A 226,394-nucleotide genomic window follows, 5' to 3' on the forward strand; every position below is an offset into this window, starting at 1 on the left:
GGGCGCGCAGAACGGCCAATTTTCGTTGGGTTACTATTACGAGTGTAATGGTAATCGTTACCATAATCATAAGTGTAATCGTAATCGTAATCACATCTCCGGTATCTGTGATTACAATCGTAATCGTAATAATATCCCCGGGCCTGTGATTATAATTGTAATCGTAATCACACCTTAAAATTTTCATGATTATAAACGTAATGGTAATTATGATTACGATTTTGCCCAACACTGCCCGGCATGCTCTCTTAGCGATCAGGGTATAGAACGGTGCATGTACTGAGATCACTAGAGTGATCTCTAACGCCTACGGCGCCCCCTGGTTCTTGTTGCATTATGCTCGGGACTTTCTTTGGACTCCACCCAGGGCAGACGGCACTGGTGCCCGAGGTGCCCGAACTCCTTGCATCTCATACAAGCATGCTTCCTCCTCTGAAAATTATCAAAAAATTGTTTTATTAACAACTTTCCAGGGTGTAATCAACTCTTAAAACTCAGGTTCCGTGTATAAATATTTGATAAACTTTTTGAATAAGCGATAATTTGCTTAAACATTTTTGAAATAACAATAAATATTTAATGAATATGGAGAGGGTAAGGAGAATTTTACAACTTTACCGCACTTAACTGATTAAAAGAGCCAATCAAATATACATAGATGTTACCATTTAAGTTTTAAAAGTTGATAGAGCTCTGAAAGAAAATCAGAAAGATACATATTTGAATACGACCTCATATTGTAAAATAACATAAACAAAAGTTTTCAATTGAAAAACTACAAAATTCGAAATAGTTTAATAGAAATAGATTGCCCTATCCATAATGAATCTTCCAGTATAGTCAATTAAATGTCCATGCATTCTAGGGTCGTATTCCTATAGTGTCTCATCAAACGACAAATTTTTATTTTTGGTACTTACCTCTTCTCTAACCAACCTTTCCATATAAAGTCGCTGAAAAAACAAAATAAAGAAAAAGTTGTTATAATTGTATATTTTAAATTTACATATGGTCTAATTTTCAGTCTTTTTAAACCGCAAAAACTTCAATTAAAAAACAAAATAAAGAAAAAGTATCCACCCCTTCTAAGGAAATTAGTTTATAAGCATTTATGGAATGTAAAAAAAGGGGGGGGGGAAATTTGGCCATAGTCAATTTTCAGTATTTTAGACTTACCAAATCCGGTCTTGGTCCACGTGGGACCTCCTCGACCTCCTCGTCTACTCTTTGTTCTGTTATTAACATCGGTTCATTTGAGGGTGGTTCCACATTTTGTTCCTCTCCCTAAACGCAAACAAAGCTAATTAATACAATATTTAAATATATGTTAAAAAAAACCCTAGATATTAATATTTCTCTACTCCAGTTTTGGCATTTTTAGTTATTTTTTATCACAACTGTTATAAACTACCACAACTTATGGGGCGTACAATCGTAAAAAATTGTATTTCACGTAGGGAAGGCGTTGATAAGGCTACTAGACTGTAACCTGTAAATTTAGGATATTTTTAGTTCAATGAAACGAAGTGTGGTACTAGGAAAGCAAGTGGCAAGAAAAAGTATCCACCCCTTCTAAGGAAATTAGTTTATAAGCATTTATGGAATGTAAAAAAAGGGGGGGGGAAATTTGGCCATAGTCAATTTTCAGTATTTTAGACTTACCAAATCCGGTCTTGGTCCACGTGGGACCTCCTCGACCTCCTCGTCTACTCTGTGTTCTGTTATTAACATCGGTTCATTTGGGGGTGGTTCCACATTTTTTTCCTCTCCCTAAACGCAAACAAACCTAATTAATACAATATTTAAATATATGTTAAAAAAAACCCTAGATATTAATATTTCTCTACTCCAGTTTTGGCATTTTTAGTTATTTTTTATCACAACTGTTATAAACTACCACAACTTATGGGGCGTACAATCGTAAAAAATTGTATTTCACGTAGGGAAGGCGTTGATAAGGCTACTAGACTGTAACCTGTAAATTTAGGATATTTTTAGTTCAATGAAACGAAGTGTGGTACTAGGAAAGCAAGTGGCAAGAAAAAGTATCCACCCCTTTTAAGGAAATTAGTTTATAAGCATTTATGGAATGTAAAAAAAGGGGGGGGGAAATTTGGCCATAGTCAATTTCTAGTATTTTAGACTTACCAAATCCGGTCTTGGTCCACGTGGGACCTCCTCGACCTCCTCGTCTACTCTGTGTTCTGTTATTAATATCGGTTCATTTGAGGGCGGTTCCACATTTTGTTCCTCTCCCTAAACGCAAACAAACCTAATTAATACAATATTTAAATATATGTTAAAAAAAACCCTAGATATTAATATTTCTCTACTCCAGTTTTGGCATTTTTAGTTATTTTTTATCACAACTGTTATAAACTACCACAACTTATGGGGCGTACAATCGTAAAAAATTGTATTTAACGTAGGGAAGGCGTTGATAAGGCTACTAGACTGTAACCTGTAAATTTAGGATATTTTTAGTTCAATGAAACGAAGTGTGGTACTAGGAAAGCAAGTGGCAAGAAAAAGTATCCACCCCTTTTAAGGAAATTAGTTTATAAGCATTTATGGAATGTAAAAAAAGGGGGGGGGGAAATTTGGCCATAGTCAATTTCTAGTATTTTAGACTTACCAAATCCGGTCTTGGTCCACGTGGGACCTCCTCGACCTCCTCGTCTACTCTGTGTTCTGTTATTAATATCGGTTCATTTGAGGGCGGTTCCACATTTTGTTCCTCTCCCTAAACGCAAACAAAGCTAATTAATACAATATTTAAATATATGTTAAAAAAAACCCTAGATATTAATATTTCTCTACTCCAGTTTTGGCATTTTTAGTTATTTTTTATCACAACTGTTATAAACTACCACAACTTATGGGGCGTACAATCGTAAAAAATTGTATTTCACGTAGGGAAGGCGTTGATAAGGCTACTAGACTGTAACCTGTAAATTTAGGATATTTTTAGTTCAATGAAACGAAGTGTGGTACTAGGAAAGCAAGTGGCAAGAAAAAGTATCCACCCCTTTTAAGGAAATTAGTTTATAAGCATTTATGGAATGTAAAAAAAGGGGGGGGGGAAATTTGGCCATAGTCAATTTTCAGTATTTTAGACTTACCAAATCCGGTCTTGGTCCACGTGGGACCTCCTCGACCTCCTCGTCTACTCTTTGTTCTGTTATTAACATCGGTTCATTTGAGGGTGGTTCCACATTTTGTTCCTCTCCCTAAACGCAAACAAACCTAATTAATACAATATTTAAATATATGTTAAAAAAAACCCTAGATATTAATATTTCTCTACTCCAGTTTTGGCATTTTTAGTTATTTTTTATCACAACTGTTATAAACTACCACAACTTATGGGGCGTACAATCGTAAAAAATTGTATTTCACGTAGGGAAGGCGTTGATAAGGCTACTAGACTGTAACCTGTAAATTTAGGATATTTTTAGTTCAATGAAACGAAGTGTGGTACTAGGAAAGCAAGTGGCAAGAAAAAGTATCCACCCCTTTTAAGGAAATTAGTTTATAAGCATTTATGGAATGTAAAAAAAGGGGGGGGGGAAATTTGGCCATAGTCAATTTCTAGTATTTTAGACTTACCAAATCCGGTCTTGGTCCACGTGGGACCTCCTCGACCTCCTCGTCTACTCTGTGTTCTGTTATTAATATCGGTTCATTTGAGGGTGGTTCCACATTTTGTTCCTCTCCCTAAACGCAAACAAACCTAATTAATACAATATTTAAATATATGTTAAAAAAAACCCTAGATATTAATATTTCTCTACTCCAGTTTTGGCATTTTTAGTTATTTTTTATCACAACTGTTATAAACTACCACAACTTATGGGGCGTACAATCGTAAAAAATTGTATTTCACGTAGGGAAGGCGTTGATAAGGCTACTAGACTGTAACCTGTAAATTTAGGATATTTTTAGTTCAATGAAACGAAGTGTGGTACTAGGAAAGCAAGTGGCAAGAAAAAGTATCCACCCCTTTTAAGGAAATTAGTTTATAAGCATTTATGGATTGAAAAAAAGGGGGGGGGAAATTTGGCCATAGTCAATTTCTAGTATTTTAGACTTACCAAATCCGGTCTTGGTCCACGTGGGACCTCCTCGACCTCCTCGTCTACTCTGTGTTCTGTTATTAATATCGGTTCATTTAGGGGCGGTTCCACATTTTGTTCCTCTCCCTAAACGCAAACAAACCTAATTAATACAATATTTAAATATATGTTAAAAAAAACCCTAGATATTAATATTTCTCTACTCCAGTTTTGGCATTTTTAGTTATTTTTTATCACAACTGTTATAAACTACCACAACTTATGGGGCGTACAATCGTAAAAAATTGTATTTCACGTAGGGAAGGCGTTGATAAGGCTACTAGACTGTAACCTGTAAATTTACGGATATTTTTAGTTCAATGAAACGAAGTGTGGTACTAGGAAAGCAAGTGGCAAGAAAAAGTATCCACCCCTTTTAAGGAAATTAGTTTATAAGCATTTATGGAATCGTAAGAAAAGGGGGGGGGGGAAATTTGGCCATAGTCAATTTCTAGTATTTTAGACTTACCAAATCCGGTCTTGGTCCACGTGGGACCTCCTCGACCTCCTCGTCTACTCTGTGTTCTGTTATTAATATCGGTTCATTTGAGGGCGGTTCCACATTTTGTTCCTCTCCCTAAACGCAAACAAAGCTAATTAATACAATATTTAAATATATGTTAAAAAAAACCCAAGGTTTTAATATTTCTCTACTCCAGTTCTGGCATTTTTAGTTATTTTTTATCTCAACTGTTATAGACTACCACAACTTATGGGTCGTACAATCGTAAAAAATTTTATTTCACGTATGGAAGCGATAGATAAAGCTACTAGACTATAACCTGCAAATTTAGGATATTTTTAGTTCAATGTAATGCCAGCACTGTGCCATTACTGCCCCCATTATCTTTATAATGTATGACTGATTTCTGTACACAACTAATTTTCATGTCGACTAATAATAATACTTAGGACGAAGAAGGTTGATCATTTTCTGTTGAGTCTTTAACTAGGGATTGTGTTGGTTCATTTTTAGGTTAAACATTTGATGTTCGCTTAATTGCATCATAATGCAGCAAAGTATGATGGCGAGCTGAACAAGTGCGACAGTTGCTTGACGAACAACCCTTTGCATTGTGGTTAGGTGACAAACAATTAAAACAGACGCGCGATCCCTTTGCTACTTCATATCTTTCAGAAACCTTCATATTCCGGAACTTGTAACATCGATGAAACAAGTGATCACCGCGACATAATGGACATTGTGAGGGAAAACTTTGAGTTAATAAACACAGTTTATTCTTTGAGCCGGTAGATTTGTGCTCGTCGGATTTACTGTTAAACACAACAAGTCCTCGCTGACCACTTTCAAACGCGCCAAGTAACCTAATACGAGAGTTGAGAAAAATTTCAAACTGGGAAAATGGAACTACATCAGTTGTGCCCAACGACAGTTCCCATTGTTGTAGAGTCAACTTGTCCAATTTGCTTAACGCTAGCTCAATCAATATTGCATCCCATTTATCTACTGCCTGACCAAGGTTGCTTAATGCTTGTCGATGCTTTAATAGAGATGTTATAAAACAGTTTAGCGACACAGAAGAGGAAGTCCTGATCTTGGCGAGTTCAAGTATTGAACGGATATGGGATTGCACTGCTCTACGCTTATCATAGGTCGTATCTCTTCTTCAGCAATTCCATAGCAGAGAAATATGTGCATTCACCCGATGGCAATGAAGCAAACAAATTTAACGGTTCGCCGCTCAAGCATGATTGCAAATAATGGAACCTTTGAATGTTGGAGATTGACTTTTCAGTGTCTATGAGAGTGCTGAACTGATTCTCAAAAGTTTTCCATTGTTGTATGTCTCCTTTGAACGGAGGCAAAAGCATAACTGGTAATCGAACATGATGTGCTACTGTAAACACAGCTGGAATATTGGGAGACACTAACTGAGTAGGCTGAAGATTTGAAATGAGCTTATCATGTTCTGCCAATACTGCAAAATCTTTGTGATCAAACTCCTCTCGTTGTTTTTCATGATCATTAACATTAGCAGTATTTACACATTCAATTTGAAGTTGCACTGCTTCAAAGACACTTCGCGTTTTATATAGCTCTTCTCTTCTTAATTTTAAATCTTGCACCGTGGACGGCTCCCATTTGTACTTTAATAAAGCGTTGCTGGCTCGCGTAACTGCTGATTTTGGTTGGGCACGATCCGCAATCAAATCTGCTTCTAATTTGGCCGTTGAATTTGCCATGATGGTGGGACGTTTACTAGCTTACAGACTAAATACAATTTACCTACAACTTACAACCTGCGCCACCAGTATCGTACCAGTAATACGGCACTTGGCCTATATACAATATAACTAACTAAATACACGAATAAACAAATATAGGTATACCTTTCAGGATACGCACAGTATTAGCTTAGTTCTACCCACGCGACCACTCTGAGGCCTGTAAGTTATAGGGACTACAATTTTTGGGGTGAACATGTGACCTCAGCAGTGTAGCGACTAAATACTGTGCATACCTGTTTTTCTCCGCGAGGAACAATTACAAACACTAGTGGCCGGCACAACCAGCCTCGAACAATGAATCAACAACATTTGAAACCGACACGAAAACACAACTTATCTAAAAATCAATAAACCGATTTAATATAATTTTACTGTATCCTGCCAGAACGACACCAACTTTACGTTCCCCGCACTCACTAACGCGTTGTTCGAGTTCAGTGTCTGCTGATGAAAATGTATTTTTAACGTATTGGCGCGCGGGTAACTTTTAAGGGTAAAAATGTATTCTGTAGTAGTAAAATATAATTATTTTATAAGTTTTTAGACTTCTTGCAATATAAATTACCATAAGAGTTGAAAAAAAGTAGTAAAAAAAATGCAAAAAGCGTTGAGAGAAGTACCGGATTTGAACCCGGTACCTCTCCGCTTCCGGCACCGATCACGCCCGACCGCACCACATATAGATTTTGCTGGAGGTCGAAAAATAGATCGATTTAAGATATATGGAAAAAATGTGTAAATTTCAAAGTAAATTCCCCTTGTTAGAAAATGGCTGCTGTTTTTCGTTTACACAATAGCAATTTCAATCAGCCAATCAGAAGGTTCCATTTGAGCGCACGCACGTGATAGACGGGTGTGCGCCATTTTGTACGACATTTAATGTTAGGTATAATAAAATACGTTTAGATTTTTTTATTATTTCTGCACGGCATTTCAGCTAATAAAATAAGATGTAATAAACTCCAAATGTTAAACTTAATATTTGTACTGTTATTTTATTATACAAAATAGTAGATACATTTTTTGTAATTAGATCCGAAAAATAAATCTATAATAAATTATGTATTCTTATGTATAATTATCTCTCTTATCTCTTGTAGATTAAAAGTTTTCAACCCGACCTAAAACGCTCGTAAATATATAAATATATCTATATATATATATACATATATTCGTACCTAAATACAGGTGCGTAGGTCGTTCAGTAATATTTCCACTTGAGCATTGAACTAACCCCCCCCCCCCTTTCTAATATCACTGTTTATAAGTTATGGTCAATACTCGAGCCATTTTGTTGGATATTTCTAATACACGATTGCGTTAAATGAAAGCGACATCCGTTTATCTTCAACCGAGGCCAAATATCAATATTTCTGTGATGTTATTGATTCGGGCGCTGTTTGCATTTCATACCGACGATAAGAAGCTGGGCGCAGCTTGTAACATGTAACCTTTTTTAAACCAAATTATAAACGGGGCGCAGTTTGCCTACAGCAAGGTAATTTGGGCGCAGTGGCCCAAAAACTCAACGGATAATCGTTTTCTTGCACCCGGACAGATTCCGGCTCGGACCCGACCTTAACACGTAAAGATTGTCGAGCGGAGTCGTGTGTGCGACCGTTTCCTTAAATATGACAGTGAAATATTTGTTTAATTCATACGTACGGTCAATCGTGAGCTGCGCCACCAACCCACCGCGTATTGCACCAGGCCGTAAGTTCCAACTCCTGCAACGAACCCTCCGGCCACTAGCGCTGAATTTAACACCATCTTTTCCATATTTTCGCAAAATCAGTTGTATTCTTCAAGTCAATCAAACGGATAAGTTCTCGAGACTTTCTGAAAAACATCAACGTAATACTGTTATAAATAATAGATAACAACAATACCTAATAATAAACAATGATTTCTAAAAGCCAATTAACATTTTTATTCTATTCGGATAGCTTATAAATCATCTGGTAAAATTCCGAGCTTTTTAAATGTTCAAAAATGTTTTGTTTTTTTCAATAGATTTCGTCTATTCAAATATTATGGTTTATATTTTTAACGAAAGCGCCTAATTGAGTCAATGAGTCTCAATAGAAGGTTCCATGTTAGACTACTGGACCGAAAAAGGCCGATGGAGAAATTTAAAAAATGGCCTCCTGCGAGATAGTGTCGTCGAACCAATAATCTTTAATGTGTCTGTACAAATGACCAGCCCGTTATGGAAACTACTCGCCGTTTCCTGTATGCCGACGATTTAGCGATAACTGCGCTGGGCAAAACTTTCAGTGAAGTGGAACAGACACTCACACATGCGCTGGAGAAATTGGACAGATTCTATACACAGAACTCACTAAAACCCAAGCCAGCAAAAACGCAATTAAGTGTATTGCACCACAACCAAAATAGGTTATTTTTTGTTCGCGGCTTTTGGAGTAAAACAACATTTTGTTTTACTCGTTTATTTTTGTATCGAAATGTCTGCGAAAATTCAAATAATAATTCCATGGTATTATTTAACGTCAAAAAACGTTGGTTTAAATCATACGAATTTGAAAAAGAAAGTAAAATCAATGTTTTTGAAAATAAATGAAGAAAGTTCGGAGTAATATGTCATAAGTACACATATATAGTTTTTACTAGCGGTCGTAAAATAGGTCTATTTAAGATACATCAAAAGATATGTAAATTTCAAAGTTGATTATCTCTGAAATCAGGACGCATTGGCACAAACGCTCGAATAAGGGTCTTTTTATTTCTCATAAATAACATTTACTCGCAATTTGAAGAAAATCCGTCACGCCTTTACTGTGACCTCCCCTTGTTAGACAATAATATGATGAGTACTTTAGCTAGATTTAATTTTAACAAATGTTTGACGCTTGTGTTCCATACGACATACCTTGTAGTATTTATATTCAATATTTTATAAAAGCTATTGCAATTAGAGGGAGACCGGTTTATCATGTCATATTATCTGGTTATTATAATTATTGTAACGTTTTTATTATTATTATAACGTTTTTATGAACTCACAATCTTGTTTGTCGTTCCGGGTGGAATCCTGCAACTCAAATTTCGAGCACTTCCCGATTAGCTATCCGGCTGAAACTTTCAGGGTAGCTCATAATTCGATGACAATACATTATTAATCCACAAGAGGTTGAAAATTCCACCCCTAAGAGGGTTGGATGATGAAAAAGGGGATTTCTTGTCCGTTTTATATTAAATTTAAATGGGATATGCAATGGATACTATAGAAAGCGGTAAATGTTAATTTATAGTGATTTTATCCGAGAGTACTTGTACAGTGGAGTATAGGCATAACGGAATCAAAGCAACGAGGGGACGGAGAGGTCACAGGTCTACAGGAATTATTAAAAATAAAAAACTGATAAAATTGAATAATATCACTTTCAAATAAACGCTTTGATGCCTATTTGTAAATACAGCACCTCAATTTAGTACTTTCTAACTTTGCTGGTTTATACTGTGCTTGGTTTGGACTGTACTGACTTGAAAATACTAACTACCGATTTGCATCGAAGCGTTTTTTCTAAAGTGATTTTATCACTTTCAGATTTAAAAACTCCTGTAAACCTGTGACCTCCCCGTCCCCACTATGCCCCGACACCACTGTACTGGTTTTTGTTAACTATTAAATGCTCAAACGCATACCCATTCTATTGAAAATATACTAATTAATTTTGTAACAAATGCTCAACAAATAATTCATATTTTTTTAGCAAAAGCCCCGTATAGTAAATAAATACGTTTTAAGTTGTTTAATATTATTAGTAAAGAATTATTTCCGCTAGTTGTTAATTCACAATAATGCTCGTCACACTATGGTCTACTTATTTGGGGAGGCCTTTCTGCTAATGCTCTAAAACCTTTGTTAATCCAACAAAGACAAATTGTTCGAATATGTTTACAGAAACCTACTCTTGAAGGTTCAACAAGTCAAAAGTTTAAATTATTTAATGTATTACCCGTGGATTTACTATTTAAAAAAATGTCCATTTTATGGGTAGGTAAATATATAGATAATTGGAGAAATATAAATAATGAAAAAACAAAAAGGGAACATTTAGCATATGACGTTAAAGTGATGTATTTTAAAAAAGCTTTTGGTCAAAAATTCGTGGACTACCTGGGTCCTACTTATTTTAATTCTATGCCTGTTATTATTAAAAAGAATATAATCGATAAACATGAAAATGTTAAAATAACTATTAATAACTGGTTATTAATGAACTTAGAATAAGTTATTTATATGTTTACAAGTAGTTATCATGTACACCTTAGTATTTTATTTTTATTTTTATTTCATTATTATTCAATTATTATTTGTAAGTAAACTGTCGCTCTCTACCTGCAACACAAGCTTGCTTTTAGAACGTAGATAATCTCATTGTTAATTATGTAATACTTATTTTATGTAACAACAGTGGATTTACAATAAAAAAAAATATATTTGCGCATGTTTTGATAGTACGATAAATCTGGAAACATACACCATTATGGGCAGTATTTTTATGTGCATCATTACTACTAATATGTTATATTGCCTATTGAGAGTTATCGTATAAAGTTTATTGTATGTTTTGTAATTTTTCTTTTTGCACTGGACACCTATTGTTTGGACACTAAACCTCATTTTAATACTCACTTACTGTGATTCGCATCTAAGCGTTTATTTGAAAGTGATTCACTACACTTTCAGTTATGACAATTCGTGTAGACCTGTGACCTCCCCGTCCACACTATACCCCTACCCTACTGTTTTGGCTATTTTTTAATGTGTCTCGCAAGACATAATCATCAACGCCTATAAATTTTATTCCCCATACGTTCGGCCCAACAAAATGGCCAATATTTATCCCCCCCCGCCCTCACATATTAAGATACAAATATGCCAGGTTATTATTATTATAATACGAGTTATAATTCGTATTGTACTTGCATTTCCATACGTAGTTAAAAGAAGGAAAAATACCAATTGTAAAAACAATACCTATTTGGCTGCGCATAGAATTAAAGGTTTTTTTTTTTTTTAAAGTTAAAAAAGAAAAGTATGTCATGCACGTGTTTAAACAAATACGATGTCAATTTAAGAGTTGCTTCGAATGTTGTTGAGAGAAATGTATGTATATTATTGTTTTTTTTTTCTAATATTTGCTATAACCTATTTGGCGTTGGATTGTCCCATCATAACAGTTTTAAGAAATATATGTATTTTGCGTCAGTGTTCAGGCAAGCGATACGATGTCGAAACTGGTGTGTATATTGCAGTGGTCGATAGTAATAAATATTATTATCTATAGCTGTGGTCGGAGAACCCTTTGTTGTCCGAACAATGAAGAAACACATCCCGAATGGTACTTTTCCACGTTAACCTCGTACAATTATGTTTCTTCCAAGAGCATAAATATACCAGGTATGTTTCATTATTTTGAATTATTATTGCTTTTTTATTTTACCAACGATAACATTTAAAACTTTATACAGTTGATAAATACTAAGTATTATACGTCATAACCAATATGGGTTATTACCATAGATTAAATACATGTAGATAGGCCACGCCGTGTAAATTTTTGGCAACCCCATATTCATCACGAATGGACGCAGCGAAACGATACGTTGGACGCAGGCGATTATGTTGATAGATGGCGTTAGTGTCGCGCGTTTCTATTGGTTAAACTTTACGCGGCAATTTAAATTTTTTATGTTTTACTCCATTTATAACACTATGAACATTATTTAATTATATTCATATAATAATGTTATGTATGAAAATTCCATACATAATCATCATCGTGAAATACTAGAATTCTGATTTGGTCTACTTTTTTTAAACCTTTGATTAGTTTTGGTTAAGGATTTTTACTAATAACCTACCTAAAAATCTGGCAACACTAGTAAGCATACACGATAATATCGAAATTTAAGTTTTGCAAGGGTATATCGGCTTGAATTTTTTTCGATCAATTTCGCTATAAATTTAAATTTTAACATATTTGATCGGATTAAAGCGTGGGATCATCTCATACCTTCCAAAACCCAGTTCTGTCCATAGATTAAGTATATTATAATTTATGTATAGACAAAAACACTCGATTTTTGTAATTTTTTAAAACAACTTTAATACCCAAGATTAGTACCAAATACATTAAATACATTAAATTATAAATTGTCATAATTATAGATTAAAATTATTAATAGCATATCATGGAAATTACTCCCCTAAGTTATGTGATCTCGTGAACTTTAAATAAATCGCAGGACCTAGTGTGTTTATTAGGTACACATATTTTTGTGCATTGACAAAACTATAAGAAGTTTAGTCTACATGTGAAAAACCAATAATAATAATAGGGAATACATACCTTGTAGTTAGGGACATACTTAAAAGTGGGCAAAGACAGGATGTAATAAAGATATGAGGGTATAAATTATTACAAGTTATCGTTACCATTGATTTTTCATACCTATACATTTTATGTTGTTTATTTATGTTTTGATGTAAAATAGCTGAATACCTACCCAAAGATTCAATTCTTTTTTATAATCAGAATTCACAATTTCATTTCAGCTCTAGCCTCTATGCGTTGAACTCGTACATTAATTTTTGGTTTTCATTTTTTTTTTTTTTAATTATTTTAACAATTAATTATTATAATAATGAGCACATTAAGAGGAAATAAGTGTGTATTTTTTAATTGCAGGAAAAACAAAAGAGAATTACACCGTTTCCCGAAGGATGACCGTTCAAGGCAATTAAGTAGTTTTTGATTATTTTCATTTTAGAAAAACTTCTTTCCGCACCAGGTGACGTTATTGGAATTGAGAGTGTTATTCGGTATGCTATTAAAATATTTGGATAAGAACCGCAAATTTTTTTTAGTACTGAACAGTGGCGTACTTACGGGGGGGGGGGAGTTCGGGTTCAAACCTTCCAGAGCCAAAAAAAAATTGTAAATAAGTAATATATTATAGGTATTTATCGTATAATTGTTACAGTGCTACTCTCTGAAGTAATTTAGAACTTGAAGTAAATAAATATAATAAATAACAATTTAATAATTATATTTTAATTATTAAGTGTTTAGTGTTTTGTACAGTTTTTACTTTTAGCTTCGATGCAAAGCGGATAAGGTACTGGTTTTACTCTGATGTGTGTTTTTTTTTATCTGTATGCGCTGTAACTTTTTTAATACTGGACCAATTCCTTCGAGTAGCAACTCTATAAATCACAAATTTAATCTTGTTGGTCCTTAGGGGGGGGAGGGGGGTAAAAGTTTACTTGTTCACAGTAAAAATTTGAAAAACAAAAAAAAAAACCGTACGAGTTTTTAAGTTAAAACTTTTACTGGCTATAATTTCGAGAATAAGAGTCGGACCGAGTTGAAATTTATTAGGAATATTTATTTCGTTTGCCCGCACACGTAAGTTGGGTCAAACTTTAAATTAAATCCATTTCCCACCCCCCCCACCCTCCACTTTCGAGCAATAATAGTGCATAATATATATATATATATATAAATGACGACCTCTCATTATCCAATCACATTGTTGATCGATTAGAAAGATAAATTGTTTATTGAAAAAAAGGGGAAAACTTAATTCAGCTGCCAAAAATCACACCAATTTTAGTTTAATTAAAACAAACAATTTAAGAGCTTATCCTTTTCCCTAGAAAATCTAGTAAAACACCCAAAAACATGTACTCCCACAGTAACAGTTCCTGAAAACCTATGACCGTAGCTACATTTTAGTGTAATAATATTATACTGGCTTCTGTTAGTTTTTTCTTTTTTTAACGGTATAATAATATTCGTTTTGCAACAAATTATTACTAATTTTTTTTCTCTATTCATTTTCAATACACAGCTGCAACGATGGTGTTGTAGTTTAAATTAAATTTGCACACGTGTGAGTATGGCGCTATCTCAAGGCCAGGTAAAACCTAAATTTATATACGAATAATTACAATTATTTCTAGGGCCAAACTTACCCTGAAATTTTTGGTACAGTGTGATGTGGCTGTAGCTGTTGAAACAGCCGTTTTACTAAACAATTTATACCACAAGTTAGTGGGTAAAAAATAAAAATCACATCAGATAAATTATACTATTTTAGTATACGATTTAATATTGACTAAATTTTGATTTTAAATTTATAACTACACCGTTGAAATTCAATCTAAGTTCTGATAAAACGAAATGATAATGCAGCTACAATATTTGGGTTGCCCAAATTATGTATGTATTTTATAACCAGGTATAAGTATTGCTAGTCATGACAAAAAAATTTACAAAGAATATTCTGGTTCTTTTTTTTTTTTTATATTGATTGGTCCAAAATAAACCAAATAGTTTTTACTCGTAGAAAAAATGATTTAACCAATGAAAGTCAATACCTAGAAGCTTATGCAAATTAAATATACAAAGTAAAGTTTGTTGCCTATACAAAACGCCTTAAAAACAAACCTTGTGCAATCCCCAGTGCCGTTTCACAACGTTCATAGGTTATATTTGTGGCCAGCGAATGTTTGAAAATAATTACAAATGGCGATTTTTTACTAAGATTGTTGTTGCAATTTTGATATTAATTCACATAATATACTTATTCCTACAATTGTAATGGTAATTTTATCGATAGAACGGCATGGAAATGTATATATATATTATGCTTAAAAGCATATCATAGAACTTATGTAGACTTGCGTTAGAGTAATGTAAATGTGTTATCGGATTAAAGAAAACAGCTGTGTATATAAATCAACATTAAAATTCAGGTATACAATATGTTCTATTTCTGTCGTTATAAAAGCCCCCATCCAAATGTCGCAAGAAAATTAATTTCAATAAGTTTTAAACGCTGATTGAATATTTCCCTTGTAAAGTCTATCGTTTTGATCATTTGTTTTAAGTAAAGTAACATATTAGATACATCCAAGACCGTGAGTGCATTTTTTTTATGCAATTTGTTAAGTTTTACTAATTTATTATTTTAGCATCTCATTACAGTAACTATTTTTGCAGATAAAAATGAAACTTTTATGTATTTTAATATCATTTGCCTCGGTCAACGTTTTAGTAGCTTTAGGTGATTATTTCATTTTCGCAGTAGAAATCTATAAATAAATATTCAATATTAATTAATTTTTTTTGCAGATGCCTATGTAAAGCAGGTCATCTTGACAAGTCAGTAAACATTTTTTTTTTCACGCAAAACAATTTTCTCGGTCCTACTGTAATGATGTGTATATTTTTCTACAGACATACAGATGATTGATACAAAAGGTACTATATATATATAAATATATATTATTTAAATACTAAAATATAACTTGTTTGACATTATGTATTTATTGTGTGCAAATTACCAAAAAGTATAATTTAATTACAATTGACTTATAGTTCACCAAGTTAAATTCCACGTTAAATAAAATGGTAACCACATAAAGCATGGTTTCATTTAATTCTGAAGGCTTTTATATTAATTGAGATTATATTTAAACCTTATTTTTTTATGCCCAACCACAAGTAATGCTTAAGTACTTTCTAGCTAAACCCATTATTTGTTGTTTCTAGAAAAATTGCCAACAGTAATTCAAAACATGATTCTCCTTGGAGAATTTACAATGGGTAACAATCATAACTATATATATATAGTAAATAAAATAACAATGACGATAAAGCGTGCTTGTAGATGAAAATATTTAAAAAATTAAATGTAAAAATTGTAACAAATTTTCAATATGCTAATTTTTCAGTGATGTAATTGTGAAATTTTACTCTAAAATCTGAATGGAATCTTACTGGCGGAAATGTTGCTTCTTTAGAGCTCTTTTCATAAAACACTATATGTGTCTTCCACTTGACTTTGGTCTTATTATTTGTTTTAGAATAAATCTAATGTCATTAAAATATAATACATTTATTTTATTTTCAGTGGAATTGGCTCTAATGTTGGCAGTACCGGGTAATCATTTTCTTAACATAATATTATTGTGAATTATTTCCACACAATTGTTTTACATTCATCGGGTACAAATTGTTGTTATTTTAATTTCAGAAGCCAACGACAAAGACATAGCAGATTACATTGAGCAACGTAAATATTTAGTAGTCAACTATTGTACATGCATTATATTGAAAACAATCAATCTCTTACTACATATTGATGTCTATTTTAATAAATAATGTACATTCAAATTGATTTTGTTTAAAAATTCTAGAGAAGATAGACTACCAACTAATTGCGCAAGAGATAATATGGTTTACAACATGTAAATATAACACTGAAAACTTTTTTTATACAATTATCAAATTCGATAAATACCCCATCATTGCAGTTCAAGATGACCGTTATATATGATAAATAAAAAATACATTTTTTTTTTAACTCTATAACTATTTTATATTTTGGTTACAGCAATCCGTGCTGTGAAGGTAAACGAAGGTACCTAATCACAATTGTTTATGAATCAGTCAGAGGTGTGACTTGGTAAATTGCTAATCTACAAGTTCAACAGAAGAGGGGCAAATTATGAATTCAGTCTAAACCTGTACTAGTACATTGATATAATATATATATATGTATATTATAATCTGAATAACTGTATTGATTGTAAAATAGTTTTAAAAAAAAAACCATCAAGTGATTTCATATGTACAATAATATATTTCTATACAGATTTGGAACTTATTATTTTTTTATTTTTTAAGGTAATATAAGAAAAGCTGATCTAAATAATTTGGGAATTAGAAGAAGATCCATAACTTTGGAAGGTGTAAACAAATTAATCCGTGCTGTCTTGAGTAAATACTATTTTTATTATACAAAATCAACCACAAAGTATAATGGTAGAACTTCATATGCAACTTTATGTTTTTGATTTCAACTATTTTCCTTACACCCTATTTTACACTTGTATGTGTATCTTGCAAATGAAAAAAATATAGTATCGAATGAGTTTAAATTAAAAAAAAATTATATTTTTAGGCGGAGAAAATGAATATTTCAAAAATTTTGCCGAAGTGTGTCGTTTAATGGGAATATTCAGAAGTATTAAATACCCACAAACATATATCAAACATGCGGAAGTCCATCAAATTGGAGTTTGTTTACTAACAGATATAAAAGACAATGGTATCAAATACTCTATATTTGAAGACGACGTTTGGGAATTCAACGATAACGATACTGCAAAAGAGTTACTTTCCACTCAAGTACAATCATTTTTATTTGGGACAACCATTTTTTGAGTATTACTGTTATTCTTATATTTATTTGCATACACCTTCTATAATAACAATGTTGTCAACAAATTTAATGAATTTAAAAATAAAGAATTTTTATCAAAATTAAGAAAGCATGCAGTTTTTTTTTTAATGTGCAATACATTTATTTATCAATGTAATATAAAAAAGCACCTTATACATCTAAAGGTGTGGTAAATAAGTAGAAAAATAACGTGCACGTTTATTGTGTTTTAATAATTAAAAAAAAAAATAGTCATTAGAAATACATAACTACAACTGAAAGTGATTTTATTACAAACGATTCGCCCTGACGCGAATCTATAGGTGTCACTTGAGTAATTTTTAAATTCTGTTTTTAAATTATTATTTTTAAAAAACGTGTAAATTGTTTAATTTGTTAACATTTTCACTATCCTATAAAGCGTGTTTAACTTTTTTTTTCGATGAACTAAAATAACCTTCTTTTTTAGATAAGAGGTTTTTACATAGACAAACAAAAAAGTTCATAATCAAAAATATACCCTAATTTTAGCTTCGATTTGCATTTGCCTGTGATTCTATTATCGTTTCGATCGTGTTGGAATAATAATCTCCACCGTCGCAGTCAGTTGGCGAAAAAATCTAAACCGTCTGACAGAGAGTAATAATAACATTAGCTACGACCAGTAAAACTCTATGCCAGCTAATAACTATTATACTCTGTTTTTATCAAAACAATACCTACATTTCTAATACAACTCATAAAACATTACAGTGTAGTCGGGTATTTTTCCATTACAATATGTCAACAATATTTTGCAAATGCATTCATTGGACATTGTAGCATAATATATTATGCTGCATAATTACTAACAATCATCAAACATAATGCGTTTTGATACATAATACGTACCGTCGAAATGTATACATATGTTTTATTATAAATTGTTACTTTCCGGTGAAAATCTTTACAACCAGAAAACTTTGGCGTCGTCTTCGTGTAAAATATTGTAAATTAAGTTCAACATAATATAATATGGTGGTAGTATAAGCTTATTTATGCAACGCCTTTCAGATTGATGCCCGACATTTGCATATAGCACTTATCTTCCCTCCGTCTGATCTCTTTTGATTTAATTGACTATACGATAACCCGGTTTCCGCTTAAGCTTAGTTGTTGGTATTGAAAATTAAAAAAATGACATACTGAACCATCCGACTAGCTAGTATAAACATCGATTGCTGTTTAATTATACAAATTTCAAATTTTCAGAGCTTAAAGGCTGATTAAAGTCAGTGTAGGTACCAAAGTTAGTCCAAATATGTACGATTATTATATAACGCATACAATAACACGACCAAGGTTTGAAATTTCAATGAAGTATTTCACAAAAATAAATATTATTTGTTTTTCCTGTAGGTCAAAAGTTCTATGCGTCTAGTCAAAGTTGAAAACTTTCCTCTTTCTGAAAGAATTTCACATATAAAAATATATCTTGTAAATATTTAATCTGCGATTGACTTTTCTTAGAAAAATTCCTATTTAAGATAGCATATCTGATATTAGATAAACCAATCGCATATGAATATTATTGATTTTTTACGAGTAAATAGTTTGGCATGGGCTGTTGGTTGTTGAATCAAAATACAAATGTTGAACTACCCGCAACCACAGAGTTATACTCGGTTTACTTAGACGAATGGAAGTTTGCGCACTAAATACTATTAGAAAGAGTACAAAAAATAATAATATTAACTTGCATCATCGATGACAACAAAGTGCACGTGTATGATTGAATGAAAAGTGCAATTTTTCATTTGACAATTAACAGGATAATGACTTATAACGGTTTAGAGCCCAAAGACACGCGGAAAAATCTTTGTTTTATTTTTTATAAAATGTTTAAGCGTCGAAAGACGAGTTTTTGGTCATTCTTTTTTTTATATGATTACTTTTTTATGTTATTCGTAACACGAGTGTACCGTCTCAGTCCGGTGAAAAGTGCTGAGGTCATGTTCGACATTATCGAGGAGTGCGGTAAAATTAACCAAAAGAAAAAAATAATAAAGTAGATTTATTATGTCGTTTACTTAATATGTTATGTTTGCACAGCTATTCAGTGCACGGTACGGTGATAATTGTATTATGGTACTGTACTCCGGGGGGAGGATGAATATTATTTTTATTTTTCTGTTGTCATACAAAACAAAATAATCTACTGTTTGCCCCGGAGACACTTTGCGTTCAGATTCTGCTTGTATTTCTTACAATCGAATTATATATTAATGATGTTGCGATGCGGTTCATATGCCCAATATTATGGAGACAATATTACATTTATTGTAAAATTATTACAATCCGATAAATGATCAATATAATATGATACAATCGTGTTCGTACTTGACTCAATTATCGTACTTGACAATACAATGTATTGTCTTCCAGAAAATATGAGTACGGCTTTCTCGATCGAAAAGTCTCGGAAATAAAAAAATGCACACCAAAAACAACGAACAACAATTTGTATTCCTTTTGGTTTTTTACTAAGAAAGTCTTCAATTACAAATATTACTAGCCAGAACAATAATTATACCGTAACTTTTTACTACGTTAGTTCATCATCATTAAGTTTACACGTGCGATTCGAATCGATAGATCCGTGTTGATTAATTTTTGAAGCAAAACAACACATGCGAATGGTTCTTCGTACCGAGGGAGGCAGAAAGTAATACATTGGTCGCCGAATTGAGGAAGTCTTCCCTGTCGGCTCGCAGGCGATTCCAGAGGGGCCAGGAGAAGATCCAACGCCGATGCTTGCCTTCAGCTCGAGCCCGATATGAAGCCAGCTCACCGTGGCAGGAACGAGGCCGCGTTCCGGTAAAGTCCTTGGCCCTGATTTCATTATGAATGAAGTGCTCAAGGCGGTAGTAGAAAACCCTGAGAAATTAAAAAAACTAATTACGGTGGTCCGGATGTGGTGTCCTTCTGCTGTTCAGGAAGTGGGGTCTTGCCGAGGCCGTGGAAACAAACGACCGGTGGGATTTCTCGACATCGACGACGCGACAGTTGTTGGACTTGCAGAGACCACTGAAACCTTGGAGATCATCTCTCCATCCAGCCCTTGAGAAGATTGCCAAGTGGTACTGCTGCGCAAAGAAGTGAGCTACAACAAATGTAATCGAAGCGTATTGTATCACCGATTCTTCGATAGGGTTTCAAGCTAATTTAATTACCATATGCGATAACGAACGTGTCCGTGGCTGTTAACAGTAATACCTAATAATCTTGTACGTCGAGTGTTACTGAGAAAAACTGAAAATCTTTCAAAATCGATTAAACATAACTATTAAATGGCATATTTCATATAAGCATTTCAGAGACTCATAAGTGCCTGGATAGACTTCTGTAACGGACCTACTGAACGGTGAAGAGCTAGCCACGGATAGAGACAGATGGAAGGAAGTGGTGGTTGCGGCGAACGACCTGAATGGTCTATATTAAGCGCGCAAAAAAAAAACCCGCCGCATCTAAAACTAAATACGAATATTTTTATATGGAATATTTTGCATAATATATACAGAGTGAGTGTATGAAACATTCAGGATGTTTTAAGAGTACAAAAAAAAGGTTATTCAATTTTTTTTTATTAATTAAAATTTTTTTTAAATTGAACTCGTATCTCATAAAAAAAAATTGTTTATTTAACGAAAAAAATAATTTCAGATTTGTAATGAGGAGAATATTTTTGTTGAATTGATGTGTTACGTGATTTTTTATTATCTGGCCACACATACGTCATCGAGTGACCACCGAGTGGCCGGCATGTGACCAAAACTAACATATGGCATGTAACACATCATTTTGGGCTAGAATTTCATTCTCAACCCAGCGTTGTACTTAGAATTATTTTATAGTAGATGATCTAGAAAAAACTTAAGCCCTTATGGTTATATGTAATAAAATAATAATAAAAACACTTAACCATAAAAATGATATACATACTCTCCGGAGAACGCATAGAACCTGTGGGCCCGAAATAAAACGATAAGGACGGAGATCGGGGGGCCAAACAGTGCATGAGATTACAATATGAGCTAAAAAAACTAGCTGGAGGTTTATTATTATTTTATTGCATATAACCATAAGTTTTTTCTAGACCATTTACTGTAAAATAATTCTAAGTACACCACTGAGTTGAGAATGAAATTCTAGCCCAAAATGATGTGCTACATGCCGTATGTTAGTTTTGGTCACATGACCACCTGTGGACGTGTGTGTGGCCAGATAAGAAAAAATCATGTAACATATGAATTCAACAAAAATTGTCTCCTGATTACAAATCTGAAATTATTTTTTTCGTTAAATAAACAATTTTTTTAATGAGATTACGAGTTCAATTAAAAAAAAAAAAATTGAATAACTTTTTTTTGTACTCTTAAAGCATCCCGAATGCCTCGTACACAGAGTGTAATGTAAAGTAGAACCTTACATTTAGTAGGTTACTACTACCTAAGCTTCGAGTATAGTGTATAAATCTTTTTGAGCCTTCATAAGCTCTGTTCTTTTGATTTTCACAATTCCTTCGAACACTTTCATGGTGTGCGGTTGCTCCTCCAGTATAGGCCCAAATATTTGCATGGCCTCGTCTTGTACCTCATTATTAGGGTATGCATATATCGTGGACAGAGCGTCCGTGAATTTAATACTTACTTCAATGTCTTTTGTATGAAGCTGTTGGGCTAGCGAAAAAGCCGTAGCCAACAATTGTCTTTGCTCGGCTAAAAAGCTCGTCCGGATCGATTGTTTCTTCGCGTCTCGACGTTTTTCTCTTAGGTGTTTCTTGAAATCTGGGTGATTCCTTCTGGTATGGTCGAAGTATATACAGTAGCCCACCGCGCACATCACGGGCACCGCTACCAACAGGCATGAACTTAGAACTTTGTTGAACATTGTGCGTGTAAAATAAAGTTTTTACTAAAGAAAACAAAAAAAGTAAGATTTCTACGTTTCTTAAGAAATACCGAAAGTGCTATGAAGTGTTAGTTGTATACAGCGTTGACTAGCGACCGTCCCGGTTTGTGAAATATTATAGAGCCAGAGATTTTATCATTTTCAATTACCTAATATAATTACTCCTATAGAGTTTACCCCGGAACAATTTATGGACATGTCCTTATAATATGACACTGCGTCAAACCCCAAAATGTTATTATCCCCCTCCGTCTGCCCGGTAAAGTTTTAAAAGTTTTAATTTTATTTTTTGTTTGTACATACAATCCAAAAATCCTACCTAACCGATCGATGACGACATTGTAAAAGCCGAAAAGGAACTAAAATTTAATTTTTGCATTAGTGTGGATACGGTTAGGGTTGATCGTCCGTCTATATTATTATTTATTGGCGTTTTTACCCAAATTTCTCAATTAAAACTATTTTCAAATACCTATTGACTGTTGATTGGCACTTACGTGAATCAAGCTAGACATTTACAAGGGTAATTTCCCCCTTGTTTTGTGGGGGTTTTCTAAATAAAAACAAACACATGTGTTCGAACTTTACCAATCCGTTGTAGAAATAATTTACAAGATCAATAGTTAATTGGTTTGTGTAACAAAAAAAAAATATATATATATAATATATACTGTAACAAAAAAAATATACATAAAATTAATTAGGAAGGGTAATCCTGTTACCAACAGGTCCCCATAAAAATTTGAAAAATGTATTGATCCGTTAAAATTGAATCCAATCCAAATGGAAAATCATAATTATAATTAGCAAAATGTCAATGAACATAATATAATATGGTCGCTCTTGTAGAAACACTTCAAGTAAATCATCTGTTCGATGAGAGGGAGTGGCTGAAAGGGTGGGAAAGAGTGCAGAGAGGGAGGCGGCGACAGATACAGAAGGGGAAAAGTAGGTGGGTTTTGTATGCTTAGCTAAGGGTGAACACGATAGGTAATATTTAGTGTGGATTCAAGCGGCATTTTCCCTAATTTCTAAACCCAGTTTTAGTTTTTAACATTTTTTTTATTTTTGCTTGGATATTATTTTAGTCACGTTTGCTAAACAATACGGCCGCCATTTACATTTCTATCACGAAAAGGCTCAATTGCACAGCTTAAGCCAAACCTAAACACACACGATTTTATTAGTACATCACACTGTACGTCCGTCCTAGTCAAAAATCTTGTACGCACGGGTCTTTAACATAAGATGTATGTACAATGTACATCTTTGTATCTGGTGCTCGTCGGCAGGCAAGCAACAAAGAAATAATACAAGCGTTAAATATTATCCACCGATTGCCAAAAATATAATAATTTATGCGCGTTGGCCTGTCGAGTGAGGTTTTTCTAACTCTCATATCTCTGCTTCCTCTTATGATGAGCGTTTGAAATTTGAAACATAGATTTGGCTTAGGGGACTTAGAACGCTGTACAAAATTAACCCTTTAATATTATGCCATTTCAAAAAGGTAAAACTTTAAAGTTTGCATTTTTTTTACTGGCTCACTGATCATTAAAACGATAAGGCACTTTTCTATAGATATGTGATATTTGGGAAAAAAGTAGTTCTTTTGGTGTAAGTAAAGGAAAAAATCTTAAAATTGCAATGTTATCAAAATCAGTGCCGTTTGAGAGAGGGTAGTTATAGTACATCATATTTTATCGATCATCGAGTACAGAATAATTTAATAATCCTAATAATATCATTGAACTCAGTCTATATTCTATACTAGTGTTAATTTTCGTCAGTAAAATATAAATAATCTACCACCACTGTTGTGGCACGACCTGAGTATAAAAAAAAAATAGCAAGTGCCCAACAAAAAGCTAACCGTGAAAAAAAGGCCAAGTTCAATGCCTAAAAGTGAGCCTATCAAAGTAGTAATATCTACATTGTGGCAAATTCTGTCGTATGCCTCATTCAGAAACCTGTTCAGTCAGACCATCCGGCAGTCACTGGCCGTGGAATGGTCCTACTCCTTATCACTTGCTTAATACAAAAGGAACATCAATTAAATCTAACAACCACAGGTTTAAGCCTGAACCAAATTCCAAAAATAGTGTCCTATTTGCCCAATTGTCTCTTCGACGGCTCTCGCACCAGAGCAGTAGCCAATGAGCTACTAGCAATCGGCAATAAGTGATAATATTGCCAGTTAATTACTTACTATTACTTACCGATTGCTGGTTGCTCATTGCCTATACTGCTCTTTTGTGATAGCCGCCTTATTGTAGAGACACAGCATATACCCCATGTATGGTCATTTATTTTAAATTCATCATAGGACAATAACTATGAAAATAGTATAACTGAGATATTATTTAAAATTTAACAAATAAAAATAAAGACAAACACTTTTGTTTTTGCTTAGAAAACTTCAAAGGAACATTATTAGCTACCAAAAATTTGGTAATAACTAATACCGATATAATAATAAAAAAAAATAATGAATACATATTCAAAATGAAAAAAATATGTTTCCCATCATTCATTTTAAAATAAGTTTAGATTTTAAAACAAAATATGTTGCTAATTTAAAAATTGTTTAATGTAATGAATTCCTACCGAATATACAATATAGAATGAAATATATTATATTTAATATGTTTTTATTTTTTATTTTAGGGCCATAAGTTCGCCAAGGTAAAATAATCAAAACATTTTAATCGAAATATATTTTAAGTGATGAGATCCAAATGGATATTATAAGTCACCTTTTTAAACATGTTATAAAAATTAAATTGTTTAACCTTACCTTTACAATAAGGTTTTGCTACAACATAATTTATTTAACCAAAAGTACCACTGAGATAAACAATTTGTATTATCTGTTGATGCTTATTTGTAAATACAGAACCTCAATTTAAAACTTTCTAACTTTGCTGGTTTATACTGTGCTTGGTTTGGACTGCACTGGCTTGAAAATACTAACTACCGATTTGCATCGAAGCGTTTTTTCGAAAGTGATTTTATCACTTTCAGATTTCAAAATTCCTGTAAACCTGTGACCTCTCCGTCCCCACTATGCTCTGACCTTACTGTACTGGTTTTTTACCCATACACTTACACCATCATCAGGTATAAAATGTATACTTGTTTTATTAGGTAAGACAAGTATTTTTGTCAATCAATATATAAAAACGAAATAATTAATTTAAAGTCCTCGGAGTACCCAAAAAAAATTGAAAAATACACTATGGCCGTAGTCAGTTTTCAAGTTGCTATGTGTGAGTGAATTAAAAGTCAACAGATAATTAAAAATTGTCCATTTTATATTGCTAATTATATATTTGGAAACCATGGCGGTAAATACTTATGGGCAGACCTTAATCGTGTTCACATTAATACTAAAAATTAATTTTCAAGCATATAATTGTCATTAGGTACAATGTTTTTATTGGTATTTGTATTTGTACTTACCCAATTACTAGTAATTACTTTATGCTACTAGTAAATACACTTAATTTATAACGTCAACGGATGATTTTAATATCAACGAAATTGCTCGGTAGGTATTATAAAATTTAATTAAAACGCAGTGCATTATTGACGTGCCAGCTCTATGACTGATTGATCTATGCCAACTATATCCTAAACCACCCAAATGTCGGTTAGTTGGTCTTGGTTATGACCAAGGACCACGTGAAGTGTGTGTAAGCTATAAGCAAAACAAAAATATCTCACCTACAATCTCATTAACGAAGTGAGATGTTTGATTTATGTCTGTAGTCAATTTTTTTATAAGTGCTTTTATTAAATAAAAAATATCACAGCACAATTATCATTATGATTAATTATTATATGTTTAAACAGAGAATAACTTCTCATAATCTGTTCCCGTGCCGTGAGTTCTTTTTTGTCAACACTATTCAAACCGACCATCGTAACGCGTATGAAACAAAATAAGTAAATACATTTAAGTAAATTAGTAAATCTTCCAAATATACAAAGTCGGTCCAACTAAGACTATGTGCAATTTAAGGGTATAAAACATTTCTCGTTGCACTGGCTTAATAAAAACTTGTTCCAACAAAAATCTGGTTATTTCAGGCACATTAAGGGGTACAATGAACTTTTAGTTAAAATAACTAAATAACAACATTTTCCCGCAAACATATAGTTGGGGCTTGGGCCAATTATTTATTTAGTTCTTCCAACTAGAAATTTATCGTGTGCCTATATTATCCCAAAGTTTAGGTAGGATCCAAGTCTTTAAAATGATTTACAACTAATTGTTTTGGAAACCATTATGTGTCGAATAACATTTAAATTTATATAATGTACATTATTTAACAAATGTTATTCAAACTATGTAGAAACAGATTTATTAAAGTATGACGCAAAGGGCAATGTTATTTGTTCATGTTTCTAAAAAACACCATTGCCGGAAAACAAATTTCGATAACAAAAAACAATTTGGGTTAGCGTTGTATGAAATTAATGTCCAATATTTCAAATATTTCTGATATTTTTCGAACCAAATAAATCAAAATGTTAAATATACTCGTATTATTAAACAAAGCTTCAAGTCAGAAAATCTTTGATGAATACGTTTCTTATATATTTGGCACAATATGTACCTTGTGTTACCTATACACATAAGTAATTAAGTAACTCTTCCAAAAATACCATGTTGGTCCAACTAAAACTAAGGTTAATATAAGGGCACATTATATTTTTAGTTAGACTGTCTTAATAAAAATTTGGTTTAACTAGTTATTATAGAGCTAAGATAAATATCTAGTGGAAATTATTAAATACAATTTATTTGCAGTAAACTTTTAGTTGGGCCAATTATTTATTTAGTTATTCCAACTAGAAATGTATTGTGTTAGACCAATAATGTATTTTTTATTTTCGTAGCATTTAGTTAAACATTTATAATAAATCAATTTGAATCCTATTATGTCGAAAAAAATTTAATTGGATATAATATACATTATATCCATGTAACTATAAATATACATTTAAGTAATTAAGTATTTTTTCTAAAACTACAAAGTTGTTCCATCAAATTATTTGTTAATTATAAGATCACAATACATTTCTAGTTCAAATAACTAAATAAATATTATTCCTGTTAATTTTTCGAAAGAAAAAAGTCAAAAATGTTAAACATATTATGCAGAGCTTTAAATCGGAAAATCATTGATGAATAAATTTCTTATAAAGAAACCCGTTCAAATAACAAAATATATTGGGCACAAGATGTAACTTGTGTTACCTATAAATTTAAATAATTAGGTAACTTTTCTTATTACAGGGTTAAGGGGTAAAATGAATTTTAAGTTAAAATAACTAAATAAATGTTGTTCCTGTTAACATTTAGTTGGGCCAGTCATTTATTTAATTCTCCTAACTCGAAATGAATTGTGTTCCTATACTTTCCCATAGTTTAAGAAGGCCCAACTATTTTTTTTTTTTTGGTGTAGGAGAGTATTGAAAAAAAAAACAGTAAAATTTATGAAATTTATTTTATGTTAAACTTAAATCAGTCATTCATTAAGGATAAGACATTTTTTTTTTTTTTAATAATTCTATTTTTAGATTCCTATTTTAAAACTTTTACAATTAATTTATTAATATATGGTTACATACCATTTCTAGTTGGACTTTATCGATAAAAACTTGGTCCGACTAATATTTGGTTATTATAGGAATTAGGAGTACAGTATATGTGTTATTGAAATAACTAAATAAAAGTTGTTCCTCTAAACATTGAGTTTGGCCAATTATGTATTTAGTTCTTTCAACAAGAAATTAATAGTGTACCTATGTTAACTATATTTTAAGTTGGTCTAAATATGTATTTTTTCTGTGTAGGAGGCTGGTATAAAAATCAATAGTAAAAATTAATGAAATAAATGAAATGTAGAAAAATAACGTGCACGTTTATTGTGTTTTAATAATTAAAAAAAAATAGTCATTAGAAATACATAACTACATCTGAAAGTGATTTTATTACAAACAATTCGCCCTGACGCGAATCTATAGGTGTCACTTGAGTAGTTTTTAAATTCTGTTTTTTCTGACATTTTTTTTTTTTTTTAGGTAAATTAAATTATCCCAAACCTGAAATTTCGACTGTTGGCGAAGAAATTCGTTGAAAATATTATTCCAAATAATGCTCAGGTTTGAACTATAGCCAAACTAAGCCCCTCGTACCCAGTATGCTGTATACATATTTGTGATCATTACTATAATCTTGAAATCGAACGGTTACAGAATTATTTTATTACTTGAATTCGACACGAAACGCGCCTGGTTGAAAAATGTTTAGGCAATTTATCTACACGAAAGAGTGTTTTTCTACATTTTATAACATTATAAAATATAGTTATAGTTAACTATATTTTTAGTTAAAAAATAAAAAAGGTCAGGCGACCAAAATGATTGAAATAATGAATTTAATTATGGAACGACTCGAGTGTTTTGTTTTTTTTTTTGTCTTTAAACAAAAATCGTCATAAGAAGTAATTTAAAGGTGGCGACGACCCAATTTAATGAATAATTTAGAAAATAAAGAGAAATCTATTGTATTGCAAACCGAGGAAAAAATGTTGCAAAATGTGGAAAGTAGTACATGAATTGATGTATTTTTATAGATTTAGTACATAATGAAATAACACGGGACGTGATATAATATAGAAAAATAATTAAACATCAATTTGAAATATATATTATGGTTTATTTGTAAAACGAATATTACAAATTCAACGGGACGAAACAAACGCAATAATAATTATTGTACAACTTCTATAAATCTTTACATTTCTCAGCCAATTCGCTTTCCAAGTCTGCTATGAAGAACTCAACGACGGTATTTATATTTTTCGTCACGTTCTCCGGTTTTCCGTCGAAAAAACTGCCAAGAATGCCCGCCGTGTACACTTTTGGTTTGTCCAAAGTTTCAGATTTCAACGAATCGTATAAGTATTTGCGAGCATCTTCTTTTCGTTTGTACAAGCTTATTGCGTTTAGACCGGCCGCCTCGTAAAATGCGAATTGGTCTCCCCAGGCTCCTAAAATTGGTTTATTATTTAAAATTTAAATTGATTCCCCGAAGCTTATGTACAAATTGCTAAACAGAAAACCAATTCACATGGTCGAAATTTATTAAAACCAGTTTTTTCTTAAATATCGCCTATACAAAACTCCTTCAAAAAAGGACCGCGTGCAATCTATGACGATGCAGATGCTCTATGGGTACAACAAATGGTATTCATTTTTTATTTTTTTTATTTTAAAAGTATTTAAAAGTAGAACTCATATATCTCGTTGAAAAAGGGGCCTTACGAAAATTATTAAAGATTTTCGTCATGCGACACACTTCATTTTGGGTTAGATTAATTTTGAATTGTTTTAAATTTAATATTTTAGATGCCTAGAAAATGTAAAAAAAAATCAATTCTCGACAGTAGACTAGAGACAAAATTACATTTTTACCAGAAAAATGCTACTAATTTCTAAAATGTTCAATATAAAATAGTTCCGTTGAGAATAAAATCCCAGCTACAACAATTACCTGATAACAAATTGGATATTTTAACGTAAAGTCTCTTTTCTCTTTCCATAGTGAAAATATATATATATATATATAATATAAACCGAAATATTGTTTAAAATACTCACTTGTTTTTATTGAACCTTTATTTAAGTGATAGGAAGAAATATTGCTTCCAAGTTTTGTTACACATTTGGGCATTTTGGCGGGACGATCACAGGTGTGCTTGCCGAGAAACTAAAAGGCACACATAATAATTGTACTGTTAAAATCATAATATAATTCTGGACGAATAGTTTTATACGTTTGAACAACACCACAAAGTTAGTGTACGTTTTGTCTTATATAGAATATATAAGATGGCCGTAAAGAGATTAATTTATTGAGATTTTTACTAATTTAAATTACATATTTCAGATTAGTCCAGGTTTTTGATGATGATCCGTCTTCGGTTGCTGGCGGGGGCGCAGCATTAAATGAAATCTGAAAAATAAACATCTTATTTTAATATGAGAATTTATATAAGATAATATATTTATTTGTTTACAATGTATTTGGAGTGGTTTTAAGGGTTCAACTCCCTCTAAGTGATATTTTTTTCACATCTAAATTGTTTTTTTTTTTACAATTAATGAACTTCTCTAAGAAAACATCTGTAATCCTATTTTCTGAACTAAACACTAGCTACGCATATTATTTATAAATTGTGATTTGAACTTCATCAAGCCCCATATAGGTCTATCAGTATTACTATTTAAGAACGCTGAAATAATACTTCTATAATCCTACTATCCTAATTACTATATACTGTGCTGGTTTCTAAAATAACTAAAAAAATATTATTTTCATCGCCCAAATTTAGAGTTCATTTTTAAAAGGTTGTGCAGATTTTTGATTGCTTTTTTATGTAAAAACATTGGGTTTTTATATTGAAAAAAATTGCAAATTTAGTTTATTTAATTACATGAAACAGTAATTGGAAACTTTAAGTAAAATAGCCAATGAGAACTTTTATAGAATTGAAATTGGAAATAGTTTTATACATTTCAACAATATTACAAAATTAATAGTTGTTTTGTATTTTATAGAGTGTAAATTGTCCATAATATAAATTATGAATTTTTCTATGCAAAAATGTACGAAAAACAATATATATTTTGTGGTAGGTATAAAAGAAAGGACCAAAATAATTATGATCAATGAAATAGTTTTGTCCAAAATCTATATTTACTTACAATAAGACCGGAAAAATATACTGCAAATAAAATGTTTGACTTCATCGTAGATACCTAAAACAATAAAAACGGTATATTTTTGATAAATATAATTATGTCATCGACCAAATATATTGGTTAGCATACTGGTAATAAATTATTAATTTTAAAAAGCAAATGATGCATTATCACCTAATGGAAAAATAAATATTACAGAACAATACTGTTTTAAACACTGTCAAATATAAATCACATATTGTAAACCTCATTGTAATAATTGGTTTTTTTTTCAATTTTTTTTTTACTTTATTTGACTTCACTAAATCATTGTAGTCAAGTCAATGGCCGGAGTTGTCGAGGAATTATATGATTTCAATAAAAAATATTTATATTTACTCAGCAAAGAGCATTCCATATTGGATTTTATTTGTTTCTAACTTCACCTAAATCCGTTTAAAACCATGTCTAGAGAATTTAAACGGGATCTTTTTCATATTATATAATTTTCTTACTAAGAATAACTTTAAATGTTTTACTTACTTCTTTTCATAAAATTTAACTTAAAATATTTGTAATTAATATAAAAAAAAATTAAAAAAATTTCATTGTAAAAGTAATAGTATCATACTGGTTATCGACAAGTCATAATGTTTGGTAAATTATGACTTGTCCATAACCAGTATAATATAATTACTTTTACATAAAAAAAAGGTGTGATTGATTCGCTTTAAATTTAAAAACTGAACAATCCTAATCGTATCGACCAGTCAACATTTCTATTCAATTATTTTTTAATTCAAAACTTTCAAAAATAATAGGTGTACGATAAAAAAAATTTCAAAAGTTGATAGCGCTTTAAATAATACCAAAAAACCAAAAAATTGGATACTTTCACAATTTCAAATGGTAACGTTTCATACAAATATAAAATCAAAAATAATTTCCCGAGAAATTTAACTTAATTGCTTTTAAAATTATTTAAGCTACCACCTTTCCTCGCTCAAAAAGTTTTTAAGGGAAATGCCAAATTATAAGTATGTTTTGAAAAAATAAATACATATATATATATAAATATGTTAACTTGAGTTTTAATGGTTTTATATTGGAAATACCAAAAAAAAAAAAAAAAATGACCATTAAAACTTCAAGCAAAACGTACCACTGTCTCGCAAAGAATAATTTTAAATTTTACTTACCTTTGTGTGTTCGTTAAACTTAACTCATAGAAGCTCAAAAAACACTTAGATTTTAAGCGTTTGGGTTGTCTTTTTATAGTTAGATTTGCGCCTCTTCGTACGTCATATTTTCTTAGATCACGTGCAATGCTCTATTTGTTTTTATTGTGTTTACAACAAATAAATATGCTTCTTCGTGTTGATTCAATTGTTATACCATCCACCAATTTGTCTGGACGGTTTAATGCGGTTCTCACGACATTGTGACACGTCTAAAGAAAAATAATTACATTTTTCATAATAAGTCTAATCTTTAATGGACAACGCAATCAAGCAATTAAGGTAACTTGTTGAATATGTAAAAACATAAAAGTGTAATATGATACCCACATTTGTGTGTAATTTTTAACATTGCAACAGTCAAACAAGTTTTCCACGTAAAACACAATAATGAAACTATACAAAAAATTATGTAAAAATACTTTATATAATGTAAGAAAATGACCTATGTGGTAAACATAAGATTTCACCATTGATTATAGATAGTAATTTAACTAGAAATTCAAATGGAAGAAATAAAAATAATAACGATTAGACATGCATTGGTCCATTGCTGCATGGTCTTAAGGGATGAAGTAACATATAACAATATGTTGTACTGTTGAAGCTATTCAATTATAATTTTAATGATCTATGTATGTAGGTAGTGTTACTATTAATATGTATTTGAATAATTTTTTATTAGTTTCATAGATAAATTTTAACAGTTAGATTAAGTGTTTTTATTTCTACTGCCCAAATTAGCTCTGAAATTTGTTTTCAATTTCTTGGGTAATTCAACAGATTAGCAACAGTCGTTTTGGAAAACTTGTTTTGTATGTTTATGTAGAATAATAATAAAGTTGCGCAAAAATACTTTATACTATATAAGAAAATGTAACTTTTAAAGATAATATTCTATCAGACATTATTTGTGTTATGTGTCATTTTGTTTACATAAAAATATAACATTATTACATCAAAAATGTATATTATGACACTGTTTGGACTTTTCTTGTTTGCATAATTAAAATTGATTGCATGATATTGTTACAAGTATAATAGCAAATACAAATTTGTATTAAGACCACTAAAATTATAATACCTATGTCTTTTGTTTTAGTTGACACATTTTCCATTATTGTGTTCATAATTTCCCATCTCATAATATATTAGTTTAATTCATCATTCATTTTTTTTAATTTGTTGCAACTAAGAAAATAGTTTTAATATACATTTTCCATAAAATCAAAATTAATATACTGTTAATGAAAATTATAAATGTTTACACAGGGACAATTTAATAAAATAATAATTTGAGTGTCCTAACGTACAAAATAGTTATTCGCTATAATTATTGTAACGCAGTTCGAACATTTGAACACACAAAACAAAATGATAAAACAAATAAAGTTAAAAAAAGAAACACTTGTTTCGATAATCAATAAACCAGTATTTTTAGCGCATTAAATATAGAAGCGCATTAAATAGCGTTCTATGTATAACCATATTCCTTATGTACTTAGATTTTTAAATAGCAGACCCCGTTTATTTTGGGATGAGCATGCAATTGTTGAAAATAAGTTTATTAAGATACATTTTACAAATTCAATTTGTATAGTTTTACTTTATTTTTATACGGAAAACATGTTAAATTTCGGTCATGTCTTGTTTTATTAATTGTGTTTCCAAAGTGTTTGGACTTTTCTTGTTTGGATATTTAAATTTGCTTGCACGACAGTACCATAGTAAATTTGTTAGCAATGTTAGCGTTGGCAACACTGGTCCAGCAGTGATTGCAGTGACAAAATTGCATTGTTCTTTTAAAACAAGTTTATTTCATTTTAATATTTTATAAAAACCAATAACGCTAATAATCAAAAAAAAATGTTTTTTTACATACACAATAATATGTCTTCTATATTTTCAAGTAGGTGCAACATAGACTTGTTAACAAAATTGCGTTCAAATCTTAATCTTCTTTTTTTGTTGTGATGAGTAGTACTAATTTATATTAAAAAAGTAGTATAACGGCCCTTTTTTTTAGGTGGATGATTTAAATTTTGAATTCAGCGACCCCCAAAATCATATAATATGACATTTTTCAATGTTTTTTGCACGCAGGTGTGCATGTGCATTTTTGTATAATACAAATTATACAATAACATATTATATAGATGTACGACATGTGTGAGGACAGTGGGGATGAAATGAAAATTATCTCGCATAAGTTAATACATTTTAACCATTTGTCAAATATTTCACTTCAATTTATACGTTTTAAAGGCCACTGTACTCAAATTGAAATTCTGTAAAAAAAAATTAGAAACGGAGGAAATAAATTTTAAATATTCATAACTTTACTATATTTACATTTTGTTATTAGAATTCATATTCATTTTGTTAGTTTGAAAACAATATTAGTGATTAAACTTTATTTATTAATTATTAAAAAAAAAAAATTATAACTGTAAAACACACTATTACTTTGGTAGTGTTAAAAATGTATACTGTGTACAAACCAAAATGTCATGAAATTAAAAAATAATTCTAAGTATATGCTTGAGATCTAGTTTGAATGAGTAAAAACGTGTGACTTTTTAAATACACTCATATATTTGTATTCATTTATAAAAAAAAAATAGTGTACTTTTGTAGCTACATATTTTTTACACATATTAATAGTTGTAAACACTTATATATATATATATATATATAAATAGTGCACAAAAGAAATTAAAAAATGAGTTATAATCTTGATTTAAATATATCAATATCAAATTTTGTTTCATTCCAATTATCATACTTACTTCTTTTTTAAATTCAAGAAAATAATATAGATTCTAAAATAAAAACAAGTTATTTTAGTGTTTATCATGACACTAAAATTCCACACGGATATGATAATGTTTTAATTATATTAATTTTTTTATTATAATATTAACTATTAAAATATTATACATAATTTTCACAACGGCGTTTTGTATAGGCAATTCTGGTACATTCATGTATTCGGGTATCTTGTTAAAATAAATAATTATTTTTAAAACTATATTATATTAGACAAATTAAAACGGAGTTCAAACGCGTTCTTTCTGTGTTTATCGCTTGACTGAAATTCCACACGGATATGATAATATTTTATTTATAATAAAATGTTGATCATATTAACTAATTATAATATTTAAAATATCTTTCTAATACGGCGTTCTGCACAGGAAATTCTGGTACGTATATTTGTAATTTATTTGTATGTTTTTTATCATATTATATTATTATATTATTTTAATGTAAACTTGGCTTTTTCATTAACCAAACTAATTTTGTAAAGTTATCATAACACAAATGCCGTATTTGAAATGTAATATAATATGTTATAATATAAATATTGGTATAAACACTAGTCTTGAACTTCAGTCCAATTTTCCGACCTGAATTTCAACAACTGTGTCAACTTGACTTTCAGCAACTTAAATATATAGCAATAGGTACATTAATTGTTAACATTCGCGACAAAGATGCCTCAATTAAGATCGTCGCGCCGTGACGTACACTGACTTCTAAACACCCTGGCATTGCTGTTTGCCTATACGCAACGCCGTAAATTCGATAATGCCACTTGCAGACGGAAACGCACAAAATCTATCAACGACATCATTACAAAGTCATTGCAAGCTGATAATAAAATTAAAATAATAATAATAAAATTAAAAATCAGTTAAGCTATCAGAATATATCATACTGTCAATCATCTCAATCAATATTTGTTGTAGTTGTTGTATTAAGTAATATAAATTTTGGCTTCGCTAACGTTTAGAGTTGATGAAAAAAAAATAATAAAACATGAAAATATAGTAGAATATAATATTAAATAAACATATTACAAACTAATCGTGTTAAACAGAGAAATCATATTTTGCTGAAAACCATTCATCTAAAATCTTGGGAATTGCATATCTCGATAATAGACCTCTTAAGGTTTCATTTAACTGTAAATTTCTCACCAATTCCATTATTGCCATGTATACATCAGTTATATTGAAATCGTCTGGGAATAATTTTGTTTTTTAGTGGGCTAACCTGATTATCGTGATGGCTGATGGTTAAGATTTCTGAGCAAAATAACAGGCGCATTATCTGGTGCACCTCGATTGTCTGTAAATTTAGTTATGTTTTACAATAATTAAAATATAATAAATAGTCGGTACTAAAATAATAATAGTATAATAATAAAGTACCAAATAGCAACCGAAAGTTATAGAATTACATGTATATACATTACATTTTTTTTTAAAAATTGTTGTATACCTATTAATATAAAAACTGATATTTTAATATGGTTACCTATTATTTAATGAACAAAATGTAATTGTCAATGGTCACTGTTATGAAATTGCATATCCACGGTGATGAACCATTTACAGTCTTCAAATACTGGGTAAAAAAAAAATCAGTCTGAATAAAACATTTCTGGTAAATGATTGAATAAACTTGGACGCTTAGATCATGTTTACTGTGGACCATTAAATAAAAATAAAAAATTATCGAAAAATAGGTAAAATCTACTTAAGTTTACTAAAGTACATCCTAACTGGGATTGTTTAAACATACTTGTTTCTATTTATGTGTGCATAAACAAGGAAAATGTACTTATATATATATATATATAGATACTTATTAAGGGCTCACACCACTATAGACGTTAAGGCCGACAAATGTGTACAATTTCCAGCAATATAGTTTTAAGTACTTTCCATCGTTACAACCTATATGGTATATGTTCATACCTATTAATTAACTACTTTCAATATTTATGATATTACATTATACAACCACCGTAATTAAATTTAACGACTGACCACAGTGGTCATCGTGGTTAAAACTATATGAAATGTATTATTTTTACTAATTGTCCTACATTGTCCCGTGTTCGATTATTAGCTTGTACTATTGTAAAAACGTTGATGAAAACTCCACTGTAAAACGCACATTTTCCTTTAGGAAAACATCATCTTATGTTTCGATTTATGTGTAAATAAATATACATTAATACTTAAGTCATCACACGATGATGACTAATTATAAAATAGAAGAAGGATGCCCTCGAAGCGATTATACAACCACCCGTGTACTTTCTAATATCTTATATTCGATAATTAAGATATTAAGTCGTTTAAGAATCAAAATTAGGACAATATACACTTTCTATCTGTGTTAATAATTAAACTCGGTTCCATGACAACCAAATATCCGCCGGGCTTTTGTTTTTATTTAATAATAACAATAATATACTGTTACAGTTAATCGTATCAAACATACATTATTATTGCACTTGAACCGAGCTCGGATGTGTTAAATAATGTGCAATTATATTTGTGTAAAAAACTTAATATTGGTCCTGGCTGTATTTTTTTCTCTTTTTTTGGGCCGCTCAAATTTTAAACGTTGGTTATTTTTTTATTACTTCAAAAAACATATCACACACACACACAGAGTAGTGTCGAAGTGTAGTAGGTAATAGAAACTCAACGATTGGCGATGATAGTCTATTATGATACGATTTAACAATAGAACCGAAATGACAAAATTTTTCAAATACCATTCTACTTTTTCGAAATATCCAAGTTATATACAATATACAGGGTGATTCATTAAGGATAAGACACTCGTTTTCTGGTACACATTGTACTATATTTTTCAATATTTTGAAAATTTTTATCACCAATCCTGGAAGGCCAATAAGGGGGATTTTTGAAATGGCAACATATGTTTTTAATTACATACATTTGTAGACAAAAAATAAAAAAATATTTTACCGTTTGAATTTTCATTTATTTGTTCATTTGTTATGACTTTATAAAAATTTGATTATTTTACTGTATTTGTTAATATTTTCAATCGTTACTACAAAGACGAGTAGTTTTATTACACGCATAAAAATAATTTGATAAAGTGGGTATGTAAAACCAACCTGTGTACCTGTGTTGGAATAGGTACTCTGTAGATAAGAACCGTGTTTGTCTATGATTATTTCAAAGTCTTTTATACCAGTGACTTTTTTTTTGTTAGAGTGTTATCGCCAAATGGACAATGCGAACATAAATATGAACCATGTCTTTTGGAAAACCGAAGAAGCATGATAATTATTAAGAGAAAATCTAGTATCTCAACAAAGTCATAGCTAATGAACAAATAAACGAAAATTCAAACGGTAAAATATTTTTTTATTTTTTGTCTACAAATGTATGTAATTAAAAACATACGTTGCCATTTAAAAAAAAAAAAAAAAACTAAAATCCCCCTTATCGGCCCCTTCAAGGATTGGTGATGAAAATATAGGAAAATATTGGAAAATATGTGTACAACGTGTACCAAAAAATATTGTTCAAAATATTAATATATAAAATTAGTGTCCTTATCCTTAATGAATCACCCTGTAAGTAATAACACAAAATAAAAACACACCACATAAGACATGCGCAATCGAGCCGACTGACTTTTGGCTTTGGTTTCAGAATTATTGGCGCACCACCGTCCATCGCGGATTTGGGAACCATTGGCCGTACACACACACACACAGCAGCAGAAGAAGAAGAAGAAGAAGAAGAAACCGCAATCTCACGAGACCGAGAAGATTTGAAATAAATGGCGAGGAGCGTGTCTGGTCATCGGTCAGTAGTAAGGTACTGTTTGCCGGCCACAGCCGGTTCATGTGCAATCCGTTTACCGCGGGCACAACTACTCGCCAACGCCGCCACGCATGACGACCACGACCGTTCGATTTGTATTGTAATAACAATTGATACATGTTGTTGTAGTTTTCGTTTGGTTTCTGCCTTTTTTTATTTCCAAAATGAAGCTCTTGCCGGCGTTGTTAATCCGTTTTTTATGGGCGTCCCGGTTGACCACCACCACCGCCATAGGTTTTCAGAATTATAGAGAAATACACACCGACGACGCGGTGATCTTGGAAGGTAAGAACAATAATAAATATTAAATTCTATTGTAATAATTCCACTATCAGTAACACACGTTTGTCGAGTATAGTATACAATAATTGTGTGTAAATTAAACGTCGTCAACCACAATTTCTTTCATCTTTCCGCCATAGCGTCCAATTAATGTTTTTGACTATATTTTTTTGTTTAAAATCGTTTTACTTGTAGTCAATTCACGATTGATAATCAGTTAAAACCGACATAGTATGTGTACACTGCTTACGAATTACTGTCATTTGTTGATTTCCAAAAAAAATTGAATAATAATATTTAGTTTGATATTATTATGTACATGCGACAATAAGTATTTTGGGATTATCGACAGAAAAATATGTAAACGTTTTAGTTGAATATATGAAGTTTATCTAGTATTTTTTAAGTTATACAAAAACCAAAATAGGCTAATAATGATTTTACACGATTCCAATATACTTCCATTATAGTCCATTATTTCAAAATATCAGCAATGAACAATCTATGTAAAAAAAGTGTTTTGCACTCCATAATTTGTCATTGGTTAAAGTAGATGTATCTGTATAATATATATATATTTTTTTTATAACCAGTATTGTAAACTATTTAATAACTATGTATAACAATAATAATTTATACATAAATTTGTAAAAAAAATACAAATACAAATAACACTCCCCGAAACAGGTTTAGCTTTATTTTTATTCTGACACTCTACGGTTATTATGTAATAATTCAAAAAAAAAAAAATCAATACAAATTAATTCTCTCAACAACAAAGACATTGCAAGTTAAAACTGTATTAGAACTTACTATTTTTTATCAAGTATTCACACTGCTAAATACCAAACGATACCAATGTTTTTTGAGAATTGGATTTCCGAGCATATTTAAACATCTATATAAAAGAAACATAAATTTCCTATACTAAACTATACCAAAAATTGTAAATCTTTTCATATCTACAACATATTTAGTTGTTAGTTGAGACAAAGCGTAGGTATAGACTATAGTTTTTTTTTTAGCAATACCTTTATATTACTGTATTTTCCTATGTTAATTTGAGCAATATTCAAGAGACAATATATACCTAAGTACAAAAATGTATTGAGTAGATACATAGATAAACTTAGTGTTTGTAATAATTAATTTGAATATATTATAATTATCACATTAATAATCGAAAAATTCTCTTTGTTCAGAATAAAAAAAAAAGTATTAAAGCCTTTAATTATTGTTTGGTACTCTACCTTTAATTATTATTCAACAAACGTGTCTGGATTTATTTGATTAATCTTTAAATTGGCGACAACCGTAGTAGACATAATAATATTTTTAATGTGCTGTTGAACGTGCAAATATAAAATATATAATATATATTTTTTATCATCAACTACGCCGGAATTCGACCACAAATTGAATAGGTTTTTTTATTTATTTTTTACGCATAAATATACCAACGATATTGACCACACGAGCGCAGAATAATTATTACTAACACTAAAGGACTGGAACGAGAGACGATTAAGAAAACCAGCAAGAAATATAAATTACTGTACGAAATGACTTATCTGATACCGCGTACATTGTCATATTTTGTTCGATGCCAAGGCCGGCTCATGGCGCACAGGTTCAATGACAGCTACCACGCGTCCGTTTGTTTACATAATGTAAATCCATAATATTATACGACTTCGTCTGCAATACTACTTACTCGTTAGAGTTCTTCGGATTTCCAAAAAAAAAACCTGCACAGACATCTTAAAAGAGTGTAATTAATTGTTTTTTTTTTAATGTGATTTTGTTCGGGGAATTTAATCGCCGTTTTTTACCTAGAACGAAAAACACTCATTAGTAATACCAGACCCGGACACTGATAACAGTTAACACGGTAAAGATCCTTATCACACAAAAACGCGTCGGCCATTTTCTAAATATGCTCCATAATAAATTATATCTATGCATTATTATTTTTAGTTGTATGAACATGGCCGCCACTTGTTTGTTTACATTGTTTGGCTACCCTTCTGCTTTCATCTATTCTGTGGTACTTACATTCGTTGAACTTTGTACAGGGCGTGTTGTGTTTAGAATTACTTTGTACATAATTTTTATTTTTATTAATTAGGTAAATTGTATATTAAAAAATAGTTGTGTTCATAATATTTTATTCGTGTGTAAAAAAAAAAAGTTAATCGATGGAAGTACAACTCGTTTGTACGATTGAAATCATTTACTAATTTTTAATAACTTTTTTCTACTACCGTTTTATAACTCAAATCACAACGACACTGTATAAAAAGATGTGTGTTAGACGAAAAAATACTTTGTGCACGATTTCCAGTAACGTTGTATTAGTCTGTGATTCGAATGTGTAATTACAAAATATACAAACCATTGAAATCGTTAATAATAATATAATACACCGTTTGTTATGATTATAATTATTTCACTATAATGAATTCAACGTCCAAGGTTTTTTTAGTTTGCTAGATGTATTAAAACTTGTATAGATAGTTTTACGCAGTAAATAGTTTATCTAGTTTAATATACCGTATAAGAAAAAAACCGTTTAAAACCTCGTGGGATAATATATTTTAATTTTTGCCAATCTGTAGATCTGATTTTATTATTATTATTACTTTTTATTTCATATGTTAATTTAAAATTTGCGAGTCCGCCAACAAGCATGCTAGAGCGGACGCGTTATTAAGGTTTATTGAACTTTCAGTTGACATTTTATTGTGTTTTCAAGTATATATGACCCAGAACAGGAATGCTAAATCGAAAAACGACACTAGCTAATATTTTTTTATTCGGCAAATCGTTTATTAGTCAGACACAATGATAATAATATCGGTTCGATTAAAAAAAAAAAAAAAAAAGGAATCATTATATATTTTGTAGAATATTTATGAACATTCCTTCGTGCGGTCTAAGAACTATGACTTTATTACTCGTTGGTACCTCCTAATGCTAAGAGCATTAATAATTCCATCGTCGTCTGGTATTAAATCATCGAGAGCATACCGATTAAATATATATTATTCAATATCACTAGATATACACGGGATGTCAATAAAACCCGTTTCTGGGCTCTTTTAATCCCCTTTGATTGTGGTTGTAGCAATAAGACTGATCACTGGCGATGATGAATTTAAAATTTACAAAAAATGACCGTCACGTTTTAAAAAATATTCGAGACATTGTGTCATATAGAGTAATAATATAAAGAGATGAACTAACATATACTAGCTTGTATGCAAGAGCGAAGTAAAAAGTACGACTAAAACCAGTATGACCACATAAAGGAAAAAAAAGTCTTTATTGTTGAACAAATAAAACAACTAGGCATTGTTATTAAATAATACAAATAAATAGCTAAAACTCAAATATAACTTATATACAAATTAACAATAATAAATTTAATATATTTTATCGAATTTAAAAACAATATTTTTTCAAAATACTGTTATCTAATCACCACAATATATTGAGCGATAATTATTTTTTTCTATCTTGGCAGACTGACTTTAGTCCTACTTTTTGCAACACATTAAAACTACTATAGCCACCCCCTGCATTGTGTACTTTTTTTTTAACTAACCGATTTTTCGACGATTATGTAATCAAAATCTAATATCTTAAATTCCTAATTTTATTCCATATTGTAACATTGTAAGGATTGTATTTGAATTTTCATTGAGAAGCAAAATGAAAATGAACAAGTAGGTAGAAACTTATTTCTATATAGTGCAAAGAACACATTTTGCAAAAAAATACCATTAGAACAACGCATTTTACACTTAGCACATATAAAAGTATTTTAATTTGTTTTGTCCCATTACTAAATACTAAGCACAACACAATCTAAAAATATTATGCAAATTTCACAGTTAATGCTAGTTTTTATAATACTCATGAATTATTGATGTCATGGTTTGTACCTACTTAATACCTACTTAATTTTTGGATAAAATATATATATATATATATATATATCATTCTAATTAAAAAATTTTAAAAACCTACCTATAATTTCCATCACTTTACATATTATATTAATTATGTTACATTGCTAATGTTTTAAAAATCGATTGGCGATTGCTGGAGGGGGCTAAATCCATTGGCATAAATTATTACAAATACTCATTTTTAATAAGTTATTTATTTTTAGCCAAACAATTCGCCTAAATCGTTGGAATATTCTAAAAATAACGACGTATACCGTTTAAAACGGCTTTGGAATACGAATATTATGCAGTTTAAATCATTTTTGGCAATAAAACGGGTTTCCAATGTTGTATATACAAACTTTTAATTTAAATAAAATACTCGTAAATTGTATTTCAGTTAATATACCGACACATATATGAATTAACTATAGCACTTCTTACTTAATAAAAATAAATAATAATTATTTATAAGACTTGACAAAAATCGTTGAGATAAAGCGAAGAAAATATATAGAAGACAGTAATTATTGCCAAACAAATCGGAATATGTTATGGTTTATTTTGTTACTTTTTATAAAATGAGATTTACATTAATGTGTATCATAATGACAGTAAAAATATGATTGGGGAGAAATATAATATTATAGTTGGTAAAAAAATTGACAATTTTCGAGACGTTCAGAATATTTGCAAGTCTTATATACATTTCGTTCGCTATTATTTTAATTATTAATGCAAATTTAGCGATACTTACCTATTTATATTTGTTGACACTTCAACGTTAAATGAATTGTATTATTCCGAATTTCGTGCAGTTGTCTTAGATTTTCCGGTTCGAAGGATTTATGTATGTGTCATCGTAGCGACATTTCCGGTACTTTGATCTCTCGAATAGTTGTGGAATAATCGCGCTTTTAAAATAATTATATTTCTTAGCTGGAAACACTATGACTAATGGCTTGTATGTTTGTGACTTGACTATGGTTTTATGATTAAAAAAAAAAAAAAGAGTTACCTGTACAAATTGAAATAGCTACGACGCACTTACAAATTGATGCCAAAAACGAAATGCCATTGAAACACCAGTTGAACACGTGGGTAAGTCGTGAGCCATATATATAACTGTACCTACAACATGTTATTATAATTTATAATCCAATAAACAGTGTACAGGTATTCTTAAGACAGTCACAGGTACGCTGTCACACACCGTCCAAGTGAAGAGAGAAAAGAAAATATCATTACATTTTAATCCTCATAATACACTCCATCATTAAAAAAAATATTCGCATCCCTTATTTGAAAATTGAACATAAATGCAGTTTAGTTGTTTAAAGCGTTTTTATATAAGTTACTTGAAAACCGCCGTTTGTTTTTAAAATTGTTTATCTATTGTTTTACCACCTGGATATTGTTTCACATATGAGCACAGAAACCCTCAATCGCTCATGCCGACTTATATTGCTTTGATTTAACTTCCTTAAATCCTCTCCTTCCGACCAACCAAGCAGGCAAGTAATTTAAATTTAAAATATAAAAGCAGAAAAAAATTAAAAACAAAAACATTCGCCTTGGATTACAATAGTTAACCGTCTAGATCCCGCTATAGTCGCATTGAGTAGATTAAAAATGATCATTAAATCTCTTTTACTCTTGTTGTACAATTTTTCTGATCTTATTTTTTTTAAAAAAGCTACTTATCACAGATATTTTTTTCTAATTCTGTTAAGTTCACAACAAATGTTCTCCATTTTTGCCATCCCAACTAGCTACCTTTATACAAAAAGGTAGGTATAGGGTTTTTGTCGTTTTAGAAGGTATTTCAATTCTAAAGTCTAAAAACAAATATTCTCTGTCGAGGCAAACATACTTACATACCTACTCACTGTAATTCATAGTCAAATATTATACAAGTGATCTACTGGACGCCCACGTATATAACTGTCATTTTGGTAGGTAAAACGCACGATTTCGAACAATGCTGATCACAATAATGTAATGAAAGACTTTGTGGCACGTAAATTAACTTCAGAGTTAGATAGGAAAAAAAAATTATATATTATATATTTTCAACCACACCCAGATGAATGTATAATAAAAAATAACCAATCAAACGGACAAACAAGCAACGTACAAGTACGAAAAATACATTAAAACCAAAAGTAAAAAAAAAAATAATAATATTTGGCAACTACCTAATACTTTTCTTATGTGAACCTTCACGCAGAAACTACACGTGTGAAAGATTACTACTTAACTATATTTTAATGAATCGAATAATACATACAATGTATTGTTAGTGTGTAGTTTGAGTAACGGCTTTGGCTTTGGAGGGTTTGAACTCGATGGCTAGTGACAATAATGATTAACACTTAAGAAATTTAAATAATTACCATCAATCATTTACAATGTCCACATTTTACATAAATAAATATGCGATAACCAATCTAAATAACTCTGCTATAAATTATGCAGAGAATATAACTAAAAACGAATTACAAGTAAAAACAGAATAATTGTTTACACTAGGTACCTTACCTTATTGAAATGAACCTCATCCACCTGATTTCAGCCAAGCTTGTGATTTAAATTTAAAAAAAAAACAAAAAACAAAAATGACCAAGTGTAATATTGAATGTATATATTCTAAATATATTTGTTTTTTAATTGCACGAAGAACTAATTTGTACAGTTAATTTTTTTTTTTTTATTAAAATAAATATAAATTACATTTTATACAGAATGTTTAAGTTTAGATTATATATATTGTATAATTATTCAAGGTTATTCAAGGCTATATTTTACTTAAAATATTTTATTACATTGACGATAGTTTCATTTTAAAAACTATTCACTATGTTTCATGTAAATTTTTTTTGGTGTTTAATAATGCTTACTTGTGTTATTATAATTAAGTTGGAAATAGTGAAAATTGACTGAAAAAAAAAATAAAAGACTGGGAGTTTATTTATTTTTCTTTTATCTTCTAATTTTAATTAAAGTATATAATATTCAATAATCCCACTTCTAGACAACTATATAAACCATGAAATGTATAACTATGTATTTATTATAATGGCATTTTCTTTTCATATAATCTAGTCCAATTAATTTTTTATGAAACACAAAGTTCTCTCGCTATCTTCTTAAAAATCTCCTCGTCTTTTCCTGTTCTGATGAAAAAAGGAATTAATGACTTGTAACCTGAAAATGTATGGCAATTTGTTGAGATTTTTGGAAAATTATTAAGCCGTGGTTACAGAGTTAACACACTTCTTTAGTATATTAGCATAAATTAATAAAACCTAATCTGTGCTATTGGGTCTATGTATCAATGTAAATTTTTTTTTTCAATTATTAAGCTTCTCTGTATCTTTATACTTTGTAGTTGGAGCCTAGAGATTTCTTAGCAGAGTGTTATTATGGGTATTTTTTTCTAGTTTGGGAATTGTTCTTTGGGGAGGGGGAGGGGCATTTGTCCATATTAATTAATTTACTAAAAATGTTTGTGATTACTGCTAATCATACATGGATCACATTTTAAGATATCGTCACTGACTATATGAAAATATAGTTTTTATAATAATATACTTGTCTTTTTGGGTGTGAATTGGAAATACTAATTAGGGGTCTCTTGAATAAAATTTGATATGCAAGTAGATGTATTGTTTAATATAGTTTAGTATATTTTTTTGCGTAGTTAAATAACCCCAAAAAAAAAAATTAAAATATTCATACATTATGTTAATAATATCCACACATTTGTATGGTACATTAGTACAATTTACATCCGATCCGGTCATCAAACAAACACCATACCTACTTGGTACATCGTGGTCACAGGTCGTGTACATAATATTAGAGTATATTGACCCAAGACGGTCGTTTTAACTTTTAATCGCCGATAATATAATATTTGCAAACGACCAGTTTGTCGGACGGTTTAATGTAAAAAAAAACACCGAATTGGGCACACCAAGGACGTATAAATACTTATTATTGTATACCTGTACACGTTTATCATAATGAATAATATACGTTCCGAGCGAGATTAAATGTATGTAAAATATTGTTAATAACGATATTGATATAGTTTGCATAACCTGTAGGAAGCGACGAACCTACTGCGCAGATTTTTTTTTCTCATTTCAGATATAATTTGTATTTTTATTAACAAGGAGCCAAAAAAAAAAAACCGTAAGGAGTCGCCCATTTCAAATGACATACGCGTCGGTCGGTTCTTTGTTTGATGACCATATTTTATATTACTATTATGCCTACTAACGGTAATATTTTTTTTTTTTTACTCATTTCGTTTATAACTGTTACACGTTGTTTACCAACGCTAAATCAGTAAGTACAGAGACGGTAAATCATTCGACGGTCTTGTATAAATTAGATCCTATTAAGAAGCAACGGTTGGGTCACTTAATTATTCGAAAAAAACCTATCGTCCTATGTGTGTACACTGCACACTTATAGCGTTAAAATATCTTGTCATATTCTGACTATTTGACTATTTTTTGAACTTTTTTTTTTTTAATGCAAATTTGCCATATTATTCTTCAGCGTCGCCGGCAGAAAACGTCCCGGACGAAGTGGTGCCGGACGACCAAAACACACAGCAGACCAGCACCAGTGTTGACCAGCACAGAACAAAACGGCAGACCCAATGGGCAATAGTTCCTGGACCTTGTTTGACGGGCAGAGGTGCCCTAGGGAAGTGCGTTAACTTCCGTTCGTGTTACCCGTACATCAAGTTACCGAACCTGCATTACTGGGAATCCTGGGTGATGGGAATGTACGACGCTTGCACTTACATAAGCCTCGACCATCAACAGGTGAATAGTACAATACCGTATGCACGCATCGCTCGCTTACACGCCGTTTTGGAATATTTCTATATTGTTTTTTTTTTTTTTTTTCAAAATCCTCAGTCATACGGCGTATGCTGCACTCAACCTGGCATCTTAAGTCCGGGACTTCCCAACAGCGACGGAACGTTCCCGTCTTTCTCGATGCCGCCTTCCAATTGGCCACCGCCGCTCCCGACTCATCCCACCCATCCCGCTCATCCCACTCACACACCGCCAAGTCCTCAGTTCCCGGGATGGCCGCCGCAGCAACATCCGCAGCATATAAACACGGACGAAGTAGCCAATGCCAACGTTTCGTCGACGACTCCTTCGAACAAACCGAACGTGACCCCCCCAAGCACGGAGAATGCAGGCAACGGACAATACGAATGTGGTATAAAAAACGTTATTGGTTACCAACAAGATCAGGAGAGAATTGTCGGCGGGCAAAACGCAGAGCCCGGAGAATGGCCTTGGATAGTAAGTTCATTTCTTAAAAAAATCATATACCAAGGAGAGAGATAAAAGGTGAACTTTTTGAATTTTTTCATCCATCTGTAGACTGTAAAAGTCGGGTTCGGATACAATGGTAGACAAAAAAAACACCATTCAATTAACATAACACCAGACTGAAGTGCAATGCACTGTGTAAATCGCATACACAATATTGACTCTGTTTTATTTTTTTACCTTGGGCCTCCAAAACATGTTTACATCTTTCGGGTTTAAAGATTCGGTACAAATGTAACTATGTGGTATAATTTTAAGAATTGGCCGGCGGGCTGATATCAATTACTTCTCGAGTGAAGATGTAAACGATTTAAAGTATTTAATATTAAAACGTTTAAAATGAATCAACTTTTTTCGTATGGTACATAAAAGTATAGATATTAGTACAGTAAAGGTATGGATAAAAAAAATAATTACATACACACAACAAACCTGTTTAATAGAAACACATCTGTTAAGGTTGCTATTTTCAATTCCGGGAGACATTTTTGCGGCGGATCCTTAATTGACGATTCTCATATCCTAACCGCTGCTCATTGCGTTGCCCAGTGAGTTTTTGGTCTTCATGTGCACACATATACTTAATTATAGCTTAAAATTTAATAATTACAGCATGAGTTCGTGGGACGTGGCCAGACTGTCGGCTAATCTCGGTGATTATAACATCAAAAGCAAATCTGATGTAAAACACTTGGAGAGACGAATCAAAAGGGTAGTCCGGCACAAAGGATTCAACCAAATGACTTTGGTGCGTACCAAGATAATATGATACTTACTATTTTTTTTTTTTATGACTTGTACTTATTGATTGTTCGTTTACTTTTAGTACAACGATATTGCAATCCTCACGCTCGACAAACCGGTGACGTTCTCCAGAGAAGTGCATCCAATATGTTTACCTCAGCAGAGCAAAGCCTTGTACTCCGGACAACAGGCCACGGTCATCGGCTGGGGTAGTCTGAGAGAGAGTAAGCGGCGAAGGATGAATAAATTAGATAGATAATATGTCTTTGATTTTATCATATATTTTTAGGCGGTCCACAACCGGCAGTTTTGCAAAAAGTCAGCGTACCAGTTTGGACTAATCAAGAGTGTAAAAGCAGATACGGTTCGGCAGCTCCCGGTGGAATAGTAGAGCATTTCTTGTGTGCCGGGAAAGCAGCCAAAGACTCTTGTAGCGTAAGTGAACTCGGTAATTTCCCAAAGAATTTCAGATAAGAAAATCTGTATAAAATGCCCATCTCGTTTGATCCCGAACAGGGAGACAGCGGCGGTCCTCTGATGCTCAACGAAAACAAATGGACCCAGGTCGGCATTGTCAGTTGGGGAATAGGCTGCGGCAAAGGACAATTCCCCGGAGTGTACACTCGAGTAACGTCGTTTATGCCTTGGATAATGAAAAATTTGAAAACTTAACGCGGTTTTTATTAAGCCATACGATCACGCGGTGGTAACACTTATTACCTTTGTAAATAGCTAGGTGTAATAATTATTATTATTAATATAATCTTTACTTTATACTTTTATTTCCCAGTCGTTTTTTTTTTTTTTTTTATATTCTTATAGTTATTTATAATATTAATATATATATATAGAATATATTATGTATTGTGTGATCCGATTACAGCGTGGTGTTTATTTGCCGTCGTGCAATTGTACGAATCCGTTTTCAGAGTCCAAGACTACCATATCGCCTGAAATACATAATATAAGGTGGTTTTGAGATGCGAAATCTTAATAGCTCTCGGTTCATCGGTGACGCCTACCCGTTTTAATGTAACGTGTAATGTCGGACACTCCTATGAGACAAGGCAACCCGTATTCCCTGGCCACGACAGCTCCTGTATAAAATATTGAATTCAACCAATATTAGTATAATATACTCGACAAATTGTCATTGCACACACACACACACACACACACACACTGACCGTGAGATATGACACCTCCGATTTCGGTCGCCAGACCGGAAATGATTGGGAAATAAACGGACCAAGCCACGTCGATGGACTTGACAAACAGTACGTCTCCCGACCTCAAGTTGCCGGCTTGCCCGATGTGTTCCAGGACACAAGCCCGGTTCACCACCCGTCCGGGATAGATGGGAAAACCCGCGAAACGTTTCGAACGCAACGCGGGCGACGACTGCGAACAGCGGCAATAACAATAATATTTTATTCGCCGTTGTGTCGGGACAGTGAAAAATAATGTAAAAACACAACATGTGAAACCTTCGAGCTCGAGTCTAGTTGTTTACACACTGGTGTCCCGATGTTGACGTCTTCGAACTGCAGCGAAGACAATGTGGGCCATATTTGTTTTCTTTTCATCGCTCTAAAACGCCGTACGCATACAACACGTGGTTGCAAAAATATAATAATAATAAACTTGAATTTTACATATTGTTATCCTATCGAAACGATCTATTTGCCTACGCAACTTGCCTGTGAACGACGGCAAAGCAACGGCGGTGTTTACAAACCGTCTGCAGTTCGTGTTGGGACATGAAAAACAATAATTTAGGATCCGTCATTTTTCCCTCGTCCACCAGCATTCGACCGAGTTTCAAATAGCACAAACGCAACTTGTGTGTCGTCGAAACCAACAAATCTTTAGACTGTTCTCTGCACAAGATACTCGTTTGGTATCTGGTCAACAAGTAGCTCGAGCAATACCTAGGGACGAAACGCCAACCGACCACAGGTTTACTAATAATTCAGAAAACAACAGCGGAATTTTTTACTTTCTAAAAAAACCTCCGGGCACGTTATCTTTGTGGGGCTGTGGATTTTGGGTTTCCTCGATTCTCGGTTGGTGGTTTTCGATTAATAGCAACGTCCGAAGACAACAATACAAACGGTCAGGATCGGTCGACCATGTTTCGGAACCTAAATCCAACTGAAGCAAATTCAATTTTTTTTTTTTGGAAATTATTTTTACTATCGTCGTTTAGATACAAATACAACCTCTTGAACACCGCGGTGGCCGTATTTTCTTATGAATTCTTCCACGAGCCGATAGCCTTCTTCGCAGTTATCCTTTAACCAAGAATGACACTGCTGTACGGGCAAGTTACAAAATATTTGCTTGTCTATTTTCCCGGACAACACGCTAGCTACACCCTGGCCAACATAAGATTGTCGATTTTAAAACCGAGTTTTGCCTTGTTTCTGATCAGTTTAATTTAATACCGTACCTGTAAATCTTTAAGTATCAACGCCGAAATCACTTGAGAGTTATCTACTAACGACGCCAATTTCGTCAGACATTGTTCGGTTGAATCTGTTTGCATTGCATACAATATTATAACTGAAATCTAATTTTATGCATACCTACTAATTGGATGTTATAAAATATCTTACCTTTGGTTATTCCAAAACCGAATACTAAAATCAACGTATAAAAAACGATGTTATTTGAACTCGAAGCTGTGTGACAAAGCGTAACCTTGATGATGTAACGTTTCGTTAAAATAAATGTATAATAATTATTCCAGTAAATCTAAATACAACAACTATTACCTCTTCCAAGAGTGTTAAAACCATGCTTATACTATCTAACATTTCTGATGATGTATTGGCGTTTTTGATCAACTCTTCTACGTCCATATTGAAAACCTTTTCTTGTACATCATCCAATCGCGATTTAACGTTATATAATGTCTATATACATAAATCATTCGGGGTAAATATTGGTACTAGAAGTAGTGTATTGTTGGACAAGGATCATCCTCCCTTATCAAAATAGATAGGAGGATTGTTATCAGTGATACAGATTTTTTGGCATAAAAAAATGGTTGATTGTGAGTATCAATGTGGTATGGATGATTGTTATCAGTGATAGTAAGAAAAACGGGATATATGTCGAATGGCACGGTTTTTATTCGTTGTGAAAATTATATAATTATCATACCACATGGATACTCACAATCAACCATTTTTTTTATGCCGAAAAATCCTTATCACTGATAACAATCCTCTTATCTATTTTTGATAAGGGAGGATCATCTTCGAGGATCACTGATAAGGGAGAATGATCCTTACTCAACAATACACTACTACTAGATGCCTGTAATTAATCAAAATTACCTGCAATGTTAAAATAGACTTTTTCAACATTTTTACAATACTAGTGGTATTTTTCAATAGAATTTTATTCCAAACATCGTCTGTTAAGAACAGTTTACCGGCTACGGCGTATTGTATTACATCCGAGTACATACTGCCGGGTTCTAAATCTTGAAATATCTAAAATATTAAAGTGTTATTAATATGTAGTGCCCAAACTATGGATTATAAATTTGAGAAATAGACGTCCAACGCTGGACGATTATAAATACCTACTTGACAAACATTGAGACAACAATTGAAACTCGTGTACAACAGCTGTTTACTGCGGTAAAAATCTGTTGGATCGCCTTCCGTCAACTTTAAGAGTGGAAACAGCGAAAAAAAATCCAAGGTCAACGACAACGGGTGGACCGCGTTAGGAAACCCATCTCTGTAACCGTAATATTACAGAGATCAGTGTGATGAACGGAGCTGGGAACTCGAGAAGTTCCAGTTCTGTTCGTTATGGGCCAAGCAAAATGTGTGCAAGTCAAAAGACAACAATTACCTGCTGTTGTAGAACATTGTAACGTCATCGCTGGCAAACGGAGAATCAAACTCGCGTACAATTTCACTGGTCTGCCAAGCGAATATAGACGTGATCGGTCTGCATTGAACGAGATAAATGCGGTCCTTCGAATACGATTAGGAACGATTATTATTAACAATACACGTTTACCCCGGTGCCACGGCCCAGATCACATACCCGTATCACAGCCCATTCGACGTCTACCGGCGAGTTGAGTATCTCTTCTAACCGGACGCAAAACTTGGACAACTCGACCATTACATTTTCAAAGGACCTCAATTTCGCCGCACTCGTGCGGCTTGCACTAGAGTTTTCCACGTCCGGATCTGAGACCCGAGCAATACTTTGCCGGGATATGACCACAGTGTCCGGTGTGACTGTTCCCGAAGCAACGTCCTGACATATATAATACCATCAACACGGTTAATCCGGGGCGTTTCGAAAAAAAGAACGGTGGGGTTTCGAACGGCTGTAGGTTGTCAAGTACCCTAAGCCCTCTACGGTAGGGCTTGACTGCCGTCAGACGTGTCTCTACGGCCTACAGCACGCCCTGTGTATTAAACATTGCGATATTACATCACCGAGGCCCGTGCACGATGTGATGACTATTCGCTCGGGATCGCCCGTCATTGGATCTCGGGTGAACAACACCCCTGCAGATTCGGCGTCGACCAGCCGTTGCACTATTACCGCCATGTCGCACATCAAGGGCTGTCCGTTGTTTCTGTTTTAAAAACGACACGTTTAGTACTTACACCACCGTGTACCACCTAGTGTGTACTCCAATTCCTACTTTCTGTAGATCAGAGCGTGAGCAGAAAAATTAGAAGCCCAACACTCGAGCACGTCGGATATTATCGAGCCCAAAGCAACGGAACCTAACTTTGTGGTATATTGGCCAGCCGAAGATGCCACGTCGCCGTCTTCGAACGTGCCGGACGACCGCACTGCATAGGGTTGATTTTCAGTTATACTCAAAGAAATTTCGTCCGACAATTCACGGTTAACCTCGGACGACAGCCATTGGTCTCTTAACCTGGTAATTTTTTTTTACAAATATCGCAGTTAACACGCCATCATCGTTTACCTTTTGGGAGGGCGTTGCGCCGGTGATTTTCAGTGGTAAAAACATGTTCAAGCAGACTGTAAAATAACTCGCTTGATTTTGGTTTTAGAGTAAAAGCACCCGTTGTTAAAATTAAAAGAAAACAATAATCCGGAGGTGCGTTTTTAAAAAAAAATTAATTTTTTGAAAAGTTACAGCAGTCATTTAAAAATGTTTAAATAGTCGTTATTTCCAAACTATGTATTGAGCGTTATACTTGGAATAACGAAAAAAACGCACCGTCTTGCCCTCCGAAATATTGTTGTCTTTTAATTTTATAACGGGTGCTTTTACTCTAAATCCAAAATGAAGCGAGTTATTTTCAGTCTGCTTAAACAAGTTGAGATGAAAAAACATTTTTAAATCGCTTTCGAGGATGCTGTGATAGTCCAAAAAATAAATTAACTACCAAAATAGAGCCGCGGGTATTGAACGAATAATTACACATCACAGTTTAACCTTAAAATTAAGATTTTGTAATTTGTATTTCCTATACTTTACTCCTTAAAAATGGGCGGTGCCACGCCCTCTTAACCCGCCTTTTTAACAATAGCGTACCCGTCGCAGCAGTCTAATAGTTTCTTAACGTCGTCACAGTGCTTTGTCAGCTCGATAGCGTACCGTATAGAGTCTAGCAATACTTTGTTCTCATCCAAATGTGCTCTCATGGCGGCCGTTGTAATGCATATACCATCGGGTACGCTGATCTTTGACCAAAAAAAAAAAAAAAATAAACCCAAAGTCAGTCTCTGTGTGCAAGTATTGTTTTCATGTGTCTACAAAATCGCTACATTATCAGCTGTCCGACGTGCGGCCACAACGGTTTGCTTTAATATTGCTAAAGATTTTGCTTTATTTCCAACTACATCCGAATGCATACATGTCGCCGAATTCAAGTTGACCGTTAAACCGACGGACAATACTTGCGGATCCGCCGTTATTGGATCTATTTCTCGTTGTGATCTATTTCTAAAAAAAAAAAAATGCCAAGTAGAATGTTAAACGGATTGCAAAAAAAAAAAAAATATAATTTGCTGGTTTCACGCCAATAATATTTATACGATATCCAACAGAAATATTATATACTACATTACAGACAACCGTCTGCCTGTGTAACCGTATGCATAATACATATTAAACAGCACGTTTAATGTAAATGGATATATATATATATATATATGCAAATAAATGTATTCCAGAGTATTTTATGAACTGTGTGGGTGTGTCGATTCGGTAGACTACAAATATACACACAATATGAACTTGATAATAATTTCTCTGAGACGATATTTTTAGCGTTTTTTGACCTTTTCTCATTCGGTAAAATGCACATGACTTGTCGTTATGCACACTTGCCCCAATAAAATAGCAAAGAAATAGTACTGTAGATGTTATATACCCAAAGTACAAAAGTATTCCTCCGAGTCCATTTTCGAATCCGGTTATTACCGATACGTTTTCCAACGACACCGCCGTCGAACCTGCTAGGCGCATATCAATACTTAAATCGTCTATAACGAGTATGGATATTAAATTAAATTGAAAAAAAATTCATTAGTTAATAATTGATACACTGTACGCCAGATGAATATTGATCAATTTTGTTTTTGTTTTTGTATTTACCACCGTGCTGCATAATAAGTGAAGACTCGCCAAACTGTCCGTCTGTAATTTCCATGTCGCATGCTTCCTTTAAGTACTCGTGACTAGTGGCTGATTTTAAATGACCGCGACAGCAGTTTAATCTAAAAAAAATTTTTTTTAAAAAAATTATTACCGTCTAATCGCACCAATGGAACCCCCCTAAAGCGAGCAATAAGACCTTTTCGATTTTTGTAACGAGAACGTTTTGCTGTTGTTGTTCAAGCGACCGGCCAGCACAGAATCTCCAACAGACATGTCCCAACGTCTCAGCTTTAAAGCATCCAAATCAATAGTTTTACTTTCTCCGTCGACTACCAAAGTCCCAGAGAGAACACCGAACTGGTCAAATCCTAACAAAGTGTTCACCCTAAACCAAAAATAATTATTATATTGTAATGCGCTCGAAAAGTATTTTACTGTAACTAAATTTTTTTTTAACAGTCAAACATTTTTGAAGAGGATAGATAGAGGTGGGGGGGGGGTGCCATAGTGGTCAGGAATCCGAAAACAATATCTCCCATTGAAAATATACACAATCTTATACCTATAACTTAATTATAATAATCTAAATTTGTCTTACAACAATACATCATTTTATAATTAATATAAGGACAAGGAATTAAAAATAATTATACGGTTTTGGGGTAGCTGATTTGAAATAGTTTTTTTGAATAATCTCCCTACTTAGAGGGGTTAGGGGTATATTTTTTATTAATTTATAAAATTATCAAGTTGCCCGTCGAAATGTAAGTTTTTGGGGTTAATTTATTTTTAAAGTCAACTTCCATGTTTTTTTAGAAACATTTGTATCACGTGCGTTTTATATCTACATTTTAGTAAGTCATAATAAACCGGTGGAGTAAATATAACTCCAATACAATAATTAGGCAATATTTCAGGTATAACATACAGTATATAGGTATCCTTAAGTTACAAAGTACACTTTCTGGAAGTAGGCTATAATAATGACGTGGCGTTAAGTACAACAGTGGTCTAAAAAACTAATTAAAACATACATTTGAAATTTGGTAAACTAATAATATCAACTAATTTAAATTTATTTCATTAAAGTATTACAAATAATTTAGTTTAATTTAAAATGAATTATTCAAATAGTAAAAAAAAAACTAATTAATAATTTAAACAATGCAAATTTAATCAAGGTGAAATAAATGTAATTATTGCAGAAGGTAAACTACCGCACCATAACCATTTTCCCAGGATGGCAACTCTTGTCTCCAAGAGTTGTCCAAACCGGTCGTTGACTTGAAAAAAACAATTTTAGACAGTTAATTTTAACTTTAAATTCATATTTTTATACTTGTCGGTTAGGCAAATAATATATTTTTTTCTTTTCAAACAAGAGGGTGGCCAAGGGACCAAAGAGGGTTGCCCAGACACCTAACCACCCCTATAGTAGTCACGGCATTGTTCCAATGAAGACACTACATAATATCATTGATCAACTATCAAAAATTCTACAAAATTAAAAGCAATTCGGTGTTTCTTCAAAAATGTCAGTTATTGTTCGAAACCAGTGTGTTTACTTACGCGTCTTGACACTGTACATCGATTTCCTCTTTGGAAAATTCATTCAATTTGTTGCAATAAACGGGAAACCCGAGAGGCTTCCATCTGTAATCATATAGGTCAATAATTGGTATTGTCTAAAACTATGTGTTTCAAAGGTCCTTTTTGGTTAAAAGGATAATACGGTTTTGAATTCGAAGCCTAATGACTACATTTTATTTCTCTCATAATATACATACATGTAATTAGAGAATATATTTGTATACATTAGTTTATATTTTTGAAAAAAATTCTTACATTAAGTTTATCTTGAAATGACAACTATGTTGTACTTCATTCCTAAACAACACAATAGGTACTTGATCAGTTTTTTCGAACGGGGAATAATTATTAAGATAATAAAATATATATAACGTGGATACTTAATGCTGAGACGACCGTTGAATACGATTCTCCACTTTTGCATAGGAACCAAACATTGTAACCGAAGACTAGGCATTTTCCAGCTGCTAAAATCGTGACATTGGTTTTTTTCTAAAAAAAAAAAAAAATGTCTACACTTATCAAAAATTGGGTGTAATTTTATTTCAAAATCGTTCCCTGTCATTTTTTCAATAATATTTCATGCGATTTAGTATGGTATTACAAACTATAATTATATAATTTTACCTAACTTTAAATGTTCAATATTAGACATGCGGACATTAAAAGCAAATCCAAGACAATACAAGACTCTTTTTCACTCTCAATCTAAGCCAAACCCCCCCCTCCCATCCTTCGATGCTGAAACACTTACTTGTGCACTAGTAAATAACTATATAGTGTAACGTTTTACATAATTATAAATAAAAAGATATGTACTCACAATATTTGATTACCTATACATTAATATAAATTATGAATATATACTAATTACTCTATGTATTTTTCTTCTTATAACAAAACTAAAGTAAATAAAAATTATAAAATCAAAGTAGTTTTTTTTTTTTTTGAAGTCCTAATGTAAAATGATGTAACCCCTATTGGGAATGCCTTGATACTGTCAAATAAGTGGTTTTTCGTTATAAGAAAAAAAACGTAACCATTTGTTTTATATTTAATACAATTTTGTCATGTACAATTTTTTTGTTTTTTTTTAGCCAAGGGTTGAGGTCTGAGCAAGTATTAAAATAACCAGAACAATTATTTGAATATTGTGCTTATATTATGATTATTATTGACTATTTTCGACCCTAAACACCACAGTAGTTTGGTGTACCTAATTGCAAATAGTGTTCGCTTTACCTTCATAGCTGAACTCTTGACCGGTGTAATCTTGATAGTAGATCATCGATCTGGACGTTTGTAATTGTCGATCTTGATTCATGCACAATATCAATGTATTTCCCACGCTGTCCGAGCCAAAAAACACAAGAACACCTTGGAAGCTCTAAACCGTGTAATGGTTTTATAAAGACAAAACAAATGCAACAACTTAATTTAAAAAAAACCTTACATTCGGGTTTTCTCCGTCTAATATAATATCCGATTCCGTCGGCGACGAAAAGCATATTCTTTGCTTGATACAATCCATTTTTTCCTGTGGACTTTTTCAATTTAAAAAAAAAACTAGTTCACGTGATACTTACTAATAATGGTAATTTAAATTATAATGTGATTGAAGTAACAATACCAAAATGTCTATGTTCGCATTTATATTACCACATGTGTAATTATCAGATAACTTGAAAGCCAATAGACACTTGCAGTGTACATAAGTGGTTGGCCAAGTGTTGAGCAATGTGTTATCTATGACTATTGTCTTTTTAAACAAATACTTTTTTCAATGTTACAGCAAATTAATGTAATTCCTTAAATACTAATTCTAAACTAAATATCAAATTTTTTCTTGAAAATAACATAAGCATGAGAAAACACTTTCAATGCAAATTAAAATTAATATGGTAGCAAACAAATTAAAAAAAAAAACCCATTGTATTTTACGCATAAAGTTCTACGTTACTAATTCCCACGCCGAATAACACATTGTGGGCCATTGTTTATAGACAGAGGCAAACTCAATATTATCTTATTGTTTTAACTTTCAAAACAATAAAAGTAGGTACTTAACACTAGACACAATATAAAAACAAGACAATTTTGTCAAATTCTGTTTTATTTGTCAAACTGGACTGGTTTGTTTGATGAAATCGAAGGAAACTCAGCTATTTTATTCAGAAAGACAGTTGTGTATATTTTATGTTGGTTAATAATCAAATCAGTTAACTAGTTATTAATTATTTGTCGATTTTTGGTTATTGAAAGTTGAAACAGTCCATTTATCGATCAAATACTTATACTTTTAGATATAATACATTTATTGACCTTCACTATTATCATATTTTACTATTTTCCACGGATTTTTATGACTTAATTATATGATCCTGTTTTTTATGAATTTTAAGAACTCATAACTATACTTATAATAATATACATGCAATTTTCATTTATTATGCATAAATAAACTTAAAACTTCAATATAACTTGACCTACTGATTTAATCTAACGCGCAAGGTAAGCGATTTCAATATTTTTTAAGGTCAAAGGTATTATCGTTTTTTTTCACAAACGATTTATGAAATTAATTTTATTCTACAATGATTACATTATTTTTTTTAAGCATGAATATCAACTTGATTTAAGATAATGAATGTACAAGGAAAATTATTTTTACAGCAATGTTTTTCATCATTATCGTTAGGATTAACGTTATTACACATATATACGACGTGAGATAAACAGAAAATGAATTTTTCTTCAATAGTTGTTTCGAATCATCTTGTACGCATAGCTTAGCCAACTCGATTCAAAATATTTTTAACAATAACAATACAATGTAGCTCATATCACCTTTTTATGTGGAATAAGAATATGACGACCACTAGTAGCTTATTAACGCCCTTGAGAACACCATGAGGTAGAAGGTTGACCAACAAGTCTTTTCAAGAAAGACGAGAAGCTAGGTTGGATGGTTTCGTCGTGCAATGTCCCTTCACGTTTTTTCAATAAAAACGACAAGATAAGGGATGGATGATCTTCGAAAATAACCAATAGTCAAGATACAGAGTACCTAGCCAACTAGCCAAACAGACACGTTACACAAGTTTCATAGAAAAATTAAAAGACCGGTAAATTTGCCATTTCCAATAAAATATCCATAAGTCGACCGGTGAAACAAGGTATGAGACACATTGTAAACATTTAGATTAACCGAGATTTACTATCAAACCTGTTTGCCTTTATAAATAGTTTACCCATTAAATAATAATTCATATTAAAATTAGGTGGAACAGGAGAATACATTTGATATCCTAACGTTGAATTACATAAGTATTTTTATTTTTTTTTTACACAAATCAGCAAATTTAATAATCTGCTAAACATTACAAGATCGTTAGTCTTATGCTGAAGAGATTATTAATAAAACAATATGAACTTGACTAAGAGAGGAGAATAATAAAAAGGTAAGTGTAAAAAAAAAAAAATGTTTGTACTGCCTCATTTTGCACAAATGAGGCAATAGACCTTTTGAGAAAAACGCAAATTGGGTATAATAAAGGTGCAATCGATTTGATGATTTTTTTTGTAAAGAACAATTATTTTTATTGTCAGTAATACTGCGAGTTGACATGCATAAAAATACCTCTGCAATACGAATACACGTATTTTAAAGGAAGCTCCCGTAATCACAACTTAAATCTATACTGATAAATCGAGTAATCATGACAAATGGAATCGCTATACAAATTATTCGCGTGCATAGATCTGATGATGTTTTTTTCTTCTTTTAACGTCGAGGTGGTGCTCCACGTCCCCGTCCGCCGGCCCCTCGAGGTCCTCCTCGTCCCCCACGACCTCTGGGTCCTCCACGTCCACGGCCTCTTCCAGGTCCTACAAGTAGAGGTTAATTTTTTACTTTTCAATAGTAATATTATTTTCAATTATTTTTTAAGAATATTAAAAATAAAGCATTTAAACAGGCAGGTATTAGGTAGACGGTATCTCATAGTTATGACAAACCTCCATGGCCACCTCGTGAACCGCGGCTCATGCGTGATTTAGGTGCATCATCGACCAGAAGCGTTTCGAGAGTAAGCGAGTCTGGTAAAATGTAGTATCGAATATTGTTTCCTCGAATACTTAGTGTTTCATAATGTATAGGCTGTTGGTTTCTTACAGTCATTTTCACAGCTTTTAGATGAGTATTCATAGCTACGTCAACACCTAAAATATCCATTAAAATGTATGTAACAACTAGCTGAATTAATACAAATTGAATAAAAAAAAAATTGTGTACCGTACCTGTTATTGTCCCGTGCACAGTAGTTCCATTTTTCAATTCTAACGTCACCGTTTCGTGACTGAGTTTCATTAAAAACCTAAAACACATCGTAATGGTACTATTAGTGTTATTCGACAATTTTTGTTTATCACCTGTAGTGATGCCAAAGTCAATTTTGGTATTATCAAATAAACTTATCAATAAGTTTAAAACAGTTGTACGTTTGTATTGGATAATATTATTGTAATAATCCTAATACAAGAATTAACCATCGAGAGCTCGCGTGTTTAAAAGTCAAGGCGACATTTGTACCGCTCACAATATATGTGGGATTTGGTTTGTATTTTTCTAATGTTTCACGCATTTAGACGCGATACGTTATTTCAAAAAAGACTGTGTAAATTCCGCTCACGCGAGTGCTAGAAGGTTAATGACTCTCTGTTCAATAAAATATCGTTGGCTTACAAGTGAAATACATCAAGTCGATAATCAAGATATGTCTTGACGGGTTTCTCTAGTCTAAAGATTACAACATTTTAGACCACCGGAAAAACCAAAAAACTAGAAACTACAAAATCTTGACTTAATGTATTTCACTTGTAAGTCAACTATATTTATCTTTGCTAATACAATTTTTCATAAACAATTTTGTGTAATTATTTATCGGAACATCATAAATATCTAATAAGTTTTGCTTAAAAGAAAACGTTATGCCAGGTAGTAGACAAAATATTACGGTTTATTAATAGTTTATGTAATTAAACTGCAAAATGTCTTTCATTCCGGCAAAACAATAGTAGAGACCAATCTTACTTTGAAGAAAGATTTGAAATATATTTATAATTAATAAAAGTTTTATTACTTACTTGACTAACTTCATGGTTTGTTATTATGGGATGTGAATATATATATATATTTTATTTTTTTAATTAACACATCGTAACACACAGTTGAGCTAATAAATAATAAAACTAAATAAATAGTGTCGAAAATTAACGTTAACAAACGATATTAGCCGTGTTTATATCATTTTGAAAATGACGGGAAGCCGGAAAACCAAATATTATGCTTCTGATGTTGTAGACGGAATTGGAAAACCCAAAAACAATGAGTTCCCAAAATGTACTAGGCTATCAATTCAACCTTTCCTCTTTTCAAAATTGAAAAAAAAACACCACAAAATTAATACACAGTCAATAGGTATCTGAAAAATAATTGCAATTATGTTGTTGATTTGCTTATTGGGCAACGACGGTAATAAAATATTAGAAAAGACAGACAATCGATAATTAGGTTCGTATCCACCCTGAAATACAATATTAAAAACACATTTTTGCCTTCATAATGCTTTCAACCGAATTTGACATTATTCCTATCATCTACGGATTCACAAAAAAGCATTTTTTTTTTTTTTAATATTCAGTTACAACAGAACATCTAAGAACCTGCTCGAACCCAGTGTGCTGGATTTACTTGCAATAATTTTGCCATAAGCACCCCGTTCCAAGATACGTGTATTGTTACATGTTGTACAATAATATAATACAATCATTTGTGTTATAGCTTTAAGAATTTTTACCAATTGCTATAAAATATCTGATCGTTAACTTATTATCATATTACAGTTTAAAATGTGAGAAATACAAATAATTTATCAATATTACTTTTAAAAATAAATACTATTTACAGTGTCTACATATTTTTTTTTTTTTCAATGAAATCCTAAACATTTTTTCATAGGTAGCAAGTTTAAATGAATATCCTTTTTTATTAAAGACCTCCAGCTCGGTTTATGCCTTTGACCAAATACACTTATATACTAGATTGAAACAACGAGGGGAAAAACCTAATAGGAGTTAAGCCAAATATATGTAAAAGTATTTCGATTAGACAATAAGAATTATTAGTCTGAATAAACACTTTATACAGTATTAAAAGAGAAGAAATTATTACAAAAATGTCGGTATTTCCCATTAACAACACCATAATGGATACATTATTTAAGTCAGGGAACGTGAATCTGCATTGTATATGCACACAGGATAAAAAAATAATGATACATGTCTAATATTGAATAGGAATTTTAAATAGATATTTTATTTTTATACTTATTATTTAACATACAAATTATACCCAACTTTTCATAGCATACAATTAATGGTACCTTTCAGGTGAAAACTCAAATCCTGCCTTTTTTAAAAAGAGATACATAAATATGACAAATATTTTATTGATCAGTTTTTGTTATACATACACGAAACAAGTACTTTTCTTTAATGTACGTTTTTGTTTTAATTCATACAGTCAACTAGATAAAAAAAAATTATTACAGAAATGTAGGACTTAATTTTAGCATGCCTACTAATTTGTGGTTGTATTTTGTTAAATTTAAATCAAATTTCGCATCAATAGTTCCTTCTTCTAGACTTTTTCACTCTGCAAAATAAAATATTAATTTTAATACGTGTCGGAAAAAATCAAATTGTCAAACAATACTTTTTCGGTCCTTTGACGAAACACCAATCGACACTTATTTGTTGTCCCAATATGTCTGTACTGTTAAGTCCATCACGAGCTCGTGAAGCCTCTTTGTACGATTCATATTCTACCAAAGCATAACCCTACAAAGAGAGAAAAATTAATATTATGAAAAATAAACATATTTGTAAAAAACTTGCTTTCAAAAAACCAGTTCTACGGTCTAAATTCAAATGCAAGTTCTTGATTTTTCCGTATTCGGCGAATTTATCATGTAAATCGTCTTCTTGTGCTTCTTCGTGTAGAGAAGAAATAAATAATATCCATCCTTCCACAGCTTAAAACGACATCGACAATATTAAAGAATAAATTAACGGTACGATAGTTGACTAGCCTATAATTTCAAATCTTACATCTTTGAGGGCCAGGTCCATCATCTTCTGCTTGATCGTGAACAGTTTCAAATTCCATAGTTTCGTTTGAAATATCATCTCTTTTTGTTTTATCGTCGAAACCACGTCCTTTCTTTCTCCTGGCTTTCTCTTTTAGCTTAGAAATAGTCTCTGTAAAACGATAAATAAATCTGATGATAAAATGTTGAACCTAGGTATATAATCTGTTGATTGTCTTCTTTCTTCTAGAATAAAATTCGAATCGCAACAAATCACACAGGTGATTTACACTAAAGTATTATAATAATTTATAATTTTAAAAGCCTTCACTCAAATTCTCAAGCAATAATGTAAACAGAAAATGTGTAAATTTCGTTTGTTTTATTAAAAAGTTGAAATATTATTGTTAGGTATTATTTATAAACGATCATAAAGAACTATTACAAGTATCTAAATGACCGATTGGCAAATATATTAGGTAACCAAAAAGTATTCAGTTATATAAATTACCATCATCTTCTTCAACAAAGTCTTCAGCGTTCAAATCTAAGACGTCGGCCATTTTTACAGTTGGAGTTCACAAGCAAATTCAGTACAAATTGGTAAATTAATTTTTAAGACGTTAAATTAACCTTTTTTTTAAAAATTTGTAATAAAAATAAAGTTAAAAGTTAATACAATTGTTTAATAACTTGAAGAAATCGTGGTTAAAAAGATCCAAAGCGTTTGTTTCACGGTTTACTGATAATAGCTGTGTTGCAAACAAATGTGTACAGTATACAGTTGAAGCAACATAATGAGCATAATTTTCCCTATAATCCACAACAATGGCGACACTGATTATAGCACAATCAACAACGACTGATAAGTGATAAGCGTACCGTCTGACGGCCGCAGCAGCTGTAGATCGCAGTTGGATTAGATTAATGATTTAGAATATTTTAGATCCGCATAGATCATTTAAAGTATTATCTTTGTGAACATTGCAATTGAACGGAATAAAAAAAGATGTCGGCCGAGGAGCAGTAGTAGAAATTGTAGTTTAATAATTTTTTTAAACGCTCAAAATAAATACACACATAAATGATTATCATCGTGTTTTATTGGATAAATTTTAATAATTCATCTAATCTGTGATATTACTATAGCGGATGTAAGTACTGCTGTGAGACGATTCGAATTCAAGCAACACTATGAAGTATGTTAAGGTGACTCCAAAAATCTGAAACGGATAATCATAGCTGTACAATTTACCATTTTAATTGCATGTTGTAATGCATACCGTAGTAATGAGTGACAAGTTCAGAGTAATCAATCCGGCACAAGCGTGTACGTTTACTTTTCGAGTTACCACTTGTCGCATAAATTCTTGAACCTAGAAAAATGAAAACCATTCACGGTGGTCCACTCGATTAATAATAAACTCCATTTGAAAATTAAGTTTTAGGTCTTTGGGTATTTGTTGCTTACTTACCGCTTCGATTTCGTGCAATCTATTCAAGTGCGTTCCCTCGGTGAACCTATGATGTTTGAAAGTGTCTAATAACAAGGCGTTTAAGTTGTCGTACATGGCACTCGACTGTAGACATGAAAAGAAAAAAAATGTATAAATTAACACCCCATAAAGGTCCCGTCGATCTTATTATGAGTACTAACTGAAGTGCTTGAATCGGTTGGGCTTATTCTATAACTAAAAAAAACTACTACCATTTTAAACGGTAACATGTTGTTTGCCTACTTATATAATGTGATGTTTATATTTCACATAGCTCATCGAAGGACTAAAGGAAATCATAAAATCCTTCTTAGCCATGCATCGGAGTTGAAAAATATATTTAGTTTTATACTTTCTCGCTCTAATTAAATAAGGAAAAACTGAAATGTCAACGATCCGCATGCAAATGTTGTTGCCTATACGAATCATACGAAGGGGCTCGTTTAATTTTGCTGTTAAATGTTTATTGATTATGAAAAAAAAACAGACGATAAGGGTATAGTCGTAAGCATTCAGTCGTTTACAGTTTTACAGAGGCGATCAGTCATTAGTGTTTCGTTACTATTAGTGTATTTTTATACCGTTCGGTCGGACTGTCGCAAGTGCAATATTCGTTAACAAATCTACATCAAAGTACTTGAGCGGCCAGTCCGTCGCAAGTGAACGTCAGACACGCGAATTGGCCAAACCAAGCGACGAGCTGGGTGACCACCGCCAGGCCGAACGACCAGCTACCCATGTGCGCTCGGTAGGTTTTCGTGACGTCCCCGTCGTCCGTGAGCTGGTGCAGCACCGCGATGGAAATGTAAATGATGCGCACGACGGCCAAAATGACCGCGATCAGCATGTCGAAACTGTAAGCGCCGCACACGCCGGTCTCGTCGGCCGTCACCAACTCCGTGGTCCGCCAGTGGCGACGCGCCAAACGGGTCACGATGCTGCGGTCGCGTTCCACGTCGACCGCGACACCCTGACCGCGGCGGCGGGCGGCCAGGTGCGCGACAATGCGGCGGTTGATGGACCGCATGTTGTTTTCGGCCACCAACAGCTGGGCGACGGCCATTCCGTGCGACACGACGGGCGCACAACTGGCCGTGGCGGTCGCGACGTTCATCAGCAGACGCCACGTGCCGGTCGCGCGCGACACCTGCGACCGCAGCGACACGGCGAACTGGACGGAAGGGATCAACAGCATCGGCACGTAAGCGCGCCACGACGTTACGACGGCACCATCGTCGTCCTGGTCGCGGTCGCACGCCAGACGGTCCGCGGCGACGGCCGCCGAGTTCAGGCCCTCCACCGTGGAACGCAGACGCCACCATACGGCCAACGTCAACGTGGCCGCTTCCGAAATGCGGTCGAGCCACGCGACCGAGTAGTAAGCGCAAGCGTACACGCACCACACGCCGCCGCATACCAGGTCGTAACACGAAGCGTCCGGCAGGCCGACGGCCTGCGCGGTCATGGCCCACGTTTCGGCGTACACGCGGTACGCCACGGCCGCCATGCACGTCGCGTTCCACGCTCGCATCCACAACCACGTGGGTTTGTTGGCCGCGTGCGACGTCAACCGGCGGTGATCGGCCGATTTCACCGTGTCGGCCACCAACGCGCCCGTCACCTTGCTCACCCAGTACAGTGTCGCGAACCACACGGCCACCGAGGTGCTTTTTCGCGTCTCGGCCGCAGCCGCACCCGCAGCCACCATTGTTGTAAGACGCTTGTTTTTCCGTCAAGCACCCGCGGTTAGGTCGCAAACAATCGCAATCGTCCAACTGGACGGTGTATTAAAACAAGGTTGAACTATAAAATGCTGAAAATAATCATTTAAAAGACAAACAAAACATTAGCAAAATGACAACAAATATTATGATGTTTGGACGTGCCGTAAACGCCCCCAAAATTGGGCGTTCCCGTCAATCGTCCAAGTCGGATTGGACACTTTGTTTGGGGTGTCAAGTTGTGTACTTAGCATCTTTAGCAATTTGTCCAATGAAATTAAGTGCACGTTGTCAGTATTTTCAAGTTTATCTAAATTAGCTGGAAACTCTTAAGGTGGAAATAATTTTAATTTAATCTGTGGACAGTACACATCTGTTGTGTACCGTTCAAACCAGTGTACGGTTATTATTAAACCAAGCCCAGTAAGAAAGTATTGCACTCAAGTGAGTAGTAGTAAAAAAATTGAGTTTAAAAATTAATTTTCAGCGTAAAGGTAGATACGATTAGGGTTGACCGTATGTCTATGAAAATCTATTGCCATCTAGTTATCCATAATATAATATATATATATATATATATATATATGGTAATTTTACAATATAATGAAAATGTCTATCCCTTGTTGAGGAAAGGGTTTATGATATTTTTTGGGTTTGTTAATTTTTATCAGTAGTACAGTTTTTAAAAAATATCCCATTCAAATTTGGAACTAATTCGTTGTAGAGGTTGGTTTTATTGATTTTGAAGTGGAAGTATTGAATTTTTTACATATTTGATCTAATAATGTACCTTGAAGCAAAAAAACTATATTTTGTATACATTTACATTATATCTACATGCTATTTACATAATTTTAATACAATATTTAAGTAAAAAAAAAAATTAATAATAAAATAAAAGTAATAATAATAATTGTAGTTTATTATTATTGTATTATCAATTATTAGAATTATTTTTAAATATTATTATGTTTGAAATAAAAGTAAAATAATGTTGTGATTGACTTTTTATATAATAAAATTATTATATTAGAAATGTGCGAATGTGACTTTATTATTAATTATTCGACTAATTTTTAAAAATATAATTCAAACGGTTTGCAATTATACTTTCAAACTTTATTTCGTATATAAATCTAATATATTATTATCCTACGTTTAGCAAATACATAAAACCAGTGTTACCAACCCCGCGGAGTCCGTTAAAAAAATAATCAATACTCAGTGTGGCCAACATTTTGTAGATTAGATTATACTTTTAGTTATACATGAAGTACACAGTTTTTGCAATCCTATTTGTTTTAGTTTAAACTAGTGAAGTTCAAAACTTTGGTGGTGTTTAAATGCAATAATGTACTATGTTCTACAATATGTATATTTAAAACTTGGCCTTTGTCGAGTAAATGTCAAAAAGTTCATTATATAAAATTCAGTTTAACGCTGTTAATGTCAACTCTTGGTATAGCAATGAAAATATTTATGTAAGTATTTTTTTTATCACAGTACTAATATACAAAATATTGGTAAAGTTTTTGGATGTTGGAAAAACATAAACTCGAATGCATTTTAAAATTTATTTTATTTTTTATTTTAATTAAATACACACATAGAATATTATATATATTCGAGACTCGGGTGGAAAAAGTCAGATAATATATTATAAATAATTTTAATGACAAAATATAACAACAAGACGACATTAAATAAAAATCGTATATCAAAAAAATATATATATTTATTTATTTATAAAAAAAAACGATAACTCGAATTCGGTATATTATTTTATTTGTTGTTTTGACCAGAAACACACCGAAAACGATTGACAAAAAAAAAAACATACATACATTACAATATTATTATTGTTGTGTTGTGTTTAAGTATAAAACTACTTAAGAAACCATCGTCGTTATGTTAATAATAATTATATTATGTACAAAATTGATATAAAAAAAAAAAAATTACACACAATATCCGGCGATGGACGATTTTTTTTAGTAGCAAGTACCTTACTATATACACGAAAAGCGCATGGTGAAAATAAAATGGCGTCACACGGATTCCGCCGCCATTTTGAGTGCTGTCGTGGATAAAACGGTGTAACATACCGTTTATTCCATGATAAAAATCTGATAACACCGTGTTATCTTTAATCAGCGTTTAAAAAAAAAAATTGATAACAACAATATGAAGTCGGAAACCGTCGTCGAAAATCGCTAAATAATCGTTAGACGCGGTAAGTAAAAATAAGAAAACTGATTCAAAACGGCGGGTCACTTTTATTATAATATGAAAAATATGCATTATGCGCCTCCCGTGTACAATACAGTTCAGTGGGTCTTTAGACACACCGCTTCTCTGCTGCTGCCTTAATGCCTGTCCTTGGTGCTGTCCGACTCGTCCACCAGACTCTCCAGGTCCACGTAGCTGCCCTCGAATTCGGGATTTTCCAGGAGAGCGCCGAGTTCCTGTTTGAGCTCGGCGAACGTGGGTCTCTTCGACGGGTCGGCAGCCCAACACTTGGCGATCACCCTGAACAATTCTGACCGGCAGTGCGCCGGCTTGTCCAGTCTGTAACCGTCGCGCACTCGCCTCATCACTTCCCTGGCGCCCATCGTGCAGTACGGGGTCGAACCTGAGTGGAAAAACGCAACAAAAAAAATCCACTTAAAAATTGACTACCACACCAAGCAGCAGCAGCAGCAACAACAATCAACACCGAGGTGCGACCGAGTCTATCCCGTCTAGATGGAAAATTAGGCTACACGTGTAGATTTGGATGAAATAGGTAAATAGTTAGGTTAGGTCACACATTGGGTTCAGTGATAACAGTTATAAACATACCATGACAAGGTTCCCACAAAGATGATGGCCGTGACTCGATGGTAATTTAAAGTGGCTCTGAGATTTTGTTGATTATTTATATATCTGTGGCCGATAGTGATAAGAGACAGCTGATTACGGACGCTGATAAGCTGATTACAGCCGATAAAGGATTAATGATAAGACATAGCCGATAACGGTTCAGTGACAAATTAAGGGAAGAGTAGGCAATTGTAGATAGAGGAAAAATGATCCTTCTCGTAAGTACTGCAAGACAAATTCGAGATACGCAGTGTTCTTGTTGCAAGGGAAATAATAAGTCGGTGCTTTTATTCGACTAATTTTCATACCATATATAGTTTTTATCCTTACCCAGAGTGACGATTTCCCACATGAGCACTCCGAAGCTCCACACGTCAGTCTTGTATGTGAATATGCTGTAATGCAACGATTCCGGCGCCATCCACCGTATGGGTAAAGCGCCCTGTTAACAAAAAGAAAACACACAAATTATTATAAAAAAAGCAAACCGGCACACAGTGTGCAACAATAACAGTGGACACTCACCTTCGTGTGCCTCTGCTCGTAGATCTGATTGGTATCGCGGACGTTACGGGACATACCGAAATCGGCAATCTTGCACAGCTTGTTGTGATCCACCAGGATGTTCCTGGCCGCCAAATCCCTGTGCACGATCTGTGAAGGGGAAACACGATTAGTACTTGGGGGACGGCGGATACACCCCGGGTCGGTGTGACTTACTTTCTTGGATCCCAAGAAGTCCATTCCCCTGGCCACGCAGTAAGCGAACATTGTCAGGTCCCTGGACGTGAGCGACGCGGTGGAATCGCTAAAATTGAAATAGTGCGAACGCGTCCTCCGGTCTCTGAGGAAAGCCAACAGTTTGCCGTACATGACGTACTCCATGATCAGCAAATACGGTTCTGAAACAAACGCGGGACAATTGAAACGTGCATTCCTACGGGACCACATAATATCCTGTAAACGCCGTCCGTACCTTTCTCCGTGCAGCATCCGAGCAGCGTGACCACGTTGGGATGAGATCCCAGGTGTTGCATGATGCTCAGCTCGCCGATCAGGTCTTCGCGTTCCCTGGTGGCCGCGTTCTCTTTGACCATTTTCACGGCCACCAGCCGCGTGAGACCTTCGTGACCGCTGATGTCGTCGGCTTCGGCTTTCCACACCTGACCGAAGTTGCCTTGGCCCAGGATCGTCTGCAGCCTGAGCTTTTCCCGAGGGAATTCCCACCGGCTGTTGCTGCTGGGCATCGTCGGCGCGACACCGCACGTTTTCTCGGCGTCCCAGACGATGTGCTGCGGGACCCTGGGAAGTTTGGTGGTGATCGGCGACGAGGTCATGGTGTTGAAGTCCAGAGGGCTGCGGTTGTACTCGGACGAGTACTCCGAGCTGTCGAACACCTTTTTCTTCTTCCTGCGGATGGCCAATTTGAACGCGAACCCTATGACCAACACCAACGGGACGATGGCCAAAAACGTCAGCAGATACGTGGACGTGGCCAGCCCCTCGGGATAGATCACTCCGACGTCGTGCTCGGCCGCGGTGCCCCTGGTGAGATTCTTCGACGGTCTCTTCTGTCTGGCTTCGACCGCCGCCGCCGGATTCCTAGTGCTCGGGTCGTCGGCAGGACTCGACTCGGACGTGCCGTTGATCAAATATATGTAATCTTGCAGGTCGGTAGGAGGCGGCGAAGAAGGGTTGTCGGTCGACAGTCCGCCGGTAGTGGCTGGCAACTCTTCGGTTTGTTGTTCGGCCTCCGAGTACTGCTGCTGCAGGGGAGCGTACGACGACGACGACGATGAGTTGGTCGAAGATTCCACTTGACCGGCACCGGTAGCCCGGGGCAAGGCCGTGGTGGTCGCGTTCAACCGCCTCTGGTTGACTTTGGTTATCTCCAGGTATTCGGGCAACGATATGTTCCTGTAGCGATTCCTCAGGTACTTTGGCGGTTCGGCACTGGTGGACGCGGTCGACAAGTCGTCGCCGGTGTCGTTCTTCCGGTCGGTTCCCTTCACCGAGACCGAAGTGACCACCGTCGACAGTATCCGGGTGGTCCTGGCGTCCGGCTCTGGCAAACATCTTGCGTCCCTCTGCGACCGTGACTTGTTGTTCCTCCTGGTGTACCTGTGGTACACGCATTCGGCCGTCTGGTTTTCGGGTCGCCTCGGGGAAGTGCTGTTGTGATTGCGGGATTGAGTCTGCTGCTGCGAACCCCTGGTCCTGGTGGACGCCGCCGACGGGGCTTCGCTCCTGGACGAGGACCGGTCCTCTTCGGTGGTGGTGGTGGTGGAGACTATCACGGGCGATTTCACCGAGGTCCTGGTCTCCAGGTCCACGGCGTTTACTCCGGCCGTCGACGGAGTGTTCCTGATTTTTTTACCGAAATCGAAATACGGGTCCTCCTGCAACACTACCGCCGTCCTGGCCGTAGTACTGGAAGCCGGCACCAGCCGTCTCCTGGTCTTGATCCGGTCCGGCCGTTTGGTGGTGACGTTTTGGATTTCCGAAGCTTGACCCTCGGGTTCGTCCCACATGCGCTTGTATTTGGTCTTTTTCTTAGCCGCCGCCGGCCTACTACCGGCGGGCTCGGCACTGTCCGCCGACACATCCGGAGGCGTGGGCCCGGGCTGATGGTTCCACGGTAACCCGGTGGTCCGCCTGTGAGTCAACCGGGCCGCGGTTCTCTGTCGGCGGTGCTCTGTCGCGGGTCGCACCTCGCCGGAAGGCAATACGACCATCCAATCGTCATCTGCAATCACACACAAATAATGATAACGATTAGTTAAGTCCGTCCAAGACTGCGGAGCAAAATACAACACTACAGAGTTGACTAAAAAAAGAAATACAACACCAGTAAGGCGTTTTGGCCTTATTACAACCTGTTATCACTACCACCACCGCAGGTTATCACTGATAAGCCTCATTTTCACTGATAACACTCCCTTATCAGTGATATCATTGATTTATCACTGATAAGCTTCTCTTATCACCACCGCCGCCGCAGGTTATCACTGATAAGAGAGTGTTATCAGTGATAATGGGGCTTATCAGTGATAGCTTGCGGTGGTGGTGAAAACAGGTGGTAAAAACTGCCAAAACGCCCTACTATAACACCATACAAGTAGAATCTAAACAATATCACGGCCATAGACGGCGTCGTCGAGTTCTTGGGAGTTGTTAACGACAAATATCCGTCACTAATTTAGCCCGAACAGGTCTTAGATCACTGATCCTCGATCGCTGACACGGGCGGCCATTGTTTCGGTGGCGTGAACGAGCCCGAGTTTATAGTAATAGTAATAGTAGTTATTACACTTGAATGTCAACACCTAACCAACACTTATAATAACTAGAAACGCTTAACCCAGATCCGGGTATTTCTATTGAAAATTGATAAAATCAATACAAACCACTATCAGAATTGTGGGAAAGTACAAACTTATCTTAAAAAACAATATACATAACTATATACCTAATCGCAATAAAGATTGGCTTTAGTTTATAGAAGAAAACGTCATTGGCGTTTATGGATTGTTTAATACGTTTTAATTGTCTAATATCGTGTAACTAAAGTATAGTGCAGTTCTTTCCAATTCGTACTCGATACAACTCCCAAAGCACTGTTAAATAGTTTCCAAGAGTTTATGTTAATAGAATTGCTTAGAAACATTAATCAGGATATCCAGTTAGGTTGGGCAACCTAGATGCAATTGTATATATTCATATAAAACACTGATGATGGGAGTTTTTTTACTTTGCCCAGCTGCTGATTAAGGTTGAAACGCGAAATCAATCGGATAATTATTGCAGTATATTATTATCGTTTAAAATGATTACAGAGCCGGTTTGGAAGGTCGACGGTCGTGTGATCCGGTTAATTGACGTTTGAATGTAATATCAAAAAAATAATATGATTATACAGCCGAAATGATTAACCCGATTTAATTAAAAACGTGCATCCATCGGTGTCGGGTCGTCGAAAACTGTATTAGTCGGTCAACCCACCTTGTACCGGCGGTGACGACTAAGCCCAGGAGGCGACAGTGACCGGTTTTCGCGCTGAACACTTTCTCCGGTTTTGTTGTGCCCACAATACCTCCTATACGTCTCATACAGCCGGTATATCCGATATGTTGTCCACGAGGAAAGTATGAGAACAACCACCTGACGCCCACCGGTAGTGTTTTTACCACGAAAATCCTACCAGGTCAAAATTTGAATACACGCATGCACCGACCGATGAATAATGCACCAAACCGGATTTTTCCAGCGTTGGTCTTTGGGATAGGACCGGACACCTAAGCCCCGTTTTACTTTCAAATTGATATCAAACGTCAACAGGTGGGACGCAAAGTCCGGTGATTCAGTAAATAGGCATTTGCGCGATGACCAATTTGCCGTGAAACCGACGCGAAACTCGATAATTAGAGTAGGTTTAGATTCGGATGAATTAATGGTAAATTAGGTTAGATTTTGTGGTATTTATGTGTGTGTAAAATAATATACATAATATCTGTGATTCTGTGCTATCGACTTGACTCAGCATTGTTATAAGCATTAAGCAGTGATAACAGCTACATATAAACATGTGATAAGGTTCTAATTCCCACAAAGATGCCGTCTAGTTTACTGTTCATATCTGTGGCTGATCGTGATAATAAACAGCTGATAAGCTCATATAGCCGATAAAGGATTAGTGATAAGAGATAGCTGATAACGGTTCCTGATAAGGGAAGTGTAGGCTTTTTATAAGTACCACCATAAGACATATTAGTGATTCCAATGTTCTTTTTGGCATGGGAAAAATTAAGTCGGTTTTTTTTATTCGAATAATTTTCATACATATTGTTTGAATAAGTGTTTTTTTTTAAGTAATTATTCTTTAAAAGATTATTAGATTTGGATTTGGATTTGGATGAAATAGGTAAGGTTAAATTTAGATATTATATGGTAGGCGCTATGTTTGTATTATAATAATATAAAGCTATATTATGCGAACATATAGCTTTTAAACTTAATCGTCGTCGGTCATCTATGGATTTTTTTCAATTATTGTAAATTGTAATTATCGTTGTAATAATTATTGTAAATTGTCCGTGTTACATGAAACGTTACAATGTTTATACAATAAAATATAATAATTGGCAATATTCCAAGTCGACTTCCTTACTGACTCTTATTGATGGGGTTTTTTTTTAATCAATTTAAAGACTACCGGCATCGTGCACCGGATAATCGTTTCGACCGGCCGCGTAATACCGCAACAAGAAGGCGGTGGAGATCAGATATATAATATAATAGGTATACTCGCTGCTAATAAGAATAATAGTAATAATAATAGACTTGTATACAGGTATACACTTGCATTCTGTTGTGCGGATGTGAATTATTGACGAGGTCGTGTATACTATTATACTTAGGCGCATTAACGATTTCACACGGTAGTTTTTGTGTATGCAACCACCAGGCTACTCTACTTAATGACAGCATTTCCAATTCTATATTGGTGTTTTTTTTTTTTTTTAATTTTAAATGGCTGTTTAAAACTCCTATTGCCGGATATCTGCCCAATCGCGATCAGATAATATTATACCACTACCTAGGTACAGGTGGTAACAAGTGGTAATAACCACAGCCAGTCTGCCCTTTAATGTATCTATCATCTACTGTCTATCCAAATAAACAAAAATTACCAATAACAAAAAAAACAACCGTTATAACACAAACGGTTCTTGTGCCTACCTTTTTTTTTTTACAAGAAGAGAGCAAAAATAATATTTTAATATTCCTTTTCGCAGCCAGGATTTATTAGCTGTTATTTTAAATTACAGTTGTTGTTTAAATAATTTAGACTCAGGAAAAAAAAACAAATACAAATAAATTGAGTTTAGTCGGGAAATATTTCTCAAGCAAACCCAATATGAACGACAGTTTTATATTATTACAGTGTTAGCTTACAAAAACGATATACTTACAAGCAAAATTTCGAAATCTAACAACGGCCTGTTTCAAAGTATTCAAAGGACACAATATAAATATAATATGATCAAAATATGTTTATTAAAAAATGATTATAATATAATACAATATTAAACTGGCGACAAAAAAAAAAACGTTTAATCTAACAGTTTTGAAATTGACTTTTTCTTTTTAGTCTTAGCAAAAAAAAACACGCTTAATTAATTGCATTTAAAAATAATACATCTTTTCTGAAGAAATTGCAATACATTTTATTGTCAAATTATCCGCCGATAAGCTTTTCTAAAACTAATTTAGTGGATTTTTTTTTTTTAATTAAAATTAAACTGATATCGTTTGATGCTAAAATTGTTTGTAATTTCAAAACTTTTTTTTTAAAAAAATTATATTATATTAAACTTTGTGCCTATGTTTTAATAATTCAAGTACGCAATAATGATATGTATTGTAATCAACAACGAACAAGGTTTACATTACGCGCGTTTTCGGTTATAATTCTGTTGTTTTTTTTTTTTATTTAATTTTTTTTACATGTATATATTGTAGGAAATGCGGTTACCATAATACCGGTGACTATATTGTATTATACATGAACAATACACACACAGATAGGTGTAACAGCTACTATAAAAAAAAAAGTGGGAACAATTTTTTTAAAAAATGTCACCGACCACAAGCAATAACGACTAACCTAACCCATTACTATACTTACAATGTACACATAATATATGTAAGTACAATATTGTAAATTGTTATCGAGAACCGCATAATACACTATTCTATACGGCCTCTATTGTGTGTTATATTATTTGTATAAATAATTATGATGGATCATAACATACTATAGGTAACTGTACATATTATTATTATTTTTATTATTATATACCTACAGGTAAGTCTTGTGTACACATGCACATTGCACACATTGGTTTTTTATAAGATTTCAATTTTTCGCATAATTTTCGGATCACGTTAATCCGTTCTTTTGTAGTATATATGTATTATTATTATTATATATTATAAAATCAACGGTAACACCTATATATTTCAATGGACAGGAACCACAAGTATTATATATATATCAGAGTACATGATATTATTATGATTGTATTACTACATTATAATACTATACAGTTAAGTACTCGCCTTGGTGTGAGTATATGATTTCAGCGCCATCATTATCTAAATTTAATAATATTATTATTACTATTATAAGTACATGTACATACCCGGCAACTATTTGTATAGACACCACCGTGTGTTAAGCATGAATAAATTCAATGGTGGCAACACATCACAATAATAATATTATGGCCATAGAAATAACATAAAAGTATATGGCCCAATATGACTACTAAAAAAAATTGGGTATAATATAAAAAGTGGGTACTTTTTTTTTAAATTTCAGCAAAGTAAACACATACATTAGGAGGTATATCAGCAAATACGTGTATTAGGTTTATTAGCATAATTAGCAGTAAATCATTTGATTATTTGATTTAATATTTATTGAACCTACCCAAATATATCCTTTAACAAAGTGACGCGTTTTAGTCTTTTTGGAGTTATTTTCATCCGACATTAATAAGGATTATATTATACAGGATATTATTAGACAAATATTATACACTATTAAAGTGTTTTGGTTTAATCCAAGGTAACATAATATAGTATATACACGGTTGTACATAATTGTGTATTGTTCAAGTAATATATCACCCCCCCCCCCCCGCCCACAGCATTTTTTGTATTAAAAAAAACCTATTGGGAAGTTGTTTAAAATATGAATTTTGTAATCGAAGAAATATTACACTTTTAACGCGGAAGTTTTTTGGACGAAATTTCACAAAAATAAACTTACCCTTTTTTTGGTATTATGTTAACCTTTATTGTTAAATTTTAACAAAAAAAAAATGTGTAAACACGTTTTTATGAACTGTAAACTTAGAAGAAATCTGTAACCCCGTTGACTCAACTAGAAGAGAGGGGAAGGGGGGGAAGTTCAGACCTTTTAAAAACTTATACCAAAAAAAAAAAAATGATTAACCGTACTCGGGCGTTCAAGTCACCGTAACGGTGCAATAGACAAACAACCGCCAACATTCTTAATGGCGGATCCGACGTGGTCGTTAAGACGGGTAAAAAGAAAAAAAATACAAATTTTGATTTCTCAAACCTAACCGTACTTAGGGGGTGACCTGTCATTAACCCGTTCGACAGCTGCCGACCACGACGATTGTGCAATATCGAATAATATGTACCTATTATTATTCCAGTTGGTCGTTTTTTTTTTTTTTGTCAATTTGTCTGGTAAATTTGCGTGTCAGCAACAGGTGTGTGTGTGATTACTTACACTTAAGTACTCATAATATTATGTAGAGCACAAAATCCGCGGCGACCTTGTTTCACGAATAATTTAATTCAATCAACGCGGCTAACATGAATAATAGGTAATAGCAATATAATAGGTAGGTATGTATTATCGTTTCTCAATCTTAAATCGTTCAGGCCCCCCAATTTTCTATACTTGTGCATGTGCGAGCATTAAGTGCACGGGTAGTGGTACTTAAGTCATATTATACACACACAAATACCGTTGTTGTTTTGTCATCGATACGATTAAATTATTGAACGTTGAATAACAAAAAAAAAAAATAATATAATACACATGCCAGCGAGGTAAGTGTACTGCGTATATATAAGTGTGTGTTCGTATAAGTGTACACTAAGGAGTATGATTGTGTAAAAAAAACTCAGAAACTACTAAAAAGTTATCATTCGAGGACACCAAAATAGCGCCATTCGCGGTTCTTGCAACTTAAAAATAATAAAGGTTTCTTTTCAAAACGATACGGTTAGGTTTCATACTCATTTTTTAATTGACCGGCTCCAGTTTAGTCAGTGAAAATCAACCAGAGAGACTAACACGCAGAGCTGCTGCGAGGGATATCAGATTTTGCAAACATCTTAATTAATAGGTCGGTATATTTATGTGATAATTTAGCTGAGAATTTATTAGGGAAAAAAAAGAAGCGAGATCTGATAAAAAATTGATAAAATAAAATATCAATTCGAGTTTCGGTGTAAAAGTAAGCAGCCAGGATGTAACAGTGTTTCTGGTTTTGATCCAGGTCTGTTAAGTTTGGAAGCGTTATGTCAGTTGTTGAATGCTTATAACATCCCACTCGGTATGCTGCATGTTGTGTTCAATTTGAATTTTGAAACGCTGTCAGGTTAGGTTAGGTTTGCAGTTATAACACAATGGAACTCGACAATTTGTCACGGTAAGTAGAGCTGTTGTTATACAACATATGTTGGAAGTATTGATATGCTATTGCCTATTTGTACCATTATAGTTCAGGGCCGCCTCGACCCGAAAATAATATCAGACCGGACCTGACCGTCTCGCCCTTAAGGCACGTTTTTAAGCGCTTAAGTATACACGCCGGAGGCGTATAAATGACATTGCCAATTGTGCAGGTCAATTCTGGGTCGTTAAAATAAATTCTGTTGCATCAACCGTGTGTTCAATTTTATCTGTTGTTAAAAATGTACTTTATCGCGAGTTAAATTACAGGGGGTCATTTACCGCTGTGAAAAAATGTATGTATAGTTAAATTTTGTTATCAGTGTTTCGCGTTAAAGTGGTGATAATGGAAATGTGCGTTATCAGTTTATCGTTGATTGGACCCTGTATGATAACAGTAGATATTAACTCCTACTGTTGATACCGTTTATTCGATAACCAGAACACTGGTAATAACCTGTACAAAAACTTAACCTAACCGTTATTACGGTGGTAAATAATAGATAACCAATAGATAACGACAAGTTTGGTGCAACCAAACTTCCTTTATCAAACTTCCACAATTTACATTTTAATTCTGATATTTTTTTTTCACATTTTTAAGCTTGTATTTAAAGTAAAATTTAAGGTTTCAATAAAAAAACCTACTGGAGAACCTATAGTTAAAGCTGTTTTTCTCTTTTAAACGATATTAACCTTTTTGTTTTTTTTTCTACGATCATTTTGCTTTGATCTATACGCGTTTTTCCCTAAACAAGTTTTTACGGTTGTTCTTGAAGGTTACCCACGTGAAATATTATCAACAGAAAGTTAGTTTTCACTTAAAACGCACCAAGGAAAGCGCTGTTTTGTAAATGTCAAATTTCGTTTTCTTATTGACCATATACGTGGGCTCGAATTACATAATATTGTATTCTGTCCGGTAGTCGTTTTTTAGTGTATGATTTATAATGTAGAAATTCAAAACCGCTTGCCAAGTCCAAGAGCGCACCACCGACGAACAACACAGGTCAGGAGGTGTCAGAGCAATAAAATAATACTAAAAAAAAAAAATCCAGTACAGTGGAAAACGTGGAGGTCAGGTTAGGTTGTCACAGGGACACAGGTGGTCTATATGAACACTGAATCTGTGGATAGCAAGTTAAAGCCAGCACAGTCCATACCACAAGCACAGTAAGAAAGATTATACACAACTTAGTAATACTATTAGCAAGTAGTAGTAGTAATACAAGTAGTAAGTGAGTAAAGTAGTAACCCTAACATATATACTTTAAATAAACACTATAATGAAAATATAGCTCCTGGAAATTGACTACGGTCAAAGTGTAATTTTCCTATTTTTTGGGGGGTTTTCCTTAATACAAAAAAAAAAGCTTCAGTACAGATTTTTCAGTACATGTTATAGTTGCGTTCTAGATCTACTTTCGGTCTAATTTTCAGATCTAAATCCCTAAAACTTTGCTTGAAAATTATGCAAATTTTTTCGAGGATTTTTTTCTCAATTTTTTTTAATTTTTGTCTCGATAAAGTACTTCACAGGTACGATTTCTGATCTATAGAGTTGCTACACGAAGTCAGAAAAATAAAAACACATCATGCAATAATACCTTCTGGTCAGTTAGAGCATAAATCTTCCGTCTTCGGGTGTTGCTCAAAGGTAATAATCGCTACACCTAGAAACAGACACACGGTAGGTGCCCAGCTCAAGATCCGTGTAAGGGGCACACCTTTTGTTGTCGGTCGTGCCCAAGACATAATAACGATGGGATATAAATCTAATATATTTTTTTTATTTAGTTTGCTATATTATTATGATGTGCACAGGCCTACGTCGGATTACCTGTTACGACACGGTGTGGTAGGCCGGTTGTTTGGCTAATCGATTTTGTGTTGCTAGCGATGCAATGCAATTCAGGTGAACGACCATCTCGAGAAAGGTCCCATCGGCGGTTTATACACAGCTCGGAGAAATTTAATTATTTTTGTTTTATATTTTCAAAAAAAAAAAAAAAAATGAAATCGCGAATCATACCTAATGGTAGCCGTCCAAGTTCGAATGAGAACCGAGAATAAGCTCCTTGGAAAATGTCCATTAGAAAAAAAGTACTAAAATCAAACCATGCGTTTGAAAGAGTCAAATTACACCATAGGGGAAGATCATTAAAAAAATGTATAGCACAGAAGGGTTGCCAACAGATTTTTCATTTTTTTTAAATCCTAACATATGAGTTGTATTTCTATTATGCTTGTATTTTCTTGTAAATATTTCCTTGTAACTATTTACCTATTGGCCTGAAATTTTAGACAAAAATTTGCACCCTTAACAGATATTTCTTGAAACAGCCTGCGTTTTTAAACCCCTGACCAGTTAGGTTAGGTTGAAGGGAAGCAAAGTGTTCAACAATTCCCCCTCTAGCCATTTGCCATACCAAGATAAAAATAAAAAAGGTTAGGTTAGGTTAGGTTTAGGTTAGGTTAGGTTAGGTTAGGTAAGGTTAGGTTAGGTTAGGTTGGGTTAGTCTTAACTGCAGAATAGTAAACTTGATGATATTATATGTATCTGTATCCCTCTCGCATTTGTTTTTGTCCCACCACCATGGAAGCCGTACCTTTTGCTATGATGGCTATCACTTCAAGTGTCTTGACCGACCATTATTAAGAAGTTCTTTTGTACAGACACTTTATTGAACAACTCTATCTACCTCTGATCGCTAACGCACAATGCAAAATCATACAATATATATATATATCTGCTACATAATGATATTTAAATTTTGTTCTGGGTACAATATCCTTTTAACGCCAGCGTCGTCGGCCAATCGTTTTTTTCTCAACTAATTAACGCCTTTATTAGCATAAAACCGGTATAAGTAGCCAAGTACTCCAACGGCTACATAACATCATTTTGTACACAATGCCAATTCGTTCTATTGTTTCCGAGGCGGCTAAACCGGAATCGCAGTGTTGCAATTGTAAATTCCATAATGTAATAAGCGACAAAAACAAAATTACAGACGCCTACAGAAAAAAACAATTAAACAAATATAATCCTATTGACAATACCTATATTTTATTATATTTTTTATATAAATTAAGCGCGCATTATCCAAAGTAATAAACCAACCAAGCCTGTCCGCGGAGTCGACGATAATATTATGTCTGTATAACCTAACCGGAAACACAGATAAAAAAAAAACACAATTGTCTAAGATTAAGAGTGTAGAAAAACTCCATTAACGCTGTGTACCTATCTATCTATCTATCTGTGTATAGGTAATCGACCGGGTCTTGTGCAACAACAAAATGACTCTCATGAAACCGCTGTTGGTTTAGGTTTGTCGACGCGTTTTCACAAATTACATGAACGCATTGACAATAATTTAATTGTTTTAAGACGACGGTAGTGTTCCCTTGGTTTTTTTTTTTTTTGAGTTTTTGTTTGCTTTGCTTTTGTCGAGGGAATATCCAGGGAAAAAACAACGTTTGTTTGTTTCCCATCCGCATTTATAATAAATAATAATATATAATATTGTACCTATTGATAGTATATAATAATAATATGCAGGTGAGACCACGTCGGTATTGTTACCGGTAACCAGGTCCACAGGAGTGCCAACCTCGTTTCTCGATAATTATTATCATCTATAGAACAAAATTTGAATGCTTACACATACACACGCGAATAACGGGACGATCGCGTTTATCACATAATTGAGAATAATAAAATTAAAAAAAAAAAATTAAACACAACGTTGTTTTATTGTAGAAAACATACGCATCGCCATTATAAGGAAACGCCAATTATAAATAAAACCAGATAGTGCACTGTAAACAAACCGAAAAATGTAAACAAACTTAATAATCTCAAGACAGTGTGACCCGAATATGAAACAAATAATCCTCCTGGTCTGTTCAGTGTGGTCAAAGAAAATATGTTATGGAGCATCTGTTATCACCATCAACCTTCGTTAATCGACTACTCGTTATCAGAAATTCTTATCAGTGTAAATAATGTGTACAATCTTTTAGGCACTATAATTTGGCTCTACTATATTACACTAGCCAATCGAAAATCGTTATTTGAAAACCTATCATTTAATATAGAGTGCACTATCCGGTTTTATTTAATTTGTGAGCAAAAGGCGAACACTACAGCAAGAAGTCGACAGCTATCCACACAGGTTCGCATTAAAACATATTTTCTTTTGACTATGAAAATTCTAACACAGATAGCCGACTGGGCCGAAAACAAAGGAAATTTGTAAAAAGATCATCACAGATTAGATAATTTATTTTATCTGATCTGTGATATTATTATTATAGACATTTTATGCTTGAGTCTGCGGCCACACTGATTTCATTTGAGCTATATGTATGTGTTTTCTAATTGTCTGAGAGTGTAACTTCTTCCAAGACACGAAGATCGGATAAAAAACAGATCGGCCTTATTGTACACTCCCCTTTTTTTTTTTTTACTTTTGCTTTTATAAGTAGGTATTGCCTACTACACACACACTTGGTCGCAGCCAGCAGTAAAGTAAACGTCGTGGATTTCATCATTAAATCGTTATTGCGCTTGTGTGTCGAGAGTTCATCTACGATTACAGGAATTGAATTTCGCGGGGTCAATCGTGTAGAACATGGTCTTAGGGTCACACACAACAGCTCTGCTGAGTGCTATGATGGCAGTGATAAGGAAAAGGAAAAAAAACAGAAATAGGGAGAGTGCCCTCAGCGATTGGCAGCAAACCATCGAATATAAAAAAAAACCGCACCACTATAATTAGCATCAATTTATATAGGTTTTTTTTTTGTTGGTATTTTACACCCGTTGCCTAATATGGTGGTAAAAGTCGTCACATGCACACCACGACGATTCCATTAATAATTATTATGACATCCGCACTACTAATAAGAAAGAAAAAGAGGACGTCGTCAAAACGGTTTACACTAACGTGTGAACGCTTCTTCCGTTCTAAACCGGTTCGGCTGTCATTATATAATATGTATGTACATAACCGTAAGAATATTGTATCGCTTTCGTTTGGGTAAACCGATCATTTTAATGTTATAATTATCGCGTTTGTAAAACGACAGGAACAATAGCTGGCGAAAAAGAGAGGTGCAAGGAGGTTGCAAGAAATCGCAGTGACAATGTGTATTATTGGTAAATCCTGATAACGGACACCTGTTGAAGCTACTCGAAAATTGAATCCTGAACTGAACTCGACCCAATAAACGGTGTGACAACAGCAATATATTATGCTCGAGTACGTATGTAATGTGATGGGAACCCGTGTATATAATATATTATACAGTGGCATCAATATGATTTAGAAAGCGAATGTGTGTGTGTGTGTGCTCCCTTCGTTTTTGTGCAACAGCCGGAGCTTGCATATTATACAGGATGTTTATACCACAATACACAACTGTGATGTAACGCAAAACCGTGACGGTGGGTCGCGGTGTGCGCTATAGCTGTTGTTTCTGCTGCTGTTAAGTATACCTATATATACATAAGGCAGCGAATAATCCGCGCGTGAAGATGTTCACCTCTATCTGTCGGCGACCAAAGACAGTGACGGCGAGACCACCGAAGGCAGCAGCAACAGCAGCAGCAGCTGTATATAAGCCACCGTAGGCGTTCTATATTATACTCTGGTAAACAACAATATTCGATTTTTTTGGTCGTTACGTCACACACCGCGACCGGTTTTCGGTGCAATGATATCATTATAATACGATGTAGGTATACCTGTGTATACACGGTCGTCGACAGCACACTGAAGGCTTCCCCTCCCCCCCAAAAAATGTAAACAACAACAACCAAGACGGTGCCGGTACCGCGGGACTGTACAAACGGTATTAAGACCGAAGGGTCCAGAGGACAGGACAGCTGTTGATGTCTCAAAGTCTGCAAAAGCGTTTTCGAGAATGATCTCATTGAGATTTTATGTAAAGGCAAATTTGAGGGGGGGGGGGCGGGCGAGTGATGAAACGTTAAAGTTGTGATATTATCTGCAGTTTGATTTGAAAAACGTATGCCGGGTTGCACCAAATATTTACACAGCAATAAACTCGTTTAACTTTGGTTAAAATAAATTCTGTTTATCGCTGTGTAAAAATTGTATGTACGGTTAAATTTTGTTATCAATGTTTTGCGTTAAAGTGGTGATAACGAAAATGTGCGTTATCAGTTTATCATTGATTGGACCCTGTATGATAACAGTAGATATTAACTCCTACTGTTGATACCGTTTATTCGATAACCAGTATACTGGTAATAACCTGGATATAAAACAACGTTTTAGCAACACTAGTACACTTAACACATGTTAATTTAACAAAAGATAAATTTTGCAATGCAGAATCAGAGGAGAGGGGTGCGCATCGTAGACAGAGTACACACAGTTTATATGATTTTAATAGTTTCTAAAGGCACACGCGGCGTGCTGTCTTATTGTCTCTATACCGCTTTAGTGTCACTCCATTTGAGAGCACATCAATTATACACGGTTGGCAAGTCCGGTTTGGCATTATACATATTATTGTACTTGTTATTTTAACGGATATTGCGAATCAGCCATATTTCCCTTTTTTCCCCCTCATATGGCCGGCTCACAGTGTCTTGACTTTGGTAGCTGTTATTACAATCTAGTTTGCCGTCTATTGTTGTCAGGCAAACAGCACAGGTATGTCGACCGAATCACTGTGGTGGAGGTCATGTTATTATAGCAGCAGCAGCAGCAGCACAGAACTATAAGAATCTCATCAACTCCTACAAAGGCGAAAGACAATAAAGATATTTGGCCGGCCATACAAAACACAATATTATACCAAAGTTATGTTATATTACGACAAGACACCGGGTTACGCGATCAGACTGCAGGACACATTATAAGATAGGTGTACATTGATCGTATACCCGTATATGTAGGTATACCATATTATGAGTGGTACGTATATAGTCATGTGTTGTCATGTCTAATATTATTATAATCAAATGCCAACGGCCACCGTTCGAGTGAGAGGAAAATATTGCAAGATTATAGTTGTATGTAATTAATGGAACAGAAATAAATAGAAATTAAAGAGAAACATTTTGTTGGATGTGACAAAAGGACAACCGACTCAAGTGCCATTACTAGAAGAACCCATTGAGAAGTATACATATAAAATGTAAAAAAAAAAGGGCTAACTGCAGCCGTGGTAAGGTGGGCATGGCAAAATGGTAGGCAGATACTTTGACGCGTTAAAAAAAAACCCCATAAAACTAGATAATATAAAAATATTGTACTTGTTCGAGCAGAGAAATAATATTACATCACCGCTCGTTCGTTAGTGTTTAAGAACCGCAACGGTTGAGAAGATTTAACAGTGTTATGTATTAAACTGCATGTATATTTTAAAAGTCTAACCCAGTATAATCCTGGTACATGAAATATGATTGAAAATTACATAATTATTTTTCGAGAAAGGTCTCGCAGAATTCGAGTAGTACTAAATAATATGTTTTTAATAATATATGCAAGACCTTCGGTTGTCGTTTGAGTATTATAAATTGCATATCGCACATAAGATGATTATATCGGTTTACATTTTTTTTTTTTAAATAATAATTGACCTAATTCTAACAACACAATATTCTGCTAACAAGTAGACCGTAGACTTATCGGACCGGATAAACCGCAAAAGACGATGATCCTGGACACCACAAACCGTGTTGGGCATTATTATTATTATTATTATTATGTACTTTTATATATCATACACATAGTACCATCGTCTCTTGGTTCGATGACTGTAAATAATTATAATACACACACAGAGCCGTTGTTTTGTTTGTTTGGGCACATTTGCATACAATAATAATATAATACTTGATCTTTTACACAACTGCCTGCGATAATAAGAAACATTATATACCATATAATAATATTATACATTTGGAGACCGCGAATTTATTAAGATATTAAAAAAAAAAACATGGGATACATTTAAAACCAAAACGATCTCGTCAAAAACAGACTCTCTACGATCATTGATCTATGATGTCTACATCGTCGACGGGTAAACGTTCTTCATAACTCAATGATTGATACCTATTATATGAGTAGTCGGATTTACCCCAAGGATATTTTATGGCGAAAACGCATGCTAATGAGAACACATGCCATAGTCTCCATATTACTTAACGTTTTCAAAAACAACCTATCAAACCTCGACAGTTCATCAAAATAATCATTTTTATATTGTACAATATTAGGCTGGATTATTTTGCTTTGATTGTATATGATAATATTATTTTTTATTATAGGCATATTATCTATCCTTCCAAATATGGCGCAAGAACACAAAGCAGTTAAAAGTGAATACTTGCTTCTAAAGATAATACTTGTCGAACAATGTAAATTCAACATTATCATGCACTGTAAGTGCACACGAAGGTATTTAAGGTTTATAAGGACTGTTTTGGGAAAATAAACGATAATAGTCTCCAACTGTTAGACATGATGATCATGATGATGTCTTTAACTATTATACCTTTTTCCCCCACCTTCTTTCACCAGGATACAGTTGAGCAGTTGGTCGGAATTAAAAAAGTCGTTTTACAGTTTATGAAACTAAATTAAAAAATGTAAAAAAAAAACCATCTGGTCGTTTAGTTTTTATGCAATAGGAGAGGTACAGACCAGTCGTACATGTGAATAATTATTGACAAATCTTTGTAAAACGACATCTTTTTTTGCAATGTATAAATCTTACAAAGCATCACTTGCAGCCGATGTTTAAATATTTTTTTTATTTCCGACACTTTTGCAGACTGCCAGGTTTTGTTTTTTTTTTACCATTAACGCATTCGGATAAAAAATGGTTTTAAACGTAAAAAAATGAATATCATATTATTATTATTATATTTTGTCGCTTTCAATATTTTTCCACAGCCGTCAAACGAGGCCGAAGAAATCGGATTTTTGCCGCTCCACTTGCGGTGCAACCGGTGTATAAAAAAAATGATAATTAAACGTGCACATTTTTTTTTATTATTATTATATTGCACCGGTCAAGATATAGCGCTTAAAAAAATTAAATTATCATCGACAGGTAGGACTGATATAGGTTGCAGATAATTGTTGTTTCGGTATGGCCGACCGTGTGTAGAGCGTTGCAATGGAATTAATTCACAATATAACATGTTAATGGCCTACTAAGAAGATCAACGCCTCAGTACAGTTTAACACTGTAATATTTGTCAGAAGCTATTGTAAACCACAGTGTAGCTCTGTTTTACATATTTTTGCTTGGTACACTTTCTAGGTTGGATTTGGAGAATTGTTTAAAATATATATCTTTTACAATATTAAGCGATTCATTCAAAGAAGTATGAAAAATCACCTGTTCACAACAAGCTCTTAAAGTTATCCACATACTTACCAGATTTTTTCAAAATCAAGTGAAAACAGTATTGTTCAGAGATAGAGCCATCATGTACGATGGCGAAAGAACAGTCATTGTGTACATATACAAAAGTACTGAACTCAGAAAAAAACCCATTTAGGATGTGGACAAGGTGTACAGTGTAGACGGTGTGACATTACAGATCTCTGCGAGCACTTAAACAACTTAAACGACATCCTTGCAGGTCCAAGGAATCCGCGAGGTAAACCCAAAGTGTTTAGGCCAGTCACGTTGGCGTGTAGTGCGATTAATTTAAATTATTTAACAACAGCTATACAACACACACATGGTGGACGATTTTCGGTGGACCGTCGTCGAAGATGAGCCGGACGAGATAACACATTACCGGTTTGAAAACGAACGCGTTTCAAGGCCAAAACAACGCTGCCATATCGTGTTTTGGATGCTTAGGAACTTGGCCAAAAAATAGTGACTGAACACCACTCGTCGATAATGTAACGCATAATATTATTATTATTATTATGTTTTTTTTTTGTTTCCTTTACTAGAAACGACTCGTTTGGAATTTAAATTAGTAAAAAAAAAAAAAACGCGACCGGCACTTATGTGGCCAATACGATTCGATAGGTCTTTGTCTTGCGTTGTGTGTGTATACTTAGAGGGCGGATACAAGTGGTGTGGAATTATGTGCCGGAGTGCGCCAAGTCGTGTGTCTTGGGCCAACAATGGAACATCCATAATATTATTATTATTATTGTTATTGCCGTCTTGAACCCCGGAGGAGGTCAACAAAACGCACCAGCCAAAGTCTGGAGAGGTAAATGCATTTTTTTGGCCCGAACAATAGGATGGGGGCAGGCAAACTGCGGTTTCGTCGGTTATGTTGTGGGCCCGTTTTATTATGATAATAATATTACTACAAAATTACAGTCCGACGATGATATTACAATAAGGGAAGGGCAGATTTTCAGAGGACAACGAACTCGGTAAAAAAGCATCATCCCCCTTCCCTCTACCCCCCTCAATAATTAGATAACACTGTCTTGGACGGGAAAGAGTGCAAAAGATGAAGAATATTCAAAGATGACGGAATAAAATACACATAGTTTGTCCCACTAAAATTATGGTTGATATTAATTAACATAGTTGCTATGGCTAAAAATTTAGTTGGCCCAACTATTTGTTTAGTTATTCCAACTAGAAAATATGTATCGTGTCCTTTTATATTAGCCATAATTTTAGTTGGACCGACTAAGTATTTTTTTTGACATTTTTTATGTCTTTACTTTGGCACACAACCGGAAAAAGTGGACAGTTTAAAAACCTAACGAAAATTTCTGATGATTTATTTGATAAGAGAGATAGGAGATAAGAGATAAGAGGGATGAGAGATAAGAGAGAAAAGATCATAGCCTACTTTGTTAACTATTGTTTCGGTCCAAATTATTATTGTTACTAATAATTTTCTTTTTCTATATTTTATTGACTTTGTTTCAATGGAAACAACAAATTCGTCCGCTTGACCGTGACCGGCAATCGATCGGAACGTGTAATTTCTCATTTGTTCACAAGTTCAATCGAACGGGTAGCAAAAAAAAAAAATAAAAACCGATTCACCCGATTTCCCCATTGTTTAATTAATTTTTGACCATTAATAATAAAAAACGAATACACCGAAAGAGCCGAGTGAAACGGCCAATGGCCGCTATATGATAACGGTGGAATCTGTGGCACCATTGAGGAGAACGAAGACCGAACGGTTGCGTTTATATTCATACTTTGTTTTATTCCACTATAAGTTTCCATAATAATGATGGAAAAAATAATAATTGTATTTTCACACAATGCCCGCCAAACAACGTACAGCCTGGATTGCTTGATAGTGTTGTCGTCCCCCAAGTGTATAGTAGTGAAACTGTATTTAAGTGAAACATAATGTGTATTATTACTTATTTAAGTACATTGTATAGTGTGTCCAGTCCCGACGCAATGCCGGACGTTGACATCCGAACGGAACGAGAATACCTAATGTTATGTGATACATTATTATCATTGTTATTGTACTTGCAACGACTCGTCCGTCTTAGAGGAGTGCACGAATATTCAATTTACATTCACAACGTACACACTGTTGTGAATCGATTCCTAATCGTTCTGTAACAATATTGGTCGGTTTAGCTTGTAGACCAAGGCCTCAGTAAATATCACTGCCTTGTATCGTTAGAGACTCTAGTGTGTTATTATGCGGTTTTTCTAGCACCTAAAAAATATTTATTATGATATACTTCAACATGATCAGTGGGTACGTTTGACTGGGGAAAAAATATACACATCGTTGCTTATTTGAAAATAATTCGTTGGGTTGGCAACATTTTATGAAAAATCAACAATTTGCTCTGAAATGTTGTCATTAAGTACGCCTCACAAAATACATTAAACTGGTCGCAAAAAAAAACAAAAACATTATGAAGTAAGCGAAAAGGCGAGCTGCAGTGTGACCACAATGACGAAATTATGGTAAATATTTTTAATTTGCATCACTGCTGCAACCAAATAACTTGTCGGTATTAATGTTATCACGTGACATTCGAATTTTTTTATTGATCTGTATTTAGTCGATAAGGATGTCCTCTGCAATATTTTACAACTTAACAAATAAAAAAAGTATTTATTCAAAGTGGTCACATTGTCGCTCGCCTTTGTTGCTGAATACAGGGCATTATATCACAAATTATGTAAAACCATATATTGCATTCTGAAAAAAATCGAAAAATGTAAACAAACTTTCTTAATCTCAGTTCAGTGTGACCAAAAAAATGAAAAAAGTAATTACTTTGTTTTACAGTGTGGTCTAAGAAGTGTTATCGAAAATCTGTAATGTTATCATCGACCATCATTTATCAACTACTTGTTATCAGTAATTCTTATCAGTTTATGTTATTATTATCACAGATTAAATAAAACCAGGGAATGCACTTCATAGTAAAACAATAGATTTCCAAACAATGAATTTTGATTGGTTTGAGGATTTTTGGATCGTTAATCAACCATGGCTAATAGATAATATACCATCTATTAACCTTGTTGGTCGACTGCTTGTTATCAGTAATTCTTATCAGTTTACGTTATTATTGTAAACTGTGTGTACAATCTTTTCGGCACTATAATTTGGCCCTAAAGCGTTAAGTTTAAACCAATTATTTGAAAATCTATTGTTTTATTGTGAAGTGCTGCACTATCTGGTTTTATTTAATCTGCGAGTAGAGGTATAATGGTGTTACAGCTGTGTGTATTTTTGTAATCTGCGGTCTGTTCGTTCAATTAAAGCGTGTGCATGTGGTTACCGGCTGTCACGAGGTATGTATCATGTTATGAGTTATGTGACCCCACGAAACACCCCACGGTTCTCAAAAGCATCCGAGACCTGCCGGAAACTTCACATTCGATTTGCCCGAGGAGACCGGGTCAACAACAATAATTGATTAGCGGATTGTGCGGTGATCTCACACCAGCTATTACGACGCTATCTAATATTAACGCTACATAATAATATTTAATTTTACATTCTAGCACCAGGGGCCGTCGTCGACCATCCCTGCGGTCAAACAGACATGACTTTCTATTTCAAGAGCGTGTGGAGCAAAATATAATTTCTCCGGGGGTCAGTCGCCTTTACACACACACCGTGTGTTGTTGTTGTTGTGATTATACAACAAGCCTAGATGATAGTTTACTAAAGAATCCATAATATAAACATATATTTTTAAGTAGACTTGGCGACAAGTTCAAACACACAGTACAACCGTTGACCTCGAGCTGACAAAATAGAAGTACCCATTATTATAGTAAAACAATAGATTTTCAAACTATGAATTTTGATTGTTTTGTGGATTTTTGGATCGTTAATCAACCGTGGTTAATAGATAATACTATCTATTAACCTTGTTGATCAACTACTTGTTATCAGTAATTCTTATCAGTTTACGTTATTATTGTAAAACGGTGTGTACAATCTTTTCGGCGCTATAATTTGGCCCTAAAGCATAGAGTTTAAGCCAATTATTTGAAAATCTATTGTCTTACTCTGAAGTGCTGCATTATCTGGTTTTATTTAATCCGTGAGTAGAGTTTTAAGTAGACTTGGCGACTAGTTTAAACACACAGTTCAACCGTTGACCTCGAGCTGACAAAATAGAAGTAGAAAATAGACATTATTGGGCTATGCAAATTCGTTTTGGGAAATCTTGGAATAGTAAAATATATTGTTTTGTTAAATAAAGCGATGCATATATTTTCGTCTGGCCGTCGTCGCACGTCAGACGGCCAGACGACGGAAATTTTTTTAAGAACATAATGTTTCTAATGTAGTTAAAGATTTCACGGATCGATTGATAAGTATGCAAAATTTTTGGGCGATATTCGCCAACAGGTTCCCGGTGGTACAGGTGTTACCTGTAATAATAAATAAAAATAATAATAATAATACATAGTTATGTGTACGCACGCACATTTGAATTTGTTCCAGATATGTGTCTTGTGCGAATATTATATTGCTGTTTCAATTTTTTTTTTTTCCACCGATTTTTTTCGGTAATTTACTTTTTATTTCAACGCGCGCTTCGAGTGTGTATACATAAAAAAAATATAATATAATATTATGTCTTGCTTCGGCCGGGTATTTCGTACCTACACACTATGTGGTTATTTTAGAGGAGAGGACATATTTAAAAAAAAAAACACTGAGCATAATATGGCGTTATGCAAGCGGTCCGAAGACGTGTTTTGTATGCAAATGGCTTGAGACCAGTGTGTATAAAATAATATATATATATATATATTATTGTAATTCAACTCGATTATTACACGGCATTCACTGGCGACATGGGCTGTCCCAATAATGAAACTTAAACGGATATACATGATGTGCGTTTTGTTTGAACGCCATGATGATATTAAAAGCGACTGGTTCGAAATTTTAATGAATTTACAGTCACAAGTTTAACTAGACTCGGCCGTCTTAGACTGTCTATACTGAGGAACTGTCCACACCACAGAAAACCACGAGGAGGGTGTACTCATAATATTAACCAAGAGCAAAGAGCTAAACAAAAAAAAAACACACACACTTTGCATCTGATCTTTTTTTACCCGACCAATATGCATAATAATTAATATTTTGAAGAGAGTAAAAAAAAACCACAAAACATGTACAATGAAAATAGTGTACAACAATTAATATTATGTATAGGAATGACATCATTGAATAGTTTACAGCACAAAAGATCAGAAAATGATTCTAAATACTTGAATAATTATAGTTTTCATATTCAGTTCCAAGTTGAAATAGTTTAAATTTCAACAGTGTACTTTTGTTAAATATGTATACAGAGAGAGAGAGAGAATGTTCTCGAATTTTTTTGGCATGGTCATAAAAGCTATTTTGAGTTTTTGTCTTTTTACCTCGTTTTTTATAGTATCTTTCTCCCATCAAAAAAAAAATTGTTAAAAATCAGTTTCCTATGTGAATTAATCTCAGCTTTCTGAAAAAAATATTGATTTACTTTTTCGAGCAACAGAAAAAGCCATTAAAGTCGAGTTTATAATCTTAAAAGTTGGTTTTTTCGTTTTGCCAAAAATTTGAACATTTTTCTAATATTTTTTTTAAGATAGCTGATGTATAGCTTTACATAAAACGTGAAAATTCTTAACTGGGTTATCCTACAGAAATGGTAAAATTTCATAGAAACCCATTCTTAAACTCCAATTCTATCCCTTTACAACAGCTTGCGTACGAGTCTACGGGAGACATTTTATCTCTTATCTCTTATCACTTATCTCTTATCAGATAAATCATCAGACATTTCGTTAGTTTATCTAACTGTCGATTTTTCCGGTCGTGTGCCAAAGTAAAGACAAAACATTTTGACAATCGAATAAACGAAAAATGATCATCTTATTTTTACACATAATTATTCCCACAATTTCGATTTTCCCAGTTTTCAAACAACAACCATTTGGTGCTCGACGGTGAACGCTCCCAACGATTTCGACGGATTTTTTTTATTTTCAAATTGTCAATTGCACATTAGTTATTACTCATTGGGCAATACCAAAAATTGCTATTGCAGTCGTTTTAATGCATATCATTGCGCGCTACGACATAGCTATCCATTATCGTTATTATATTAATGTCTAGAAATGGACAACTGGTGGTTTTTTGCACACATTGCACCGGTATTATTTTAGATCAACCCGGAATTGCATACAACAGCCATAATAAATAGCTATAGGTACTTGTGTATGTAAAAACGTTTGGATACGGTCAACGCGGCCATTTCGAAGGCGGTGACATGCGACAATAAAACAAATACACTGCGTACACGGTTAGGTTAAGTACCTAGTTGGTTTTTGCACTACCTACCTTATCGAGTTTCCGTGTCCACGCCGAACCATAGTGTAGTGAGTGTTATATGTTCGGTTATTATAGGCACAGATTAAATTTAATGATTTTAGATTGGCTTAAAAACCAGATAGTTCACTCTAAAAAAATGTAAACAAACTTGAAATGAAAAAAAAAAAAAACTCTGTTATACAGTGTGGTCCAAGAAACGTCTGTAATGTTATCACCATCGACCATCGTCAGTCAACTACTCGTTATCAGTAATTCTTATCAGTTTACGTTATTATCACAGATTAAATAAAACCAGGGAGTTAACGTTCATAGTACAACAGTAGATTTTCAAATAACGGTTTTTGATTGGTTTAAACTTAACGCGGTAGTGCCAAATTATTGTGTCAAATATGATAACTGATAAGAATTACTGATAACAACGAACTTATATGGTGATAACATTACAAATACATTAATCCCACAAAAATGGCGGACGTCGACTTGCATTCTTATTACTAGTTAGCAATCTAGTTAATTATCGTTTATCTGTGATAAAATGTCTTTGACCAAACTGTTCAACAAAAAGATACTTAAAGTTTGTTTACATGTTTTAGAGTGAACTATCTGGTTTTATTTAACCCGCCGTACACATAGGATTCGAATCGAAGCTTTTCTGTATGCACTACGAGACTGAGCAGCTGGTAAAGTATACATTTTTTGACTATCGAAAATTCTTTCAACGTTGTCGAGCACACTATATTATATAGGGAACACATCCGAGGCATATTATAACAGAAAACAACAGCTACTCAAGGACGTTTACCTGCATACGAAATGTGTGTACAAACATATTACATAATATTATTATACAGCGATCGTCGGTAGTCATGTGTGTGTGTTTAGTCTTAACCGTGCAACGTTTTAATTATTATATATTTTTATTCGAGTCTTCCACAAGCAACAATCGAGCGGTCTTACACACACACACTGCGTGACCGTGGAAGACGTGTAATAATTATATTAGATGAAACAAATTAAAAGTTAATTAAAAGTACTTACTAAGTACACGGGTATATTCAATTAAAGCTTTACACACGTATGCCGGGTTGCACCAAATATTTATACAGAGATAAACTCGTTTAACTGGGGTTGAAATAAATTCTGTTGCATAAACCATGTGTAAAATTTTATGTGTTGTTAAAAATGTACTTTATCGCGAGTTAAATTATAGGGTCATTTATCGCTGTGTAAAAATTGTATGAACAATTATATTTTGTTATCAATGTTTTGCGTTAAAGTGGTGATAACGGAAATATGCGTTATCAGTTTATCATTGATTGGTCCCTGTATGATAACAGTAGATATTAACTCCTACTGCTGATAACCATTTATTCGATAACCAGTACACTGGTAATAACCTGAGTAAAAAACAACCATTGAGCAACACTCGTAAATTTAACACATAATTTAACAAAAGATGGAGATTAAGATAAAGTTAGTTTATTACGGTGGTAAATAATTTACCAATAGATTGTTTACAATCGTTTGGTCCAATGCCGCGGTTAATCGATTTCTTTAAATTTTTTTTATTGGCGTTTTGGCGGCATTCTTGTTAACTCGCTGACACTTATCGAATCCGTCACTTTCTTTAACGTTTTATTTACATAAGTAGCTGTTAATCCAATTATTATATACGTGCGCCGGTTACGATGTAATATAACCAAACACATTCGTCCGGCGGTTTCTCAAAGAAAACCCAATGACATAACGGTGTTGAGAATATTATAATCAATACAACCATTACCCGTAACGTCTGGAGTAGATAGTTTTTTTTTATTATACGAGACACGACGACGGTGATGTGTAATTGACTCCTCAGACATGCATATAATAGTAATAATAATAATACACTGTATGCAATATGCACCTACGGTTGTCCGTAGTGACGTGCATTGCATCTAGGTAGATACTTATAAGGTTTAGTGAGTATTACATAAAACAAAAAAATACCGATAGATTTTTAAGTAACCAGTCGATTTTGGCAGACGAGCGTTGCAAATTGCAGCCCAGACGCGAGTCTACAAATAATCGACAGTTGGCTGCACTGAACTCAAATTGCAAAATGTCCGCACCCGGGAGGCAGTCATTTTGTGTACCAATTCGATGGAAAGTAAAAAATGCTACGTTACTTTTCTCCACGAGTCATATTAAAATGTTAGATTAGGTGATGATAACACCACAGATAACCTAACCTAACCAGAAAAGAGACAGTCAATGAGAAATCGAATAGGTAAAATTATCGAGAGACAAACCTAACCAGAAGAGAGACAGTCGATGAGAACTCGAAATCTGTAAAATTGTCTAGAGACAAACCTAACCTAACCTAACCCAACCGAGAGCATGGGTATAGGTTAGGTTAGGTTTACACATTTTCCGGTCAGATAATGAACACTGTGTCGCCTGAAATAAGAGAAAAACGGTAATCATTTTGATACTGCCCACTCTGATTGTCCCACAGGTGTAGCAAATCCATCTCCCATAGGAATCCATGTAATTCTTCAGTGAGTGTCTCTTCTGGTTATTCTGTGATAACACCTTCATATTATAATTGATATATCATGGAAAAAAACATGCCCGTCCCTTTACAACAGCTTGCGTACGAGTCCGAAACCACGGGAGACATTTTATCCATTATCTTTTATAGCTCTTATCTCTCTTATCTATTTTATCTTATCAGATAAGTATATTATCAGTTTTTTCATGTTGTGTGTCAAAGTAAAAACATAAAATGTCAAAAACCAATAAACATCATGGACAAAACAATAACTGTTCCAAACGTTGAGCTCAGTGATTTGAAGGTTTATAAATGTAATAAATGTCCCTATAAGAAAACCGCAAGACGATTGTACACTACCTATGTAGAATTCCCCAAGCTGTTATTCAAAGTTCAACGTTCAAATCACACATGGCACAACAACAATGACTAGTAGCACTCTGATAGCGAGCTCGTACAATTAGTATTGTAGATGTATGGGGTTTTCTTAAATTCTTGCGGTTATCGGTTTCCACAAAATCATCAGATGACACGGTTGATTAATTTGTTTGTCGGAGTCCTTCGGAGGAATACAACACAGTGTGTACTATACAGAAGCTATAACATGCGTTTTTTTATTGTTAAAACCTTGATATTACCGCAAAAAGGATAATATTGCCCATCTTGTGCGGCGCACCGGATTTGACCTTCACTCCGATTGTTGCAAAACCGTAACACCTAGTTTATGTATAGGTCCAATCAGAGATCATACATATGTAATGTAAAGATTATTTTCTTCGCATTACTTTCTTCCAATCGCCCAAGTCCATATTGCGTTCATCCGGCATTATGGCAGTAGTAATATACCGTTTATTATATTTCGAATGTGATTATATTACAAGTAGGTACTGCGAATTTGTATTGAATAATAGCATCGAATGGCGTACATGCAATATTGTTTGTTTTAACTTGAGGTGTAGAACAAAAATGTATAATAATAATCGGTAAAACCACCAACTGGATCGGTTACGGTTTTCCATCATCATCATCATCATGTCTTAGACATTACACTGAAGGATTCCGTTGAATAACACCACCGCGCCGGTATGGATTGCTCAATATTTATATTGCTATTGTATAGCTGTTATTACATATTATACATCATTTTATTTTTTTCCTACTGCTGTTTGTGGTTTACAAAATACCAGTATTTAATTTTTTAGAGTGAGACATTTGTCTTAAGGTTTTCAGAACCTTAACTCCCCACCTCATACCTGATCTCCTCTTCAATGGCCATTAGTACTGTATCATGTTTTATGCTGGCCACTGTTATTTGTTACCATCACAAGAGAAACCCGAATATATATTATTTTACCGTTTTAGATTATTATCGTTGTTTTAATTCACACACACACAAGCACATCTCTCTTACAATTCCCGCACAATTATATGTATGTACATGGTGATCAATTTAAAACGTAAGACACTCACGTTTTCTCTTGAGATAATTGCAATAATTTTGTAGCTGTTTTTTTTTTTTGCACACTCAAGTATACAATATTATGTTATTAGAACTCTGGAAAATACTAAAAAGAAGGTGAGTTAATATTCGGTAATTTTATAACGTTTTTAAATTACAACAAACACAAACGTTTTCAAAAGGAAATAACTACAACACTGCTGTATTACAAAATGTATGTCTTGCGTTTAATTGATCACTCTGTATACATATATATATATATATGTTTCTTTATCGTTGGCTCGGTGTCCGAGAGAAAGTCGTCTTCAAATACACATTACTATAATAATAATAACAATACAAGTATTATAACATATTATTATGATATTTTATTACATTTTATAATGCCACACATTGTGGCGAGGCGCTTATGGATTATGCCAGAGCGTCCTCCACTAGACAAGATTATATTATATTGTGTATTTTGCTCATAAGATGTCACGTTCGCTGCGATAAGTATAAGAACTAGTGATGGGAAAATCCGGATTTTCACAAAAAAAAAACGCTATTTAAGCTACTTAAAAATCATGATAAGCGTTAAATAATTTCACAATATAAAGCTGTGTACCTAAGTAACATTTGTTTGATAAATATGTAAAAATAAAACAAAACAACAAAAAAATAAACTGCTTAGATACACATCTTTATATTGTAATAGTATTTAATATTTATACGATTTTCAAGTGACTTAAATGGTGTTTTTTTTTTTTGAAAAATCCGGATTTTCGGATTCTTATCACTGATAAGAACAGAACGCTATACTAACAGAGGGGTAGGGTGGCACCAGGGTGGTTAAATTTGTTCAGGCACAGCCAGGTTTTTAATTTTTACTGAAATTCTTGGGCAACTTTTAAATGGTCTGAACAATAATTACTAATTTAGCTCTTGTTCATAACGGTGTGTGTGATGAGGTAGGTACTGCTCTGTAGATTATTCCATACAAGCAATTAACATTAATAATAATTGGCTCGTTTACAACGTTATCATATTTCAATACACAAATGGAACGTGAAATCGAAACGATTTCATTAGCAATCGGTTGTTGGAATTGTTATTATCAAGATATTATTATGTATTATGTAGGTGTACACCTGTGTACTATAATATAATTATTATTATTATTATTGTCGTTCTCGTGCATAATATTAAACATTTATATAGATGTACACGTTGGATTGCTGGCAGTGAAATTTTAGTTTTGTTATGACTTTCACTTTTTTTTTCCCCAACAAAACGTCCGGTTAATAAATAATAATCGGAACACAAACCTATGACGTATGTGTCTTCTTATTATTATCACATGGGATGGAAGATTTCCGTTTCCAATACACAACACGGAAAAAGTATAATATTATATTAAACACCTTTACCACCATCACCACCAGCTAGCTATCTTCTTCTACTGTGTTTTATTGTAAACGGTTGTCGGAAGAACATAATATTATTATTAAGTATACGACAATGCCAATGTGAGAGTATTAAAATATTTAGTATAATGTATCGTCGAATTTCCTTTTCCTACCGTTTGTGTCTAGACAACTGTCCATAATAATAATAATAATAATAGTGTTATTATAAAATTGATCACGCTAAAAGAAATTTAATTGTAAATCGAATATTCGGCTCGCTTGAATTCTCACAGTGGAATATGGACTTACCTATAATAATAAGTTGTAAGTCACAAAAAACAAACGTTTGTAGAGTTTTTTGTTTTTTGCTAAATTATAAGATATAACTCGAACTCTGTTTTTGAAAAAACTGCCAAAAATATTTTGAAAGCGATAGAACAACAACAAGAAAGTGTTTTTTTTTTCTAGTGTCTAAGACAAATTCTGTAATGATAATATCTGTTTACACGCCTGTTAAACCATATTATTATTATTATTATTTACAGTTCTTCTCCGGTCGAAGTAAAAGTAAACGCCACACCAATTAATTTTCTATGAAACATATATATATATATATATATATATATTTTAAAAAATACCAACGCTTTTCGCGTATCCGCGACATTCAACGCGATAATTGTATTTAAATAAACTATATTACACATCAATTGTTAATATTTTCTAGGAAAAATGTTCGTTTGTCAATATTCGGTTACAAATCCACATAGATCATCGATAATTAATATAATTAACGTATATAAGTACATAAAAGTTGAACGACGGTTTTGTGTCGCAATAAATACTTTTGTAATTTTCCCAGTGAAACCTTCGCAATGGTCTGAGTGACATTTTACCAAGTAGGTCTACAATCGACCTTTACTCTTTCGGTGAACGGTATAACGTCATAGATTAAGTAAAACCAGATAATGCACTTAAAAAAAATCTAAACAAACTCCAAGTCACTCTCAAGTCAGTGTGGTCTAAGAAATTTGATCAAACATCTGTAATGTTATCACTTATCACCACCAATCATCTTTTATTAACCTAGGTTAATAGATAACGTTATCTATTAACCTATTAAGTAGTCGTTAATCGACTACTTATTATCAGTATTTCTTATCAGTTAACGTTATTATTAGGCGTGTTTTGGCGATGCAGTTTTTATAAGTAACCAGGTTACTAATTTAGCAGACAAATTGTTTTGGCGATATTGTTTATTGCATTTGTTTGATAACTGAATGCACTTTTTGACAACCTGGTTGGCTAACATATGAAACTATCGTTAACTGACTGTATTTGGTTACACAGATTTTCACTGATAACAATATTATCATTACTTATTTTTTGTATTTTACATTTGCATTTTACAATTGCAAATTAGGTAATTATACAAGTACAGTGGCTTTTGTTTTTATTAAATTTTGCAAAGACAATGACGACAATCTCTAATTCATAATGAAAATAATGATCAAACTCGTTGTGAAATTAAAGGTAAGTAATTTAAATTTTAATGAATTTATGAATATCACTAATTGAACTAAAATTATCACTTGAAACAAATAAATATTTAAATAGTCACTTTTAAAATTGCATTATCTGTTATCACAAATTATATATTATCGCATTATCATCAAGGTGTTATTATTACATAATATTTGCTAAACAGTAAACAATACGTTTTGGTAAAGTGGTAAACTTTAAACTAATCCGGTAAACAATATCAGCAAACAAATTTTTACTCAAACACATCGCCAAAACACGCCTGTTGTAAACAGTGTGTACAATATTTTGCTGCACTAAAATTTAATTTGAAAATGGTAACTTCAATTATCGCTATTGGCAATCTAATGTATTATATATATATACACATATATACCTGTGAATTCTATCAAGCATCTGTAATGTTATCCACACCATCGACCATCAACTTGTTATCAGTAATTCTTATCAGTTTATGTTATTATCACAGATAGTGCACTCCATTGTACAACAATCGATTTTCAAATAACGGTTTTTGATTGGTTTAAACTTACGCGATAGTCCCAATTATAGTGTCGAATATGATAACAATTACTGATAACAAGTAGCTGATTAACGATGGTCGATGAAAACATTACAGATGTATGTTAAAAAAACCTGGTTTTGTTTAATCTGTGGTAATATATGTGTTTATATATTATTGATGTATTGTATTTTTTCGTCCACCTGGTAGTCAAAATTGAAGCTTTAACTATCCGCTGCGGCTAGCTGTAGTCTAACCGGCCTGTAGTTTGATATTTTGCCGACTTCTCGGCCAACTCGTGCCTTGTTAAAAACTAATAACGTACCTGTTGCGTTAAATAAAAAAAATAATTTCAAACTAACGTTCTCCGCGACCGACCGGTAGTCCAAGACGGGTATGGCAATGCGCCCATTATGCGAAAGTGAAATGATCGTTAGGTTATATATGTATATTTGATCTTTAAGCCGTACAATGTATATATACAGGTTGTACACGTCTAATTAGCATTCAGATCTAACAGTCGTGTGTCAAACTGCCGCGTCCTTGGGTTAAATACATATACACACAATATGCACAATATATATAATAATAAACGCTGTGTACTGTGTGCGGCGGCGGCGGCGCTGTAGAAAGAATAGTATACAACAGTATATTAGCAGAGGAAATTATAATAAAAAAAAAATGCACATAATATGTGTGTATTATTATAATATAGTGTACATGTATTTTTTTGCGACCGACCCGAGTTGTGCGCGCAGAGGTAGCTGACCGAGACCGAGAAGCCGTGGACCGTGACAAGAGTGATTTTCGGTGGCTCAGATCTATTTATCATGTATATATATATATATAATATATATTTATATTCCCGTTTTTTTTTGCATTTCGCTTCTTCTACTACACATAGATCTTCGGCTTCGCAACAAGACATTGGCCGAATTCCGGTTGGGAAAAAAAAAACAAACAACAGACCATTTAATAATACATAATAACGCATACGGGTACCACCGCGGTTCTCTAGTATACACGGCGACTTGTCATGATGATGGGCTTCGCATTGACGGATGTGTGAAAATGCAATGTACTATATATATATATATATATATATATTAATTTTAAGACGTTTATGGTTTTCCGCGAACCATCACAATAATGACGGCCTTGGGCCATGGGAACGACTGAGAACAGCTTTCGAGCGGTGTCGTAAGACCCCGGTGGAAAAGAAATCGCCAAAAATATTATTATATTCCAATTTGTATAAAATATATATATATTTACCAGTTATTTTTTTTTTACTTTAAAGTTCACACGATTTGTTTGCTATTCGCCACAGACGTCGCAAAGAGTAACAGCCTATAACGTTTTAAGCGATGAGAACCCAAGTGGCAACTATATTTTCAAGTACAATATTAATTATTGCCAACGGAACCTTTTTCTGCGTTGGTCTGATGATTCCCCAAAGAGATACGAAAGGAAACCCGCAAGAGTACACATTTTCCTGTCCCGTACAAGTTACCCATATACCCTTTTGGATCTTATCAGTCATATAAAATATAAGTCTAGAACAAAATATAAACGGAGAAAAAAAGCCCAGGTCTAGGTAGCTAACACCTAGTCCTAAATATTAGTTAAAGGGACGCGATACGGATGCGTTGGTTTAGTTCAGTTCAGCACAGCTTCGTGTGAGCTGACAAGTAAGTTTAAAGTTGGCTGGAAACCGAAAAGTGGAAAATTAGAATGATTCAGGCACATAACACATTCAGAGCTAACGTTCTGATTGATGTTGTGTAATAATTGAAGGGGTGAGTGGATAATGGTATCTATTGTGTGACAGTTTTTGTAAAATAGTTTTTATTGGAGGAATGGAAAAGTTAGGATGTATGATTTACGATTTAGCAAAGTATTATAATGGCATTTGTCTAAAATGTTGCCTTCTCAACGGTTTTTTAAATTGTCGCTTAATACCTTTATCCAGACCTCTGTCAACTATTGTACTGTTCATGTGTATTCAAAAAATGTATACACAGTCGTTAGACCAATAATGTTAATTTCAGTGACTGTTTTTGTTTTTACACGGCGAATTACCATGTTTTGAAAGCGAGATTTTCGTTTTAAAAAGCAAAGAGCGTACCTAAGCGCCTACGGTATTTGCATAAGTACACTCATTAGGTGTACGACAAAATATGTACACATGTTTATAATAATACAATATGTAAACGCAATGCTCACAAAAGTAAAACACTGTGAGTGGGTTGAATTGATATTATATCCGAGACAAAACCACCAAACGGACGAGTAGGAGGCGGGATCAATGACAATCGACAATAGGTATAAACATAATAATATGTTTTTGTATTATATTTTTGTTCTATGCGATTTTTTTGTAGGGCAAACGACGATATTTTATATTGTACTACTACTATTAAGAAGTGTGTCATTTTTTTTTTTTTTTGGTCCTCTCCTAAACGGTTTGTCATCGATCAATAATGGCAACGATGACGTTGGATATTATTTTTGGAAATCCAAAGAGTTATTATAATTATTATCATGGTCGTCGATGCGGCTGACGGTTTTTTTTAAATTAGGCGACGACGGTCTTGGATTAAAAATCATAATATTTAAAAATATGGAAATTCCAAAAGGCTATACGGCCCACTTGTTTCTCCGTGCTACTTACCCCGAGAAGAGATAGAAAACCACCACCGGCTGTCGCATCTCTCACCTGTACATGACATTTGACTTACACGGACAATGTGTGTACATATATTGTAATAGCTAGTTCTAACCCACCTATTTGCTGTATTGGGCAACGCAAAGCCAAAGATGTTGTGCGTTCGTTTTTTTACATCATCGCCCATCGGGTCTCTCTATTAGGTACCTACCTAACCTAAGGTATATTTCTTGTACTTTGTTCGGTTTAAGAAACATTAAGATTGTTATCACAATAAATCCATTTACCACCGCGCCTTGTATCTCGCAATAATTGACAATCGACAGCCGACGGTTGTTGTACAGGGTGTCCCACAATGATTTGACAAATTAAATAACTCTTCTTCTAGACAGAATTATTAAGATCTGTTGGTTTTAAATGCTCGTGTGACACCCTGTATATGTGTTTCATCCGACCGACCGATTTATCAACGAAATAAGTCCTAACGTTTAAAAAAAAAAAAATGTATTGTCGATTACTTTGACAAACCCACCGAATTATTATTAATACTTTAAACGATGACCCGCAGCTCTGTCGACTTAAGTTTATCGGGTCAATGACAAATGTTAGAATATCAAGTAGTTACCCATAGCAATGATGTGGGTAAAATATTATTTATTTTTTCTAGGATAGACTCGTGTGTGTGTTAATTAAAATTATTGTAAATTTCCCAAAAACCACCGAATCCAGTAGAATTAAATTTGAGAAACGCTATATTTTACAGAACAATAGGCAAACACTTGTTTATGTAAACTCATGGTTTCTTTTTAGCACCTTAAACCGAATTAGTTTAAACGTTAGGCAGATTTTTTTTAATTTTTTACTTCATTAGCAAAAATTTGATTAATTTAAAATTGTAAACTGCCAATTTAGACTGGACTCTTGAGATAACTTCAAATCTCTATACTAAGAACACAAAAAAAAAACTCCATGCCAAAAGGTGTTTCTCCAAAAGATGTTTGTCTTGTAAAAAAAAAAACTATTTAGGTTTAAATAGGGACTTGAGGACTTTCTCAAATGCTACACCGTTTACAGTTCAAAATAGCTTTTGAACTTTGATTGCTATCAAGACATTCTACTGGGCAGGCGTTAACGAAATTGGGCCGGCGAATCAAATCAGAATAATGATTTTTGTTTTCGAATTTGACCATGAACCTATATATATATACAGTACACATACGTATAATATAGTTGTATTGGAATTTATTAATCTTATCCGGCAGTACCTATGGACTATTGTTAATATTGCACAGCCTTGGTCCCGTGGAAAATTAAATCCCAGTTTAATAACATGATTATTTTAATAGCTAACAAAAATGCGTTAATACAAGATTTCCTCGACAGCAGCATTCATACAAAGATAATCGCATTAACTATACCTAACCGTACTAATAAATATATAAAGGTTTTTTTTTTCTAACAACATACTCAAATATATCTTTTACAGATAAAACGAATAATAGTTTAATCAAATAATACATATTAATTTGTATAAAATAACTTACAGACTTTTATATGGCACGCTTTTTTTTTTGTAATGTTTCATTTTAATTAATGCAATGTTCTTTTACCTGAAAACAAATAACACAATAATTAATATATAAATCTTTTTTTTTTGGTTGATACACATAAAATAATCATTGGTTTATAAATCCCATTGGCTTACACATACATGGTTAGGTTAGCCACAATGTTATCTACTTGATTGAACGCATACAATAGTGAGGCACTTATGTGTATAGGCACACTTTATTTGTCTTATTCGGAATGAGGTTTCAGGAAAACAAATTGCAATCAGACACAATAATATTATGGTCCACAATAAAGTACCTTATGTTAGTTATTGGTGTACATGCGGCGCCATACTGGTTGGAATACAGAAAAATATTAAACACTCGCATAGCTTTAATTAACTCGCATGAAATTATCTTACAGTTTGTATACACACACACATATTATATAAATTATTTGTATTGTTATTATTACTGGCACATGGCAGGTGACACTACTTCTCATTTATGAGAACCTACAGTGTTTTGCACATGCTTATTATTATTATTATTTTGACAAAACAAAACGCCAACAAGAATATTGGCCGATATTCATTAAGCTTATGTAACGCCGCGGTAGGAAAGAACAAAAAAACCGTGAAAATTACAATAAATACAAATTCAACCATCAACTGGGTGTTTTTTTTTTCTTAACCCATTATATTATGATAATAATTATTGTGATACACTACAAGTGGACACGTTTAAGTACATAGCTGTTACAAAATAGGTATGTACATCATAATAGGTATTTCGTACATTTTTAAACGAGCCGTTACTTTTACACTATCATTAGATAGAAGTTTGTTTTTTTTTTCTCATTCATTCTGCTGCTGCCAAACAAACAAACGCATGCACACACCTTGATAGAGTGGTAAAAGTTTAGAATTTGTATACAGCACACACACGGCTGTTGTAATACATATATATTTGTTTAATCAGTAAACCGGCTCCTCTCACAGGCTTTATCGACCTAAGGTCTTACGGTATACCTATATGTGTATATATACAGGGTGATCCAACTAACGTGAGACACTCATTTTCTCTGAAAATATGAATTTTTTTTTACATTTTTAAGTCTTTTCTTTGGCACACAAACGGAAAAATCGACACCGGTTATCATAACGAAAATATCAGCTGATTTAACTGATAAGAGATAAGAGAGATAAGAGATATGTTTTTACTTTGGTTTTCCTAAACTTTAAGGTACATATTTTACTACATATTCATAATATGTTAGCGTTTGAGTTTTAAATTTTCATTTATCTGTTTATTAGTTATGACTTTGAAAAAAGACACTACATTTCTGCTTGATACAATTATTATCATATTTCTTGAGAAAATGAGTGTCTTACGTTAGTTGGATCATCCTGTATATTTAAAAAATATTAACTCTCTCTAATTACAGGGTACGTTCTGGCCACGCTTACTGAGTTGTGTCAAAATTTTTAATTACCTAGTGGCATCCTATGATTAATTATTTATAATATTACTATCGAACCAGGTGCGCGCGTTTCCACGTTTGCCAACATTGCTGTAGCTGTTACCAACATTGCAAATGGAAAAGCTGCGATAAGGCTTTACCGTGAAGGCCACTGTCCGTCCAGCGAGCGTCGTGGCGATTGGCAAATGCGAGACGCGCCCGTTTATTATATTCAATTATTTTTATTAATTTGAATGTGTGTCACGAAAACGATACAGCGAAGGTCAGCTGTTACTTACACGCCAACTTGCGATCCCCGGTCCGATTGCAAAACGTGTGGAAAAATATAGGTACTCACTTAGGTCCTGTAACGCACAAACGCGCACCAAACTTGTCGTTATCTATTGGTAAATTATTTACCAGCCTAATAAACAAACTTTTGTTAAACTAACATGTGTTAAATTTAAAAGTGTTGCTAAAACGTTGATTTATATTCAGGTTATTACCAGTATACTGGTTATCGAATAAATGGTATCAGCAGTAGGAGTTAATATCTACTGTTATCATACAGGGTCTAATCAATGATAAACTGATAACGCACATTTCCATTATCACCACTTTAACGCAAAACATTGATGACAAAATTTAACTGTACATACATTTTTACATGATAAAGTAAATTTTTAACAACATATAAAATTTAAAACATGGTTTGTGCAACAGAGTTTATTTTAACCCCAGTTAAACGAGTTTATCTCTACCGGAATGATTCTACTTTTTGAAAACTGATTGGCTATTTGTCTCCAAAAACTCAAATCGGTTATATTTGGGTCGTTCAATGTAAAAATATACATAATTTTGCCTAATGGAATCACGTTCAGTCATGTCTTTCATTGTAAAAGAGAAGCAACTCCAACGAATGTAAAATAGAAAACACTGAATGCATACTTGTATCGTTTTTCCTACACATTAATTTTCAAAAAACTCTCGTTATTTCAAAATCCAATTACAAGGAGATAGTTCACTTCTACAATAAACCAAACATTTTTTTAATACCGTTAAAGAGAGAGGAACAACTTTTATTCAAAGCGAGCTGCTCACCGTGCCAACCTAAAGATATAGCACACTATTCAATATACAATTACATAGGACAATTTTAAATGTACACTTATACAAATAAACACCATTAACTCCTTGACGTTAACGACTTACAATATATTAATTACGAGTTCTACAATATAGTAGATTACATAATGATGTTTTAGAGCAATGAAAACATTATTGTGTCCATAGTGTAGTTTATGAGATAGTGGAAATACGGACGTCTTCGCCATAACAAAAATCTAGGCATTGACACGGTATGAAAGACCTATGTTTTTATTTGCTTTGAGCATAATTATATATGATAAAAGAATAATGAAATTGTGCTTGAAGACCATTGAAAACCGAGCTCTTGCAGTGAGTAAGAACAAAAGATCCAGCTTACTTAGGGGCCGTGCCTTGATTGCTGACTTCTTATGGGAAGTCTGAGGGAGTAAGTAAATTGTATTGTTATATTTGTATCCGTTACATACAGTTATATGCAAAAGTTGGCATCACTCGGCAAGGATTTTTTTTTCCTTTTTTAAATTTGAACTGTTAATTGAAAATAGCGGTTACTTATGTGAGATATCTGGAGCAAAGCAGTTGGCCTGTTAAAAAAAAAGTGGGTATGGTATAAAATTGTATAAAAAAAATAAAACTAGACTGATTCAACTGTTGGCCCGTTAAGTTTTCTAGATTCGTACAGCGAAACTAATCTGGTGTTGGTTTAACGAAGATGGTTTTTTTTATTTGGTATTAAAAAACGGATTATCCAGATGGATTATTTGACAGTAGCTGTCAAATTATGTCGACGAAGAGCGTCATAGCTGCTAAGACGTGTCTCGTCGTCCATACTACCTGTTCTCTATATTGGTTTATACAGTGATGATTATTACTATTATTGTTGTTGCTGAATGTAGTACGCATTGTGTACACAGTGGATGGACCAAATCGGATTTACCGGATAAAATTCCAACAGTAGAGGTGTAAGTATGACGGAAGTGGGTGGGTCACGTCACGATGATGATGATGATGAAAATCGATTGACCGGCGTTGTGTTGTGTTATTGTCGTCGATGAAAACACTGGCGTCAAGGATAATAATCACGCACTATTGGACCCCGTCAAGGTCCGAAACGATAATCGAATACACGATCTCATCCGGATATCATCATAATAATATAATTGTATCACAGATTAAATAAAAAACCAGATAGTGTACTGTAAAAAAAAAAACCAAACAAACTCTAAGTCACTCTCAAGTCAGTGTGGTCTGAGAAATAATTGTATCAGTATACTTGTTACCAGTACTAAATCTTATCAGTTTACTTTATTATCACAGATTATCACAATAATAACAAAAACTGATAAGAAATACTGATAACGAGTAGTTGATGGTGATAACATTACAGATGCTTGATAAGATGCACAGATACATATAATAAAATAGATTGCAACAAGCGTACATGATGTCAGTTGAGAAAATTTAAGTTACCGTTTTCCGCCGTCTTTGTGCGAATTAGAACTCTATCGTATGTTTGATTCTAACTACTGTTATCACTGCTTACAACAATAATTATAAGGTAAGCTGATTGCACAGAATCACAGATACCTAATCCGGAAGCTAACCTAACCATCACCTCCCCTTTCCCCCTCCCTACCCAACGAAAACTCAGTTAAGCTATATCATACTAGTGTTGGTCATAGTATTTTCGAAATATTTGTAAACGTAAACGAAATTGTATTGGTCAAGGTAATATTTATAAAAGGTAAGTTTTAAAAGTCAAGTAGTAGCCTGTACAGACTTATTTAAACTTATAAACTATGTAATGAACGAAAATAACAACTTGTTACCTATTATCGAGCAAAACTAAAAATGTATATAAAGTTTTTTTTTTACAAAATAAACCGTAATACGACTCGAGTGAAACCGCACAGACGGTACAAAATTTCCATCGGACGACACTTGGCCGACGAAAGTGAAACGGACGATTCGTGCTTAAAAGCATATGATATGCTAACATATTATGTTGGCACGCTTGGTCAACGGACCAAGGCGGTTTGTTCATTATAATAATATGCAGGTACTAGGTAGGTACCTCTGTGTGTACTTGCATATCTAATGCCCGGTTGCACCAAACTTGTCGTTATCTATTGGTAAATTATTTACCAGCCTAATAAACAAACTTTTGTTAAACTAACATTTGTTAAATTTACGAGTGTTGCTCAATCGTTGTTTTATATCCAGGTTATTACCAGTGTACTGGTTATCGAATAAACGGTATCAGCAGTAGGAGTTTAATATCTACTGTTATCATACAGGGTCTAATCAATGATAAACTGATAACACACATTTCCATTATCACCACTTATGCGTTATCAACGCAAAACATTGATAACAAAATTTAACTGTACATACATTTTTACACAACGATAAATGACTCTGTAATTTAAACTAGTGATAAAATAAAGCATAAGTATAATAATATAATATAGTATGTATAACTCGGTCATCTGACTAACGGAAGAGAAGTGTAAATCCATCTGGGTCGCACGTCTCGGAGACATATAGGTAGACAAACAGCGTGTCTTACAATAATATAGATACGATGTCGACCAGCTGGCTATGTGTTCGTTCGTTTTATTTGTATGCAGTCTTAATAAAAAACATTTTTTTTTTTTTTTAAACCACAGCCCAGAGCCCAGAGTTTTGAAAATCCCATATTTTCTTGCAGACGTTTTGCTGCATATGGCCCTGAACTGTGTACGCTTTACGGGAAACTGGAAAATCGTGTTGCACCTATATATATATATATATATGACTTGGCAAATTAATAAGTCACCGTACTTACAAACCCGTTTGGGCACATTCGCGGTTTATATGGATGTGTATTTTACCCGTAAGGGGCACATAAACATGTCGCGCTACTTAACTACAAGGCAGCATCGGTGAATCGGGTTGATGTTATACATATATATTTATAATATTATTATGTAGAAAACCGCCTTGGCCGTGTCTCGAGCTCTCGATCCGTGTACAATATAATGTTATGTGTATACATAGACTTAACAGACGGAGAATAAGAAAATAATAATAATCCACACGACGTTATTGACTATTATATCGATGCGGCCGGATGTTGTGGGCTTAGCTGCAGCGGCAGCAGAGTGCGACAACGTGGACATAAGAAAATAATATATTATAAATTACACGGTAGAGATCTTAAGAGTAATAATATAAAGACATCCGACTACAACCAGTATGACCACACAAAAGGAAAAAAAAAGACAACAGCTCATTGTCAAGCTCAATGGTACTCTATGTACGACGAAATAAGTTTTTACTCATTATCAATATTTTTGTTTTTTTTTCGAGATACTGTTATCATTGTTATCTTATCACCACGGTACATCGAAGGGTATTTTTTTCCCCGCCAATTGGCCACACTGACATTAGTCCTACCGTTTGCGTCACATTAAAGCATTGTACATATTGACAATTATGCGCTTCAAAAAAAAATAACTCTTACTTTTAGGGCTGATGGGCTGTCTGTATAGAAATATATTGTCATATAGTTACCCATATAGCGCAATTAACAACAGCGTTAGTTATATGTTTACTGCACTGTGTTGATAAAAAGATAGCGATGTAACAAAATAAATATCAACCATAATCAATATGTTAAATAACCTAATGCACATATGCACTAACATGCAGTGAAGGGATAATGATAAAATGGTAAAGTAATGATCACATAAAAACACTCTCAACACACCATTAGAGCGTGTCTTTACTTATTATTATATTGATTTCTCACTTGTATAGCTGTTGTATCCTATATTTTTTCGCCAATCATTTTTAGCTTGTCAAACAAATTACAATTGGCCAACTATTGTGTTTTGTTACAATTTCATTTATATAGGAGGTAACCGAGCTTTTTGATAGTATCTAGCGTGAACACAATTCGACGCTTAAGTCTCCTTCATATCTTTCCAACGGTGTACAGTGTTTTTTCTTCGGTCGTGACCGCCTCGACGTTTAGGAATAGCGAATAATGATAACGTTTTCATTGGGCATATTATTATTATTATTATACAACACTACTTGCTGGATGATGCTGGTCCACGTTGAACACATACAATAATTGGCGAAAAGCATTAGTGGGGCAATTAAGAGCCCATAATTATTGCTGATGACCTCAGAGGTTGCGCACCTAACCAAAAGAGTCGTGCAGTATTATACAATTGAGCGTTTTCAGAGGCAATAATAATCACCTGTGTATTATGCCCTCAGGTGTATAAGTAATAACTTGTGCGTCGCAGCAACGGTTCAATTTAAGAAAACGATTATAAAGAAGCTCTCTGGCACACGGCTCGAATCGTCGACACTAATCGAACCCAAACAGCATTGCCAACTGTGATCGAACGGATAGCAAAAACCGGAAAACCGACGACGTCCGTAAAACGAGAATACCTATATATATATATATATACATACAATATAAAATATAATGTCTATGTGAAATAACACAACAGTTAATTCATGAATCGGACGAACCCGTGCGTGAAGTGAAGTAAAATGAAAAAAAAAAAAAACCTATCCGAGCATCGTGTATACCGTGTGTGCCCAAGCGTGAAGGTTGAAACGGCAATTATAAGTTGCGTTTTGTGTTAAATGCGCGAAAATGAAAATTCTTTCGGTGAGCTGCGAGTGTCTTCTGCCCACTGAACTCGATATAATACATGAAACGCGTGTATTGCCACAGATTAGATTTAAAAAAACTATCTAACTCAATCTGTGCGGTAAGTATTGCCCATAGTCGACTGCTTGTGAAAATAACGCTGTTATCATTAATTGTTATCAGGCCCCGGACACTGATAACAATTAACACGGAGAAGATGCTTGTCACACAAAAACGCGGCGGTCATCTTCTTACGGCTACACCGCATAACGTTATATTATTATAATTTGTTGTGTATACATATAACACGGTATATAATACTAAATAATCCGTCACAAAATGGCCGTCGATTTATTGTTTACATCGAAAGTGACCCTTCTGCTTTCATCTGTTCTGTGTTATCATTATATATAATAACCATCACCTAACCTAACATTTCTATGATTTATCAAATACATATTTATATAATATTATGAAGGTGTTATCATCATGTTGTCATCGCCTAACCTAACATTATAACGTGTAGGCATCGTGGGAAAGTAACGTAGCATTTTTTTTTTTTTACTTTCCATGAAATCGGTGCACAAAATTGAAGGGTCCGGAGCAAAAACCGTGTATCTAAACTTTTTACAAAAAATTATTTTTTTATGGGAAGATGTTCATGGAAAAATGATTTACCTTTTCGTGTATCGAACAATAAAATCGGACAATTACCTACAAAGATATTACAAAACGCATTTTTTTCCGCCAATGGTGGTAAATGGGACAATGGATTTTCTTTTGGCTGTCCTAAACAATTTCAAAATAAGGAGATACCTGGTTCTTGCTGTGGACCCTTCAATTGCTGCCGTTTAACCGTCGGAATCGTTTCCATCGAAACTTAACCTAGGTTTCTAGGCGACCTTTTTCGAGATCTCACACGGGTTGTTTGCACATTGGCAGAGTTAACGACGTCTATTAATCGAAAATGTTCAGCAGACAACTATACCACCCGCCGGGCAAGACGGTTCGGTTCGTCGTCGATGAATAATAATAATAATAATAATATAATCAATCAACTCGGCCTATTGTTTGACAGCTCGGTTAAAAGCTATTGCTCCATTGTTCGCACCGAATACTGCATAATATTGTATACCTACAGGTACAATGTCACAAGCCCCCCGACCATTATTGTAGCCAGCCAGTTCGGATAGGATGATGTTATTATACATTAGAGCACTTTGGTCTTCAGGTATATGTGTATAGGATGATAATACCGTCCTTCGACGGGAGTGGATTAGCCGTCTTTAATAATAATAATATAGTCTACACGGGCGAGAAGTCGAGAAAAAAAGATGGCATCTCCACACCGTTTATTGTTGTGTTGCGTTTGTATGGACAATGTACATTGATGTAGATGAGAAAACTATTTAAGTGCAAGTTCCTGTAGACAATAGCTCAGCACGAACCCGATGATATTTCCAAACGAATACCTAAGAAAATAATTAAAAACCTATTAAGAAGGAGCGAAAAAAATGAGTTTAGCAAATTATTTTCCGTCTCGTTATGATTTATTTACTAAATTTATTGGACCCACTTGGTAAGCTCTAAAATTACTAGTCTCACAGAAATTTAAATACACAAAAAAAAAACGATTGTCCAAATATTTTAGTTGTATATTTTCTGTTCAGATTGTTGCACGAGCCAATTAGTTTAGCTAATTTTAAATATACTGTAGTTTGATTCGGTATTGATAATATGTCGTTGAGGTATAGCTGTTGTAAAATACTTGGACTGCGTTCATCTGGTGTTAAAATTGTGGCAAATAAACCTAGAAAAGTTGGCACAGGTCCTTGACGGTGGTAATAGCGGTACTAATCAATGAGTGTAGCTGAGATGAGAATGTGATGAGATGGATGAGTGGAGTTAATTAGGAAAAATAGAATAAGAAATGAATACATAAGTAAATGAGGATCGTACCGCAGTGCTTTGTACACCATTTTAATTCGGTTATCGCTCAGGTATTCAGACATCGATTGGTCCCATACATTCAGAATAAAAGGAAGGAACCGTGGATTGTTATTATTGCCATTAACTATTAAGTGTTCGCCCTTCTGCTCTTTAATCTGTTCTGTAGCTCAAACTTCTTGTGATGCACCTGAGGCTGTGTTGTTTTGGTAATACATTTTCCTGGTTTCGTAACGTGCCTATACCTACCGTTTGCCATAAGGTTAGTGTCCATACCATATATATCATCGTCGTTGTTATTATTATGATATCGGTGAAAGCTTGTGGCTCCACGATCGACCTTCTCGACATCAAACATCATAATAATAATAATATATTATAATAACGATGACGGCGATGACGGTTTGTGAAGCACGCCCGATTACGTTGTATGTTGGCTTAAACGTTAACCAAAAAGGAATTCTCGTGTGTCAGGAATATATTTTTCTATGTAATTATCATAATATAGTCAACGGTTTCCTAGTTGCTCACATCCGGAAAATCCTTCACGTTCTCAGCGCATCGCGTTTCTTTCCTTCCGGTTTACCGTTTGTGTACACAATCCATTTGCACGGATCAGAATTTTGGTTGTGCACTTTCACACAAAATATCATCATCTGGTTTGCATAGCTCTTAAACGGTGTCGCGCAACACCACCATTTTTTTGCTAGAGGCTTACAATGATAATCGACCTTAATCGCTCTTCGTGTCATCCGTAAATGGCCGCTTGGCGGTCCATCGTTAGCAAAATAAACACTGTACTTAACGTACCTAAGTACCTGGATTTCGTCAAAACCGTTTCGAAACTTAACGCGCGCTTACGTGACGACGACGTTTATCCAAATGGGTTTTCCCGTTCGGGGAAAGTGCCAGACTTCATTTCCAACATCCGATAAAACAACAAGTCACTTACCAAAGTGTCTTCTACCGGCGGAATGGTTTGTAAATAAAAATTGGTTTTTTTTTTTTTGTACAAAGCTCATCGTCTTCCATATGCGTTTACATTTTTACATATTTTTTTCTAATAAATCTAACTAATATTTTAATAGCTAAATTAAAAATGGGCTACAAAGCCCTCCCCTCCTCGTAGAGAAAATAGAAGGGTCAATGTATAAGAAAAAAATTGAAAACGACTTGTACAAACCTTCGCCGTGTCTCGGAAAAAGAAATGGCTACTAGATCAATTCTTCTTTTATAAAAATGTTCTATCCTTTGCCATTTTCAAAATAGCGCTTCCCCCCCCCTCCCCCACCTTAAGAGGACGTCATTACTCCCTATTTGCTTAGAAGAGGCATACTTGGGCATGGGCGATTTATTGCAAAACTCAATTCAAAGGTCAAACCGTGATATGTATAATTATTAGTAATTAGGATACATTTTTGGAGGTTCATTTATTTTCGGGACTATCGCGGGCCTTTGAAAGGGATTTGATCATTTGAAAGATGTACCCTTCAAAGTGATTTTACAGATAAAACACTTGTGACAAAAAGGATAGAGGACAATGGAACGCCGAGGGAAGTTTAGATGCGTTTTGCATCATCCTCAGTGCATGGGTCACAATATGACGAATGCAAAAATAGTTTTGTACCTTTTTTCCGTAGTTTTGGCCCTTTTGTTTTATTATTTATATTTTGAAAAACCCATAATCTCGTCCTCTTGTCTTTTTTTTTTCACGTCTCTAGAATCACTTTGAAAGGTGTACTTTGCCACTATGTTTTATGTATTTTTTTTACCATCGAATATCATCGTCGACGAGAAGTGCACCCTGGGCACAAATTTAAGATTATATTCTAATTTTACACACCCGAGGGGGTCCCTCTCATTTGTGGGGGGGGACTCATTCGAGGTCACCTGTTGATTTGCCACTCGTGCAAGACCATCCGGACTGTGTATTTGAAAACGCATTGTACACTGCTGCTGTGTACGTTTTACCGGTCCGATAGCTATTTTTTTTTGTTTTTTATTTTTACCAGTTTAATTAAACGAACGGAAATTCAAATTTCTGTAACTCGATTATTGGATTTTCACCACGTACGTGCTTTGCCGTTTCAAGGACCTGCCAATTGTCGACTTGACAACGTTTGCGACACGCAGTATGCTATCAAATATATACACATTTTTATTTAAAAAAAAAACAAGAAAATTTCCATTTATTTTTTCCACATAGATATTTTTCGCTATTGTTTCGCACTATCAAACGGTGTGGAAATTATCATAATATAATATACCTACACAACAACAATAATAATTAAACGGTAGCCGACTTTGTTTATTAATCGACTACCCACGAATTTACATAATATTATGTTTTTTAGTATTCAAAGATGACAACGATTAGTGTTTAATCGAACAATGTAATCATCTCCAAACGAGAATCTGTCTTGTATATATGTACAAACACAGAAAATGTAATGTTACACGATATTTACACCTTGTATACCTTCTTAATGGATCTTCATTAAAAACGGTTCGGTTTCTTAAATTTGTCATTATTAAACGAGTGGTTTTAAACAGAAAATTAAATATGTGTACAACAACAGTTATTGTACAGACATACACGTCATATGTGTTACCCATTCTTGTTAAAGGTTAACTAAATACCTAATAAACACACACACACGTTTTAAAAATAATTAGCTATTATCGCGTTTGCATAATGCACATTAATATCGTTTTAACGTCAATGTTGTTGTTGGCAAAATTTTTAATGTCGTTTCCTTAAATGAAGTCACGCGTGCCAAAGTGGAAAGCGAATTAATGTTATAATAAAACTTGTATACTATGTAGATTAGACTCAGCTAAAAACTGCGTTACATTTGAGAAATCGTCGATAAATACATCATGTTATATAATAATAATAATAATAATATATTAGTAATATTATTGTTGGTGATGTTATATTACACGAGGCTAATGTCCGGTTTAGGTGGGAGTGGTGGTTAGGTTAGGTTAGGTTAGATTTATAGATTTTTACAGGAAGGAAGAGCTGTAATAAATTAAGCTAGAAAAAATTAAAAAAAAAAAAAAGACTGATAATTTTTAGTATGCTTTCTGGACTGGCTTTTGTGGTTTTTAAAAAAATTGTTGGTGAAATTCTAATGTGGTAAGTACACGGCTGTTATGGGTCAGCTGTGAAGGTAAAAACTAAACATTATTTTGGAGTTCCTGGTAGTGCCTTGTAATAAAATAGTAAGCAACGGTTGGGGAGGTATTTATTTCATATTTCATAAGAAGGGGCGTACCCAAAGATACTGTGTCTTATGGCTGAAAGTGTCTAAATCAGGTCCTGGGTCCAATGTTAAACTTTATCTTTTGTTAAATTAACATTTGTGTTAAATTTAAGAGTGTTGTTCAATCGTCGTTTTATATTCAGGTTATTACCAGTATACTGGTAATCGAATTAATGGTATCAACAGTAGGAGTTAATACCATTATCATACAGAGTCTAATCAATGGTAAACTGACAACGCACATTTCCATTATCACCACTTTAACGCGAAACACTGATAACAAAATTTAACTATACATACATTTTTTCACAGCGATAAATGACCATGTAGCTTAACTAGTGATAAAGTAAATTTTTATGCAACAGAATTTATTTTAACTCCAGTTAATCTGTGTGTAAGTATTTGGTGCAACCCGGCATTAGTGTTTTGTTTTTGTACCGTTCTGACGGCGGTGAGTTGGAAAACAACACGGACGGACTTTAGAGGTGGGCGTTTGTCTTCTTTTTCTTTTTCTTAGCACGCGGGTCGTCGAACCGTTTTCGAGTCGGACGTTCACACAAAACAGCTATGAAACACACATCCATACGGAAATGTGTAATTTATAGCGACCATAGAAAGTGGATGTGCGAACCACGCACTCTTACTTTTTTATTTATTTCCACAAACCGGCGGACGACTCGAATGCACAAACAGCTTAACGACGATTACGCCACACACATTTACACACACTGCGAGCGCGGACGATATCCAAGGATGATAGCTGGTATACTTACATATTTTTTGTTATCGGTCACTTCTCGTACACAGTATAATCACAAATTAAAAGAAAACCAGATGGTGCACTCGATGGTAAAACAATAGATTTTCAAATAACGATTTTTTAATTGGTTTAAACTCAATCAGATAGTTCACTCTAAAGAAATCTAAAAATCTAAACAAACTTGAAATGAAAAAAATCACTCTCCTGTTTTACAGTGCGGTCTAAGAAACATCTGTAATGTTATCAACTACTTGTTATCAGTAATTCTTATCAGTTTACGTTATTATCGCAGATTAATTAAAACCACGGAGTTTACGTTCACAGTAAAACATTTGATTTTCAAATAACGGTTTTTGATTGCATTTAAACTCAACGCAGTAGGGCCAAATTATAGTGTCCAAAAAAATTCTGGACGCACACTATTTACAATAATAGCACAGATTCAATACAAACCAAATAGTGCACTCAATTCTCAAACTTAAATAATCACACTGACCGTGTGATCGAAAAAATGAAAGGAATAATTAAGCTTATTTGATAAGAGAATACAATTGGCATACAGCCTTTTCAATAAGTCACCCATTAGTGACACTTATAATTTGATTAGATTAAACATTTATTTAATCTGAAAAAATATTAATCCGACAAATATTTCGTACTTTGTGTATAACAAACAAAAGACAACGTTAAAAAAAATATAAAACTTTCAAATTTGATTCATCATCAAATGCCTTAATAATAATATTTTGCGCCATGTTGTATGTTTTGCCACAATTGAAAATGTTACCATAAGAACATATATCATTAGTTAAGTTGAACCAGAAAATACACATTTTGGCAGATATCAACTTTTTCCACAACGGTAGAGATAATATTATATATATATATACACACACATATATATATATATATAAATATATAAAAGTGTTATTATTTAACGCTATCAAATGGGAGCTCAAACCAAATACATTTTTAACGATCATACAACATTATAAGGTTGATGTTTTTTCTCTGACAATTATATTGTTTACTGGAAAACGTTGGAACGTTAATATATGTTATTTTGTTATTGTCATAATAGTAAATACTATGTCAGCAGCAGCAGCAGCAGTTGTATAAAAACGACTGCTGCGTTTCAAAACCAAAAATTTGAGACACTCATCTTGTTCAGACACAACAGAGAGACGTCTCGAATGTTATTTTATTACATCCACATCTGGCGACCAGTTTATTATTGATCGAAACTCGTTTATCATATTACATTTAAGACGGTGCATGCAATTCTTTTGTCGGTGCATTATCATTATTTGTGATTCGTCGTTTTCCATGCCATTTTTCATGTCCATGCCCGTTTCACAGCCGCATAAATCTCAGCACAGAGGAAACTCATAAATATAACGTGGATTTTCTATACATAAATATATAATATGTGAAGTCAAAAGACGACGCGATTCACACATTATGCGTTGAATTATTTTTAGCTCGGCCGAGAAGATTTTTTTATTTTTTTATAAATGGTAAAAAACTAGCAAACGACTTCTACTCTTTGATTTATATTGTGTACATGTACAATACTAGTTTCTACGCGGTCTTTGAGTGGAGAGATAAAAATATAGGTTTAACACGTTCTAATTGCATATTGCATAGTTACTGCGCTAAATGTATAATATCAAATTTGTCGGTCGAGGTAAATACACAAAAAATTAAAAAAACTGTCGCGTTTTTTTACATTTTTTTTTCTTTTTCCAAAGATTATTTACTGTGGAAAAATTGCATGTGCTTAACGTACAGACACAAGTGCCATCGTGCCAGTGTAAACAAGCCCACGTTGACATTTCATCTTGTTATGCAACGGTGCACATTAATGTCTTGGAACTAATGACCGACCACCATCGCACTATACAGTGTGATCGTTTTAGCACAGATTGAACAAAACGCAGATAGTGCACAAGTCCATTGTAGACTAAAAAAATGATCAAAAAATCATTTTTCTGTTATACAGTGTGGTCGTATACATTTTTAAAAACAATCTGTAATGTTATCAACCTTCGTTATCGACTACTTGTTATCAGTAATTCTTATCAGTTTACGTTATTATCACAGATTAAATAAAGCCAGGGAGTGCACTCCATATTAAAACAATAGATTTAAAAAAAAACGATTTTTGATTGGTTTAAACTTAACGGAGTGGGGCAAAAATGATAGCGCCGAAAATATTGTACACGCTGTTTACTTGTAAACTGATAAGAATTATTGATAACAAATAATTGATAACATTACAGATTCTTGTTAAAAATGTATTCGACCACGCTTTTCAACACAGAAGGATCATTTGTACCATTCGAGTGTCGATAGTTGTGAACAAAATTATCAGTTTTAGAGATGGGGGGGGGGATAAGAACATCGAAATTTGTGGAAAATTTACATCACATATTACATAAAAAACGGTATGAAATAATAAAGCTCGCGATAAAACGATCACTCTGTATAGTCTGCATCGACTTGGCTAACTGAATCGAAACACTATAATCCGATCGTGATCGTGAAGTTGTAGTTCACACGATCACACGATGTAACGCTACGCCGTGGATAGTTTTTTAGCCCCTTTTTTTTCCTCTACCTTATTTGAATACGTTACGGTATCTAAAGCAAACAGTATTTGTACTATGAATTCACCGCACACGAATCGGCCAAACGAAATCTCTGTATAGGACGAGAATGATGAACCCCGTTTAGATGTACAAACCGTTACTGTGGGGGTTTTTTTTTTTGCCTCTTAATTAACCACACAGCGAGAGAAATTAGGTATTGGAGAAAACCAAAAACGAAGAAGAAGTATACATTTTTTTTTACTTTTGGTTCGCTTTGACTAATTCGACCGATGATTTTACACAAACATTCGGACCGTTATTTTTCGTACAATTCCATTAGCCGCCGTCATTCGTACCAGACCAACGACGACCATTAGAAGACGTCCGTTATGTTCTATATATAGATATATTCATATACCCGCGATTGTCTGTGGTCACACCGAGTCACGGGAGGGTTTCAGTTTTAAGTTAACGACGAAGTGCACCAAACAAAAAAAAAAACAGCTGTTTCCATTGACCGCTAGCGCCCCTATCCGCGATTCAAGATAACAACCAATTGCGACCAATCAAAATTCGTGTAAACATAGTTGAAAACGTTGTCCGCTTGGAACGCTAGCCGACTTTGGCGGTCGCTTTATCACAAGCGGTTGGGCACAACCGTGTTGTTAGATGTCAATAGCTACATCTGCGGTACATTAGTGTCATTGAGGAGTGGCAATTCATACAATTCAACGTGAAACACCACACCGTAGCACTCCGGACTTAACGCGTTAGTTCGACGATCACCTTGAGAAGTGTAAATATCCGTGTAATATGTCATTCCGTCCAAATCGAATCGAATTCCGCTAATTTCACCTTCGTGCCTATTGTTCCGCCGAAATTCCCGATGCGAGGAGCTCGTAATAATAATAACAACATATAATTTGATTATCTCCAAAACGTGTTTAATAACACCTATGGCGGCTGGTCGGCGTTAATCAAAAACCTAACCATGGCAATATATTATACCCGCAGCCGTCGTCGAGGTTCGTTAAGACTGAAAAATAAAAAACCATACACATATAGGCGTGTGTATAATAATTTTGAACGTACAAGGGCTGCTGCTCACGCGTCTTGTAGTTTTGTACCTGCGTGCATACGTGTACCGTCAAACCCGGAGGTGATGTAATTATTATTATATTGACAATATCGTCATAAATAAGGACAATATTTTACACAAAGGAAAGTAATCACGGATGAGCCGGGAAGATTCAACGGCCCGCGGCCACGTGTAAAAGTATCTCTGGCTGCCATTTGGCTTATTGTGCTTGTTGTGTTATTGTTGCTTCTATATACTGTTAGGTGTATTATTATTATTATTATATTTTCTACTACCATGAAGAGCATAGCTGCCTGTGCTCCACGCTCTATTATGTTGCAACACAATCGAGCCGAGGAGACCATTAGCCTCGATACATAAGGCGTTTCGCAAGTTTTGTATCCAATTGGCTTTTCATTCATCATGGGAATATCGATCGCGATACAGACCTCCGGCGGTGGTAGTGACAACGTTATACATAGGTTAGTACAACAAAAACAAAGATCAATAAACGAGATAAATGATTTTCGACAAGATGATTGGGCATTTTAACGAAACAACAACAGTGCTGCTCTTGTGCGTGTTGACTTGTAGACGGGCTTTTAAGATTGTCATGCCAATGTGTAATTGAAAAAATATATTCCAACCAAGTACAAGTACGAATATTGTTGTAGAAACGTTTATTTATTTTTTTTTTGTTTTTCGATCGCTGACCGGGTTTGTTTGTGTGAACTTCATAATGAAAAAACAATGAACCGAATTGAAACATCAACGTATTTATGCATATTTAATACGGGGCGTCAAGACATGCTTAGCCTCCGGGTACGGGTCATGGAAGAGTGGTTTTTGTCTTGGGTGCAAGTAAATGTGTGTATAAAGAAAAATACAGAAGCCTATTGCAATAATTAACCTCGATGCATCATACACAGACAGACAGTCGGAAGACATATACAATGCAGTTCGCCCTATATTCAATCACGCCGTTTTCGTTCAAAAATCAATTACTAGAGAACTCATAGCTTTATCCTGATCTCGATTGCAATCGACCACCACCTGTCACTCGACTCCTCAAGCTTATCTATCCCCGTCATCTTCTTCGCTACTTGCCCATACCAACAGTGTTCGCAGCAAGACACAAATTACTGACGGTTTCTTAAATAATTGGACGACTAAAACGCATCGCTTCGACGATTGTATTCTTAATATTGTTACCAAAACGAGGAGTTTTTCCGGTTACACAATTTCGCGGATCGTCGCAGATGTAGAGGAGTCTGGCAGTCTGACGATAGATAAATAACGATCAATTACCCAATGACAAACGTTATGCGTTCTCCTCCAGAGGATCCTGGAATTATTACGGGTTTGAACCATTGCATATGCTAGCCAATCTATATTCTAACGCGGTATCCTTGCGAAGGAACGGCGTTCGACTTGAATAATGTCGTTCGATAGCAATAATAATTACTACAGTCACTTGATTTCCGACGATAGCTCTATATGCAATTCATTTTGGTCAAGGGTACCGCACCGGTGGTGCACTATATAGTAGAGGAGATAATGTAGGAGGAATACTTAAACAATAGACACGCCGCTGTACGGTAAGTACGGGCAGGTGACGGTTAGAAGTGGATACGTGGAATTTTAACAATGGCCATTAGCACAATAATTATGTCGGCGAATAAAAAAAAAATATCATATACCAACACAGTCATAGGCCATCATGTTAGTGTTTATCATATTAGTATTAGGTATAATGTGCGCGAATTCCCGCTGTTTCGCTTTTTGTATCGGCCGTCGTTCGACGACATCGCTTGGGTGTAATTATAATAATAATAATAATAATAATAGCACTAATGTCTTCGTATAAGAACGTCGTTGTCTTGTGCATGCACGCGAGAAAGTGCACAAATGATCTCTCTTTGATCGTGGCCGGCACGGTCTATCTCTTCGAGATGCTGCTATTCTTCTTTCGGCACCTACCCATCTGCGACACACAGCTTTATCGCCTCGGCGAAGATTTACCATATTACAATATATTTTATACATCACAGCAAACCGAGGGCCGGAGAGTCGGCTCGTCCAAGAATGTTTCCTTATTCGAACGTGCGCGTACAACATATAAAACCGATTCAGGGTACACACAATACCTGCTGCTGCTGCTGCTGCTGCACTTTGCATCTAATTTAAAACGGCTCGATTGTGAAGGTAAGTATAGCGTACGGCCAGGCACGTCGGTCGTTTTGCATATAATAATAATAATACCCATAGCAGATATGATGTTATTTGTGTATAAAATAGAACCGACCATTCTTTCCGTTATCCCGTGACCAGAAGAAGGCCGTGCAAGGTTTTCCAAGAGAATCTCTATTTACTCGACACAGAGTCCACACACACACACACGCTTGTCGTGCGCTGACTTAACAGTTCTTAATGCATTTTATTTTTTTTTTTTTTGTTATATTCTTTGCGAAAATCCGATTCCGTCTTGACGTGTCCGGTCTTTCTAGTCCAAACACCGTAGTGCCATCATTGTGTACAGTTGGTCTATTATTGTACACACAAACGATGTACACCTTAAATAGATCTCGCCGACCGTTACTCCCACGGTGAATGTGTATCAATAGACGACGGCGGCGCAGCACGTCCACGAGTCTGTCCGGTTTCTTTAGGAAAATCGTGAGCAACGACAACAAAATGGGCCCAGAGTTTAATAGCCTTTGAAACTCGTCAGTAAAAATGTACAGTCGGTATTTGGTTCGGTGGCGGTTCGAGATTGAACAGAGATGAGTTCAATGGAAAAAAAGGGAGACTCGGGAACCAAGAAATACAACTCCAGCATACAACTCCAGCCTGCTTGAATGCGTTCAATTCTTACCATTTCAAAAATCTCGGAAGAACCGCAGAAAACCGGACGGTGAATTTCGCAAGAAAAAATAAACGCTCTACTAAATCAGCGAATAGACACTGAGAACCACCGTGCACTTTAAATCATTAACCAGAATGATTTTTCGAGGAGACGTGTAAAAGTTTAATTGAATATTTTTAATGCCCGCAGACATTTGGGAACGGCCGAAACCCTTAAGACCTTTGTCCCTATAACAGTCGACGTCTATAAAGTATACATTTTTACCAACCGCAGTGTTGGCAACAAAAGTTTAAACGACAACCATATTATGTAGACCTTCAAGTGCTTAAACCAAAAAAACGGCGTACCCAAGAATTTGTCAAGGAAATCAATCAATTTGTCAACTAATAGATATTTCGTCACTGGAAAACAATGTAATGTTTTTTTTTTTTTTATAATTTATGACTATTGATCGTTACCCATTGAAACAATAGTATACAGTATGTGTTATATTTTGGATTTCAATGAGGGGGGGGCAGTACAAACGTACGTCTTGTGCAATTTTGCCTCGTCGAATTCCGATTAAATGTGAAATCATCGAAATTAAAGATGGAATTGAAAACACTCACCTTTAAGGAGTTGTGCAGCGGCAACGGCGGACACGGCTAACAAGACGAAGGCTCCGCACCAAAGGCCGCACGCGAGTTGCATCTTAAGGTCGTCGGTGTTGTCTCGTATCCATTGCGGTCAACTCTTAAGATGTATACAAAAAAAAAAAACACTATTAATTTACACGAATCCGACGGATATTATAATTAATATTTCCTTTGCCGTTTCGCATGGCACACGCTTATCGAAACGCGCAGCACTCGCGCACAACAGCGCACTTTTTTTTTTTTCCAGATTATTTCCCGTATCTACCTAACCCATTGCTCGGGTTTGTGCTTTGGCAAATCTTTTGGGCGCCGAGAAAATACAAACATTCGATACACGACACACGGTTTTGGGCGAAAAATAATTTTTAAAAAAAACACACACACCAGTACCGACCGACTGTGTTGTGGCCGACCAACTGACAAGTCTACTTTTACACGGTAGGAACACCGGTTTTGGCGGCAAGGCCTCCTTCGGCAGTACCAGCGCCACCTACCTCTTCTAATCGGTCGGGCACGCGTTATGGAATATATCTGTGTAGATAGCTATTAAAAAAAAATGCAACTCTTAAGCGTCACAACATTTCTGGCCATACTTTCACAGAAAAATTTGATATCTGTTTCACGAGAATATGCATATGAGTTCACAAGTTATAATTTATACACCTACAGTGGCGTGTACTTACGTGCGGGGGTTTTAGGGTTCAAACCCCTCCCCCCCCCCAGAGCCGAGAAAAAAACTGTGAAAAAGTGATATATTATAGGTTTTTATTGTATAATTGTTGCAATGTTACTTCTATGAAGTAAATAAATGTAATAAATAATAATTTAATAATTATATTTTAATTGTTAAGTGTTTTGTACAGTTTTGACTTTTGTTTATACTATTAAATGCTCACACGCATACCTATTCTGATATTGAACATATTTGTTTTATTTTTTCTAGCTATTTAGCTAGAAAAATAAATAAAATATATAAAATGATTGTAAATTCGTATGTTTAATATAAGAATAGATATGCGTGTGAGCATTTAATAGTATAAACAAAAGTTTACTGTAAACTATTTAAGAAGATGTACACATAACTGATAACACAATATTAACTATTGTGATTATTAATTTTTATTAATATATTATCAGAGATGGGCAAAAAGAAATTTCCGAAATTTTATTCGTGTAAAGAAAATGTAAAGAAACGTTTTTTCAAACCGTATTCGAAAACGTTTTTTCTCCCAGTTCAAAATAGTCTAAATAAACACAAAATGTATAAGTAAAAATAAAAATTATTTTTTCAAAGTATTTAATTTGGAGTTAACAATTTTATCAAAGATAAAAATATAAAATGTCATTTTGTACTTTTAAATTAGGAGAAGGTGGTGGAATGGCGGACATCTAAGCAAGAGTTAAAATATCTTCGGAACTATAAGTCCAGGAATTTCGTTTTTTCTTAAAATCGAACTATCGAGTTTTTTTTCGGAAAAATATTCCAACAAATCACTTAATTTGTTGGAAAAAAATTGCTTATCATTTTGAAATATCTGGTTAGGTAGTGTTATTTTTTTTACCCTCCCCCCCCCCAGAACAAGATTGAATGTACGCCACTGCTAAATACTTGTTATTTTTACAAGCAAGTTTACAAACACAAAATATCTCGACAAACGTTGTTTTCAGATGACAAAATAATCATATTAAAAAAAAAGAGCTGTCAAGTCAACTCGAAAACGGTTCAGCCGATATTATTTTTAATTTTTTCACCATATTTTATTGATTTATTGATCGTACCGAGACAAGGTAAACTGTACCTACAAATAAAATCAGCTTATTGTGAAAAATTAAAATGCAGTGAAAAAATTAAACAATGTATATGTATGTAACTTTTTCTATAAATTATAGAATAAACTATTCTATGAATGAAAAGGGGGGGGGGGGTTAGAAAAATTATTTACTTAAAATACACAAGCAATGGTCTCATAGAGTTAAAGTTAACTGCCCTTAACTTGAAACTTCAATAACTTAAAAAATAGTCAACTAAAACCAGTCAACGGTTTTAGTATATTATTCTCGATTTAAAATTGTTACTGTATATGTATATAAACATATATATAAATAAATTATAATATATCATGTTAGTTCATGTGTTTATTTTAATCTACACTAGAATTATTTTTCTGATATTAATTAAATTGTGTACTATATTAAATCTTCACTGAATAGATACTTTCATAGACCACCATAGTTATAATTTATAAGTATATATTGTGCTTAAACCTCCAGTGGAGAACACTAGTAAAAAGTTTGGCCCAATCAGCACTAAAAACCCACTTAGAATCTTTATCGAGAAAATTAATGATCACACTGTTGGTTTTCAAAGCTAATTTGCGTCAAACCCAATTAGTTAAGATTAGAGTATTGTTTTTACAACAAAAATCTTAATTTATATTTTCACAGTGAATTTTTAAACGTTTTTTTTTTCTTCCAAATACATTGCCAAATTGTAGAAAAATAACTTTTAGTTGTGTTCTTACACTCTCAACGGGCATGTGCACCAAAAACTACATAATACATTTAACCACTGCTAATATAACTTTACTAATATACATTTAATAATTTAACTTTCGCGCGAATGTAATTGAAATTTAATAGCTTTACACGTTAAGACTTCGTCGAGCAAATAATTGATTAAAAAATGACTAGTGAAAAACATTACCTTGTTTATCTGCACTATTATTGTGTACAATTTATATACTAATGACATAACAACATACGTTTAAGACCAATGAAATTCTTAATGACTATAGTGAAAAAAATATATAACATTTTAAGTATAACAATAGTTGTACTCAAATCGTATAACGGCCAGAAAATAGTAACAGTTATTCGATTAATTTCATCAAAATATATATTTAAAATTTTAAACACTAGTTTTTTCATTCATATCATTAAAAATCTCAACATTGGTATTGTGCAAACAGTAAATATATATATATATATATATTTTTTTTTTTTTTTAACTGTATATTTTATTTTATTATTATTATAATAATATACAGTAACGCATAATAAACATAACATAATGTATACATCATGAAAAGAACGTTCATGAGAATATTTACAGAAAATGATTGTATTTTAAAAATGAATAAATACAAACATGTTTTTCTAAACTTTTCAAACTTACATAACAGCAAAATAATAATACAATAATGCACCGTACCGTGTAACACATGAGATACAAGTAAGTAAATATACTTTTATATTTTTTTTTTTTTTTTGAAGAAAACAAAATGGATTATCATCATATAATATTGTTCATTCAATATATAATGTTAGTTCCAAATAAAATCCATCCAAACGAATTTCACTAGATATCTTTGTCAATGATAAAAGTATATTATATTTTTGTGAATCACAATATATATATATATTTTTTTTTTTTTTTATAGAAAACATCCTTTATGCAAAATACATTAAACAGTTACGAGGTGTGTAAAAATATTCTCTCGACGTTATTAGGTGGATTTTATTTTGAAAACCGATGCCTATGTGCATATATTATAGGATTGCATAATTATAGGATCGTATGGATCTTATTGTTAGATTGTGTTGCATGTATTACCCGAAGTCTTCATTTGCGACACCGTCCAAACTTTGCACACATAGAGAAAGGAATGACATAAATCCACGATGATAGTTCAAAATCGACCATAAGTATTCTGTCTATATATATGCCAAATCATCTAAGCTAATTCAAAGTGTATAATATATACAGTGAACAATATGAGACACCTGACACGGTAAACACATGGAACACAGTTAAACCGTTAAACACCAAAATAATACACTTTGATGAACAATTTAAAATAACGGTTGGGGTTCATTTCACTCTAACTATATATATAGTAGTTGGTTTAATAACTAGAAACATGATTAAAACAAATAACACACTAGTTGTCTTGCTAGATTTTAGCAAAATTGCATATACATGTTTAATATAGTATTACAATAGCACTAGTAACACATCAATAATTTTTTTTTTATTAATGTTATATTATAATATTAGACATATATCATTTTAGACCCAGGTAGTAGATACCTTTGAACTCACTCATCAATCATAGATGATTGATCATTGACTTACACAAGCCAAGTACTGGTAGATGGAGAAAATATGTTCAAATATTATTAAATTAAACACGTTTTTAACAAGACACAAATTAAATTAGAAATCAAGTACGTTTAAGTTAGGAGTTCCTTTTTCTCTCAATTTAAATTCTCTAGAATGCATTTTACAAACATTAGGTTAGTAAAGTAAAGCTTAGTTTTTTTTTTTAAATAATATGATCATATGTGTTTTTAGTTGTTGTTATCTGTTGAAAATGAATAATGAATTCAAATTGGTCGATGATTGAATTATTATCACACGGTCTTCGTTGATTTCAAGTCGTTCTGTAAGAATAAGACTTACCGAAAAACTTGAATAAACTTCAAATACCTATTATAGGCAATTTCAAAGTATGTGTTCAAGTCTGTTTCAGTCAAATGCAAAGACACAAAATTGTATCGTTCAATTTTTCCCGCTAATTTATTATTTTTTTTTTTAATTCATATTTTTTATTAAATATTTAACATGAAAACAACCCAAAACTAGCTAATAAAAAAATACTGTTTATATCGAAATTGTATATTAAGCTACTTAAACAATTATTTACATTTATAAGTCTGTATAGTATGTTTTCAAATGATTGTCGTCAAATATTGCCTATATTTTGCCCCTTAACAAATGGGTTCTTTCCGAGCCCGTTTAATAGCTATTTTGGCCCTTGAAGTGCACATAACTGAGTAATTGAGATAATATAGTAACTATTCAAGCTTAGAGATGAATTATATGTAATATGGAACCTATAGTAGAACCTATACCTAGTAAGGTATTAACCAAGTACAGTCTAAATCAAGTTGCAGTCTATATCAATACAGTCCAACCCAAGTACAGTTGACACCAGTACAGTATAAACTACCTACAGTCTAAACCAAGTATAGTTTAAACCAGTATAGTCCAAACCAAGTACTGCCTAAACAAGCACAGTGTATAAAGTATAAACCTGCACAGTAAGAAATGACCATAGTGGGGTCCACAGATTAGCATATCTAAGCATTTTCTTAAACTATTCTGCTGGTTTGAACTGATATAAAATCACATTCAGATTTAACAGCTGCTTTGACCGAACTTTGCTATAACCTCTGATTTTTATGCTGTATTTAGTTTGGACTGTACACGGTTAATAAAATGTCTCCAGCCTCTTATGCATTAACCTTGTAATAACCTAACAACCGGTAAAATGTGTCGCGTTGGGTAACACAAATAAGTGTGTCTATATATAACTGTACCCAGTTTAATACTACAACAGCACACAGAACGGGAATAGAGAATCATGCAGAGATGGCAAGTTTAAATAACGATTGAATATCATTTTAATTGACAAATATAATATTATGATTTTCAATTAGTTTACACCCAATCGCCTGATGCTATTTGACTAGGTACCTAATAGAGTATATATTATACATGTTTCTATAGTTGCTTAATTGGCAATTACACAAATAGAGCATTTAAATCGTAAAACCATAAGGGCACATTAAATCCAGTCGTTAAATTCAATTAAAAATGTGTAATAAGGTCGGGCTATAATTTGGTCATTTCGATTAGCCAATATTGTAAATCAAAACAATTACATTAGACGCCAATATCTTAATAGGGGGTACCTAAATCTAAGACTAAAGATTATTATTAATTATATTACCTTTATCTCTAAAGGTACAATCTGGGTATGTGCTGGTTTTTTTTTTTTTTGTAATTTATCAATCAACACTAGGAGACAGCGTTTAATAGGATAATTTATTAATTTTGTTTTTTTATTGAAGTTTCTAACTAGTCTGTGTGTGTGTATTTTACCTATGACTCAATCTACAGTTACCAAAAACTATTCATGTTATTTAATTTTAATATTACTAATTTTATTTGCTTGCTTGTACTTATATACCATACGATAGTAATAATAATAACCTACGACTGGTTAACGTAGAACTTTAAAATGCTCAAGATCAGTCTTTTTCAGCCTCTAACTCTGCTCTTATCATTTATTTCTTACCTCTAGTCTCTAATCATTTATCTCTTATCACTAATATATTATCTCTTGTTTCTAAATATTTATCTCTAATCTCTTATCATTTAGCTCCTATCTCTTGTCAATTATGTCCATAGATATATATAATAAACTAGATTGCTAACTGTACATGCCACCAATAGAGAAGTTTGAAGCAGCCACTTTCCGCCATTTCGGTGGGAATTAGAACCTTATCACGCGAGAATAATATATGTTTATAACAATCACATATATATCTATATATAATATTGATAGAATAATATGTACAGATATATATTATTTGCATTGATAACACCCATAAATCCCACCAGAATGGCGGACCGTCGGCTTCAATTCTTATCGCTAGTTAGCAATCTAGTTTATTATATATATCTGTGATTATGTCTTAGCATTTATCTTTTATCACTTATCATTTATTCTAATCATTTTTCTCTTATCATTTTTTTAGTTAGGGGCCGAAAGGGACTGAAAACGATGTGACCCCTCTTTTAAGGTGAGCTTTTTGCACTGAATAACATGGAATAATTTTTTGTTTTTTTAAGTCATTATATTTTTACTTAACTGTCGAAATTTTCAATTTTATCGAAAAAATAAAAAACGGGGGGGTTTATTTGGCGGTCCCCCAGATATCCAGTCACCTATTACTTACCTTTCATGCTGGAACACCCTGTATATAAACCAGGATGAGTTAAAGCTAAAAACTAAATGTAGATAATCGAACATCACGCCCATATTATATAAATGTGGACCGAGGACGATTTTAATTGCAATGCAGGTACAAAGATGACCCACCAAAAACAATACAACGACCGTAGGAGTTTTTGTCTTGGGGCAAATATATGCAAAAAAAAAATACAATGTCGATTATGTTTTACACCGTTCAAAACCAACCACAACCAAGGGTAAATGTTGATAATGTATTAATAATTCAAATACACATAACTAACTACACACAATATGTAGTCATCTCACAACCCACACACACACACACACAATAGTCGAGGTGCAGATAATAACAGCCACATTAAATTTGAAAACCCATATAAAAATTACAAAAAAATAAATAAATTAGAACACAACTTGCAGGCAAAACAAGTTTCATGAAAAAAAAACAACACCTCAATACACCTGATCATGATGCGGTATAACATACATTTTAATTAGTACTTGTATAATAATACAACATTGCCATTTCCGAAGGCAGGGCATACCTATTGTGTTGGTTATTGGATAATATGATTAAATGTAAAAAAAAAAAAAAACGTTATTGAAATAATATTGCTAGCATTGCCAACAACAACAAATGAAAATCCAAGGCAAACATCTGAAAAAATAGATTTACCCCGAAATAGTAATAAATAATAAACAATAGTACCGTTCTAGTGGTAAAAAAGTCAAGTTATTTTGTTTCAAAATCCAATCGGTTTTATTCCCAGCCAAGACTATGTCTTAATTAACCAACTGTTAAAACTTAAAATCAAATCAAACGGAAAAAAATAGTGAGAATTGGTGTCGCATTTTTTGAATTTATATGTAATGACTTAAGTGCTAAATAGTAAACAGAGAGGGGCAATTTACTATTTAGTATGTTAATTTTCAAATGCTTTAAGCGAAATTCCAACAACACCCATTATCACTTTTCCAGTTTTATTATCACTCACAATCAAGGAAAGTTGTTATCATCTCTACGTCATGTTATCACCATTTTCTTATCAAAATTATGTTTGATTCGATAATTGCCGCAATTATTTTATTGTTTAAATAGTGAATATCTACGAATTTCTATTAATATATAAAAAAAATTCCTATTTATTTGCTAATATTTTGTTAAAATAAAAACCCACTATTGCCGAGGTCGATCTATTTCTTTAAATATACATTTACGTTAAATTAATAGCGTAACGAATAATAGAAAACGTTTCAAATAAAAAAAAAAACCTAAACAGCGAAGAACAACGGTATTTTAAAGAACTTTAAATAGTGAGTAGAAATAAATAATGTAAAAAAAAAAAACGTTATTGAACTAATATTGCTAGCATTGCCAACAACAACAAATGAAAATCCAAGACAAACATCTCAGAAAAATAGATTTACCCCGAAATAGTAATAAATAATAATCAATACCGTTCTAGGGGTGAAAAAGTCAAGTTATTTTGTTGATATTAGTATTAGTTGTTTTACATATTTTGTTTTTCAGTTAGCTGCGTAATCGTACCCGAAAGGTAGTTTACTAGGCAAAAAAATGTAAAAAGTTATGATCAACCACGATCGTATCCATTCCGATAAAGAAATTAGCTTCGTTAACCCTTTCGATACACTATTACACGTAAAATTTAAAAACCACATAGGACACTATGGCTAAAATGTGGTTAATTGTGTACAATTTTCACAAAGTATAATAATATTATTACGAATAATATTCAAATAATAAGAAGTTCACAACAATTATTTCTGTCGTAAGTAACTCGGACGATCATTTCGTTGTACGATAAATCAATTCGAGCTTTCTTAAAATAATGTCGTGTACAGTTTATCGCGTAGGCTCGAATACAATTTTACGGATAACATAACGCAAGACTCAACAGTAACCTAAAATGTAATAAGTTAAGTATATCAGTTACATATTTTTGAACACTTTTAAGATAACGAGTTTATTTAAAACTGTAAACGACGTAACAGTTTATGTTTTCAAAAATCTTAAGTTATTTATTTTTAGCGTTTGAATAAAAAACTAATATAGACACTTTCTAGAAGAAAATACTTAATGTTAGTTCGGTTTGTATTTAAAACTGAATTTTAAACTTGCTTATGTTAAAATTTATTTAGTAGCTGGTTCGCTTAAGACGTAACAGAACATTAAATAGACTGACATTCGTATAATGCGTACTATGATTATACATGAAAACAATGCGTAACAACAATATTATAGACAACAACAATAATAACCAATTGATTTATTATAAAAAAAAAAAAAGAAAACAGTTAATAATATACTATTATAGTTACAATAATCGAAAGCAGTGTTCACTTCAGATCGGTATAGCCAACGACGTTATACAATCGTCGTCGACACAAAAAAAAACATCACCAAGTTAACGATTCTAAAGTTTCGGTATACTTTGAGGAAAAAAATCACCTAAGATTGATGAAAATGATCTATAAATGCTATCTCTTCATTGTGGAATAAAATGTGAAAAATAAAAAACTTTTATGAGGTTTTTTTTTTGCGCCAACGGACGTGTTAACAACTTAGTAATATACAAAATATTTTGTACTAAACAACAAAATTTAAATTACTATTTACAAAATTTACAAAATTGAACATGCAGAAAAAAAAGTTTAATCAAAGTTTTCGAATCGTCAAAAAGTCGCGTTAATACTTTCGGAGTATATTTTAGTGTAGTTTTTTTTTGCGACAGATAAAATACGATTCGAAAACATTATTTACAACATTTTGTTTCAACACGAGAAACTATTCCCGGTGATTTTCAATTACATGCTCAAACGTGATATCAAAACTATCGACAAATTTCTTGGCAATATAACATGTTTTTTTTCCCCCAGACGGATACCGATGCCGTCACCACCCTATTGTTGTTGCTTTTGTCAAGTTGTGCACGTACTCATAACAGTACACTGTTCGTGGCGAGTCTGGCCACGCAGTTGGTCACGCCGAACCAGAAAAAGAAGCTCATCGTTCCCGCTTCGGTCAGAGGCCATTGTATCAACCACGACACCGGTGAAAACCAATCTGGCAACTCGCTCACCACGGCTCGTCTATAGTTGTAGCTCACGAACAAAACGTTAGAAACGCCCTGGAAAAAAAAAATTAATAAATCGTTGCGTTTGGTTTATCGCGACTACTTGTGTTATGAAATCATACTCACGGATAGGACGTACAACAATATGTTGCAAATAAACTTCATCTTGAATTTTTTAGTCATATTGTTTCTCACTAAAAATTGGAAACGCAATTTTTTTTATTAAATAAAATACATTTGGATTTTTGATTTTCACTACAAACTTACCTTGGCTTTTCAACTCTTCCGTGAGTTTATTGATTTTTCGTTGTAATTTCGCGTGTTTGGCGAATTCACGAACTATGGAAATTTCGTCTTGTTCTTTTTGTAATGATGAAATAGCTGCCGTCAACTGACAGTTATTTGAATTGTTATCCAACAACATGGAAACTATCTGGAAAACAAGTAAAATTACATAAATGTAAAACAGAATCGACGCAATGCGCTTTCGGGAATTCCATTTTGATAATACAATCGACACGCAAATATAAACAATGTATAACTTATTCAAATAGTAAATCTAATTAACATAATATCCTGTACTAGATTATAACCTAATTCGATTTCAACAGGTTATGTATGTCTTTTTATTTATCGAAGGTAGTCCAGATCAGAATTTTGTTGTGCCGACGATCTAACCCGAATAAAAGTAATAAAGCCAAATAATCGTCGCAGATCAATATGATAACATTATATATTTACCTTTGGAATGTATTTGAACAATAACACGTTACTAAAACTAATGAGAATGGACCAAACGAGCAAACTCATATTTACAATGTAATTTAACATAAATTCTGTTAAAACTTAAAATCAAATCAAACGACAAAGAAGCGTGAACACTGGCGTTGCATTTTTTTAATTTATATGTAAAGACTTAAGTGCTAAACAGTAAACAGAGAGGGGCAATTTATTATTTAGTATAATAATTTCCAAATGCTTTATGCAAAATTCCAACAACACCCGTTATCACTTTTCCAGTTTTGTTATCACTCACAATGTAGGAAAGTTGTTATCATCTCTACCTCGTGTTATCACCATTTTCTTATCAAATTATGTTTGATTCGATAATTGCCGCCATTATTTTATTGTTTAAATAGTGAATATCTACGAATTTCTATTAATATATAAAAAAAATTCCTATTTATTTGCTAATATTTTGTTAAAATAAAACCCACTATTGCCGAGGTCGATGTATTTCTTTAAATATACACATACATTAAATTAATAGTTAAATGAATAATAGAAAACGTTTCAAATAAAAAAAAAACCTAAACAGCGAAGAACAACGGTATTTTAAAGAACTTTAAATAATAGTGAGTAGAAATACTACTAATTAGTAAAATGTTATTAATTTAAAAACTTACCTATTATACATACATTTTATTCCCTCAAACGTTTTTAAATGTACAAGTATTAAAAATAAAACCGATCGTTACTTTTAATCCTAATACAAATATATTTAAACACGTAGTTTTTTATTATTATTTAAATTAGTGAACTCAATCGTTAATTGTGAAAGGTAAAACAAATGCTAAATACTTAACATTGTAAAATCTCTATACCTTAGCTCGGTCAAACCCATAATTATTATGTTGCCTATAAATAATTGGTTATTATTATTTTTTTTTTTATTATTAGATACTCAATTACAATTAGAGCACTTGATTATTTAAACAGGTAAGTATAATCTAACAAATAAAACACAATATTACAATTATGAATTATTATATGAATTATATAATATAATGTACGTAACTATCTTTCGTACACATCTTCTTTGATCGCAACTTTCTTCTTGTTTTTATTAAAATGTTATTGCCATAAAAAATAACTAAATAAATACAAATATCATCAATTCATTGGGTATACTTTATAATGTGAATTTATTTTCTTATTTTTTTTTTTCAACCCATTTTGGTCTGTAATATATAATTCAATTTTTATTGTTTTTAAATTACTCGATCTTGTGTTTTAACGCTTCGCACGACAACCGTTTATCAATAGTTTTGTTTGTATTATAAACAATATGATTGAACACTTAAAAACCAACTTAATGATTTTCGACAATATACAAATATTATAGTCCTAAAATAAGAGAGACAATTAAAACAAATATTTAAAAAAAAAAAATCAGATTTTGATGTAAGTCGCCTCGTGTGTTCGAAGTAAAACAAATCTCTTTGACACAATTTATTATTTCAAAAATTCTAAGTTTGTTTTGTATTAACACAGTCAATTTAATTCACAATGCAGATCAAGTTCTATCTAATTCGAACAATTTTATTTATTAAATTTTTTAAGTAAATATATTGTATACACTGCCTTTTCTTATTACCAATTAATACGCAAGAGCGTTTCCCCCGTTACATATCAATAACACATATTTACGTGGTAGTCTTTCGACCTGTCGATGACGACAAGTCAAATTACAATTTTTTACCATCACTGACTGAACACAGTTTAATAACAGTTACAATCTATATTATTGTATTTACCATATAATATTTTTATCTTATTCACCAAATTTTGTTTTCATAAATACCTCGATATAAACCCCAATTTTGCAGGAAATTTGAAATAATTGTAAAAGCGTATTTTAGATAAATAAATAAAATTTTATTATTCATCAATATCAGTCTATTAAAAGTAGTTAAAATATAATATATAAATAATGTGTAAATATTTACAGAGTCTTTTATCAAACATACTATTTTATAACGAAAACTAAAATTTTTATATAAATTAGAACTTTTTTTTTTTTTGTACAAATTATTTTAAAAATCACATTTAAATATATTATATGTAACATAAAAACAAACCATAATGTTAAATAATATTTGATTTAAAAAAAAACATCAAAAAACGATAAAATACATAATATTTAAATATATATATATATATGAACATAAAACGAGTGTGTCTTTTTATCAAACGTAGAAATCTCTTCGCGAATTGACGACTTTATTTTTCAACAGTTTTGAAAAAACCGTTATCTTTTCGACCTGGTCGGCCATGAACGTCGAGTTGCCGGAGATCAACATGCAGCATTCCAGGTATTTGTTAATCGACGTTCCTGCCAAACTGTGGCCGTTGAGAGTTTTCATCGCACGCAACGTGACCACCAACAAATGCAAGATTTTCTCCATCACGTGAACGATGTCCCTCTGCAGTTCGTCGCCGACGACGCAGTTTTTGTTCGGCACCGGATAGTGCAAAATGTCCCGCATGTACGACAGATGCTCGCACAGCTCGGTGGACGTGACTTCCAGATCAAAAGCCTGTGGGAATAAATAGGTTGTTATTATTACACTCGTTAAACGTCGCAACGAACAACAACAACAACAACACTTACCAAAATCAAATCTTTGAGCTTCTTGGGACGATCGCGGAGCGCCTTGGTCGATATGCAGATCTTCTTCTGAGCGCCCTTGGTAATGGAATTCTCGTTGACTTTGGCGATGAACGATTCGATCGTGTCCTCGTTGATGCATTCGATTTCTAAGTAGCTGAGGCCGTTGAAGAACCACTGGTACTTGTGCAGTTTCAAATAATGAAGCCACTTGTAGACGGCCTCGTCCATGTCTTGCTCGACAATGGTCAGGTTCGGCAAAGCGCCGCCGTTCGGATTGAACAGCGGCTCCGGATTGGCGGCCATTTTCGACGTATCGACGCCCAAACAGTCCACTGAAAACAAATCGACCACACACGCGATTAGTTTGCGATAATTATTTTCTACGATATGTATACTTACGACTGAAAAAACTAGGGTTGCCGGAAACGGGATACGGCAAAGTCAAACTCTCCGGCTGCAACACGGTCGGCCAAGTCGGCGTCGAATGTTCACCAAAAGGAGTCCATCCGTTGATCATTTGGCCGAGTTCTCGTACCTCTCTGCGGCCGTACTGCGGCCAAGCATTTGGCGGCGGCGGAGGCGGCAGTTGAGTACAAAGACGACGCTCGTTCATTTGCTTGACTTCTCGAATGAGGTGTTTCAATGGACTACAGAGAGCAAATTGAAAATTATTAAATAAAATACATAATTAGCGTTACAACAAATATAATAAACCACTCACTGATGAATGTTGGCCAACGATGTTAACTTCTCGACGAGGGCACAAAGTTTCACGGATTCTTGGACGTTTTCGCCGGAAGACAGCGTGTGCGAGAAAATACGCTTCAAGTTGTCCAAGTACTGTTCTTGAGCCAAGATATTGGAGCCCTTCACCAACATCAACGCCTCGTGCATTTTGGATGACGACGATTTTACGTTCGAAGTGGTCAACCATTTGGCGATTTTGTTCGGGTCGTTGGCTTCCAGTTCTCTCTTCTTAAATTCGCGGTAGGTCTGCATAAACGCGTCGGCGTTCTCGGCAGCCATGTAATCGATCACTCTGTTCAAAAACTGTTGTCGATGTTTGAACGATTTACAACCGTTCAACGATTTGACAAAGTCTTTTATGTCGGACATCTCGGACACTAGAAACAAAAACAATGTTTAAGTTAGTTATGAAATAAATAATTTAGGTTTTTTTTAATAATAATAATCATATTAACCTTTGAATAAAATAGTGTAATTATGAATCGTAAGAAAATAGTTTAAATATTATTATAGTTTTTTAAAAACAATTCAAACAGAGGTATAAACATTTCTAAGGCAATTTTTCGAAACGGATTAACGAGTATATTTTCAACAAAAACTAATAAGATTTATTACTAGTATGAATTATGTAAATTTTCTACTCTCAAGAAAAAATTAGTTAAAAAAAGGGCAATTTAAGGTTCATTAAAGTCTCTATAGGACATGAATGTTTTAATAAATTATAAATACCCAATAAATACAGATAACAAACGAAGAATTATAATTATATGAACTAAGAAATAAAAAATTTGTAAAAATTTAAATTAAAAAGAAGCCAATTTAATAAAAGATTTATCATTATTATAAAAAATAATTTTCAATAGTTTTTAAAAACAGTGTATATTCATATTAGTAAAAGATTGATAATACTATTTTTAGCATTATAGGGTACTTATTAGAATTAATTTTAAAAAAACCAGTTAAAAACTGTTCACGACAAAAATTCATATTTCAAGTTCGATATTATTAAATGTTAAATTTGGGCAAAATTAAAATTAACTTTTAAAAAACACGAATGATATATAATTACATCGCGTTAGACGACTATTAATTTTATAAAGGCAACGTTTTGTTATCGAGCGAATGTAATCAATTTACAAATATTATTAAAAATTAACTTAAAAAGGGGACGTTTTAGTTTTTATTTTAATCAAATGTCATTTATCAAAAACTATTTTTAAAATTATAATAAAAATCAAATTTCAAGACAGGACATCAACAAATTAAATTGAATACATTTTAGAAATATATATATATATATATATATAATTACAGCCTAGTGTCTACAGTTATTCAAAAAGAGTTAATTTAGTTTCCAATAAGAACATGTCATTCAATATTTTACAAGACTGAAGACCGCAATGATTTATATAATTTTTTTTAGGCATTATTAGATTCGTGCAAGTTAAAATTAAATAAAAATACGAACAAATATAAAAAACACTTATTTAAAAGCGACATGAAAGATTAATCACTACTGTTGAAAATTTAAATATTTAATGAGAGTAATGTTCAGTCGAGTTTAAGAAAAAAAAATTCTTGTACAGATGTATTTTAAATCGTAAAAACGTTGGTAATAGTTGAAAATAATTTTGAAAAAACACCTAACCGTATCGAAGCATTAAAAAAAAGATGTGTCTAAAGACTAGATAATAGTATACATATAAATTAATTATTGGGTACTTACTCTGGTCAGACGGATGCGCAGATGAAGACAAACAGGAAAAACCCAGTGCGGAATGGTGTATCCTCTTCCTAGACGGCGGCTGCGGCAGAGAGATGCTGTACTCCCGAGGTGTACACGGCTAATGGTAACCACCGGCGGTGCGGACGGGGTTAATAAAGGCGACCGGGGTGCGTTCGGACACCCTCCCCCTCCGCAGATGCGTCAGCCAACCGAGCCCTGCGATTGGTCGGCGGCAAACCGGTTGATCGCGGGATGGCCGCCGCACGGTGAGACGCCGGCCGCCGGCCATAACAAAGGGTGGCGACGCAATAAATAACGAGTATATACAGGGTGACGGCAAAACGCGCGGTACGTTATCTACACGGTATACACACCGTATTGTCGGCCGCCTCGATCACCCTGTATCCGTATAAAAAAAATAATAACAATAAAGGTTTTTTTACTAATTGGGTGTTTTTTTTTTTTATGAGAAACGTTGTCGGTCGATCACGAGTGCGTCTTATCCCAATTGTAATAATATGCGATTTTACAATAATATTATTGTAAACTAACCGAATAATGTTATCATGGCCCATGTGTGTTGTAATAATAATAATATCTTCTATTATAATCCATACCTACCTATTATAAATAAGACATTATATTCCGTTTGAAAATAATTATTACAGTATACACTGTATACTGACCGTTTGCCCTATAGTATAAAGCGAAAATTGTATTATCATATGAAATTGAAGTTATAAAATTGAAATTATACACCAAGGGAGGACCAGCATCGCCTTTAAACTTCTTTAAAAGCCATATGGTATTCCCAAACAAAAATTGGTTGAAATGTACCATTCAATACTCTTAACAACTTAATTTATTTTATTTTCAATAAGCCCATATCATATTCGAGATACTTAGATTGTAATTTTCGTTTATTTTCGTTTACTCTTGCCCTTCAAATTTATCGATATGTATTTAAAAAAAAAAAAACTTTATACAATGTACTGAATAGTAAACTGTGTGTCTAATTGGCAACTGAGCAGTCCATTTTTATATTTTAATAAAGTTGTTTATACATACAAAAAACTCATTCATTACTCCAGATATTCAACTTGTTTTTTCCACTTACACCCAATTTTATTTTTAGGATTTCTGATATTCATAATTCACATAGTTTATCAAAAAATAGTCTAACTTTGACCGTATTTCATTAAATTCAGATAAAACATACTTGACATGGGTTGTTTTTGCGGGGAATAGACATTTATCATATATAAACATTAGGCCAAGAAATAAAATAAAATAAATGAACACAGAAATGGATTTAAATAACCGGATTTAAACGACTAAAATTTTGATCAATTTTACACTTATTTTCTAAGCTTAAAATTTGCCTATTTGTGTACTTGGCTTTTTTTGTGTCTTCTACCTAAACAGATTATACCATATTCAACCATTATTATACCATATTGAACCACATTAACCTATATTGTATTATGTATATTTTATATTTAATATTATTATGACTGCAATAGTCTAACAATTATTATTTTAAGGCAAAAATAGTTGAGAAAAATTGCATTTTCTTGAGCATAACATAATATAATATTTTACACCTAATGTAATATTTTTGAGTTATTACTAAATTACCTATAAAAGATAGAAAACCGTGGCCATTTTGTTTGTTACCAATGCAATGGTACCTATATGTTAACCAATAGCTGTAAACCGGTGTACCTGGTAAACAGGTATATTAACGCCCTGTTAATATACCTACCTGTTTCCACAACAGCTAAAAGTATTAAAAATTCAAACACAATCTACAACATATCTCACGCACATCTACGGTAGTTTTTTTAGTTTAAGTTGTATTATTAGGCTTTGGTTATAACAGCCGGTAGTGATTAGTAAAGTATAAAACAGAACATATATTTTAATTTTTAACTTGTGTGCTGAGAGATATGTGAACGTCAAGTATTTTTTTAGAGTCGCTTGTAAATTGGCTACATAACTTGTAGAAAAAAAAATGTACGTTAAAAATGCCACACGGATAAAGCTAAAAGTAAGTTGATACAATAGAAATTATTATAAAAATTGTTGGATATATGTTTTCGAAATTAATTGTTTGAAATTTATTTGCCGTGTGTATAAAATGTAATATTTTATTTTTTACTCATTTGTGTGAAAAATAAATTATTATTTTTGCAGGTTATTTAATATTCAATTTTGAATTTGTATTATATGTACACGGTCTGGTTCAACGTCGGCTGTAACACCTAATTAATAAAATAAACCTATCGGGTTTTTTTTTTTTTTTTACAAGACATATTATTATTATTATTTAATATAATTATGCATATATCCAGCGACCGGCTCGTAGTCTACACAATTATTATTATTTATCGTTTCTGTTGACAGGTCGGTCATCATTACTCATTATCTGTTTCCGTTGACAGTTTTAGACCACAGACAACGGATTGTCAGTTGTCGTACCTACCTAATAAACAACACAATAATAATAACGTTATTTATATTATACTAATCCGTATATTATAATATCCGTTTCATTTATAACAAGGTCATTTATAAAAGCCTTAATACTTGTGTGTGTAACAGTGTCCGACTTCTGCTGCTTTTTGGGAAATTGTAGATAAAACTTTGGGAAATTGTTTTGGTCTATTTTATATACAGGAACAAAACATATAAATCAATTTCAATTTAATAACTAACGCTAGGCGATGCTCGTATGACTGCATTTTTTTTTTTTTTCAGTAAAATCAGATTTATACCCAAATACTATATCAATCGTAAAGACTACTAATATTTGACACTTGAGCATATTATAATATTTGCCTATAATGATTATTTCTAGATTCAATAGCATGTCGTGTGTAAGTGTAAAAAAAAAAGGTTTTATTTTATTTTATTATCTTTTACCGTGTTTGCGAGTATGAGCTAAAAAAAAATTATTTGAGAAAACATTGAAAATTCTTGTTTTGCAATATTGTCCAAAATTAATCTAAAACAGTCATTGTTGTTTTAAATAATTAACCTATGTATATGTGAATTGTATTTAAATAACTTTAAGTCGGTTATTTGAACAATTGACTAACATTTTCCGGCCATTTCAATAAAGGCATAATATAATTGCATATTTTGACAGATTAAAATGCATATTTCAATCAATTTACTATGGTCATTAACATCCGAGCTCTACTAATAAAACTAATAATTTTACTTAAACACGACTGTATTGTAATCAGAGTTGCAAAATAAACAGTTCTTTTTTAAAAACAATACAAAAAAAAAACGGTTTTTTTTTTTGTTCAAACTATGTTTTCAATGTTTTAGACTGTTTTTAAATATAGTTTAAAAATTATGTTTAAACAAATTTTAATCTAATTTAGTATATAATTAGAAATTGTAAATATATTACATAATAAATACTTACCAATTCCGGATGATTATTTTTTTTTTTTTTAATTCTAGTTGATTTGTTTAATTAAATATTTACTCTTTAGAAACAAACAACAGTTTCATGTGCAAACCCTTGGGCACATTTTTTTAGTTTGTATGTATACATACAAATAATACATATTTGATATTAATTATTAAATATTGTACCTTAAAATCTGAATTCTGTACGTTTCAACGAATACAAATTAATTACTCAAATTAAAATAACAAACATATAAATATATATATATTATATATGTTGGTTAGGTTAGGTTATAGGGTATTTAATAAATAATATATATATTATATATATATATATATATATAGATATACATAATTTATAACATATATTTAAAAAATGAATACAAGTATTGTAAAAAATGATAAAATAAATGTAATTATATAGTAAGCAGTTTAAGTTTTAAGTTTACTGTAAACTTAAAACGTTGAAAACAATACCGTTTAAAACACTTTGCAACTCTGAATTTGTAATTCAGTCCTGACCTCTAATTACCGTTTAGTAATTGGTATACAATTGTCCTACCTGAGGTAAAACAAATTTCCAAAACTGTTGGCTACCAATGGCGGGGCTGTGTGAGATTTTTTTATGCCAGAAGAGAACCGAGTCGTAGCAAAAACACACAAAAAAACCGTGTTGATATTTTCGGTTCTAAAAATACAACACTCCACTATACTTTGTTGGCGTAGGTAATGAACATTATTCTCGGGGCACGTTATACAATATAATAGGTAGTACACACACTTGTGTGTGTGTGTGTCATTTGCTAAGTGGAAACGTGTAAAAGAAAAATAGTATAAATAATTTAAAAAAAAAAAAATGTTGGCAACACACGAGCCACGGTGGGAGTTAATGGACCGGATGGAAGAAATTTGTTTACCGCCGTTTATATTTTCAAGATACCCGTGTAAGGAAAATGTGTGCAACTGTGACGTCACCGTTTTCCCGCCATTGCAATGATCAATATATATATATATATATTATGTATGTATTTTGGCGTTAGATTAGACGTATTTGAATAATAACACCCAATATTGAACCAGAGAACGCGTTTTGATTTGACTACTTGGGTGCAAGCTGAGCATATTATAGATCATCATCATTGTATATAACATCTCTGTGTACTAGTCTCATTTGGGGGACCGTGGCCGCGTTTAAACTGCAGAATAACTATAAAAGCTTTTCTAATTGGATTTATAGTTAAGTTTTTATTTAACAGTAAACCATTTACCTACACGAATAAGTTTAATGAAAAAAGTATAATTATGCTTTGGCGTTTTTATTAATAGGAAAATATGTATTACATACAGCTTGATAATAATTTTACTATGCCTACTATGCGCATTTAACATAAAAATGTTTTAAAAAATATTTTGAAAATTTAAATTTCAAATTATCATACGATATCAATTTAATATGTGTACAATCAAAATGTCATAGTTAAGTGGCAGTTTAATTTTTCGAACCCAGGCTAAAATTTACTAACAAAATATTTTCAAGGGTTTCATTGCCAAGGTTGTACAGCTATGATCATTTAAAACGCATTTTAAAGATGAAAATACCCTTTCTACAGATTCTTGAGTTGCAGGGGAATAATTATGTACAACCAAAGCTAATTTATACAAATTTGGGTATTTAAATTTATTATTTTCCCAGTAAGATCAAGAGAGTTGAATAGTTTTTTTTAGTGCTTTGAATATCAATTATGTTTTTTTTTTTAATCAAAAAGTTGTTTTAACGTTTGGTACACAGTTCTATCGTTATTAGATCTACTCTTAAATTAGAATGTCCACGTTGTAATGGGATTTGAAAATATTTTTAATGTATAAGAATCCAAATAAAATTGTCCGAAACGTCTCATCTCCAAAATATAATCTGGACCATTAAAACTAAATTAAAAAAACACATTCCCAAGTATACATAATGGGTACTGGGGTTTTTCCTTTATTTATTAAACTGACACATACTATTATATTTTATTCGACAAAATTTAGAATTTGTGTTTTTATCGACAGTTATTATTAAAAAAATTCAGTAAAGTATTCATAATATATTAATAAATATATATATTTTCCTACTATTTATAGTTGATAATAAATACTATTTAAATAACAGCAATATAAACATATCTACAATTGTTGCAATTTTAAGTCTAAAATAAACAATATCTTAATGGGTCGGTGTTATTTGTAAAATTTAAAATTTAAATTTAACCTAAGGAGTTTTTTAAAAATACCAAAATCTTAAATAGATTTTGAAATAGTTGTAAATATTGTTTTCACAAAGCATTATAAAGCGTTTTAACGCTATTGGGGGAACCGTGCCAGAATATTTATTTGTGTTGATTAAATGTAAACGACGTGGGTTTTCTTTTGTTTTTAATAATAATATACAAAATATTATTATTGCTAATATGCGAAGAAGTAATAGTAGATATTATTTAAAATAAACGAAAATAAATACACCACAAACTAAGTATGTTTGATTTAGCAAAATCATTTTTTTTTTTTTTTACATTTTTCAAATAGGTAGGTATCTAATGAGAGCAAAAAAAGGCTGTAACGATAAATGATAATATTATCTATTTGATTAGTATGTTTTTAAGACGTTGTATTGTTGTTTACAATAGACGGTCGACGCGGTGACAGCAGCTGATAAGACGGTTTTCTTTTGCCAGCCGCCGCTAGCAGGTATACAGAGAAGAAGACCCCCAAATGTATTATAATGATATATTATAATAACCAACACAAAAAACATAATATGTATATTATATATTATTTACAACTCTTAAAGATACCGTTTGAACCCCGTCACGCCATTATACAAAAAAAAAAATGTAAAATCTCTTCATCAAAATAATATATTACAATAACATCTTATAATATATCAGCTTATTAGCGGAATGTCTTGGACGGGCAGACCGCGGTCAATCGTCGGCGAACTTGCCCTCGAATTCTATGAGTTGACCGACAAAGCCCTGGTTGGGGTTTATGCACGGCCTGCACATGGCCAAGTGTCTGTATGCATTGGTCATGTCCATTGCTCTGTACTTGATCAAGTAAGCTATACAGAACGCGGCCGACCTGCTCACGCCGGCAGCACAGTGCACAATCGTCAGCCCTCCGTTTAAGTATTCCTTTAAGGGCAAAAAAAAAAAAAATAGTTTTTCAATTAGTTTATTCAATTAGTCGATGACTTGTACAATATAGGGGGGTAGGGGGGTAAAGGTCTAGCCAGGACAGTATGGTGTAATGGTCAGGTCTCTTTAAAGATATTGGTAATGACCATGTGGCACGTTGAGATACAATTTATGCTTATATTGTTGTTTTGGGTAACTTTTAATTAATGTATAATATACTCATATAGCATTCAAGCATTGTCAATTCCGTTTAAATGACGTCAATACTTGTTTTCCACAAGTATTAAGATATGCTTAGCTTGTTTTCGTTGTACTATAAAACACCAAAGGAACAGCTAGTATATTCATTCAATTGTTTTGTCTTGCTTCACCCGAGCAAGTTACTGTTTGTGTAAAAGTTATATTTGAATTACATTGAATCAAACCTATCTTGGCAGTTCTTATTGTTTTACTAAAGTCTAAATCAGTTAATTACTACAGTCCTAACACTGTCCTAAATAGTATTTGTATTGGACTCTACAGTTCATTACATTGGCCGGGTGAGGGGGTGTTCCTTCAGTCTAAATTGCCCCTAAAACTTTACCCGAAAAAGAGAAATATAGAAAAAGTTCCCAATTACAAATAAGGTGTACCAAGGACTGTCCGTTTAGTAGGTTTCCTTGTGCGTTTATTATCCATTTACCAAGTGAGTTGCCAATTAGACACAGTTTACTATTCAGTACATTGTATATGTATAGTCATTTTATAGGCATTATATTTGGACGGTTTTTACAGTTTACCCAAAAATTCCTAATATTTTAATCTACAAAAAAAAATTGGGCATTGAGAAGAAGGGTTGGTTGGTCTTATCATATGGAAATTATTATTGCAATTTTTTATGAGTCGGACCGTTTTAATTTGGTTATCGTACAGTGTGACATAACAATAATATTATTGTAGCTGTACATCTATTGTCAATCAATATGGACACTATACAGCTGTGTTAAATATTCGTTTAGGCCACTAAAATATATTATTCAAAAAAATCCGTATACAATCTATAATTAAGGGTTTATTTAAAGACCCGAGTGTTTTTTTTTTTTGACGGTCAAACCGTCTGCTATACTTAGGCGTGTATAGTGTCTTAAGACCGTGTGCATAATTTATTATATATGTGTGTATTTTATATATTATTTTTTTTAAACTTTCTATTTTCAATAAACAACCGGTGACCTCACCCTTCTGCGTTTTCTTGAAAAACATGAATCTGCCGATCATTAATCATTATTATTATCGGCTCCATTCGTTTACCCAATTCACTATTGTCCTTTGTGGTGTATCTAATATTTGTATAAGTATTATTACGCTGCTGTTGTAAATACCAAGAAATACAACAACGATAACACCTTAGTAATAGTGTACCTTTAACTCGGTCGGTCTAAAAATAAAATAAAAAACACTAGCTCAACTCTTAAAAAGAAAATATGGATTATAATAATCGTTTGAACATATTTCTGGCAAAAATACCGTTGTGTTCCGTTTAGAGGATGTTTGTGTAAAATTATTATTATTATTACTATGTGTTTACGACCACATACTTTGCCGCCGGTTAATTCTTATTGCTTATTTTTTTTTTAACTGTCTCAATGGTGTCAGGCTAACGGCCTCCATGTGTCACTCTCTACATACCGGGATAGGCGCCAAGCGTTTATTACATATTTTCCTCTCGGTTATAATATGTATGTTTATTTTGAATTTCGGCAATTTTAACATCGTTTTCAAAAAATTGTCATTATTCATTACAGACCGGCGCCAGACGGTTCGATGGGTAAAACAAAAACAATATTAAAAACAATAATACAATTTGTTTACGTTATGATCAACTCAACCCTAAAATGCCCACATTGTCCAGAAACGCAACATGTTTATTAACATAATTTTATATAGTTAGAACAACTAATAGATTGAATACTAAGGTGCCACCCTTGGTAGTTATTAAAGAAATCGCTATCAACCCAAATTGCTGATAATTTAATCTGTTTAGAAAAAAATTGTACATTATTAAAAATTTTCAAAAAAAGTTGGGCACTGAAGGGTTAAAACGAATTTCCAACGACCATTCATGTAAAACGTCTTTTATTTGTTTTTCTTAATTTATTACTACACGAGAAAGGGTTAAGAAGTTTATATAAAATGAATACTACTTTACCTCCTTTCCGGCTATCAGTGCACAATAATTAGCTCAGAACATTAAATTTATTCTATATTGGAATTATTATTACTTCAGCTTAAAAAATATGTATTAATTAGGCGTATGAGATTTGTATTTCAGACTAAAAAAACAATTATTACCTCTATAATGAGTAAACTGTTTTTTTTTTTTGGTATTACGTATATGATTTACATTTTTATCAATAATTGTATAGTATTAGGGGTTGGGCATTGTCTGTAAATAAATAAGATAAACATTTTTTAACAAGTGAAAAACACTTCTTGGAACTTGACGGTAATAGTATTTCAATTATAATCCATTTTATCGCGACTAATTAGATGTGCGCGTTATTCTGTTTTTTTTTACATGTTTACACTATAAATTAAACGCGCAGGTACCAATTTCCCCAAAAAACATACACTATAATAATTGATGTAGGTACCACTTATCATCCAAGTTTGATGGTTTGATTTATAAAAAAAAATTCAAAAATCAATATAGGACCAATTATAACAACAGTGTGTAAATTGTAGAGCACTAGGTCAACAGTTTAGGTAAACAAATTGAAAGGACTTCCTTTGCGGGCTCCTGTGCGCCCAATTAAGTAGTCTTGCGGTTTTGCCAAGGTGTTGGGTATATTATTTCTATACCTATATCATGTCTTTTGCCTAGTAGTATGGAAGACCCTTTGTGGTGAACAGCAGGAGCTTTTGTGTGTTTACCTGATGGATGAGATCGGCTATCCGGTCCATGTGCGGCCTGAGGTCCGTGTCTGGGCTGTCGGTCACTGTTACTTTATGATACTTGGTCACCGTCTCGGGTAGCGGCGTGTCAGGTAATTCTTGGGCACAGTTTATCAGACAAGTGGGCTGCAACAGGGACACGGTTTCTTTGTCGGTGTAAAGGGATAAGGCACCGCAAAGGGCCAGACCGGGGCACACGTAAGACACGCTCCATCTGTAAAAAAAAACACACAAAAATTTCAAGTCCCAACCCTTTCGTCAGAATATTCAATATTGTACAACTTGCAAGCAAAAATAGGTTCATATAGTAGTACAATTTTATATACTATGTAAGATAGAGTTTTATTTTTCGAAAGAGGTAAGGCTTGTCCTGTACAAGTTTAATCGGTGTATGTAAATTTTGTATTGCAACTCGAGGCAAACTAAATTTTACTAAACAAACTCACCGTCTTAAATGAGAAGTGTTACTTAAGTAGTTTCACTTATTTTGTACCGATAACAGTTACAGTTACCTATACAGTATTCGATTAAAAATTGTCTAGGAAAAACAAAAAAAAAAAAAAATGGACGGAAAATATTATAATGTCTAGTCAAACAGATTCATTATTAATGAATTAGTTAAGTCTTTTTAATTGTTTTATATCTATTTTTATTAATATGTAAAGAGTGTTGTGTACCAACTGGGAATATAACTTTTAAAATCCGAACTTTTACTGTTGGTTAAAAAAAATAAATTTGAAAAATTGGTATTCACAAATTTAAATTGTAAATTTAGTGCGTACGAATTGAAAATAATTGTTTAAATTTTCTTCAAGTAAAATTCTATGTGAAAAACAGTTGTTATTTTTACTTATGTTATAGTACATTATTAGACAATATTCAAATTTGTATCTCGTTTATTATTTGCTAGAGCTTTGTCAACTTTTGAAACTTAAATATTATATTGATACTATATTTAATCGAGTTTTTAAATTAATAATAACCTACCGAAAACATTGACTGGACCTAACCGGTATATTAAGTAATTATTTTTCAAGTTATTTAGGTTTAAAATTTAAGACAGGGGGTGAAGTGCAGTTGCACCCTCCCTCCTGTCCTAAATTTAAAACTTCAAAACTATTTGTTCAAAACCGGTGTTCGACCGGTCGACATTTTCAGAAAATCATTCTTTACCGTTTAAGTTTTGTTAAGTTTATAAAGCTCTAGAAAACACTGAACAAGATAAAAGTTGTCAGAAATCTAAAAACGCCACCCCCCGTCGGTTAAGTCGCTCTGTGCACACATTGTACGGTTACCGGCAAACACCGCCCTCGCCAGGGGTTTTTCCAAAAGCGTTAGGTTATTAAAAAAAATGATTAATTTTTTATTTTGTTTTTTATAGCTTACAGGTCGGATTTTTTTAGTACGATCTCGCCGTTGACTGGCACACGAAGGCGGTCGCACTGAACACCAGCGGCGTTGTTGTTCCTCGCCACGACCATCATGATGCCTCCTGCCATGCTGGCTGCTGCACGCGGTCTGTACTGCTTGAACAATGCGGATGGACCAGAGCTTTTATCTCTCATATCTTTGGCACCGTGTCCCACAGCTGGTCTGTGTCTGCCCTACCTTTGGGCCGCGTTCATATTATTGCAGCCAACACTCGCACTCGGCCGGACGACCCCGTTGTACGGTTTGTTTTTGTTGATGTTATTATTTAGATAGAAAAAAAGAAAAAAAGAACATTATTATTGTTGTTGTTAAAATACTCGACACGCGTTTTTTAGTATGTCACCACCGCCAGAGCAGATCCGTAATAGGATTGGCAACCGGGGGGAGACGGTGGAAAAAAAAAATATTTCACTTGGCTCGAACGATAATTATTATATTATTATTATTATTATTATTATTATTTATCATTAATCATTCGTGTGTCGACGGACAACGGAGCGGTTGCAGCTGCTGTCCTAAACGCATAAGGCCTATGGAATGGATGTTTATTAAAAAAAAAAAAATTGATCCATTTAAGAGGGCGTCGCACCGCCAATTTTTAAGGAGTAAAGTATCTTATGTAATGAACTGTAGGGTTCAATACAAACACTATCTTAACAGTATACGAAATATAGTAATTAAATGATTTAGACTTTAGTAAAACAAATAAACTGCCAAGATAGATTTGATTCAATTTAATATAACACTTTTATAAACAGTACTTGCACGGGTAAAACAAGTAAGAGCAATTGAATACATACTCGCTGTTTCATTGGGGTTTTATAGTACAAGAATGCAAGCTAGCATATCCTAATACTTGTGGTAAACAAGTATTAGCAACGTCATTTACATAGAATTGAGTACAATAATAAAATGCTTAAATGCTAACTAAGTCTTACATCTTAATTAAAATCTACCCAAAACAACAGTAAGCAATAATGTTTTACACGTGCCATGGTCAATATTGTATCTCGAGGAGATCTGACCATTACATCCCCCCGATAAAATGAAAAACATATGTGGACGAAGTACCCAGATGTTTTTCGTACCAATAAGAATATAATATATGGATTATGTGAATATAATATGAGTATAATATGAATATAATATGAATACAATAAGAAATATAATGTATATAATAAGAAATATAATGGTTATATTTTATAAACGTGGATAAACCGAGTAAAAACGGTTTGGAATATGAAATGTAGCACGAGGCGTGTTAGAATTATGGTATGGTATTGCTACATTGCTGTTGAGATGTTCGTTCCGAACATTTTGAGGCTCATTATTAACAAATGAATGTTCAGTATGAACACATGGAGGTTCATTGTTAATATTATTTACACTAATACTTTCGTTAAGTACATTAATATTTTCATTGTTTACATTAACCGTTTCATTGTTTATGTTGAAATTACGACCAGTATGTCCTTCAACTGAACGCAAGGTTTCTCTTGTACTTACAACTTTTATGATAATGAATACAATAAAAATTAATATATTAATAATTAGTAATATAGTAAGAACAGACAAAAACAGACCATATGACTGTTCATGATTAGGTAATAACAATTCTGTTTTGAGATTAGCCATATCGTTTAAATTATGGATATTAACATATTCTGTAACATGTGTAATTGGAAATTTATACAATGTTGAATTTATTAAGCTAGATATGTTAGTATTTGGAATAACATCTGTGAAAATGTTATCTTTAGAAATTGGGGAAGGAATAAGGATATCATTTTTCCCATATGCCTTACAGGACTCATTTAAAGAAAGAATACCTACCCCTTCTATTGAAAAAGATATTGATTCTTTAATATTGTCACACGTGAGAAATAACGTGTCAAATGGAATTGTAAAAATCCATTGATTTTTATACTTTAATTTATGGAAAATAGAATATGATATGTTTAGGTATTGAATATTACAATTGGATGGGAAAATTCTAGTATTTTGGAATAATTGGACTTCACATGTAGGTTTCATATTTGTTGGATGTAAGGTTTGAATTTCAGGGCATAACAGGAAGGTTTTTGATACTTCGCAGTTTAACAAATCTAGATCTGAATAGCTCGTATAGTGCTCATTCGTCTTACTTATAGCTAGATATTTAAAATTTGGTTTAACATATACATAAGAAAAATTATTGTCTAATTTTACCGGTTTTGCTAGTACGGCAAACAGTGTTAGCTGTGTTTGGTATACCAACGGTAAATTAATTAGATAAACAATGTTATCATTGGCGTAATAAACTCTTATGTCCGATAACTGTAATAATTCGTTTATTGGTTTCGTGAGATTGGGAGTGGGGATTCTATGAGTAATTACGTCTGTTGCTTGTAATATATCGCCCTCAAGAAAGAAAACTTCCGAGTATTTAAAACAGATATCGAGTAATTTTTCCCGTTCGTCATCAAGTAGATGATCTGTTATAATAAGCTTGGCGAGCGCTTCTAACCTACTGGCCCCACTTAATTTTTCCCTGATAGACATGATATTACTTGAGTCATCATATTGGTCTGGTGTAGTATTATCATTTACCTTGTTATTATCGTACGGCCCCCAGATTAAATTATTCATTTCAATATTTTCTACGAAAGCCGGTTGTTCGCCTATGTTTATAATATTTGCTACCGTGTGTTGCCCTTTGATTGGACTTACGCTATTTGCGATAATTACATCGTCGCTTAATTCTATTTTTTCAATGTAAATGTTATCAGCCTGAATTGGCTTTTCTACTTTAATACATACTAGGCAGTTAGAGCGCTGTGGAATAATTAAATGTGACGAGTTAAGTTCTTCTGTACCCGTAGGAATAATTAATAAGTCGCGATTTAAATCAATAATGGCTTTGTTTTTTTTTAAAAATGAATTACCCAGAATGCCATCTTGTCTTATTTTAAAATCGTTATCTACTACATTGAACTTTATTTTTAAGGTACTGTTATTAATCAGAATGTCTAAAATTGTTGTTCCGATTGTGCTTACGCGCGTTGCCGATATTCCCTGTAGTTGCCGTTTTTCATCTTCGTTTATGATAAGATCGTCTTTTAGCGAGTCTATTTTAATAATGTTCATTTGCGCGCCACTATCTATCAAAAATTTAGCTGATGCATTAATAAAAGAATTAGATTTACATATTATATGTTCGTCTATTATTTCTGTAACTACTCGCACGTTATTTTTAATTTCCTGTACTGATCGGTTTGAGCCCGAGGTGCCTTCGTCACCATTATCGTTCGAATTATCATTTTTCTTTTTTTCGTTAAAAATGCGTTTCCTGCAGAATTTAATTTCGTGGTTAGGCTTCTTACAATAAGCACACGTTTTAATGTTATCTTTATTTTCCCGTTTAATATTTGTACTCCTATTATACGCTGGGTTAGTAAATTTTGGTAAGTTCTCTTCTTTTGTCCTACATTCTCCTTGGACGTGACCTTCACGGTTGCATCGATAGCAGCGGATATTCTTTTTATCCCTATCATTATCTTTAGAATTTTTTGTATACTTATTATTGTTATTTTTATATTTATTTGCGCCGTTATTGTAAAAATTGCGCGGCTCAACACTTTTTTCTTCTTCTACAGCAATGGAAATGGCCCCTTCCAGAGTTGTAGGATTACGCGCTTTTAAAATAATTCTTAAATTTGAATTTATGCCATTTATAAAAACTGAAAGCGCATGAGATTTTATTGTTTCTGCTATCGCGTTTCTTTCTATGCTCGTTTTATCTATAGTAGATGCTTGTATTAATTTTTGATATGTTTCCTCGACTCGAGAAAAATAAGTTTGCGCGCTTTCTTTATATCCTTGCCTTAATGAACTGAGTTGCGCTTGTAAGAATGTGATGGAATGAGTAGCGCCAAAATTTTCGCGCAATATTTTAAGAAGATCATTAAGTGTTTTAACATCACGGTACCTAATAACTTCGAAAGCTCTACCTGATAATTGAGTTTTAATAACCTCAATAAGTTTTAATTTATATATCGGGTCTATATTATCCATGATAAATTTACATCTAGATTCAAAACATGTTAATTCTGATTCTGACCCCCCAGAAAAATGTGGTACCATTTTAATGGCTGAATTTAAAGTTAGTAAAGCATCGTTAGCCATTTTGGTCTTGGTTCCTAGTATATTTTTTAACCTAATCACCAACTGGTCTGGGTCGTATTCAACTACCTTCCAACTATCACTATCGGACATAAGCTATATAAATCCAATGACTTACAATAATAAAGCGTTCGACATGATTTTGTGGCTGGTTATACACGACTTGACACTCTGGTTGTTGGTGGACAGCTTGGCTGTGTGGCTGGGCTGCTTGGCTGGGCTGCTTGGCTGGGCGGATTGGCTGCTTGGCTAGGCTGCTTGGCTGGGCGGCTCGGCTGGACAACGCTGTGTACCGGAACTTGAATGAAGTTTGATAGGTAGAAAAAAAAAGAACCTCAAAATGGTCTTTTTGGATGGGCAGTGTAAGCTCCTGGACGATCCTGGATACTTACAGTGTGGCACGGCTTTCGAAAAGTCCTTGACTTTTCCTAACGAATATTTTTTTTTTGACGTTCAAAAAAAAAATTCAAGCCGTTAACTTCTTCTGACACCAAATATGTAATGAACTGTAGGGTTCAATACAAACACTATCTTAACAGTATACGAAATATAGTAATTAAATGATTTAGACTTTAGTAAAATAAATAAACTGCCAAGATAGATTTGATTCAATTTAATATAACACTTTTATAAACAGTACTTGCACGGGTAAAACAAGTAAGAGCAATTGAATACATACTCGCTGTTTCATTGGGGTTTTATAGTACAAGAATGCAAGCTAGCATATCCTAATACTTGTGGTAAACAAGTATTAACAACGTCATTTACATAGAATTGAGTACAATGATAAAATGCTTAAATGCTAACTAAGTCTTACATCTTAATTAAAATCTACCCAAAACAACAGTAAGCAATAATGTTTTACACGTGCCATGGTCAATATTGTATCTCGAGGAGATCTGACCATTACACGGCCAAGTCGACGGAGCCACCAGACTTAAAATCCCATAAATTATCACAACAATATATTATCTTATTCGTTTAAGTAACAACGTTCCAAAGCCGTGTGTGCCTGTGTTCAAAATAACCGTAACAATTAATTACTATGTACACCGCCCGTTAAAATTAATAATAAACTTATCGTTTTTAAATCGTCTTGACACGAAGGTGGTCTTGTTACCAAAATATGTATACCATTGGTAAGAGTATACAATTTGTAGAGAAAAAAAATTGAATTGCATATTATTATTGCGGATTAATATTTTATAAAAATTTCAAGATGTATTTTTACAATCAATGTACACTGTAAAAAAAAAATAATACTACTTGTGTGTACAAAGATTTTGAAATGCACACATTATTACAGCTGTTAATATTATCACCGTGTAGACCATGGTGCTTGTCCACTGTTTGAACACCCTGTATATAAATATTATTGTTTCTTATTTTCTCTTCCCAATGCCCTATACCCCCGTTGGATAAGAACCAATTGTGTCAAAGGTGAACTAAAATATGTATAAAGTAATATAATTTTCGCCTTGCAGGTTTGGCAGATGATTGTCTGTGCAAAAGCGCAAATCTTTATGATTTGTTCCAACGGTTAATTTAAAAAAAAACTATAACACTTAAATACTAATGGCAACTGCATATAGGTTTTTATTTTGTGAAATATGTTCAGCTTTCTACACCAATATTAATGGTTTTATACAAGCTTCGTTGCTCTTTTCAACTTGAATGTATAATAAAACAAATAAGAACCGCAGAAAAAAACGATTGCACGCGAAGGTCGTCAAAAATATATAAAAAAATACACGTGGCCTTAATCCAAAGAGGAATTTTTTTTTTAATTCGCTTAGAAATTTTTTTTTAACCTTGATCGAGAAAGTTTTTTTGGAAATTGTTCATTATAAACGTTCAATTTTATTTATACTCGCATTTTCTCTTGAAATAATTATCTAAAATTCTTGTGCACAGTGTTTATTGTTTTGTTAAAGGCCAAATAGTATTTTTAAGTTAATCATTTTCTCCTTTAGCAATAATTATCCATACGTATATATTAGTCACTGAGTAATAACATTCACTAAGATTAAAAACAATACAAAAATTCCAAATTTGTATAACAGCTAAACTTGCCAATTGATATAATTTTCTAACCGGAACTAAATTCGATAACGCAAACCCATTTCAATCGAATATTATGTTTCGGTAATGATATTAATTAGCAAGCTTAGTTTTCAGACAATTTTGAAATTGATTAAATATTGATCTACCAACAATTAACACAATTAATTTCGGTTCGTCCAAGTGACAGAATCTATTACTTATTGGTGTATTATAAATATTTCATATGATTATCAACGATAAAAATGTATAATGTGTTATGTGTTATATATTATGAGACGTTTATTCTTAACCCGAATTTGCCTTAGCTTTTTAGGGTCAAACTTGATGATTAAATTGAGCAAATATAAATGTCATATTTAAAAAACACAATATTTGAAAATTTTTGGTTTTTTTTAAAATTATATATTACATTTAGTTGTCAACTGTAGTAGGTACATTCTCTAGGCTTTATATTATTAAACGTAATAATATAATATTGTGGTATTTGACAGGGAAAAACAACTATTAAATTGTACCAAAAAATTTTTTTTTTTTTTGGGGGGGGGAGCACTTTTAGAGATTTAAAGCAACCGAGGGCGTATAATATATTATGTAACGTTAATACAATAATTAGAGCTCGGATGTTAATGACCATAAATGTAAATTAAAATATACATTATAAAATGTCAACATAATGTGCAATTATATGCCTTAATTGAAAAATGTTAGCCGACTTGACAAAATTTAAATAACATAATACATGAGTTAATTATTTGAAAAGGTATTTTATGTACCATGAGAACATTGAATTATTTTGGCGGGGTTTTTAAAATTTAAAAGAACAATGACGATTATTTTCGACAATATTTCATAACCAGAATTTTCGTTACTTTTTTTTTCTAATTGTGTACAATTTTTCTTTAGCTCATACCTACATGTAAACACTATGAAAGATGAAAAAACTAATATGGAACAAAAATGTTAATTGCTAAAAATAGCAATTGTACTTACAAATATCATGCCTCTAAATCTAGAAATAAACATTATAGACAAATATGATATGCTCAAAAGTGTCAAAATTGCAAATACATAATATATTTTGCAATATAAGTTTGGCGATTTGAAACTATCTAGTCATTGTGAATCTGTTGATTTATCTTATTTGGGTATAAATCTGATTTCACTAAAAAAATATAATAATATGCAACTTCCCAGCATTAACCGAATACTACAATAACAGTTTTTTTACAATACACAACATCCGTTCGATAGGGTTTTTTCAATATTCAATCTGGCTACAAGCTATAATAATAATATTATTATGTGTGGTTTTTTTTTTAAATAAAACGTCGACCCCGACATCCATTTATTTTGTATACAAACAATGTGTGTTGTTTACGGGTTTGCTGTGTTATTATTTAGCTGGCCACCCGGTCGGTCCCTATCTATACCTACCTGTTATCGACAATAGCAGTGATAATATTATTATACTTAATAATAACTTAATGATATAATAAACAAGCGATAGGGAATAATATGTTCGGCGGCTCTGGCAAACCCTTTTGAACGTCCATAAGAAAACGGTATTATAATATAGTGAGATTTTGTTACAAGTATAATAATTGGCCAAATGCAATAACAAGCCCAAAAAAACGACTCAACAGTAATATGACATGCGCCTAATGGGTGTTACAATCATTACTGTAAAAAAAAAAAAATAATTGTATATTATGTAACTGTCAACGTTATAGTTTACTCGGTTGGGCTATAATATAATATATTATTTTTTATCAAACTTCTTTGACGGCAACAAACCTCTTGAATTGTGATGGCCGGATTTGCCAATTTTGATTCTTCTGGATTCAGACAGACACAAAAATAAAACAAGCTCTTTAATCGACATTATCATTAACTTAACGGGCAAATACTATAAATGATAATACCGGAATGTCAAGTGTTTCCCAAATTAACGAATCAAAATGACGTTATTCTAAAACGGTGTCTACACTGCAAATTTAAGAAGTGTACCCCTAAAAAGACCTAGCCTATGTGCATTGTAAGTCTTACTATGTACAGATTGAAAATTTGTATTTTATTAGTTTTTTAAGTTTCCGGAAAACTTACTTTTTTACGCAAACGAAGTTCGTATCCGTCAACGACGGTAAGTTAGTACTTGTACTTATATAATATTGTTAGTCCGGTGAATTATAGTTTTCATAATAAAACTGTAAAGGGTATGTGGGGAAAAACCCAAAAAGTCACTTGTTTTTTAATCTGAGAAAAACATGTTTTAAAATGTTAAAATCTTTAAAAAAATGTTCAATTTTTGTTTTTAAATAATGTTTAATCGTAAAGAACGGATTCGTTTTGTATTCAAATTAATTTTGTCACAACAGAATGGCCATTTTTAAAAGAGTGACTTGCTTGTTTTATTTCTTTGTGCCCTTCATATTAATATCTTATCATTAGTACTATAAGGGGTTACTACAACTTTCACCGATATCCATTTTTTCCAGTAAATATTTTTCCTGTAGGAAAAATGGCGATTGGAAAAAGTGGATGTAGGATAAACTATCAGTGAGAAATGTTTACATTTGGAAAAAGTGTACTCGAAACAATTACCATTTTTACCCTACGACATTATTTCTTACAACGGTTATATAATAATTATATCAGAATTAAGCCCATATACTTGTTTCCTTATTGTTAAATGAAATTACATTCATATTATAGGGATATGCACGTTGGTTGTCTAGTGTTTGTAGGTGATTTAGTGTCAGTAAATGTGATAGCTGAATTATTAAGAGTGGAATTAGAGCAATATATGGATGCATTGGAGACCATATTTAGTTTGAGAATAATCAGATATAAAACATAACCTACTTTTGAGTTAAATTTCAGTACTTATAGCCTATAAGAGATTTAAAAAAAAAGATAGGCAACCTATTATGCTCCAATTGCTAGTGGTAAATAGTGTACCTACCTGTAGAGAAATGTTTGTCTTTGGGTTCAGTGATGTAACATTACAAAGTTGAAAAAACTTTTTAAAAAAAACATGACTTTTTAAAAAAAAGTGAACTGTTAAAAATGTCAATTACTTTAAAAACAACTAAAAATTAACTACAATTTTAAATAATATTGAACATGTTTAATTTTTTACCAAAAAGAAAAGCTTGGGCCCTATTCAATAAAGTCCCTAATACATTTATCAGATACACTTGCAGATAATGTTTTATGTTGTAAGTTTTTTTGTAATTTAAATTTGGTTTAATATTAGTGTGTGACACAAACATTTCACAATACTTAACTCAATGAATTTGGATGCCCGGGTCCCAATATATTATAGACAGAACATTGTATTGAATCATTCAAAATAAGTGCCAGGGACTTTTTTGGTAGTTTGTTTGTATACTATCAAGTATCACAGCATCTTTAACAGAGATTAAAATGTTTTTAATTTTAACATATAGCTAAGCAGAATGCGTTTTGCTCGGATGCTTTAAAGCCAAAACACCTTTTTTTTTTTTTGTGAAAATGACAGCCTTTTTTGTAAATATACTAAATGTTTATCTTACACTTTAACACATAGAAAACCTTTTTTTTTTAAATAGTTGTAACTCAAATAAGACATTATATTGTAAAAAGGATAATATGTCATTATCTTGTTTTTGCTTAAAAACATATATATATGGTCTGATAGTTCGTTTATTTCTGTTTGCTTGTTTTTTTTCAAAATTCTTTTCTCCATCAATCTACTGACTCGTTTAAGCTAATGTTTGCGAAGGAGTCAGCGAGAAATATTAAAACAAAAAAATTGCTAGTGTAAAGAATAAATTTCATCGAAATTCCAGATGAAAAATGATTAACATTGATCTAAGACGTTATAAATTATATACTAGTCGGCGAAAGGATTTATTTATAATAAAAAAAATAAGGTTATCCACATTATTATCCAAATATTTATATTAATTTTAAAATATTCCATAAGAGATGATGGAATGTATTCTGTGAGTCTTAAAATATAATTTTTTTGACATTGGTGTATGAGTGTAACTGAACAAGCACACAAAACAAGTATTCTTTTTATTTTAAATAAATAATACAACTGAAAACGTGTTTTCAATAAGTTTTCCCGTTTAAGAAAGTGAATGGACAATTATTTAGAAAAGTAATCAAAAAGGGTTTTAAATTTTGAATGTAAAAATAATTATAGTTATATTATTTATGACCGGATGTAGAAAACAATTTTAGGTGTTCTAAGACCAATTGTAGGAATATGGATAAAAATAAAATACAATACAATAGGAAAAATATATGTATTCGTGATATAATGTAAATAGTTTTTTTTTTAATGTTATATAAATAATAATATATTATAATAATATATTTACAATTTTATCATTTCTGTAAATTCTACCAAAAAGTATACAACACATTAATTGTGTCTATATCGAATATGTTTAATATTAATAAAACTCCAAGACCAATCTTAGTACATCTACCGTTAAGGAGCTTTTCTATGTGTATTACTATGACTCATGTGTTTTTTCATACCGATACGAATTTAAGGTAAATAAAACGCAAAAAAAAAAAATATTACCAACCGTGTATTGTTTACACGCATTTATAACATACAACGAAAATTCTAAGCATAAAATAAAACCTTACACATATTATGGTTTGGAAACCCAAGTTTGGGCCTCAAAGAGCAATGCAGTGATCACAGATAAAAAAACAAATATCGATAAGAGCATATTGAACTAATGTCAATATTATTTGCTTAAAAATGAATTTTTAGTTTAAGGGTGGATATGATTTGGGTTACATTTGTTACATTTTTTTCATCTCTGGTAAAACCAGTTGACATTGACTATTCAATAAAAAATTTCAACAAAACCATTTTCAGTCGTTAGATAAAACCACCACTCTTCTAATATTGGAATCTATAATGTAAGAGTGACTAAAGAATTAAATGGTTCATTTATGGTGGTTATATATCAACGAAAAACAAGTGAATGCTCTCAGTTTGTTAGTTGTACATTCACTGATTGAAATTTAAATGACAATTACACTTGAGGCTTTACAAACGGTAAAGGTGTAATTTTTCCCTTTTTTTTGGGGGTGGGGGGGTTTTCCTTAATATAAAATAAGTTTGATCGCAGTTTTTTTTTTTTTTTTGAGAAAATTGTATAAGTTATAGTTCCACCTTCGGTCTAATTTTCCCGACCTAAATCCCTAAAACTTTGCTTGGAAAAGTGAAATAAAAAGAAAAATTCCATCTATCCTATTGGAAACTGTTTAAATTCCACACAAATTTGGAATTAATTTGACTAGTTAGTTGTTAAATCTTAAAATTGCGCCAAACAAGTTTTAAAAACATTCAGCCTTTTTCTCCCGGGAGGAGGGAGGGAGGGTTGTTGAAATTTCGGGGTTAACTTTTAAGCAAAGCATATTTGTTTTGAAAAATAGTGGGGGAGTAATTAATCTTTTTGCTTTATTTGTAGTTTTAGCAATTAAAATTATACTCAAAGTAGAGGTTATATAGTGTATTGTGTAAATCTATTTGATCTATGAAAATTGCTTCGAACAGAAAAATAATATGCAGGGACAAAAAATACACTGTGGAATATCGAAAACAACAATTCGCATAAAGTTATATAAAAACTAATAGTACCGACCTATAAAAAAAATAAGTTGTTTTTCAGTGAAACATTTGTACAAACAAGAACAGTTACAACGACAACAACAACAGCAGAAAACACAATAACAATTTCGTTTTAACAGCAAATGAATAGATTTTCACAATTTGAAACGGTTTTGAAAACTATTACTGTGAAATTCAAATACAAATTGGGTTGAAAACCCTGTTTGAAAACATAGGTTAAATACATCATCGAATGCGATTTTTCCCATACAAATCCATCCAGGTGTAATTAAAGGGGGGAGAGCCCATCTCTAGAATACCCCCCCTAGTAGCTCAAAGGCTACATAAAAAAATGTAACGCGTTTTCTATAAATTTCAAAGTTAATTTAAAAAAAAAAAAGTTTTACTTTTTAAGGGTTTTCGTTTGTCACAAAAAAGGGTTATCGAACGAATAGATATTTTGAAGTGAAAATAATACATTGACAATCTTGATTGAACGTGTATTGTGGCAACAACATGCTTACTTATTGGACATTGAAGAAAATGCTCTTAATTCAGAATTTACTGTAGCCAAAAATTGTTGTAAAATGTATAAGTTTGATTCCAGTGAATATGTTTTGAGCCATCATCTTAAGGGGGTTTAAGTGGGTCCCTGTTTGTTGGACATTTTAGGCCTACTCGCAGGATGGTTAGATATTCTAGGTTAATGTAGAAATCGACTAATGATATTTCATTCATAAAATTGTGTTTTAAGTGCTATTTATTTGCTCAAATTTGTCTTTTCGTAAAGTAAATGAATCAGTTATTCAACAATCGACTTCCATAATAACATATTGCATTCCTGCGTTCAATCCCTTTAAATGTAATCGTTGAGCAATTGATTTATTTATTGTATTTTTAAACGGGTTAATACCCAATATTACAAATAAGAGATGAATAGGAGGAACATAAACATAGAATTTACACAAAAATAAAAGTATACAGATTAACACATAACAGCTGACAAATACAATATGGATTTCAACAACACAAAATAATAGACACACAAGCCTTCTTGCATCTACTCTTTCCAACGAGTATAATATTTTCTATAGGATATTTTAAAATTGGCAAATATTGTTGCAAGTGTAAAAACTAACGACCCAATAACCGCTTTTTCCAAATCTATTATTTTTCCAGTTTGGAACAAGTGGTTAACGGAAAAAACGGTCTCTGGAAAATAATGTCGATTAGGAAAAGTGTACCGTGGAATAACATGGTTTTTGGTATCATCTGGTGTCATCCCAATACACTAAGGAGCAAAGAATAGGCAATATTTGATAAAAATCGATCTATAGTAACCATTTTAAATATGTCGACTAACAATAACTATAAGGTCTAGCCAATACTTACATTTATTCTAGTTAAAAAAATCATTTAACGTTATTTTAAAATGACATCATATTTTCAAGTAATTTTCTGGCGTTTCTATTTGGAATGATTTCGATTTTGATGTTTTTTCCTATACTATACTATTTTCTTTATGGGGTCTAAAAGGTTGAATTTCGATTTAGAAAATTAATTAGATTTATTGGGAAAAAAGAGTATAAATAATAATAAAGAATATTCACTGTTGACTGTTTGGTTGTTTTCACAATATTAGTATAAGTGTCTCATATATTACATGTATATTATATTATCCTGTGTCATTTACTAATGTATTACTCTCTATTTCTATCACAAGCTTGCTTAAAATAGATATAGATAATCATGTTCATTATTTTACTATTTTATATTGCCTATATGTAATTATGATGATAAACAAAAAAAAAACATGAAAAATATAAACGCTTATAAATAAAATTTAGAAGAAAAAAAAAAATATATATATATATATATTAGCCCAAATAAACGATTCGTATTTAAAGCTTCGGTTTTTATGGAAATTAAAAATCGAAATATTGAATTATTAAACAAACACAGTAAACGTTAGGTAAGCACTGTGATCTACACTAGGATTTATTAAGGCGCATCGTATAGGCAATTTGTTACTAAGACTTAACAATAAGCTGACATTTTTTTAAACATACATAAATATTTATATTTATTTACATTTATTTTGTATTATCAATTAACGCCGTAGAAAAGATGGATCTATTTTTTTTTTCAACTCTTAAACCGCACACAGGATTTATTTTTGTACAAAAACATAATATTATATTTTTACTTACTTAAGAATACTGCGATTTAAGTTTTGAAAAGTCACGAAAAATTAGAAATATTTTTTCAAAACTTTGATCAAAATATTCTTAGGAACAATAAGTTTGAAGAAGAATGAGTTGTTATAGGCTATATTTTAGAGTGTGCTAAAATTATGTATGCCAGACTAAATATAATATGTTCAAACGATTAAATACAATATAAAATATTTTTGAAAACAAAAATGTTCTAAAATAAAACATTTCAACAGACTTTGTTTGACATTATTAACATTGTGTGCGTACAAATCAAAATGATTGGAGTTTGAATTTTTTAGGGGTGCTTAAGTCCCCCTAGCACCTCCCCAAGTTGCGCATGTGCCCCTTAGTCAAATTAATGTATAACACGAGTGTTTGGACAGTCTTTGTGTGGTAAATATTTTACACATTAACATATAATTATTATTGTACATAGTATTATAGTAGTCGATTTTAAGTGTCTGTAAATGTCAATTTTACATTACAATTGGCCGTGCCTTTGGGCTTTAAATGCCTAAAAAAATCAAATGGGCTCCAACGTCAGGATGGCCGAGCGGTCTAAGGCGCCAGACTCAAGGTTTCCCCTTACCCATCATTGCGACGGGTGTTGAGCGTTCTGGTCCTCATCTGAGGGCGTGGGTTCGAATCCCACTTCTGACAAATCTTTTTTGCATTTTTTTTTCACATCCCTAGAACTGTAACGATTTTCGTTACAAATTATATTTCCTATAAATTTGCCATTGTTTTAATTTTAACTACTGATAATTAATAAATCATCGATGCTTTCAGGATTTTTTTTTATACTAAAATAATACATCGTATTATAAGTCTAACAATGATTAACTCAAATTTATACGTAAATGGTTAAATCGTTCATTTTTTTTTTTAATGTCCGGTTTTTTGTTATCAAATACTTTTATATTTTTAATTAATCGATGTATAACGACATCATAATGTTAAACATAGTTAAATTAATAATACATTTTAGAACACTTGGATGAAAAAGTCGTAGTTTTCTATGAAAAACTTGATATTGAATTTCACACAATTATGCAACTTTGTGGTCACCATCTCGTTAACCGCTTTGAAAGTAAACCGTATGAAAAAATGTTAAAATCAATTTGGTGAAACCATTTGTTGTTAATTTGTTACAAGAGTACATATTATCTAGTACCTTAGAGACATAACGATTCAGGTGCACTTTTTACAAAAATTTGGTTACACTTCTTCCATCAAAAATGTATTCTGCACAGTTCTTTTTCATAACTACCCAAGTTCTATCAGTAATACATTTTTAAGAGTCGTTGAAAAAAAAAACCAAATGATCCAAACAAATGCGATATTAACATTATATTTTGTTCGTTGAGCGTAAAACTGTAATATTTTTATTTGTGATGTTCATAATTTTGATTTTTTCGATAGTATGCGTTTTGCGTTCAGATAGATAAGAATACTCTTGTTGATAAGTATCACTATCTTATAAACAGGTCCGGTAAACATTTGGTTATCATTTGGTAACCTATGACCGAATGCCACTCCGTACGCGAAAAAGAGTAAACGTTTTTTACCAATATGGCGGCAACAGGCGTGAAGTTTCCTCGAGAAGTTTGAATTACGTGTCGGCTGATCAATGCACGCCTGTGGCCGCCATATTGGGAAAAAAAGGCTACGCTTTTTCGTGTGGGGGGATATCGGATCTGGTTATAAGACCATGATAGAATATTCGTGTTATTTGAATATTATAACAGCTCTAAAATATTATCAACGTTGATTAAAGACAGTGAAGCTACTTATAGTCTGATCGTTACCTATTTTACTTTTTCATCTTTTATTTTATTTCCTTTTAATTATTTGCTTCAATAAACTTTATTCAAACGTGAGTCGTGTCGTCTATTCATCAAGAATTTGTTACTTAATCGAAATTATTTTCGCTCTAAAACGTTAAGGTTACATTGTCGTTCCATAATATTTGACTACTTACTTAAACTTAAAATATCGTATCTTTGTACTAAACACTGCCTATCTGTTTTTTCAAAGGTATTACTATTTTGGTTGGTTTTGAAGTAAAAAAAAAAAAGAAGCTTTTTAATACAAGCAAACTTTTTTTAGTTAAAGGTTTCCTTTTTGTCAAGTAACAATAGTTAACACTAAACACATTTTTGGAACAAACAAGCGTTGTATTGTATAAAAATATTAACCATGAAGTGTGGCAAGTATAAAATAACACTGTATAATATATTAAATAGTTTTCATTTATTAAATTGTCAAGTTTTATTATTGAAATACATATTACGAACATTAAATGTGTAGAAATATTAGAGAATCTGGATCATAGATGAAATAAATATTTTATTTAATAATTATGGTGGGGACCCTGACAATACATAAGCAACAAATGTTTTCTTAATCGTGATCAAAAGTGTTTTTATTTTTTAAATACTTTAAATTTATTGACAAATCTGTTTTTAAAAGGTATGCAAAAATATAATTATAGTAGTATAACTATATTTTAATTAATGTATTTAAAAAAAAAAAAAACAGTTTTGATTACTTACTTTCGTAAATTTTGTGATCTAATTCTAATTTAAAAGGATTGTAGGTCCCTGTAGTAGGGTCCAATACCGAAATTTGGTCTCCTTCTTTTTTATAATGGGTAACATTGTCGTTTATGTCATGTAGTGCACAAGTTCCTCTATCATCGCCATCAGCTACTTTTATAAATTCATCTGGGTATAAAATACTTTGGTATACTCCTAGCAAAACGCACATACCAGAAAATTTTTCAAAATTTGTATTGGGTCCCACTGAAAAAAAAAAAATTAAATTTAGCTCATTCGGTATTAATTTTCCTTGTTTGCAAGACACAGCAGCTACAAGTGTAAGAAGTATTTATATTACATATAAATATTATATATGTAATTATAAACAGGTAGGAAAAATGGATCTGAATACACTTACCTATTATATCAAGGATTAATAATTTTATAGCTATTACAGTGAACATTCTTCTATCATGTCCCAGATCGTTTAGAGTAGCGTTTTCGTATTCGGCTAAAACAATAAAAAATAAATTAATAACATTTTAAAGAACCCGAAAACGACCAACCTAACCTAACCCAACCCTTCCCCAACGAGTACGCTTAGTTTTACTATTCATAGTGTGTGCCCCTCTTCTGTTGAACTTGTACATTAGTAATTTACCAAGTAATAACTCCAAAAAAAATTGTGATTACCTTCGTTTATGTTGGATGCACCGGGTACTGTAACCAAAATAAAAAAATATTGAACAGTTATAAGATTAGTATAATCTAACAGTCATAATCCTATAGTTGAGATTTTTTTAGAGAAATCAATCAATGTAAACTAATGGCAAGACTTCTTGTAGACTTCTTGACTAGACCTCAAGTAAAAAAAATAATATTATATGAATATGACTTTGAACTCGAATATTTATCGTTTAAGTTAAATAATCGCATAAAAAGAAAAATTTTATATTTACATTGGTAAAACCATTCTTTGTTACTCCAAAGTGCTTGGTAAAATGTCTTTGCTAAAATTTAAAACAAAATCATTTTAAATGCCCGTAATTTATTATTATGGAAATCAATATATTTAAGTCAATGATTTTTCTCAATAATATATAGCATAATTTTTACTACTTAATATTTACGTTGCCTAATGGGAATGTGTCCGTCTGTGTTAACTGACAATTTAGAAATTACGTCTCCATCGGCATCTGAAATCAAATTAAAAAAAACATTTTTCACTTAAATAGAATATCAAACAACCGTGTGGGAATAATCTCATACTATGTTGAAAAAATTATTACCCGGTACCGCTATAATCAAAGCTAATTCCGCTGAAAATAATATAAAATAAATGACATTAGATTCATTTTTTTTTATTCCAACTTAAAAAATAAGTCCAATGTCAAGTAGTAAACACATAGGATGTCTTATGAATTGGGAAAAAATGTGTTCAGATTTATTAAAATATTAATTGAGTAGAAAAAATGGCCGTAGACGTGGCGAGTAGAATATAATTTAATGATTATAAGTGAGGTTTATCATTATTATTATTTTTTATACTATAAAAAATTATGATTACCCATTGTAAATTCTCCATAAAGAATAAGACGTTGAATCAGTCCCCCTAACTCAGCTAGAATAAACAAATAATGGGTTTAGCTATAAAGAAAAAAAACATTATTATATTTTAGTATTATTTCATTAAATATTTTTTACGTTTTGGTATGATGTTCATTTGGTTGTCTGTAAAAGAATTATATAAATAAGTATAAGAATAAAGAAAAAAAAATGTTTATGAAAGCAAATGTTTACTCACTCATCAAGATAACTTGCTTTAAATAGGTATCTGCGAAATAAGTTAAATATTGAGTTTTTTTTTTTTACAGAATTTTACTGTCTTATGTACGCTTTAATATAAAACAATCACCTAAAGCTACCGACACATTGACCAAAGCGAATGGTAGTAAAATATATAAAATGTTCATTTTTATCTGCAAAAACATTAAACAAACAATAAATATGTATTTATCTGCTAAGCTTAGCTGAGATGCTAACACAATGTTTCTTCAGTTCAAATGCCTTATGTGACTGGCACCAAGATGTTTTCAAAAACCGCTGAATTAAAAAAAAAAACTTTATGAAGGAGAGAAAAACCTCTAAAAACTTTCAAATTTTTCAACTTAAAATTACATTTTTTTTTTTTTTTAAATAGCCGAATAAAATTCTAATTTGTTTGATGTTTTTTGGTTTCAACCCATATTAGTTCAAACAGTACTCTGATAAAAAAATATATATTTTTTTTATTAAAAATCTGGTTAAGAACCTTTTTCCTTATACTATTATGGATTTTTTTAGCTTCGACGCGGAGCTAAAAAGTCATTGGTTTTAAAATGATTTTTTATTATTATTATTTTTTTGTATTATATTCCTTTATGTGTACAAAATGTATAAAATATGTAGTTTATCATAATTATATCATGTGACTGGATCCAAGATGTTTTCAAAAACCGCTGAATTTAAAAAAATAACTATATAAAAGAGAGAAAAAGCTCTAAAAACTTTCAAATTTTTCAACTTAAAATTACATTTTTTTTTTTTAGACAGCTTAATAAAATTCAAAAATGTTTGATATGTTTTGGTTTCAATCCATAGTCTTTGTACATGACTTAGTTCAAACAGTTCTCTATAAAATAATTATTTTATTTTAAAAATCCGGTTTATAACCCTTTTTCTTATACTTTTATGGATTTTTTTAGCTTAAAAGTTATTGGTTTTAAAATTATGTTTTATTGTTTTTTTATGTGTATAAAAATATCAAACATGTAGTTTAACAGTATTTTTTAACAGTAGATTTTTATTTAATATGATTATAAAAAAATTGTTTTTATACAGATTTCTGAGAAAATTACATTTGGTTATTAGAGCCTCGCGTTAGATTTACACCTTCAGTCTAATTTTCAAAAATCTCAAGCTCAAAACTGAATTTTCACAAAAGTAGTTTAACTGTGTGTCTATGTGTGTGCTGTATCTAAAAACTGTTCCATACAAGTTTAAAAAAAATTTGACTATATTTTAAAAAGTTATAGCGTGTGGTTTTTTTTTTAGGTTAAAAAACAACAATAGGTTTAATTTTTAGGTGTTTTTTTTTAGGTTAATTTTTATTTTAAAAGAGTTAGATATTTTTCTTTAATCCCGTGGCCCTATAAAATAGCTTATACAGTAACTGTATAAGATACATATATAGATTATGTGTGGGTACAATTTGTGTAATATAAACCAGCGATTTTTATGAAATTGATTTATTCGTTAACAAGTCGGTGCCAGAAAAATAATTAATTAATTAGTTAAATTTAAAAAAATGTATAAACTATGTACTTACAGTCTTGGACGATGGTTGTCTATTTGTAGCTAAAATAAAGTATTGGAATTTTTGTAATTAATTTATTTGGAAATAAAGTATTGGAGTTTACAAGCAAACCGTTCAATAGGCGTTGAAAACTTGAAACAAAGTGATTTTCTGACGACCTCTTGACTGGCTTTTATGTCCACCGAAACAGTAAAACGTTAACGTCATATCTTATGGATGTCAATGTGTTGATTTATTTACATATATCTTTTGTACTTTTTTTTTATATATATAAAATGAACCGTAGAAATTTGAACACGTCTGATTTGTTTTTTTGCAAACCAAACCGCGATAAATAATTTTTTTTTGTTTTTCATGCTCGCCCACATATTTACAAAATATCGTACTTGGATTATATTATTATTCGTCGATAATAATATTGTTACTGAAATTTCAAAATTTTAACGCCTCGTTTTTTTTCCATAGTAATTTTAGGATTATTTTTTTGTACTACCTTTTTGGCAAACTATTTTATTTTATAAATTGTTCAATACTTAATTATAATGTACACGATTATAGTACTTATTGACCGCATATAGTTTTTCATTGACATATAGTACCTACAAATAATATTAATAAAGGGAACAACATTACCGTGGGCACCCTGTGTTCGAGTATAAATAATTTTTTTGAAAAGTTACAATCGTTTAAAAATGTTGAAATAGTTAAACAGCCTGCGTGAACATGATAGAACAAAAAATCGTACAATTTTGTAATAATTTGTATCTCCTAACCCGTTTTACAGTATAACGACCATAGACAGGTGGAATAATAGAAGAAAAAAAAATTATAAACATAAGGGTGTAGTCTTTAGTATTAAAAAAAAAAGTGACAATATTATTAATACTCATGATACTTATTGACTAGAAATAAATCTTATTTATCCCGATGATATTCAAATGATACATTTTTCTTTTGGTCTAATTATTTCAATAATAAGCTTTAATAAACTACAATGCGGCCCATAAAAACGGTTTATTGACATTTTTTTAAAATTTAGACGTGATTATAAAATCATAATTTTTTTTCAACAACCAACTCCAATAAATATGTTAATGGGGGGGGGGGCGCAATTGTTTACCGTTCAATATTTAAAGCCAACATTATCGTACTTCGTTACTAAAAGCAATTTATTAATAAAAAAGGAGTTGTTACAAACACTGTGAAACGAGAAATTTTAATATATAGAGATAATGCACAGTTAAATTAAAAATCAGGCGTTTTCAGGAAAATCTCGATTTAACCTAGCCGCCATGAGATATTCAAACCCAAATTTTTTTTTGATCCTCACATACATTTAATAAGGCCGATATGGTCCAAACCGTGCCATCAAAACAAGGTGGACGAGTGTTATCTTTATTTGTAATATTTTATAAATTAGGTTCCACTCTTTTGCTAAATTAAAAAAAATTCCAACGCCTCAGTTTCTGATCAAGCGCATTTCAGTGAATTCTTATCAAATAAAGAATTACCGTTTAAAGTATCTAATAAATCGTTCATACATTTTACCAATATCGCAGTGTGAGTTGTTGTGAAGGCTACAGAATTACTAAATATTTGAAATGCTAATTTGCAATTTGATTTTTTTCGGAACGGACCCGGTTTTATATGAGAATCAGTTAATTTTGTTAAAGCTACACTTGTGTTACAGCAAATTTTTTTTGCATTTCAGGTCCATTTCGGTCTAGATTTTACCGAGTGTAAAGTTTGCACAGTTACCAAAACACGGGACGATCGAGACAGATAATTAAAAAAATTAATTAAATTAGCAGTATTCAATTTATACGATACCGTTTTTCAAGTTTGAACGTGTAATTCAGATAAACGTTTATTTTTTAAAAGCCCTTGATGTCGTGGTGTACCATCATCATCATCATATTATCTATTTTTGTTGAACATTTTTTTTTTTTTTAAATCGGTGTTGGCATGTCCATTTACATTTTACGAATGCCCGAAAAAAAACCTGTACAACTAATAAATATAATGAATTTTTTTTTTGTAATTAAATAGCTGAAATAAAAATTCAGCCAGCACGTGTTCCCCTAACGCGACTGCGTATAGGCAATCAAACGATCATGTATGCTTTCCACTTGACATGTATGTTTTTTTTTTTTTTGTTAAGTTCCGGATAAGTAACAATAGTTAACACTAAACACATTTTTGGAACAAACAAGCGTTGTATGTTATTTATAAATATTATCCATGTAAGTGTGACGAGTATATAAAATAACACTGTATAATATATTAAATGGTTTTCATTTATTAAATTGTCAACTTTTAATATCTAAGTACATAATATTAGGAACATTAAATGTGTAGAAAATATTAAAGGATCTGGATCATAGATGAAATAAGTATTTTATTCAATAATTAGGGTGGGGACCCTGACAGTACACAAGCAACAAATGTTTTCTCAATCGTGATCAAATCCGTTTATTTTTAAATACATTAAATTTATTGACAAATCTGTTATTGGGGAAGGTATGCAAAAATATAATTATGATAGTACTTTGAAAAAAAAAAATGTTGCCTTATATCGTTACATGTAAGGAATGTAAGCTCCTTGTGGAATTGTCGAATTGCCAAATTTTGCCATCCAGTTCATAATATCTGGTAACTTCGTCCTTTATGTCATGTAGTGAACAAGTTCCTCTATCATCGCCATCAGCTTCTTTTATAAATTCATCTGGGTATTTAATACTTCGGTACACTCCTAGCAAAACGCACATAACAGAAAAACTTTCAAAATTTGTATTGGGTCCCACTGAAAAAAAAAAAAAATCAAATTTAGCTCATTCGGTATTAATTTTCCTTGTTTGCAAGACACAGCAGCTACAAGTGTATAATAAAGTGTAAGAAGTATTTATATTACATATAAATATTATATATGTATTTATAAAAAGGTAGGAAAAATGGATCTGAATACACTTACCTATTATATCAAGGATTAATAATTTTATAGCTTGCATAGTTATCTTTCTCCTGTCATTTCCCAGATCTCTTAGAGTAGCGTTTTCGTATTCGGCTAGAACAATAAAAAAATAAATTATTAACCTTTTAAAGAACCCGAAAACGACCAACCTAACCTAACCCCCAAAAAAATTGAAAAAAAAAAATTGTGATTACCTTCGTTTATGTCGGATGCACCGGGTACTGTAACCAAAATAAAAAAATATTGAACAGTTATAAGATTAGTATAATCTAACAGTCGTAGTCCTATAGTTGAGATTTTTTTAGAGAAATCAATCAATGTAAACTAATGTCAAGACCATCTTGTAGACTTCTTGACTAGACCTCAAGTAAAAAACATAATATCATATATATGACTGAACTTGCATCGATATATAATAATAATACAGTTTAATAATCGCATAAAAAATTTAAATTTTATATTTACATTGATAAAACCATATTTTTTCTTGCCAAATTTCTTGGTAAAATTTCTTTGCTAAAATTCAAAACGAAATCAATTTAAATGCCCGTAATTTGTTATTATGGAAATCAATATATTTAAGTCTATGATTTTTCTCAATCTTATATAGCATAATTTTCACTACTCAATATTTACGTTGCATAATGTGTTTTTCTGACGTCAAATTAGAAATTACGTCGTCTTCGGCATCTGAAATTAAAATTAAAAAAAAAAAAACATTTTTTACTTAAATAGAATATCAAACAACCGTGTGAGAATAATCTCATACTATGTTGAGAAACGTATTTACCCGGTACCGCAAAAATCAAAGCTAATTCCACTGAAAATATAACATAAAATAAACGGACATTAGATGCATTTTTTTTGTTCCAAATTCAAAAATAAGTCCAATGTCAAGTACACGTGGCGAGTAGTAGAATACAATAACCTAAAATGTTATTATTTTATTTACTATCTATAAAATTATGATTACCCATTGAAAATCCTCCAAAAAGAACGACACTTTGAATTACTCTCGCCAACTCAGCTAGAATAAACAAACAATGGGTTTAGCTATGAATAAAAAAAAAAAAAGGTTCAAATATAATCTTATCTTAATTATTATTATAAAACTCTTCCAAATAAGAGTATGGCATGCCTTGAGCGGTTACCGTCTCACTTAACATTACTCATCTTGTTAGCATAACCACTGTCTATAATATGATATAAATTAACTGATTTACATAAATCGAATATCTATGCTGTGTTTATAACCTTAGTGTACCTCATTCATTTTTAATTTTAACATATTATAATTACTACAATTTTTCGATTTTATCATTTCAGATATTATTATACCTAATGTCAAAAACATTTTACATTTACCTTTTGAATCATTTCTCATCTGTTGGTCTGTAAAAAATTATATTTATAAACATATGTATAAGATAAAAAAAAAATTATGTATGAAAGCAAAATATGTTTACTCACTTAACAAGATAACCTGTTTTAAATAATCATCTGTGAAATAAGTTAAATATTGAGTTTTTTTTTTGTAGATTGTCTAATGTAAGTGTAAAAATGAAATAATCACCTAAAGCTACCGAAACGTTCACCCACGCAAACGATATTAAAATATATAAAAATTTCATTTTTATCTGCAAAAATATTAAACAAACAATAAATATGTGTGTATCTGCTAAGCTTAGCTGAGATGCTAACAAAATGTTTCTTCAGTTCAATTATCTTATGTGACTGGATCCAAGATAGTTTGAAATTCGCTGAATTAAAAAAAAAAAATGATAAAATAAAGAAAAGCTCTAAAAGTATTGACATTTTCAACTAAAATTACATTTTTTTTAAAATAGCTGAATAAATTCAAATTTGTATGGTGTTTTTTGGTTTCAATCCATAGTGTCTTTGTACATGATTTGCACTTAGTTCTTAATCATAATTGTTCAAACGGTTGTCAATAAAATAATAATTTTATTTTAAAAATCTGGTTTAGAACCTTTTTTCTTATACTTTTATGGATTTTTTTAGCTAAAAAGTTATTGGTTTTAAAATTATGTTTTATTGTTTTTTTATTTGTACAAAAAGATCAAACATGTAGTTTAACAGTATTTTTAACAGTAGATTTTAATGTAATATGATTATAAAAAAATAGTTTTATACAGATTTCTGAGAAAATTATACGTGTTTGTTAAAGTCTCACGTTAGATTTACACCTTCAGTTTAATTTTCAAAAATCTCAAGTCCAAAACTGAATTTTCATAAAATTAGTTAATTACTGTGTATCTATGTGTGTGCTCTATCTATAAACTATTCCATACAAGTTTAAAAACAATTCTACTTAACTACAAAAAGTTATAGCGTGTGGTTTTTTTTTTTTTAGGTTAAAAAACAACAATAGGTTTAATTTTTAGGTGTTTTTCTTTAGGTTAAATATTGTTTTAAAAGAGCTAAATATTTTTTTTTACTCCTGCGGCCCTATAAAATAGCTTATACAGTAACTGTATAAGATACATATATAGATTACGTGTAGGTACAATTTGTGTTATATAAACCAGCGATTTGTATGAAATTGATTTATCCGTTAACAAGTCGGTGCGAGAAAATATAATTAATTAGTTGAATTAAAAAAACGTATAAACTATGTACTTACAGTCTTGGACGATGGTTAGGTACTATTTGCAGCTAAAATAAAGTATTGGAATTTTTGTAATTAATTTATTTGGAAATAAAGTATTGGAGTTTACAAGCAAACCGTTCAATAGGCGTTGAAAACTTGAAACAAAGTGATTTTCTGACGACCTTTTGACCGGCTTTTATGTCTACCGAAACAGTAAAATCTTAACGTCATATTTTATTGCTGTCTGTGTTTATTTATTTACATAGCTGTTTTACTTTTTTTTTGATAAAATTAACTGTAGAAATTTTAACACGTGTGATTTTTTTTCAAACTAAACAAATAAAAACCAAATTTGTTTTTCATTTTCGTCGACATATATACAAATCGTAATTGGATTATTATTAATTGTCGATAAAAATTGTTAGTAACATTTTAAAAGCGCCTTGTTTTTAAGTACTTTTAGGATTATTTTTTTACCTAATACTTAAAAAAAAATGCACCAAATTATTATTGTTAAGTAATACTTGAACAGGGTTATTGATCAATGGACGTTTACCGAAAAAATGGTAAAAAAACGGTTTTCAAAATGATAATAATTCGTATAAAATTGAATACAGTTACCTGTTGTTTTTTTTTTTACTTATGTGAGTTTTATATATTTTTTCAAAGATATGAGACAACTGACTTTTGTTTTAGTGAATATTTTTTTAAGATTTTAAGACCACGGCTTTTTATTGCTAAAAAAAACACTGGATTCGCACAAATCTGAACGAGAGTATTAAATTAAACAAAATAGGAATATTCATTGTATTTTATGTTTTGTCATAATTAATAACACTTAAACTTATAGTCTCTGATAAATATTAAAATATTGTCTTTGCAAAAGAGATTATCTGAAACGGGAACTTGTTTGTACTTGGAAATAGCAACGCACGTTTGTCTAAAAAAATGGATCCTGAAAAATATAAGCCGAACAAAACAATAAAATATCAAAATAGATCCATCTTTCCTGTTAAAAATGTCCTTAAAAATGTTTACAAGTTATGACTTAATGTATTAGGTTTTTGTAAAAAAAAATTGCCTATACAATGTGCCTTAATCCGTGCTAGTGTAAAAACAACTTTATTATAAATTTTTAGTAATATTACTAATATTTTATGGTTTTTGTTAAACTTGTTGTCTTTTGAAAACTACTATTTGGCCCAATTAAAAACTTCATATTTCAATACTTTTTTTATTTTTTACAATACGGCCGTTAGCCCAAAACACAAAAATAGATTAACATTTAACAAAAAACTTAAGTATTATTTATGTTTACAAAAAAAAAAAAATATATATATAGCATGCAATAATATTTCAAAAAATAAAGATTAAAAAGAAGTACATAGTTTATGTAAAAATGGTTTACTTTTAAAAGTAAACAATTTTTACTAGGTATATTTTGCGCAATTTAAATAATTATTAATCTAATCTCAAAAAAAAAAAAATTATATAATATAGTTCCTTAAGTATATTAGTTATTTTTTACTTATTTTCTGTGGCTTTTCTTTAAAATTTGACCCGGTTACTTCTATAGCCGTTAACCTTCGAGTTTCACATCTGTTATGAGGTTTATTTTTTTGCTTCTCACACAATTGTCTAGAAAATAAATAATTAATGTGGAAACACATAACAATTTAAAATTCAAAAAGGTGTAATAATATTATACAAAAATTAATATTAATGATTATTATCTGTCGCAAGGCTAAATTTTTTTTGTTTCTCACACCATTGTCTAATTACCATATATAATTAACATAACAGCTGAACACTTCAAAAGGCGATACATTTGATATTGTAATACAAAACTAATACTTTAGGTTAGGTTATTTATTTGTATTACACGGTAGTGTCGAAACATTCTCCTTGTTTTTAAATTAGCTTAAACTGATATACTTTACACGGATCAGAACAATAATTAGCCTCTATGAAACAAGTGTCAAGATTAATTAATTTTCCTAAGTCATGATCTCAATTGAGTTTAGTAATTTGATCGTCGGAAAAACATATTTTGAACTGTACAATCCGGTGAACAAAGTCTATTGGTATCATCGAATAGTTAAATCCGCTCTAAGACAAATAATAAACACCCTTGTAGTATGTAGATAAGTCCATGTCCATTTAACCACCTGTAAAACATCAACCAACCGACCGGCCAATTTTGTAGACAAATTAAGTACTACCCATATTAGTTTTGAAATATCATATCGTTCTCTAAACATGCAACAAAAGCAACTTTAATTTTGCATTTTAGTTACCAATTATATTGTGATAAAAGAAAAATGTTATAAGACTCACACTTGATTTTTTCGTTGTTGATATAGGTAATATGGTAAGGTAGTATGGCGATAATCGTTAGGTTCAGATCATGTCCCCTCCATTGAAAAAAACAAGGATATGAATAGTATGAGACCGGTTTATGTTCGGTTATTGTATTTCAGTGGACTGACGACGGTCGGTCGACTTGGACGGTTGGTTTCCGGTGTGTTCAGAAGTAATTTGGTAAAAAAAAAAACTTCTCCGAGTCATTTGCCATAAGAGCATAATATTGTATTAGTTTACTTGGTCCGGGCAAAAAATGGGTAAATCGTTATTGTATTTTTCCGGCTCGGCGGCCGTGCTGGCGGCGATTGTTTACCTGAAGACTTGCCACCGACCGGAAGTCCTACCGGAAGCGATGCCCGAAGACGTGTGGTGGGGACCTAAGTACGACGAACACTTGGACGGAAACACCGATATCCGACCGTTTCGCATTAACATCACCGACGAGGCAAGTACAAGTGTTAATGCACGATCAAATGTTATGTTTAGACATGCTAAACGAAATGCCAGTTGGCAAACAATGTTTACATTTGTTGATACTTGGTCAACTGTAGGTCACCATTGTATAGAAGTTTGAATAGCGATAGTTTGTTAATTTAAAATGTTAAAGATGAAATAACTAATACTACTAAGTAGAAAATAAAATAATTGACAACAACAAAAAAATAAGTCACTCATCTACTATTAAAAATCACTGCACGACCAATCGAGTTTAGAGGTTTGGTGTCAATCTACTTTACTATCTTTTTAGCATTTTTTCCCTTTCAATTTTTTTTTATTTAATCGATAGTACTTTAAATGCTGATAACGAATCTGCTTATGAGCTGCTGTGACGTCAATAATTGTAGGAAAACAATAATGTTGAGATGTCTCAAATGATTAATTAATAGTAGCAGGATTTAAATAATATATTAATATTATTTCAATTATTATTTACTGTTTACTGGTTTTACTGGTTTATCGTATGAGATTACATTATACTTAGTAGAGTGGTTTCACAATTTGAGTTACACACTTGGGTTTGACACGTTAAACGTATGTATTTATTTAAATAACAGGAAACATAGTTAGTTGCAGATTGTTGTAAAAAAAAAAATACAAGCAATAGATTGAGATCTAAATTAAGTGAAACTTGTTTAGTAAATAATTGACGGTGCCTGTTTCATTATTAATTAAAATACAAGAAATTTTTTTTAATAGACAAAACTACTACTATCCTGTTCGTAAAATTAAATGGTTTTTAAAAACAGTATGATTGAAATTTGAGTCTTCAAATAAAAACATCTATTTACTAATCCAATAATTATAATATTTCTTCCACTTTATTGGAATCGTGATAAAGTGGCAGGGCTCTGTTATATATTATAATAGGATAGGATAGAGGGGGAATGAGATAGTGATAAGCGAGGACGAGGCCAAGATGGGGTGATGGTGATATGGAAAAATGGATAATTTTGATTTGATTAAACAGGGAATTAGCTAAAAAGGGAATTCACCTTACACTCCCAACTACACGAGATCTTCTACATCTCGTTCAATCACCCCAGCTATCCTTATATCTCTCTATATTCCATCTATCCATCTTATCTTCGGTCTTCCTCTGTTTCCCTCTACATTCGTCTTCACAACACCTCTCATCGCCTCTGCCTCATCTTTGCTCATAACACGACCGAACCGTCTCAACCTATTCTCTGGAATTTTCCCCACAATTGATGCAACTTCCAGACTCGTCAATCTTAACACTCTCATTTTCTGATACACAGGTAATCGATGATCTCAAGCACAGACTGAGGACGGCCAGGCCGTTTGCCAAACCATTGGAGTCGGTGAACTTCGAGTACGGTTTTAACCACGATTACCTGGCAAAGGTCGTCGACCACTGGCTGAACCGATACGACTGGGCTGCCAGGCAGGCACACATGAATGCTCTGCCACAATTCAAGACCCGCCTGTACGGTCTGGACGTTCATTTTATACACGCCCGGCCGGCGGCCACCGGCAAACACCGTGTGATACCTTTGCTGATAGCCCACGGGTGGCCGGGATCCGTCGTGGAGTTCTACCGGCTCATACCGATGCTGACCAAGCCCAGAGACGGTTTCGACTTCGTGTTCCAAGTGATAGCGCCGTCGCTGCCGGGCTTCGGGTTTTCCGACCCTGCCGTGAGACCGGGCATGGGACCCGCACAAATTGGCCAGATATTCGTGGAACTCATGGACAGACTAGGCCATAAGAAGTTCTACGTCCAAGGCGGCGATTGGGGTGCGGTTATCGTGGAAGCCATGGCCAAACTCTTTCCGGATAGGTAACACGTTCAAAATCAATTTCGAGTACAAACGTCGGGTCCTAAGACCAGGGCCCCCCATTTTAGGGCAGGAGGGGAGACAGGTAGATTCCCCGGAGATTCCAGAGTAACTCATCTGTGTTCCAACATATCCCTGTGTAGCCCAACATGGTAAAAATTGATAAATTGACAAGCAAACGTAGACGAATCCATTATTGGACGTACGTGAGCCGCCGAGTGGAAATTTCCAGGTTTATTACAGAATTGATTGCGATTTGATTGTTTAAAAAGGGTCTCCTCTATTGTTCCCCGAGACGAAAAGACACCTCAGAAAGGAAAACCCTATTCGTCGACCAATCTGCAGCCTGATCTATTCGGTCACACGATTCCCTCGATGACTTGATGACGAATTCGTAACACAAAGAGAAAGAGGGATGGAGGGGGAATGGAATGGGACGGAAAGGGTTTAAGAATGGGCCTATAACTGATCAGGGATGATTGATAAGAAAATTAGCTGATCATAAGACAAAAGAATTCATGATTATTATCCAATGGCTTTCTTGCAAAGGGAAAGATTGAATTTATCGCTCGCTTTTTGAGAATCATTTCATCACTCTCAGTATTTATTTCCGAGATAAGATCCAGGACCTTATCGACCCCACTGTGGGCTGGTTTTTTATATTTTTTATATGTATGTTATATATTATGTATACAAATTACAGGGTATCTGGATTGCATTCTAACATGTGCATGGTTGGTAATCATTTAGATTTATGTGATTTCACGCGATTAGTGTTGGGTTCGTATTGGCCATCGTTAGCTGTCAGCAGTGAAATGGAACAGCAGCGAACATATCCTCTGAGCAAATTGTTTTCGATGACCCTAGAAGAAACCGGTTATATGCACATACAGATGACCAAACCCGACACTGCAGGTGAATACAACAATAGTGATCGTATACTATGATGTTATTTTTCTCGATTAACGATTTAGTTAGAGATAAGAGACACGAGATTAAAGATAAGAGTGATAAGCACAGATATATACATACAAGTATATAATAAACTGGATTGCAAAAGTACATGCCGCCAATAGAGATAATTGAAGTTACCATTTTACGCCATCTTCGTGGCAATTAGAACCTTATCAGATGTAAATATAAGCGTATTTTCGCGGTGCTACCGGAAGCAAATAAGTTCACTGATACGCGCTAAAAATGTCTGGATTTATAAGGATTGTTTGTTGTTCGCTCACCGTCGAAATGATTGTGCATCATCATAGGTGCCAAACATTCCAAACTGTTGGAAAAAGCTTTTTACTGATTAAAACGTCGCCAAAACCGGTTATCAGCGAACCGTTTGTTTTCGGTACCTCCGCGAAAATACGCTTTTTCTTATCACTGGTTAGCAATCTAGTTTATTACATATATGTGTGTTGATAAGAGATAAATGATAAGTGATAAGAGATAACACATCCATGAGGTTTGTTCGTTTTGACAAAAAGTGTACACCAAAGCGTTCGTTTTGAAATAGTGTATTCGTACACGCTGTTTGTTTTAAAAATAGTGTTGTACACTTTATTCACACCGACCGTAGAGTAGGTGTGATACCTAATTTTCGGTGTTGGTCGTTATCATATTTCTTATCAACTAATATTTATAATCAATTCTACTATCAATAGAAATAAATTATCAGTTTGTTTTGAAATACCACACCTGATCACACCCCTTACACTTCATCCAGACACTACACTAATTAGTGTACACTTTTTTTTCAAAACGAACAAAGCTCATATTTACAGGGTGTCATGTAAAGTTCTACCGAGCTTCCAATGATACATTGAGGATTCTCTATGGGTACAATAAATGGTGTTAATTTTTTTTTAATTCTAAAATTATTTAAAATAGAACTCGTATCTCATTAAAAAATTGTCTTACGAAAAAAATGATTTCAGATTTGGAACCGGGATAAAAAATCTTGTTGAATTGATATGTAACATGATTTTTTGGTATCTGGCCACACATACGTCCACAGGGTGGCCACTGAGTGACCGGCATGTGACTAATTTATTGTACCCATTGAGCATCCTGAATGTATTATTAGAAGCTCGGTAGAACTTTACATGACACCCTGTATATATATATATATATGTGGTGATAAGAGATAAATGATAAGTGATAAGAGATAACATATCAAATGATTCAATGTTTTTCCGTGGAGTGAAGAAAACAATTCATTTTTTATTTTTATTTTGCACAGGAGTTGGTTTAAACGAATCACCCGTTGGATTGGCAGCGTGGATTTTAGAAAAATTTTCCATCGGTACCAACTTAAAACACAGACAGATGCCGGACGGCGGGCTTTCCATGTACGACATGGACGATTTGTTGGACAACGTTGTAGTTTACTGGATTTCCGGTTCTATAACTACATCGATGCGATTGTATTCAGAATACGCCAGTGCTAAATACCGGTCCCTTCCGCATAACAAGTAAGTACAGCAGAATAACCCGTATTGAATTTTAATTAAAAAATAACAACTTTCACGATTTCAGAGCTCCAGTCAAGGTGCCAGCGGCTTGCGCTAATTTCCCGCACGAAATAAATGTCACTTTGAGTTTGAAAAGGTTTTTAAAAAAGAAATATACAAAGCTGATCAGAGTCACCGAAATGGCGGACGGTGGGCATTTTGCTGCTTTCGAACGACCCGAATTTCTTTCCAACGACATCTGGACATCTATTAAAGAAATAGAGCAAACTTATTACCTAACCTAACCTTACTAATACCCTCTCGTTATAATATCATATTATGTATGAAGTGTTTAATTTTTAAATCGTACCAGGAACGAATGGGATTTACGTTAAAAATGGGAAAGTTTGATTTTCCTTCCTAAAAATCGAGAAAGAACAAATATTGTTCAAATTTTACAAGTCATGTTCGAAAATAATAATTTATCATATTGATCGTTACAAATAAAATTATTCATACTACAATTTTCAGCAAATTCAACTCATAACGTTTAATACGTTACCGGTTGTAGTATTAATTACACATTACTTAATATTTATTCCTCCAACATTTTTAGTTATAATTTTAGGTTATACAATTTTTAAACACAGAACAACCATCATTGAAATGTAATTGTATATTATAAAACAAAAATATGGTATACTTTTTCTTACTTAAATTTATTTTTGAAGCGCTGCTACTTGGCGGGAAAACGTTGCCAAACATCGGTTTGGGGTCATGTTAATTTTAATTTAATAGAAAACTATTTTTACGATTAACATAAACTTAATGTATTATACTTTGTCTAGTAACTACTAAGGTTTTCAATTTTGAATCATTTCGTTCATGTAATAAATATGCAACTATTACACTGTCTTATAGTCTGTTGTAGCATAATACGTTCAAAGGCGGTGTCACAGAATAAACAGAAGGGAATATTAGAGCTTATAAAAAAAAAAACGGTCAGACAATTGAGAAAAATAGGCAGTGACGCCAGAGCGCAGATATTTCCTTGTTTTTAATTTTTCCTTGACTTTGACTTATGTGGCTACACTGTTCATTTGTTAAACGCCGTACGCCGACAACAATGTCGTCGCCGTTTCCCGCGTTTGTCCAGTGAACAGTTTAGCCAGAATGAACGAAAAATGAGAAATTCCCTACACCTATCAGCACTGATTTCCCTCATCCCATAAGAGTTGCCCATGTAAAAACTGAATACTTTCTCTTCTGCTTATTCTGTGGCTGGTGTAAGCAATAATGGTTTTTGCCTCGTCTTGTGATAAATTCGATACTAAAACTTTACACCTCCGCATCCAGTTCTGACATTTGGGTAACGGCTAATGTCCATTCCTATCCCAAAACACAACTCCACTTCAGCCGCCTTTCGTCGGCATTATGTAAGACTGTGGAACACATAATTAAGAACCCATTGGACTGGTTTATCGAATCTTCCCATACGGCTATTAATTCCCCCAACAATTCTCTCTCTCTCTCTCTCTCTTATCCAACTCTCTTGTTTCATCATCGTTTGATCCCCGCGCCTGATAAAAGTCAATTAATGATCTTTACCAGAAAACGCATCCCTCTAGACCTGCCTCCTATTCGTCTCGAGGGACTATCATTCCTCCCTCCGATAATATCACCTACTTGGGGCTTAAGTTGGACCTCAGATGGGTACCTCAGTTTAACCATCTACTTTTCCATTCACTTCCCGTTGGGCTAACTTCCTCCGTTCCTTTACTTCTTGTTTATAATTCCGTCATTCGTTCAAAAATAGATTATGGCTCCTTTTTATTTGTCTCTGCTTCTCACGCTCGTAGAAATAAATTAAACTCCATTCTCGCCTCCTGCCCACGTAGTATCATAGGTGCCTTGAAATCCATCGCCAATTCTAGCTTATTTGTAGAATGCTCCTCCCCCCCTGTCGAAATCCGCTGCCGGGAGCTCGCTGGAGAGTTTCTACTTAAATCCCTCTCTTCTCCTAATTCCCCAATTTATAATCTCTTCGCAGGTATAAAATCTTCCTGGCGTTACGTTCCCAAATCTCTCCCTATTTTAGCCTCGGTTTTGCCACTCTCTCTCTCTCTCTCTCTCCTATTGTCGCCCTTGTATATAAATCGCATTCGAGACTACCCTTATATGATTGCCCATTTAATTACCTCGCTCTTAAACCCACCGTTCTCGGCCTCCACGTTAAAACCCTTCGTTCTCTCCCCCCTTCCGCAGTCAACAATCTCTTTTCCGGTTATATCTCCTCTTCGTTTCCCAATACATGTTCGGTATCAGTCAATTCGGCAGGCTGTTCTGGTTCTCTTTCACGCCTTCAAGCTGTACCATCCTTTCCGTTCAATTCTCGTCTTTCCCCTTTTATCCTAATCATCAGAGATCATTAATCTCTTCAATCCACTCCAGTTCGTTTCCACATTGGGTCCCAGGTCACGTTGGTATATGCGAGGTTGTTGACCTCCCGCTAATTCCACTTCATTCCACTAATCCACCTTTCCTTTCTAAAGAGCTCTGGCTTTTCAGTTTAATTTAAGTCGATATTGATTTCATTTAGTTTTGCACACTCTCTGGTTGTTTTTGGTTTTTTTATCTATCATTTTATATTTATCGTTTAAAATCATGTTATTACTAATAATGTAACCTTACGTTTACTCTTTAGTACTGTTTAATTGCTGAGCCAAATATTTTTTATTAATAAAGGCTATGTACAAAAAAAAAGGAAGTAGTTTGGAAAATAACAAGACAATATCTTTGTGCGCAAATCTTGTGTAAATATCGTATTTGAACCGATAAAATCGTCGACGTTTGATGATTTTTATCGCCTTCGAATTTTTTTTTACATGGAATGTAATACTTGTTTTATGAATATTTATCGAAGGAAGTCAACAAAAAAATGTACCTACACATTTATTATGTGCACAATTGACATTTTTAGTAGAAAAATGTTTACCAAAAAAATTGCACATAGAAAAACACCAAATTTCCACATAGTAGACTTTGGTTGATTTCCAACCACAGCTTAGCGGACATCCAGTGAAGACTGAGACTAAGTAATAGTAAAACACATCCAACCGAGATGGTAAGTCAATTTTTTTTTATATATTTTGTAAAGTTTACTAATTTATATATTTTCCATTTGAAATTTAACCGGTAAGTCAATTTCTTTTCATCGCAAGTTTACAGAATTGGTATACATAATCAACAGTTACAGTATATGTTATGGTGTTTAAAAAAAAAATTATATTATAGAGAACTATTTAAACCACTATGTGATTAGGTCCAAATCAAGTATAAAGACTATGTCAAAATAAAAACACCGTACAAATGGTAAATTTTAAACGGCTATTATTAAAAAAAAAGCTAATTTAAAATTGTAAAATGTGAATATTTTTAGTGGTTTTTCTCTTGTTTATAGAAGTCTTATTGACTCATACGGTTTTGAAAATATTTTTGATCCACTCAAATAAGATATTATTGAAATAACCAAACATTGTTTTAGCGTCTCAGTTGAACTTGGCAGATATTTTAATATTTATTACTTTTCCAGATAAAAATGAACATTTTATATATTTTACTACCATTCGCTTTGGCCAATGTGTCGGTAGCTTTAGGTGATTGTTTTATAATATTAAAACGTACACGAGACTAAAATTCTGTAAAAAAAAAAAAACCTCAAAATTTAACTTGTTTTACAGATGATTACATAAGGCAGGTTATCATGACAAGTCAGTATACATTTTTTTTTCATACAAAATAATTTTTGATATTTATGTATGTCATTTTTTTACAGCCGATCAGATGTATATTGCAAGAGGTAAAATATATATTAATTAATTAATTTTAATTAGAATTCACTTATAATTTATTACTATAGGCAGTGATTATTTTACATAACAAGATGAGTAATGTTAGAGGTGAAATGGTAACCGCTTAACACACGGTATACACTTCATCTGCAGGCTTATATCGATTAAGATTATATCTGAAACTTGACTTTTTTTTATTTCCAAACACATCTGTTGTTTAAATACTTTCTGTATTTTTTTTTTATAGCTAAACCTATAATTCGTTTATTCCAGATTTTATGCCGTATTTCATTCAAGATGTCGTCCTTACTGGAGGCTTTAATCAGGGTAATCATACATGTATATAATATATACTAAATAAAACAATAACAATGAAAACGGTTTAAGTTGAAATATATATGACATTAATTGCAACAAATTATTATCAAACAAATTCATCGGTAATGTTCAATCTTAAATTTTACTTTATTTATTTTGTGTTATTTTCAGTGGAATTAGCTTTATTGTTTTCTGTACCGGGTAATAAACTTCTCAGCACATAATTATGGAACTATTGGTTGATTGATTCGTCGAGTAAAAAATGTTTTTATTTTAATTTCAGAAGTCGACGATGAAGTCATAAAAGAGCACATATTGAAAAGTAAATGTTTAGTAGTCAACCACTGTATAGAAAGGGTGTTCCAGCATGAAATGTTAACTGTAATAGGTGATTGGACATATGGGAGACCCCCAAATAAGCTCCCCGTTTTCATTTTTCGATAAGTAAACAATTGAAGGTTTCGATAAGTAAGTAAAAAAATAATGACCTAAAAAAACAAAAAATTGTTCCATGTTATTCAGTACAAAAAGCTCACCTTAAAAGAGGGATCACATCATTTTCAGTCTTTTTCAGCCCCTAACTCTTCTCTTATCACTTATCTTATCATTCATTTCCTTCTTCTAGTCTCTAATCATTTATATCTTATCATTTATTTATTATCTCTCGTTTCTAATTATTTACCTTTAATATCTTATCATTTATCTCTAATCTCTCATAATTTATCTCTTATCAACTATGTCTTAGCATTTATCTTCTATCACTTATCATTTATTTCTGGTCTTTAATCATTTCTCTCTTATCATTTTTTGAGTTAGGGGCCGAAAGGGACTGAAAATTATGTGACCCCTCTTTTAAGGTGTGCTTTTTGCACTGAATAACAGTCATTATTTTTTTACTTAACCGTCGAAATCTTCAATTTTTTACTTATCGAAAAAATGAAAACGGGGGGCTAATTTGGGGGTCATGCAGATGTCCAATCACCTATTACTTACCTTTCATGCTGGAACGCCCTGTATATGTATTGGGGGAATTATAGAGTTACATATTATTGATTTCTATACCTACCCAACCGATGATAATTGAAAATTGTTTTGTTTTAATTAATTTTAGAGAACACAGACTACCAAAAAATGTTGGAAGATTTTGCTTTACTTTCACTGGACGGCGATAATCGCCTAAAAGATTACATATATCAAAGTGAGCATAGAGCATAGTAAATTATTCAATGTACTGACAATAACCATAGAGTTACAAGTTGATTTCTATTATTAATAAATGATATAGATTACAATTGATTTTGTTTTAAATTTTCAGAGAAGATAGAGTACCAAAAAAATGTGCAAAAAAAATTACTGAAATCCATATGTAAGTACAGAAATTCAACTATTTTATACAATTTATTATTGGATTTTATTATCATGTAGAGTAGGTATCCAACAGTAACAAATGGTGAATTCAGTGATCTAGTACATCAAAGAATACATTTATCACTCTGTTCTCGAAGTACAATTGTAGCTGTTGATTAAAGTTTTTATTTATATATACAAAAAATGATAATTTATGTATTCTCAATACAGTTGTATTTAATTTAGAGAAAGAAAATTGTTATAAGGGTTGATTCCATTAAAATATCAAAGTTTATCTTTTTTGTACAATCGTTAAATTCTATTATCATATAGTTCTAAATAAAAACTATACATGCAAGTTCAAAGACATATATTCCTATATTATTTTATTTAATGTATCGATTACCCAAGTTGAAAACCTAAGTAGAATCGTTAATAGTTCAAACATGGCTACTAGAAGTGTATATTTCATACTCTTTGTTTATATAATCTCAATTATACGATGACAGTTATAGATGAAAAATAAAAAATGTTTTATATTTTGCTCACAGCACCGCCTGCGGCTGAAATACCAAAAGGTAATTATTGTGCATTTATGAATTTTTAAAGAGTTGTAGGTCTTTCTAATATGAGTGTCCTGGTGATATGTTTTAAGAGAAGAGGGAGCACCCCGTTTTCCAGAGTTTTTCTCTCTTACAACTCTCTAAGAGTGTTATTACTAAGATAAGTTCAAAAACGGGAAATGAAGAAAAAAAGTTATTCGAAAAATATTTTTAAATAAACAAATTTGAATCTTATTCGAAGACGTTTAAAATGAATTCGCAATATGTTTATATTTTCAGGAAAAACTGATAGTTTTTTTTTCTCAAAATCTAATGCAACTAATTATTTTGATTTATTTTATTTAGGCTGTTTCGAAGACGCTACTCTAGAACAACTGGGATATAGAAGAAGATCTAGAACTTCGGCAGCTATAAGACTTGCAGTGCGAGAAGTATTAAGTATGTATATTTTGTATAATCTCATCTGGCGTACAATTAAAACTACCTTCTCGACGATTATATTATAACCGTGTTGTACAAACAACGAAGAAAAGCAGTATAAAATGAGCCAAGTATGGTTAATTTTTTTTTTTTTTTAGCTGGAGTTACTATAAAATTCAAGGAATATTCTGATTTGTGTACTCTAATAGGAGTGTACAAAAGTATTGTGGGTTGGGACGAATTTATAGTGGCCGCTGATATCGATGAACATGACGAAAGAATTTGTTGTCTAGTAAATATAAAAGGAGACAGTATCAAATACTATAAAGTCGACGGCAAAATTTGGTACGACTACAAAGGTCCATCGCAAGAGTTACTTCTCGATCAAGCGACAAAGTATATATAAAGTATTTTCTAAGTTCAATAAATCGTTCGATTGTCGAAAATTATCATAAAAAAAAAAAAGCATTTTTTCCTTATAAATTGCCCATATAAAACTCCTTGAACAATACTCTTGCTTTCAAAGAGTATTGTAAACCTGGCACATTATATCAATAGGAAACCTAAATTTGAGCCTCTGGTTTATGAGGAGTTTTGTACACGTTAGAAAGTTATCGTTCTACTGGTAAAAAATGGTTTTCAGTTACAAAAAAATATATATTATGTATATAGCTAACGATATTTGATTTTTGTATACAGTGTGTCCCATTTTAAAATACTAATCGAGTTTTCTACCGAAATACTAATCCAATCGAAAAGTTGCTTATTAGAGAGACTTTTAGAGCACAAATGGGGACGTTATAAAAATGTTAAAAATAAGGTCCAAAATTCAAAATGGCCGACTTACGGTGAAAAACACGGTTTTTGTTTTGTAATGGAAACCATGTAATTTGCATGTTGACCAAACAAAATATGTTCTCATCAAAATCAACAACTTTTGTAGGAAAATGTTTTCGGTAAAACCCATAGTTTGTAAATTAAGTATCTTAAGCTATTTTCAGTTTTGTTATTTTAGTTTGATGCATATGGTTACCTTGGTATGTGTGGTAACCTTGGTTTTAGCCCATTAATGAAATTGTCGCTAATCATTTTAGTTGTTTTTTTTTTTTTTGCTTACAGCATACTTATTATCTTACAAAAATACTTACACGGTACCTAAAAAAATAAAACAAAATTTACAAAATAAATACTTTCTACGCAATAATCCTTGTTTAAGTTTTTTTGGATTTAGCATAAACATTGAAATTTTGCATGCGACAGTAAAATTCTAATCCAACTGGCTTTCATTGGCCGAGCAAGTACCATTTTCAAACGAAATTGGATCTAAGATTGTTAATTTGTTTATATATATATATATATATTTGAAGCTATAATTTAAATATAATCAAGACGTACATAACTTGTTGACTTCACTCATTCAGAATGACGCTTGTACAATTGAGAAGTACCTTCATATTTTACACAACTAATGACCTGGTCTTTTTTTTCCTCCGCACAAGTTGTGTTTTAATACATTTAGTAGATTTATTATTTTCCATACTTTATATATAAAGTGCTAAAACAAAGCATATATATATATTTATAAACAATTTAATAATTGGTATTACCATAAGAGCTGTACCTCTATTTATAAATGAAGTTAACAACACACAATATTCCTTTAACAAATATAATTATCAATTAATGTATCCATTCTTATAAATATTTGATTATACCTAAAAGTAATTTATATCATTATCATTAGTCCCAATTATTTTTTACACATTGTTACTGTTTTATTAATGTGAATAAACATTATAATAAGTTACTTTTTTTTTTATGTTAACATATATTATATTTTACTATTTATTAAGCGACTTCACATTATTTCACTTCGATACAAAACGAATCTGTTCTTTACTTTTAAGCACGATCATAAACAAAAATATACAATATTTTTAAAAGTCTTAAGTATACCTTTAAAACATATTTTAGCATTACTTAAACGTGTTTTTTGTAAGAAGAAGTGTTTGGTGTATCTGTATGAAACTAAACAATAAATTTTAGCTTTTTTATTTGCAACAATAGTACACACAATTCATTGGCCAAACATTTTCGCAAATAATGAACACAACAACAATGTAGTAAACTGCCTTCACCTACCAAATGAGACAAACGATTTTGTGCAGCACATATGTATATTATGTAAGCAATTGCACTGTTGCTCTAGTATAGTATTCTATAGGTACCTTCTTAGTGTGTGAAATCGAAAAATTAAGAAATTCCATTTAGCATTTTATGCTAAATACATATTCAAGGTACACATTTAAAAATATGAATTTAAAAAACGTTATTCTCATTATAACGGCTGTGATATCTATGTCTAAAGGTACGTACATAAAAACATTCATAGCATACAAATGTATAAGCTTTTGTATATACACAGAAGAATCTAACTAAAATTAAAACAATCCAAATGTCTATTTATATTTCACCCCTTACGACAAAAAGATAAGGGCGCGGGTCGTTGAGCTTATTTATTACTATTTTAAGTGTAGTGTATTATATTATAACTTGTATTATACATTTTAGCTAAAATTTCTATGCGTTGTACAAAGCTAAAAATTACCTTACATTTAATACATTATATATGACAAATACCAGTGAGAGATTCGTCCTATTATCCTGTTCGTTGTTTTACATTACATTTTTTTAAGATTAAAGTCATTATACAGATTGCCTACGCGCAATAAAAAATATCATGATTTGTTGTTTACTGAAAACAAGTTGTTTTTTTCAAACGTATTCTGTTTAGTAAATACACGTTTAAACGTGAGTTGTAAAACGGAATCAATAGTTGTCTTTAAAAAAGAAATATATATATATAATTATTGATACATCAAGATGCTACCGTGCAAGAAATACAATAGGTGAAACATGTAAATGACAATAACAACTGCAAAACAAAATATGTTAAGTAAAACCATAAAAATTGTTTTTTGTAAAATTCTTGAAATATACAAAGCTTGTGGTACCTATAGCAACAGCTTACCGTTTGTTTACAACTGTTGTAGTCAAATTTAGTTTTCATACATTAGGTTCTTAAAAACTGTGGCAAAAAAAAAAAAAAAATGTAATGGGTATTTGGGTTAATGATATTTTCCGGGTTCCAGACTGTGTGCATAGTTAATTAGAACTGTTCTAATCATTTTTTGCACAGCAATATCACTGCACGCTGTATTCGATTTAGAGTAGTGGATTATAGATAATGATATAATGTATTTTAAGAAGCAGTAGTTTCTGGCTAATATTGTAGTGTTTAATATATCTGGCTTAAGACAATTCATTAGAGAATTTGGGACCTTAAACTATTTTGAATTTACCATTTTGTTCAAATTTGAACGTTGAACGTACAACATATCTCAAAAACATTTACTATACAAATATAACAACAATGAGTTTTGTTAAAATAAAATGCTTTTCCATATGAGTAAAATATTTTTAGTATGATGTGATTATTTTTTTTTTTGAAAAATAAATTCAAACTACGTATACCCATTAAGTTATTTATATTATATAAATCTATGATCATTGGCAAAATTATATAATTTTCTTTATCCAGTAATAAAATGATTTTATATATAACATATGCGTGAAACATATATATGGCTACCTATAATAAATCTAAACGCTTTTGTATTAAAATTTAAAATATATAATATTTATACACAAGGATAAAAAAAAAATACTAAGTAATTTTTTTATTTCAATATTTCAGGTCACCCGGGAGTTAGTAAGTATTAATGGATAATATCAGTTTAATATGTGCTTTACCAAATATATTAACAGTTTTAAAATTATTTTCAATAAAGCTTAAAATAAATGCTATAAATGCCTTAAATTGTCGAAAATAAGAATATACGTTTGCCAAGTTCATGCATATATTGTATAATTTTCTATGTCCTGTTATGATATTATTTTGAGAATATTACATGTGGCTATAATCGAATTAAACGGTTTTGATAAAATTAAAATACATAATTTATACTACACAAGTTTACAAAAAAATATTTAAGTAATTTTTTTTTTTTCAATATTTCAGGTGACAAGGGGGGTAAACGTAAGTTAACGGATAATATCAGTGTTTGATATCAGCGCTTTACCAAATATACTAGCAGTTTTAAAGTTATTTTCAATAAAGCTTAAAATGCGTATAACATGCTATAATGCTTTAATTGTCGAAACGGTTTTGGATAAAAAAAAATTGTAAAATTTAATACAAAATAATATATATATATATGTATACTTAAGTAATTTTTTCTCGATTTTTCAGCTCCGATAGCGCGACCACCACTACCCACTACCACCACTACCACCACTACCACCACGACCACCAGTGCATCCAGGACCACCAACAGGACCCCCGGGACAAGGTCCACCACCAACAGGTCCTCCGGGACAAGGTCCACAACAACTACTGCCACCAGGACATCGAGGACCACGACCAACACGGCCTCCAGGACCACCACCACCCACCACCAGTACATCCAGGACTACAACCACCACCTCCACCAACAACATGAACTGCCCGCCTGGTAAGTTTTTGCAATTTTATAAAACTCGTACAGGGTGTTCCAGCATGAAAGGTTAGTAATAGGTGATTGGACATCTGGGGGACTCCCAAATGAGCTCCCCGTTTTCATTTTTTCGATAAGTCGAAAATTGAAGGTTTCGACGGTTAAGTAAAAAAAAAAATGACCTAAAAAAATCATAGCGACACCGCTTATCATAACGAGAAATAACAGCCGATTTATCTGCTCAGACAAGAGATGAGGTTTTTACTTTGGAACACAAACGGAAAAATTCGACACAGACACCGGTTATCATAACGAAAAATAACAGCTGATTTATCTGATAAGATAAGATATAGGGGGTGAGAGTTAGAGATGAAGGATGGGGTTGGGGGTGGTTATCAGGATGAGGGTTGAAATTGGGATGAGGATGGGGAGGGGATGTTAAATTTTTTTAATTATGTGTTGTTTTCACGACGAACAAACTTAAATTCATGGTTAATGAACTGATTTAAAATAACTAGCCAAGTGAACGTTTTGCCAACAAATCGATTAAGGCCAATTATTAAAAAACTACTAAAAAGCTTTTGGCCACAACATAAAATTAATCATCGCCTACCATTCGAGTACCGTGGTTACCATTGTCACAAGCCAAGTGTTTGTTTTGGGTTAGCAACGAAAAATATTTCGAATGGTATCGAGGCGCGAAAAAAAGGAGCGGACGCAGAACGAGACATAAAAATGTATCCCGTGGTGTTGCGGACTCGTACGCCAGCTGTTTAGTCTAGAAAACAAAAAAAAAAAAATCACAAGGGCTAAGTCTGGTGATAGGGGGTGGGAGATAGTGGGTAGGGGATAGGGAGAGATAAGAGATTTTTCACTGATTAACAAGGCATAATTTTTTTTTTTTTTAAGTCGTTATTTTTTTACTTAACTGTTCAAATCTTCAATTTTTTACTTATCGAAAAAATGAAAACGGGGGGCTTATTTGAGGGTCCCACAGATGTCCAGTCACCTATTACTTACCTTCCACGCTGGAACACCCTGTATAGGTTATAAGAGTGTAATTGAAATAGCAGTTTTATCATTTGTTTTTCAAACGACTGTAAGTTGGTTGATAATAATATAAGTTTTTGTGACTTACAAACAACATGCGAGCAGTTTTTTAATTATTTTCAACAATGCGCTGAAAATGTTTAATTATTATATATACTTAAAATGTTTTTTTTTAACCGACTATTTTACACATATAATAGTTTGATATTTTAAAATCACAATTATTTCGAAATTTAAACAATGGATACAACCAGTAAATCCTAAGATTTTATTTAAAATGGAAACGCCTTGTACTTGGTAATTTATCAAGGAGCCTGACTTAATTTTAATTTAAATTCATGTACAGAACGGCAGTATCCAAGATCCGTGACGCATTATGAAAATTCATCTGCTTACTAATATGTGTATATTGTAAAATGTTCATCTTTGTTTATCATAATATTGTGTTTCAAACTTCAGATTTCTCTAATAACAATGTATTACAAATAACATATATTTTATTAGCTATCATACAAATGATATTATGTATATTACATACACCTGTCTACCAATAAAAATAATATTCACAGAATAAGTAAACTCGTGTTTCATTGTCTAATCTATTCAAAAATTTTGTTCTTACTTCTACTCCCTCCTCTTATTTGTATTCTTTATTATAAAATGTCTATGGAAAAGCGGTAAACAGTGTCAATTGTTTACATTTATAAGTTATAACAAATATGGATGTACAATGTATAATTAATTTTGATTATTTACTATTTATATATTTTTTTAAACATGGTTAAAGTACACTCAATTAGAATTTCAACTGTGCAGGTTTCATGTATATACCACTATCGGCGGTTAAATTACAGAGCCGGGAACATGAGGTGTTTTTGGATAATTTTTTTTTTTAAATTGACCTACCTAGGTCCAAAAAAGACAATTTTCTCACACACAATGTGCCTGAACCAACTTAAAATGAACTTAAAATCATTCTAAATTTTTGTTTCATCAATAGAACCGTTTTCGAATAAACTGTTTTTTTAAAAATAAAATGTGTGCTTGAACCACATCGGTCAGAAATACACTTATCGTATACCGATCGATGAGGTTAGTCATCATCGTCGTCGTCAAAGTTTTTCAATTACTGTCAAGTGTTTATAAATAACAATGTAGTGTAAGTGAAAAAACTCTATCGACTCGATGTCATTGAAAAAAAAAAAAAAACTAGAAAAATTATATTTTTTTTCTAAAAACTTAAGTTTAAAACTCACAACTAAAAATAATAAATTGCTAACAAGTAAAAATGAATTAGATACTAATCATTTTATCAAGTTTCTTAATACTATATAAAAAAAAATTATAATAACACGTGGCAGTAATTCGAATGATTTTTAGAAACATAAAATAACGGTTTGTACGTCGTTACGTTTGCGAATCATACGAGTCTTCCATTTGTAACTTTTCGTCGAGTATCGAGAGCAAGTTGTACACGTTGGGAGCCTCAGTTTGAAGTATGTCCATCGGGTGCTTGAAATTTAAATGAGAATATACTTAGAATTAAAAATGTTTAATCGGATTGGGTTGTTATTTTAAAATCTGAGCGATTTATCAGAACAATTCCATTAGTCGCTCTCGCTCACCTTGTTCGCGTTTCCGATTTTCATGAAATACGGCGCCAAGGCAATGTGTTTTTCCAAATGAAAACACAAGTTCAAATTGACCATTCTCAAGTCTTTTTCGATTTCGCACTCGTTCAAGTTGCTGAACAAAAATCCTTCTTTGCGTTTGTCAAACAACTATGGAAAACACAGAACGCACGGCGATCACGTTACGAATCAAATCAATTTTAATCGATAAAAACTAAAGGACAATCGTGTGTTGAATACCTTTCCGAGACGTAGAGCGTTGTACAAATCGGCCATGTACAACTCGAATCTGCGTAGAGTCTTTTCGATCCACGCGGTTTCGCTTATTTCCGCTATCCTGTCGGTGTCGTAATTGATATGCCTAAAAAACATACGTAAATACAGACGACGTCGAGTTCTATTACGTATCGTCCGCGGTGGCCACAAACCTCAACATGAGTTTGGCCAGTCTGTCCAACCAGCATAGATTGATCGACATAAGTCCGTTGTAGAACACATTGGGCGGCATGATGGTCCAAAACGGCCAAACCGCGGGTTCGAGGTTTTCCAAAACCGATACCTTTTCGAAAAACGTATAGACCGTGTGCTTGAGTTGTTCGTCTTCGGGATAATGGTAGACACACATGGAACAACAGTGCGACACGTACTCTATTAGACTTTTGACTATTTCAAACTCGGTCGTTTCTCTTAATTTCGGTCCGAACAATTTGCATTCGCAAACGGTTTTGGTTTGTCTCGCGTTTAAATGCTTTAAGGTAAAACATAATTATAGTAAAACACCAAATACCTAACTCGTAAATAAAAAACTTACCAAGTTACAGACCAGGTTGGTCAACGAAGTTATAATCATTTTGTACATTATCTCGTCGCCGGAAATAAACAAAGCGTGTAGTTTTTCCAAAAACCTTATCTTCAGTTCTGTGTGTAATTATTAAAAAATTAATGAATAATAATTTGGCCACACCGAAAAAAAATATCGAATTAATACCTTCTTCCGACGTGAACGACAAATACTCAAAGAGTTCGTAGACGATTCGAACGTACTGTATGCCGTCCCACGACAGCAGATATTGGAAAATGAATCCGTTCACTGCCGCCAAGCCGCGATGAGCGAATTTTTGAAATTGCAAAATATCGTACAGAAACTTCTTTTTCTTCGGCTCCGGCCAATTCAGTTCGTTTTTCAAAACTAACCGGAACACATAAATAATATTAGTCTTTGAACATTAAAAAGTACATATATAAGCCACGGTTTTACTTTGGTCGAGCGTGTGAGCCAAATTGTTTGAAAATCTCTGTTGTAGGTTCAATTGTTCGTCGGTGTTCATCAGTAGTTTGCACCAGCCGCTGATATTGTTCAAATGCAACAAACTGTTGTTGGAAATACTCGGTCTCATATAAGCTTTTGCTAAATCTTTAGCGCTGAAATACAATCGAAATTATTTTGATTTCACCCCCAAACTTTGATAGTTACACAACATAATCGTCGTAGTTTTATTAACTATTAGATTGGTTTTTTTTTTTTTTTAGTATGTCGCATAAGAAACCAATATCAAAGTAGTTTTTTTTTCCTTTACCTGGGCAAAACGAATTTAGGTTTTTCGTTGTTAATATGGATTTTACTAAACGAAACGCCGTCGAAATTTTGTCTTCTCTGTAAAAAAATAAACTAACAATATTAATCCACGTGAATACACACACAGAGGTCGAGCATCATTTACGAATTCTGTAAGTTGCCGAGAATAGGTCGACGCATGCGGGTACGCGATTTCTTTGCGGACGCTGCGTAGTCCAAACGCCAGTTCCGTATAGTACTTTGTCTTGTTGTCGAAAAGGCCTTTGCAACGAGTTTCTTGAACTGTACTTAAACTTTCGAATAAACTAAAAAAAAAAAAAGGAAAACAAAATACAAATTACACGACGTTTATTTTCAACAAACGCCAACAATGCATTTTACGCTAGCAATTTATCGATGTGCGGTTGATTCTTGTGCACGTGCTTGTGGATTTTGCATCGCGTAATCATCCATTTTTGTACGTCTTCGGGTTTGGTCAGACAATAAACGATACCGGCAACCGGTTGACACTACGGAAAGGAGCGTAACGCTTCGTTAATTACCAGGCTAATTACGACGGGTTGATGGGTACTTACTAGATTTCCAATATTGCAGAGCATGAAAAGAAAATTATAATATTTATCGATGGCGTCTAAATTTGTTAACTTTTCTTCGACTACGTCTGAAAAATAAAATCGACATTGAACTACAGACGTCATAATATTATGAGTTATACAATAATATACATACACAGGAGCCAATTAAAAAAATAATGAACTTTTTTACATTCAATATCATTTTTTCGGTACACCGATAAACTCCAAATTATAAGGTCCTCGCATAGTTTAGACGGTATCGTAGGTTCTTCTGGTACGAATACTAAGAGAAATTGTTTGAAGTTGAATAAATCTAGAACATTACAATGTCGTAAAATGTAAACACACAGTTTGTTCAAACAACTTTATGAGAAATAAAGGCACATCACTAGGTATTGTAGGTATTACTTACTCAAATCGACAGTACAAAGCAATTTACATATAATAGTCATTTCTTCATCGTTTAAACCATTGTGTTGGACAACATCTTTAAACTCAAACTTAAAGTAATTAGTAAACGCTGCATTCTTGGACAACTTTTTTCTCTCTAAAAACAAATAAATAAAATATTATAACACCTATGTTTCTATTTAGGCATTAAGAGGTTTCACTGTATGAATACTTTTACTGTAAACAGTTTTATATTAGAAAAAAAATACTTTATTGTTCAGTACACGTCGATTAAAATTTTCAAGTATTTATTTTCATACGACCATAATAGTTTTGAATTTAAACTACAATTGGATAGTTTAATTATTGTCGTTACAAAACATAAAGCTTACCAATGCTCTGAGACAATTCATCGAAAAACTTATTTCGGTCATAGAAGTAATCCAGGGCATCCTCCATTTTATGACAATTGCAAAACCAACTTTATGTGCACAACATATATTATATGAATTATTAAGAGCTGAGGCCGCCGAATGGACCTGGACTTCCTGGAGTGAAGGAACCTGGATCGTAACCCTAAAGGATAATGCAAACAAAACAAGTGTGTGAAACCAGCAACACAGAAACAAAGTACAAACAGAAAAAAGAAACTATAATTATTAATTAACAATATTTATATATATTATATTATTATAAATTATTATCAGATACATTATCACAACGAATTCCCTCCAAAATAACGAACATTGGCTCGTATCAATTTCCACAACTGCAACAGTTGGCAGCCTGCTGTAACACCAGGCTGCCAACTGTTGATGTCGTTGAAGACACAGAATACGGTCGAGTTGATGGCTTGACCACGGTAACGTTGATTTTTTTATTGAAAATTGTTTTTAAAAAATAAAACCTACACAATTTCCACGTTGCATCTAATGCAATCTGGCAAAGAGTGCACGCTGCAACTCGTGTTATTCAAAAGAAATAGTAACTAATTAGAAACTAAGATACAGATCCAGTAATAATTATCATAAATCGTGGCTGTAGCGTTGATTTTAGAATATATTAGAAAAAAAAATCGTAGGTGTAATATATAGTAATCTGAAATCATTCTTTATATTATAATATTATTCTTAAATCAATGGTTTTAGTTTAAAATTTTGGTCGCTAGAGGCCATATTTTGTACAGGATTTTCAAATCTCTCGAACGCCGCCTGCGTAACCGCAGTGGTAACCGCCCGACGACCATTCGTTACCCGGTCACCGGTATCACAATCGCTTGTTTACAATTTTGTAAGTTGCGAAATCTCCCACTTTTTTGTGTAACAAAAACTGTATGGTGTGTGTACTGTGTACATAATCATTGAATATCTTGTGGTTAGTTTTGATGTTGAAACGCTCACATTTTTGTTTTTGACTAATTTTTTTTTTGAATTTAACTTATTATATTTTTGAAGTGTTATTTTAAAGTTTCATGTTGTTATATTTGATCATTCGTGAACTTGTTATCCGTCGATCGCCGATTTATTAGCGAAAATCAACACACAGTGAAACAGTATATTTTTTTACAGAGCGCCAATGTTATCATCGTCCTGATCGACTGATGTAGAAATGGGAATTTGTGTGAAAAATTAAAAAAAAAAAATTACACAACACCACACCGGTAATACCGCCCACTGCGTTTTTCCCTCGACATAATACTCATTGATCTCTATTTAAAACACTACTAGACCTCACTTAGTTGGTCATTTAAAATGAGTTACGGCGATTCAGAAGCAAAAATGAACCTCTCCGCGCTGCAACGAGTCGACCCGTACGTGGATAGCATTGTGCAAACGGCTGGACACGTTGCACTGTATTCGTTTAACGCCGATGTAAATGCGTGGCAAAAAACCAATATCGAGGGCACGCTACACGTTTACAGCAGATCGGCCGAACCTTTTCACAGTCTAATGATAATGAACAGATTGAATACGAATAACTTGACAGAGCCAATTGAAAACGGACTGGATCTTCAACTTCAGGAACCGTTTTTGTTGTACAGAAACTCTAATAATTCGATTTACGGCGTTTGGTTTTATGACAAACAAGATTGTACCAAAATATCTACGCTGCTAAAAACACTAGTAAAGAATTTGGCCGAGAAACAAAATGAAAAATCCACTAAAAAAGAAACGGGTTCTGCAAAAAGTATCGATCTCGTTTCGATGCTGAGCAGAGCTCAAGAAGATTATAGGTGAGACATTTAATATAATATTGTAACTGCTTTACCTACATAATATTATGTTAATATATTTCTCTGTATTAGCTATTAATTGTGATACCGAGTGACCAAATTTAACTTAGCCATGATAAAGTTGTTACCTATAGTGGCCACTACCTTTGCTGCTGCTGCGCTACACAACAATGACATTTGTTTTTATCAATTTCAGGGCTAACAAGACCAGTACCAAAGGAACTGTAACGCCGACCAAAAAAATCGAGGAAAGCGCTCCCCCTCAGTGCGTGATGGACTTCTTTGCCAAGGCGGGAAGCGGGAAAAATTTTTCCGAAGGATTACCGTCGTTGTCGAATTACGCGAGTACCCAAACGCCCGCGTTAAAAGTCGGGTCAAAGGAAAACCTCATGCACAAGCTAATGGCCAGCCCGATCCACACTGTGGAACAGATCGAAATGCAACAGCGATCGGTAACGCCCAGGGCGGACGTTCCGGTAGCCGTATCGCCGGCCGCCGAGCGTGCCAAGCCAGTGAACCAATGTCTGTTCAGCAATCCAAAGCCTCGGACTTCCTCGAATCAATCTACGACCCCCCAACAGCAAGAGGACAGCAATGGACACGTTCACCGTAGTAACGGATATCATAAAACTAAAGAAAGTCATTATAGCGCGTCGCTAATTGAACAGTTTCTCAATGCCAATGAATCCTCTATTGACAAATCTGACACGGCAATGGGTAAATATTATTGCTACTGTGTTTTTAATTCTAATTACCAAAACAGCTGTTGGCAAATATTTTAAATGAAAAAATCCATATTTTATCGTTTTTCCCAGGTTCGACGTCCTCGATAAGTAAGATAGTAGAATCGCATAGGAACACGATCGAGTCGGATGAACTAATGCCGCCCACCAGATTCATCATGGACGATTTCGAAGACGAACTCGTCACGTCTTCCGTTAACGCGATGACGCTGAACGAACCCAAACTGCGGCGGCGGCGTCCAAACTCGAACCCTTGACGAAAAATCAGTTGCTGCAGGCTTTCGATTACTTGTTGAAAAACGATCCGGATTTTATGGTGAAAATACACGAAGCCTACGTCAAATCGTTGTTAAGAAATTAAATCTTAGCGCATCCTAAAATATTCCATTACTTTAACACACGAGTAACAAAATCACTTCAATAGAAAAAAAAAACTTTATTTTGACAAAAACAAACAAAATTGCATACCATTATTTCACCCTGACCGCGATAATGTATATGTATAAGGAATACATATATATACGTATTATATATTGCCGCGAATTAAAACGAAAGATATTTTTATGTTTTAAAAATCTCGACCAATATAACAGTTTTAAAATAAAATATCCACAGTAGTCATTTAAATTATTTTGATTTATTTTTCGCATTATGTAAACATTTGGATTATAAAAAATAATTTAAAAAATTGACCTCATTATTATTTTATATAAAAGTAAATACAGCGTACTTTTTGTCAATGGTATATTTATTTAATATTAAGAATTTCATTAATTTCCTGCTCGAACATTGTTTTGCAATTTACAACTTGCGCAATATTTCTTTTAGTATTATTATTATTATTATTTTTTTTTTTTTGACCATATTAATTTTGTTTCTTTTACCCTATGCTTAAAAGAGTTTTAAAAAACAATTTTTTTTTCTATCTTTTAAGTATTTTGGTTATTCCGATAGTTAATTTATTTTTTATTTTTGAAATTAGAATCCATTAAAACAAAAAAAAAAGTTACGACTCCGCTTCTATGATTACGTGTATCGTTTTCTTATAATCTCATAAATTAACTTATCAGTAACTATTAATTTAAAAAAAAAAAAATGAATTCCAAACAATAGCCTAAGATAAAACTATGTAAAACTAATGAATATATATGTATATTCATAGTTTACCATATTTTAAATATTAAATTAGTGTATATGTAAATTATAATTGTGTATGTATTGTACTGTGTCTCAAAACACGCATATATATAACGATTTACGTGCAATTTTGTCATTTTAATTATTAAAAAAAAAAATAATAAGAATAAAGTAATGGAATATCTATAATCAATGTGTTATATATATTTAAAAAAAAAACTGAAACTATGTATATGTAAATGATTTAATTTATATGGTAAAAATGTTGTGATTGATTCTAGTTATCTCTTGAGAAGCTTTATATTATAAATGTAAACGATATAATACTATGAAAAGTTATTGAACAATACTCGGTCTTGTAAAAACATACACTATATTACAATGTTTTCATATATATTTATGATTTAATCATTTCATCTATTCTGTGATCTAATAAAAAAAAGTTAAAAAAAAAAAAAGAAAAAACGTTTATAATATGATTAGCTTCCCGGTTAGTAATTGTTTTGTAATTAATAATCTGTTTGTAGACGGATAATTTTAAGAGTGATTTTTCAGAGATGAACAGGAGCAAAAAATTTGATGAGTCATAACAAAAGGAAACATTTGTTTTGCAGCAGCAGTAAATTTCTGAACTCTGATTAAATTTGAAAATTATCACAGCATGAAAAATATATCCCAAAATTGAAGATGTAGGTAATTCCAACCAAAGATTTAGATTTAAATTAGTAAGATATCGTCTAAGGGGGAAAATGCGAGGGAGAAGCCTCCCACAAGTTTATCATTGGAAACAAATTATGGAAAATGATACAAGGTATAAATGTTGACAAACCAAAAAAAAATGTCTTAAACACTATCTCCACCGCAAGAGGTGAAGTTGGACATTTTTTTTTTTTTTTTTTTGAACATTTTCTACAGTAGGTAGTCTTAGATTTTAGAACTCGACGTATGAAAATTGGACATCTTAAAAAAATTAACTAGATTGCTGACTAGCGAGAAGAATAATTAAAGTCGACATGAAGATTTATGTGTGTATAAAAATTAAAATATCTGTGATTCTTTGCTATCAACTAAACTTGTAATATTGTTATAAGCAATGATAACAGCTATAAACATGTGATAAGGTTCTAACAAAGATGGCGGAAAATGATAACCTCAACTACTAGAGATCTATTGGCGGCACGTACACGTCTTGGTAACTATGTAGCTTATTTATTTTAATATTAATTATTATTACTTTATAGGCTAATATATACTATATATATATCTGTGGAATGTAACTCCAGGAAAAGGCGTAGTGATAATTATGGGTAATGGTAAGCAGAATGTCCGACAATTGTCTGGGTTTCCCTTCTGGTTATTCCGTGGTTATTCACTCGGGCAGTTACGACCAAGGTAACGGTATATACCACCAAAGAAACGCTACCGTTTTTGCGACGATGACAGTCAATTTTTATCTCGGTTTGTGGTGATAAGACGTGATAGTGTGTAACAATAATATTGTAGGTTATGAATATTTCCGGCTTGTAATAACAATGTCATAATTTCTTATTGTTAATAATACCCTATTAAATAAGCGATTATTACGTTATTAGCAATAATAAACCGTATTATTATTTAATATTTATTATTCTATTTTTGGTTATAAATACTTTTTCTCGAACTCGCTCATTCGATACACAATAATATTTATTATTTACCCGTAGAAGAGAGCAGGAGTGTGTTGTCTATTGAACTTGCCGATTGATTTTTTTTTTTTTCAATAATATTTTATTATACCTAATATATTACTATTACACACAGTCGACGTCGTATATTTTGTTTAAAATGGATAGTGCCGCCATCAAGTCGGTACTGGAAAATTACGATGCTCGCGTGCCGAAAGACACCGACCGGGTGTACAAAGACGAATGTCTTTATTCGTTTGATTCGCCTGTAAGTAATGACAAATTGCAGTAATAATTGTTAATACCCAGAGGTTTGATTTATACTTGCTACTGCCAAACCAGGGTCTGATAGTTACAACTGTCCAGACGCATTAATAGTAATTAATAACAGCTATTGGTGACGTTTTAGGATTACGAAACTGGACTTTATATTTGTTTGCAAACGTTTGTCGGGCTCGGTCGAGAATACGTCGAACGATATTACAACAAGACGGGATGTTCGGTTTTTCTGCACATGCTTCGCGATAAAATTGAGGTAACAAACCATGTTAGTCTTGCATGTGCACGGTGTAGTTTATTAAATAGTAAATATTATCATGCAATACAAACATTACACAATACAATAGAAAATTTATCGTAAAAAATATCATCTTTAATTTTGTACAGACGATTATTTTTTTTGTACATTTAGATCGACGCTGTTAAATTAATTGTTAAGTCTTGTAGTTTTTCTGACGTAAAGACAAAATATACTCGTAAACATATTTTTAGTAGTGTTAGCATACATATATTGTTAGGTTGAAACCAAAATGACTCAGGTAGGAGATGCGCCGACCGAACGAAAGATCACCAGGCTGGCGATCGGAGTGGACGGCGGTTTCGACCCGGACGCGGAGAACAAGAAGTACAAAACAATAGAGAAATACTCCATCGTGGTGCTGCCCAATTTCGAGTCCATACCGTTTGAAACTAACGAGTTGCCGCAAAAAGTAAAAACTAATATTATTACAATAACAGCTTTTTGCCAAGTATTTAATATCATTGTTGTTCTTGTTGTAAGGTGATCGATTCGGTCAAAGGTATTATCGAAGCTAAATCGGCTAATTATTTGGCCGAGTTAGAAAGTTTGTCCGGCACTTGGGACGGAGAAATAAGACTGAAAACCAAGTATGACCATTTTATTTTTTCAGCCGGCGGCTTTACATGTACTTGTATTATGGTTTTTTTGTTATTTCAAATAGATACGCTGACATAGAACAGTTAAACAACGGCAAAAAAATTCCCCCCAGCGGTTGGAAATGTGAATTTGAAAATTGCGACATTGATAATAATTTATGGCTTAACTTGACGGACGGTTCAATCTACTGTGGGCGTAAATTTTTCGACGGTTCAGGAGGAAACGGTCATGCGACTCTTCATTACGAGGAAACTAGTATGGAACACGATTATATATTTTTTCTTGTATACTTAAATAGAAAAAAAAGGAATATAATTCTAAACTTGCCCAATAGAACATCCACTCGCCGTAAAGCTTGGCACAATCACAAAAGACGGCAAAGGAGACGTGTACAGTTATCCGGAAGACGATATGGTCGAAAATCCAAATCTCGTAAAACATCTATTGCACTTTGGTATCAACATTTCTACATTAGAAAAGGTAAATGATAAGAGCTCATGGGTCATGTCGTCCGAGGTACATTGTGTCGTTGTTTTAGACCGAAAAATCTATGGTGGAACTGGAATTGGATCTAAACCAGAAATTCGGCGAATGGGCGACGTTGCAAGAGAGCGGCGCCGAACTAAAACCGATATTCGGACCGGGATACACGGGCATGCACAATTTGGGCAACTCTTGTTACATGAACAGTATCATGCAAGTTTTGTTCTCCATATCGGACTTCACCGACAAGTAAGACAAATTTGGAATTGTTAGTTTTTGTTGACAACCACCGATTGAGCGTTATTAAACAAAAACAATTTACAGGTATTACCTTGGATCGAGAAATATATTTGATATGTGCACCGATAATCCAGTTGAAAATTTCGACGTGCAAATGTTAGTATTTTTTCGAGTGTATATTTTTATTAATACTGTTCGTATTACTTATTGCTTGTTAATTAGTAGTAGTTAACAATAATTAGATGTGTGTGCGATGTAGACATTTGTAAACTAATTATTTGTCGATATCTTACCAGGGCGAAGCTTGCACACGGTTTGTGTTCTGGAAGGTACTCTATGCCGCCGCCGGAGGTCATAGAAGGCAAGAAAAAGTATTGGCACCACGGGGTCAGACCCAACACTATTAAGACGTTGATCGGAAAGGGACATCCGGAGTTTGCCACCAAGAAGCAGCAGGATGCTCAAGAATTCTTCTTGTATTTAGTTTCTCTGATTGAGGTATTTTTTAATGGAGCGGGTTAACCCCCCGGGTCAGGCTTTTTTTTATAACCAATGAAAACTAAAATAAAATTTATATTTTCAGCGCCATAGTCAGCGGTCGGAAAATCCCGCGGAAAGCTTCAAGTTCAACATCGAGGAACGTTATCAATGTTCAACTACCGGACAAATTAAGTACACATATCGCCCCGAGTACTGTTTGCCGTTGTCTATTCCTCTAGAAGCGGCCATAAACAAGGCCGACGTATTGGAATACGAGAAACGGTTAATCGAAAACGAAGGATTAGGCGAAACTGGTAAAAAAAAGTAAGTTAAACAATTAATATTACAATTTCAGTAGACTAACTGTGTAAAACATACGATAATCAATAAAGAAGTTGCATTAAAAAAAAAAAACAAACATCTGTGTAAACCGCAGAATAACAATAGCGTATATAACGAAAAATTAACTTTTACGACCCCATTCAATGAAAAAGATGCCAATACAACTTTTTCGGACCTTTATAACTTTAGTTCTCGTCTGAAAATTCGTATTACATTGTAATATTTAAATGTAAAAATTTTCAGCGTCAACGAAATCGTTCGACCTCGTATCAAAGTGTCTTCGTGTCTAGAAGCGTTTAGTCAGTCTGAAGTCATTGAACAATTCTTTAACGCCGCATTGAACCAAAGAACTACGGCTCAAAAGTAAGTAATTTTGTGGATTCGATTAACTTGTTTAGTTAATTACAATCTTTTATGTAACAGGACTACGAGACTGGCAACATTTCCCGATCATCTGATGATACATTTGAAAAAGTTTTCTCTCCGCGAAGACTGGACGCCCATCAAGTTGGACTGCGCTGTTGAGATGCCCGAACAATTGGATATTGGCCATTTGAAGGGAAACGGTCCTCAGGAAGGGGAAAATATATTGCCGGAAACGATCGGTAAAAACGTTTGTTGTAAAAAAAAAATAAAAATGACTCTATTGTTGAATTGTAATGTTATTAATTTTAGATGCTCCTCCTCCGTTCGTGTTTGACCCCAGCGTCATGTCCGAACTAAACCAAATGGGCTTTCCGCCCGAAGCTTGCAAACGAGCCGTATTTTACACGAAAAACCGAGGACTGAACGACGCGTCCAACTGGCTAATGGAACATATTTCAGATTCAGATTTCGACGCACCTTTCGTGCCGCCAGGAGCCGAATCCAAATCTTGTGGTAACTATGAGAATGACAAATAGTGATATTATATCTACCGCGGTCGTGTAGTGTATTTAACTAATAAGTTTGTAACCAACAACAATCAGGTTTCGAGCCGAACGAAGAAGCCGCCACCATGATCATGTCTATGGGATTCGAACGAAGTCACGTGATATCCGCATTGAAAGCCACTGAAAACAATCTGGATCGAGCTCTCGACTGGATCATGAGTCACGGACCCGAAGACGTCAGCGCGTTGATTGACGCTCCGGCCAGTTCGGTGCCGACGTACAGAGACGGACAAGGAGGTAAACGATATTTTGTTCTCGGTTAGACGTTGTCGTCGTGTATTGACCGTTTTGCATTTTTTTTACAGTTTACAAACTTATGGCTTTGATATCGCACATGGGCAGTTCCTCGACCGTCGGACACTATGTGTGTCATATTAAAAAAGAAGGCCGCTGGGTTATATTCAACGATGAAAAAGTAGCGGTGTCTCAAAACCCTCCGCTCGATCTTGGCTACTTGTATATTTACAAAAGAATCAACTGTTGAAAAGTCGTTTAAAAAATTATTAATCGTCGCGAGATTGTTATCATTTTTTTCGTACATACTTTTTTGTATTTAATATCATTTTTATATTGCTCTTATCCTATAAGTTAAATATGTATTTTGAACTGTAAATTGTATCCATAAACGAAAATAATTAAAAAAATATATTTTTTACAATATGTCATGAACACAGTTTGTTCTATTTTAAGCGTGACGATAGTGATTTTCCGATTTCAAATAATTCATTGTTTATGTTTGCAAAAAATGTCATAACATCATTTAATTTCATGTACAGTTTCTTCATTATTTATTTTATTTATTTTTTGCTTATAAAACTTTAGCTAACCTTGATAAAAGGCTTGGACCACTTGGATTGTGCACAACTTAATAAATCAGTAAACCATTTTACCTATTTAAATCGGTTGAAACTTTGTGACTTTTCACACATTATATTCCCTCAAAATATTATGTTTAATGGAGACATATAAACAATCAATTGGGGGGGAGGGGAGGAAGTAATCTCCCACCAACATGGATTATGAGTATAATATGATGTTAAACAAGAAGTATCAATTTTTTTTTTTAAATCGCTGCCAAGATTGCTGTGATAGTCCAGAAAATAAACTGACTACCAAAAAAAGAAAGTCCTAATTACTAAAAATTAAAAATTACACGTCACAGTTTAACCTTTAGATTAAGATTTTGCAAACAAATTTCCTTTAACCTAACCTTCACCAATCTCCTTAAAAAATAAGTTTTGAAAAATGTTTTAATAAGCATGTTTTGAGCACTGAAAAAAATAAAATGGTACAATCATTACATAATAGCGGTGAAGAAGAATTTACCTACTAAAAAATAATTACTATAACGGCTGCAAATATTTCTACAACAACAATAACCAGTTAGATTACACAAAATAGATTTTCACAGCTTTAAAAATATAAATACAAACTTCTTGTTAAAACCCCCTCAAAATTAGAAAGAAGACGATCATTATATAGGAGTTGCACTCATGACTGACTATGTTTCAACGATTGCTCAACCAACAATGAAGAACAAAGACAATATACTTACTTCAAGTGGTTGAAAATCATAGAAATAAATATCCAGATTGTAATATGAAAATAGATTTCTTTAAAAAAATAATCATTATGAATGTTATTAAACTTATAGTACCTGTACGATAAAACAATTATTTTTTTAGTATTTTGCCATTTCAACGTTGTAGTAAAATGATAAGTACGCAAAACGGTTTTAATTTATAAAATACTATAAGCTGAATACAATTTTCAATTTTTGATTATAATATCCTAAAATTGTGATTTTAAAAATAAAACATTTAATCTTTTTTTGAACCAAGTTTTAAACCTGCTATGGTAATCATAACAAATTATATCTGAAATTATTAATGAACTCTCCACAACATTTTCAACGCACAACTGTGGCACAAATTTAAAATTGTTTTTTAGTTGATTAATATTAATATTTCAATGTAAAAACCCGACAATTGTTAACTTTTTTAAACTTGGGAATAATTACTTTAGACCGAGTGTTATTTTCGACCAAAAAATTGCAGGTGTCTTGATGCCTCTTAATGGAAAACCCCAACAAATAAACCTAACCTGGTTGGCAAATTTTTTTCCCCAACGTTGGCATACCTGTTTGAAACAAGCGACCGTCTTTGTTGCTCGGTTGCAAATAGCCATTGATTGTCTTTTCGGTTTTTTAAGGTCTAGGGCGAAACTTTTAATTAGACAAAAATAAAGGCGTTTATTATTAAAAATTAGTGTTTACCTTTGGCGTTTTTTTTTAAAATTAGTTTATACTTAGGCGATGACGAAAAAGCAATACGGCACGCCAGGGCCCAAGTACGACGCACCGACCACCGTGGGTTATGAGAACACCGACGTCAGGCTGCCGAGGGCTCCTGCTTTCTCGCTTGGCCAGCTGCTGAAGGACGCCGGTCCGGGCCGCAGGCCACAAGTGCCCGGGCCAAAGTACGACCTGGGCGACTACACCCGGCACGGGCCCAACACCACGCCCGCCGCTTTTTTGGCGTCCAGAATCAAAGAGCCCAAACGCAACGCGCCCACGCCCAGTCCGGCCGCGTACAACATCACCGACGCCCTACCGTTGACCATGCCCGCGATGCCGGCCTACTCGTTGGGGTGAGTAAAACTAATCAAAACTAAAGAGTAAAGAGTTTACTTGTAGTTGTGCAAAATAACTAATAAGGTGGCTATTTAAAGCTAAAGTGGTAACAAAGCTATTGTTTTAATTAAAAAATATACTTTGAACAAGATGTTTTGTATTATATTGTTATAGTTTCTCGTTATAGTCTACTATTTTTAAATGTAATCACTGTATCAGAATTTGTTTTTCCATTTTGGTGGCCCTTTTTTAAATAATTCCCCGTAGCAAAGAAATAACCTATGTATTAACAAGGCGATTCACTAAACTAAATTAACTAGTTTTCAGAATCAATATTATGGTTTTTTGAAATATTTCAATATTTTCCTCATTTTATCCTATAAACTATGTGTTCAGGACCTCATATTTTTCTATAAATGGCACCAATTCAAAGAGCTTTTACTTAGAATTGCGTTTTTGAGAGATAGCCATATTGCTTGAATGACAACATATAAGTAACATTGACCGCATTTGTCTTATCTCATTTCTTGATTGTTATTAAACAATGTGATAGTGAGAAAACGTAGTCCGGCAAAAAAACAACCAGTAGTTAATGTTTTTGGGTGCGATTTTCAGTCTCCAATTTTTTCAAAAATATATTATTATGAGGGACTGAAATTTTAAAATTTAGTTTTATAAAAGTTCAATGTGATAACCTACTATATTATGTCAATATAATAGTATTATACTGTTATGTATTATGTTGTAATTAAAAAAAAAACCGTTTATTTATTTGAATATTTGTTTAGTCCTTCGCACTGCAGTTCAGTCTCTCACCACTGCCGTTCAGTCCCTTAAAATTGGCAACTTCTTTAATTCAAATTTTCTACTAAACTAAAAATTTCTACGAAGGACCTTTAATGATCTTTAATGTGAACCCTATGTTTAATCAGAAATTAAAAAAAAAAAAGATTACCACCGCCATCTCTTATCCCTTATCAGATAACAGCGTGACCGTTTATATAACGTTTTTTTGTCAAACTTTTTTCGCGACAATTTTTTCGGTTATGTGCCTAAGAGCCTAAGACATGAAAATGTCAAAATTCCTTAGTTTCAGAGAATCGCCCATAGTTAAGTGTAGGGAATTTTTTTGCAAAATCTTAATTTAGACCTCGAACTTTAATGGATTACTTCGTTGTGTATTAACAGTGTTAGGTACAACTTTATATATTTTTATTTACTCTAGACTTATCAGTGTCGTTTGGGACTATTGTACGGTTAGGTTAGGTATAATATTATCCAATATTTTTTTTTTTTTTTACATTTTTCACGTTGATACGCTCGTTATATATGTTCTGCTTATGACAGTTTCAAAAGGCCGTCCCGGAAAAAACTGTCGCCCACTCCGGCGCCAAACGCTTACGGCCAGGCCGCCATTGTGGGCAACCGCGTGCCCAACTTGCCGTCCGTGCCGGAGTACACCATACTGGGCCGACATGACGGCGCGGGCAAAGGCAAAACCAATTACAAATCGCCCGGCCCCGCCAAGTACTCTGCCGTCGAACTGGACCTGTACAAGAAGCAGACGCCCAGGCCAGTCATGCTGGGCACTCCGGCGGCTGGCAAGTCCAAGAGGAAAGGAACGCCCGCGCCCAACGCTTACCTGCCGCCTTTGGTGCGCTTCGACAACGCTCCACAGTATTCGCTGGGCGAGCGCATTGCCCAACCGGCCGGTCCTTATCTCACCGCAGCCGATAAGGCGCCATTTTGGGAATAGATATGATAACGACTTCGATTGAACTTACCTTCAGACGACCTTCAGCTTACGTCGGACAATTATTATTCGATAAATGATTTTTATTAAGCAAAAATAAAACCCTTCCGAAAGAGCTGTTATTCCTATAAAACGGTTAGGTTGGAACACGACATAGTGTGGAATATATTATTATTACATAATATACCTAATACAATATTATATTTTGCGATAATTTTTTACTTATTTTACTTATTTAATTTACAACTATTGTATGATTATTTGCGAAAAACCTGAATCAAATTTGAGTGAGTAAGTTTTAATTGAATTTATATTATCGATTATTTAATTTGCTATTTGCTGGTATAAAATAAAATACCTACGTTTTATTACAACTAAAATTATCTCCATAAGCTGAACGGACAGCGCCAAATTTTTATACAAAACGCAAATTGTCATTATAAGCGTTTAAATTTGTATTTGTTATAGTTTTTCTAATTTTACTAATTTTCTAATTGCTAAATCAAAATTAAGCCTTTTAGCCCCTATAGAGAATATAGTTTTACATAAAAAAATTAGTTTTATACGCAAAAAAATGTAATATTATTGCTCAATTTAATTGGTTAAATTTTCCATAATAAATAGCGCTTTCCGTTCTCCTTTAGTAATACATTTTCGCCAATTTTAAAATGGGTGAGGGATTTTATTCTACATCTTAAATAAACTTGTTCTACAGTACTCTGAGAGGAATTTTTCTGATCCTAATATTATGCTCAGTTTCCACTATGCTTCTACCACAGTGCCGAATAAAAACTAATCAGTTGAAAAATAAAAACTCAGTATGTAAGCCATGATTTTCGTATGAATGTCAAAAACGTTATTAAGTGATAACGCTAACATTTTTTTTTACACAGAAAATGTGCAAAGTCTGGTCGTCAGTCTGATATGTATATTATGTAATCTGACTAGGTATATTTATATACGAGTATTAAATATATAAACATATAAACAGTGACATATATTAAAATAATATAGTACGTATAGGGGATGTCTCAAAAAGAAATTTGAAGGATTTGATAAGGCCGCCATTTTTGTTTTGTTGGCAGCATTGGCTTTGTTATTTTTGTTATCTGTTATCACTTTTTACATAAAAGTGAAATAGAGAAATAAATCCGAGTGTTGTACTTTTTATCCTCTTCAGTGCTGTGCTATTGCTTGGAGACACAACAAAATAACATTCAACCTAATAAGATTCAACAGCCAATCATCAGTGACTATAAAGTGCGTTCATGTCCTAATATAAGATGGACTCTACTAATAAATACTAAGAAAAAAATCTAGTCCAAAACGTCGGCACGTGTAAAAAATATAAATGTATTATTATTTCGATTGGCCAAAGTTTATTTTGTACACCCAAATTGGTATTTGTTTACTACACGCGTACCTACTAGAAGTGTCGCACACGTCCCACTTGCTGACCCATTGGTATTCAGTGTAAGATGCCAGAGCGTGTGAGGTGCAATGCTGTGCTATTTCGTTGCATTGTTTTGGTCGGTAAGTGTTTAATAATTAAAAAAATACCTAATCACCTCGGTCGATGGTGTTGATCACGAACTCGTTAATATTGTAAATTAAATCCGTCAACGTTTCTGTGGACAAAACCAAAACACGTGTATCGATACAAAATCAAATATAAATGAGTATAATCAAATATAAAAGTGTGTATTATAATCAAATATAAAATACACTCTTGTTATAACAAAAACCTAACAGTGAAAGAGGGCCAAAGGGTCTGGTATTACTATCCTCCCAAAAAAGTCAGCCTGACAAAGCTTAGTGATGTCTACATTGTGGCCAAGTCTCTTTAAAGTCTAATCACTACTATTAAGGGCTCAAATGTGTACAGTATCTTAAGCTACCTAAGGTTAATTTGTGTTTCAAATTTCAAAAGATTATCTCAAGAGGAAACAGAGATATGTGGGTTAGAAAAAAACTGAGTGAATTGGTTCGTGTAAAGATACACAATGGCATTTCTGGAACTTAAAATTTGAATACAATTAAAAATATAGATACAGCATGCTTTGGACTACAACAACAATGTGTATGTTTTGTATTGTTGCAATACAGTTTATTATTGTGCACATCCACGTGATAAAATAGTGTGCGTGTGTTAATCTAATGTAAATTATTTACTAGATAATAACGATAATCGCCGGGCTGCGTAGGTGTACACTTGACCACCTCTATTGTCATTGTTGTTATTTAAACTATATTAGAAGATATAGTAAATATAGTTTAATAAATAAATAGGTTTGGACTGTGCGTGTAAATACAAACGTTACATCATTTAGTTAGTTGACCAATGTGACTGCAATATTATGGTAAATTATTCTTAATTAGACTGCGTTAAACAGTTTTACTTTAACCAGCTTCAGATTTATTCAGTTTTTTTGGCAATTTAGTGTTTTTTTTTGGATATCAGATAGACACAATAACATGGTAAAAAATAAGAAATATGAAAGTACAAAATTAACATTAAGAAAGAAATAACAATAATAATATTATGAATGAAATAATTATAATTACAGTGAAATACATAAATACAACTTACACAAATGTAAGTTAAAAACCAGAATAATAAAATCCCCTATCGTCGGATAAGTCCGGGTAACCTGGCCTTTTTCGCATACCCTTAGCGATGGCCTTTACTCTCGCGAATCTGGCTTGAAACGCGGCGTCCACGGCGGCGGTGGTTTGGCCGAAACAGGCCACGCTCGGTGCCCAAACCCGTCGTTGCTCGGCCGGTGGCCGTTTTGAAGCCATCGGCGGCTTTGGCCGATACCTGGAGCTAGCCGCCAGAAAGCCTAATTTTTGGCGGCCGACACTGGAAACCGTTATGGGGAATACCAGTGTACACCAATTGAGCAAAAATAAAGCGATAACAATAACGGCGAAACAAGTAATAGAAATCACGTGGACAAAAACGGCGAAACAGCCATTTAGAATGGATTGGAAATCACCGATATGAGCGTAACGCCAATAAGACGAAAATAAATCACGAAATGCGCCGAAACAAGTAATTAAACAGTACAGTTGGATAATGTGCAAAAACAAAAAGTAAGCAAAAAACAACCAACTCGACACGACGACGGGCTTGACGACGGCCACGTCTCCGCGGGCTTTGGCGACGGTGGCTTGGGCTGCGGGTTTGGCGTCCGCGGGACAGCCTAGGCGTTTGTATAGCCCAGCCGAAAGTTCTTCAAGTACATCATACACAACCGACACTGATTTTGGCGACATGATTATTATTTTGATAATTTAATAAGAAAGCAAATCGACAACACGAGAAAAAATATTACACAAACAAGTTAAATTTGTTAGAAATTTGATTAAAAAATTACAAAATATAAACAGTAAAGTTAAGACAAGTCTATTGTTACAATACAACAACAGCTGTCGTCGTCACTCGTCAAGACCGTTGTAGTCGCAGACATATGGTTATTAAATTATAATACAAGTATATGACGAGTACGGTTTTTAGACATTACCGCTGACCCAAGAGATAAATTTAAATGTTTTATATCTCCATAATGTGTTTTAATAATTATTTTATACTAAATTGACTGTCACAGACACATTCGTTTTAGAAATAATAATGTTAGTCACACTAGATATTAAATTAATTGAAATTATTAAATTGAAACTTTAATTAGAAACAAGGGCCCAATTTCAAATTTTCTTTTTTAGATTTTTCAAAAATTCCTCAGGCAAAATTAAAAATTAATATTTTATAAATCAAGCCGACCCATTAAATGGTAATAAATTAGGCAAAATTTCGTTAAAAAAAAAAAAGTGACTTAGAAAAATAGTCGTTTTGAAAATAAACCAAAATTTGAAATAATTGGGTTGAAATTTGTGTAGGGTTTATTTGAAATATTTACACGGTTTTACAGTTATTATCTTTTGGGCTGTGTCGAGTGCTGGTCAACTGTTGTTCGGTCCGCTGTGCTGCTACCTGTAGACTGAAGTGATCAAGGCTGCAAGTTCCATCCCCACTATTATTTTCTTGTTGCTTCCGGCTTCTCCTGTCCTTGACCTTTGTAAATCTGTTATGTCAGGTCAGGTGAGGTGAATCCAAAATTTGCGTGGAAGTTTTCATGTCACGATGACGTCAGCTGGTAAGTGGATAGTTGATAGGAGACGTTACCTGTAGACGTGACGATTTAATCGGTCTTATTATTAATCTCTAGCTATAGTATACGAAGGGAGGGGTGGAAAACATTTAGTTACAGGTTAATTATTTGTATAAGCTTCGAGGTGTATTATTTTAACTATACAATTTTTTTTAACATTAGTAAACGTCATTTTGGCGGTATTTTAGACCTAGGTAAAGTAGCCAACGAACTCGAATATTTTTTACACAACTGAAATCGGACCATTCTAAGTAGTCGACATTTTGTCAGGCTTTTTGATATGAAACGTCAAAAAAACCGACCGTTTTGAGTCCCAACTATTTCCACGATTATAAAGTTCTGTGAGTATTTTAGTTTTTACACGAATAGCTATTAGTATATAGATATTAACTAAATAAATACAAAACGATTCATACTAATTTTTATAAACGAATGCTGTACAAAATTTATCAGAATTAATAAATGTAATACAATTACTCTTTGCCAAAATATGTAGTCCGCGTCCTAAAAAGTTTTCATGGGTGAATTTTCCAGGTTAGGCGACCGGATAGCATCCAAGTACTTGACTTTTGTCTGAGGAATACATATTACTTATTTCAAATCGAGCTTCTAAAATAGGTCTATAGTTAACCACACGCAGTCACAAAAAAAAAAAAAAAGGTTTTCTAATTATTTTATTTTTAACATACAAGTAAGAATTTTACTGATACAATAATTCCTTAGACTCTTACAGCTAAATAAATTATTATTAACATTTTATACATAAATTACTATACATGTATTTTGCATACCCGTTACTTGGTATTATTTTTACTCGAGTACGCGCAAATTCACAATTACGACCATCATCAGACATCACGTGTAAATATGTTGAACTTGATCAAATGCGAAGATAACTAACTACATCTGGATAAAATTCTGATTACATTTTTAGTTAATTTTTTTTTTTTGGGGGGGGGGGGGAATTCTATTATACTATACTCGTTTCCAAACCACCCATGGGGTAGAGTATTTGGCTCGTTTTTTTTAACGTGGTATCTCCGTCTACGATGATGCTTGAAAAGTGAGCTAGTCAGTACTTAATTGGAATTGTGTGTGTGTGTAGCGTGCATTATTTAAGATATTAGGGGTAATGCAGATAATGACTTTGAGGGTTATCCTGCTGGATCACGGTACAGGTTGAATCCAACCAAATCGACGGCTTGGGCGGCCACGCATCAGACAATGATGGACTTAGTATCATCTACAGAGATAGATTCGGGTTTACCTTAAGTTTAACTTCACAACGACCACACCCTGGTATTGACAGCTTGTTAATAACGACGACATCCTGGTATTGACAACTTGGGCTGCTGCGAACAAACGTTAACTTATCTATGTGGAACCGGGCTTACCTTAAGTTTAACTTCACAACGACCACGTCCTGGATCGACAGAATGGGCGGCCACGCGACAAACGTGGACTTACGCATCGATGTCGATCCAGGCATATTTTGACTTCATCACGACGACATCCTGGTATTCTCTGAAACTAAGCAATTTTTTCACTTTAGAAAAAGTTAATTTTTTACGAATTTATTTTTGGTCTCGGATTAAGCATAGGGTTCACATTAAAGACCATTAAAGGTCCTTCGTAGAAATTCTTAGTTTAGTAGAAAATTTGAATTCAAGAAGTTGCCAATTATAAGGGACTGAACGGCAGTGGTGAGTGACTGAACTACAGTGTGAAGGACTAAACAAATATTCAAATAAATAAACGATTTTTTTTTAATTAACAACATAATACATAACAGTATAATACTATTATTGACATAATATATTAGTAGGTTATCACATTGAACTTTTATAAAAACTAAATGTAAAATTACAGTCTCTCATAATAATATTATTTTTGAAAAAATGAGGGGACTGATAATCGCACCTAAAAGCATTAACTACTGGTTGAAATAAGTTTGGAGAAAAGCCATATTTTTGGAACACTTATAGGGTAAAAGGAGAAAATTATTCAAGTATTCAAAAATCCATAAGTGATTCTGAAAACTAGAGTACTTTCTTAACTGAATAATGTCAGGAACAAACGTGGACTTATACATCTATGTCGAACCGGGCTTACCTTAAGTTTAACTTCACAACGACCACATCCTGGATCGACAGAATGGGCGGCCACGCGACAAACGTGGACTTATGCATCGATGTCGATCCAGACATATTTTGACTTCATCACGACGACATCCTGGTATTGACAGCTTGGGCGGCCACGCAACAAAAATGTGAACTAACGGGCGATTCTCTGAAACTAAGGAATTTTTTCACTTTAGAAAAAATTAATTTTTTACGAATTAATTTTTGGTTTTTTGATTAAGCACAGGGTTCACATTAAAGACACATAAATTATAGGGTAAAAGGAGAAAATTATTGAAGTATTCAAAAATCCATAATTGATTCTGAAAACTAGAGTACTTTCTTAACTGAATAATGTCAGGTGCAAACGTGAACTTATACATCTATGTCTAACCGGGCTTACCTTAAGTTTATTATCACAACGACTCCATCCTAGTATCGACAGAATGGGCGGCCACGCGACAAACGTGGACTTGTGCATCGATGTCGATCCAGGGAGAACTATACTTTAACTTCATCACGACTACATCCTGGCATTGACAGCTTGGTCGGTCACGCAGTAAACGTGGACTTGTGTACTGATGTCGATCCGTGCTTACCTTAAGTTTAACTTCACAACGACTACCTGGTATCGACAGAATGGGCGGCCACGCGACTAACGTGGACTTATGCATCGATGTCGATCCAGGGAGAACTATACTTTAACTTCATCACGACTACATCCTGGCATTGACAGCTTGGTCGGTCACGCAGTAAACGTGGACTTGTGTACTGATGTCGATCCGTGCTTACCTTAAGTTTAACTTCACAACGACTACCTGGTATCGACAGAATGGGCGGCCACGCGACTAACGTGGACTTATGCATCGATGTCGATCCAGGCATATTTTGACTTCATCACGACGACATCCTGGCATTGACAGCTTGGGCGGCCACGCAACAAATGTAAAATAACAGGCGATTCTCTGAAACTAAGGAATTATTTCACTTTAGAAAAAGTTAATTTTTTTACGAATTTACTTTTGGTTTCTGATTAAGCACAGGGTTCACGTTAAAGACCATTAAAGGTTCTGAACTAAAAAGTAAGGGACACATAGTTTGTAGGGTAAAATGAGAAAAAATGACTTAACTGAATAATGTCAGGCGCAAACGTGAACTTATACATCTATGTCGAACCGGGCTTACCTAAAGTTTAACTTCACAACGACCACACCTGGTATCGACAGAATGGGCGGCCACGCGTCAAACGTGGACTTGTGCATCGATGTCGATCCAGGCATAACCATATATTGACTTCATCACGGTGACACCCTGGTATTGGCAGCTTGGTCGGCATAACTTATGATTAACTTAATACTACAAACTCATTGGCCTATTGAGGTCTTATGCTTAACAAAGGGTACCGAAGAGGTTGTCCAGCAGGATAACGGTATAGATATTGGTAGATTTATTTATAAAAAAAAATCTTGTTACCAAATAAGTATTGACTCGCTATTGTGTAAGTAGTTTAGTTTGATTAGCTGAAGTGTGATAATAGTGCTGCCATAATGTGTAAATTTACTTAAATAAATAAATGATAGTTTTGCGGTTGTTTAAAATAGTTTATGCCGGGAGAACTGGCATCATCGTATATAGACCTAATCCACGCAGTACTTGACTCAATGGACAAGTAATATTAGTATTTAAAATACATTACTACATGCATTGCATACCGCAGTTACTTCGTGTTATTTATACTTATTTGGAAATCCATGATAGCCTCCAGGTGTAGCCCTTTTGAGTTTTTGGTCGCCTTCGGTGGAACGCTTGGGATTTATTCTTTGAATAGCTTGAAGAAGTATGTCCATCCAATCTTATAGTACACTGACAATAATGTTTAAGTCGTTCAAAAATTTAACGGTTTTAACGTAAAATATAACTGAACAACGCTTTGAATATTACAACACAGGTATTGAATTTTAATGTTTTATAAATATACATTAGTTACTAACTACCTTGTTAACATAGAAACAAATTGATTTCAGCCGTTGAAAACGCATACATAGAATTTTGGCCAACAGAAGTTTGCTTAAGTATTTATATTAATTTAACATGAAGCGACAGAGTAATAATTGTAATTTATAAAGGGATGTAGCTATATTAATGGGAATGATTTGAAAATTTCCGATTAAATATTTTATGCATCCATCCAGAATAACAACTATATTATGTAGAATATCTAGGTAAACAAGGTTATTAAGGTTTAAGAAAAACGGGCGGTTTTTAAGGGGTTTTTATTTAGGCAATATTTAAGAAGATAGTGGTTTTAATAAATGTCGACCATGTCAATTTATTTCCAGGATAATTTGTATACGTTTCGGGATGTAAATTTTAACGTACATAATTTTTTTCTACGATTCAAAGCCATTTTGTTCTTACAGGGAACCAGGATGATCGGTTATG

General features: G+C 32.9%; 20 protein-coding genes and 1 non-coding gene across 26 annotated transcripts; 8 read left to right on the forward strand and 13 right to left on the reverse strand.

Annotated features, from left to right (window-relative positions):
• Positions 1 to 237: 237 nt before the first annotated feature.
• On the reverse strand, positions 238 to 8,135 carry LOC126832939 (110 kDa antigen-like). The gene is made up of 11 exons (XM_050563997.1): positions 8,031 to 8,135; positions 4,585 to 4,692; positions 4,095 to 4,202; positions 3,610 to 3,717; positions 3,123 to 3,230; positions 2,636 to 2,743; positions 2,149 to 2,256; positions 1,663 to 1,770; positions 1,177 to 1,284; positions 921 to 953; positions 238 to 432 (listed from the first exon to the last, which is right to left on the reverse strand). The coding sequence occupies exons 1-11, from the start codon at positions 8,133 to 8,135 to the stop codon at positions 301 to 303; spliced, it is 1,134 nt and encodes a 377-aa protein (XP_050419954.1). The 3' UTR covers positions 238 to 300.
• Positions 8,136 to 14,547: 6,412 nt separating this feature from the next.
• On the forward strand, positions 14,548 to 17,686 carry LOC126832816 (uncharacterized). Of its 2 annotated transcripts, none has more exons than XM_050563792.1 (11): positions 14,548 to 15,321; positions 15,389 to 15,467; positions 15,536 to 15,565; positions 15,641 to 15,664; positions 15,956 to 16,009; positions 16,317 to 16,346; positions 16,440 to 16,478; positions 16,603 to 16,653; positions 16,800 to 16,826; positions 17,093 to 17,185; positions 17,370 to 17,686. In XM_050563792.1, exons 2-11 carry the CDS (start codon positions 15,410 to 15,412, stop codon positions 17,630 to 17,632), a joined length of 669 nt encoding a protein of 222 aa, XP_050419749.1. In that variant the 5' UTR covers positions 14,548 to 15,321; positions 15,389 to 15,409; the 3' UTR covers positions 17,633 to 17,686. The 2 variants fall into 2 exon arrangements, with proteins under 2 accessions (XP_050419749.1, XP_050419748.1); XM_050563791.1 differs by having other exon boundaries at positions 15,404 to 15,467.
• Positions 17,687 to 29,289: 11,603 nt separating this feature from the next.
• Positions 29,290 to 32,619, reverse strand: LOC126832767 (uncharacterized). Its single transcript, XM_050563691.1, has 5 exons — positions 32,537 to 32,619; positions 31,362 to 31,415; positions 30,535 to 30,609; positions 30,255 to 30,363; positions 29,290 to 29,644 (listed from the first exon to the last, which is right to left on the reverse strand). The coding sequence occupies exons 2-5, from the start codon at positions 31,404 to 31,406 to the stop codon at positions 29,379 to 29,381; spliced, it is 495 nt and encodes a 164-aa protein (XP_050419648.1). The 5' UTR covers positions 31,407 to 31,415; positions 32,537 to 32,619; the 3' UTR covers positions 29,290 to 29,378.
• A 6,619-nt stretch (positions 32,620 to 39,238) lies between these two features.
• On the forward strand, positions 39,239 to 50,373 carry LOC126832727 (proclotting enzyme-like). Its single transcript, XM_050563611.1, has 8 exons — positions 39,239 to 39,528; positions 48,051 to 48,322; positions 48,419 to 48,817; positions 49,307 to 49,395; positions 49,460 to 49,595; positions 49,674 to 49,815; positions 49,881 to 50,026; positions 50,108 to 50,373. The coding sequence occupies exons 1-8, from the start codon at positions 39,408 to 39,410 to the stop codon at positions 50,261 to 50,263; spliced, it is 1,461 nt and encodes a 486-aa protein (XP_050419568.1). The 5' UTR covers positions 39,239 to 39,407; the 3' UTR covers positions 50,264 to 50,373.
• Positions 50,374 to 50,411: 38 nt separating this feature from the next.
• On the reverse strand, positions 50,412 to 59,508 carry LOC126832726 (uncharacterized). Of its 3 annotated transcripts, XM_050563609.1 has the most exons (27): positions 59,437 to 59,465; positions 59,260 to 59,343; positions 59,049 to 59,193; positions 58,187 to 58,298; positions 58,062 to 58,103; positions 57,786 to 57,869; positions 56,413 to 56,601; positions 56,214 to 56,335; positions 55,990 to 56,101; positions 55,382 to 55,559; positions 55,149 to 55,297; positions 54,279 to 54,521; positions 54,062 to 54,209; positions 53,663 to 53,881; positions 53,465 to 53,589; positions 53,191 to 53,347; positions 52,936 to 53,094; positions 52,369 to 52,509; positions 52,210 to 52,294; positions 52,044 to 52,129; positions 51,814 to 51,969; positions 51,591 to 51,745; positions 51,292 to 51,522; positions 51,079 to 51,181; positions 50,779 to 50,992; positions 50,614 to 50,688; positions 50,412 to 50,541 (listed from the first exon to the last, which is right to left on the reverse strand). In XM_050563609.1, the coding sequence occupies exons 2-27, from the start codon at positions 59,335 to 59,337 to the stop codon at positions 50,483 to 50,485; spliced, it is 3,567 nt and encodes a 1,188-aa protein (XP_050419566.1). In that variant the 5' UTR covers positions 59,338 to 59,343; positions 59,437 to 59,465; the 3' UTR covers positions 50,412 to 50,482. The 3 variants fall into 3 exon arrangements, with proteins under 3 accessions (XP_050419566.1, XP_050419565.1, XP_050419567.1); XM_050563608.1 differs by lacking the exon at positions 59,437 to 59,465 and having other exon boundaries at positions 59,260 to 59,428; XM_050563610.1 differs by lacking the exons at positions 50,412 to 50,541; positions 50,614 to 50,688; positions 50,779 to 50,992; positions 59,437 to 59,465 and adding an exon at positions 59,466 to 59,508 and having other exon boundaries at positions 50,999 to 51,181.
• Positions 59,509 to 61,372: 1,864 nt separating this feature from the next.
• LOC126832772 (small nuclear ribonucleoprotein Sm D1-like) lies at positions 61,373 to 63,136 on the reverse strand. Its single transcript, XM_050563702.1, has 4 exons — positions 62,952 to 63,136; positions 62,106 to 62,182; positions 61,824 to 62,027; positions 61,373 to 61,694 (listed from the first exon to the last, which is right to left on the reverse strand). Exons 1-4 carry the CDS (start codon positions 62,963 to 62,965, stop codon positions 61,591 to 61,593), a joined length of 399 nt encoding a protein of 132 aa, XP_050419659.1. The 5' UTR covers positions 62,966 to 63,136; the 3' UTR covers positions 61,373 to 61,590.
• A 1,019-nt stretch (positions 63,137 to 64,155) lies between these two features.
• LOC126832784 (RNA-binding protein 8A) lies at positions 64,156 to 65,682 on the reverse strand. Its single transcript, XM_050563731.1, has 5 exons — positions 65,466 to 65,682; positions 64,977 to 65,126; positions 64,764 to 64,900; positions 64,582 to 64,706; positions 64,156 to 64,521 (listed from the first exon to the last, which is right to left on the reverse strand). The coding sequence occupies exons 1-5, from the start codon at positions 65,515 to 65,517 to the stop codon at positions 64,491 to 64,493; spliced, it is 495 nt and encodes a 164-aa protein (XP_050419688.1). The 5' UTR covers positions 65,518 to 65,682; the 3' UTR covers positions 64,156 to 64,490.
• A 4,102-nt stretch (positions 65,683 to 69,784) lies between these two features.
• On the reverse strand, positions 69,785 to 128,564 carry LOC126832856 (fibroblast growth factor receptor 3-like). The gene is made up of 6 exons (XM_050563872.1): positions 128,133 to 128,564; positions 72,010 to 73,779; positions 71,754 to 71,935; positions 71,559 to 71,687; positions 71,364 to 71,475; positions 69,785 to 70,803 (listed from the first exon to the last, which is right to left on the reverse strand). Exons 1-6 carry the CDS (start codon positions 128,212 to 128,214, stop codon positions 70,538 to 70,540), a joined length of 2,541 nt encoding a protein of 846 aa, XP_050419829.1. The 5' UTR covers positions 128,215 to 128,564; the 3' UTR covers positions 69,785 to 70,537.
• Positions 128,565 to 137,114: 8,550 nt separating this feature from the next.
• On the reverse strand, positions 137,115 to 139,077 carry LOC126832809 (guided entry of tail-anchored proteins factor 1-like). The gene is made up of 4 exons (XM_050563780.1): positions 138,820 to 139,077; positions 138,346 to 138,511; positions 138,205 to 138,272; positions 137,115 to 138,132 (listed from the first exon to the last, which is right to left on the reverse strand). Exons 1-4 carry the CDS (start codon positions 138,907 to 138,909, stop codon positions 137,941 to 137,943), a joined length of 516 nt encoding a protein of 171 aa, XP_050419737.1. The 5' UTR covers positions 138,910 to 139,077; the 3' UTR covers positions 137,115 to 137,940.
• Positions 139,078 to 141,042: 1,965 nt separating this feature from the next.
• LOC126832834 (uncharacterized) lies at positions 141,043 to 144,270 on the reverse strand. Its single transcript, XM_050563829.1, has 5 exons — positions 143,946 to 144,270; positions 142,194 to 142,596; positions 141,872 to 142,119; positions 141,473 to 141,804; positions 141,043 to 141,398 (listed from the first exon to the last, which is right to left on the reverse strand). Coding segments are annotated over exons 1-5 (1,335 nt in total). The 5' UTR covers positions 143,947 to 144,270; the 3' UTR covers positions 141,043 to 141,047.
• Positions 144,271 to 149,963: 5,693 nt separating this feature from the next.
• On the reverse strand, positions 149,964 to 155,524 carry LOC126832766 (dual specificity protein phosphatase 18). Its single transcript, XM_050563690.1, has 3 exons — positions 154,868 to 155,524; positions 153,461 to 153,695; positions 149,964 to 150,544 (listed from the first exon to the last, which is right to left on the reverse strand). Exons 1-3 carry the CDS (start codon positions 155,044 to 155,046, stop codon positions 150,335 to 150,337), a joined length of 624 nt encoding a protein of 207 aa, XP_050419647.1. The 5' UTR covers positions 155,047 to 155,524; the 3' UTR covers positions 149,964 to 150,334.
• Positions 155,525 to 155,594: 70 nt separating this feature from the next.
• LOC126832875 (uncharacterized) lies at positions 155,595 to 159,946 on the reverse strand. Its single transcript, XM_050563896.1, has 2 exons — positions 159,466 to 159,946; positions 155,595 to 159,358 (listed from the first exon to the last, which is right to left on the reverse strand). The coding sequence occupies exon 2, from the start codon at positions 159,164 to 159,166 to the stop codon at positions 156,113 to 156,115; it is 3,054 nt and encodes a 1,017-aa protein (XP_050419853.1). The 5' UTR covers positions 159,167 to 159,358; positions 159,466 to 159,946; the 3' UTR covers positions 155,595 to 156,112.
• A 9,569-nt stretch (positions 159,947 to 169,515) lies between these two features.
• Trnal-caa (transfer RNA leucine (anticodon CAA)) lies at positions 169,516 to 169,636 on the forward strand. Its single transcript has 2 exons — positions 169,516 to 169,553; positions 169,591 to 169,636. It is a non-coding gene; the product is annotated as a tRNA-Leu (tRNA).
• A 1,574-nt stretch (positions 169,637 to 171,210) lies between these two features.
• LOC126832876 (uncharacterized) lies at positions 171,211 to 180,631 on the reverse strand. The gene is made up of 12 exons (XM_050563897.1): positions 180,589 to 180,631; positions 174,884 to 174,912; positions 173,432 to 173,495; positions 173,321 to 173,350; positions 173,221 to 173,247; positions 173,084 to 173,137; positions 172,806 to 172,835; positions 172,647 to 172,712; positions 172,476 to 172,526; positions 172,210 to 172,236; positions 171,935 to 172,027; positions 171,211 to 171,780 (listed from the first exon to the last, which is right to left on the reverse strand). The coding sequence occupies exons 3-12, from the start codon at positions 173,487 to 173,489 to the stop codon at positions 171,524 to 171,526; spliced, it is 693 nt and encodes a 230-aa protein (XP_050419854.1). The 5' UTR covers positions 173,490 to 173,495; positions 174,884 to 174,912; positions 180,589 to 180,631; the 3' UTR covers positions 171,211 to 171,523.
• LOC126832877 (uncharacterized) lies at positions 177,319 to 180,631 on the reverse strand. Its single transcript, XM_050563898.1, has 11 exons — positions 180,487 to 180,631; positions 179,416 to 179,479; positions 179,313 to 179,342; positions 179,208 to 179,234; positions 178,816 to 178,869; positions 178,633 to 178,662; positions 178,479 to 178,532; positions 178,308 to 178,358; positions 178,037 to 178,063; positions 177,843 to 177,935; positions 177,319 to 177,674 (listed from the first exon to the last, which is right to left on the reverse strand). The coding sequence occupies exons 2-11, from the start codon at positions 179,471 to 179,473 to the stop codon at positions 177,442 to 177,444; spliced, it is 657 nt and encodes a 218-aa protein (XP_050419855.1). The 5' UTR covers positions 179,474 to 179,479; positions 180,487 to 180,631; the 3' UTR covers positions 177,319 to 177,441.
• A 2,291-nt stretch (positions 180,632 to 182,922) lies between these two features.
• Positions 182,923 to 188,482, forward strand: LOC126832831 (juvenile hormone epoxide hydrolase 1-like). Its single transcript, XM_050563824.1, has 5 exons — positions 182,923 to 183,262; positions 184,578 to 185,119; positions 185,821 to 186,032; positions 187,357 to 187,588; positions 187,653 to 188,482. The coding sequence occupies exons 1-5, from the start codon at positions 183,071 to 183,073 to the stop codon at positions 187,870 to 187,872; spliced, it is 1,398 nt and encodes a 465-aa protein (XP_050419781.1). The 5' UTR covers positions 182,923 to 183,070; the 3' UTR covers positions 187,873 to 188,482.
• Positions 188,483 to 190,952: 2,470 nt separating this feature from the next.
• LOC126832832 (uncharacterized) lies at positions 190,953 to 195,369 on the forward strand. Of its 2 annotated transcripts, XM_050563825.1 has the most exons (12): positions 190,953 to 191,223; positions 191,308 to 191,337; positions 191,403 to 191,426; positions 191,692 to 191,745; positions 191,908 to 191,937; positions 192,020 to 192,058; positions 192,848 to 192,934; positions 193,052 to 193,102; positions 193,635 to 193,661; positions 193,992 to 194,084; positions 194,225 to 194,462; positions 195,298 to 195,369. In XM_050563825.1, exons 1-12 carry the CDS (start codon positions 191,166 to 191,168, stop codon positions 195,335 to 195,337), a joined length of 771 nt encoding a protein of 256 aa, XP_050419782.1. In that variant the 5' UTR covers positions 190,953 to 191,165; the 3' UTR covers positions 195,338 to 195,369. The 2 variants fall into 2 exon arrangements, with proteins under 2 accessions (XP_050419782.1, XP_050419783.1); XM_050563826.1 differs by lacking the exon at positions 193,635 to 193,661.
• Positions 195,370 to 200,909: 5,540 nt separating this feature from the next.
• On the reverse strand, positions 200,910 to 204,522 carry LOC126832782 (uncharacterized). Its single transcript, XM_050563725.1, has 14 exons — positions 204,237 to 204,522; positions 203,867 to 204,001; positions 203,609 to 203,767; positions 203,455 to 203,540; positions 203,261 to 203,388; positions 203,025 to 203,184; positions 202,881 to 202,957; positions 202,562 to 202,725; positions 202,292 to 202,492; positions 202,115 to 202,221; positions 201,732 to 202,051; positions 201,544 to 201,664; positions 201,298 to 201,453; positions 200,910 to 201,184 (listed from the first exon to the last, which is right to left on the reverse strand). Exons 1-14 carry the CDS (start codon positions 204,301 to 204,303, stop codon positions 201,080 to 201,082), a joined length of 1,986 nt encoding a protein of 661 aa, XP_050419682.1. The 5' UTR covers positions 204,304 to 204,522; the 3' UTR covers positions 200,910 to 201,079.
• A 663-nt stretch (positions 204,523 to 205,185) lies between these two features.
• Positions 205,186 to 207,624, forward strand: LOC126832756 (mRNA-decapping enzyme 1B). The gene is given in 4 exon segments (XM_050563669.1): positions 205,186 to 206,077; positions 206,274 to 206,794; positions 206,893 to 207,048; positions 207,051 to 207,624. Coding segments are annotated over 4 exon segments (1,290 nt in total). The 5' UTR covers positions 205,186 to 205,595; the 3' UTR covers positions 207,182 to 207,624.
• Positions 207,625 to 209,462: 1,838 nt separating this feature from the next.
• Positions 209,463 to 213,935, forward strand: LOC126832867 (ubiquitin carboxyl-terminal hydrolase 5). Of its 2 annotated transcripts, none has more exons than XM_050563886.1 (15): positions 209,463 to 209,889; positions 210,031 to 210,156; positions 210,419 to 210,610; positions 210,682 to 210,788; positions 210,863 to 211,053; positions 211,133 to 211,278; positions 211,337 to 211,530; positions 211,606 to 211,677; positions 211,818 to 212,019; positions 212,105 to 212,325; positions 212,587 to 212,706; positions 212,767 to 212,948; positions 213,019 to 213,222; positions 213,312 to 213,512; positions 213,581 to 213,935. In XM_050563886.1, the coding sequence occupies exons 1-15, from the start codon at positions 209,782 to 209,784 to the stop codon at positions 213,757 to 213,759; spliced, it is 2,445 nt and encodes an 814-aa protein (XP_050419843.1). In that variant the 5' UTR covers positions 209,463 to 209,781; the 3' UTR covers positions 213,760 to 213,935. The 2 variants fall into 2 exon arrangements, with proteins under 2 accessions (XP_050419843.1, XP_050419844.1); XM_050563887.1 differs by having other exon boundaries at positions 210,440 to 210,610.
• A 1,654-nt stretch (positions 213,936 to 215,589) lies between these two features.
• LOC126832940 (outer dense fiber protein 3-like protein 2) lies at positions 215,590 to 217,663 on the forward strand. Its single transcript, XM_050563998.1, has 2 exons — positions 215,590 to 215,924; positions 217,255 to 217,663. The coding sequence occupies exons 1-2, from the start codon at positions 215,590 to 215,592 to the stop codon at positions 217,661 to 217,663; spliced, it is 744 nt and encodes a 247-aa protein (XP_050419955.1).
• Positions 217,664 to 226,394: the final 8,731 nt, after the last annotated feature.

Source organism: Adelges cooleyi, unplaced genomic scaffold, assembly GCF_023614345.1.
Source record: "Adelges cooleyi isolate 19-005CV unplaced genomic scaffold, UGA_ACOO_1.1 ACOO_flye_CR_arks_rails_tigmint_CR_PRNA_167, whole genome shotgun sequence".
Classification (NCBI taxonomy): domain Eukaryota; kingdom Metazoa; phylum Arthropoda; class Insecta; order Hemiptera; family Adelgidae; genus Adelges; species Adelges cooleyi.

Excerpts from the sequence above, each read along its gene's own strand:
- LOC126832877 (XM_050563898.1), bottom strand. The coding sequence starts at position 179,473 with ATGAAATTTTTATATATTTTAATATCGTTTGCGTGGGTGAACGTTTCG. Across the intron at positions 178,064-178,307 it reads AAAAATATGGTTTTATCAAT|TACCCGGTGCATCCGACATA; the intron begins GTAAATATAAAA and ends TTTTGGTTACAG. Across the intron at positions 177,675-177,842 it reads ATTAATCCTTGATATAATAG|TGGGACCCAATACAAATTTT; the intron begins GTAAGTGTATTC and ends TTTTTTTTTCAG.
- LOC126832832 (XM_050563825.1), top strand. The coding sequence starts at position 191,166 with ATGAACATTTTATATATTTTACTACCATTCGCTTTGGCCAATGTGTCG. Across the intron at positions 193,662-193,991 it reads TGCGGCTGAAATACCAAAAG|GCTGTTTCGAAGACGCTACT; the intron begins GTAATTATTGTG and ends TATTTTATTTAG. Across the intron at positions 194,085-194,224 it reads TGCAGTGCGAGAAGTATTAA|CTGGAGTTACTATAAAATTC; the intron begins GTATGTATATTT and ends TTTTTTTTTTAG.
- LOC126832867 (XM_050563886.1), top strand. The coding sequence starts at position 209,782 with ATGGATAGTGCCGCCATCAAGTCGGTACTGGAAAATTACGATGCTCGC. Across the intron at positions 212,020-212,104 it reads ATTTAGTTTCTCTGATTGAG|CGCCATAGTCAGCGGTCGGA; the intron begins GTATTTTTTAAT and ends TTATATTTTCAG. Across the intron at positions 212,707-212,766 it reads CAAAGAACTACGGCTCAAAA|GACTACGAGACTGGCAACAT; the intron begins GTAAGTAATTTT and ends TTTATGTAACAG.
- LOC126832727 (XM_050563611.1), top strand. The coding sequence starts at position 39,408 with ATGAAGCTCTTGCCGGCGTTGTTAATCCGTTTTTTATGGGCGTCCCGG. Across the intron at positions 49,396-49,459 it reads GCTGCTCATTGCGTTGCCCA|CATGAGTTCGTGGGACGTGG; the intron begins GTGAGTTTTTGG and ends TAATAATTACAG. Across the intron at positions 50,027-50,107 it reads CAGCCAAAGACTCTTGTAGC|GGAGACAGCGGCGGTCCTCT; the intron begins GTAAGTGAACTC and ends GATCCCGAACAG.
- LOC126832940 (XM_050563998.1), top strand. The coding sequence starts at position 215,590 with ATGACGAAAAAGCAATACGGCACGCCAGGGCCCAAGTACGACGCACCG. Across the intron at positions 215,925-217,254 it reads ATGCCGGCCTACTCGTTGGG|TTTCAAAAGGCCGTCCCGGA; the intron begins GTGAGTAAAACT and ends TGCTTATGACAG.
- LOC126832767 (XM_050563691.1), bottom strand. The coding sequence starts at position 31,406 with ATGAAGTCAAACATTTTATTTGCAGTATATTTTTCCGGTCTTATT. Across the intron at positions 30,610-31,361 it reads TATATTTTTCCGGTCTTATT|ATTTCATTTAATGCTGCGCC; the intron begins GTAAGTAAATAT and ends TTTATTTTTCAG. Across the intron at positions 29,645-30,254 it reads TAAAGGTTCAATAAAAACAA|GAGCCTGGGGAGACCAATTC; the intron begins GTGAGTATTTTA and ends AACCAATTTTAG.
- LOC126832834 (XM_050563829.1), bottom strand. Across the intron at positions 142,120-142,193 it reads TCGTTGGCCAACATTCATCA|TCCATTGAAACACCTCATTC; the intron begins GTGAGTGGTTTA and ends TGCTCTCTGTAG. Across the intron at positions 141,805-141,871 it reads CAACCCTAGTTTTTTCAGTC|TGGACTGTTTGGGCGTCGAT; the intron begins GTAAGTATACAT and ends ATTTGTTTTCAG.
- LOC126832856 (XM_050563872.1), bottom strand. The coding sequence starts at position 128,214 with ATGCAACTCGCGTGCGGCCTTTGGTGCGGAGCCTTCGTCTTGTTAGCC. Across the intron at positions 71,688-71,753 it reads ACTTCTTGGGATCCAAGAAA|ATCGTGCACAGGGATTTGGC; the intron begins GTAAGTCACACC and ends TCCCCTTCACAG. Across the intron at positions 71,476-71,558 it reads ACGAGCAGAGGCACACGAAG|GGCGCTTTACCCATACGGTG; the intron begins GTGAGTGTCCAC and ends TTTTGTTAACAG.
- LOC126832876 (XM_050563897.1), bottom strand. The coding sequence starts at position 173,489 with ATGAACATTTTATATATTTTACTACCATTCGCTTTGGTCAATGTGTCG. Across the intron at positions 173,351-173,431 it reads CAATGTGTCGGTAGCTTTAG|ATACCTATTTAAAGCAAGTT; the intron begins GTGATTGTTTTA and ends CTTATTTCGCAG. Across the intron at positions 171,781-171,934 it reads ATTAATCCTTGATATAATAG|TGGGACCCAATACAAATTTT; the intron begins GTAAGTGTATTC and ends TTTTTTTTTCAG.
- LOC126832772 (XM_050563702.1), bottom strand. Across the intron at positions 62,028-62,105 it reads TGTGCACGGGACAATAACAG|GTGTTGACGTAGCTATGAAT; the intron begins GTACGGTACACA and ends TGGATATTTTAG. Across the intron at positions 61,695-61,823 it reads TTCACGAGGTGGCCATGGAG|GACCTGGAAGAGGCCGTGGA; the intron begins GTTTGTCATAAC and ends CTCTACTTGTAG.
- LOC126832809 (XM_050563780.1), bottom strand. The coding sequence starts at position 138,909 with ATGTTAAATTACATTGTAAATATGAGTTTGCTCGTTTGGTCCATTCTC. Across the intron at positions 138,273-138,345 it reads GGAAGAGTTGAAAAGCCAAG|TGAGAAACAATATGACTAAA; the intron begins GTAAGTTTGTAG and ends TCCAATTTTTAG. Across the intron at positions 138,133-138,204 it reads TATTGTTGTACGTCCTATCC|GGCGTTTCTAACGTTTTGTT; the intron begins GTGAGTATGATT and ends TTTTTTTTCCAG.
- LOC126832816 (XM_050563792.1), top strand. The coding sequence starts at position 15,410 with ATGAAACTTTTATGTATTTTAATATCATTTGCCTCGGTCAACGTTTTA. Across the intron at positions 16,479-16,602 it reads AGCAGATTACATTGAGCAAC|AGAAGATAGACTACCAACTA; the intron begins GTAAATATTTAG and ends TAAAAATTCTAG. Across the intron at positions 16,654-16,799 it reads GATAATATGGTTTACAACAT|CAATCCGTGCTGTGAAGGTA; the intron begins GTAAATATAACA and ends TTTTGGTTACAG.
- LOC126832939 (XM_050563997.1), bottom strand. The coding sequence starts at position 8,135 with ATGGTGTTAAATTCAGCGCTAGTGGCCGGAGGGTTCGTTGCAGGAGTT. Across the intron at positions 2,257-2,635 it reads GTGGACCAAGACCGGATTTG|GGAGAGGAACAAAATGTGGA; the intron begins GTAAGTCTAAAA and ends GTTTGCGTTTAG. Across the intron at positions 1,771-2,148 it reads GTGGACCAAGACCGGATTTG|GGAGAGGAAAAAAATGTGGA; the intron begins GTAAGTCTAAAA and ends GTTTGCGTTTAG.
- LOC126832784 (XM_050563731.1), bottom strand. The coding sequence starts at position 65,517 with ATGGCCGACGTCTTAGATTTGAACGCTGAAGACTTTGTTGAAGAAGAT. Across the intron at positions 64,901-64,976 it reads TGGACCTGGCCCTCAAAGAT|CTGTGGAAGGATGGATATTA; the intron begins GTAAGATTTGAA and ends TGTCGTTTTAAG. Across the intron at positions 64,522-64,581 it reads TTCGTCAAAGGACCGAAAAA|AGTGAAAAAGTCTAGAAGAA; the intron begins GTATTGTTTGAC and ends TTTATTTTGCAG.
- LOC126832726 (XM_050563609.1), bottom strand. The coding sequence starts at position 59,337 with ATGGATTGTATCAAGCAAAGAATATGCTTTTCGTCGCCGACGGAATCG. Across the intron at positions 56,102-56,213 it reads ACTTATTATGCAGCACGGTG|ACGATTTAAGTATTGATATG; the intron begins GTAAATACAAAA and ends TACTCGTTATAG. Across the intron at positions 52,295-52,368 it reads TTTTAACACTCTTGGAAGAG|GTTACGCTTTGTCACACAGC; the intron begins GTAATAGTTGTT and ends TACATCATCAAG.
- LOC126832766 (XM_050563690.1), bottom strand. The coding sequence starts at position 155,046 with ATGAGAGATAAAAGCTCTGGTCCATCCGCATTGTTCAAGCAGTACAGA. Across the intron at positions 153,696-154,867 it reads GTACTAAAAAAATCCGACCT|ATGGAGCGTGTCTTACGTGT; the intron begins GTAAGCTATAAA and ends TTTTTTTTACAG. Across the intron at positions 150,545-153,460 it reads TAGCCGATCTCATCCATCAG|GAATACTTAAACGGAGGGCT; the intron begins GTAAACACACAA and ends TTGCCCTTAAAG.
- LOC126832875 (XM_050563896.1), bottom strand. The coding sequence starts at position 159,166 with ATGTCCGATAGTGATAGTTGGAAGGTAGTTGAATACGACCCAGACCAG.
- LOC126832782 (XM_050563725.1), bottom strand. The coding sequence starts at position 204,303 with ATGGAGGATGCCCTGGATTACTTCTATGACCGAAATAAGTTTTTCGAT. Across the intron at positions 203,541-203,608 it reads TTTTTTTAATTGGCTCCTGT|ACGTAGTCGAAGAAAAGTTA; the intron begins GTATGTATATTA and ends TTTATTTTTCAG. Across the intron at positions 203,389-203,454 it reads TCTGCAATATTGGAAATCTA|TGTCAACCGGTTGCCGGTAT; the intron begins GTAAGTACCCAT and ends TCCTTTCCGTAG.
- LOC126832831 (XM_050563824.1), top strand. The coding sequence starts at position 183,071 with ATGGGTAAATCGTTATTGTATTTTTCCGGCTCGGCGGCCGTGCTGGCG. Across the intron at positions 183,263-184,577 it reads GCATTAACATCACCGACGAG|GTAATCGATGATCTCAAGCA; the intron begins GCAAGTACAAGT and ends TCTGATACACAG. Across the intron at positions 187,589-187,652 it reads CGGTCCCTTCCGCATAACAA|AGCTCCAGTCAAGGTGCCAG; the intron begins GTAAGTACAGCA and ends TCACGATTTCAG.